This window comes from Phoxinus phoxinus (genome assembly GCF_949152265.1).
Source record: "Phoxinus phoxinus genome assembly, chromosome: 7".
Taxonomy (NCBI): Eukaryota; Metazoa; Chordata; class Actinopteri; order Cypriniformes; family Leuciscidae; genus Phoxinus; species Phoxinus phoxinus.
The window spans coordinates 35,281,425-35,527,332 of record NC_136882.1 but is presented as its reverse complement, the minus strand read 5'-3'; the positions used below and the strand labels follow the sequence as shown (position 1 = coordinate 35,527,332).

The 245,908-nt window shown below is 38.0% G+C and overlaps 1 protein-coding gene across 16 annotated transcripts; it reads left to right on the top strand.

Annotated features, from left to right (window-relative positions):
* Window positions 1–2,546: 2,546 nt before the first annotated feature.
* tns1b (tensin 1b) lies at window positions 2,547–131,891 on the top strand. 16 transcript variants are annotated; one of them, XM_079618615.1, is made up of 32 exons: window positions 2,547–2,585; window positions 39,726–39,764; window positions 50,914–50,955; window positions 58,697–58,746; window positions 63,637–63,808; window positions 64,247–64,297; window positions 64,389–64,511; window positions 66,143–66,207; window positions 66,593–66,676; window positions 69,333–69,445; window positions 72,731–72,791; window positions 73,147–73,222; window positions 75,497–75,626; window positions 75,828–75,893; window positions 76,003–76,119; window positions 95,858–97,300; window positions 98,888–98,971; window positions 103,734–103,918; window positions 104,027–104,165; window positions 109,646–109,741; window positions 112,240–112,414; window positions 114,938–115,989; window positions 117,268–117,354; window positions 118,212–118,340; window positions 120,312–120,407; window positions 124,091–124,168; window positions 125,991–126,062; window positions 127,212–127,238; window positions 128,942–129,107; window positions 129,355–129,423; window positions 130,200–130,229; window positions 131,471–131,891. In XM_079618615.1, the coding sequence occupies exons 4-32, from the start codon at window positions 58,721–58,723 to the stop codon at window positions 131,610–131,612; spliced, it is 5,154 nt and encodes a 1,717-aa protein (XP_079474741.1). In that variant the 5' UTR covers window positions 2,547–2,585; window positions 39,726–39,764; window positions 50,914–50,955; window positions 58,697–58,720; the 3' UTR covers window positions 131,613–131,891. The 16 variants fall into 16 exon arrangements, with proteins under 16 accessions (XP_079474741.1, XP_079474747.1, XP_079474746.1 ...); XM_079618616.1 differs by lacking the exon at window positions 2,547–2,585 and adding an exon at window positions 9,997–10,080; XM_079618625.1 differs by lacking the exon at window positions 2,547–2,585 and adding an exon at window positions 20,119–20,505 and having other exon boundaries at window positions 104,027–104,102.
* Window positions 131,892–245,908: the final 114,017 nt, after the last annotated feature.

Here is a 245,908-nt window from a genome sequence, read left to right as displayed (position 1 = left end):
GGCGCTAGCAATGCCAAGGTCGTGGGTTTGATTCCCTGGAAAACACAACCTGACATATTGATGAATGCTCAACTTGTGAGTCACTTTGAATAAAACCCTTTTGGAACCTTTTGCATAACCAGCTCATATCTTCAACCATTAAGCCACACCAGAATGAAACACTCATCAGTTCTTCAAACTGTCTCACATCCGACACACTCCCAAACAGGAGGATCACGTGCGAATGAAAATATCCTCAAATGAAAAAGTCAAAGCAACTATGCGGACATGAAGCCAAAATACTATTTTTTTTTTACCACTCCAGAAAGGCTCCCATGCATAATTTTCCCCATTGAGACATTCACTACTTTTCTCAAAGACTAAACCAATGAGTTAAGAAAATAAACCCTGCAAATATAACGTATGCACAGAAATATGTGAAACGAGACTGAAAGAAGGCCATATTACATAAGGTACAGTCCACTCCAGAATAAACACATATTTTTAAACTCTGCTTTGAAATTCTGGATTTTCCCAATGCCCTTTAGTTCACACTCTTAAAGGAATCATCTGAAACCGAGTGGATCTGTGAGCAGTATGAGCCTCCAGTCCAGTGTTTTTATACTGTGACCTGGATTTCAGGCCGAGGAGGAAGACTGATACAGGCTACCTTCCATAGTTAGCTGCCTACATAGGGAGTATTTTAAGGTATCATATGCACATTCCCACCACCAAGGCTGTTTCAAAAGGTAGGCAGCATGATTGTTCTGCTCAATATCTCATACAGGTTTGCTTATGAAATATTAATAAAAAATACTGATTAAGATTTTTTTTTTTTTTTTGCTGTGCTTATAGAATGACTTAAATCTGTTGCTTAAGAACTGCAAGAAAATCTTTGTCTTGTTTTGCAGGTTAAAATTAGTTTGAGAAGCAAAATTGTACATATATGGATATGCATCAATAATGTTTGCAGGATTTTATCCTCACTAAATTTTGTTCGATTTTTGTTGTGCCTTGTGAGGAAAAATCAGATAACTGAAATATAGGGCAGTATATAACAGGGCAGGTCACTAGGTTTTGAAATAGTTTTAGCCATAAAGATATAACAAGTTTTAGTTGTCTCTTTTTGGGAGTTTGGGAGATATTAGGTGTGGCTTTGGAAACATTTCATCACCTTAGTCACCAAAAAACCCTCCTTGTGTGAAGGCCCTCTGTTGCTGAGGCTCCGCCCCTGTCCGAGGAATGGCAGGTCAGACGTGAGGAACAGAGTGGGCTCTGTGTAAGAAGAGCAGGGACGCTCGGGCCCCTGTTTGCTGAAGTGTGCTGTACCTGTATGAGCAGGGAGAGGGATTGGAATGGGCTCGAATAGGAGGTTCTTTATGTTCTCCGGGCCCCACAGACACCCATAATGTATAACACTATTTCGACTAGATCAGTTTTCTAAATGATATTGGAGTATATTCTGAAAACACCTGTGATTTCCTTGAATAATATGATCAATTTGGAAACTCTGTATTTATTGCTATAGTGTTTTGATGTGGGTGTTGTGGAAGATATTTATTTGTTAATATAATATTTTATTTTAATATTTTTTAATTTTTTAATTTAATTTTGTATGTTTTTTATTTTATTTGCAGGTAGTTCTTGACATTTTTTTCTGTGATTTCGTCAATTTTTGGCAATAAAAACTAAATTCTTCTAAGCTCCTGAGGAATAGTAATGAAAAAAAAAAAACATTTAAAAAGAGCTTGTCAGTATTTTATCTGATACATTTTCAAAGTGCAAATTTAGCAAGCTAAAGTCTAAATAACAGTAAATTATCATAAAATCTTACTATGCAATGCATTAACAGTTGTGAATGTACTACAATGTTTATAACAAAGATTTGCAGAAGAATAGCAATTCTCATCCAGTTTTCTGCACTGGTGGTCTATGACTCTGTCCAGAAATGATCATAAACACTGAGGAAAAACTGGTCTTGGCAAACAGCTTTTGTTGTGTCGAGCAGCTTTACTTCAGTCACAGTCGTCTGAGGAATTTTCCTCCATTTTACATGAATTACAGACGATGTTAATTGAAAACCCATAATGATCTCTAATCTGAATGATCTCTGTATGATCTTGCGGGGAACATGTCCTCCTCAATGTCTACGGTGGTTACGGCCCTGTCTTTATTCAGTTATTTATTCTGATATATGAAGGGTGCTGTGCAACGTCAAGTTTCTAACAGTAAATGTTCTTTGACGGAGAACAGAGTAAACAAGTTTTTGCTGTGCAAAAAGATGATTAAAACGTTTAAAAGTAAATGTAAAAAAAAGACAGAAAACCATTCTGGAAAAGTATTTTTATTTTTATTTTGTATTTGTTTATGACAAAAAATGCCCCCACTGTGCATACATCCTAGTTTAGGCCGATGAGTTATAGTTATACAAATGTATTTATTTTATTTTATTTTATTTGGCCTGAAAAAAGCCCTCAATGTGCTTACATTTAGAGTATTATAGTAAACAAAAAGTTTCTGAAATGTACAGTTGAATTTCTAAAAAAAAAAAAATCTTTGTCTCTGCAGTTTGCCGGATAGCCTGCCACAGGAAGTGTGAGGTCAAGGTAAGAAACAAATTCTTGATTTGTCATATTAGACACCATACCAGTGTAAAATGTGTTTCGTTTTAACAGGTTATGCATAGGAAATTAATGTCTGTAACATTGGAATTGTGTTGTGAGAGACTTTTGCGATTCTGTCAGCCTTCAGAATTTCCCTAAATGGCCGTGTCTGCTTGTACAGGTTTGGCTCCTTTTGTCAAATCCACCATCCACCACATTTCTGTCTGGACGCCAAACAAATCTTATCACAGAGGACATTTTTTTTCCTTGATAGTGGACAAGCCCCTCTGGTTGAGGAAGGGTATTGACATACTTGGGAATCTAAAAAAAAACATCTGCATGCTGTCCCAGGACATGTTTGGCTTGGCCAACTCGTTCCTTGTTCAAGAATACCCTCCCCAAAATTTATCCCCTGACTTTTCCTGTATGATAATGTCGTTTTGAAGGGTGTTTTGAGAGTGAGAGTGTTTGAGATAGGTAAGGATATTTTGTTCGGCTCTATTCCAAAACTTTTATTTTAATACTACGAGGAAGATGCCATCTAAGGTAGCATCCCAAACGTAAATGAAACTGATTTTGAACGCTCTACATTGGCAGAAACTCAGGTGACATGACTTAACTCATTCCCCGCCAGTGTTTTTGGAAAAAAGTTGCCAGTCAGCGTCAGCATTTTTGATAATTTTCTCAAGTTTCATGGCCCCCAGATTATTTTGTTTAATGAATATATGAATATGCAATATATCAAAAGAAAGAACAGACCCTCAGCTTTTAAATAAAACCTAGCTACATGGATTCCTTTTTTATCAACACTTGAATGTAGGCAAGTTTAAGAAACATTTTAAGCAAAAAGCTTAGAAAATTATGTTTTTTTTTCAAAGACTACTCCTGGATCGGATTCAAAATGATGATCAAAATATAGATGGAGTATATCAAGTCCATCAACAGTAGCTTGCACAGTCCTATAGCTTGTCCTGGTTGACATTTCATTCAGTAAAGTTTGGCAGTTTTGATTTATACGCTGTTTAATATCGATGATCGTGTTATTTTACAAATGCATGCTTACATGCTGTCTCTTGTTTCTGCTTCTTCTTTGTCTGTGTTTTGATTCAGAGATTCAGTATTCTTTCAGAAGATGCCTAATAGCGCCCCCTACCCTATAACAGTGAAAACACGGAAAGCTGAATATCTCCGTCAATGGCGGGGAAAGAGTTAAAATTGATTTCAATAGAGTTTGGTGTTGTCATGTTAAACTAACAATGTGATAATTTAATTATCAAGAAATACTAAAATATTGGGTACAATTGGCACATTTTTATTAGTTTTATGAAATAATGTTTTTTCTGTTGTAAGAAAAAAGTTCTGTTCCTAGCTTTTGGAACAGCCTTGGTGCCTTTAAATGCTGCCTACGTTGGCAGTTTACTAGATTTTGGAACAGATCCGCCGATTAGCCCTCTCCATCATCTCTGAGCTCCATATGGCAGCTATTATTGTGCATATTGGTGTGTGTGTGTGTCGGGCAACTAGCCCTACTAATGCTGTGCCACTTCTTGCACCCACAGGAAATTCCAGAGGTGTGAAGGGGTGCATGTTTTTAGAGGCCTGTTGCGTTTACTTAGCAGATCAGTGCACACTGGCATTCAGAAACACTTGAGATTTTTGCTGTGTGGTTTGTAGTAACTACAGGATGTCTGGGGATGTTGTTCTCTTGGAGACCATCAGGGAAAGAAAAAAACAACAACCCAACAGGACGAGTCATTTTGTTTGATAGATTGCGTCTGATTGGGAGGACAGCTATGTCACCCAGAAGCTCCCTTGATTAAACTGCGATTGCGACTCCAGATCTGTTTAGAGACCCGTAACAACTTCCCTCGCCAGAATCACTGAGGAATTTCCGACCCCATGATCCAAGAATGGATACAATTCGTTTCCTGCCATTAGATAAAAGATGAAAATAACGATGAATGATTCAGAGCTAGCCTTTGGATTCCTCCCGTTTTTTTAAGTATTTATTACGGAAATTACTTTGAAGTCAGTGTGAAAGGCCGTTTGCATTGCAAAAAGAGATTTTTTTTTTACATTAAACTGACTTAAAAAAAATTTTGATTCTTGTACACCTTTTAAAAAAGTTGAAAACTACTTAACGTATTTTGATGAGTTAAAGAAATCTAAAAGCATATGTTGTCATTACTTATTGATCATATGCTTTTTTACAGTGTACATTTACTTACATTGCGTACATTATGCATAATTGCAACTACCGTAAATATATAGTAACTACATGCAGTTAATTAATACTACTCATTACTTATTTGAGTAAGGACAATGTAACTACATCACCTTAAAATAAAGTTTAACCGCAAGGTAAGCTGAAAAAGAATGTTGTAGAAGCAAAGCATGTTATGTTTTGATTAAACATTTTACAGATTTTTATTTTAAAGTAAGTAACTGACAAAGCAAATTGTGCATCATACAATTAATAGGCTCAATTTACAGTAGATTTTCATGTCGACTTTCTAATTCAAATTCAACTGAAATCCAAGCAATTTATATAATTCAAGATATGTCAGATGGACAGTTTCCACACCAACATGTTATTCCATAAATCTCCACATCCATATTTAGATAAGACGTGGCCGCTGCGTAACCTCTGCCACTAAAAACAAATGCTCAGACCATTTGCACTGGCCAGACTCGGCTGCTAACTGACTCTGGGCTGATGGAATAATGGAAGAAACGAGACAAATTACACATGAACACAAATATGGCATTGCTAACGGACACAGGATATAGTATCCTCCGACTGAAATACAAACAGTTGGTCCAGAAAAGTTAACGTTTAGTTGCACTGATAAAAAGTTACATCATTACGAGTTTTGAATTCATCTTTTTTGAAACATATCTAATAACCCATCAAACAAGATACATTTACTTGAGAAACGCCATTCCATTGAGATATCAAGACTTATTATTTTATTATAGATTGCATACTGTATGTATTTTGCCTTTTTCCACTCATAAACTTTAAAAAAAATATCAGACAGTTGCGATAAGACAAAATACATTCATATTAAATTTATATTCTCTGAAAACAAGTCTTAATATCTTAATATATTAGTTTCTCAGGTTATTTTTAGATACTTTTATTGGTAAGTTAGATTTTTTTTGAAAGCTAAGAGAGCTGGAACTCATGCTGTCTCACAAAATTCAATTAAATCCAATGCAAATTCAATTGAAATCCAAGCAATTTATATAATTCAAGCCTTTGTCAGATGGACAGTCTCCACACCAACATGTTGTTCCATAAGTCTCCACATCCATATATAGATAAGACGTGGCCGCTGTGTAACCTCTGCCTCTTTCACGGTTTGTAGCGTGTGTGTGTGTGTGTGTGTGTGTTCACTACTCACTGCTGCTAATGTGTGTGCACTAACTTGGATGGGTTAAAAAATGCAGAGGACAAATTCCGAGCACGGGTTACCATACTTGGCCTTCACATCACTTCACTTCAATAAGAGAAAGGCCCACATCATAAATGTGTCTTAGATAACAGAAGGTTGTGCAGGTCAGACAGCTCCAATCACAACAAATTCACCTTCTCCAGTCTCTTCTTTTCTCATTACTATTGCTAATTTCTGTCAACAGCGCAGCCTGGTTTCAAGGGGTCGGAAATGACTGCAGCGGTTCACAGCGGGTTCATTGCGCACGGGCTTGGAACAGGTTTAAGCACGTCCGTGAGACTGGACTTGATTTGAATTCCAAAGGCTGGAAAATGAAGTGACAGTCTCTGGGTGATTGTAAATATAGACAAGTGAGGTTAAATGGGAGAGTAAATGAATCATTAGACTCGAAGGCCAGCCATGAGCTGTAGAGAGCTAATGCGAGACGCCGGCGGCGAGCACGTGTGCAGAGTGCCAGCAATGTTGAGGAGGCCAATTATTGGAGATGCCAGAGGAAATCAGTGTGAATTAAAAGGTGTGAGAAAACATCTAGTCAAAGACGTCAGATTCAGCTTCATTGCATAGTCTGACATATTTCATTAAGGTGAAATGTTTCATTCCTGTGTATAGTTTGTGTCACATAATGGGAATTGCACAATTCTATTGGTAAAGACTATTGGTGGTGGGTTTTGTGACTGTCACTAACTAAATTTTTTGAATCGGTTCATCAAAAAGATTTGTTCATTCATTCATTTAGTTTACCTTTTCTGTAGTTTTTTTTTTCTTCAGTGAATTTAGTTGAATCAGGTCACTAATACGGTTTGTTTAGTTACCTTTTATAAAAAAAATTAGCATGTTACATGTGACTCATTAAACCATTCACTCACCTAGATAGTGAGATGAATCTTTTGAATTGGTTCACTAATCCAATTTGTTTAATGATGTGCTTAGTTCTGCAGGTTTATGAATAAGTCATTAAATTAATCACTGGGATTTATTGAGCGACTCCAATCTTTTTATTCAGTTTTTCAAAAAGATTTATTAATTTACCTTTTCTGTAGGTTTTTGTGTGTTATGAGTCAAATAAATCATTCCCTCAACTTTATTCAGTGGATCAAATCTTTTGAAGGCGCATATTTTTTAATTCGCTCCAACTAATGAAATTCCTTTACAACCTGCTCGAATGCAGTTTGCTATTTCTATAGTCTTTATAGGGAAGAAAGCAGTTGAGCAATTCAAACTTCTGTGAACAAAAAATGTCATTGAATGGAAGTGAACAAGAATGATTTGTTCACTTAAAGGATTCAAATAGGAAAAAGTATAAAAAAAATCAGCTTTAACTTGGGCCCCATAATGCTTGTTTTAGTTGGCAATGAGAAATATGATCGCAATGTGTTAGAAAAACTTCCTACTCAACCTATGGAGCTACAGGCTGCAAATAGACTGCTGTGTACCGACTAAAAGATAAAGCCATTAGTCATTTTAGTCTTTTGAGCAATACATCCGTATTTGGTCATATATGAAGGCTATAGAATGTCTGTGCTCTGATGTCGTTGTTTGTGTTCCAGCTGGTCTTTCCAGATTCTATGCATACTATATATAGAATCTGAAATGTCTTTCCCTCCTACGTTGAATACATCCATGTCTTTGAACACACATGGCTAAATCATGGCTTCATGTTAGTAACATGTATATGGACACCAGAGCAGGCAGTAGAGTAAACCGTGGACTTCTACAATCAGTTGTATCTTTCAGAGCAGCTACTTTCATGGCAAAGCCGCATTTTGAAAATAAGCTTACTGAGCATGTGTAACGTACGTAGGCCACTAAGAGCTGTCTACCGACTACAACTAGCGGCTGTGGTCTTTAGCATCCTTGTAAGCGCTCCCGCCTCCCATGCTGGAAAATCCGGTTCGAATCCTGCTCGGAGTGGGTTGAGTAGGACCGATTACAAAATACTATTTCAATCTCTTTACTTAAAAATTTCATATATAATTCAATGCGTTACTGTTTCTTTGTAATTATTATAGTTGACATGTTTATACACTTCTACAGTTGCAAGAACATTTTTGTGAACCCTTTGTAATTACCTGGATTTTTGTATTGATTGCTCCTAAAATGTGGTTTGATCTTCATCGAACTCACCATCATTTACACACATCTAATGAGACTGAGATAGAGTACTGGAAAAAGTAATTGCACCCTTGAAATGAGCAACATCTGAGTCATTTTTCTTGCAACTGTAGCTACGTGAATCCTAGCACAACACAAGATGCATTGGATGATAACTATCCTCCCCATTGGGTACTGAAGTTACGGTCACATTAGCGCTATAATGAACATGTATGTATAAGGATGCGTTGGCCAAGCATTTGTTCCTGCATGTGCACAGATAATGTTTTTGACTTGGGTTGTGGGCTAAGAACTGTGCTGAAAGGGAACAGCATGAGTAATGTTTAGGCCAGCTCCTGGGGAGTCAGTGTGAGAAAATGAACTAACTCTGACCAGCATAAATCACCTCTTTCTTAAACGGCTAAGTGCTCTTTCTTTCCCGCTTTTTTAGAAACCATTTAAGATCATAGCACATTGTTAGTCCTGGCGGGACGCTCTGAAAACACAGCGTTGTCTTTTACGACGCTTCACCTCATTTCCTCAGCTCAATGTTTCTTGGTTTGAGCTGAAGGACTGACCGGCTGCTAGCAAGAGACTTATAACCTTACTGTGTTTATTTTTTCAGCCACTTGAGGAGTGCAATTTCGCTCCTGAATTGGTCAGACGGGCTGGAGCTGTGATATGAGCCAATGGCTTCCTGGATTTGGCTGCTCTGGAGCATGTTTTTCCACCTCAAACGACTTGTAGTTCTCACTGTGCTGACCCAACTGAGCGTATAAAGATGTAAAGTTCTCAAATGAGAACAAATAGAGGAACTAAGTGTGGACAGAACAATGATGGGTCCTCTTCCAAGATCTGCGTTCCCTGCTAGCCAAGAAGAACATTGGGTGACTCAGAGCTGGTCCGGGGTGTTTTCCCCTTTGAACAGGAAAAGCGGCGCTCCACCCCGTCCGTTGAACGCTAGTGTGAAGCCCATATGGTTCCTGATTGAGCTGCACATGTGCTGGGATGGGTTTGTCTTGTTCGGATAACAGGTGCATTGCCAGATTGGCGATTTGTGTCCTTGATATGTTTACACAAAGTGTTCTTCCCCTGATCACAGCTATCCATTGTTCTGTGGCCTTCAGCTGAGGCATCCATTATTACAAAGCCAGTGATTAGACTTTTCAGCATAATTAATTTCCTGAAAACAGAACAGTTAGGAGCTTACCAGTGTAGGTTAAAATAATTCACTTTCAAGTTACTGTGATATTATATTTTGGTGTCTAGATATGGCTTGCATCCATCCTTCGATGTAAGTCTTTATAATTTTGTGTTTTTTATAGCTAGGATTTGTGTGTGTGGGGGTGGTATTTTTAACCTCACAAATGTAAAATGCATTCTCAATTCAATTCGTAATGGTGCACAACCCTGGATGTACCTGGGACAGTACTGTGTGTGGTCTATTTGTCTGTTTCTTTCTTTACTTTGCATAGTACGTTGCATATGTGAAGAGGAGGGTCATATCTTGCATAACCAGACTGTTGGCATAAAGTTTGGTCCAGTTTGCCATTTATTCTGACCAAGCACTATTTACTTGAACAGAAGGCCCCAAAAGACAAAAATAATGATATTTATAAATGTACGTATACATTATATTTATAATATTTAGTTTTAATAAATAATAATGATTAGAGATAATCCATAATCAGTAGAGTTTATCGGCTTAAGTTAGTGTACAGTATGTGCTTATGCTTATAAAGTCTGTTTGAGGTGTGGTTGACAGGAAGCATGTGTGTTCTGGCTTCTGAGCAGCAGGATCTCCTGTACACACACTTTCCTCCCCATAAAAATTTACGGTACTGTTGAAGCGGTTGTTTAGTACCAAAATACGCTATCATGCATTTGGAAGCGAAGGAATAGGACTTACATCTTCAGTTAACATCGTTCAACATACTCTGTGGTACCAGGTAAGGCACAAGCCAATGTGCAACAGTGATTTACTCGCACTCTCTAAGGTTTGCAATTCTTATTTATCACTTTAAGTTTTGCAATGATTAGATGATGATGATTCCTATGAAGTCCAGTTTTGGTATTGTTTTCTCTATGGAAAATTCTATACCACCCACTCTCTTTAGTTGGTGGTGACCCATTTTTACAGTGGCTTTGTTAATTCTGAACACATGCTGAGTATTTTCAAGCTGTGTTTTTTATCTAGCTGCTATACAAGCCTGTGGCCATGCAGTAAGCTGTGGAGTGTCATGCCTCATTTGGATACAGTCCTGCAGCAAGCTTTACTTTAGAAGTGGTTTGCCATTCTTTACCCCTATTCAGCTTATGCAGCTTCAGCACAGGTCATTGCTTCATACAGTATGAGTTGCAAGCTGCTTTCTCCTAGCCTCACCCTGGCAGCGCCTTTCAGCATCATTTCATATCCAATGGTCTGTCTCCCATTCTGGGGACTTTCTTCAGAGAGACTAGTTTGTCATTAAGGAGGATTTATGTCTGGTATGTAATAGAGAAGTTTTGGGTGAACATGGGTGGGTGAAGTGGTTGTATAGCGCTGTGGGGTGCTGGCTAGACTGGGTTTGGCATGGAAATGAGCTTGGCAGGGTATAGCAACCATTATAACTATGAAGGACATGACCCCCACTTTTAGAAATGACTAAACTGAACCCCTCCACTTTTTGGAAGATAGTCATTATGTTTTAAAAGGTTTATTTTTCTTGAGTGCAGTCCAAAGGAAAACTACACTTACATTTTATGAAAAATGTGAGTGGTGTTTGCCGGTACAAAACTCGCTGCGGCAATACTAGCATGTATACTGAGTGGTTTCCAGGATGTACCTATGCCGTTTCTAAGGTGTTCTACATTGAAATGTTGTTGCTAGGGTATTGTGGATAGTAACTTCACTGCTCCCAGACGTAGAGGGCAGAGCGTAGGGTTTTGGCCATTAGCTTCTTCCCTAAGACTCCACTATTTCCCTCTGTCCACCCTGAGTCCCTCTTCTCTGGCTCAGCTCCCAGTCTTTGATTCTTGTCGGTATTTCTCAGGTTTTGCACGTCCTCAGTCTTCTCCTGCTGAAAACAATGCCTTCACATGGGCTTCTTGCTTGGGTGTGCCCATCGACTATAATTGAGCTGTTCACATCAGGGTCTCTTCTGAAGTTCAGATCCTGTACAACAACAAGCCTTTGTAACTCTAATTATGGAAGGTAAACAGTTTCGGAGCCTAACAGATTGTGAAGTCAGTGACAGATTGAAGCATTTGATGTTCAATACTGTCGAAGAGTGAGACGTCTCTTGAAGGAAGTGAACTCCCTCTGCTTTTCGGGACGGGGCTATGATTTCCTGAGATTTATAGAGTAAATGGATCGAGATGGAAGCCAAGAGGTGATGATAGTTGTCATTCAGCAGAGGAGAGAGAATAATGATTCGAAGCATATGAACCCAGACTCTCCATCTGCTCCGTTGACTGATGTGATTATATGTTCAATCAAATTATAAGTCACAAGTCAGTCACACACAGTATTTATCATTGATTTGAAAAAAAAAGAGCTTTGTTTTGAATAATCCAAGTCTGTTGCTCTGAATAGGACTCGCCAATACTTTAATATTTACAATATTTGTGATGGTTTTTCTTGCATTGTTACAGTACATTAAGAAACATATTGAATATCACAATGATTTGAATGCACTTTTTATTTGGCCATTAAGAACTTATCATTATACAAGGTTTACAATCAAAAATGACATTAGTTTAAGTTCAATTAATTTGATTATTTTTAATGAACCAATTAAAAACTGAATCAATCCTTCCTCAGAAAGGCTGTTTTTAAATTTGTAATGTGTTCAAGTGTTACTAAAAAGCAACATATTTTCAGAACACATGCATAATGAAATGAATATATCATGCTTTGCAAATGTAAAACGTTTTACCATACCTGATTTTGTGAATTATTGTGTATTTGTTAGTGTACAGTCAGCACAATACCGTAAGACATGATCGCTTGGTATTTCTCTACAGTCACAGAGCTGACATTTTGTTCCAGATGTTTTAAGCCGGTGCTTGACATTCGTCTCATTTCGGAGTTCATGAGGAGTTAGTCTCTCTCACACAGCGGGATCATTGACCCCAGGAGACACATTTTGTGATGTGAACACATGTACCTGACTTACTGACAAGAAACACCAGAGCTTGCATCATAGTATCAGATGTTAAGTTATGAGCATGTCCAGATGGGATATGCAGGAATTTCTGTTGAGTGGATTGTTAAACAGAGCAGAGTATTGAGTCTTATTGATAGAGGAAAGCATTAAAATTTAGGGGTGTAACCCCGGCGTCATGGCCAAATTTGCCCCTTGGCCTCTGATCATCATGGCCTCCTAATCATCCCCATATATTGATTGGCTTCATCACTCTGTCGCCTCTCCAGCTGGTAAATGCCACTCACAACTTAATATAATTTTGTAGTGTGTAAAACAAACATTACGGAGTGAAAAAAGTCAATATTTAATGTAGGGAAAAAAAAATAAGCTTGGTGGGTTTTGGGGGCTTGGTGATGTCTACGTAATAGGAATGTCTGAATTCTGTGTGTGCTTTTGCCTTCAAGAGAATGTGATATTACAGTGTTTCATCTTACTATCATCTATTATGTGTGCTATACAGTAACTTGAGACTTTATGTAGGGATTTTGATGGTACACAAGCTTTGACCCCAGCTTGTCACAGGACACGATGAATGAGATGTCTACATGGTGAAAGTGAATCTGTACGGATTACTTGGGGTTCTGTAGCTCTGTTATTTGAGTAAAATGAGATTCAGGTTCTGAATTGTTTACAGAAATCATTTGCATGGACATTTATGAACTCCGGGTCTTTGCATATCACTATTGCTTTGCTTCTCCATATTGTTTGATTTATAGTTTTTGCACATCCTGTTCTACATCAACGCTAGTTTTTGTGATTTTATTCCTTTATATACTTGTATTCCTAGAAATCCATGCAGAATTAATGCTAAAATCGATATATATGTGTGTCATATGATTTCATAATCTCAGTATGATTTAGTTTGAGGTTTCTTTTGTTGATTCCTTGAACGCACACTTGAAGCACACTTTATCTCTAAAGTCAAACGCTCGTCGTTTGAGAGAACATGCAAAAAGGAGTTAAGCACACTGAAGGAGTTCCACACTTCTGAACATCACTTGCCCCAGAGGGCCATTTGTTCTGGTGAAGTGTTTTCGCATGGATTGTGTCTACAATCAGAGGCCGAAGAACAACCCAGGCTCACTGGAAATACGTGACTCTACATTTTTAGACTCTACATACAATTCACTGGAGTTTCCATCTAAAGTGAACACTGGAGGCAATAAAACACCAACAAATTATTCATTTTCACACAAATTATGATTACACAGGCAGATTATCGATTAATAAAGATGTAGATTTTCACGTGATTCCTTGCGGATCATGCAACAAGAAGCTTGATATTATTTTTGCAAAAATGTCGCCACAGGCGCGTATTTGTCATGAGCTTTGGTTGCTGAAAAGCTTGTCTATTCGGGATTTCTCTGTCAGATGATTACTCATCATTCATGATTTATGTGTTCCTCTTCCTACTCAATTCTCAGCATAGATACAGTTTGGAAAACAAACAGCAACACCCAAACTGGTTGACATGGAGTAATCAAGACAAGGTGGAAAATATGTAAACAGCAGGCCAAGTGAGTAACAACATGAGCCATCAGTCCCTGGAGAAAGAAGAGAAGAGAAGAGAATACACATGCTGAAAACAGAGACAAATGATATTTGTTTTATTAGAAACAGACTGTATCATGACATGGGCCCTGCCATGAGGGGTATTAGAGTGTAATATGAGTTCCTCGGTTGGGTGGAGCTCAGTCAGACAACATATTGTTATTGAACAAACTGGAGTAAGATTGTTTTCAAAGTGACATCGCCAACTACTCACCTGGCATGCGCAATACACCGTGTTTGCGAATCCGTGTGAACAGGGATTGTTTTGACAACGTTACTGTCTATACGAAAAACTTTTTAGTACATTGTTGTTGTGTAATGTAGCCTGAAAGTCAGCAGTCATGCACCAGGATTTTTCTTTTGTAGGGCCACAGGAACAGCATTAAAGTTCCCGTGTGTTCTCCAACCCAGAGCATTCTCTCTTACTGTAATTGTTGATTATTTTCATTGCTTGACATTCGTTGGCTTGTCTGTGTCTCTAGGAACTCGATATGTGGACATAGTCATCACTCCGCCAGAGTGTGTGAGTCCGCATGTTTTTGATGAATGTATGTGTGTACATTCTGTTGATTCGAGCGGTGTTGGGTTCCTGCGGTGAGCCTGCCTATGAGTAGGCTTGATATTGCGTGACCTTTTTGAATTGGTCCTCACGGATAAAACCGTCTGTTGAGAGTCATAAAAACAATTCCATTCCATGTACGGAGTCATTGTACAGTCAGTTTCACAATGCACGTCCACTAACAATGCATTAAAGGGATAGTTCACCCAAAAAATTATTCACACTCACGTTGTTCCAAACCTGTATGACTTACTTTATTCTGTGCAACTTAAACTAAATGATGTCCATGTAACATTTTACACTAACAAATGTTTTGGCTAAAATAAATAACTAAAATAATAATGATGCAACAGTTGCACCAATTGTAATTGTTAGCTATTCCTTTAAATACAAGTGTGTTTGGTTAATCATAGCATCAGCAACTTATGCAGACACTGTACAAATAATTATATGATCAATAAGTTATGACATCATATATTTTTACATTGCTTTAACTCATCAAACTAAGTGAAGCAATTTTAAAAAGTCAGTTCAATGTACTCCAAGTTGATTTTACTCGTAAGTCAGCAACTTCTTTTTCTTTTTTTACAGTGCAGTTCTTAAAATGTGCCGACTCATCAGTTCTAATCTTCAGCATACAGTAGTGGCCAGAAGCCGCGTCCGGAGGGGATATTTGTTTTTTATGACCGTACAGGTTCAATTAAACCATCAAAATATAAGGAACATATTTTATATTTGTAAATATTTTAAATATGAGGGTAGAACAAAACATTAAACTTTAAGGCATTTATCTGACAAAATTATTTAGCAAAAAAAGGGAAAATAAAGCAACAGTTTAATTTTATTCGGCACAAAAAAATATACATTGAAAAAAAAGCTAAAAGAAAAGAGCACACATTGACTACGACATAATCTGTTATTCATTTTCAGTTGGTTCTCTCTTTTTTTGCACGTGTTCATAAATTCTTTGTTTGACAGACTGGTCTTAATGACACAATTTGGCATGTTTCAATTAACTCCAAGCATGACTATGCAAAATGCTTACAATTTTTTTAATATATAATATTTTAATAAAGGGTGAAGATGTAAATTTTCCTAAGCCTGTCATCACTTTCGGCCACTACTGTACGTGAGGATTGAGTGAGTGATGTTCCATCAATCATTACCACCCCGCTGCTTAGAGAGCCTCAGGAATTCACAGTTTGTTGAATGTGCGCTCCATATGTGAACGTGCGGTGGGCTGCCTGTTCACACACCTGCCTCTCTGCAGGGCTCTGATTGGCCCCTGCCTCTCCGCAGGACTCTGATTGGCCCCTGCATGTTCCAGCAGGACGTTCCTCCTCGGAATCACGGGAATGTTCCAGTGTGCTGACTGGAAGAATGGTTCTTGTTTTGGGACCACTTGGGCTCTTGAGCCATACTAGACCTGGCATTTATTTTTCATTACACTAGTTGCAGACATTAAACACCATCCTGAGTGTTACTTATAGCCATAACGATGCTGATTACAGGCAGCAACAAGAGGATCATTAAAGATAATAAAATCCAGGACACAGGAAATATGTCAGACTCATAACATGCCGACATCTAATAGGGGATTTTTGTCTGCGTTCTTTGTTTGTGTTTCTGTTGTTGTTCGTAATCAAAGATGCATGCATGCGCCTTCTGTTTTGCTGACGATCGTGTTTACTGTACATGCACATGGAAATTTAGATTTAAATTAGAATTTGGTCACATGCGATTATGTACGCATCATGTAAACGTGTTAACCTGATTGCTTGATTAAAACAATATTTCAGTTTCTAGAAATCCACATACTGTAAATCGCCTGGCATATGTCTATACAAATTTTGTCATGTAAACATCTTATTAGGAAAACACATTGTTTATTTATATTGATGTATATCCAGTGCTAGTTGTGAAGTATCGCAACATAATATCGTATATCTTGGTAGTAGTTCACCTTAAAGGTGTCTAGCAGCTGCAAGGGGGTGATAGTGTGCACTTCTTTTTGTAACACAACGCCCCACGGTCTCGCAAGCAAGCAAAGTCCACATCAAGTGCTGCATTTGGGACATGGCCAATGTCTTGCTAGATGGGATAGTTGTGCTTTCCCTCTGCTCTTCTCCTCCTCTTTCGTCAGGCTTGTCATTAATGCTGGATTCATGCGTCCCACATCTTACCAACATCTGGTACGGGATGCTCCGAACAGACATCTCACTTTGAAGCTGACATCTTCTGTATAATTATTTTGATATCAGCAAACAAAACAGCTCATGTTTTCCAATTGGATGGTGTGCCGAATAAAAAGCCCTTCAGTTGTTAGCTTTGTGGAAAGCACCATCAGAAATGCTGATTAGATGGCAGGAGTGCACATAGTGACGCCCCAACAAATGATTGTCTGTATTTTTAGGAGCACGAAAGCTGTATTTTTCAGAATCAACATGGAACATTATGCTTCAAGTTGTTTCCACATGAAACAACAATTATTAGGCTTAAGAATGACCGGTTACTTATACACATGAGTGTACATAACTGGTCAAAATAAACGATGTGTAGCAGAAAATGTGGAGGGAATCGCTACCAAGTACCAGGAACACGTTTACTTACTGGAGTAGGATTTTTATACATCTCTGGAGAGAGCAATCATGATGATAAGTGTGTTCATTCATTATTAGGGGATCGCAGTTGATCCGTGATCTGTACGGACCACGTACGTTAAACATGGAAGAAGAGGCGGAAATCGGGACTCACACGCAGCCTCAAACACCCGAACCAACCAAATTGCGTTTACTTGCACTTGAATGGACACATACACACAAAATGATGTCAAAATACTCGTCTCTGCAAGTATTGTCTCGGTTATGTCATAAGTGAACAGTTGAGAAAGAAAACGTGTGTCAGTGTATTTGGTCTTAAAGTGATAGCAGCCTAATATTGCTGCTGTTGTCTGTGTCATTAATGGCAATAAAATGAAAATAAATACAGCTTTAATAAGGATGAACCTATATTTAATGTATACATTGAACAAATGTGTGTTATAGTGAGGAGAGCAGTCAGTTTATTAAATTATTATATAATATTATATATATTATTTTTTATCAGTACACAACTGTTTTTTGAATGGTCGTCAATAGAGAAAGATGCTGTTTGTCCACACAATGATGTAGTTATGGAGTTATTGAACTACCAGCCAAACCCTGACCAGGGGGTAGCGGTAGTTATGCATGTGGTTTGGGCTGTGACATCACTGCTCCCTGTGGTTGTGTGAGGCTGTTAGTCAGTGTGGGGGAGAGGTGTGTAATCTCAACGGACTCCTCGGACTGGATTCAATAGAGAGCACGTTGTGCCATGCTTCTGGGAGTCTTCGTAGGAGCTTGTTCACTCCGGTCCGACTTCAAAGAGAGCAACGCTGAGAGAGACGGCTGTTACGCTAATAGTTTGTGTGCCGTTGGTGAACACAGATCATGTTATCTGCTCTCGTCATCACAGCTCAGATAGACCTTTGATAAACCAATTTGTTGGCTTTGATGGTCGGCTGTTCAAAATTGAAAAACATGAAACTTTTCCATGTACATTGGAAAATTACATTGCAAGGATGTTTTTACGTCACTTTACATTGATTATGTGGTGTAGGGCTGCACAATTCATTTAATTAAATTGTGGTTATTGCCCCCGTGTGATTGAATTTAGTAAATATAGTCATAACTTAAGATTTTTTATAATCTTTATTTATTTATTTAAACCCAATAATATATATTCTTTTGACTTTTACATTTTTTTTTAAAATTTCAAACCAGATACCTTTTTTTGTGGTTTGATTTTTTTATTTATTTAATTGGATTTATTTTATATTTTATTTCATTACTTATATTTTTTTTTTTATTAAAAAAAAATATATTGTCTGACCCAATTGCCTGATCAAACAACCCTAAGGTGGTGTTGTAGTTAAATTAAAGGAGAATCAGAATTCAAAATAAGTTTGTATCCTGAGGGCAGAAGGTTACAGCCCTAAACCTGTCAGTATCTTCTCAGTAATTGCTTTGGTTGTGTCTGGTCTCAAACAGCCCTGAAGCCAGCGCTAAATTCCATGCTGTTAGTGATGCCTGTATGATCACTTGCCTGTTTTCCTCAGAAGTTTGAGTGACCGTGGTTTATTTTATTTGTATGGCTATTTATCTCTTTATTTTATCTCTATTTATGTTTTATTAAATTAAGATTCAATTTAAAAAAATCTCTCTTATCTATTTTGCACTTTTGTCTAGCATTTATTTATTCTCCAAAGATGGATGGTTTTGATTTGCTGCTTTGCTAGAACTGGCATTTCCTTCAGGAACAGCTCTACAAATCTAGTGTTGTTGTGTTTTGTCTGAAATCCATCAGATTCGGAGCATCTTTCAGAAAAGCGCAGACTGCTGGATGTAGCTCAACACTCGGCTGTTTTAAAGTGGTTTGTTTTATACGTCAGAGTCAGTCTGGGGGCAGAAGAACTGAAGGATCTGTCTTGTTCTTCAGATCAGCTCTTCACAGTTACACGACTCACGCTGAGTGCCGTTTCTGAGGCGCTCCTATACGTACCTCAGTTTGCCTTTGAGCTTGTCAACTCATGTTAAACCTGTAAACTGAGAACTTGATAACAGCTAGAGAAGGAGAGGACTGATGAAGAGGCTTTTTGTCTGTCAAAACCAAGTCCAACCCACAAAACCTGCTGGGAATTTCAGCAGTTTTTTTCTCATTCTCATTTTCTCAAATGTGATTGTCATTACTGGAAACTTTAAAGTAATTCTGTACTGTGAACGCTTTTATTTATTTGCATTGCAGTAATTTCAGTCTGTAATTGCTATGAAACTAATGTCACAATGCCAAATATCTTAATGGTCTTTAAAAAACGGTCTTTAAATGGTCTTTATTTCAGGGTATTTATCAGCCGTGAAATATTTAGCATTTATCTTTATTTATTATCCTTATTCCATTTTGAGCATGAATAACTGACTAAATACACATATTATATATATATATATATATATATATATATATATATATATATATATATATATATATATATAATATATATATATATATATATATATACATATATACAGTACTGTGCAAAAGTCTTAGTCTAGTCTTCGAAGTTTACCATTTATTTTGGCAAAACTTACACATGATAAAACTTACCCAAGAATATCTGGTTGTCTGAAAATGGCAAAATATCGGCTGATTAATTGGACTGACCAATACACCGTTCTATCACAAATTAAGTATTGCATGTATTATTACATTTAAATAATATTATAATACAATTTAAAATTCCACGTACGCACACACATATGCACACTCTTTACAAAAAAAAAACACATCAATAAATCACCATATATAAACATTCCAACGTTGCCATTCCTGATGAAGTTATTGGCCAGCTGATGTGTAACTTTGTTTTATTTACTCACCAAAAGCCTTTTTTTTTTTTTTCATTCGGCGCTTGTCAAATGTTAATTTTGGACCTAATGTATATTTTTCTAAGAATTTCCCCCCTGTCTGTTCCATAAATGCTCACATAGAGCAAAAGGGAGGGAGAGTAGGAGAGAGAGAGAGAGAGAGAGGGAAAGAGAGAGAGAGAGAGAGAAAAGGAGCAAAAAAGGGAGGGCAAAAAAGTGCGAGGGAAAGGAGAATGTCAGTAGCCTGCAGCTAGACTTGGCAGATTCCCGTGCCGTGCGCTCGTTGGGTTTGAAGGTGCTGCGTCTGGATCTGACCTGCTCTGGTAGTCCATAGCCATATATAGTGTGAATATCTTTTATGATCCTTTTTTTTTTGGCTAGAGCGAACAGGGAATGTGAGTCAACATTTCAGCCTTTCTCAGGAAGCCAAGAAAGCAGACGTGTTTGCGCACACATCTATACACACACTTCTGCTGGCTGGATTACACTGTGTGTTTGAGAGAGGTGCGCAGCTCTGCCTGTGAGTCGGACCGGACGATCCCGTAAGACTCTCTGCTCAGAGGAGAATGCGGCGCTGGGGCTGACAGACACACGCACACACACACACACACGCTGAGGATGGCCACCGCTGTGTATCAGGTAAGGAGATGGTGACACGGCTCGCTGGCGCTGAGAACGTTGCCAGATATCTTGGGAATTTTAACCTCATTTGCTCTCGCAGCTGCGCGTGTATAGCAGTTTGTTTGCTTGTTCTTTGTGAAAACAGAGCGTGTTCTTCTCAGGCGAAGGAAAAGCTCAGACTGCAAAACTTGTGTGTTCTGTAGAAGTGAGATGAGAACAGTGAAGCGTGGGACTGCTGTGGTGATGTTGAGAAATCTAGCCACATTAAATACTTGCTTTGAATGTGACTCAACGCTTCACTGTGATTTTAAAAGGAATAGTTTCCCTGAAAATTCAAATTCTGTTATTTATTCCCCTTCATGTTGTTACAAACCTGTATAACATTCTTTCATAATGTTTTGAAGATCAGTTTATTCCGTCAAACGCCACAAAATTACAGAAAACACAGTTGAATTAGCAATAAAGTAGTGTATATGGCTATACGTCGAGCCATCAATAGCTCTGTTTGAGGAGCAGAATTAAATGCAAGTTATTTACTTTATACACAAGGTCTAGTGAGTAGCCTTCAAAAGTCTTATTAGCCTTCAAAATTTGAATGGAAATGAGTTAATAATGTCACTAACGTTGCAGCATTGAATCAACATTGACCTGACTTGAGTTGAATTATGACTCTGTTGTATGGAGATGCTTATAGCGGAATTGAACCTGTTTCATAGCTGATTATCTTTTCAATATTGGCTAAGTTATTGAACTGAATGGAAACACTAATTGAGCTGAATAATTGCGCCATTATCTTGTTGTATTCCTGAATTTGGTTTCCTATTATTTTCCTGTTTATTACTGTGAAGCGGCTTTGAAACGATCTGTATTGTAAAAAGCGCCATAAATAAATGTTACGAGTTAATTTAGCCTAATTGTAGGCTGTTTACGGTTGCCAAATGAAAGCAACTTGCTGCATTGATGTCGAATGTTTGCCTGCATCTGCATTTTGGAACTGCTTTGAACGTGGCTTGGATTTTCTGAACTTTCAGATTTCAGTATTAATAGCTCAGTTTGTTGTCAGTGTTGTTTGAGTGTTGGAGTCATTGTGGTCTCCCAGCGAGGACTCTCAGCTTTGATCCGGGTCTCTGAGTGGCATGTTTTCAGAGCTTCCCTTTTTGCTGTAACAAATGCGGCTGACATGATGACAAAGCTGCTGTTAAATGCTGAACAATAGCCGTCCCCCTGTGGCACAGACCAGCACGGCGTGTGGCTTTCTATTGTGTAGATGCGCATCTCACCAGACCTGTCGAGAACAGATTTCACCCCAAAATAATTCAAAGAAATAAGACATTTTCTGAAATAACATGCAGCCAATATTTTATTTTATTATTATTTCTGAAATTTTATTTATTTATGTATTTTAATAGTACTCACATTTTTATCGTGAGATTATTTTCTTTGGAAATTCCAAAACTCCAAAAAAATAAAAAATAAAACATCCGTACACATTGCAGTGATGGGAATGTGAGTTATACATATTTATAATCATCATTAAAATAAAACAGTACAGAAACTCTTAATGGTCTTAAAATGGTAATTTTCTTTATGCAAAATAATTGTTTTTTTCTTTGTTTGTGAAATGTGACCTGGACATGTTTTAGTGAGATTCATTCTTGTTCAAACACAGATTTTTCTCCATTGACGAGACATAACCCGATGACCCTTAGGTCAGGACAGGCAGTTGTGACCTTAAATGTCAAACACCAGACTCTTTAGCGTTGGTTATTTATGATACGCCAACTCAACTCATTTCTTTATGACATCAATGGTTCGATAAACTTTGGCTTTTCAATGTTTGAAATACAGGTACATGTTATTACGAATTCTCAGTTGGCAAAACTCTGATGATAATCTAGTGCTAAAAAGCGTTATTATGCCATCTGTGCACACCCATGCAACATTTAAAGTTCTGTTCCCCTTTCCTCCATTGTACCTCAATCGTGGGAAAGAATGCACATTTTGTGTTTTTTGGCACGTTTGCAGATGCAATTTAAACTAATTTGGCTCAAATTGAGGGGAAAAAGAAATAATGCTGTTGTGAACACATTTAGTGTATTTATCATTATCTAGAGATAGCGAGAGAGGGAAATAGATGGTTTCATTTTCTCATGACTGCATCCCTCATAACAAATGTGTTTTCTTCCTCAGACTCCATTTGAGCTTTTGCATATTCTTCTCGTTTATCGGTCCCCAGAATGTTCCTTTTTGATTGCCAGAATGCTCTAAAGTGCGTAACCCTTCAGTTAATAATTGGGAAGCTCTTGATGATCATCTTCTGAATGAGAAACCTACTTGATCTTCATGCAGCTCTCTGCAGGTTTCATTGCGTGTACTGTAGTAAAACTATCAGCTGACTGAGCTTAACAACTCCGATGTGAAAGAAGGAGATTTGCTGTCACTCAACAGGGCTAATTAATTTACCATTTTGTCAGTCCCCGAATAAGCTGTCTGATCAAACCCTGTTTGATGTTCACGGCTGTTTTTAAGAGAAAGTTACAATTTCTTCTTCCAGTGAGAAATAAGACTTATCGGCAGGCCCACACTGAATCTGCATCAGGAAAACTCCACAGAAAGGTCTTCAGAACTGAAGGTCTCCTTATTCATAAAGTTATACATATCTTATGCCCTCTACATTTATTGTTTTCTTATATGATTTTCAATTAAGTTGACTATGCTCACCAATAATGGTGTTTTACACTAGAGTTTTGTTGCAGAATTTAATTCAAATCTTAGACCCCATACTTTTGTATGTGGAAGTGATCCATCTTAACCCGTAGAAGTGAACCACTATTTCTAGTTACTAATTAATTAATTAATAAATAAACCACTTAGAGTTTCTGCATTAGCTGTGGCCAGACAAATTCCTCACTCAATGTAAACAAAAAATGTTGTGCCATGTTTAACATTTCACAGAACTCTGCTTAGAAAATGCAAGAAGAGCTGCCTAGGTATTGGTAAGTTTGGCTGTGTTCACTCTTGAAAGGTTTGGTTCGATTCAAAAGAACTCTGGCGCGATTGTTTTATAAGGCCGTGTGTCCACCAAAGTGTTTTTTTTCACGCGGCTGGCTGTTTTCAATGGGAGCGCCGGGTAACGCTCTTTTTCACGCTGAAGCGCTGAGCGTTCGGCGTTTTTTACAGGTTGCCGAGAGTTGAAGTATGTTCAACTTTGGGTAAAACGCAGCACTCATCACTGTCACTTTTTACCCAACCGTCCAATCACAGTGGAGGAGGGGCGGGACTAATACCACACCGACCAACTAATATTTTGTATCATAGCAATGAAACGTCTCAACTGAAAAACCTGCGCTGCCAAAATGCTCTCAAGCGCACATAGCTCTGCGTTTTCAGCAGAGCGCCTAGCGTTTTCAGCTGGCTAAAAACATTTTGGTGGACACACGACCTAAGTGCGGCTCATTTGAATAAGTGTGAACACTGCCATCCGAACCCTGGTGCACACCAAACAACAATCTTTTTTTCCTGGTACGGTTCAGATATGAACGCAACACGGAGCAAAGACATCTGAACAATCCAAAAACATGATGTGATGCCACAAGATGCGACCCTAAAAAGGACAGAATGCTCAAACATACCTGGTTCTTCTCAGGAGCTACATTGCTGACCAACGGATATTTTGTATCATAGCAACGAAGCGTCTCAACTGAAAAAAAAACCTGCGCTGCCAAAACGCTCTCAAGCGCACATAGCTCGGCGTTTTCAGCAGAGCGCCTAGCGTTTTCAGCTGTCTAAAAACGCTTTGGTGGACACACGACCTAAGTGCGGCTCATTTGAATAAGTGTGAACACTGCCATCTGAACCCTGTTGCGCACGAAACAAGCGGATCGAGACCAATCTTTTTTTTTGTGGTACGGTTCAAATATGAACGCAGCACGGATCAAAGACATCTAAACAATCCAAAAACATGATGTGATGCCACAAGATGCGACCCTAAAAAGGACAGAATGCTCAAACATACCTGGTTCTTCTCAGGAGCTACATTGCTCATCACAGTTCCGTAAAGGTGTCGGAAACACCATCTCCTTGCTGCAGATCTTCGTTTGTGTGTGTGTCATTTTAAAATGTCTCCACGAGTTCTCAGCTGGTAAAAATACGATCAAAAATACAGTTTAGGCCAGCACACAGCATTGTTCTGAATGTTCGGTAAGTTCTGTTGCAAGATATATGTCATAAAAGACTTTTTTTTATCTCTACGTTCTAAGCGAACTTGCACTAAATTTATTATTTTCTTTTTGGTCCAGATCATAAAAAAATCCAAGAGAAATGAACTTCAAGTGTGAACACACCCTTTGTGGCAAATTTTTATAGTAATAATGGTTTTCTATATTAACAAAACAAAAATCTTTCTCTCGCTTTGTCTACGCTTGATCTCCAGGTAATCATAGTCGAACGAGATGCAGCTTGGTTGAGCTCGGAGCAGTTTTCTCCAGCATTCCTCCTGTTGGCTTCGGCTGTGATTTAGAGGCTCCTCGAGCTCCTCTGTAACTGCAGTTCCAACATTTCCCGCTTACACATAGAGAGGCGGATGAGTTCAGATCCACAGCACTCTAACACTGTCCACTGTGGAATTCAATGTGATAAATGTGCATTTAAAAAACGCACTGTTATTGAAGTTCAAGGATCATTTGATCTCATGGATGGAAGATGTATTTAGTGTCGCCTTGGATTCCACCAGATAAATAAATCAGCATCTCTGCCGTTAGAGAGTTTGGCCAGCCGTCGAACAATGAGATCAACACACGATCCTCAGCATTCCTCCTAGAAAAGCTGTATCCCCTGTTCAAATATACCAGCGAATTATGCAAAATGCATACATGGAAATTATAGCGATGGAGGTAAATGACAGGAGAACTCGCTCGTAAATTTGAGAGTGTTTTTAAGGTGCTGTTAAGCTTGTTTACATTCTTGTGCCATGTTTTAGCATCATACCTGGAGATCTTTACCACAAATTCATACCGTGACAAAACAAAACTTTTTTTCAGGATTAATGGGAATTTTTTTCTTCGAATTTTCCGAAATCTTATCAAGGGAGAACTAACACTTATTTCCACATAACATACTATTTACAGTTTTTGTGACAGCCCATCGTGTGAGGTTCTGCAGATGTTTGAGTTATGACCAGACTCGTGTGGAATCTGCACTTGCAGAACTTTCTGCGCAATTTAGTGTATTTGCTCAATCACTACATCATTACATTTTATTTATGTTGACCATCCTGCACTTTAGATCAACCACAGATGTAGATATAGCAACAAATGTCTGGGATTAACACACACTATTGTTCAAAAGTTTGCTAACACATATCAAAATAAATTAAAAGAAAACTAGCATTGTGTATGTGTTGCTTTTTTCCTGTTATACTGAACTCATATCGAACCGCGACCCCAAAACCGGGGTGTGTAGCGAACCATGACTTCTGTGTAATGTTACACCCCTTGTGTATATGTATACATTTTTGTAATTTAAAAAAAAAAAATCTAAAAAAAATGTCTTCATCAATCACAGAGTACTGCATTTTCTCAGGACCTTGTTTGTGTGTCTGTTTATTATATATTTTGGCTAATTTGATTATATTTCAGCTCCATTTTAGAATCCATTGACCTCAATTTAGCAGAATTCTTCAGATTTTGCCTCAAAATATCTGGGCAACATCAATCTGTGCCTGATCATGCCTCTGTTATCCTACCATCACATACACCTAGTTACTTTACCATTCCGCTTTACGATCCTCAGACAGATAGACTTCCCCGTAATCCTTGTTGACTGCCATGTTAAAAGAGCCACTGTTTTCCAACGGCACCAGAGCAAATGCATTCAAGATGTCCACATTCTCCAGGGTTGTTCAATTACAGTGCCAGCGAACATGAAATCTGACAAGATAGCCAAAATGTAACCAACATGGGGCAGTTTAGATTGGGGCCCAGCTTTTCACGAGGTCACAGCAAATTAGCAGCGATCTTTAAGAGGTTTTCAGGCATTAGCAAGTTGAAGTCTGTCTCGGCCGAATGGTTGGAGGCTGCGAAGGAGATGCTGACGGAGGCAGAAATACGTGCCACGGCATTCCTGCGTAGAAGCCGGGGCTCTGGGACTGATTTAAGACCCCTGCAGCATCTTCACAGCCTGCAGATTTAAACGGATGAATGCGTCGGCTCTGCGGAAACAAAGCCCTGCCGCTTGCTTGGGTTGTTTATCACTGCAGGTTGGCGGGTGGCACGTTCTGCACGCTGGGGCTGATGGAGCACCCGTCATGAAGATTGGGATCACATGAGTCGGAAAGTACACGGCCGGTTGCAACAAACCACTTAAGATAAGAAATCCCATCATAAACGAATAATCACTAAGGGTTTTCTTAACCTGAGGAGTTTGTTGCAACCAGCTGCAGATGATGATGTGTCAGAAAGACTGGAATCTTCACTTTAAATACAAATAAGTCAATTAGTCTGTGACAATTCAGATGAATTGGGTTTTATTTGTGTTTGCAATGTTTTAAGTAGTAGTCGCCGTGTCAACAAAACATATTAGTCGTTATAATGCCAATGGTCAGATAGAATTTGTAATAGGACACTATATTGGTCAGGCCAATTACTCAATTGATATTTGAAAGTCAGTTTTAATCAGTAACTGACAACAATTTGACACACACAAAACACACACACACACACACACACACACACACACACACGCACACACACACACACACACACACACACACTTTGTGTACGGAGTTGTCAGGACAATCATCCACAGCCTCAAATATATCAGTCCGTCAAAAATGTGCAGCTTCATCACTTCAACAAAAGTAAACGCAATACATTAGTGAAATGTAGTAAACTGTAAGCAGTTTCTGATGCCAAATGATTTGGCACCTGCTGTTACATTACTGATGTTGGCCATAAAGTGTGTACAGTAATGGCATCTTTGGCTTGTGTTCTGCTGCTCTAATGAATTGGTCGTTTGGATTGAGTTGGTGTGGTTGAGCGATGCATTAAGAAGGCATTCAGAGAGAAAGGACAGTGGTTGAGGGGCTCTCAGATGGGTGGAGATCACTTTTCAAAGTTGGCACACCGTAGACCTGCTAAGAGGCCCACAGGAAGTCATTTGGGGCAGAATTAGTTAAAACATCCTGCCTTTGGGCCACTTTCACACACTGGGGCTTCTATTCCGACTAAAGGAGGTTGCCGTGATTAAAAACTCAAAAGAAGTTATGAGGAACTATAATGTTCAGTGGCTATAATTTATTTACTTACTAAAGTTCCAGGCCATGTGATATTAAACAGCATCGTTCAGACAAACCATAATTGCGTGCATTAACGGTACATTTTTGTCCTTGATAAAAACCAATAGGGTTTTTGGAAGGGACATTGGCAGCCACTAATGAGTCACATGGAATTTGCTCCACAGATTTATACATCTCTGACCCCATCCATGTTTGTTTATTAAATATTTTGGTTAATTATTTAATACTTTCAGCTGATGATAAGAGTGTAGTACTCTGGCTCTCTGATTTCCCTAGAAAATCAGTCCGAAAAACATGATAAAAGTCTGCAGGTTCAGTGTGAGCCAAATGTCGCCATGTTCATTCTGCAGTGAGCATTCAACTGATATTGCGGTGTTTGTCTGATTGGAAATTCACAGAAGTCGGCAGCAGTTGACCACTGGATTTAGTGATCGAGGCAAATCAATCTGACCAAAGCCTGTACGGATGAGGGTCTGTGGTGCGCGCAAGTACCAGTGTGGCAAGTTCAGCCAGAAATATGTCTGGATGGTGACTTAATGATTGCTGCATTTTAAAATTTCAGTGCAATCATGTGGCTCTTTCCCCTCACAAAAACGGGTTTTTAAAAAACCCACCATCGCTGCTGGAGACACGGGATGGCAGGAAACATGGCCGCTCACGCTCCCGTTTGAGGCTTTTTTCAGCTTTGAGGTTCAGCTTTGTGGCTTGCATGGAGTATTGTCCCCAATAATTACTATAACATGCCAGTCCTCCAGTCTGATGTGTTTCTCTTCCTCATATCCTGCCAAGATTGTGATGTCACCGTGGACCAATTGACCTTAAACACACACTCTCTCTGAGCACATAAGAATATCATATAATGACCAGAGTTGAATCAACTATGACAGATTGATATATTTTGCTAAAGTTTTTGACTAATGGTTTATTTTACTTGCTTGTTTTTGAGCATATGCGTCAGATGGATGTTTTGTCTGTAAAGCATTGAATGCAGCATGTTTTTGAGTTCTGTTCCATTCAGTTGAGCTCTGTTCTGTTTTTAACATGGGTTATACTTTATTTCGATGGTCCGCTTTAGACATTCCACTAACTATAAGTAACTTCGCAACTACATGTCAACTAACTAACCAATACTAACTAGAGTATTAGTAGACTGTTAGGTTAGGGTTACAGTTGTTAGGGTTCGGGTTTGTAGAGTTTGCATTTGAGTAAATTGGATCATTAAAATAAAGTTTTACCGTAACATGTCCTGAATGCAGTTATATTTCAAGCTGATTTTGAAAACAATATGATTTGAATAACATGTTAAAATGACAACCTTATTTTTGTATTTTTACTATTTGTGCAAATGACTTTTTATTGGTGTTTACACCAATATTTACTGAAGGGAACAGGGCAGCTGCTGACTGTATCATTTTAACAGCTGCAGTAAGCAAAACCTCTTCACAAGTCTAGTTTTATTTATTCAAAACGATCTGTCTACTTTTCACAGTGATTTGATTTACTACAGGTAAGTAGTGTTTTATGCACAATGTGAAGCCTTCACTACTTCACACTACCCTTCATATAGAAAGACTGTAGTAAGACTACACTATATATATATATATATATACACACACATATGAAAGACACATTACACAGACTCCGACCACCTTCAACTTTAAAATCGCAACAAACTATTAAAACAAACTATTAAAACAAACTATTTTTATTGAAGTTAGTTGTGTCAGTGTATCTGTAGCTGTATCAGTGAAGAGCATTTAACGGGTAAAGAAAAATCACCCACATAATATAGTGAAAAAAGTGTATTTATGAAATATTAAACACTGCCATTTTATTCCAAGAATGTTAACAATGTAATTTCCACCACCAAAGAAAGTTATTAAAGTCTATACATGTGGTGAACATTGAATTGTGGGCTGGAGCACATCCATTCTTATCAGTCGTTCCGGTCGGGTTTAGAGATTGTGTATGTTCATGAGGAAATTCCAGCGGTGGAGAACCAGTGAGTTTGTTCCTCTCAGAGCCGCCGAACACGATGTGAAATATTTTGATGGTCGTACGCGGTGCTGATGGGAAATGGAGGCGGGGTTCGTGATCTTCAGGAGAATGTGGAGGTCTTATCAGGGCTCCGTCTCCCTGTGGAATGTTTATAGAAAGCAGGCCCGTTTCAGGGGTTGCTGGCACAGAGCTGCTGTGGGCTTGTTTGCTTTTGCATTTGATTTATGGGTCGGGCAGTGAAATAAAGGCAGGAAACCCAGCACCCGGCCCCACCGTTCTGCTGATATGCAACATCACGCAGCACTGAACCCAGGGATAAAACCCAGGCAATTGCCAAAAAAACAACCATAATTAAATTTTTCATGACTTTTTTGTAGCTTCTCTGAACTTTAGGACTTTAAGACTCAAAGGGCTTGCTCTTATTTTATTAATCAAGTTAATTTTTCAAATAATGAGTCATATTCAATGAACAGTCAGTTTAGACTGGGGAGATAGTCTTGAAATTTTGAAAGTTACAGCATATTTTCAGTGTTTATTCATTACTTTTATCGCATAATATTAGGCCTTTTAAGGGTTAAATGTGCCTTGAAATTCCTCATTTATATACTTTTCTCTACATTTTAGTCTAAATCTGTTTGATTCATCAGTGCGCATTATTCCAAAGAAAAATATATTTGTCTTCATATTCTTTCATCAAAATGTCAACTTGCTCTGCCTCTAAAAATTCTTTCTTATACACTTGATGTTGGAAATTCCTTATTTTTCAATCTAAATGGCTCTGTTCTGAGACTTTTTCTTCATCCAGTCAGTCCCTGTTGATATAATCAAGTTGCATTCTACTTTTTTTTTATGTGTCCAATTATAGAAGCAAAGTGAGTTGTGAAAGCCATTTCGTGTTGTCTGTATTTGTTTCAGCCTAAAGTGGATTTAAGGAAATACACCTTGGCAAAATTGTGTAAAAACATTGCTTGCTTGATGAGTCCCTAAGTAACACCCTAATTGTAGTTTTTGGATCAGTTTATGTGGATCAGTATCTGTGCGTGTAAGAGAGAAATACATCAATCTCAGTGTTTTGGTCGAGGCACGAGAGGTGAGGATAACTCTTCTGGACAGCCGTTGTCTCCTAAGGTGGAATGACTCGGGACTCCTCTTCACCTGCTTGTAAAGGAGAGTTTCTCTGGCCAATAACTCATCATATCTTGTGTGTTAAATGCAGATGGCTCTTGCCTGTTTCAACCTGCCGTGTTTCACTGATAGCAAACAACCAGCTCATTCTCTGGAAGGTCAACAATCCCAATTCATGCTGTGTAGATCATATTGAGATCATGTTTTATGTGCGGTGTAGGTTTGGAATTATGTGGAGCAGTTTTCCTGCTTCTCACTGTTTTAGAGCAGGATTGAGTTTCAGAAATTGCCCTTAGTTATAAGTGTCTCGTGATTAGAGATTAACCTTTTGCTTTGGCTCAGTAGTCCTTTTTTTTTTTTTTTTTTTTTTTTGAGGAAATGACTCCGCAATGTTTCCACTCTTCCATGGCATGGCAAAGACGGTGAATTGTAAACAGACAATATGTTATGGCTTTATATTAGCTACTCTTGGTTGTGCTGTTGCTCTTCTGAAAATCATGCATAATTCCTCAGTGCATGCTTAAAAAAAAAAAAAAAAAAAAAAACTCTGATATGACTTTCAACATCCAATCCAGCCTATGCTTATATTTTCACCAATGTACTATGCTCAGGTTTAAAACATACTTTAGAAATTATCCTGAAATTATGTGGTGGTGATGATGATTATTTATTAAAAGTCATTATACAGTAATCATCACCAAAGAAATCCATTTGGTCTTGAAAATTTGGTGTTGAAATGCATTATACCACATCAAGCCTCCTTAGTCAAGCAAGTATCTCTTTCCTTCTGTGTTTGTTTGGTGCCAAATGCAAATATTCCATCATCTGGGATACACATGAAGGAGCTTGTGCTTTTGAGTTCAGCATGAGTGTGGTTTCCATCCACCACAACTACAATTTAATTTCCTAAAACTTATTTTGGAGGAATAATTCAGCCAAAAATTAAATCAGCATCATGAACAAATTGAATTTTGCTCTGTTCCTAATGGCATAGCACACTAGGAATATAGTGTCCTTGATAGAACTATAATTTTCATTTTAAACTATCCCTTTAACTCTTTCCCCGCCATTGATGGAATTTTCCATCATTTATGAGACAACGCTTCCCGGCTTTCCGTGTTTTTTTACTGTTATACGGTAGGGGGTGAAACAAGTGTAGAGCGGGGAAAGAGTTAAAGTTTAAGGTAAAATGTTTTTTTTCCAGCACACGTGATGCGGGCTGCTGTCTGAATGCAGCGGGTCTCGGTTTAATCTTGTTAACGCAAGCATGCGAGGAATGCAACAACACAATTACCGCTCATTATGTAATATTCATTTGTACACTCCAGTGTTATCAACACACATCCACTCCCCTTTCTGTCTCGTTCCCTCGCTCGCTTTGTTTCTCTTTCTTTTCCGCGCAGAAAATAAATCACAGACATGCCAGCCAAGAAGTTTGTGTGTGTGCGTGTGCGTGCGTGTGTGTGTGTGTGTGTGTGTGTGTGTGTGAAAATCCTGAGTTATAAAGTCTAAATTTCAAGTCATTTTGCTCTGTATATTATTATTATCTATGCTTGTAATTTGTTTATTATTTTCTATACAGATTCAGTCCGCTGCGAAACTAACCCAAATCATCCTTGAATGATTGATTCCTAACAAATAGAGCTATTCAAATCATCTGGTGAAATTGTTGTCATATCACAATATATCGCAGAAAAACTAAATATCGCAATGTCAGTTTTTTCCCAATATCTATTCACACTTACTTTTATTACTCACTTTTATCCAAAGCGGCTTACTAGTGAGAAACATACACCAATAGAGAGCCAACAGTATTTTTAATATACCATGTCAGGTTAATTAGAAAGTTGATGTTGATGATTTTCCCTCACTATCCATTACAACTCTTCAAAAACAAAATATCTTATAAATGATTTTATTTGGAGGCACTGTTGCAGTTTTTCTACAAACCATTCTTTGGAAGATGAGACTTTAAAGTGTTGCGTACCATAATATCAAGGATAAATTGATGGATGAATGATGTGCTTGAAGAGGACATGTTTTGCTCTGTAGCAGGAATAAGGTGAATCTCATGGAAAACATTAAAATGCAGCTTTTTAAACATTAAGTTTAGTTAACAGGTAATGAGCGTTTGCGGGAAAATGTTTCCCTAATTTCCTAACTAAAAATGCAAAACAATCTTATGCCATTCCATATGTTTTTACAGAATTCCTCAGGTTTTTCCTTTGCTTTTAGGGTAAATGTGATCAGGACACGTTGCTATTAGGTTTCAGGACATTCATCCAATTGCAGGTGGTATTTCTTTCCTTGCAGGTGAATATTGTACCAACCTGTCATGTCTATGTTTGTCTTTGGTTTTTGGATAACCACAGGATGATTGTCAGGATTATTTTTAGTGTTGCGGTTGCCCACCAGTAGACCTGCGGTTATCACCTGTTGTATGTTCACCTGCACCCTTGCTGCGGTTTAAGGCCTGACATGAACCATTTACCAGAGGTTACACTCGGGGTAGACCGCCTCAGGATGATTTACACGACTGAACCTTGATGTGAATACCAGCAACAACCCGCTTCTGTTGCCAACATGATGAATGCAGCTCTCAGGGTGCTTGTTTTTACAGATGAGGGTCCAAGGGGTTGCATGTTCATCAGTTTCATTATGTACGCGATGACGTCCCGTTAAAGAGTGTCATTGTTTGTTGTTTGTATCATACTAATTATTAGCAAACACTTTTAAGTTGTCTTTGACATTTGAGCCACCTGTTTTCTTGCTTTCTTGCAATGAGACGGGCTCGTTCAGGATTTCTAGCCACTCTTAATGTCCTCATCTGACCCGTGTCAAAGGTTCAGGGTCAGTGCTTCCGTGTAGGACTGAGCGATAAAGCTTAAAGATAATATCCGAACAGTTTTCAGTCTTTGGATATTCATTGGATTTTCAGTCTTATTATATAGTAGGGCTGTCAAAAGATTAATCGTGATTAATCGCATCCAATATATATATATATATATATACTGGAGTAACAATGCTAAACATTCAGCTTTGCATCACATAAATAAATTATATTTTAAAGTATATTAAAATAGAAAACCATTATTTTAAATTGTAGTAATATTTCACAATACGACTCTTTTTTCTGTATTTTTGATCAAATAAATGCAGGCTTGATGAACTGAAACGGACAGTTCAAATTGATTCATAGTCAAAGTTAAAAGTATAATTTAATAATTTTTTTATTGTTATTATATTGTTTCATACTTTAATATTTGTAATGTTTAATTTCATATCGCTAACAATATAATTGTAAATAAAGGTTGCCCTTCCAGAATGACCTTTGAAAGAGAAGTCACCAGGGCTCCGTTTCAAACATTCCAGGCATCTTCAGAGACACGAAGGCATGCTGGGTCGGGCCAGGTCTCAGCGCAGACATAAGATGTTTGTTAGTTATGGATAGCAGGTGTACGGGCTGTCATCAGCAGGTGCCTGCGGGCCGAGTTAGGCCAGGTGATGGAATCCGGTCTGGAGATTGACCAGGCCGCTGGAGAAAGGCTTAGAGCAGAGCTCTGAGACGGACTGAGATTAGGGAGAGATTTCCGTTTATCACTGAAGTATTATGGAGTGGTACAGTGGTCTTATTAGGACTGGCTGGAGATAAGGATGTGTATGGTTTCCATGCAAGATCATGTAAATGTCTGCCATGTCGGAACGGGCTGTCAGTAAATTGAGACCTGCTCTGAAAAAGAGTTAATGTTAGATAAATAAGATGGGACATATATCAGCCTGACTCAGAGCACAACAATTATAATAATACATGTATAATATTTATGTGTGAATGTATATATGTGGCTTGAAAAACATCCACACACCAAACAAATTCAATCTTCCATGGACTTATCCATTGAAAATTATTAAATTATTTTTAAATTATTATTAAAAAAGAAAGTGACAGCAAAATACCAAAGTGTACTAACAAAAATGTGAGTGTACACACAAAAAAAAGAAAAGGTTTCAGTCCATCTTCAACTTTCTTCAGTGCTAAAAGCTTGAACATTAGTCAACATTTATACATGTCAAGGCACCAGAATGATTAGCTAAATCAGCTGGCTAGTTTATTGATTATACAATGACTGATTCATTAACAATTACCACCCACATAGGTAGAGTAGTCTTACAAACATGATCCAGCACAAAAGTACAGTATATACAAATATGTTTCATATATTGGAGCAGAACTTTTTCATATTTTTTGCCAGTTGGCTATATCATTTCTTACAATTTATTTACAGTATCATATATTATATCATAAGTTTCCTTTGTTTTACAACGTTCAAAGTTTTAAAGTCTTAATTTATTTAAACTAATAAATAATATGGCTACATGATATGTTGAAATTATCGGAATATCGTGATATGCATAACGCAACGGCTTGGGATAGTGGCATGATTTTAATACTCCAAAAGATTACAAAAAGCCCAGTTTTTCCCCCCGACTAAACAGTTGAGAAAGAAAGAAGTATGTAACAGTATATTGGATCTGTGCAGCTCTTAAAGTGACAGCAGCCTAATAAACCTGCTTCCGTCTGTGTGATTAATGTCAATCAAACATTGAAAGACAAAGACAAATTCACACACTGCCCTTGACTGAATACCTTGTGTAGCTTTACAAAGAATGAATACAGTGTAGACTAAGCAGTGTTTTATTTTGACTTTTGATGATTCAATTTTAACTGTTGGCAAATAACCTTAATGTTGGTCTACCTGAAACCCTGAACCCCTCTAGTTTACTCAGATGTTAAAACGACACTTTAAAGTTAGTCATATTTTTTTCTCTCTAATACTGGTCTTACTGGTCTTTAAAGTCAGTTACATGAGAAGGTAGATCGTTCTAATTTAAATCAGAAAAACAAGTGAAATTAAAGCTGCAAGCAGCATTTATCAGTGTTCAAGCAGTTAAGGCCTTTAAGCACATTAACGTTAAAAGACATTAAGATTTATTTAGCAAGCATTTAACCACTGACATTATAGATGGAAAAACACCATTTACAGCCAATACAGGCAATTTACCATAGGAAATATATGGTTTAAAAGCTTTTTAACAGTTATAGCGCCACCTGTTGTCCGATCTCCATGAAATTTTGCATGCTTGTTAATGATGTTATTGGACATATGCTCACCAATTTTTGTGAAATTCCGAGTTTTTATTTAGGATTTATAGGCTTTTGAGTGTATTTTGACACACCCCTTTTCTAAAAGAGCCAATTATAGCCATGCGCAAAATGCAAAAGTTCAACTTTTTTTTGATAATTATTGATCTAGAGAGTCCAGAGAATTGTCCTAGACTGGTCTGGTTCCGATCGGGCGAAAAACCAGGGACTAGTTCGCAAAAGTAGGTTTTTAACGTAATTGCAAATATTTAATGAACGATTCAATTGACAGCATTAGTTCTAGAGGCAAAGTTGTTCAGAATGAGGAGATCTTCGTGATTACAGAGCCGTAAAACTCGTTAGCGCCAACTAGAGGCCGATTTATTTCAAATTTCTTACAGACCTCTTTGGCCACGAGTTGAACATGCCCGACGAGTTTCGTTCTGATTGGCCTCCGTTAACCTTGTCTAATAGGTGCTTAAACTTAATTGGCCAATGGCGGCCATTTTTTTTTTAGATACGCCAATATCCTTCTGGACATACATTGGGCCTTGGGCCAAGACACTGCATACCAAATTTCAAGTCAATCGGACAAACGGTCATGTGTGTATTTGTTTTTTCTTGATTATAGCGCCACCATGTGGCCAATCGACGCGGTTTTTGTATTGTGACCTCAGATTGACCTCCTACACATGTGTACCAAGTTTGGTGAATAAATCTCCGTTACTTCTTGAGTTATAGACATTTTAGAAAAATAGGCTCCTCCCACAACATTCATTTAGCGCCCCCTAGCGAACGTGGATCAATAATTCAATTTTTTTTCGATAATTATTGATCTTCAGACTCCAGAGAACATTTCTGCACTGGTTTGGTTCCGATCTGGCAAAAAACCAGGGACTAGTTTGCAAAAGTAGGTTTTTGACAAAATTCAAAATGGCGGAAAATCTATCATGGCGGAAATTAAATCGGAGATATACGTTTTTTTCTTCAGGTGACCAGCTTTCCAATGATATAAGACACTTGAGTCTGCGACATACGGTCTTGGAGTTATGACCAGTTTTGCGCTTTTGGTTGCTATAGCGCCACCTATGGGCCAATGGGGCTCATACTTTGATAACCTCTCCTCGATTTTTGTACTACCATCTGGCAAAGTTTCAAGTCTCTAGCACTTACGGTTTGGGCTGCACAACGCGTTTTACGGCAGAAGAAAAATAATAATAAAAATCAGTACAATTACAATAGGTTTTCAGCACTTCGTGCTTGAACACCTAATTATTTCTTGAGACAGTCTTAACATGGCGGCTAAGGTTATGCAACTGGCCACAGTTTTTGTCAATGTGATTTCAGACCGTTGTGTATTTTCTGCTGTTTTACTGTAAGCTGTATTAATGTTCTAAAAGCAGTGGATCCATGTTTGTCTAACTTTATCCAACATGTGGGATGTCAGCTTGCTTAAATGAGTTGTTTCACTCTTATCGGTCTTCCTGTTTACAGTGGTTGATCATTTGTGTTTAGAGTGCGTTTAGATATGCTGAGACCTGTAGTGAGAAAAAACAAGAGCTTTTCAGTGTTTGTGTGCTTTACAGCTCCACATCCACAGCTGGAATAACATCTTTTATCAAGAAGTCAAATCAAACAGAAGCACTAGTCATGCTTCAAGTCTCATGTCACTTATTAAGGAGAAAACTTCCTGTTCACATAATGAAAGTATGAGGCGGATCATTGTTACCAAGTAAACAGCCACACAGACCTTTTTTATGACTATCTAGACTTTTTATCCTAGAATTAATCTCGTTTTTTACATTCCCTGAAGAAAATGTGAATGGTATGTATGTACCAATGCATTCAGTCTTTCCCCACTCTCTTAGTGTGTTGCTAATGTGAGTTAATATGCCATTGCTAAATATGAGCAATATTAATAATAATGTTTTCCTTCACAAACACCACCGATACAAGACATGTGATCTTCAGGTGCGGGACACCTGTTAAACTATAAACTCAGTTAGTTAAGGCTCAGCACCTTTTTCATGAACACTTTATCAATGACAGGTCGAGGTCATTGATAAATGTGAAAGTGACATTGGGAAACCTGATGTGCTCCGTCAGCATTAAGACGAGCAATTAAATGGAGCGAGCAAATTTAACACAAATGCCAGATGGTTGAAAAGAACACACATATATATATTCAGCTGTCAAAACAAATGGTAAGAGCCGATGGCTTCCAGACTGTGTCAAATTCCTCACTTTCATCTGAATCAAATTTTGCAAGACACGCTTGAACTTTGAGAATTCATAAATAGTTGTACTTGGAATGACACAAGTGAAATCTGACCCACGTTGCCTTGACTTTATTTATTTACCACATTTGTCCTCAACCAGTGAGAAATAAAACAGCGTTATGTTTGTGGGTTCCAAGTCACAGGCTTGCCCGTGGTAAAATCACTGTAACGCACGCCCTCTTTTGGCTTATTAACACCGTATCCCACAATGCAATGTGCTTGACTTGACCTTCCAAGTGTAGTGTGATGAATGGTAATTTCAGCCATGATATCTTCTTGACTTATTATTTGAGTATTTTTTTTTTTTGGATTGAATACATTTTTACACACACACCAAAAAAAGCCAAATTACCTTTAATTTATTTAAATAAATAACATGACAGTATATGAAGCTAAAAATACACCAAGCCATGATTTGTGGAAAGACTAAAGAGTGAATTGATTCATAAATGTGTGTTTTCATTTCTACTGAGAAATGAGTCTGATTTATATTTGCTTGGTCTTTTGTATTGACTCATTAGTCATATTTGAATGGGAATGGTTTAGTCATTGACTGAGGCAGCTGCCTGTGCTTTTAGACAGCTGTGGAGAAGGCTTCTTGTTTGTGTGTTCCTCAGATTTTCTTAATGCTCTAGTCGAAGCAGAGCCAGAAATGATGGTCCGCCATCCTGTTTGTGAAGCACAGAGCTCATTTGTTCATGGGAGACGGGATATTAGTTGTGGCAGTGGTCTGAGCTGCAATCCTATTATAATGGACTTCAGCAGATTGCGAGTTCCGACAAAGCAAATCACCTTTAAACATCAGTGACTTTCCAATCCTGCTTATGAAATGGTGAAAATGAGGTTAGCGCTCTCGTTGCCCGTTTCTAAAACATGAACCAGTGATGATTACAATCTGTTTGTGACTGAAAATTAACATTTTTATTTCATCTTTAAATCTGTAATAGCAATACTCATTGATGTAGTACAGTTGTTGACTAATATAAATAAAGTCACTAATGTGCATCATGTGAGAAATAAATAATTCGGGATTAGGAATGTTAATTGGCTGTTTCGTATGTCTTTTTTGGTGAAAATAACCAGTGTTTTGTGGCCATATGTTTGAAATCAAAATTGACCTTCTTCATAATTCACAATAATGTTCCTTATTGAGCACAATTCCTCTGTGCATGTTTTTCCAAATGAAAGCAAAATGTTTGTCTTAGTAACCTTTTATCCAAATAGAATAAGTTGCACCGCCAGTCATGAATTCTTCTTTAGTCTGTTTCTCAATCCCAGCAATGATAAAATAAGGCCAGTTGTGTATTTTCTTCTTGGAAATATGTCATATAACAGTAGTAAAATGTGTCCACATTAAAGTCCCAGAATTTGCCCTGATGTTTGTGTTCTCTGTGTGTTGCAGGTATCCTCCTCCTGCGTTCCCGTTGCCAACTATGAACTGGTAAGCACTTCTGTGGTTGTTTTGATGACCCTTTTGTGATGGTTTCCTAGAACAGTCGTCTCTCGGAATCTGCTCTGTTAATCAGATTAATGATAAAGAGATGTTTTTGCCTATTTTGGAGGCCAGAACGGATCATCCCACAACCATTAATATTTATAAGAAGGAAATAAAAGCTTGGGGTCTTCGGTTCAGATCTCTCCCAAGACCTAAATAAGCCAGCGGGAATAACAAAGCGTGAGCGATAGCATAGTGAACATTCCTTTTTTGGTTTGAATTGTGTTTTTGGTCTCCAAAAGATCTCTCTCCTCCTCCTCCTCATGTATGCTCTCTGCGCAAGGCAAGCCAGAATCCATCATTACTCTGCCCGCGTTCATGAAACAAGTCTCTTGTTGTACACAGTGTGCTCGGTATGGAACTGATAGCTTTAGTTGATTTTGGGGGGGAAGTTTGGCTTCATGAGCTGGACAGGGTTTGGTTAATTCTCTTTCTCGTTCCCTCAATCACTTCTCAGATGAAGCATGGCATTGTAAAGTGCGCAGTGTGAATGCAGGTATGCAGGGTCGCTGTCGGCACACGCACCGTAAACACACACTTCAAATCAGTCAAATCAACTGAACTATAAAAGCTGATGTTCTGAAGTCAAGTGTGAAAACTGAGAGAGAAAAAATATGATTCCTGAGACATGGGACAAAACTTGCCACATGTCTGCAAGGAATGATGTTGAATATGTTAAACGTTCTTCACTTTCCATTTTCTCAAAAATTGTGTTTTATTTTCTTGCTATCACAGATATCAACATCATCAGATATTATCTGTACTGCCATATCAATAATGTTATATATAATGTAATAATATTTAATATTTTAATCGAATTTTTAGCTTCATTTATTGAATCATCATCACCGAAAAACTGATGGTGCTGACAAAAGATTTACATTGAACATCCTTTAAAGATGCATATATTTTCTACATTAAATTTAATATTATAATCTGTTAATATGTTATATATAATATTCAAATATAGAATTATATCTTTTAAACTATCTTTAATTGTGTTTTTAATATTTAAGTATTATTAATATAATTAACATACATGTAAAACAAATACAAATATTTATTGGTTTGTTATTATTTTAATTATTCATATTAATATTTGAATATATAAGCCATACAATTCAAAATATTGTGTGGTGGACAAGTTCAAGTCACTTTTTTTGCCGTGTTATTTATTGTTAATTTATTTTAACTTTTTTTTTAATGTAATATAATTTATGATACGTGTGTGTATATATATATATATAGAGAGAGAGAGAGAGAGAGAGAGAGAGAGAGAGAGAGAGAGAGAGAGAGAGAGAGAGAGAGAGAGAGTTGATTATATATATATATATATGTCTTATAAATATAATATGTTTTTATGTATATTAGAATTAGGACAGGTTGAGGGCAGGATGTTTTTTGTTAATAATGTGCTCATTTTGATAAAATAATAAACATAAGAATATTAGGTAACACACTTTAGTTTACGGTCCGATTCTCACTATTAACATGTTGCTTTATTGGCATGCATAATACTAATATTTTTCCTGTTTATTAGTACTTATAAAGCACATGTTAATGGCTAATTCTGCATGACCATATTCTACATCCTTAATCTAAACCAATACCTAAACTTAGCAGCTACCTTACAAACTATTAATAAGCAGTAATTAGGAGTTTGAGGCAAACATTGTAGTTAATAGTGAGAATTGGACCCTAATTTAAAGTGTGATTGAATGTCGATTGTGTTTAGATTAATATCAGAGTGTAAATGTTGACAGGTAAAGTTGAGAGGTGTTTTGTCTGAAGTGATGGGAGTGTTACAGTGGAGGCCTGTGGCAGCGGAACTTCACTGGGATAAATAAACTGGGATCTTAAGGACAACAGTGGCTGTATTGATGAAGGAAACTCATAGCAGCTGTCCAGATAGACAGTGAAAATGAAGAATCTGCTTATGTAAGGCTTAGACCTGCAGCATGAACATCTCAAACAAACAAACACACACACACTCACACACACACACACACACACACACACACACACACACACACACACACACACACACACACACACACACACACACACACACACACACACACACACACACACACACACACACACACACACACACACACACACACACTGCCTTCAGCAAGGACAAAGCTGCTGAACTCTCTGTGTTTACAGTGACGCAGCTCAGTGAAGCCAAAAACAACCCTGTTTAATGGCTTTTCAGTGAATTCAGGAATATTTCTGGTCGGGCTGAATCTCGTAGACCTGCTTTCTCCTCGCTCCATGTTTGGTCAATTCTCCTCCACTAAATGAGTTGGCTGGCTGGTGGCTAGACCTGTGATCTGAGGCCGAATAACAACGATCAAATGTCAATATGAATGTTCAATTTTGGATGAAAAGGTTCACTGTTGGTGTTATGATCTAAAAAAAACATAACTTCACATCATCAAGATAGCTAATGTGTCAATCTAATGATTTTATCAATGATCTGGTGATGATTTTGGCAAAAAGCAAGTATTTCACATTTTAAGTATATATTTTGTTGTTTTATGATCATTGTGACATGATATGTATTCATGTGCATAAGGGTAAATTAAACAAAACAAAAGGCACATCTGAGTTACATTTCAGCCCAAAAGAGAAAAAAAAATATTGTGTTTGCGCTTTTATTTATTTTTTTATTATAATTAAAATTATATAAAATAATGACATTAACATATATTTTTATATTATATTAATTATATTATAACAATTATTTTTACATGATCATAATAATATTTGTTGTACTACATTTCATTTAATTATATACAATAATTACATTAAAAGATTTAGAGGAATTTGCAGGATACTGCGTATGTGCAGAATGTGCTGAATTGTTATTAATGCAAAATATATATGTATTTATTGTTATTACTATAGATTTTGGGTGAAATATGACCTGCCAGTTGCATAAACGGCTAAGACTAGTCTTACATGTTAGTCATCCATGTTTTTTCTTTAAGACTGTTCATAACTTTTTAAAGTTCTGAAGACACGGTCTTCACATAATGTCTTTGTTTATGCAACTGGCTGGTCATGTTTTTGTGAGATTCACTCATAAACGGACCTTATCAGTACAAAAGTACAGAGATGCGTTACGTTCCCTATCTAGGGTGATCTGCTGTGTTGTACTTTTTGATATGACTCGAGTAGACGTCCAGACACATACATTACGTGGGCGTTATCTCAATAACATGCCCTCTACATGAAGACATGCTTCAGGCTTTCTCTCTCTCAGAGCTGTGTACAGTACCTTTCTCTAGAGCCATCTGGTCTGCGTCTGCTTCACCACAATGTGATATTGGCCATAATTGGCCATGAGAGGGTGAAACACATGCCGGGCCTCGGATGACATTAAGCAGACCCAGTCTTTCTGTGTACATTCTCAGTGCCCAGGCCCTTTAAGGCTCTCTCCTTCGCATCCTCTCTCGCTTTCTCTGCGCATACGATACTTGACATGTACGAGTCTGTTTTGTGGGGTCCTTCCCCTGTTGTGAGCGTTAACCCAGGGTCAGAGGTTTGCTTTGGGACGTTTCTTTCCGCAGGTTCTCACAGTTCAGAGTTGTTTAGCTGAATACCATCTTCAGAATTCTTTCCGTAGAACTCTCCCGGGATGGAAGGCAGGCACGGACCCTCCATTAGCATGATGTAAACACAGAGTGCCACTGAAAGCACAACGTCTTGTCTGTTTACATTTTTTCCATCTCTGCTGCATTGTGCCGGAAAGGTTGCAGGTGGCCAGTAAAACCTCGAGAGAGAAGCAGCTGTCACTGATGTCACGTTCCTCACCTGCACCATAATATCCATCATAACCCCCGGGTCAGATACACTGGAGACCTGGTCGACTTTCCCCTCCTTGTTGTCGATTTTTTTTTTTCAATGGTTGTTTGAACCATGCCTGGACATTAAGCAAACACGTTTAAATCATACTGTAATTGACTCTTGAGGTGCTGACCACAGGAATGAAACAACATGTCCTTTTTAGGTGTTCTGTGTGCCGCACTTCGACGGATATCTCCAGATCTTTGAGCCGAACAGCTGCTTGCCTCCTCAAACAACTAATTTCCACAGTTTATGAACCAAAACAGAGTTATCAGATAATCCGATATGATGAGGGGTTGCAAGGGAATCAACATTCTTTTGATGACCCTAAAAAATGAGCAGTCAACCATTTCAGGACTTCTCCATTTAAAAGGGGTCATATTTATTCTTTTTTTTTTTTTGATTCATTATTATTTTAAAACAATTAATATACATAATCTACATATATTATTACATTTTATGATTTAATTATTATTTTATTTTATTATTATTTGTTTTCTTTTTTATGCAATATAATTTATAATTGAATACAATGATGATTATAAAATCATTGTAAATTATCATACAATTTTAGAATAATAATAATAATTTAGTCATTGTTTTTGCAACAATTTTTTATAATATTAGTCAAAGGTTTTGTGCACTGTAAACAGTCTTAATTTTCATTGATCATTTTCTATCAAATCTCTGATTAAACTGCCAATATGCAGTTGGTGCCTTTAAGGTTTCTTTTGTCTTTTTTTGGTCTTCGGTAATATCCTCGTGGTTGAGTTACATCAAATTATGACAGATTTATAGAACAATTGGCACTGCTTTTTTAAAATGTGGAAACTGCAGAGCGGTAGGTGCTACACAGCCAGAAAATGCACAGGTTTGACAGACTTTACCTCGTACACTTATAGTTAGTTGTTGTTCTAGTTCCTCTGCTCTTCATCTTAAAGGGATAGTTCACCTGAAAATAAAATGTTTGTCATCATTTACTCACCCTCATGCCATTCTGCAACTCTTCATCTGTGTTCCCGTAAAAGAAAGTCGTTGAGTAAATGATGACAGAATTGTCATTTTTGGATGACTATCCCTTTAAGTTTCTGAACACTTTATAGTGATAATGGTCGTGTTCAAATATATTTGTCTGGCTGGCTAAAGGAACTTCTATATTTAATGAGCCTTTTTTGAAGCTTGAAGTTACAGTACTTAAATAGTACATTATATATGGTAAATACTATATTAAAGTTTTATCTATAAATTGAAACTATTTAGATACCTCATGATATAACCACTATAAATCAACAGAGTATGCACTGTGCTGTTGGAAAGGAACATGCACTTCCCGTAGCCACCAATAGGTGGCAGCAGACAATATGGAGTGTGCACGTTCACTTCTGGCTCCAAATGCCTCCTCCTCTTTGTGGTTTCCTTTTGTTTCCGTAGCCTTGCGCTGTGTTTGAGGACAGATCTGATCTACATCGTCGTCGCAGTTCTTTAAGCAGTTCAACTACGTCAGTGACTAAATGTCTAAGCACTCTGAACATAGAACAGGCAGTTTTTCCCATCATTAGTTGGACAAGCACATGGTACATTTGACAAAATGCCTCTTTTAACTGTGCGGTTTAAGGAATTTTCATTGGGATATAAATCTGTGGCCCACAGAAATGCACATGAAAGCTTTTAAAAATGCCTTTTATACCTGTTGCATACAAATTATGGTCCGAGGGGTGATTTAGGACAAATAGCTGCTGATCATCGGTATTCCAGGGGGGAAATAAAGGCACAAACTAAACTGCTCGCAGTGAAACATAAAACTACAACTTAACCCGCATGAAGCCGAAATGAAACAGAAGCACACAGGGAGCCTTGTTCTAAATGCAGAGAGACTAGCAAAACAAAGGCAGAGTATTTCGGGATCCCAGAAGAAAGGCTGGGATACCACATTAGGAGGGAAGGAACCAGTCTCACCGAATTGACGTGGACACACCCTCATCTCCGAAACTGAAGCGCTTCCCCATCTCTGTCTCTCCTATGACTGTGGACACTACTTAACAAGCACTTATGCTGCTTTCCATCCAGAGTCAGAAGTGGGATATTCCTGGCTTCTGACCGTAAAGGAGTCATACTGTACACCATGCTAGAAAATCCAGTTTTAGTGTTTTGAAACATGGTCAATGGTTTTTAGCTGGACAAAGCTAATCAATAGCTGGTAAAGGGGCGAGTAAGACATGTTCCTGGATCAACGTATTTTGTTAATCCTGGAAAAACAGTCCTAACCCTATCCCAACCCCTAAACCTAACCCTACTCATAAGTTATTCCTATACACTCTATCCCACACACAGATGCAGAAGCACCTAACCCTGAGCCTAAACTTGACATATACTGTAAACTTGTCCTTCAAATCTGATTGGAAGATTGGAAAGTTGTTCCAGGATCAGCACAGATGTTGATCCAGGAACATGTCGTACTCTGTTAAATTATGTTCACCAGCTGGGAAACCATCTTGGACCAGCAACAAACCAGCTACTAACTGGTCATACCAGCATATGATGATCAAAATGTTTTGTTGAAACATAGTAGTTTGTCAACTATCTAATGACCATCTTAGTTATTGGTATTTTAGGGCTACAAAAGTGAATGCATTAATAAATGGTATATTTAAAACTATTACATGTTTGATACATGTGAGTTGCAAAGTTTTATTATAACCTACCATATGTCTAAAACTAAAATGAATTTGTGGCCATTTAAAAATATGTTTCTGTTTACTGTGTTTATTTAATTTGTTTGCATTTCAGTTTTTGTTAATGACAGCACTGCTAAATAAGAATATATGTTTGAAAAGCCAGCAGACCTTCTTAGCTAACATCAGAAACCAGCTAAAATCTTTTAAAAACACAACTACCAGCCTAAGCTGGATTTTCCAAGAGGTTTGCAGGTTTTTGGCTTGTCATAAAACAAGTCTCCTATGTAAACTATGCTATGCAGTGCTAGCATTTGTTCTGCAGATGTCTATTTTTCAACAGAGAAGATGTTGAAAACATCACAACATTACACAGCAAATATCTGCAAGTTCAAACTGCTTTTATGATGATGCAAAAACTAAGACTAATGGATTTACTTTATTTTCTTCAAATGTAAAGGTGTAATACTGTGTATATCTCTCTTTACTGCCATCTTTTTGTACCGTCATACATCTGCATCATCTCTGCAGAATCTAAATTGGGGGTTTCTGCACTCTTTCCAGTAGTGGTAAATTCAGCCTTTCCCAGTTGAAGGCAGCATAGCATTATACCATTTTAAAAAGTGTAAACAAAATCTATTGTGATGATATAGAATCAGTGTAGCAGATGACACTCGTTTTGGAAATGTTGACCTGCCTGTGTGGATTTCGGATAGAAATATTAATTATAATGATAATAGTGCATTCATGGTTTCACATAAGTACTGTCTGAGTTTATTTTAGCTACACGTCATTTTAAAGGAGGCTCTGTTCACTCAATTTGTGCCTTCCTGCTAGGAAACTCCCTGTGCTTTTTTTTCTTTCTGCAGTATTTACTTAAGTGGGCTATAATTTGCGTTCTGTGGATCGGTTCAAGCGAATGGTATGATCATATGATGAGCTGTGTCAGTCTGGACCAAATTAAGTCAGTCACACATGCATTTCTCCTTCTTTTTGATCAACTTGAGCGGCCGACGGGGCACAGATCTGCCCCTGTAATCCTGTCAGGCGGCCCTTGTTAGTCGTGATCACTAAGACATGCTTCACTATTCTGTGGCTCATATACTTAGGGATAGGAATTTTTCAAAACACAATACCTTATTCAAACTTTGACACATAGTTTTGCTTAAGAATTGCTTCCTTTCAGTTCATGAGTTGGAATTGGCCACACTCACAGGAAGGGGAACTGGAATTAGAATAAGTTGAATTTAGTGAATTACAGTTATTTTAAGAAAATTTTAGTGTTCTTGCAATCTGGTCCATTAATTAGTAAATAAGTATAGTATATACAATTTATTAAAATAATAATACAGGTGACATTTTAAACAGATATACATTTTTTGTTTATCTATGAGGTGAATAAAACCTTCAAAACATGCCTCCATCTGTCCGTCCGCCCGCCCAACCCGCCCGCCCGCCCGCCCGCCCGCCCGTCCGTCCGTCCGTCCATCCATCCATCCATCCATCCATCCATCCATCCATCCATCCATCAACCCACCCATCCATCCATCCATCCATCCGTCTGTCCGTCCGTCCGTCCGCCCGCCCACCCGTCCGTCCACCCGTCCGTCCACCCGTCCGTCCACCCGTCCGTCCACCCGTCCGTCCACCCATCTATCAACCCATCCATCCATCCATCCATCCATCCATCCATCCATCCATCCATCCATCCATCCATCCATCCATCCATCCATCCATCCATCCATCCATCCATCCATCCATCCATCCATCCATCCATCCATCCATCCATCCATCCATCCATCCATCCATCCATCCATCCATCCATCCATCCATCCATCCATCCATCCATCCATCCATCCATCCATCCATCCATCCATCCATCCACCCACCCACCAACTCGAAAAAAAACTGCATGTTTTTTCTCCTGCTTAGTTTCAGGAAGATTTCGAAAGTTGATTGCAAGATCAACTCAGGCAATTATTGTGAAACAACAGGATGAAACTGACCTCACCCGACGCACTCTGTACAGGATCGTTGTCCACTAAGCTCCAGTATGACTGATGGAGCTGAAAAAGATCAGTTCTTGTTAACATTTTAAGAAGCAGTCTAAACCACATAAGCCTGAAGGAAGTCTTGCTGAGCATGTAAGACCAGAGCACTGACTTTACTTTGGCAATAGTAGCCTTATGATTAAGAATCTTTGCCACTGATGTACAAAAATTGCAGCTTTTATCCAAGATTGTGGTGACTCAGGATTTGGAGGGTTGCTCAATGCAAAATATTGCTCACCATCGTTACTATGGTGCAAAACTCTTAACCCAATATCCTGGGAAAATGTCTCTGCAGTCAATACATAAACATACTGTAAGCCACGGTTATTGTCTTTTTGAAATTTTGAAATTTTGAATTCTACTTTTACATGATCGTTGTCTCAGATATGCTCCTTTTTACATTCACTTCAGGTCGATTCTGAAAATAAAAGATTAAAGGATCAAAGAAAGATGAAAGTAAACACCAAAAGACATAGAAAGCAGAAGAGGAGAAGAGTTTACAAAACACTGAGAGCAAGTTGAAGCAAGATGAGAGAGCGTGTTACTTCTTTTTTTTTTTTGTGTAAGTTTTAACATTTGGAGCAGTGGAGAAGAAAAAGACTCCCAGCGGCACCATTATCATGCGTCTGATCTGCACACGGTTCTCAGCCAACCCGATCTTTTCATTGATATTCCAGCCTACTCCCTGAGACTGAAACTAGATTTTGTTGTTGCTGAGGGGAGTTTATCCGTGAAATTATCATACCTGTGAATTTGCATGCTGGCTTTAATTGTGTGTTGTTAACCTCTCTGAAAATCTCTGCTTTCCATCAGATGTGGTTGTAAAAACTTCTGCAAGGAACTTCTTGGCAAAGGAGAGACAGATAACAGAGATAGGCGATCTAGAACAGCTCAACAGGTTCTGTGTTGTTCCACCAGCAGTACTGCATCTAGTGGACCGAAGTCTTTGTGTGACCAGTGAGGGCTATAATGGGTTTGGTGGTGGTCATGCTAGATGGACATAATGAGGCGCTCAAAAGCTCACAGAAATGTGATGTTGCCAAGCGCTCTCGCTCGGTGTCGAGGGAGCGGATGCGCTCTAGTTAGCGGTTGAGCCTCAGCTCTGGGAGGCCGTTTTGGGGGCTGCAGTAGTGCAAACTCTACAGCTGGGGTATAATTTCCCTCCATCTTTATTACTCTTGGAAGACTGACTTAGAGAGTGTTTTTTCTCAGGAATTGAGACTGACATGTAGGGTCTCTTGCGGAACACAGAGATTTGATGATTCACATTACATCACTGACCGCTAAGACCTCAGTAGCCTGAGGTTTTGTCTTTCGGCAGAGGCTGTTTTGAATCTCTTTTAGGTTTTGGACCATTCCCTGGATGCATTTCACATCTTCCACATTTCACATTTATGTACTGTACATATATATATATATATATATATATATATATATATATATATATATATATATATATATATAAACAAAATAATATATTATTTGTTTCAAAGTGCATCAAGAAAGGCTTTATCGACAAACGTTTCCTTTTAAGTCACCTTTTTAAGGTTTTCTTTAGGTTTTGAATGATTTGGATGCTGGTCACATCTTTTATATCCATTACATCTCCTGACTTATTCAACCGTGCCCTCGAGTTCAGCGGTAGTTTAAAGAACCGCAGAGTTGCCCGTTACTTGGAAAGTAAAGCAGCACATAGCGATCTCAGCACTATCTTGCCCATGTCTTGCCATCTCTACATGGTGATTTCTTGTGTTCTTGTGCCATCTCAGACTTACATGGGTATTCTGAGGCTAGCCAGACTCGAGCTGGCCCATGAATGACATCATGGATTCCTGGGGGCCAGAGTCCTCATAAATAATTACCTTTCTCTGGCTCAGGGTTGACGGGGGAATAAACTGTGCTGCAAATCCTGCGCTAAACTTCTGTATATGGTCCTCCTCGGCCACTGGGCAGATTCCCCCCTCGTTCACGGTGACGCTGGAGCTATGCGCTCTTGTCTAAATATTTACCCAAGCTGTTTAGTGATGCACCTACACACTGGACTCAGCCCATGTCTTCTCTTTTACTCGTTCGCGATGTTTGATCTGTGTATGATAGAATTACCTTACCAAATAGTGTACACATTGCATTTACATTTATGCATTTGGCCAAGAATTTGCATTTGGCCATTGATTTGATCAATATCAGTTCATGCATTCCCTGGGAATTGAACCAATGACCATGCTGTTGGTTGCACATATGCTCTAATTTTTATGTTTGATTGTACATTGAGTTATGATTAGTTGAATTGCATTGAAATAAAATTTTAATGCGTTAAAATGTTTCTGTAAAATATATGTAGGGTACTAGGTAGATCAAAATTAGTATGCATCATTGGTGCATATAGAAACAAACTCTTGAAGAGAGTTCACTCTTCATTCTGAATCTGGAGAACTTGTGTATTGCCCAAAGTGTTTCCAGTTGTTTCTACGTGTCAGTGTCTTACCTGCTTTCTTTCTTCTGTTTTCTTTACCTCAGGCACCCAGCAATGACCTCCCTCTGAAGCTTATAGAGACAACAGTGAGTATTTCAAACCATGTTTGAATGTTGACATGTGTATGTATGTTTTCTTAACATCAGTATGGCCAATGGCATGTTTTGTAGTTCACACTGCCTTCATCCACAAACTTTTCCTTTTTTCACTCACCTTCTTTAAAGTGAACATTGACAAGCTTGTTGGGTTAGTGTGAACATGACGGCTATGTTTCCAACATTCTAAGTACAACAGCCAAATGTAGAATGTTTGAAGTGTTGCCGTTTGTTGGGTCAGTTTGAACACGGTGTAAAGTCATTACTGACAGCTTCAGAAATAACGGCTTTAAGATATAAATATTTAGGTCTTTAGCTAACACTGTTTCTATGCAGCTTCTGTAGTCTAAACTTCACCAGTCTAAACCTCACGGAGTGCTGAAGCTCAAATTATTGGTTGGATTAGCTAAACACAGCCTCGCTGGGGCTATCATGACTGCCCAATGAATATGCTTTAAAGGGACAGTACACTCAAACCCCCCCCCCCCCCCCCCATCAAAAAATAACCTGTATGATTTTTACAGTATGTAAATTATGTACAGTATGTACTTATTCCAAAAGAAGTTTCTTTCAGCTCTCTTCCCATAGAACAGCAGTTCAAAGTGACCACATCTGTTATGTCATGTTGCTTTTAACATCATACATGCTTGGAACAAATAATGTAATGACAGGATGTTCATTTTTGGGTGACTGTCCCTTTACTGATTAGCAGAGGAAGAGATCCGAGTTGTATCTTAAGCATGTGTGTTCACTTGTGCCGCAGCCCCCCTCTCAGAAGCCCCTCCGTCCACCCCGCTCCTCATCCCCCTCATGCCTGGGTGAAGAACACTCACTCCAGACGCAGCTGTGGATGACTAACTGCCTTGATCCAAATAAAACTCAGACTTTCGTTTGGAGCCGTCCATATGAGCATGAGTATGCTCAGAGATTTAGGGACAGAGCAACAGACTCTTATAATCCCCCTGAAACATCATTAGATCGTTTTATTGATACAATATTGAGCTGGAGGGTAGCCAAAGGAAATGGCGAATAAAGCAAAGCCCTACATGTAACCAGGGGGTGTAAGAACAATCTGAAAGTGGGTGGGGCGTTTCAAACCTTATCAACTAGTAGTCCAAAAGTCTGTGTTACCCTTGGAATTACTGCCATGTTTTCGTTCATTCCACAGCCAGTTGGTAGAGGCTTATGACTTATTTTTTTAAATCGTTATTTCATGTGAATGGCAAAAATGGCTTTTTTTAATACCTCGACCAAGCAACTTTAATAGTTATGAAACAAATATTGTTAAATTATTATTCATTATTAAATTATAAACATGTAATACCACAATTAATTAATTCTTCATATGATTTAAAGTTAAGAATTATTATGGTATGGAATTGTTATATGATTCATTTTCGAATTCCACTGGTTCTTGCTGAAGCTCAGACGTGATGCATAACACGAGAATGAACCTCATTGGTTCTCGCACGTCAAGTGAACATGCTTGAACTTCCTTTAACTGATGTGTGAGTTGATGAATGTTAATGTTAATAAAAGCCTAAATTAAATCGATTGAGCGTCTTCAGAAAATGTTGACTAAATAGCTCAATTAATATGGATTAGTCAAAGTCAAGGTAGTAGTTGTGATGCTGTCAATGGAGGGACAGAAAGCGCTCAGATTTCATCAAAAAGTCTTCATTTGTGTTCTGAAGATCTTGCGGATTTGGGAAGACATGAGGGTGATCAATTAATGACAGAATTTTTTTTATTTTTTTTTGCTGAACTAACCCTTTAAACATGATATGCTGGGGTTCTAATGACACACCAAGCCGACATAAAAGAACTAGCGGCGATGAAAGCTGTCTGTGTTGTCGTCTCTCGTCGGTTGCTTCTCGGCCAAAAATTTGCACTTAAACACTAAAAGGACTAAAGGTGACCGTCAGCTAGCATGCGCCTATGTGTAAGGAAATATCTGTCTATATCATCAGGCATCAATAGGCTATATTCATCATTCAAAAAGGGAAAGCAAAAGTAGGACTGCATATATACAAACCAGAAACAAAGCAGCGCGTGCTCACCATTCTGATCACTTTCCTCATTCCAGGCAGCTAATGTTGTTATGAAAGTATTTGTGCATTAGAATGCATTAAAATAGCCTTCTGTCTGTGCAGTCTTAATATCTTTGCTCGCTTTCATCACTTTTGCTTTTATTACCGTGCAATGACTCATTCACTCAGCTGAACAGCCACTCAGATTTCGCTCTGCCGATTCCTCATCCTCAGTCGTCCAAAATACGGCCGATATTGTCCAACTAGTGCCAACAGTGCGGAACACACCACAAAAACTGGGCCGGTCGATGCCGAACGACGGGCCTTAACTTTAATTCAAACGGATTCCTCCAGGCTTTAGTGCCCTGATGCCAAAAAGCTGTATATTGCTGTGAATTAAAATACGTTGAGCTTGTCATTTATCATGCTGCATTATTCTTGGCATTGTGCGTTTCTGTGAATAATCCAGAATATAGCTCTCTAGATGTTTGGAGCAGTGTATGTTTGCAGCTGTGTCAGGCAGTAATACTCATTCTTGAGGCATCATGGGAAATGTGCACCACCCTCACCTCAAGGGTCTCTCATGGTCAGTTAGTTGTGGTTATGCTGATGTCTTTGATTCTCAATAACATTGCTTTTGAATCTAAAAGTCATTTTGTCATATGACTTCCTGTGTCATGTTTTTAGTTCAAGAGCTTGTTTTTCAAGGAGAGCTTGATATCATGCTTGTCTGTTTTTCTCTCATTTCTCATTCAGACCATAATTCTCCTGCTGAGGCTGTGATTGAGATAGATATATTTTGAAATTGGCTTTGGTTTGACTATAGTCATTGGATTTGCATATTATTCTTTCTGGCTCTGATTTGGATGAGTCGTATTATGAGGAATCACATTTTTCCTAAACCTTTTGTATAAAGGCTTCATTGTACTATGAAAACATACTGTAACTTTCAGAAACTCAAAACGTCCTCCATACAGTAAAAAGAGCATTTATTGAAGACTAAACCGCAAAGATGCTTTCTGATCTTCTGACGTCAAACCGATGAAGACAGTAGTGTACAGCCGCCCACATTTACACGTCAACAACACCTATTTAGTATTCAGAAATTTGGTCCATAAAGCCACAGCGAGGTAACATGGAGGAAGTGTAGATGTTTTTTTTTTATAAACACTAGAACTTGCAAAAGTAAAATGTTTAAAGTTCATCAAATAATTTGTATATTTTCATAGTTTCTTTACTGTGTTAATGTATTTCCTATTGAAACAGGAAGTGACAGCAGGACATATGAAAGGGCTTGACACAGTATTACTGGAAGCTTTAATTTGCTCTCTGCTGCTTTTACCCGCCGTCAGGTGATATTGGAGAAGGACATTCTCATTCTTTGGAGCATTTGATTGATGCCCATTGGTGCAAGATGAGTCATCAATATTGTAGGCCTTAAAACGGTACATTTTAAACGTGTAAATGTGCATTTAGTCACCTTTTAAGAGTGTACTTGCCATATAAATTAAATCTAAAAATGGTGGAGTGTGTAGCTTTTCAATCATGTAGGAAGACACATCATTGCTATATTCCAGGATGACAATGTCAAGATTCAGGCTCAAATTGTGAAAGAATGGTTGGGAAGGAGCATGAAGAATAATTTTCACACATGATTCGGCTCCTCTGAGTCGAGAGCTTAAATACATTGAAAGTCTTTGGGATGTGCTGGAGACTTTGCAGAGAGCTGGACTCTTGCATTATCAATACAAGATATTGACCAAAAATGAATGATGGACATACAAATTGTGATGTGATGTTATTTCCATCAAGAGATCCATCAATAAAAAAATGTAAATACAAAATACTTGGTTAGATTTGCAATGTTAATAACAGTGGAAATGCATCATCACACTCTGTGAAAAAGGTCCATTTCACATACAAAGTGAAATTTGACATAGAAGTCTTAAAGACATTGCTGCAAAATAACACAGCGTGCTTCAGGGTCAGCGAGAGGATGGAAAATGATCATGACTAAAAATTACAGCTATTTTTAGCATCGTAAGTGGACCTCAGGGATGAAAACTATGTATAAACAAAAAAAAAGTGCGATCTGACCTCTTTATATTCTTTATATACTACATTTATATTCCAGGGAAAGCAAGGTGATGGGCCATGGTTTCCTGGAGGTGACACAACTGTGAATTGTTGAAGTTGTGAGGTCAGAATGATCATCTCCTGCAGTCAGCTGCTGAGTGTGTGACCCAGAGAGAGAGCAAAGGCTAGACGGAAGATCCAAACAAACGCGGGTGGCAGCAGCGCACACACGCACGGCATGGGAAAGAGGGAGGGGAGAGGTGCCGAGGAACAAGGAGGGGCCGGAGAGGGAGGCGGGAGGGAACAAAACAAGGGAAAGAGTAACTCTGCAAGTGGGAGAAGGAAGAAAGCTGCGGTCCGCTTGAGTTTGACGCCAGGCATGTGGCATCTTCGGCACAGCGCAGAACCAAAATAGAGCCAGGAACGTGGGGCGCGCTTCGGGAAAAGGGGAATGCAAGGAGAAGGGAACCGTTACTTCCCGACCATGAATCCCAGCGGCTCCCTACGGAGGCGCTTGTCCTCCTTGCGTGATGCGTGGAGGTGGAGTACGGGTTACCTGTTTAAGGTAGGCCTTCAGGTTTCCGCCTGACTTTGATTGTACGCTTTACAAATGAAATGTTCTAAAAAGGAGCTCCCGCAGCGATGCAATAGAAGAACCTTTTTGGGTGTTCAGTGAACAGTTCTTAAAATAACTTTTCCTCTTTAAAGAACCTTTTGTGCAATGGAAAGCTTCCATGGATGTTTAAGGTTCTTCATGCCAACCAAAAGCCTTTATTTTTAAGAGTGTTGGTCTTTGTGCAGTGGTAACTTGTTCCTCAAAGCTATCCCTCGCTTTCTTCCCTGCGCTCTCTGATTGTTCATTTTTCGGGCCCGCTCGAAAGCAGCGTTTCCAGCTGGTTTTGATCAAGCCTGGCTGAGACCCCGTCCAACCCCCCACCCACCCTTTCTTGGCCGTCCTTCTGGGGGTCGCAATTATCGGCTGATTAAGGGAATGTTTTTGGAGCCGGGCACGGTGTGGCGAGAGATGGAAGGTGGACCCTGTGGATGGAGAGAGGGGGTTTGCAATGCCAAGGGTGTTTTACTCGAGTGTGTCGCAATATCTTGCTCAGGCTATAAGTGAGCGACTTTGGCAATCTCTTTTAGTATGGCTTATTTGTGTTTCTTTGCGCTTTATGAGTGTTCGTAATGGCCTGGCCCAGTAATCTATACACACAAAAGTGTGTTACACTACAAAATGTGTTAATGGTCTTTTACAGTCTGATCATTTGAAGCTTGATTGGTCTCTAAGTACTATATGTGAAAACAATATTTTGGGATTCTTGGAAAAGAGGATTATTTAGGAAACTAATGCTGTGTGGGAACATTACTTAATAAATCCTCCTACACTGAAATGAAAAAGGTGTAGGATTTGCTTTTAAAAAAACTGTCACTGAGTTGTCACTGAGAATTGATTTAATTAAATACACATTAAATTAAACGTGAAATTTTGAAGTAGAAAGACTATGAAAAATAACAACGGTACATATAGATATATACACAGCGTAAATAGGCTTAGAGTGATAGTTCACCCAAACATAAAAAGTCTGTCATCGTTTACTCACTATCATGTCATCATGACTTTCTTTCTTCTGTGGAAAGAAGATATTTTGAAGAATGTTTCGACCGTTTTTGCTCAATGAAAGACAATGGGAGGTTACTGTTGTTTTAGACCCCATTGTCTTTCATTGTATGAACAAAAACATTGACACTTTCTTAAAAATTATCTTCTTTTTTTGTGTCCCACAGAAGAAACAAAAAGTCAAATAGGTTTTAAAGGCATGAGGGTGAGTAAATAATGACAGAATTTTCATTTTTAGGGGGACAGTTCTTTTAAGTCTTTATTTAAGATAATTAGTTAACTAAAATGTCCAGGGTTCCCACGGTCAATGTTGTGATTTCCAGACCTGAAATGCACGGAAATCAGGTGATGTGTGTGCATTTTTTTTTTATGCGTTTCATTGGAATTTTTTTATTTTTTTATTTTTGGGATGGAGGGAGGGTTGTCCTGTCACATCGACATTGACTCAACCAATTGCATGAGTTTGGGGTAGGACTTTTTGAAAACAGCCATTTTGCAATGCCATTCCATATTTTGTTTACCAAATTGAATAGAAAATGGGTTTTGTTAGACAATATAATCCTGGCAATTTCTATAGTAAATATTATAGTAAAAAACAACAATTTTAGTTATGCACTACTGTATGGCATCGCTCATCAAGCAATGTCCCAGTTGAACCAGATTCAAACCTCAGTAAATTGTGATCTTTTTGAAGACATTTGAACTTGAAATTTTCCCATCATTTCACTTCCTCAAGTTATTCTGTACTATTCTAAGACTGCTACATATGGGAAACCACATACAAAGTCTATACAGTTTCTAGAAAAGGCCCCAGCACTGTGTACTGTATAATTATACGTTGGATTCTGGGTTTTCTTAGTAAGCATTGTTCCTTGTCAGTCATACACGAGTATGTCATTTCGACGGTGAGCATAAACCACGCATTTTCGAGGCTTTTCTTACTTTTGTAAGACTCAGAATGAGACCATTAACACTTTAACTTTTCTTTGTATCTAGATGTGATATTAAAGGTGAAGCGTGTATTTTTGTCCCTCTACAAGTACCAAACCAAATTGCAAAAAATAGTGCAGAAATTACACACTTCACCTTTCAATGTCTCCGGTGTGAAATCCATATAATTTCGTTCCCTCACCTCACCTCACAGGCTGTCATTGCCTTTACAGTATATACAGCTGAGATGACATGTTCAATGTTAGATACAGACCACACACTCACATCAGCTCTCTTCAACCTGTATTAACACAGTTTTGCAAATGGAGAGACACAAATAAAACTGTCCAAACAAATGGCCTTTTCATTGGTGTAATCAGCTGAACAGCCTTAGGTCTGGAGATGAAGAGTAACTGGTTTACGGTCATTTTTAAACAGGAAATGGGCTAAAAACATCTGGAAACTGTCGTATTTGTGAGATCATTATTAGTCCGCTGTATCGGCCAGGCTGAATAATTGGACATTATTTGGTCATTTCGAGATTATCTGCATAAGCTGAACAGAATGTTCTCTGTTTGTTGTGTTGATTCCAAACTCTACCAATAGCTTTGTTAATGTATAGTATTTCTTTTACTAGATTTTTTAGCAAAAATGGCATAGACTTCATTTTGTACACCTTTACAGTCATTAAAATGTTTTGTGAATACATTGACATTATATCAGCCATCTTAACATTTTTGGATTTGTAAACTTTATACTTTTACGAAATGTAAGATTAAAGTTTAAAAACATTCTATTGACTTAGGCCTACATTGAAAAAATGTTCGGAAATCAAAACTGACAGCAAATATGTTCATGCATTATCTCGTCTTGCATCTATGTAAGCATATTTGCGCCGCATAAATATAGTGTGTATGTCGTGTGTTCATACATAACCAACAGAAAACAGCAAATGGTTTAAAAAAAATGTGTCTGATGTTTCCTACAGGAATCGTGAATCTAGTTCAGACACTTGCTTTCCTCAAGCAGATTTTTTTTTTCATTTCTAACTACCTAATTTTCTTTTCTTTTCTTTTAGGGCTCAACCAAATCCTCCAAGAGCATGGAGTCTCGACACAGGCCATCCAGGTGAGATGTCATTGTCTGTCTTCATCAGAAATTAGTTTAATCAATATCTCATGTGAATCTTCATAGCATTCCTAAATCCAGCTCTGTTTGACATCTGACTCTGCTTGGATCAGTCTCACATTCTTTATAGCAGTTTCTGAGTGCAAAGATTAAACAAGTTTTAAAACATCTACACAGTCTCCGGGGATAAGTTATGATGTCCTAATAGGGCTTCTCTCCCACATATATTAGATTAATAATGCCACCTTTATCTTGAGTGATCGCTTGCTATAGATAGGCTACTGGTAGCAAATGAGACACTGCCCACCCATGGAAAAAACAAATCTCTGGTATCATAGTTATACACATTCATTTATATCAGAACAATTTAAAATATATTCAACAGAATCTTATAAACAAAAACACTCTAGGATGCAAACCTTTAAGATAATTCAAAACAAATAAACGATTAGTTATATAACACTAGAGTTGATCTCAGATCCATTCCAATGGTCTTATGTCTCTCAGCTGTTGGGTGTGTTCATGCCAGGCTGTGAGAAGATGCTTTGTGAAATACATCACTACAAATAGCTCCAATTTCAGCTACCAGGGGGAATTTTTACTCTTTATTTACATGGGCAGCTATTTTATTTGTCTCTTGTTTTGGGAAACTGTCCATTTGGGCACAACCTTAAAACGAGACCCAAAAAGAGCATTCCTGTTTTGTTTTATTTTTATGGCAAGGTATTTTTCAATGGTAGATGGAGTTTGTGTGGTACTGTAGTTTAACTTATTTTGGAGAATGAATTGCACCCGCTGATAGCACTGTTTTATTTGCATGCACTATCGGTGTTGTTTTAGCTGCCATTTAACTCAAGAATTAAACTAAAAAAAAAAATCCCGTAAAAAAACGGTAAATCTCTGGCAGCAAAGTTTCCAGACTGATTCCGTTAAATTACAGCAAATAACCATTTCACAAAATTACAGGCAAAAACCGTAAAAATACAGAATTGACTTTCAAATTAATTAAATGACAGTATATTACTGTTGATAATGGTTTAATTAACCGTGGAAAAACATATATATTATGTCAAATAACATTAAAAAAACATTTAACTTTCAGGTTAATCTGTAAATTTAGGGTTTTATAAAGTTATTTTATGATAATGCTGTCTTAATCTACAGTAAATTTCTTTTTATATATAGTTTTTCTGTGTAAAATAACTATGAAGTTATGTATAAAAATGCAATAAGTACATAAATTAAAATACAAAGTTTGTATATTTAGTTTTTATTTTTATTTTTTTTCAATCCAATTTACAATCCAAAACTTTTTTGAATAACTAAATGTATAAGTACAGAATACCTGCACATTTACAGTATAAGTCATTAAACAAACACTGAACATCAAGATACTGTATGTGAATGATAGGAAATACAAGCTTAGTATATAATTTAGAACATGTAAAAATATCCACATTAAAATGCCATTGCTGAATACCTTTATACTCTAATAGAACTAATTTTATACGTTTACAATTACATTTTATCCAAAGTGACTTACCAATTAAGAGAACAATAGGAGCAACAGGTGCAGTGACAAGTCCCAGTTTAGTCTAGCCCAGTACACATAGCAAGTTTTTTTTTTTTTTTTTTTTTTTTAAACAAAGGTAGTATTATTGTGTCAAGTGTTTACGAAAAAGATGGATCTTTAGCAGTTTCTTGAAGATGTATTGAGTTGTGCTGGTCATTCCACCAGCAGGAAACAGTCCAGGTAAAAATTCTGTAAAAAAACGGTAAAAAATACAGACAATTACCTGTAAAATTAAGATTTTTTTTACAGTGTATGCAAAACAGTTAACAGTACAAACATGCCCATAGAATATATGAAAAGCATTTGAGATCCAGGCACATGAAACGGTTCTTTTTCCATCATTTGATCATCACTTGATGAAGAACTTATTCCATTCTCAGTTGAAAATGTACGTACATTTTTTTTGTTTGTCAATTCCACAAAACAAATAGTGCAAACAAAAGTCAATAGTGACTGTTTCACTGCATTTAGAACCTGGTTAAGATGGATTATGGTTAGTGGATATGTTTGTTTAAAAGTGAATGAATGCATAAATCTTATGGGTTTTCAAAAGGATTGTGTGAACAGGGGAGGATCCTGAACATTAAAGGATTGTTCAGACATTGTTGCGCCTTGTATTTTCCACACACTGCGATCATCCAGAGAGATCTCTTGAGAGCTGTGCAATGTTGTGTGTGTTTTGCCAGACAGTGTGGTGCAAGTTCAATGTTTATATGTCTTTTACCATTCACAATCATGTGTTATTTACATTGGTTTCTGTGAAATGCACTGAATGCGAATCGCTTTTCGATTAAAATCAGCCGTAGAGAGATTTACATGATTTACTGTAGCTGCAATGCCCAGAAACCATGACGAAATCCAGATTTTCCTATGCGTGGCTTCGTTGCTAAACAAGGGCAAAAATGGGCCTCACCAACAGGTATCTTTCCAGAAGCTACACAGCCTGAGTTCAAACACTCACCTTAATTTACTAAAGGTTTGCATGCTCAATAGTGAGCTGCCTTACTGTCTGCTTCCTACATCACTAAAGCACACACTCATGATTGATTTCAATAGAGCTTTGTTAGTATGTTGTAATATGAATTGTGAAAAACTAAGTTTAAAAATGAAAATGAACATGCATAAAACACATTTTTTGCGATGTCTTGCAAAAGTTTTCAAACCCCTTCAGTTTTTTTTTTCTTCCTTATGTTAAACTGCTTTAAATTACTTTTTTTCTCTTTGAAATTAATCTACAATCTAAACTAATATACACATACGTGACGTCAAAGGGAAAACATTATTTGTGATAACAATGCAAATTTATAAAGAAGAAGAATTAATTTCATTGCATAAGTATTCATACCCTATTCTGGGACATTTTAATTTTTGCTTGGTTGGGAGCATTCCAATTTCACTTTGATTGGAGTTAACCTGTGGCAAATTCAATTGAATTGGTATGATTTGGACAGATACACACCTCTCGATAAAAGTTCTAACAGCTATAAATATATATCAGAGCAAAAACCAAGCCATGAGGTCAAAGGAACTGCCTGTAGAGCTCAGAGACAGGATTGTGTCGAGACACAGATCTGGGGAAGACTACAAACATTCTGCTGTATTGAAGGTTCACAGAAGCATGTAGCCTCCATAATCATTAATAAAAGAAGTTTGGAACAACCAGGACTCTTCCTATAGCTGAACTGAGCAATTGACTGAGAAGGGCCTTGGTTAGAGTGGTGATCAAGAAGCTGATGGTCACTCTGGTGGAGCTCCATGGTCATAAATGGTGATGAGATAAACTAAGATAAGGACAAACATCATTGCAGCACTCGAGCGATCTGGGCTTTATGGCAGAATGGCCAGACTCAAACCTCTCCTCAGTGGACAACATGAAAACCCACTTGGAATTTGTAAAAACGTACCTAAAGGACTCTTTCAGACTGTGAAAAACAAGATTATCTGGTCTGATGAACCACATTTACAAGCATCATGTCTGGAGACATCATGCCAGGCACTGTTCATCACCTGCACAACACCATCCCAACAGTAAAGTGTGGTGGTGGCGTGTTTTCTTTTTTCTTTTTTTTTTCAGTAGCAGGTACTGGGGAACTTATAGAGATAATTAAAAGACTTAAAATATTGAAATGTCTTTAATGAAAACCTGGTCCAGAGCATTCAGAACCCCGGACTGGGCAAAAGGACAACAATGACCCTAAGCACATAGCTAAGACAGTGCAAGACTGGCTTATTTACAACTCTGTGAATGTCCTTGAGTGGCCCAGCCAGAGCCTGGACTTGAACTCAATCATACATCTCTGGAGAAACTTGAAAATAACTGTCCACCGACGGTCACCATCCATCCTGACAGAGCTTGAGAGGATCTGAGGAGAAGAACGGCAGAAAATCCCCCAATGCAGATGTGCAAAGATTGTCATGTCATACCCAAAAAGACTTGAGGCTGTAAAGGCACTTTAAATAAGTATTGAGTTAAGGGTTTGAATACTTATGCAATACTTATTTCAGTATTTGCAAAGTTGTCACAGATTTGTTTTTTGATTTGTCATTATGGTGTATGGAGTGCAGATTGATGTGAAAAAACAACAACAATTAATTTAAATTAGTTTAACATAAGGCAGCCACATAATACGATTTGAAAAGATTAAGGGGTTTGAATTGATTCATTGTCTATGATATAGAACCCAATATTTTTGTAACATTTTTTTAAGATAGTCACAATGCATTCTGGGATTCTCCAAGAAGAGAATTCAGGCTACCTTTTAAAACAGTTTTCAGTTTGGGTGCACACCAAAATGCTGCCTACTTAGGAAGCTTACCAGGTTTTGGAACGGAGCTCTGGATTTAAAGATGGCCGTCTTCCTGCCGTACTTCTCTCTGATTGCCTTGAAATCCAGACCTGAGGAGAGAGTGAGGTCAGAGATGAGGGCCTGATTGTGGTTACATCCTTGGCAGACCTACGCCTCACCAGTGACCAAATTGTTTTCTTTTGTCTGCCCTGCTGCACACACGGAATGCAGGATATTTTCATATCTCGTTTGTTTATCTCTGCGATCAATCTTTCCCCACTATATTTTATTCAAACCATACTGAACATCAGATATGTGTTTAATAGACTGTTCAGCGCTGACATGTTTGAGGTGAGGCATTCCTCTGAAAAAACATGGTGATTTCATGATGTCATGTACTGTGAGACACAAGACTTTGCTTGAGTGTTGTGAATTGCCTTTGGTGAACACCGAAAAAAGCAAATTATTTGCTGTAGACATGTATTATTGCTAATGTTCTCTAACCATTATCTGGTCTTCTAATTTTTGCAGGAGTTTGAGTTTGATTCAGGCCATGGAGGAAAACTATGAGGTGGACTTGGTCTACATCACAGAACGCATCATTTCTGTGACGTTCCCCAGTAATGTAGAAGAACCGAGCTACAGCGCTAACATAAAGGAGGTGGCCACCATGCTACGCTCTAAACATGGTGACAACTACTTGGTAAGACCTCAAAACTCAATAGCCTTGAGGCTTACACTTTATTTTGATTAGTCCACTTTGCAACATAGTAATAGTAGACTGTTAATAAGTTTACATGTACCGGTAGTTGCACATTTATTTATAATCAAGAATGTCTTTTGGGGACCATCAATATAAATTCTCAGCAGTTATTTAAGCAGTCTAGTAATACTCCAATGAGAGTTAGTTAACATGTAGTTGCCAAGTTGTGTAAAGTGGACTATCGAAATAGTGTTACTGCTTTGAGTGCTAATATGAGTTTATTAGTACCAGTATTTGCATTACAATTACAGATGTAGAATTTAAAAAATAAATATATTTTTTTTACAAATTGTATTTATGTTCATATCATTTATTTAGAAATATATTTAAAAAATTTATTAAAAAAAAATATTGTATTTGTATTATTATTTATTACAGCTCTTCAACCTCAGTGAAAAGCGATATGATATCTCCAAGCTGAATCCCAAAGTAAGTAGAGTTTACTGTTTTATGTTATCTAAAGTAAAGATGTTGGTTCCTTTTGGTCTTACTTATGCTCTTGTGTGTTTGTTTCCATAAGGTTCTGGATTTTGGCTGGCCGGACCATCACGCTCCAGCTCTGGATAAGATCTGCAGCATCTGCAAAGCCATGGACACTTGGATGAACGCTGACAGTCACAATGTGGTGGTCTTACACAATAAGGTACTGCTTTAGTTGTGCTTGTTCTGCTCTGGGAATGAGAGGCATGCTTTTTTGGTAACAGTAGCAACAAACATCATAATGTCTCTCAGCATGTAATAAAAAAACACAGTGAGCTGGATGTGAAGGCTTTATAACTGCACTAATGATTTGAAGGCTCTTCCAAATATCTACGCAACAGGCAATGCCCATAATACACTGCAAATAAATCTATTCAAGGTGTTTTCCAAACCAAAATAATTGTAGTTATAGATGTAATTGTAAATCTAGTAATTTAATGATTATGTATTTTGACCCAGTCAAAAAAAAAAAGTCACTTGCATTGATGTTTGCATAATATTTTTCTCTCTGCACAGTATGCCTATATTTACTGTAAACAGTACCCATAGGGCTTTGTCAGTAGATGGCGTTCTCATGCTACTCCTAATAAACCTGGGGTGGTGTGGGCCCTAAGGTTATGGTGGTCTGAACAGTGAGATTTATGAAACAATTGCCGAGTCTTTACATGAGAAACCATGACTGAATTTACTTGTAAAGTTAGTACTTCGCCATTGTTTTGAAAGCCTTTGCCTGACCCAGTCTTGAGGTTCAAGCTAATCTGTTTTCTTAAACAATTCATTTGAATTTACTCTTTCATCGCCCTCTGATCTGGTTAAGTCACATTGCTGGTTAGCACTTATAAACATTAGAATGATGACAATGCGTTTTGAAGTTAGATTGTAAAATGTTGTTTTTGAGGATAGCGGTATTGTTAAATGCCTCTCTAATGAAAGGGATTCTGACCGTGAGTATAAACGTCAGAAACCAGCCTCTTGAGGAGTTTGTGGGTTATCTTCTAGACCACTGGTCCTCAGTGAGTCGCAGGTCTATCCTGAAATGCTCTAGTGCTTTCAGAAAGCCATTTCACTGTATTTCCACTCGATTTCAAATACAGCCGACTCTTTCCACACCCTCAAAGTGCATCTTACCCATTACTATCCGTAAAGCTCTTCATGAGTCTTTCAAGAAGTGTAGCACTGCGAAGAGAGGTTGTGATCTGGATTTATAAAGGGCCAGAAATGTCATAAACACAAATATGCTGCCTTTCTAACAGGAAACCACATTGTATTGTTATGGCAACCTGTGTTGTTCTTTGTAACAGTGGAAAGACGAGGCGATGGCTTGATGGAGGAAATGTTCACTCATTCAGAAAGAGCACAACTGTGTTCAAAATGACTCAAACCATATATTAATATTTCTGTCATGTACTTTGCTGTCATGTTTTTTTGGGTCATTCATGCCTCTCTGATGTAGCCTACCTCTTTACTGTTATTTTAGTCATTACCATTAATATAGTATTTTTGTATTTATTAGTGTTTTGAATACATTTTTATGTTTTATATTTTTCATTTTAGTGTGTGTGTGTTTGTGTGTATGTTTTCTTGACAGTATTTCCATGTTATAATGTCATTTAATTGTAAATTGTGACATATATAATCATCTTAGTTTGTTCCTTAAATAAAAACAAACTAACATGACTTCCATCTAAAAAAAACCAAACGTGTTAAATATTCTAAATATTGAAACGTATATGATGGAGACATGAAATAAAGTACTGCATTATTTGCTAACCCTATCTGCTTCTCTTCATGCAGGGAAACCGAGGTCGAACAGGGGTGGTTGTGGCTGCGTACATGCATTACAGCAACATATCGGCGAGGTAAGACATGTAGACTGCGTACTGTCTGTGTTTATTGAGTTAAAGATGCTCCTGAACACTTATTATGGAAAGACCTTAATCCCACATCACAAGACTGGCCACACGTTAGGTAACACATGAGCGGGGAGGGCGGCGGGAAAAACAACTGCCAAAACGCATCACTTTACAAAGGAGGATTTGTCTCAAGACTCAAATTAAGTGCTGATCAAATTCATCTCTAATGCAAAACGTGCTATTTTTATGAACAGAAAGCTTCCAGTAAATTCAAGAAGCAGATTTAGATGCGTTTACTGAAAACTAGACAAAGATGCTTGTTAAGAATATGTCGTCTTTTTTGCAATGTGTTGGAGCAATTTCCCCAAACGTGTTTCCTGTGCCTCTGCAGTGCGGACCAGGCTCTGGACAGGTTTGCCATGAAGAGGTTTTATGAAGATAAAGTGCTTCCTGTGGGTCAGCCTTCCCAGAGAAGGTCAGTTGTGCATTGTTTTCCCCACCTGACCTCTTATCTTTGTGCTTTATGAGTTTGACCCTCATTGTGAACATTCAGTTACAGCCATTGTTCACATTTATGAGCTTCAGCTCCAGATAACGGTGTCCTAATCATGCAAACGATGCTTGTGTAGTTTTGTTAGGTTAAGTTGGGTTATGTGTTGTTTACCTAACCATACCCTATGGGAGTGTGGTATGTCCTTAAAATGAGAAGAAAAAGAGAAAGTTACGTAATCTCTTTCTGAGGACCTCATGTCTGATCTTGCCTCATTACCGCCACTATCATTCTGTATATGCAAATGACATATCTCATACCAGGTCTCAGATCAGATGTGCTCAAACTATTGCAGTTGCAATCAAATTCACTGTGATTGCTAATACTGAAAAAATATGCAAGCATTCAAAAGTTTGGGGTCAGCAAGATTTCGTTTTTAAAGATTTTAATACTTTTACAAGGGCACAGTTTGATCGAAAGTGACAGTAAAGACATTCATAATGTTACAAAAGTTATTATAAGGCTTTACTTAAGAATCCTAAAAATATATCACAATTTCCACAAAAATAAGCTGCATAAATTATTTTCAATTGATAATAACAATGAGAGTATAATAATTTCCTGAGCAGCAAATCAGCATATTAGAATGATTTCTGAAGCACCATGTGACACTGAAGACTGGAGTAGTGATGCTGAAAATTCAGCTTTGCACCACAGATATAAATTACATATTAAAATAGGAAAACCATTGTTTTAAATTGTAATAATGTTTCACAATATTGCTGTTTTACTGTATTTTATTAATGTATTAAATACATTAGTAGTGTTTTGAAAATCATGGTTACGGTAAGGGGCGTGACATTTACGAAACAAGCTTGAAGCGGTTGACCAATTACACAGTGGGCCAATCAGAGCATATTGTGCTTTTTGAAAGGAGGGGATAAACAGAGGAAACTAAACAGTGTTACTAGAGTGTTAGTAGAGTGTTACTGAAAGACTAAGAAGAGAGGTGCTGCAACAATGTAAAATATGTGAAAAATTATGAATGATGAAAACCTGTTCTAGTAGACCCCAAAACCAAAATCAAGACTTTGAAAAAGGGCATAATATGTCCCATTTAAATAAGTAAAATGAGTGGTATTGAGATCATGTCACATGTTTGAACAGATGTTCTTGCTGTTCCCTGGAACATCTCGAAATTATGCTGGAGAACATGAACATTAGGTTTTGGTCATGCCAGCTCCAGTGCTTTCCAGTTCAGCCTTTCACTCAGATTACAATGGGGATTTTATATTTTGCAACAAAAAAATGTATATTAAAGAAAATAATGTTTTTCCACTTGTAGTTTCAATAGTTTTTGGACCCCAATGTACAGTTGCGCTGATAAACGTGTACATGCACTCTGTGCTGGAGCACATCATGCCTCGACACACACCCATTTACGCCTCATAAGGGAACACTTGGCCACGGATGTGCTGCTTTTACAGAATCAAGCATTCCATCTGTATATGGAAGCACTGGCACTTCAGGCTTCATTAAAACTAGATTTCATTGGGGCACATACTTGTGCTCCCTTCATGGAAAATGGAAAAGCAGAGTCATGGTAAGAGCTTGCTCCAGGACGAAAGAAGAAGCTTGTGATTTCTGGAATAGAGGGGCCCTGGAACAACTGAATGTTCATGGGAAACCAGGCCTCGGGCGATCTGCCAGGAGGGTCCAGAAAACACTGGTCACTGTCCCTCTCCAGAGACACAACCTCAACGTTCAAGAAGAAAAATGCTTTTTCCTGTTTATAAAACATAACATCTGTGCCAAGGGTTCGGAAACACAGCAAAACGCTCCTCGACTGCAGATGAATCCGTCCTATGACCCTAAATGGTGTTGACAACAGTGTTTAGATAGTATGTTATGTAATACACATGCACAAGAATATGTCTTTTGCTTGAAACCCGAGACTTTCACACACTCAGCAAGATTATACAACAGGTGCATCTGTGTTTCTTGTCACGATAAACTCAGGAGCAGATAGTAATGCCATTGAAATTTTATGATTCTCGATAAAACTTTAATACCACAGCAAAAATTTGATGTCCAAGGTCCTTTATTTACAAAATAATCAGTAAATATTAATTATTCTATTTTTCTAGACATATTTCTTTATTGTGTTAACATATACTGTATGTAGTAACAGAAATATAGTTTAATTTGTTAACATTTAACTTTAAAAAAAATGCATCAGTATATGTAGAAATGAACGTTAACCTAGATTAATACATGTTGTAAAAGTATTGTTAGGTCATGCATTAATGCTAATGCCTTAATCAACTAACTTAAGTATTTTTATATATTTTTATGTAAGTTTTATATCTAAAACATGTTTATATTTTGTGTACTGTATATTACAAAACATACAAAAGTGGTGAACTTATACATGGATACGTGCACGTTTAGGCTGCCATCATTCTGCTCGCTTTGATTCTTCATCTTTCTGATTACTGTAATTGTAAAGGATGTATTTTTTTATGGCTTTTTTTTATAGAAGTTCCAGTAGTTTTGATATCTCTAGTACACACTTGTTCATATCTTAGGTCTGTTGTCCAGTAGTTTTGTGTATTGCTGATAATCTTGTGTTTTGCTCTAGGTATGTGCAGTACTTCAGCGGTCTGCTCTCCGGCCACATCAAGATCAACAACAAGCCCCTGTTTCTGCACCATGTGATCATGCACGGGATCCCGAACTTCGAGTCCAAAGGAGGTGAGCTGAAACGCTCTGGCTGTGGGCCATCAGTCAGTGACTCCCGGAGGTGTTGAAGGCAGGGTTCTGGGGGCCGTCTCCAGTCCTGCTGCTTTTGACACCTTCCTGTCAGACTGACAACATGCTGCTCTATTACACACATCTCGGGTGATCCGATCACAAGTGGTCAGCGCTAAATACAGCTGTAGACGGGGTCCAGAATCTGATCGTAGAAACCACAGTCGGGCTTAGCCAGAGAAACATGTGACCACATCACATTTGTTGTATAATCAAATCCATCCTCTGAAACAAGATATGTGTGGCATTCTCAATGTGCTGGACCATAAAGTCTTCTAAGTTGTCCAGTGATTAAAAAATATATGTATTATTGACAAAAAAGCACCAACATTAAATTATTTGAATTGACTGATTAATGAACTACATCAAATCAAATTATGATTATTTTAAAAGAGTTAGTTCACCCATTTGGCCATCATTTACTATATATATATATATATATATATATATATATATATATATATATATATATATATATATATATATATATATATATATATGTATGTATAATATATGTGTGTATAATATATATATATATATATATATATATATATATATATATATATATATATATATATGTATGCGTGTATATATGTGTGTGTGTGTGTGTATACTGTATATGTATATATATATACCGTATACACACATATACAGTATACACACACACACACACACACACACACACACACACACACACACACACACACACACACATATATATATATACACACACATATACAGTATACACACACACACACACACACACACATATATATATATTATACACACATATAATGTATACACACATATACTGTGTGTGTGTGTATATATATATATCACTGATTCTTGAGAGTCGGGACAAAACATGTCCCACATAGAAAAGTCTAATTTATAGCAAAAATTAAGAAATTCATCATGATTGACATACTTACAAAGTTAAATCTAAAGGAATTGTATATACCTATCTGATTTTTGGAATAAACTTTTTTATCTTTTTGGGGAAAATTTGTTTAAATGTATGGTCTGTGGTTAGAAGGTCCATGTTATTGCACTTGTCCTCAGCAAGAGGTCACAATATTAACCTTCCCAAAAAACTTTAAAAAAGCTCTACAATTGTGAAAACATATACATCAAATAAAAAATAAGGGGTATAAATATAAAAAACAATGCATGAAGTGAACATCAAACAATATTTTCCATAGAAATCTGCCTATTAAAGTTGTGTCCTCGGTTTCTGTCAACTCCGTCAGATATTTTTATAAAGCTCTTTAAATCAGGAAATAGCATGGTCAGCTATATCCCGAGGACCCCTTTTTATCCCCCTGCCTGTGGTGAATGCAGTACTACCACACATGCTCTGGTACCTTGTAAATTTTTTTATATTTTAGACAAACAATGTCAATATTCCTATGGTCACAGCTGCACCATGTCAATACCATCTTTCTTTTAAGATACATTTTTTTAAACCATAGTGGATTGAATTTAAGAATTTTAGTGAGGTTATTGGGACAGCTAGCAACTGAGGAAAAAATACCTAGCTCCAGTGTACAATACATTTTTTCGCGGAAAATACATGCCCTTACGTCAACTCCGTCAGACGTCAACTCCGTCAGGTTCTATGTCTGACGGAGTTGACCTGTAAGATGACGGAGTTGACAAATCCACCAATAACCTCTTAATGTGCGAATATAATATTATTTGTGAATATAGTGAAGGGTTAAACTGTTATTTCAGGGTTTTATTTACACATAAATGCACATACACAGCATGCATTACATTATTTAACCGTATGCATCTGACTTGTAGAGAATGGGCAGGCAGTGGTCTGCTTATTATTGTGTAACGTGTAACTTTGCCAGCACTTTAATATATATATTTATATATGTAGAGACAGAGATAGAGAAATGAGAAGCCAGTGAAGGGCTGGGCGATATGGCCAAAAAAACAATTATCACGGCCCCTGGTTTCCCTTATTTTTGGGGGGGGAAAAACGGTGTAATTTAAAACAGTTTGAAACGGTGTATGTGCAATATGTTTATTATAGTTTGCTTTACAGTAAGTTCAGTACTCTAATAACAAGGAGTAGTTTTAGTAGTAGTGTTTAAAGAGCACATCAGTTCACTAATCAGCAATGCACATATTTTTCGTCAACACCGTCAGTTTTTCGTCAACACCGTCAGATCTTCGACGTTTGGATGTATGTTTTTGTTAATTTTTTGGGGAAAAAAATATTCTTCCTTCAGTTTATGTGGTTTTTGTAATAAAGGACCATCTGATCTACATCCTCTTATGTTTTATTTATTTAAGGAATTTGTTTTTACAATATTGAAATTAAAATCAAAGTTTGAAAATGCAAATATTTAGAAATCTGAGGTTTCAGAATAGTGTGAAATCACAGATTAAGTTTATGTATTGTGTTTTTTTTACATATCAGAGTAACTAAACACTATTACAATGTACTTCCGAACTTTAGATTCTTGTTGGATTGGAAGAATTAAAATTGTTTACTTTTTAGTGTGTCTGACGGAGTTGACACAAATCCAGTTCTGAAGGGAAACATGTAAATTTGTTTAAAATGTGTTTTTATTTAGAACCTGTTCCTTTACATGGTTAAATAGCTAAGACCTTTCACTGCAGAAACGTATAACTATAATTGATATAGTGTGTATTTAAAAAAAAAGTTTTTTAAAACGTGTTTTGTCCCGACTCTCAAGAATCAGTGATATATATATATATATATATATATTTGTGTGTAATTTATTTTAAAATAGAAAATAAAAAATATATTGTAAAAAAAGTCTACTGTTTATTTATCTATTTTTTAAAGTACTTCATCACTGGTGAAATTTATATTATAAATTATTTTTAAAGTAAAAAAATATTATTCTGAGTTTTAGTTATTTATTTTAAAGTGGTTCATCGCCTGTCAAAGTTTGAGAACGATTGCTTGAAAAAATAGTCCAATAAAAATATTTAGAAAAATATCACAAGTAGTTTGATCTTTCTCAAGATCACAAGTAGTTTCAGGAGACACATTGGAGACCGTGTAAATACCCCAAAACATTCTATAAACATCATAGAAAATCTGATCTGGGATGCATGTTAATATAATTAGTATAAACAGGGCCTGAGAGAGTTAGAGAGACGAACCACGACGAAGACCTTTAGATATTCCACTTTTAGAGCTCTGCTAACATTTTGTTTTTGTTCTCTCTCATGGTTTCTCAGGTTGCCGCCCTTTCCTCAAGATCTACCAGGCTATGCAGCCCGTCTACACATCTGGGATCTAGTAAGAAACACCCCATGTTTTCCTACACGGTATTGCTCATGCTTCCCTGGCATGTAGCCCAGCCTTCAGGACGTCCAATCACGGGCGGCCCTCTGTGTCTGGGGGTTGGGGGCTTCTGAATCACACACACACTCTGAGGAGCCCGCATGTGCTTTTCCCATACATCACTGAACCCGGCCCCTGTAGCTTCCTCCATGCTCTCAGACTACAGCTTAGTTGTTACCAGAAGAGATGACCCTTTCAGTTCAACACAAATAGAAATATATCAAGCATTAATCACGCGTATGTTTAGGCTCATGTTTGTGTTGTGAGGTTGTTTGTGGTTAACGGGTGTGTGTCTGACTGATGTTTGCAGTAACGTCCAAGGAGACAGTCAGACCAGCATCTGCATCACCATCGAACCCGGCCTGCTCCTGAAAGGAGACATTCTGGTAAGAATGAATCACAAAACCTGTCAGAAACATGACTTGGTCATATGTCAAGCCTAATTCAAAAGAATCCTATTTTTATATCAAGGAAATTAAGCTTATTTTCGAACCATAAAGATCTGAAATAATTTCCATTATATCCATTATAATATAATATAATATATTATATATTTTTATTATATTATATTAAGTCTATTCTGGGACTGTAATCAATCATAAACATCTGACATTATTTTCATAATTTTCATGACTTTTAAGCAGTTTTCCCTTCAAATGCTCATCAATATAATATGCATTATAATGCATTTTATAATTATATTATATTATATTGCATAATGATATTTTTTTGCTGTCCTTCTTTTATCATTTAAAAAATAATAGGCCTAATAATAATCATCGTGTTGCACACAAACCAAAAACAAAGCAAGATCAAACCAAAAAAAACAAATTATAATAGTAAGAATAAAAATGATATTTAATATAATACAATCTTACATTTTCACTAATAGAGTTCATGTTAATTTCTAATTCCCAATTACTATGTAAAAGTAATGGGAGTCGTCATCACTGAAAATAATGGGAATCACAAAACAACTCAAAAGTAAAACAATTAGGAAAATATTCATAATTGCTGCGTGATTAATGTCACAATGCAAACAAATCTTATGGACCTATAATTGTCTATATGTAAAATGTAATTTCATGTATAATTTCATATACAATTTCATTTTTTCTTTTTTTTTCTTTTGACTTGCGGGGTTAAATCTGGCACAGGTTTTTGCTCCATTTATGGGCATTTCTCAGAGCCACACACGCCAATAATACAGCAGGATGTCTAGAGGCCCATCCATCAGACATTTATTCCTGATGAGAGACACTTTTCTCTGCATAGATTTTCTTTTTGCATTTAACCTCAGAAAGCTTTTTGGAAGAGAAAGCCAAAAAGAGCTGAGTGCTTTATCATATTGCTGAGCTGATCTATCGAGGACTCTCGCCCGAACACCAACCACGACTGGAGCATTGAGCTTTGGCCAAAGCATATTATAGATCAATGTAGGTGTTGGCATGAAAAAATACTTCCCTTGAGTATCAAATGCAACTGAGATCATAAGTGAGAATACTTTGATTTTGCATTTATTTTGATTGAAAATTATATTATCAGCATAATTTGAGTGAAATTTAAGGAAGAAATTAAAATGTCAAAATGTTGCATTGCGACATCATTTTTGTATTCTCAGATAAATGCTTTGTTTTTAAAAGCTTCATTTTGCTGATTGTGAATGAGTGAGATGCCGAAGCGGACCCCCCATGTGTGCGACTGAGTTTGGGGAAACCGCAGAATGCTTTGCCAGCCCCCATCTTCCTCAATTTGGTCGTGTTTGTTTTGTTTCACTCTCCGAACTGAAAAGCTGTACATTTTATGTCCATCTGCCCTAAGTTAAGTAGGTCAATTATAGTTATTTTGGGCAACAGAAAGAGGGATACAGTTTCCTCAGTGGCCAGTGAGGACATTTTTATGTCCTAGTCTGGGTTTTGGAGAGGCTCTGTTGTTTTACATACTTTCACTATACTGACATCTCTGGCTCAGCTGCACCATGGGAAGGCGAGGCGACCAGCATCCAAAACCTCTCAAACTATCTGTTCCAAGCCCATGAATAGCACTTTCTGTGCAGAGTGTGCGTGTGTTGACGCAAGATCGCATTTGAATGATTTGCCATCCTCTTAAAGGAATGTTCTGGGTTCAATACAAGTTCAATACAACTTGTGCCATGTCGATTACCGCAGAAAATAATTTCTGAACAAAAAGCATAAATTGTGGTTGCAAGTTTAAGTGAAGCAAACTCTACTCACAGAAATTACACTGGCAATGCAGAAAGTCGTCCACCTAGAAAAGTGGTAAAAAAAAAGTTGTTTATGCTTCAGACAACATCACATTTCAGCCTGTAAATCACAAAAAGCGTTGATACGTTTCTATGAAAGTCACTGCAAACACAATACACTGTAATACAATTAAACAATATGTATTTATTTATTCATTCAATTTTAACTATAATTTATAATTGTATTATTTATTAGATTTTAACAGTTATTTATGAATTGAATTTTAGTAAAAACTTATTTAGCCTGATAACTGACTTATTTTTTTGCTTACTTTACATAAGTCAACATAATTTTTAGTGATAATTAAGATTCCTCCCCTAACGCTGATGTCTTCTACTGTTTTCAGTCTCTGTGTGTTTGACCTGTTATGTGTGTGTTTTCTCATGTCCTCCACAGCTCAAGTGCTATCACAAACGCTTCCGCAGCTCGTCCCGTGATGTCATATTCCGAGTGCAGTTTCACACCTGTGCTGTTCATGACCTGGGCATCGTCTTTGGCAAAGATGAGCTTGATGAAACATTTAAAGGTATGCTGGATTTGCTTTGGTTTGGTCTCGAATAGTCAGACTTTTGACTATACTGTGCACATCTGAGACTAGATGTGGTTGGTTTCATGTTTTTTATTTTATTTTATTTTATTACTTAATTATTTATTTATTTATTTATTATTATTATTAAATCGGCTGTATTGATGACACTGCTTTGGTCATTCCATTTCTTTTTTTCAGATGACAGATTTCCAGAATATGGAAAAGTGGAATTTGTATTTTCTTTCGGTCCAGAAAAAATCCAAGGTAAAAATTATATTTATTGTTGTTCATCTTCAGCTAATAGAGAATTCCAGAACTACTGTAAACAGGGCATATACTGAGTCCAAGCTTCTGACTGTAGATTCTGTCATAGGAATGGACCACCTTGAGAACGGGCCTAGTGTTTCTGTGGACTACAATACCCAAGATCCTCTGATTCGCTGGGATTCTTACGAGAACTTCAACCAGCGCTGTGAAGATTCCTTGGAAGGTGAGTGAACTGTAGTCTCATTTTCAACGAATGAATGGAAATGACTCGATTTTCCCCACAGTGAAGCCAGAATGGTAGTAAAACAGTTCTATTTTTGCTTCAGACAAATTCAAATATACCCGTTTCACATTTCACATCTATCTAATATTTTCCATCCATCCATCTATCCATTCATCCATCATTTATGATGAATAACTTAATAATTATTTATATATTTATTTAATTATTTTTTTTATTTAATTATTTATTGCTACAATTTTAGTGTTAATTGCTGACAATTGACATTAACTTCACAAAGAGCCACTCCTCTATGTTTTTTTGTATAGATTGCAACAGTGCCCACCCCCTTTTTCAGTGGAATGGCTTCTAGGAATGGCTTCAATTTCCATAGGGATTCAAATAAAGTCTTTGTTAAAGCCTCATACTACCAGCTACAAACTTTGTCACTGGCAGCGCTTCATGGAGCTAAACGGCTCTTTTGGCATGTGTTAGCTTGTCTTGAGTCTCTGATTGGTGGAATTGTCTGTGCAGCATTATGGGTAATGTAGTTTTTCCACTGTTAAACAATTATTTTAAAAATAAGCTGAAATAATGCTGGCTTCAACACAAAGCAAATACCATCGATTAACAACCTCGTAGCTCATAGTTGGTCTGTTTTTAAAGGTTTGCAAGTTATCCTTAAAAATCAATTTCCCTATGGAGATAGTGAATGGCGTTTTTACTTCCGAAACCTGATTGTTGCACTCGATAGTATTGCTAGCTTAGCAATATTCTTACGCCAAACTCTATTGAAATTAGTTGTGAGTCGAGTGTCCTGTGCGCTGTGCACAGATGTTGCCAGATCCGTCTAGAGTACAAGGTTGCATGACACTTAGGATGCTTAGGTCTGGTCACTCAGAGTTCACATAGAGCCTGTGTCCGGGTCATCCGTCTGTCCGACATCAGTTCATCAGCATTCTGGCTGTGTTAAAGTTTTGTGACAGAGCTGTTTGTGTACACGACTATGATAATCCGTGCGTGTGACAGAGACTGATTTAATCAGAGGAGTTTGTAGTGCTCCTCTTTAACAGATCACGAGGTCGAGTAGAGTTCACACACACACACACACACCGCTGTGTCACTGGAATTGTCCTCACACCCTTGTGGCCTGAGCTACGAGCCTCCTTATTTTGACTTGTGGTGTGCTTCTGCTCCTCAAACATGTGATTTGTCGTCCGATTTTGAGACATCCTCATTTGGAGGGTCAGCTCTCCAGAGAGGGAATGCCAAAGCGAGGAATTTAAGGATATGTATGGAATTCTGTCGAGGTTTGGAAGTATGTTTTAGTTTAACATCCTGTTACACTTTTTTTCTCATCATAGATTTATGTATTTTTTACTTTATTCGTTATAAAATGTTGTAGTGACAAATAATAAAGTCTTCTCCAACCATGCTTGGGTGAAACTGCAATTAGTCACACATAGCTAGACTTAAAGTGTTAGTTCACCCAAAAAATGATTATTCTGTCATTAATTTCTCACCCCCGTGCCGTTCCAAACCTTGTAAGTCTTTCGTTCATCTTCAGAACACAAATGAAGATCTTTTTTGATCAAATCTGAGAGCTTTCTGACCCTCCATTGACAGCTATGCAACTACCACTTTGACGCTTTACAAAGGCCAATAAAGTGATTGCACAACTAATCCATATTGAGTGGTTTAGTCCAAATTTTTCTGAAGAGACTCGATCACTTGCATGGTTTATAGAGTAACCATCAGTGTATAAACCATATAAAGCAATCCAGTCTCTTCAGAAAAGTTTGGATCCCCTAATGCTGTCAATATACCGTTGTTGAACCTGGAACAGTTACGGTGGTTAAAAAATGTAATGCTTTGAGCTATTTCTATATTTATTTCTATATTTATTTATTTTGCCATAAATTACACTGCATTGCAATGATTGCATGAATGTTTAGAAAGTAGGAGAATAAGTTCATCAGCACCAGTCAATCAGACTAATGGTGATTTTTCAACCAGATCTTGATCGTGTGTGTGTGTGCGTGTGTGTGTGTGTGTGTGTGTGTGTGTGTGTGTGTGTGTGTGTGTGTGTGTGTGCGTGTGCGTGCGTGTGTTATGCATCAGAAAGTACTGAGGGTGGTCTGGAGGCTGGTACAATCCCAGTATTGAATAGAGAACACACAGAGCCCAGTTTGCCTGTGGGAATTTAAGTCACACCGCACTACCCTGCGTCCCTCCATTTCCCTCGCCGACATCCAGTGGCCTTTTGTGAAATATTCCAGGCGTTGGCTGAGAATTGTGCAATTCATGCAGCGAGGAGACAGTTAGACCATTCCTGTCCAATCACAATGTCCAAAACAGCTACGACTATAAATGATTTCTATCTTCAAAAACACCCATGCTGCATGTTTATCTTTTCGACAAGAGTGTGTTTAGATTATTGCAATCCAAAAAATACTTTTAAAACTGTCGAGACTGTATCGTTGTGTTATTTTTAATATCCCTGGGGTCGTATTTTAGGAGCTCCAGTCAGTTTAGCACACATTTAAATTCTACTCTGTTCTACGCTGAAGCCATTTGAGATGACAGGCTATAAAGGCTATAAAGTCTGCCAGCCTCTTGACCAGTCCTGTCTTTAAATAGGGCAGGCAGAAATAGGCTGCCACCTTTAAGAGGGGTGTAAACTAATCCAAATCTCTGGTCAAGAGGCAAGACCCCAAAGCCCCTCTAACTGCCCCCTGGCATCACAGTGGTTTATGCCCCTTTATGAGATGCCACATGCTACATATACTATAAATACCATTCATAAGTTTGGGGTTGGTTAGATTTTTTATGTTTTTAAAAGAAGACTCTTGGAAGAAGGCTGCATTTATTTCCTTCAAAACACAGTAAAACGGTAATATCTCAAAACATTTCTTTCAAAACAAAACAATTCAAAATAACTGTTTTCTATTTGAATATATTTTAAAATTGAATTTATTCCTTTGTGGCAAAGCTGAATTTTCATCATTGTTCCTCCAGTCTTCAGTCTTCTGATCATTCAGAAATCATTATAATATGCTGATTTGCTGCTCAAGAAACATTTATTATTATTAAAAAAAAAACAAAAAAAGAAATTTATAAAGAAAGTTATAATACCCTGATATAAAGTTTTGATAATACCGCCCACTTCTGCATGCTTGACGGAGACTGTCTTCAGTCAGTAGGACTGCTGAATGGAAAGGGCACATTTGCAAATGAATTAAGATGCCTATCACACGGTCAAACATCTCCATTGAGCGACTGCGGCCAGAGGACCGACTCTAGAGACACGATAAGCAGCCAGACATTATGCCTCTGTGCTGGAGCTCATGCCAACACTGAAGGACTGGCTGACATTGTCAGAGGAGAGAATGACTGGTACTAATAGACCAAGAACAGAGAACTTGCGTCACGGTTAACACTGTCATTCCTTTGCTGACTTTTTGCTGAGTATTTTTAAAAACTAGATATTGAAGAAGATGAATACATTTTGGATGTGCATTCCAGTATTTCCCCAAAATTTCCTGAAATTTCCACATTTTTTACTTTTTTTTTTTTTTTTTTTTAACCATAGTACCATTTTTTTAAATAAACCCTTCAACTCCATGTATTGATTTTGCATTTACTCAAGTAATCTATAGCTATGCAAATGTAAAGTGTCATATAAAAAGCCTGGTACAGTAAAAGCCGTTTAAAATTTCGATTTTGTTAGAACATTACTAGTACGAAGCCCACATTTTAGCTTTAAAGCTGGGAAACAGCGGTTTGAATTTAATTCAACGGTAATAATACATGCAATGGGTAAAAAAAAACCAACAACAAAAAAAACATTAGTGTTGTAAACATGTGGATTTTGTTTGGTTTAAACCATTGCCATTAGTTTAAAGCCTGCATGCTAACTTTAACACACACTCTGGTGGCTCAGAAACGGCACCATATAATTGCACAAAAGATGGCTCTAAATGTATTAGCCCATATGGTAAATTCTAGGGCTCATAAAGAAATATACATATTGGAACAGTAAAAACTGTTCAATATTAGGGTTTCGTTAGTTCATTGCCTCTAGTAAAGCTTGCATGTTTAGCTTTAACACACCTCTATTGAGACGGCACAAAATGAGCTGAACGAGAATGCATTTCCCCATTGGAACTTCAAGGGTTCATAAAAATATATTGGTACAGTAAAAACTGTAAAAAAAAAAAAATCTAATTTAGTTAAATCACTAGACCCTGCATTAAATACCTCAACTTAATCAAGTCTAGAGCTTAATAAAAAAAGAAAAAAAAAGATGAAGTTGGGTGTTATTAAAGAGGAACTTCACGTGTACATAGCAGATAAATATAACAATTAATGCAGCCTTATCACAAGTACATATATATATATATATAGGTGTGTGTGTGTATGTGTATATATATATATATATATATATATATAGGCTACTGTATATGTGTACATGTTTGTGTGGATTATTTTTGTTGTGTTGTGGCTTGTTTCTGTTGTGTTGTTAGCTTATGTTTGCTGTTTTCGTTGTGTTGTGCACTACTGGGCCACCGTTTCATTTTCTGGATATCTCTTTTTATCACTCCATAAATCAGAAGATGCTGTCAACAATCAGAAAAAAACAAAACAAAACATGTTCACCATGGTTTTAGGAATGCCCTGCATGCCATCTCTCTCGTCGTCCTGCTTCAATGCATGCAAGTGCAAATGAGACATTTCACCCCGTTTCTCACACAAACCTATTACTTGAGTTGTAATGTTGTATATGGATTACTTGATCCTTTTATGCTTTTTGGAGGTGGATATTCATGTATTTTTGTGTTTTCCATACGACACAAGTAATGGTTTCAGACTATTCATTTTTTGGTGAACAACATTAATGCATCTTAGGCTACTAAGAATCACAGCCATGCAGTGTTTGTTCCCTCCAGTACCAGAGAAGTCAAGCGCTATCTATTGGACCGAGCGCCATAATTAGAGTAGACCTGCCCACAAATGAGAGGGCAACATTTTAAGATAATAATGCTTTATCTATTCTTGGATGTTAATGGCTCAGTAATTGATGTCTTATCGGCTTCATGCCTTGACCACAGATAGCACTTCTCTGTTTAACAGGAGCTGCTGGCAAGCTTAGAGCAAAACAAGGCCAATCTTTGTTGGTCCACTGCTATGTGTACACCTCAGAAACCACAGACACTACTGGCCGCAATCCTGGAATCCATCGGAATAGCTTTCTGTGTCTTACTTTCAACGCCAAGTTTACAAATCAGGCTGTCATGAACAATTAGAATAATTTGCATTCTTTGATTTAATATGTTCTGTCCATACAAATGATATTTAATTATGATAATGGGATTTTTGAATGAAATGGAAAGTTCTGATTTATTTTTCCCCCATCTGTAATTAATGGGATTTTGAAAAGTGAGCAATGATGTTTAAAAAAGAAAAGAAAAAAAATCCCCCCTTGCTCACATGGAATTATTATTGAGTTTTTGACAATGAAAATTTGCACTTAAAATATGAATTTATCAACTGCTGAATACAAAACTGTGATTGAAATGGTTAAAACGTATTAGTCTTGTATAATATTATATTAATATGCAAACAATTATTTTAACCGAAAATCTCGAGCCCATCATTTTCAAGATTTTAGTTTAAAATGTAAATAAATGTATTATACAAATTATAAAATATACACTACCATTCAAGAGTTTGGGATCGGTAAGATTTTGTAAGAAGCTTGAAAGAAGTTCACCAATGCTGCGTTTATTACTCAAATAATACAGTATAAAAACACTATTATTGTGAAATATTATTGCAATTTAAAATAACCATTTACTATTTGAATATATATTAAACCCCAATTTATTCCTGTGATGAAAATCTGCATTTTCAGCATCATTACTCCAGCCTTCAGTGTCACATGATCCTTCAGAAATCATTCTAATATGCTGATTTGATGCTCAAAAAGCATTTCTTATTATTATCAATATTGAAAACTGTTGTGTTGCTTATTATTTTTTGGAAACTGGGTTTCTTTAATGAATAGACAGTTCAAAAGAACATAATATTTGAAATTGAAATATTTAGTTTAATGTCACTTTTGATCAATTGAATGCATCCTTACTGAATAAAAGTATTAAGTTCTATATATATATATATTTAAAAAAAAACTTACTGACAGCAAACTTTTGAATGATGTGTATATTAGAACGTGTATAGCACATGTATGTTTTAACCTAACATCTTAATGTTGTTAAAAAGCCCATTAAGTCCATAAAGACATTAGAATTGGCGTAGAATGGCAGTGTACTGTAACTGTGGTCTTGTGACTGTACAACAGTCGCTCTGTCCACACGTGTGTTTGAGGGTGTCTCTGACTCTGGGGTTCGGGAGTCAGGAGGCAGCGCTGAGCCCTTGTTTACCGTGGCCTCCCCATTTGGCTAAGGCCCTGCCCACAGCATTTTTGGGATGGTTGGGTAAGAAAAGTGTGATGACGGGGAGATGGGATTGGAGAGGCGTTGACACAAATGGTGTGTGAAAAAGAGCCAACTCCTCCAGCTTGGATACCAAAAAGCCTTTTTGTTATCAGTCACTAGAGGGAGAGTGACAGAGCGAAGAGTCTGTTCACTGCACACACATCAGACTGGACTGTTAGTAACAGTCTTTTTTGGACCATAAAAGCCCAGAAGAGGTAGAAGAAGTGTTTGGAGAGGAATGTTGAAGCTTGACAGTAGCTTTGATCTGCTCTGAGGTAAAGTTGTGTGAATGATTTGTCCTCTCACAACTTATTTTCTTGTGTCGACCACAAATGGCAGTACGCTGTAGTTTGCGATGTTTCTGGGTCTTTGAGTTGGGGAACTTCTCTGTGATGTTTTTAAAGAAACTGTAATTTGGTTTTGTTGTGTTTAGGTGAAATTTGTCAAATATTTGTCAGATACATTGATTTTGTCCCCCAACCAGTGTGACTGTTTGAAAATCTGAAATATCATTAACTTTTATACATGATGGAAAATTATTAGGTCTCACCAAAACATCATATTTCTTTATTTTTATTTGTATATATATATTTATTTTTATTTACTTATGATATAGTATATATTTTTTTATATATATTTTGCATTCCTTTTTTTATTGTTTTCATAAAAAGTAATAATTAAAAATGAATGGTTTTTTAAGTAAAAAAAAAAATTTTTTTACATTTTATGATGATGTTTTATAATATAAAAAAATATATATTTTAAATTGAGTTAATTGACTGCTAGCTAATGTCAAAACACACACACACACACACACACACACACACACACACACACATCCGCTTCACACTAAAACTCACGGTTGAACAAGTCTGTAGTCAGATCTATATTTTAGTAAATGTGATACATGTTTTAGATAAATATTTTTGTTGAAGCATGATATGAAGTTTTGCTGCAGAACTTCCAACAATTTAAATGTGTTTTCAAGGCTCAGATTGCTAATATAAAGTACTTAGTTTGAATCAATAGGAACCCAACAGGTTTTGAGCATGCATTTAGAAGAAAAAAATACCGTTTTAAATGAATCTCACTGGCTGTGTTTAATTTCACCAACTCAGACTGTATTTTTTCTTTTCCCAAAGTTTTGCAGGCACAGCTGATTTCCTTATTATGAGACTAAGTGCGGTTAGCACATATTTAAGCTAAGCTCTTAAACAGAGCGTCTGCTACGTTTCATCACAGTTGTTGCAGGATTGGTGTTTGAATTGCGTTTTGGAGTTCAGCTGTGCAAAGCTGAGCTTTATTATGGTCTGTTTGTGTGGCTGGCAGTCTAACTGTTACGTAATAAACGTGTCTACACATCAAGCTGGCTTCAATTAAAAACCTTCTTGCGATGGATGGCTGGGCCTCTCTATATTATGTGGCTAGAAACCAGTAGCTTTGCCAACAAAATGAGACGGTTAACCCTTTCAGCGCGCCGTAGTTCAGTTCTCATCAGTGCGTTCACAGAGACACTGCACTGTCATCACAATGCTAGGCTTTTACGGTCACCATCTGTTAACACATGACACCAGAGGTGCACTTTTCGTGTTTCCCCTCTGAAGGATTTAACTACCTGAGGACTGTTTGTTCACGTGTGTGGTCATCCGGATGTTTTTGTCGTCACTCACTTGTACGCTCACTCACAGATGAGTTAGAATTGAGAATGATATGGAAATGTCCGTTGAAGATGATTCCTGATCAACACATACTGACTCTGGACAGGATCTGCTGTGGAATAAAGCTTTTCTTGGCCTTTTATACTCATATTGATGGGGTTAGTAGAGTGAGGACAGGAAATGATGCTGAGAAAAGAGGGATTGGGATCAGGAAATGCCAAACTTGAACTCCTGTCTCCTGCAGGAATGTACTATTCAGTGAGGTCTGGAGTAATGCCTTTAGACACTGAATGGGGCACGCAAAAAAATACTTAAAAATTCTCAGTAACGATTAACTTTAAATTGTATTGCTGTAATATGATTTTGAATCAGAATAAATTACAAAAATGATGTACTAACGCTTTACAATATAATTTTGTATATCTATAATAATAATAGTATATCTAATTTAAAAGTATATTTTCCATTAACAAAATAAAATCATACTTTTTTTTTTACAAGCACCGGTATTTGTATTTTACAATTACACTGCCATTATTTTCATGATTATTAATTTCCTTCTCATATTTTTTCTACATTTTAATTTAAACTTTTCATCAAATTTAATAATATTATCGTTGTGATTTGTAAAGGTGCGTGCACACTACAAGCGACAAAGCGACACGTTACCATTCATTTCAATGGGGAGTGGCCGTTTTCCGGCGACACGCGCGATTGCGGCCGTTGACGACCTGATGGGGCGTGTCTGGCGACGCGACAAAGTTGAGATGTGTTTAACTTTATGCAAATGAAGAGCGACTTTCGGGAGCGACAACCAATAGGAGTGAAGTCAGTGGAGCGCACGTGATCTTCCGTCACTCTCTGACAGAGGCAAGTCGAACGAGAAGCTAATTTTAACAGTCAGAAATTGTCCTATAAGTTGTGATATATCTCCATGTACATACAGTGGTATTCACAGTACTGACTCAGAGCCTGATTGGTTTCGTGAACCCATATAGACCGGTATTTGCCCGTTTGTTGCAATTAAATAGCCGTGATGGTAAAAAGCACTCACAGTTTCTCGTTCATCTTTAATATTATGCATGTTATGTACTGATTCCATTTATATTTCGAATTTTCCTTCCAAAATGTCTGTTTGTAGTGGCATGAAAACGGATTTGTTGTCTACAACATCAGTGAATGTCACTCACAAACATTACTAGGCAACCAGTAGTGGGAACGCCCACCACTAGCGACCTAACCGCCAGCCGCAAGTCGCTTGTAGTGTGAACGCACCTTAAAGCATGCATTAAGCAGTGAATACTGCCATGCAAATTACTTTACTATTTAAATTTTTTTTTTTTTCACCGTACAGTTATACGACAGATTGTTTGTTTTTTTAGTTAATGCAATTTTCCAAAAGAGCCACAGCAATATATATATATATATATGTTATATTTTTTTATTTTATTTTTTTATAACAGTTCAATGATAGTACATGTATTAGACAACTAAAAGCAAACAAATATGCAACAAACAGTAAATAAGTTGCAATATGTAATTATTTGTGCAGGGCTTTCACTGTGAGGTTGAGTTACCAACTGAGCAACATAAATCCCCTAAATTATTTTCCTGACCGCTGCATTACAGTAATCAAAGTGGCTGTTTGGTTGTTGTGATAATAATATCACAAAACAGCAAAATTAGATTTAATATTATTCAGGCAAAATATAATAGTGAACGATTAACTCTGAAAATGTTCTTGACAAGCTTTGTGAGATTTACCCAGACACAAAGGAAACATTCTCTGCTACGCTAGTTTACAAACAGCGTGCGGGGGGTTGGGGAGGGGTTCGGAGCGCCCAATTTGGCAGCACTTTATTTCAACGGTTCACTTTAGACATTCTGTAAATACTTTTGCAAGTAAATGTAAACTTATTCTACTAACCCTAACGCTAACAGTCTACTAATACTCTGAAAGTTAGTTGATATGTAGTTGCAAAGTTACTTATAGTTAGTAGAATACTAACTATATTCGCATCTGATACCTTAGATCTGCTGTCATGAGATGTGTGCATGTTTCATCCCACATCACAGGGCAGATCAGTCTGCTGTATACACACAGAATGTGTCCATATTATGCAAACAGACTTTAGATTTGTCCCTTCAGATCCCTGGAATTAAACTGCGTTGACTCCAAACTCATTGCACAATAGCAAATGTCAGATCTTATGAAAGGCCTGTGTGCACATCATGCCCAGAATGTTCCTGAATTGCTGGTCCAGTTTTACACAGAGACTCAGTTGTTCGGCGTGTGTCTTCTGTAGGCTGTTTTGTCAGGCTGTGTTCAGGGCCTTCAGGAGGATTCACATTTAGCCAATCATAACATTTCACCTTCGACCTTTGCCTTCACACCCACGACATGCCTGCAGCTGCTGTCCAGATCCCTCTCGTCGTCTGTGTTTGTCTTTAGATTTAACTACCGTGGAGAGGAGCACGAGCACTCGTTTACCGGCCGATCAACACTCCTCCTCCTCCTCTCCCCTACACTTTACAAGACAAGATTGTCCCGTTTCTCCTGCATTCCTGAGGCCTACGCGCACAGCTCAGCACGGGTTAGATATTCCCCCCTAAATAGCTCTCAGTGACCTGTGACAGATGGCGGTGGTGTTGATATTTACGAGACGTGGAGTCCAGTTATGTGCACCCGTCTTCTATTAACACTGATTGAGAAACCTTTTGGGATTTCCTCACGTAGTTACAGGTTTGATGGATACCTGGTCAGGGATCCATATGTAAACTTTTAATAGAGCCATGTTTCCACCAGGACATAACTGACGACATTACGGCATAACCTGCATATGCTATTCTTATGGATTAACAGGGTAAAATGGCAGATATTCTGCTCCATTGGCCTTGAATCGGTTACAAGATAAATCTTGAAGAGTTGGTCCTGCTGAATGTATTCAGATCATTTTAAATGGGTCATGTTTTGCTTTTTTTAACATTTTCAACTTTCTTTAGTGTGTAATGTTGCTATTTGAGCATGAAAAAGCTCTGCAAAGTTACAAAGTCCACTCCAAAGGGAGTTATTCTCTATATCAGTCTCATTGTTTCTGAACTCCCCGAAACGTCTTGATTGTAGCCTTGAGTTTTCTTCTGGGAACACAATCCCTCATTTAAATAATACCCGTCCGAAGCATACGCAAGAAAAGGGCAAAACCTGGTTGAGTTGCGTTTGTAGTGTTTTGAAACTCATGGTTACGGTAACATTGGGCGTGACATTTCCCAAACAGGCTCGAAGTAGTTGGCCAATCACAACACATTGGTCCAGCCGACCAATCAGAGCACACTGTGCTTTTCAGAAGGAGGGACTTCATAGAAACAGAAACTAAACATAGTGTTACTGACAGACTGGGAATAAAGGTGCTGCAACAATGTGAAAAAGCATATAAGAGGTCCTCTTGAAAAGATCTGGAATCTGATTGCAAATGTTAGGACTGCTAATAATAGCTGCTGTTTGAGTCGAATGTTTCTAAATGCATTAGTTTTCTGTGGGAGCTTTACAAATCATCCCCTAAACTCTGAAAGAATTGTGTCATAATTTTCTGTAAAGGATCTGTACTCTATTCACATGCTTTGAGTTAACTAAAGATATAGCCAATGATACTTGAGATAATCTCATAGAAACAGGACTACATGTGAGCGGAACCACAACATGCAGTATCCTTCTGATTTTCAAAGCGCCTCATTTAGTTTTGATTCAGTAATTCATTGTTTTGGTTCTCCAGAGCTCTCTGAGGACTAATGATGAAGTGTGTGATGAGGAGCTGGTGTGTGCGGTCTGTGTGCGTAAGTGTGTGGAGCGAATAGCCCGGGCCAGTTCCCAACCACAGTCAGCCGCTACATGCCTATCAAAGAGCTGCCCTCGTTTCGCCCAGTCTGTTCCCAGCGCTTTGAGCGGGGCTTGATTGCTTTTCCTTAAAGGCAACGTAAGCGGTAACGAAATGTTACCCATCAATGGCCTCATGCTGGAGTCACGAGGAGAGCTGCGTGCACACATGCACGTCTTTCTCAGACTGGGATCGAGCAGGTGCACACATTCAAAACAGGGAAAATATCATCTCGGTTAAGTATTCTCCAAACAGTGCTTTAAGATTGTTCAGACTGCATCCGATTCTATGGAAGGATTGTGACTTTTTATCTCGCAATTCAGACTTTATAACTCACAATTGTGAGTTTAGATCCCAAAAAGTACGAATTGCAAGTTTATATCTCTAGTTTAAATACTTTTTTTCTTGCATTTGACTTTTTTTCTCAGAATTGTGAGATGTAAACTTGAAATTGCGAGGAAAAAAGTCAGAAATCTGAGATAATCTTTTTTTTTTCTGTGGCAGAAACAAGGTTCCATTCAACTTTGATTTGTTTTTAAAATCCAGTTTTAAGACTAACTCTCTTTGTGAGTCAGTAATGAAATTACTTGCAAAATGACAGCACAAATTGCTTATGTTTTTCTATTTGTACATCGCTTGAGATAAAAGCGTCTCATTCATAAATGTAAATGCATAATTAAAACTGAATCTGTTTTCACCTTTCAAGCCAGAGTTGGATGTGGTTTGGAACAGGATTGTAAAAATGCAGCTTTCTGCTTCTCATATTGCAAACAACTAAAATGATTTGAGGCAGATAGTCCAAAAATCTGATTATTAATATTTCATTTTTTTAGCTGACTGTCTGATTAAAGAGTGACAGCTGCTTATGAGAATTTAGTTGGAATAGTTGTGGTGAGGTTTCTTTCTTTCTTTTCACTGTGCTTTAATCACACAAGGCTTTCTCATCTCTGCCTTTATATAAGAGGACCATCAAAACCATTTTAATGCATATTTAATGTCCTGCACTTACCTTACACCGGCTCCATTAGCAGAGAGCTCTTGTGATGAGCGCCTGTGAAGTCAAACACAGCACTTTGTCTTCTTCTCAAGTGCTTACACTGTGTTTTCTGAGTAACCCTCGACCAAAGTTACAGTGACAGCACAATTCATCAAACCTGAAGCGCATGCATGCAGATTTATTGGCATGGTACAAACATATCAGTATTATTAAAATGAATGTATGCATTTTATTATTATAAAAACAGTAATATTTTTCAAATAATATTACAATTTGATTTGAATATGTTTTAAAATACAATCTATTTCTGTGATGACAAAGCTGAATTTTCAGCATCATTACTCCAGTCTTCAGTGTTGTAATTATATTACAAATCATTATAATATGCTGATTTGATGCTCAAGAAACATTTATTATTATTATTATTATTATCAATGTTAAAAACAGTTGTGCTGCTTCATTTTATTTGTGTGGAAACTTTCTATTATTTATTTATTTCATTATATGTTTCTTATTTATTTTTTAGTAATGCATTAGTATTTTAATAATAGTTATGAACACGTATGCACCAATGAATTGTTTGGACAAGCAAATAGTCAAGTTTATGGATTATTTTAGCGAAGAAGCACCTCTAGATCTTTGAATCAAGAGAAAGCAAGCATTCAATTTAATGGAACTGAACATTATAATTTGGTTCTAGTGATTTAGGCCTGTTGCTCAGTATTGAAGTGTTTTTTTCAGGTTTGATGTCCTTCATGTGCTAAAGCATTCATTGGGGAGCTCTAAGGGTTTACAGCACTTAAATTGTTCAAACATAAGCCATTGTTTAGGAAAAACAGCATATAATGTAAATGCAGATGAGCTCAGATGAATTAGACCGCTGTGGTGATCTAAACCACATTCGTTCACAAGAGCATGATTCAGTTGTGGGAGTGTTTTGGCAGCAGGTGTTCAAGCGATGACCACATCGTGTGTTTAGATTCACAGCAGTGGGTGTTTGTCATTACTGGATATCAGTCGTGTCACATTGTCAGGATTTCTGTTTGCTGACTGGCAAGTCTGTTTCTGACCGACTTAGACAAACATATTCATTCATATCCTGCAGACGCACCATGTGAAGTTTGTACAGTCCTTCCGTTAACCTTTTTTTTCCTCTTTCCTCTTGGTTTTATCTCATTCCATGTCCTTGAAAGCTCAGACTATCACTCACAAAGCAGCAATGTATGAAGTCGCAGAACTATTGATCTTTTTGGTAACATTCAGCACATTTAGATAAACGATATAGATGAAATCATTAATGTAAACGATTAATGAACAGCTTGAACAAGGAAAAGATCTTAAACCCCTTCCCCATTCTGGTGATTTAACATGTTCGCACACATTTATTAAGGGACCTTGGTATTTCTGAAACTTTACCCTACCTTCCTCTTTAATTACTCCAAGTAAACAGTCCATGCTTTGCTACTTGAATCATCCATCACAAAAAGAGTGTCCGCTTTTTCCGCCCACCATGAGTCATTGGCCAATATGTCATGCTTGTCTATTTTATTTTATTTATTTTTTTGTGTTTTTTTTTAATGAAAGAAAAAGGCTTCTTAAGACTGACTGGCATACATACATACTTACATACTGAGACTGCATTGACAATTTTCCGAAAAAAACATCTCCCAGTACAGCGTCTTTTCCATCTCCAAGTGGCAAGAGGTCATTCTGGAAAAATGTGTGTGGGTGTGTATGGTAATATGTGATTTTTACAAACAAACATTGTTGTGTTTTTTTTTTTTTTTTTTTGCGTGGTCTACCACCATTATCAGTACCATCAGTTAAGAAATTGTTTTATGCATATATTGCTTAAAGCAATCACTTGCAGCACCTTGAATGCATCAACCATTGACTAACCAAAGTAATGTGTAATGCAATATCAGTTAGGCCTTTTGCCTTCTGACCATTGGGAAACACTATAACCCCTCCTTATTGAATTTGGGACAGTGAGAGCCCTCGACTGTCTGTTTGAGAGGGCTGTGTTCCATCTAGTAAGCTGCCTTGCTGCGTAGTGTCAACATAGACAGCTGTCGTCTTAGTGAAGTGAACACCTGGTTATTGCAGACTACTTTTTGACTACTATAAATTGAAATTGACTACTATAGACTGCAAATACTGATTTAAATTAGTCAGAAAGTCTGTTTGCTGTGACGTATGACACATATTAACGTGCTTTAAATTGGCAGTAAGCTTTGTGACCGACTCTGTGACTGGCACTCAATTTTTCAAGGTTTGAGTGATAGAAAAATGGGTCTAGACCCCTTCATAACTGCAGGAACCTCATAAGAGACTGATTCGGAAGGCTCTATGTAGACAGCAAATTTCTGCATTATACAGTTGCACAGTTGATGTTGTTTGAATTCAGCATCGTGCAAAGATTAACTTTTAACTATTTGTTTGGAATTTAAAAGTATATTTTCTTAAAGTACATTTAATTATATAGTTTTTTTAAAATTAATATTGAATTATAATCTAATGTCTTGCTCGTTTGTTTGGCGAGTTTTTTCATAATGAGATTACCATCACTGTAAAAGATGCGTGCTGCTGTAGAATTTGGCCAGCATAAGGTTCTTAGAAGTGTCTGTTGGAACACATCTTTGTGTCATTCAAATGATGCCTTTAAATGATTGCCTATGTAGGCATCTCACTGGGTGTTGGAGCAGAGCCAGGGAGTTAGTGAAGGATAACAAGCCTATCCGACAAAGAAAGCCCCAGTGATGTCACTCTAGTAGACACCAGACACACAGCTGGGCGAGGATAAATTCACACCCACCTTACTAGGGGTGTTGTACATCCAACAAGAAGGAACGAGTCATCTCATCTTTAGCAGAACAGTTTGGTTAGAACAGGAGGTGGAGAAAGAGGAGAGAGCTTTCTGATCCAAAACTACTCCCACAGCTCGCTAATGTTGAGCTGCTGGGGCTCGAGAGCAACAAAACAGAGACACTTTTCAAAACTTTCTTCTTGGACACTTACAGAGTGCATTAAGGCAGGTAGGGGCATTTCCTTGCAGTTCTTTTTGTGATTTTTGTGCTTTGAATAACTTCTAGAGCGCGTAAGCATGTGTTCACGTCCTGCTATTTTCATGGGTGTTGATTAGGGATAAACGCAAGCTGCTGATGTTGTGATATCACCCATGTCTGCAGACAGGTGATAAAAAGCATGCCGAAATAGAAAGCGATTTCTTCTTCATGAAAGAGGCGTGTCTGTTCCACATTGAGATGCAGGACTCTAACGACAGCTCCTCTGATGTCAGTATTAAGTCATGAGGTGTTTTTGAGGTGCAAATAAAACATGAGATATGTTCGGCTCATCTGAGATGACACGGTCGAAGTTGGTTTATACAAGGCTACTCTGTGGCTCAGGGTGGGGGTTATTTTGGAGTACTAGGGAGCTGGGAGATGTTTGAAACAGCTGGGGGATTGTTAGGGGAAACTCTGGGGGGAAAATTCATTTTTTCCATGCAATGCTGTTAAAGGAAAATTCTGGCGCTAAGCCTGGTCACACAGAGGAGAAATAAACATAGACATCTTAGTTTTGACTTTCAAATTCATTTCTACCATGTTTGGCTTTAATTATGTCGAAATGTACTGTTGTACTTTGGTACCAAAGCAATAGTGGGGAATGATACCTGTAATGTTACCAGTCTTTTTAAAATGTTCAAACCCGAAGAATAAGTAGCTGCTTTTGAACATCCTTGTGTTAATATGCATAAATAATTTAAATATGTCTCTAATGCGCACCAAGGCTGCATGTATTTTATCAAAAATACAGTAAAAAGACAAATCTAATATTATTGTGGTACCAGGTATTGCAGTATAAATGAAGACTAATAGAGCCATTTCTGTTTATTGTGCTGTTAATATAAATCAAATAATATTGACAAGAATTGCCACTAACTGTCGTACCATTTAGGCTACTTGAATAATTACTTGGAAAAGTATTCAATTAATTGAGGGATCATGTGTATTTTTTTAAATTAATTGTAATTTTATTTATTTTTTAAATAAAGTGTGTTTAATAGAATAATAGGGGTTGCTGATAAATGAAAACTAGTTTTGAAAATGGAAACTGCTGTTATCGTGACTATACAGATTTATACTAACCTGATATTTTCATCTGGTCAATAGACCAATTTACATTTGATGTGCAACAAACATCAAAGTTGGCAGCATTTGACAGACATCAGCTTGTGTACTCTCGTGTTTAACCTCCTCTCAAACCAGTAGGTCACATAGCTGCATGCGACATGGGGCCAAAGGTGATCATTGAATTTGTTGCAAGAAGACATCTACAACCTAAAGGTCAACAGGTCACTTGAGTTAACCCGGGATGTCTATTTTTAAGGAGCTTGAGGGAACTGTTAGTCTCAAACTGCATATTGCAGCCCTGGTTGTAAGCACCGGAAGTCATAGTTTAGCGGGTTAGTGGCATCAGATCTTTGAAATAATATTTTGAGGCACTTAGTAGCAAGCAAACTAGATATTCACTGTGTATTTAACTTTGTTTTATATCTGCGAAATAATAATCGATTTTTTTCATAGAAAATAACTGGAAAATGTGTCAATTTGGACAATGGAAAATGTGTTATTTGTTGAAATATCAGCATTAAATGATCTTGTGTTCAAGGCTTGTTATGTGAAAGTAAATGTTAACCCTGTCACCTTTCTGAAGATGTTTTCAATATCTCATTCTATATTGAAAATTAATAACAATGCAATTTATTAATAATTAAGCACATTATTTGTTTGGTAGAATGTTTAAAAATGTACAAACATTTGACTTTTAAAAATACATCAAATTGGGAAAAATATTTCATAGAGTGTATGTACTACTTTTAGAGGATAGCAATTCTGATTTCAAAATGTATGCAGATTTGCAGATTACAGATTTATTTTGTTGTTGTTAGTGTTTTCTATATAGTTGGTCATGGGCCAATACTTCTGCATGATTAATATTTGAGTTTTCCCCCCGCTGCATTTATTGTGATATCATAATTTCAGATAAAAATAAGGCAAGCTGCGGTTGGTCACTTGACATCGGTTGCTTCTCATTTAAGTAAGCATTTGTGGATCAAAATTTATGCCAAAACTCACAAGTCCGACTGTTCATGACTAGGGAGCCACAGTCTCTCGTCTTCAGATATTAGTGATCTACAGTGTCAAAAAACTGCACAGTAGAACCGTATTGTGCCCACTTTTCCCAGCTGTATTATCAGATTTGCGGCTCGACAGATCCTGCATTAAGACACCATGGGAAACTCAGCTTGAGTGTTTCAGGCTGGCTTTATCTGAATGAATGACATTTTGTCACAGTCTGTGGTTTTGAGGCTGTCTCATTCTCCCAAGCACACTGAACAGAACACAGCTCTTCTTTTTTTCTTTTTCTGGGATTGCAATGCATTGATGATATCAAAAGTCCATTGCAGAGTGAACTGTCAAACAGTGGCTTAGTGGTTTTGGAAAGTCAGAAAACAGTTACAGTCTGTTATTAAAATCCATGACCACAGGGAAACAAGACACTGATTATTAAGAGCCAAAGATACATTGACACACAGCCACCCCAAAATAGGTGTGTTATGTGTTTGTGTTAAGTGTCCGAGCATGTGTGTGTAAATGTGTGAGTATAGGAAATGATGCTACAATTCCAAGGAGACGGGAAATGGCTCCAATCTTGTATGTGGTGATTTTTCCACTGGTGAGTCACTGCCTTGGACTGGGAGCGTGGTTCCTCTCATGAGAGGCACAAACTGACTCCTTGCACGAGGTGGAGCTGCCATTCAGAGCATGTGTAGATACACGAGCATGTTTTAGGAGAGAATCATTTATATGACTTTCAAAAAGTTGCTTGTTTTGACATATTCTGAGTGCTCACTTCATAAGTGTTTACATGGTTTAAAAACAATCAAGCATCTCAGTAGTCCACTACAAATAAGGCTTTGGCAGAATTTTTCTCCAATAAAGACTACTTTTGGTGCCATTTAAGGGATAGATCACCCAAAAATTTAAATTCTGTCATCATTTACTCGCCTTCACGTGTTTCCAAACCCTGTATACATGTCTTTCTTCTGTGCAAGACATGCATATATTTAGAAAAAATATCTGAATGTTTACTGTCCACAAAAAAAGTAAATATGGTCCAATACAAAAAATGTTTGGGGGGGGGGTTAACTTTAACTGAAACTGGCCAAGAGAATAGTAGTTCCCAGCATGCTTTGCATGAGACTTGATTGGGGAGAGGAAATGTTGAAATTTAGTGCTACTTGTAAGTGTTTTTGCATAAGATAAGAACAATGCTTTCTAAACTGCAATAGTGTTAATGTCCAGATATGTTGGGATTTAGAATGCACTCTGTCGTGTTGTTTTACCATTGTAGTGAAGAGTATAGCTTTTGCTATGTCCGCATACATAAAGAATGGGCTGAATGTCACTTTTTTTCCCCCTCAATGAGTATTTGTTATTTACCATGTTAATGCATGCTTTTTCTAGCTAGAACTTCATTGGCTGGTAGGACCTAATAGTATATTTAAGTAATATGACACATAAATGTACAAATTAACCTGATATAACGTGGTGTTCTTAGGCACAATGTGAAGCGGCTTATTGCTTTTATATCTATATATGAAATAGCTGAACTCATTAAAGCATTCCGTTTTTCTTTTTTTGTCTTCTACAGACGTTATTCACACAGAAGGTCCATTGGATGGTAGCCTCTACGCTAAGGTTCGGAAGAAAGAGTCTTTGGAGGGAGGTGTCACAACTAATGGTCTCCCAGCTGCTGTCGATCATGCTTTACCTGTTGTAGACCAGACTCTACCACCAGTCGACCATGCCTTGTCTGTAAGCAGTGACTCTGGCAACTCCACTGCTTCCATCAAAACTGACCGCACAGATGAAGCCAGTCATCAGCCGGCCTTGGTGAGTCAGCCGTCCTCCCAGCCCCTAAGCCCAGAGGAAAAACAGGAGCTAGACCAGTTGCTCAGTGGTTTGGAAGCACCAATGCATCGGATAGGTTACCAAAGCAGCTCTGGCAGCGGAGGCGGAGGAGTCCTACACCTCGTCCCTGCCCAGGTTCACGTCAACGGACACAACAACATAGATAGAGAGACAGATATACTTGATGATGACCTGCCCAACAGCCAGGAAGGAAACAGTGTGGACAGTCTTGGAACCCTCTCGTCATTTGAGGGCAGAGCAACTCCAGCGGATCTATACTACCAGTCGGAGACGGTTATTAATGGACAAGATGTGCCCTACTTGGACAAGGGTGTCCACGAGAAAATGTCAGAGCCCAGAGTTCACAGCTCCTCTTCTGTCCAGGAGCACTTGGGGGTCTCTAGTGGCTACACCAGCCAGAATGGCAACATCTACCGATCTCAATCATTAGGGACAACTCCGACCATGGAGCAGAAATGCATGCCCAAAGCTCCCACACGCAACTCGAGCAGTAGGGATGCAGTGCAGAGGGGATTGAATGTGTGGCAACAATATGGTGTTCCTGAGGTCCCAGTCACAGATGGGGTGACCTTTAACCCTATACTAGAATCCCATAGCCTTCCAGAGTTCCCTCCCATGGCATCTCAACAAGAAATTGAACAGTCCATTGAGGCCCTCAACATGCTTATGCTGGACCTTGACCCAGCACTTACTCAAGTCCCCAAGTCCCATAGCGCCCCATCTGGAGAAGGTGGTGTAGTCACCACCCAGCCGTCTTTCTATCAAACCCAGGCACGGCCATCCTACCAGGCTGACGCAGCCATTCATGACCGCGGAGGGAACACTTTGGCGGGATACCCATTGGCATTTCAACAGGTAGCCACAGAACCTCCACAACCCAACATGAACCATCAGAGACCCACAGCCATATCCCAGCATGCCGCATTCCCTTCTGAGGCAGAAGGTCAGGCTCCCATGTCCAAGTCCACAGTGCCTTCCTCCACCTTTGGAGTTCTTCAGTTAAAACCCCTCAACATTTACCCCTCAAGTACCACATCCCAGTCCCCTGAGCCCCAGGAGACCCAGTGTAGCTACTCTACATCCTCATCCCCTCTGCCCAAAGAGTCTGAACCAGAAGATACCAACTACAAATTGGATGGTCTTGTAGCTCATCGTATAGCTGGTAAGAGCAACCTTTAAAATATCAATTTTAACACTTTCAGAGTCTGTTTACTTGCTCAAAGGTACAATAGTGGTGTAACATTGATCAACCCATGGGCAGTAGCCAGACATTATTTTGAACCATTAGGCTACATTTCTCCTGCATATTTTTATGTATACAAAATGCAAATTGAGACAACTTATCAAGGGAAATATATTAAAGGAAACCATTTCCATGCCTGTCTTGAGTGCATGAGTTGAGCTTGTCTTTTACACTCAAGGCGGTGCCTTTTTTGGTGGAGTTTCTTTGTTGGCGTTGACATAAGCACCGTGAGATCACAAAGAAAGCTTTGTCCAAAGTGCTTCTGGCTTAAGACTCAATATCAGACCGCATTTCTGTTTTGTGCCAAGCCAAAACCGAACATTTGTACATTACATCTGGAGAAGTGCCCAAACAACTGAGGGCTGTTATACGGCAGTGCACTTTTTTATGTTAACATTATCTGTTCAGCTTGGAAGTTTAAAATGGTTTTCCTGGAAGCCTAGGTTGTTCCCTTGTGCTGTTTTTAGAATAATGCCAGCACATTTGAGTTGTTTGTTGAACCAATCTTGTTTTGTTGCATGCTAAATTCACCATGACTTGTTTAAGTTTTTGCAATGTTGAGTTTAAATTACAGATGTACTAAGTCTATCACATACTGCTGATGGATCCTACAACCAAAAGCATCATAAACACCATATACACTTTTTATTATCTAAATTTATGTCAAAAACATGAATGTAAAACATATTGTTATTCGAATGAGGAACGATGCATTGACTCTGGGCTCACTGTTGCCGCCTAGTGGTTGTACAGTACTGGTGTTACAGTGAATGTGCCACCTTTATCTTTAATATCTTACAAAATGGATGTTTAAGAAGCATTAGACTGGTGTTGAAGAGGAAACATCTTGGATAAGGCTCTCATGGACAAAACTAGTCAGCTCTGTTTCGGTTTTGTTGCTGATCACTGCTTAGTAGTATTGTTGACTCAGCATAGATAAGTGTTTCAGTAATGGGAAGGACAGCAAGAGGAGGACGCTGCTCTCTTACTTTGTAACCTTCCCTTGAGTCCTAGCTCTCGACACAAGCTCTTGCCACACTATTTGAAGAGCTCTCGGTATCTAGTATTGGGATTTGGTTATCAGACATGTCACTATCTGGAATTAGGGAACACTTTGTCTACATTTACCATTAGCAGTGTGACCCCCCACAGATAGAGTGTGTTTATCTTACTTACTGCAGATAAGGCAAACACATACTACACGTTAGGACTGTGTAATAAATTGTTTTTTTTTTAAAGTGTTTTTAATTTTTTTTTTGCTATGTTGCCTAGCTCCCTACCAATCGCCCATATTTGATTCAAGACATTTGCCATTAGCAATATGCTAGCTTGACATGTGCTAATATTTTCTCCCCCCCCTCTTTCTCCTCTCATCCTCTTATGTTTATCCTGTTTGTGGAACACCCGTCCCATCATCACCTCCGCCTTCCCTTCCTCCTCTTCACCTTCTTCCTTTACTTCCTGACATGGTCCATCATTCCTCCTGCTCTTCCCGGTGGTGTGCAGAGTACACTGCTCGTATCCGAGGCATCAGTGACAGACAGAGCATTCCTGAGCTCGGCCACCGCCGCCGCTCTCTCTCCTTCAGCGGTTGGTCCTCTGATGCACTGTGCCTCCAACTAACATTAACTCATAACACCTTTACATGTTGTGTGGTTGTGTGCATCTCGGTTCTCTCTCGCTTTCCCCCCTATCTTTCCTTGTTCTTGTTTACTTCAGTGAGAGTACTTGCTTTTATAAAACTGCAGTTAATTAAAAAACGTATTATTAATTATTTTATTTTATTATTGAATTATATTTTCAAATATCTTAATCATTTTTATTGTATTAGTATTGCACTTGTTTGGGTTATCTGCAGTAGTATTATTATAAAACATGGTGAAATAAACATGATAAATAAAATTAAATAGAATAAACCTGCAATAAAAGAATAAAATAAAAAGTGTAAACTAAAGTAAATATGAAGTTATAGTTAAAAACAAAAATTATGAAAATAAATGACTTCCTTTTGCGGAACATGCTAGACATTTTTTTGGTTTCAGTGTTTTTTTTTTCCTTCTATGTAATGAAAGACCATTTACTTTAATTTTTCATGGTTTTATCGACAAAAACAGTTAAAAAAATCGTAGAAATATATTTTGTCTTCCACATAGAAAAAAAAAAAAAGCCATACAGGTTTGGACCAGAATATGAGTAAATAATGACACAATATACATTTTTGGTTAAACTATCTACCAAAGGAATAGACTGTAGGAGGTAATAGTTATTAGAAAAAATTAAGTCCCTTTTCCTATTTGTCATTTTTTTCTTTTATTGTTTTTCCTCTTTTTAGTTCTCTCCTTACTGTGTTAACCCTCTTCCTTAACCACTAACCTGTGCTGGATTTGTTTTCACCTTGTTTGGGTGGAATAACGGTTAACAGTAGTAAAAGCTTTAGTTTGCTCCTTTGTGCAGGTGACCTCTACAAACAAATTGCATTTGTATTATGTGTCGAGTTAAAGTTACACTGTAGCAGGACAAAGGCCAGTCTGTCTGGATCAACTGAGCCCATGTCACAAGATCCAGCCTGCCAGACCTGTGGAACAATACCAAGGCGAGCAGACACTGGCTTCATTCAAGGACTCTTCTTTACCTCTGTTTTAGCATTTAGATTAAGGACAAAGGGTAATAAATCCTCCCTGAGTCTGGAGACCATTATACCATCCTTATCTGCCACTGGGGAGTAAACGTCTCGCACATTGACTGACTGCCTTCGGTCCCGTCCGAGGGCCCATGCGGGTTGTGTTCGGTAGCCAGTTACCAGGATGAATGTTTGTCTTGGACTTCTCCTGAGTCTGATCCAACCCATTACAGATATAACAATGGCATTAACAACACTATGGAGAGAAAGAGAGCAGTATGTCCTGCTTCTCTGTGTAGATATCTCATTCCACTCATGCTGAATCCATGAGGTTTAGAAAGGAGTAAGCTATGCCAGAACAATTATTTCAAAAAAAATAATAATCATGGGTCTTTTATTTTTATTTTATCTTTGTATATATTTATATTAATTTTTTTTATATTATATTACTAACAAAATATTTTTATTTTATAAAAGTTGTATTTTATGTTTGGGTGACAGTTACAACAATGCAGTGCATCCATTAATAAGATTATATATTTGTTGTAATCACTCATAATGTACTTTGTGATTTATTAAATATATTAGGTAGGTTCAGTAAATATTGCTGTTTATATTGTTAAATTGGTGCATATTAATGCAACTTAAAGGATAATTCCGGTATTTAACACCTTGAGCCTATATTGTAGTTTGTTTTGGATGAACAAGAGTGGTGGACAACATTTTTTTGACAATGGTTCCTCTCTCGAGTTTTTGACTATAATAGAATTGGCCATGGACCCATTTAACATTGGAGTCAATGGGCATGTCCGAAAATGTCATTAAAACAGCCAATAATGTTCGTTTACAAAACTGTGCAACTCACCGAGTGGTTAGTGGTGTTCGTTGATGATTATAAACAATATATCGTCGCAATATATGATTCCAATCCGTTTATTTTGCTATAGTGGAACTATTTTTTCAGACACTTCATAACTGTGTAACTTCCGCTCAATATTTGAATCTGAAGGGTTAGCACACTCCCGACCACTTGATGGCGATAACCGATGTTTATGTCTCGCGGGACACACACGGTCACAGTCGAGTTCAACTTCATATTGCACTGGTCAGTGGTCACGTCTTTCAATATTTTCAAGGTTTTGTTTGTTTATTTCGCTTACTCTCCCGGAGCACAGTTGCTCTGCTCGCTAGCCTTATGAGAAACGGAAGCGAGCAAAAAGACTACATCGACCAAATGTAAACAGCCCCCTTTCCGTTTCCGGTAGCGCATTTATATTAACGAGCACTCAGTCCTTCAACAGAATTCAATGGGATTTTACAAAATGACGAATAAAACACGACAGAAACTGTATTTCGCAACACTTTTTGTTTCTGGAACATCAACTAACATCACTAATCACTCGGTGAGTTGCACAGTTTTGAAAACTAATGTTAAAGGTTGTTTTAAAGACATTTTCGGACATGCCCATTGACTCCAATGTTAAATGGGTCCATGGCCAATTCTCTTATAGTCAAAAACTCGAGAGAGTAACCATTGTCAAAAAAATGTTGTCCACCACTCTTGTTCATCCTACAATAATACAATAATGTAAACTACAATATAGACTCAAGGTGTTAAATACCGGAATTATCCTTTAACTAGCCTTTTAGTGTATTTTACTTCTTCCATTAAACATTTTGAATCTAAAAGTGTTTGTTTGGTTTAAATGATGGCTTCTCTGATTGAAAAAAACCTCAGTTTCTCAGTTACAGCAGCTTGAATCTATTAAGACAGTGTGATCACTAAGGTAACAGCACAGTTTGTCATGCACAGCTGTAGATCTGGCGTAGTACATCTGTTTTGCATGTTTCCTCTCCCGACCTTGTCTGAAGTGACACTCGGGGATATACACCATATGATATCCCAGCACATCCAAGCGCTGGATTCATCGCTTCCCAGACCAGTCAGTTTTGGAATCCGCATGTTTGACTTTGCTGTAGAAACCGCATGAATCTCATCCAGGCATGCAAATAGATTGCAGATGGAGTGAGAGCGTCCTCTTGAAGACCCTCCCTTTGTGACATCACGACTCTATTGTTCTGAAAGGCTTGTTTTGTGGGCAGAACTCCAGAAGCGGTTTAAACGCAGCCTGGGTGTCAGAGCGTCTGGCCAACGTCATGTTTAAGAACAAGGGTGGCCACTTGTCCAGAAGTGGAAGTGGTCAATCTCTCTCAAGTTGTTTCCCAGCGCACGTGAGGTTCTGATGGTCTGAGCTGTGGTCTGACCAAACGTATCAATCGTAGGCCGCGCTCAGGGAGCTAGTAAATATTTTGCTCAGCCGGTTGCCCGGTTTCCATGATATTCCACTCACTCCCACCAGAATGTGTTAATGCTTTGCTTTGTCTCAAACAGAGACAGAGAGTCCAGTTAAATGGGCTTAAAACTGTGTGCGACTGTACATACTGTTTCCTTATCTGTAAGTGGACAGTAAATTGTGAAATAGCTCTGCTTAAGCCCAGTGCACACCCCAGTACTGAAGAGAAATTTAAAGACTCACAATTTTTTTTCTGTGTTGCTATATGGTTGCTTTTCTGATTTGCTGTTTTCACATTCCTCTGTGGTTGCTAGCGTTTCGAGTGGTTTCTAGGGAGTTGTTAGAGTGTTTGGGATGGTTGCAAATATCTAAATAGTCAAAACATTCTCCATTATGTTCAAATCTCTTGATATGACTCTATGATATGATCTTGATATGATATGATAATTCTCTTGAAAAGTAGCACTAGCATGTTTTTTAGGTATCATTCATGTTCATATTTTCATTTCATTTCTATTCCCTATTTATCTCTCCCTACAAGAGAAACACTAGCAACCCAACACTAACTGCCTAGCAACCCACGCAAAGCATACTGGAGATTTTACTCACACTTTCAATAGAGTTTGGTATTAGCATGTCACTAAGCTAATGACTTATATCAGAATTAAAATATTTTAATTCGTTTCATTTAGATTGCATATTAGTGTTCCTTTTGTTCACTTAATGGATAACAGTGTGAAAACCATGCTTATTTTAACTACTGTTTTAGAGTAGGCTATTTTACAAACGTTGGGTAAAACCAATTCATTTTTTGACAAATTGGGCAATTTTTTTAATGATACTAATAAATGTTTTGTTATTGAATGATTTTTAAAAAATGTATTCTTAAGACAATAATAATAGTGATGTTTGTCATAGAAAACAAGTTAAATGAATGAATTGAGATGCATTTCATCTGCTTTTAGTTACCAAACGTCTCCAGTTATCCATTTCTGTTCTCTGTTTTTCCTTTCCTACTAGAGAAGACTTACACAAATCCAGTTTTATTTACACCGTCATCTCTTTGTATCAAACAGAACGCGATGGAAATAGGCTTGAGAGTTGCTTTGAGGCAGTTCCAGAGCTTTATCCAGGAGTACACACTACCCTTTAATTCCACTGAGTTTCTCTAATATTCCAGCTTTTTGTAATCTAGGCTGTTTGAATGAGAACATTGTTTGTAGCTCCACCAGGCTTTAATGTGGTGCGAATTGGACGTCAGTGCAGGTTTTGACAGAGAGTTAATTCTTCAGAGCTCATTGGCAGTTTTCCATGGATTTGTTCAAGGAGTATTTTGACATTTATATATATTTTTTAATTTGAAGTGTAATGAATGTTCTTCTTCAGGCCCTAATAGTTATCTGTTAGAGATGATGTCATGTATTTATTTTCTTGGCAGGAGTTCAGTTTGGTGAAATGTCACCAGACGAGGCTTCAGTTCCTGGACGGTACCGGACTACCAGTGAGGGCCTTTCCCAAGATGAGAGCCCAACCCGAGGAAGCTCGGTCCGCTCCCCCATTCGCTGCATCTCACCTGAGTTGGCCAATACGATTGGTCTGAACCCTGGGGGACGGCCCAAGGAGGTAGACCAACCGAATGGACATATTTGCATTTTTCCCAGTATGAATCTCAGAAATAAATGTGGATGTATTCGTATATGGATATGTGTCCACCTGTCCTTCTTTCTCCAGAGACACATGCATAGCTACAGAGAAGCATTTGAGGAAATGGATGGGGGTCCAGTGAGCCCCCCTCCGTTCGTTGGTGGTGAGGCCCTACCCCAAACCCCTGCCTTCCCTGTCTCGCCACAAACCCCTTACTTCAACCTGAGTAAGTTTCCCTGTTGGAGGAGGAGGGCGCCATAGAGCTGTAAAATCACTTCCTCTGTCAACGCTTTAAAAGGGTCACAGCCATCGCTGAATGTTGGTTCTGTTCATTTTTATGTTATCTGGAAAACATTTGAAATTCAAAGTCAAACTGTCATCCATTTGGATGTTATTTGCATTGTAAAATTTTTAGAGTAACACTTGCGGTTTATATAGTGGCAGTGTTTCTAAACCTAGTGAACAGCCTACATAGGCAGCATCATAGGTGTGCTTTTAACACGAATGCTGTTCCAGAACATAGGCAGCATGATTATTACAGATTCTAAAAGTGTGGTCATATATAACATTGCTGGGCGAAATACAGGCATTCCAATCAGAATCCTTGCAATTGGGAATTTTGTGTAAGGGTATGAAAGTGTACCAGGTAGATTTCGCTCATGCTTAAGTTGATCATGCAAATTATGCTTGGTTTGAAAATTACTTCAGTGTGAGCAGTGCTTCATACATCTCTATGCTAATGGTAATGGACAATGGACATTTTTGCACAATGGGCTTAATGCAACACCTTAAGGCAGCATCACTTAAATCCTTCACAGAAAAGATGCATTGCAATTAACTGTGTCAATAATCCACCCAAGATGGTGGAGAATGCGGGATACATGTTAATTATAAGTATTAGTGACTAAAAAGTATCGATAATAAAAAAAAAACTAAAACTAAATTTAAATTACAATAGGTTTTCAGCACTTCGTGCTTGAACACCTAATAAACTGTGAGTCACGTTTAATGTGCATAGCACTATTTGTATGATTTGCTGCCCATGTAGAGTGTTCCAATGGCTCACTTATTAGGGTTGGGATGCAGCTGCTTATTTAGGTGGTAGACAGCAAGAAAGCTCACTAGGTTTTGGAACAGAGCCACTGTGTTTCATAATTAGCACATCAGAATAGTGGTGGGTGTTTTTGCTTCTTTCCGTAAAAGAATCTTTTGGGCTAACATTACATTAACACGCTGTCTATAAGCCAACGTGAGGTCTGGCAGCAGTTAAATCCAACCCTACCTCGGGGTGTTTGCGTGAGCCAGTAGATATCATTAACAGATGCTATAGTCGCACGGAGTGTGGCCTCCGTTTGAGTGATAACACACACTTTGTGTTGGCTCATAGACATGCATAAGTGCTCAGATCAGAAAGACCCCGCTCTCACTTGCTCCCCAGCAATTCCCGACGTCTGTGGGTCTGAAAAGTGTTTTTTTGTCAGCAGTTTCTCTAGCCTCCACAGTCATTGCATCTCAATGCAAGAACAAGCACATTTGCGCCTCAGGTTTCATGTTCAGATGGATTTCTCCAGTATAGTGATAGCTTTGGTTTTTACAACCTATTGCTTCATCTTCCCCTCCAGCATACTGTCCCTACAGGTTTAATATAAAGCCTCTTGTAAAAATCTGTAGCCTCTTTACAAGGTTAGATGCACACAATGTTAAGCAGCTCTGCTTTTCTTGGACTTTCACAGCATTTTTTCTCACCAGACACCTCATTTGAAATAGATTCAAGTCATTTTCTTTAGCTGACATCTTACACCAAGGCCACTTCACATTCGAAGCTCTTCAGACTAGTTCTGCTACCATGAGCACCTAGATGTGGCTTCAGAGAACAAAACAGAGCCTACAATAACTCAAAACATAATCAATCAAATCTTGTCCTTGTGTGTTACATTATCCCAGGGTATTTAATGGACATTAGGACTGAACAATATTTTCAATACTCATGATATATTTGTGAGGTTTATTTGGCCATTTTATTAGATTTCATTAGAGTAGTATGTTGTTAAATTGTTACATTTGAGTCAGTTTAAACAACCTGTTTAAAATAATAAATTCGAACTCTCCCCATTGCATGTTTGCGTGTTCAAATGTTTTAGTTCAAATATATGTATAGGTAAGTACTGCTGTTTACAAGATATTTTTTTTGCTCATTTTAACTTTAGTTGAAGAAAAAAATATGAAATTAATAAGTTTGATTCATTTAAATCAATAATTTCACATTTCAAATTCAAAACTATTTGAATTTGATTCAATTAATAGATTCAGAAATCAGATTCAACAATCAAGTCTGCATAGCATTTTTCATATATTAAAATGTTTTAGTAAAAATACATGCCTTTTTATTTTATAATTATATTTTTACTGTATTTTACTTTTTGACTTAAATATTTTAATGTATTTTCCAGTATTGACTGTTAAAATGGTTGAAATTATCCAAAACGATTGAGAGAAAAAAGTATCATTTGAAATAATTTTAGAGCAAATACATAAATAACAAGATATATTGAACATGATCAAATGTCTGGAAAAAAATCCCCCTAGTGAAGATCCTCAGCATACTGTCATGAGGTTCATCCAAAAGATCTGCTCACGTTATGTGTAGACGTGGTTCTGTTGGATTCCTGGGGAGCAGGTGACCCATATTTCTGTTGGGAGATTGACAGACACTCACATGCTCCAATAGCCACTTTCTGGTAGCACGTTTCTGCGGCTCCCTCCTCCTGCAGAGAATGAGAGGCTGGAAAAGCTTCTCTACACAACCCCCTTCCCCTTCTCCTTGTGTCCAATGCTGAGGCACTTATTCTGCCAAACAAAGAATTGATTTGGATTCTTTGGTAAGTGGAGGATGCATGCGTGTCAGCGATGATGTCAACTTGGCCCTGCCAAAGCGCAAGCATATGCTCTGCCTTACCCAGAATGCATGTGGAGAGCAGCCTTGAAGAACACACACTTACCCAAACGCATCATGATCTTATCTGAAGTAGTAATTTCTCAATACAGGTGTAAACAGGGTCCAAAACATTGGGATTCGATCACTCAGACCACAATCCGGCTACGTTCACACTGCTTAGCGCTCAATTCCGATGTATTGCTCAGATCCGTTTGTTCATATTGTTGTTTTAAATGTGGCCAATATCAGATTCCAGTGTGAACAGATCATCGTCCTGGATTGACCCGCATGCGTAAAAGAACTATAACAAGATGACACGCATCATAATGTCATATGGAAGTAAACACAGATGACATTATAGTAAGAGATTACGCATTTATTTATAACTTGATCTGCCGTGGAAGCCAGCGAATTTATGTGCAAGCAATATTAAAAATTAAGACAATGACAACAAATAGAGTTTTTAAACACTTATGATATAAGCCCTCATGTTTTACCAATATATAGAGCTACATGTCACTGTAATACTTAAAGGCATAGTTCACTTTAAAATGAAAATTCTGTCATCATATACTCACCCTCAAGTTGTTTCAAACCTGTATGAATGTATTTCTTCTGCTGAACATAAAGGAAGATATTTTGAAGAATGTCAGTAACCAAACAGTCAACTGGACCCATTGACTTCCATAGTATTTTTTTTTATTCCTACTGGAAGCCAATGGGTCCAGTTAACTGTTTGGTGACTGACATTCTTCAAAATATCTTCCTTTGTGTTCAGCAGAAGAAACAAATCCATACAGGTTTGAAACAACTTGAGGGTGAGTATATGATGACATAATTTTCCTTTTGAAGTGAACTATCCCTTTAAAGATCTTAAAGTACTTAATTCATGAATTAAGATATGACTGTTCAGACTCATTGCAAAACATCTGAGTTTTATATCGGATTTAGTACCACGTAAGTGGCCAAAATCGGAATTGAAAAGATCAGATTCCCTGTGGTTTGTGTCGTTCACACTGTCATGACAAACATTTACCTGCAGTCTGAACGTAGCCTCAGAGGATTGCCTGTTCACCTGTCAATCGACTACAGCAGCAAAACAAGGCTTTTAGACTATGCAAGTGAATATGCATGATATAATTATTTAAAAAAATATTTTTTGGTAAGTTTCCACTCAAAGCATCATATTTGGGGTGCAATGTGTATTGCATTATGCATTCTGCTCTGACACATTTCGGAATGCAACAATACACAAAATTGAGTGAGTATTATTTTACATTTTTGTTCTTTTTTAGAGAATTTTTTCCAAAATCCTCCCTTTCTTCAAGCGTGCTGCTTTCCACAGCTCTGTGGTCACATCACCATTTATTTTCCCCATTTGTGTGTTCGCACCATTCTTTTTTTTTTTTTTGCTGGGCACCTTTGTTTATTCGTTGTTTTTGAGTCACTCGTCCTGTTGTTCGTAGCATTTGTTGTGTAGTGAGGTCTTGAATGTTTTCAATGTGACGTCTTGGAGATCTGTTCAGCTGAGGTGTATTCTGTCTGCATGATCTGTCTTGTTTTCCTTCTTTTGACTGGGCATCGTTACAGCGAGTGTTAATCACATCGTTAACTCTTTTAAAGAGGCGCTTGCACGGCCTTGCCACAGAGCATGAGACATTAGCTCATTCCCCAGCCATGTCACATACTGAAATAGCCACCTCAGTCTGCTGTCTTTAAAAGCTCAGTGTGTACCACGGCAGTCTCTCAAAGGCTCTTGATCTGGAAGTTGGTCTCTTTGATAAGATTGTCGAAAGCTAATGCATTGAAGATGAAAGTGGTACACACAGATCTGTATTGTAAGGTCTAAGGAACAGAAACATACTTTGTGCAAGTACGCAAATGCAGACATGAATGGTTGGCAAAAGCATCGCTGGCGTGACAAACCTCAGTACTCAAGCGGGTGATAGAGAAACCTTCAAATGTCTGTGCCATTAACCAAATGTGTGTTGGGTTTTTCAAGTAGCTAGTTAAAAACATAGCGAGACCAATATAGCACACCTTTGCAGCATTACATAATACAATATGAATCGCTGACATATTTCAGAAGTAGGGCTATTTAATTTAGTACAATTAATTATGTGCATTTTAATATGCACATTTAAATCATCCCCTAGTCAAAAAAAAAAAAAACCCTTTCATATGCTATTCCCATGTGTGACCTGTCCAAATTAATTTTTAACTAAATTGGAAAATGGATAAAGAAAACCGATTATATATATATATATATATATATATATATATATATATATATATATTATATAACGAATATATAACGATTATATATTATATAACTATTAATTATATAACGAATATATATTATATTATATATCACAACTAACATAAAACTGTGTTTATACAATATTTGTGTGTGTGTGTTTATATATATATATATATGTGTGTGTGCGTGCATGTGTGTGTGTGCGTCACACAAACACATACATATATATGCACATGCATAAATAAACACACTTTTATGTTAGATGCGATTAATCACAATGAATCGTTTTGACAGCACTAATATATATTGTATAATATACATGTATGTGATGTGCAGGATGCGTTCTTGCATTAAAAAACGCGGAGTGCAGAAATACGTGAAATCAAGATTGTCAAGCTATAATCATTTGCATTGACGTACTTGCTTATGTAGTATGTTTTGTGCTGAAGGCTTTAGTTGATAGTTGACACGCTGAATAATACAATTCTTTCTGTTCTCTGTGTCGCTTTAGGTCGATCTCCTCCAGGATTGGCTAAAACACCGTTGTCCTTCCTGGGCCTGAAGCCGCACAATCCTGCTGAGATCCTGCTCCACCAGACCGGCTCAGGTGAGACTTTACACACATATACAGAAATGCACATGCAGACACTCGTCCAAGACTTGCTCCTTAAAGGGAGATCAAATGCATCTTGTGGGCCATATATCAAAATATCCTTTCATTTCTTCCTCTCAAAGTGTTTCCCCTTCTCCTTTTCTCATCTCTTGAGCCGTGAGCTCATACATCTTTAAATGGATTGCTGTTTTCTGTTCATATGCGGTTATATTGGGATAATTTTACTGTGCTCTGTTAACTTTTGTGTGTGTGAGCTGCCTTTTGCATTTATTTGAAAATTCAGTAAAGAGCAATACTGTGAAATAGTATTAGAATTTAAAATAATAAATAATAGTTTTCCACTCTACAATTTTTCTTTTTTTAAATTTATTCCTGTCATGCAAGGCTGAATTTCCAGCATCATTACTTCAGTCTTCGGTGTCACATGATCTTTCAGAAATCATTCAAATATGCTGATGTGCTGCTCAAGAACCATATTATTATCAATGTTGAAAACAGTTGCTGTTTAATATTTTTGTGGAAACTGTGATACATTTTCTTCAGAATTATTTGATTAATATAAAGTACAAAAGAACAGCATTTATTTGAAATAGTAACCTATAGATTATATATATAATAATATATTATACTATAACCTATAATTATAAATGTCTTTACCGGCACTTTTGATCCATTTAATGCATTCTTGTTGAATAAAAGTGTTAATTTCTTTTAAAAATCTTTCAGACCCTCCATATTTTTGAATGGGAGTGTTTCTGTGAGGAACAGAAAAGACAAGTGGAAACTGTCCATCCAAGATGGCACAGTCTAGTTTAATTGAATTAAAAATGCACTTGTATGTAATTGTATGCTTATTAGAGTCATCATCGTTAAATCATGTTTTTAGTATAGCATCATGTTAACACCAAACTCAATACAAATAATAAATAAAATAATGCTGTGCATTTCAGAGTTGCTATCAAAGTTGAAAGCTACAAACTGGTCAGTTATGACTTCAGTTAGGATGTCCCCTTAGCAGGTAGCTCCCTAGACAGGAGACAACGAGCCCTTTTTAAGCCGACTACCCGTTCTCTTTGTCCTAAGGATATATTTAATGTTTAAAGAAATGATTACTTTAAATCTTGGTATTAGCAAGCTCAGCTAAAACATGATTTGATAAATTGTTTCTTTCAATTCAAAGCAGTAATTTGTCATGTCTTCCGGGGTGAACCTGATGAAAACATGTCCACATTTCTTTTTTCTTTATCATTTCTTTTTTCTCTCCTTTGATTTTCGGGCTGATGTATGACCCGGTCTTGTCTCGGCAGGTTTACTGAGATTCATCCTCAGAGGCCAGCGGGCGTAAACTATGTCGTTTTTGTAGACTCTGAGGTAACAGGATCCTATGGGGAGTAGCGGAGACTCTTTAGTTTAGAACAAGTTCTCATGCAGGGCTGGTTTTAGCATCGTTCCTGAGGGAGTTAATTTGAGGCCTGCTAAAACAAGAGCAATACATACGGTAAACACGCTAACATTATTACGAGATGATGTGTCACAGGGGCCTCTTTGTCCTACTATAGCTGGGTTAAATGATGTCATGTGCTTATTGATGATACGGTCTGTTACTTCGGGTGTTTTAATGTCTACTGGGGCCTGCTGGTATTCGGAGAAGCAAAAAATGTGAATGAAGATTACATTGTTTTCTTTGGTTGTATTTCACTCTTTGTTTTCTTAAAAGTAATAATTCACCCAATGTGAAAATGTCCTCTTTGTTTTTTACCCTCATATCATTACAACTGATTTCATTCTGTAAATTACAAAAAGAGACAAAATGCTCAAGTCATGTGCCCCTTTAAAAACAAACAAAAAACAATTACCTTCCACTTTCCTGATATGGAAACCAAACAGATTGTGCTTTTGTGTTTACGGAAGATATTAATTTGGAATGGCAAGACGGTCAGTAAATAATGACAAAGTGTTCAACTATTAACTACCCCTTTAAAATAACAATGATCTACACTATTATACACTCTAGCAATTATTATTATATTCTCCACGTCTCTTTGTACTTCTAAAATGTATGTCTTATGATTTTATTCTTCTGCCGTCGGGAAAACAGAGAGTGAGGATGAGGAAGGTAAGAATATACCAGATTTAGAATTACAGTTATTAAATATACAAACGACTTCACCTTCTGTTTTTTTTGTTGTTTCTTTTTGTTTTTTGTCATCTTATACACAACGGTCGTCTCCATTCTCTCATCTCTCTCAAATAAATGTATTATGTTGGTCAAGCAACATAAACCATGGTTCACCTTAATGAAGTTTCTTCATGAATCAGGATCATATGTAAAAAAAAAATGTATATATATACATTTATAAAAATAGTATTGAGTATCTAAACCTAATTATTTCCATCAATGGTCATTTAAAGCAACTCAAGTCATGTTTTGGACATGGATCTCTTGTAATATTTTGTGCTCACAGGTATTTTTCCCTTTGTCTGTTTGCCAGAGCCTCGTAGCTATGTGGAGTCTGTGGCCAAAGCGGCAGCAGTGTCAGGTGGGCCGCCAGCATCGCCCGTGTCTCCAACATATGACAGTGACAGCTTAGCTCGTCCTGTCGGGCCTTCCCATGCCTACAACACTCCTCTCTCCTCCAGCAGCCCCATTCAGAGTCCAGACGCAGTGTAAGTGACCACCAGCCCAGTGTTTCATACTGTAGTAGTATTATTTATATACTTTTATAACATGTATTGATATTTTGAATTAGCTTTTGTTATATATTTTTCATTTTAATTTGAGTAATTTTGTTATGACCTTTTGAAAAAATGAAATATATATATTTATATTTAGCTTTCAATTTTATTTCATTTTCAGTTTGAGTCATTTTAGTACTTAAACTTATTTCAGCTAAAGTTAAGTTTAAAATAAGTATTCATATTTTATGTTATTTCAATGACAAAAAACAAACAAATAATAATTTTAATTGTTTTAGTTAATAACAACTCTGGTTTCATACTGGGATATACAGATTTTTGACTAGTGGTGTAAATTTGGTCCACTTTGCAGCTTATTTTGGTATCCAGATACTGCCTGAATTTTATAATTTTCATCGTACTCGCATATCATTAGTAGATGTTTTTGATATGCATTTTATATAAGTAGCCTGTTATACTGTTATAAAAATCTAATTAACTTATAAGCTATCAGAATTGCATCTTACTATTGACCATATAAAAATCAGCAACAACACCAAATTGCATATTTTTGCTCAGTTTTGGCCTCTCAATAAAATTAAGGTGTTTTTTTTTTCCTTCTCGGGTGCAAGTTCAATATATCATATGAGCCATAAAAGCCTTATGTATCAAACATGATGCTCAACAAGTGTTTTTATTTTTCAGTTCAGTTCAGTTCAATTTTATTTATATAGCACATTTAAGAACAATCGTAATTGACCAAAGTGCTTAACAAGATCCATCAAAGACTTTAAAACAAATTATCATACAGACAATAACACACAAAGTACAAATAAAATAACCCACAGTTTAAGATGTCAAAGCTCAACTAGAATTGAAAGCCAAAACATAATAATGTGTCTTAAGCAAAGACTTGAATGTTTCGATAGTCTGAGCTTTCCTTACGTAAATGGGTAGACTATTCCAGATGTTCGGAGCAGCCACTGAAAACGCTAGGTCACCTTTATTTTTTAACCTAGATCTGGGCACGTCGAGGAACATCTGATCGGTTGACCTGAGTACTTTGACAGGTGTGTGGACATGTATAAGCTCCGTTAAATATGGAGGTGATAACCCATTTAAGATTTTAAAAACAATTAATGCTATTTTAAATTTAATTCTAAAACAAACAGGAAGCCAGTGAAGTGAGGCCAGTACCGGTGTAATGTGGTCACGTTTTTTAGTCTTGGTTAAAAGTCGAGCTGCTGCGTTCTGCACTAGCTGTAGCCGACGAAGTGATGACTGCTCCAATCCGACATACAACGAGTTACAATAATCTAATCGCGACGTGATAAAAGCATGTATGACTCTTTCAAAGTCTTTGCGTAGCATATATTGCTTAACTTTAGCCAGAAGTCTCAAGTGGAAGAAGCTAGTTTTAACAACTGAAGTAATTTGTTTGTCGAATTTAAAAGAACTGTCAAAAATTACACCCAAATTCTTGGTAAAAGGACGAATATGGGAACCTAGAGTTCCAAGAGCATCTGCACATTCACTAAAATGTCCCACCCGGCCAAACACAACAATTTCAGTCTTATTATCATTAAGACATAGAAAATTCTGATCCAACCAAATTTTGAGATCACTCAAGCAGTCTAACAGAGGTTGGATATTGTTCTTGTCATTGGTTTTTACAGGCAAATAGATTTGTACATCATCTGCAAAACAGTGGAAAGAAATATTATGTTTTTTAAAAATAGACCCTAAGGGCAGCATGTACAGGGAAAAGAGCATGGGTCCCAGAATGGAACCCTGGGGAACCCCGCAAGAAAGAGGGGCAGCAGATGAAAAGCAATTCCCAAGGTGGACAGAAAAACTCCTACCTGTCAAATATGATTTAAACCATTTCAGGGCCGTACCCATAATGCCAACACTTTGTTCGAGTCTGGATAAAAGGATAGAATGATTTACAGTATCGAAGGCAGAAGTCAAATCTAAAAGGACTAAAACAGCTGATTTTCCTGAATCAACTGCTAAGAGGAGGTCGTTATATACTCTTAGAAGAGCGGTTTCGGTGCTGTGGCGGGGTTTAAAACCAGACTGGAACTTTTCGTAAATACAAAATTCATCCAGAAATGATTGCAGTTGATTAAAAACTACCTTCTCCAGGACTTTAGATAAAAAAGGAAGTTTAGAAATAGGTCTAAAATTAGAAAGAACTGAATGATCCAGATTTTTCTTTTTTAAGAGAGGTTGCACGATTGCATGTTTAAAGGCTGCTGGAACACACCCTGAGTGGAGAGATCCATTAACCAAACATAAAATACAGGAACCAACCGTATTAAAAACATCTTTGAGTAACTGAGCAGGGATACTAGAATTATTTTTGTCAAACGATTGAATAAACTTCAATTTAAAAAAAATTGACTATTATTTCATATGTCAGGCTTTAGAGGGTTAATATCAGGTGTAAAGGGGGCCATACTAGTGCATATTTTATAATAATTCTAGTTCTCTTATTTTGTGGTCTTTCAGTGAAAGCACATTGGCCGATAGCGGGGTGGGAATGAATTCTCTGTCCCAGGCTGCTGTCGACTCCGTCCTTCACTCCCAGCCTTCCGACAGAACATACCAAACACCCACACCCTCATACCCCTCCTCCAGCAGCATGTTGGGTAGCTACTTCACCCCCGACATCAGCCCGTCTCTGCCGGGGCCTGTGCAAAACAACATCACAACCATCCAGCCGCTCACCGGTAGCCCTGGCACAAGACACCACACTGTCCTGCCCGACATAACGTCCGCTTACAACCTTCAGCACAGACTAGCCAATCAGGACGGCCCCGTTATGGGCCAACAGCCGACCCCGGCCAACGGGCATCTGCCTGGAATGTCTGTTAGTCCCATGCAAGGAAGACACACCATGGTGACCCAGGGAACGCAGAGCAGCCCGATGCTGTCCAGACAGTATCCCGTCCCCCACGGGACTCAGAGTAGTCCGATTCTCAACAGGCAACCGATGGGACAAGCTGTCCAGAGCAGCCCGGTCCTCAACCGACAGGCGTCCCTCAACCAATCGATCATTCTGCCTAACCAAAGCAGCCCGGTGTTGAGTAGACAGCCGTCCGTTACCCTGCCCAACCAGGTCAGCCCCGTGCTGAGCAGGCAATCCTCACTCTCACATCCCAGTCAGGGCAGTCCCATTCTGGGACACCACACGTCCATAACGCAGGGTAGCCCCAGTCTGGACAGGCACCCGATGTACAGTGGCTACACCACCCCGGACGAGCGTCACGGAGCCCTGTCCCGCCAGAGCAGCTCCTCTGGATACCAGCCTCCGTCCACACCTTCTTTCCCAGTCTCTCCGGCCGGATACATGGAGGGAGTGGGATTCAGACAGGGCAGCCCTGCCCTCCAGCCTCAGCTCCCCGAGAAGAGGCGCATGTCCAGCAGCGATCGCTCCAATGGCGGACTGTCCTACGGAACGCACAACGGGAAGATGTCCTCGCCGGTGTCCAGTGGCGGCAGCACTCCAAGCGTTCATTTCTTCAACACGCTCCCTGATTTCTCCAAACTTAACATGTGCGGTAAGACTTTATGAAGATCTATTCCACTAGGTATCAGTTGAAATGGAATGCCTTTAAATTCCATTTCAGTTAACAATACAAGCAGGTTGCATTGCCATTTGAATGTAAATAAGATAATATAAAACAATTATATTAAAAAGTAATATTAAAAATTATTTTAATTCTACACAACTGCTGGTAGGGTAGTTTTTAATACATTTAATTGTCATTATGAATTAATCATAAACATTAAAACCATCTATATAATTTTATATTGTATTACTTTGAATTGTGGATATTATTTATAATAAATATACAATACCGTTGAAAAGTTTAGGGGAAGTAGGATATTTTTCTTGAAGGAAATTAATACCTTTATTTAGCACGGATGTGTTCAATTGATCAAAAGTGTCAGTAAAGACACTTATAATGTTACAAAATATTTCCAGTAAATGGTGTTCTTTTGAACATTCTATGCATCCAAGAACCCTAAGAAAGGGTTATCTCAGATTCCACGAAAAAAAAGCAAAAAAAAAAAAAAAAAAGCGCCACAACTGTTTTCAAATTTATGATAATCATAAATGTTTCTTGAGCATCAAACCAGCATATTAGAATGATTTCTGAAGGATCATGTGACACTGAAGACTGGAGTAATGATGCTGAAAATTCAGCTTTGATCACAGAAATATATAACATTTTTAAATATATTACCCCAAACTATTAAATGTGTTATAATAAATAAACTTTATGAACCATAGTGGAGATATTAAAAGCGGACTCAACATTATTCAGAGCATTTCTCAATATATCAGAAGATGTGTAATAGCGCCCCCTACTCTATAACATTGAAAAACATGAAAATGGGAAAGAATGAATTGGACAACAATGAATATTCCTGAAAATATGTGCCCATAAATACTACAGATAAGTGCCCATAAAATAACATTATGTAATTGTCTACATGTCATGGACTATTTCTTCTTGCATCATTTTTTATTATGTACCAACCATTTTCCCAGAGAAGAGATTTGAAGCTGTGCTGTATTCACATATACTTTCAGCCCCCTGTACTTTATTGTAATACTAAATGGTGTTATGGGCTCTAAGAAACTTGTGCTTATTATAGGTGTTGCTGCCAATAATTTAATAAGACACTGATGATCCTGGGAGTAATTTTAAACAGGCGTGTGTATTAGTGTAGTTTTGAAAGAGCAGTGCATTCATTAGCTTAGGCATACTAAACTAATATCTATTTACAGCTGATGGACTGCTAAATAAAGTGCATATTTCATTCTCCAGATGGAAGTCCAGAGACTAGGCTGAACGTGAAGTTTGTCCAGGACACGTCCAAATTCTGGTATAAAGCAGATATCTCCAGAGACCAAGGTAAGGACGCAGTATATGTATGTTCCAGGGTTAATATATCTATATTTAGACCCCCAAATGGAGGCTCATAACTCCCATAAACAGTCAAATATGTCTCAAGCCACCCTATATGAGGTCAATCGCTGTTGGTCTCCACATCTGGTTCTCCTCCGTGCTCTTATTGGATTAGATCATCTGCGTTGGAGACCTCTCTAAACGCAAGCACATGCAGTGACATCACACGGCACTGGACATGTGTGCTTCGTTAAATCCAGCGAACATCTGCATCTGTTGCTTCATTAACTTGTCTTAACGATAACGAATAAACCTCCTTAGCAAGGTTTTTTCCTTCACTCACTCCCTATATCTGTGTATTAAACTGCGGGGGACATTGCAGCAATTTGTTAACATATTATAGCCTTCACCTTCACATTTCCAACTTGTGAATTGTAATGGGGGGGGGGGGGTGGGGTGGGGGGTGGGGGTGCTTCTGGTGAATGCATATTTAAAAATCAATCATGTCATAAATCAATAGTACATCAACTCATGCTTGCATGTAGGGCATTTTAACAAAGCTGTTATGCTGGTATGTCACTGTTTATGGACTGATTTTATTAATACTGTATTATTATATTGTATTATTAATGTAGCTGTTATTATTAATAGAGGTTTTTATTTAAAATTCATATAAAGTTTATATTATCTGAAAAATAAGGCTTTTTTATTGTTACATGTCTAGTGCTACGGACAAAATCTTCATAATTTCTAGTTATTATTGGGATTTTCACACACTAAACTGCACTTATATAGCCTTTTTTACATATATATATGTACTACGATATTCTATGGAGATCTAACCATCTCCTCCCTTGCTTTAGCGATCAACATGCTGAAGGATCAAGAGCCTGGAGCCTTTGTCATCCGGGACAGTCATTCATTCAGAGGGGCCTACGGCTTGGCCATGAAAGTTTCCTCGCCACCTCCAACAGCGCAGCCTACAAAGAAAGGTATTTCATGTGCCTCCTCCAGGCATGTGGCTAATGCAGATAATAATTTGCCAAATGCATTCCAGACAGGAGATCTGACCCCTCCTGGATCATAATCCTGTTGTGTCCTCAGCAGACACACACACACACACACACACACACACACACACACACACACACACACACACACTGAAACGCATGCAGTTTCATGATGAAAACAAAAGTCAGTGGTTAACCTAGTTGTAAACATCTACTCATTCCTTTACTCAATTTTATTCATTACAGCTTTCTGAAATACTTGATTGTGATTTGTCAGTCATCAAGCGTAGCGTCAGTTCTGGCAGGTCACGTTAGTCAAGCTCGCATCAGCTGACTCTCAGCTGATCCACGTCAACCTATAGGAATATGACGCCTATCACTGTATACATATATAACTCCTTCAGTAATATCAGCAGCTGTCGCGTTTCTCAGGAGTGAATTACCCTCCTCCATCCCCAGCTCCACCTCTCGTCAGTCAGGATTTGACATTCTGATTCCCCTTGAATCAGAATAAATTCTCTAATTATGTTGTACTTTAAAATCTTGAATGAATGATATCTGCAATACATTCATGTTGGTTCCGCCAGTCCTAACTGTATGCTAATTATCAATCGTATTTGACGATAGTGGTCCTGACAGAAGTGACATTCTGTGGTCAAATATTTTTGAATGTGACAAAGTACATAATTGACCACTGTACCAGAAATCTGATTTCTTAAATTTCTCTTTAACGTGCTCCTTCTTCTCATATAATTCCACATTTATTTATTTACATTAAAGCTAGAGTAGGTAATGTTGGAGAGCTAGCCAGATTTGAAAGTGGCACCTCTTCTAAGCTCCGCCCCCTCCTGTCAGTGCTCCGTCCAAAGCTACGCCCCCCCTCAAACATGAACGCGCATCCACATTTGGAGTCAGCTGCATGTACCTACCAGTGATGCGCGGGTTGATCCAAAATACGAGTCATCCAAAAATATTTTTAAGGATATTCGGGTCGCGGTCGGTCGGGTCGTTTACCTTTGTAATTTATATAGTACTAGACAATGTTCTATGAAATACATAGGTCTACACTTTATTGTCTGAATGCGCGAGGATGACGCACGAGCTCAGTCTGCAGATGAAAGTGGGAAATCCTTATTTACCTTTTGAATGTTGAGCGCGTTATTAACTTTTGAATAAAAGCTGACGCGGGACAAAATGCCCGATTTCCCAACGCGTTGAACTGAGCAATGCCATTGTGCCATTTTAATAGGCTACTTTTAAACGCATATAGCTCAGTAATGTCAGTTTTATGTAGCCTATTTGCTGAGAGGGGGCGGGATTTTTGTTGGGAAAGTCCGGGGAGAGACGCACAAGTCGATTAGACTGGATAAACATGCAGCATCTTAACTGTTAAGAAAATGAAACGAAATAAATGAATAAATCAAGCCTTTATTACAAAACACTAGGCTATATCATACAGCATTCTGAAAAATGCGCACCCGTAGTTCCTCCGTCTAAGCGGGCGGTTAGTTGAAAACGTCGGTCGGGTGCGGGTTGTTTATACATTGACCCGCGCATCACTGCTGTGCACGCAGTGGTGCTCGGGCACGAGACATGAAGGCATCTGATTGGTTCTTTACATTCGCACCGAATGGCAGTGATTGGTCAGAGTTTTTACTGTCCTACAGCTGCTACAGAGGTCAGATATTTTTCATTCCTTTTTCTGAACACATAATGTATTGACTACTATCAGAATGGAAGGACCATTTCACCCAGTATAAAAAAAAATGTTTCTGAACAGGATTACCAACCCTACCTTTAAGTAAATAAAATTAAATAAATGCATTTGTTCATGTTTATTTATTATATTAAATAAATGGACATGAAGCCATTTTTTTAATTATCATGACAAACATATATTTAGTAAATTATTGTATTGCAAATTATGTTATTTCTTATTTTTCATCATTGCAGCTGGAGACGTCACTAACGAGTTGGTGAGACATTTCCTAATTGAGACGAGTCCGAAGGGCGTGAGACTGAAGGGCTGCCCCAACGAGCCATACTTTGGTAAATCAAACCATTTTCCTTTTTGATGAAACAAAAGCTCTGTACTAAAACTTTTGAGCCATTTTAGGTGTTAGCATGTTGCTAACACATTAAAAACAAATAAAATGGTACTTTTTAATTAGATTAAAAGCGATTTTAAAGGGATAGTTCACCCCAAAATGTGTTAAATATTTTGTAACCCAATAGTTGTGGGGCACCATTGACTCCTGGTATGGAAAAAATACCATGAAAGTCAGTGGTGCCAAACAACTATTTGGTTTCAAGCATTCTTCAAAATATCATCATTTGTGTTCAGCTGAACAAAGAAATTCATACAGGGTTGGAACAACCTGATAGTGAGTAAATTATGAAAAAATATTAATTTTTGGGTACACTATCCCTTTAATTGATTTGTCTTTTTTTTTTTTTTCAATTTAAAAAAATAATAATTCAAAGGATTTTAGCTTACTTTGCTTTATTGCTCCACATGGCTTGAGAACATTGACACTAGAATGATTTGTTGAATGTTCACTAATGTGAAAGCCCAATCTGTCAAGCTTGTAGAACAAATACGTGTGTGGTTTTTGCTCTTCAGTGCAAGTTAACATGTGAATCCTTCGCTTTAAATCAAGCTGTCCGTGTAGCTTCCAGAAAGCTGTAGAACACATGTAGTCCAAACGACAGTATGGAAGCAGCTGACATTATTAAGTACATCTCAAAGACGGCCCCTCTCTAATTTACAGTCTGCTGACCACATTACACGGAGGCCTAGTCTGTTCAATGGACAGGGCTGTCTTCTCCAATATACCCTGTTCCACATCAAATAAGGAGACATAAAAAATCAGGGCTGGGCCGTTTGCATAAGAGCTCAAACCTCCTGTTATGGTAACCGTTGCGTAAGCGTGTGTTTATTATGAAAAGCAGAATAGACAAAGAAAAACTGTGTTGTGTAAGAACGAAAGCAGGTGTGGGTGAAATTTGGCAGGATTTCGGTGTTTACGGGAAAAACGCTCATGTTAATAAATGTACAATAGTATCTGAGCTCCACTCCTCCAGACGCTGGACGTCTGCCAGGACGCCCACTGCTCACAGAAACTGCTCACCCCAAAAATGGCGTCATCATTTGTTCATCCTCATGTAATTTCAAATTTGTATGCTGTTATTTGTTCCTGTGGATACTAGGGGTGTAACGGTCCTCTGTAAAAAAAAATCGAACCATACCGTTCTCCACCCATGGTTCTGCACGCACTTGCACCGCTGTTCATCTTAAATCATCTTAATATGAGCAGTCATTTACGCCGTCAGTGAAGTGCAGGACAGACCTGAACATAACATGAGCATTTTCTCATTAAATATGCGCAATTTTGCATATATTTTCGGTAGATAGATCTGAACATATGATAAAGCCAGGTTCAAAATTCTTTTTTCATTTTGATTACACACAAGATGAAAGAAGATTTTCAGAGAGATTTCAGGATATATCCAAGTATACTGTCCATAGCCATAAAAAATCGATTTTCGCCATATTTTTTTTATTGAAATGTCACATAAATCAGGCCAGGAATGATTTATCAACAAATCCCTCTGAACATATCTTCAGAATACTGCTAAGTGTATAACTGGAAAGTTTGGTGTACACAGGTGCTACATAGGCTGAGATGTTTCTACTGGAGAATGACAAATTTTGAGAATTTTTTCTCATTTTGAGAAAAAGGCATTTAAAGATTTGTAATGTAAAACATCATACTTTTTTAGTGGAAACAACTATTTACTGACACAATATCTTATCAAATCATTAGCAACAACAATACAAACCACCTAAATCACATCAAAACTTATAAACACAGCATTTATGGCCTTTAACTGAGCAGAAAAACAGTCAAAAACACACATCTAAATGTCAGAGCGTGTCACGTGATGCATCTGAACCAATCACGTTGTCAGAAATTGACATCAGTCAATGAGATTTCGCTTTTAGGGTTAAATGCCTATTATACTTTCACGATTGGTTGCTGATTAAAAGGAAATGACCATATTTGGATCCGACAGCATTGTAAAGGAGAGAGAGCTTTCTAACCGTGTGTGAGATTAAAGGAAGCAGAGAGAGATCGCGGAGCAGCGCGTTGATTCAGAACGCCACCTTTTGTTGAATTTCGGAGAAATCTACAGACACAAATAGACAAAGTGTAGTAAAATAAAGACCTAAATGTGTATTTTGGACTTTTCACCACAAGTCTGAAAGAAGACATGTTATTGAAGACAAATATCCCAAAATCTCAAAATTGACCATAGAAAAAAAAAAAAAACGATGTTTTTTCCTGCCGTGTCTCGCCTTAAATGGACAAAATCACACAAAAATTGTCAACATGCCCGTCTTGGCAAGTATCCCTAGCCAATGTAGCCTGTTATGTCTTAAGTGAACGCAAACAGTTGAGAAAGACAACGCATGTGTATCAGTATTAGTGTACTGGATCCGTCCATTAGTCTTAAAGCAACCGCATATTCACAGCAACCGAATATTAATCTTTATTTAATTTATACAGCGAGGATTATATGCAATGTTGTTTTACATTTGATTACTTTATTCAATTTCTAAACCTGAAAGATACTGTACCTCAATAACCTGAAAAGCACTGTTTATTTTATTTATCTTTGCTCTGTTGTATTTATTTGTGATGTTGCTTGTACCTGTAGTTTGATAATGTTTTCTTACTTAAAAAAAAAATCCTGAACTTAACAAATACCGAACCAAAACCATGACAAAAACCCAATCGTGAGTAATTTGAACCGGAACTCCCCTAGTAGATACAGAGATTGAATTTCTGTTGAATATTTCATTCTTTTTCTCCTAAAAGGACAAAGATCACCATACACATATCATAAAAGTAGTCCAAGCATCTTAAGCACTGTATTCAAAGTCTTCTGAAGTCATATGATAGCTTTTGACAAAAAGATTTTGTGACTAAACATCATTGATGACAAACATGGCACAATGCTTTTACAGTACAGTGCCATATTTGATTTTCAGTATGTTTTTTTTTACACAAAAATATCATACAGTATGGCTTCAGAAGACTTGAATTATCGTTCACAAGTCATATAGGCTAATTTTGTAGTACTTTTATGGTGCTTTTATGGTGCTTTGCGTTTCTGTCCTCGTTCACTCCATGGAAAGTAGAAAGTTGGGTTTGGAAAATATTTAAGGCAAATAGCTGTTTATTAAGTGAACAAATTCTTGTAAGGGTCCTTAAAGTGAAATGAGTAAACAATCTTAACTTCCTGTTAGTGTTGATCAAGTCTGATTACTGAAGGAGGAGAGTTTAAAAGCTGATAACAACATTTAAAATTGGCAACAAGGACTCCTTTCCTCCATCAACCTGGACGTTTTTGCTTCCGCTGTGCAACAAAATTTATCTTGGAAATATCTTGCCCAAATAAAGTCCACCCAGAGTTCGTTTTTCCTAATATAGTAAACTATTTGAAGCAGGGGTTTAATAAAGAAAGACCACATGCTAGTATTCCTGTCCTTCCTATCCTCCTAACTTTCACTGCCACAACTAACTCTTCAGCAACATGGATTTACGGTTTGCCAGGCCTGGCATCAAAGTTTGACCTCTTCAGGACAGTTGTAATGTAAAGTATGCCCTCCTCTGATTTCTGCTCGTAAATCTGACCCCAATTTTGTTTTCATCTTCTGTGTCCAGGCTGCCTGTCTGCACTGGTCTACCAGCACTCCATCACTCCACTGGCTCTACCCTGCAAACTAGTCATACCAACCAGAGGTGGGAAATCATATCTGTTTCTCTACACACACAGTGGGGTCCACAGGTCTGAGACCAGTCTGAAAACATGGCATTTCAAATGTAGGGATGCGCCAAAATTTCATCTGCTGAAATTAATAGTTTTTTGGCCGAAAGAGAAAAACAGGCGAAAATATGAGGCGGAAATATATGCCACCCCGCCATGCGCTCAGGTTTCACTCTCGACTTTGGATGTGGCTCAGTTGCTAACGGCCCATGCGAACGCTCCACTCATGTACCGCTCATGCTTATCGGAACAGCAAAGTCTCACTCAAATAACGCGCCAGCATGAAAATACATTATTTAGGTAGTTCTGATTCTGTTACATAGAACTGAATAAAAAATAATATATTTATTTTTAATATGAATGTATTTTCTGTTCAATTTTAGTGTTATATTCAAAACTATTTTGGTTATTTTATATTTTTATATTTTTTAATTCTGTATCACAATTATTGAATTCTGTATTACAATGATTGAATTTCATTACAAGGTCTAATATTAATACAATTATAAAAATAGCTCATTTTAAATAATACATGTATTATTTTAAAAAAGCATTTTCGGTTTCGGTTTTCGGCCAAGTGCATTCAGAATTTTTGGTTTCAGCCCAGAATATAATTTTTTGGTGCATCCCTATTTAAATGTGAAATAAATTTTTGAATTTTGAAAAATGGAAAACAATAACATGTCAATACTTTTTTTTAATTCTTATTTTACTTTATTTTATTTAGGTCGCTAATCAAATTTGTGACATTAGCTATGTTTGATGCAAGATGCACATTTCATTTACTATTTGTGAACTATAAGAATATAGACCAAATCTGCAAATAAAGCAGCATTTCCATTCCATGAGTTCAAGAGAACTGAATTATCTCTTCTAGGAAGATCAAAATCAAAATCAAATTTTTTTTCCCCGACTGTGCAAGCTACTGATGCTTTTTATATATATCTGACACGAGAAGTTCTTTTTGGAGCTGTCTGTTGGGAGCACGTCCTCGGACTGGGAATTGTTGTTTTATGGGAACACTATCAGTGCCTAAATGAATCAGGTGGTATAGAGCTTTTTACAAGCTGTACTTACGAGCTCTAAGAGGACATGAACGCTTTTTACAAGTTGAAATCTCGTAATTGCGGTAATTACAACATGGCGTGAACGCACCTAAAGTCACAATATTTTTGTACATGCACGTCTGGAAAAGGGATTTGGTAAATGTGTTTTTATCATAATACATACTTCCCATGCATACTTCTCATGGGAGCGAATACAATTTATATGCACATTTCAGATTTTTGAATGTGCATCTTGGTGTTTTTATCCAGCATTTGAATGTAATATTGCAGAATTTGCATAAATATAAGAGCCCGAAGCATCTGCACTCCTTTGTTCAAACATGTCCGCTGTCATTAAAGTACTATTTCCACTAGTATCTCAGACTTTTGGAGCCCACTGTATGAGTTTGTGTACATGTACTGTACATTCCCACTCATCATGACCTCACTTAGCTGCGCCCTCTGTCATGATGATGTATGTCCTGTTTGCCCAGGGTGAATAATCGTGAGTGTTTTCTGAGTTTTGCACTGTGGCGTGTTCAGCTGACTCCGTCCTCGGCCAACTGCTATGTGCCATCCAGGTGTCAGGGGGCATGAAGCCACAGGCCTGTCCAAACTCAGAGTGAACGCATGTTTGTCAGGCGCTTTGATTCCTAGCCTAGCGAGAATCCCCACTGCAGAATGATGGATCGTAGCATTCAACCTGGCCGAATATGCACAGTCTAAACTCTGACCTGCTGTTTTTGTGTAGATCCTCTGGAGGAATCACCTGAGATTGCAACACCTACTAACCCGGCGACAGAGATGCTCAAACAGGGTGCAGGTGAGGAGGTTTACATCATTGTCTAATAGGGGTTGCATAGACTGTGCTCTAGTAATGCCATCCATGATGCTTTAAGCTTAATGTCGACTAGTCGTTGATCATGGCCTATAGAGGGCGCAACAGGATAAGAAATCTTTGATGTCCACTTTTACGCTTCATTTCCAACAGTTAAAATTACAAATAAATGTGTACTCCGAGAGCTCTCCAAAAGGTTGATTATACCATTTAGATGCTCAAAACTGCAATGTTCCAGATTCAGGTTCTATAACGCAAAAACAGAAGCTTGACCATGTAGAAAAGCTTGAATTATAAACACCTTTTTAAGTGCTTTAACAAATATATAAGCTACACATTTCTGCTTTTAAAACAATACAGGGATGTTGGAATCTCCCATTACAAGTAACAACAATATTTCAGGGAAAACAATTAAACTGAGGGATCAGTCAAATTTTATATTTTGGGGTAATCAACGTTATGCCTTAAATGCTAGTGATAGCATTACTGAGAGATATTATACATTGAATTTGCATGAATTATACATAAATGGAAACCTAGAGAATGTGAAATAATTTGTAAAAAAAAAAAAAAATCATATTTTCTTGAGAAACTATATATTATTTATAGAGGTAATAATATAGGTTAGTTTACACCTTATTTTAAGCTATCATTGTTAGAGTGTAATTATATAATTAAGTTTTGAGTAATAATAATTAACAACATGTACTTACTATAGGATTAGGGTTTGGTTGAGGGTTAACTGCATGCACAATTTACTGTTATGTAACAAGGTCACTGTAAAATAAAGTGTTACCGTAATATAAAATCTATAATGTCAATGAAAGGGATGCACTGAATCTGGAACATTTGTTCAAAAACAGAATTAAATGCATTAATGTTCATTGTGTTTAGCACAACTTCAGTCAGCAAAATCCCCTAAATAAAGTACAATCTCCTCAGGTTTTTAAGTGAGCCTTTGAAAATGATCATTTATTGGTAGATTTGAATATTTTTATCTTAGCTTTTTTATTAATGCTCTCTTTATACATTAATTTTGATTCTATTAGTCCAAGCATTTTTACTTGTTTATTATCTGATATCAACTGCCATGTTCTTCTCCACCCTGGTGTCACTCCTGTGGAAATGATTTAGGGCAGAAGAGTTCATCTGACTCCCATGGTAAACCCAGTGATGCTCTGCGTGTTTAATTCATGGATGTATCTGTGTTGTTGTGTTTAACCCGACTCTGACTGCCGTGTCTAGAGAGAGCCGCACTCCTCTTTTACTGTCTGTGCATGTGATGATGGTTCAGACCTCCAGAAGCACCTTTACCTGTCTGCTAAAAACTGTTTGGCTGCTGCTGTTTGTCAAGGCCTCGACTGTATTTCAAGAACACCTTTCTGATTGAATATGGCATGTTCTTTCATGACTGATGTTAGATTACTGTGCATGGATCTACTGATAGATGATGCCAGTGGTTCTCAGTTTCTTTTCAGCTCCGCCTTTAACACAAGGCCCAATACGCTAATCAATCATGCATGCTAATAAGTTGTTGCAATATTTTGGAAAAGTACAATCATTCTATTGCAATGTAGATCCAGTTATTTTAATAAAGATATAACTGGTATACAAACCATCCTCTTCACTTGAAGACGGTGAAAACTTTAATGATGAAAACTGCAAATTTAAGAAAAAAAAAGAAGAAAATACAAAGAATATTTTAAATGGATATGTTACAAATAAATAAAGCACTAATACTTATTTGCATCCTTCATCCAAGAATGAAACACCTGATGCAATGTAAGAAAACACACAAATACACAAATATGGGTTTAAAAAAAACAATTTTAAAGGTACACTGTGTAGTTTAAGTATTTTATTAACTAAAAAGCAATGTCTTTATTCATAAATATGTCCTCATTGGTGTAAAATTACCTCTGCCAATGATCTGACTTATCCTCGTAAGTGAAGAATTTCTTATCTTTCTTTATATTGGACGGGTAAGTCCAATGAGGCTTCCATGTCTTTCCGCCATCTTGAAAAAGTATAATAGCTTTAAAAGCCAGTTGTGCTCGCACCATGGCGGATTGCTATTTACATGACGGAATTTGCAAGTGGAAAAACGCTTCTCCAGAGCGCAATAGGATCTGCTTGTGTGCGTGGTTAATGCGCGCAACCTGACCTTCTACGCGACAAAGTGTATCCCGTAGGCGTTGTGCACCCGCCTATAGGCGCATATTATTAACGCGCTTTTTAAATAACAAAATAAATACTGTGCCATTGACTTTAGACCAGGTTCAGTTGGTCAATGGTGCAGTCTATTTCAGGTCCTCAAAATAGCAACGCGTCAACAATGCTCCTGAACACACCTCGTTTTCAGACCAGCAGCCCATGGGCGCACGAATGGGCGCAAATGCATTTGCTATTTAAACAACGTGGTGCAGGACGTGAAAATGATCACTGCATCGGGCTGAAACTAGCAAAACACACTTGCGTCACACCGCTGCATTGCACCAGGTGTATGATAGGGCCCTAAAACTTTTAAGTGCTAAAACTGAAATAAAAATATAAAAATAATAATAATGGCAAAAGCACACAAAATTACTAAAATTAAAAATAAATTGGAAAACATTAAATAAAGACTAATTCAAAATATTATTAAATAATATATTAATAATACCCACAAACCACAATTTGAGAACCACTGGATTATGCAAATGCAGAATACACTAATGACATGTGTGTGTGTGTGTGTGTTTGATGAGATCACAGTATGTGTGAAGAGTTCGTTTATTTAAAGGTGCATCTTGCTTGTAATTGAATTGTTTGCAGATGCCACATCATCATGGTTATTAATCAGCGCATGTTTCCGTCTTTCCCAGCATGTAATGTCCTGTACATAAACTCAGTGGACATGGAGTCTCTGACTGGACCTCAGGCCATCTCTAAAGCCATCTCAGAAACCCTGACAACCAGTGCGGTCTCCTCAGCCATCGTCCACTTCAAAGTGTCAGCGCAGGGCATCACGCTCACTGACAACCACAGAAAGTGAGGGAACACTTCTTTCTTTCTCTTTCTTTCTTTCTTTCTTTCTTTCTTTCTTTCTTTCTTTCTTTCTTTCTTTCTTTCTTTCTTTCTTTCTTTCTTTCTTTCTTTCTTTCTTTCTTTCTTTCTTTCTTTCTTTCTTTCTTTCTTTCTTTCTTTCTTTCTTTCTTTCTTTCTTTCTTTCTTTCTTTCTCATTGAAAAGCTACATGTGAACATGTTTTAAAAGCACACCTATGCTTTCTTCCACAGGCTTTTCTTCAGACGTCATTATCCCATCAGCACGGTCACGTTCTGCGACATTGACCCACAGGAGAGGAAGTAAGAAAACCCTGAAACATTAGCATTACTTTAGACACAAGAGTCAAAGTCACAGCATTTATATGTTGATCTGTGGATCTGATAGGATCAGAACTATGTTTAAGTGTATTAGCTTTATTAGTGGTGCTTTTGCAGTATTTCTGTTGATGTTGCTGATTATTACAATTGAGGATTTTTCTAAAAGCTAATTTAACCTTATAAGCCCTAAGTATTCAGACTCAATGTTCTTTATGCTTTACGTGTGTGTGTGTGTGTGTGTGTGTGTGTGTGTGTGTGTGTGTGTGTGTGTGTGTGTGTGTGTGTGTGTGTGTGTGTGTGTGTGTGTGTGTGTGTGTGTGTGTGTGTGTGTGTGTGTGTGTGTGTGTGTGTGTGTGTGTGAAAAACTACACAATGAATACAGATGTATATATATATATATATATATATATATATATATATATATATATATATATATATATATATATATATATATATATATATATATATATATGAGCTCCTACCAGTCACATGTTCTTCAGGAAATGACAAAATCTAGTTTTTTTTTAATTATTTTTGATTTGTCTATTTTCAAATTGTTACTCAAAACTCAAAAGAAATTGCTTTTAATGTGTGATAAATTTTATTGTATTGCCTTTCATCATTTTTATCTTTTGTAAAGCATCTTTGAGAATATCAAAAATGCTCTATAAATAGAATGTGTTACTGTTATTTAGTGAATGCATTAGTTGTCAAATCCCGAAGTTAAACATCTATAATCTGTTTCAATGTCATTCCAGGTGGAGCAAACCCGAGGGTGGCACTGCAAAGTACGTACCAGCTTTTGATAGCAAATAACTTGATCTTTTGCAGCTTAGCAGACGTTGTTATCTGAAAGCAGTTTATGCTTATGCTCAGGGGTGTCATGATGAATGAGCGGGATTGTGCCGCTAACACAACCCGATGCTAGCCTGCTAACCCTCACACATGTGGCTAACACAACCCGATGCTAGCCTGCTAACCCTCACACATGTGTCATGATGATTTACTCTCTGAGGCCAGAACATACACGATTTTTCGTTCGAAAAACTTTTATAAGTGACTATTATATATAACTATTATATGTGATCCTCAGGGGGGGGTGGGGGGGGGGGGGTATAATATGATCCTCTCACACACAATCTGAGCTGATCTCAAAACACTGAACACTTTACACTCCCGGAGCAATGAGGCATGTGACAGCCCTCACGGCTCGATCTGGGCAGAGTTTGAAAGAGATTGTTCTGGAACGGCTGTGTTATAAAGCGCTGTGCTGTTGATGCAGTAGCAGATACTGTATGTTGAGAGGAAGAATAGATCATTGGACTGGACTGAGGATGAAAGCACATGATCACGGCGAACATCATTTCACTGTTGTGGTTCGGGAGATGAGAAGAGAAGCCTGAATATAATACCAAAAACAAAAGGAGCATTAATTCCAGAAATATATTAGATAATTATAATTTCTGGAATTAATGTGGACTGTTTCGCACGTATAACGTAAAAATGTATGCAATTAAGTCAGCATCCGCTCTCCAAATCAGAATAATCTGTACATCTCAAGTTAAAAAATGTAATTTACAAATATTATTATACATATGCTTCCTTTAATTCTACATTATTTCAGGGATTCAGTGTGTAATACTGGTATATATTTATGATTACAATTTATAATTAATTTTAGGTGTGATTTATCACAAAAATCTGTTCATTTATTACGTTTAATTTATTATAAAGCTTGTTTCCGCCATGCATAAAACTATTAAAAAGATAATTGTGACTTTTATCTAACAATTCTGACATTTTTCCTCCGAATTGCAAGATATAAACTTGCAAGTGTGAGTTATAAGTCCAATTCTGAAGGAAAAAAAGACAGAATTGTGAGATAAAAAGTCTATACACAAAAATTACCTTTTATATTTTTTCATTCTGTGGCGGAAACAAGCTTCCATAGGATAGTGACCTGGAAAAGTTATTTTTAGATTGACTCAAATACGGCATATTAAGATTATTATTATTTTTTTCTTCACAGGTTCTTTGGCTTTGTGGCCAGAAAGCAAGGCAGCACAACAGACAACGTCAGTCACCTGTTCGCTGAGATGGATCCCGATCAACCGGCCACAGCCATCGTCAACTTCGTCTCGAAAGTGATGATCAACTCTCAGAAGCGGTGAACTCTTCACACAGCGCTGCTTTCTGGAGGACTTCCATTCTGCTCTGTTTGATTTTTTTTTCTTTTTTTCTGATTTTCGTTCTGTGTGTTTGGGGTGAGAGGCTGTGTGTACGTGTGGTTGTGAATGTGTGAGGAAGGGTTATCCGGACGGTAGTGAGGAAGAGGGACAGAGGAAGTGCACTGTGGGCGTAGAGGAGTGAAGGACAGAGAGGAGGTGATCTTCATCTCACTCGCAGGGGACGTGGAAATGATCTTAGTGATTTTGTTGCTCGTTTTTTAGAAAAAAAAGGACAAGAAAAAGTAAAAAAAAAAAAAAAGGTTGATGAGGAGGCTGAAATCTGGGGCTGATGTACCAAAGATAAGAGAGCAGTCAGGACAAATCATTACGCAAGCGTTCTTGTATATCTTGGTAAACTACAGCTGCTTCGTCAAAACTGTACATATGAACTCTTTTCCTTCTCAAAGCGGCTCCTGTTTTTCACGCTACAAGTGCAAGACCACTTTATATGCCAACTAAAAGCAATTTCCAGTCCACTCTGGATAAAGTCAAAACCGTGTGGGGATTTTGAAGGTCCCTCGCATATAACAGACCTAGGAGAAGCTAAAAGTGAGGACGGGTGAGACATCTTCACCCTCAAAGATGCTCCTCTGAGAGAACGTGGGATGCTGGAGTCGTTGATTCAGTAATTCAGCGTCTTCCTTCACAGCGAACTGATGTTTCTCTACTCGAAAGAGTGCAATACAATGGCACCCGATGTCAGATTTCCAGGGTCATTATTGAAGTCGGATGTGAGAGGTTTCAACTGATATTTTCTGTCGCCTGAAACTCACTTTTGCAGGTGTTTGACTGCGAACAAAAAGTATAGCACCCAAATTGCATTCCCTGTGCAATGCTTGCTTTAGTTTAGCATGTATAGTTGCCGAAAAAACATTTGTATTTGCTTAAAAGTGAATGTTTATCATTGTCTGTGCACATCTATTTCAGTGCCGTCAGCATGACGTCATGCATACCGTCAAGCCACATTTATTTATATAGTGCTTTATACAATACAGATAGTTTCAAAGAAGCTTCACAGTAATAAAATAATAGTTCAGCTGTAAAGCAGCTTTACAGAAACAAATATTGTCAGTGCACTTCAGTGCAGTGTTGATTCAATTCAGTTCAATAACAATGTCTGTTGTAAAGTGAATTCAAAGGCAGCTGTACAGAAGACAATTCAGATCAAGATGTTCTTCTCTGGTTGAGTCAGTGCAGTCAAATATATCAGTGTTTCTGTATATTAATTGTCTTTCAAGCCCCAACTGAGCAAGCCAAAGGTGACAGTGGCACGATAAAAACTTTGGGAGAAACCAGGCTCACGAACAATGTGAGATTAGGATTCCTGGCTGAGTCGGAAAATCAGACTTTGTGGACTGATCTTATTCCAAATTTTCCAATCTTGCGCTTGGAGAAACATCTCTGAAATCACTGGAATAGATGGACGTCCGACTTCAAGTGCCATTCCGTTGCACTTTCCGAGTAGATCGCTGTAAACTGAGTTGAGGGAAGCAATATAAGACAAATCAAGTGTCCAGCGTCAGCATTTCGTTCCTGTTCTCCACTTGCTGAGCTCTCTTCTCTTCAGGTCTGAGTGTGTGTCGTTGTGTATCTGGCAGTAAGGTGTGAATCTGTCACTGTATCTCTATGCCTCGCTTAAAACACACTCATACTATCATTCTACCCCAAAGTAAGCTAAGTATATATATATAAAATACTTCAAAAAGTGATTTTACTGAATATTTATTGTATAATACGTTTTTTTGCGCTATGTTAACTCATTTACCCATAGATATATTGTGTATAGTCTACATAAAGATTAGCCTGCAAAAGAAATACTCTTTATTTTGGCTAATATTTCAAAATCATGATGTTTTGAGGAGCATTCTACTATATATGGTGTAAAGTGTATGTATTTGGAAAGCTTGTCATTATTGGATATTTTCTCACATCATTTTTTCTTTAGCTTTAGATCGACATAGGCTTCAAAGTAGAACTCACTGTTGCTTTTGCATATATAAGGATTACATCCTAAAGTTCCTTCAGATAAAGTGAGTTGGCTGATGTGTTTACTGCAAGAGGCTTTGTGTAAAGAAAAGTAAGGAAGTGTCTTTATTTTTGTATTATTATTATTATTAATATTATTATTATTATTTTGGCGTCCTTTCCCTCCCAGTATTCAGCCCTCGGCGAAACCCACTCGCATTGATTCTCTCAGGCAGATTTCAGTATTTTGTTTCGTGCTGCCATCGTGAGGCGCTGTCAGGTATTGCCAGCCATATCTCCATCTATGCATCCTCTACAATTACCTTCGATTTACACACCAGTTCTGAATCCTTGCTAAATTTAGATTAAAAGTAATACTGCAGTGTTTTAACTGTGATCTGAGGTGAAAATACCCATTGCCTTTTTAGTTTAAGCAGGATGTTCGACCCACGCCGCCCTGATAACTGTCCCATGTCTTCAAAACTAATTTTTTTTTTTTTTGTATGTAAATACTTCATTTTTGCCAAAGATTTTATTTCACGTTGATATGTTTGAGAACTGATCACTGTCTGGTGGTATGCGTACGGCGGCTTATTGTTTTTGGCATGGCAGTCTGTTTTGACTCGATGCACATGACGTATATTCAACTGTGTTTGGTTGCCATGATTCCCTTTTGTTTAGCCTTAAAAAACTACTCCAAAAGAATGCAAAGCACTTAACGACCAGGAGCTGAAAAAATAGCAAAACATCAGATAAAAATGACTGCTTCAGTTATAACTGCAACACCGTGTTTACACTGGAATACACTTCAGTCAGAATACGAGCTTTCGTAAAGTCCACTTTGCATGGCTTGTTTTAAAATACCAACATACTTTTACATAGAGCTGGCCTGAAAGTTGTGCAGAATTAAGTCCACTTTTACTAAATGCATTTACAGTTTACACAGTTAATGTGTCATGTTTCATGAACGAGACACAATTTAGCATTGAAACAAATGTGCACATATTTAAATAAGTAGGCCATAGACATCACAAACTGACTTTGATGTATAAGGAAGATATTTAACATAATTAATTAAATTCTGAGCAATCAATTCATATGATAGTTGCAAGTAAAAAAAAAACCCACTGGAATATATAGAAAGTTTCGACAGTTGAGTCGGAAGCCATACTGGACCATACATTAGTCATACTGGACGTGTCTGGTGTACACATGGTGTAAGAGTGATCCCGCACACTAGAATATGTATTTACTCGCTTTGCTTGCCTTTCTGGACATTTCATTCGGTGCATAGGCTCAGATAAACAACACGTTTGTTTTCCAATCATTTCCAAACCACACAGAACTTGTTTTTGCATTTACCTGAAAATATCTAGGCAGTCACAAAAAAAGATCCTCCAACAAAACCAGATCCCTACTCCTCCATGTATTAGTCAGCAGTGTTGTATTATTATATATATATATATTTTTATGTCCACTTGTTAACAGACTTAGAATGTGTGAATGAGCTACTATTGCTGTACAGAACCACATTGTTTCATTTGCTTCATGTTTTACAGCCTCATTGTATTGTTTTTGGCAAAAAATATACATTAAAGAGCGATCCAAATCAGTTACATTAAAGTACACTGTTGCTAGAAAAAGAGTCCTGGCTTGTGCATTTCTTGGATGCTTGTGCATGAACGGCTCTGAGTGAAAGGTATTTGCTGTTACTGATGTGACTGTCAGAGCAACAAGCCTCTTTTCCCATGTGCTCAGGCAGATACAGAGAATACACTTGCACACAAAGAAACCTTGGTGGCTGCTCAGTGATCAATGCATTACTTCTAAGTCTCTCTTTCATAGCCAAATGAGCCTTCATTTGTGGATTAGGGTAAGGAATGCATGAAATACAGGTACAAAATGAATCTGATGCCAGTACCCTGGCTATATGAAGAAACATGGGGATCTGGATGATAATCTAGACGTATACAGAAGGGTCACCAAATGGAAGACTAGATTGAACATTTATTACATCTAAATTCATAATGTTTTTGAAAGAAGTCTCTTATGAGACTACATTTATTTATTCAGTAATATTCTAAAATATTATTACAATTTAAAATGATTGTTTTCTAATTCTATATATTTAAAAATATATTTTATAGCTGTGATGTTAAAGCTGCATTTTCTATAATTACATTCTTCAGTGTCACATGATCCTTCAGAAATCATTCCAATATTATGATTTGCTGTTTAAGAAGCAATTCATATTATTATTATTATTATCATTATCAATGTTTTTGCTGTTTAACAATTTAACACAAATGTTAACATTAAAACATTTGTGGTAAGATAAAAAAGAGAGAGAGAAATTAATATTTTTATCAAAACTGTAGGTTAATACATTTATAAGATTTATATTTAATAAATGCTTTAATAAATACAAATAAATGATGTTCATTGAACTTTTTATTCATCAAAGAATCCTGAAAAAAGTATTAACATTCCACAACAATGTTAAGCAGCACGACTGTTTTCAACATTGATAATAATAAGAAATTTGACCTAAGCAGCAAATCAGCATTTCTGAAGGATCATGTGACACTGAAGACTGGAGTAATGATGCTGGAAATTCAGCTTCGCATCACACGAATATAATTCATTTTTACATGTATTAAAATAGAAAACAGTTCTTATAATTTGTATTAATATTTCATATATGTTTGCTGTTTTACTGTATTTTGAAGAAATAAATGCAGCCTTGGTTTTACTGAAAATTTCTTTAAAAAACATAATATTTTTTTTATTTTTCCAAACTTTTGAGAGGTATCGAATCATAATGAGTGTGGCTATTACTCTTTGTACAGCTGGACAAGCTGGACATCTTTTGTACAGATGTCATTTTCGTGGAAAGTTTTATGATTATGCTGATCTTTTTTAATGAAAACACCTTCTTTTTTTTTTTTACACAGATTTAATAAATTCTAATTGATTTGAAAAATGCTGACTTTTGGACCTGACTGTAAACGCTCCGAACATCGGCAGCATGATGCAGGTTTAGATCATCCAGAGAACAGATGTTTTTTTCAGCAGACTGCAGAGCCAACAGAGGAGACACGCATGTGTTGATTTTCGTTTCTGAGGTGCATTTCTCTCGCTCTCACTAATTACATCTCTCCGCAAGAGAGGAGAAGATGGTGATGTCATTTGGGAGTTATGGAGTTATGTATCGGATCAGTAAGCAGAAAGCCCTTTTCTCATTAGCTCTGTTCCAAGTTGGGTCACTCCTACTTTTTCACATTGCTAAAAGGTTACAAAAAACTTTGGCCCATTGTTTTGGGAGTGTCACTTGAAGCCCCAGTGGATTACTGAGCAAAACAATAGCTCTTGCAGCATTACTCAGAGTTTCCACTGATCGGTTAGACAAAGCCCTTCGAGGTGACCTAACACTGTGTGTCTGTTATTGGTTAGTATCATCTTGTCCTGCCTATACCAGTCTCAGGGAATCAGTTTAATTAGTTATTACATTGATTATAAAGGTAAGAACATCATGTCTACATAGGCATAGTTTGCACTGGGACATGTTCCCTCGACTTTTTGCCAAAGTCGATTTTGTTCACACAATTTTTTTAAACCCACTGAAAGAATAGCATGCGGAGTGCTTAACATGGCATCTGCAAACCTTTTTTATTTTATTCATAACGTTTACACAAAATATTGCACCAATTAGCACCAACTAGATAAACCTTGTCACACAAATATCAGGGTTTAAAAACGATAAGAGAGATTAAGAGATGAAGTAAAAAAGAATACTTTAAATTGCTCTTAAAAGTAAAGGTTATTTATTGGCATCTAAGGTTCCATTAAGAACCTTAACTTCCACGGAACCTTTCCACTGCACAAAAGAGACTTTACAGTGGGAAAATGTTCTCTATTGATAAAATATTTTCACATTAAGAAAAGTTTTTTTTATTTTACACTCTAAAAAAAAATGCTGGGTTGTTTAACCCAATTTTGGGTCAAATATGGACAAACCCAAACGTTGGATCAAAAAGCAATTTAAAAATGTAACCCAATGGCTGGGTTTGTCCATATTTGACCCAAAATTGGGTTAAAACAACCCAGCATTTTTTAGAGTGAAGATCTGTTCACTGAAAGGTTCTTTGGGGAACATAAAAATGATTTGTGGCATTACTATGGAAACCCCATTTTCTCTTATTTCTAAGAGTGTTTACACAATTAGGTTATTTATGCCACTCTCATGAATTAGGCACACACATGACATTAAATCATTATCCACACTCTAAAAAATGCTAGGTTGTTTTAACCCAAATTTGGGTCAAATATGGACAAACCCAGCAGTTGGGTTAAATTTTTTTAATTAAAAATGTTTACCCAATGGTTGGGTTTGTCCATATTTGATCCAGATTTGGGTTAAAACAACCCAGCATTTTCTAGAGTGCAGAAGTTCTGGTGATGTTGGTGGTGCACGGCTACAGTACACTGCGCATCCCGTTAAATGCGCTAGTATTCAAAGACCTAGCTGTCTCTACAAAAAACACATGCTGAGAACTGACGTTAAGTCTGATGATGTCCAAATATCAGTACATATTAAGCTTATACTAATCGTTCTTGCTTCTCACTGCCTTTTTTAGCGCAGCCCTTACGGGAAAGAAGTGTAAGCCTAAAATGTATCATGATTTCACCGAGTAAAACATGTTCCTGGATCAACATATTTGTAGATCAAATATCGTATCCCTCTGATTTTAGAGATACATTATGGTCAGGTTTAGGCTTAGGGCCAGGGATAGGGTTAGGACTATGTTTTCAGACAGGGTTGTTGTTCCAGGATCAACTAAATATGTTGATCCAGGAACATGTCTCACTTGGCAAAATCCTGGTGACCGATCTGCACACACTTCACGTTTCATCATGAATAGTTAAAGCATGGTCCCCACCCCTTTTCATGACAAAATGATGCCAATGAATGTCCAGAATGTTTCATCTCTGCTAAAATGAGAGCAGACCACAAGGAGGCCGAATCATGTTAGGACGCTGCAATAACAGCGGCTCTCCATTTGATGTCAGTGTTGACCCTTCCTAAACCGAGATGCACGAGCGTCTCTGGGTGTAAAGAGGAGATGCCGGCTTATCTGTCCTTTACAGAGTAACACTGTATTATTGATGCTGGTAGCGAGGCAGATAAGGCCCCAGAAGAATTTCAGACACTCTCTGTTAGTGCAAGTCTCGCTTTGGCGATCTCACTGATGTGTGACTCGAAGAGCTGTCCGCCCCCGACACCCAAACAATGGAGCCAGTTTAGTCCCACAGTTTATACACACCGTATCGCTCCAGGAAAACATCTCTGTTTGACGTTACGGCCAATGGAAAAGTACAACACAACGTTTGAAGCGTGTGTGGGCCGATTTTTTTTTTTTTTGTCCTGCAAATGTCATTGTGATTTTGGAAAGAGCTCTCGGCAGGGGGTCCAAATGACAAGATGGGAGGAATTAGACAGTCCATTTGAGGCCGAGGAGGGGATAACCCTCTAATCCGAGCGGGCTTTGTGCGCCAGGGAAGAAAATCTGAAAATCAATATTTCGTCTGGTTGCCGAGCAAAGTAATCTTTCTCAAGAACAGGTGTCCTATCGCCTGACAAAGCTTCTTGTCCTTGCATCACACATCGCATGGTGGCAGCTTTGGGAGGGAGACGCCCTTTCATACCGAGGATTGGATGGCGCTCTCAAAGGAGCTAACCTGAAATCATACTCGAGTCTGAAGAAAAGAGCCGCTGAGTGATTTGTAAAAGGCCTAGGTGAGTTTTCATGCGCTTGTGGATGGGTAAGCTGGCTCTAGGGAGGGTGAGTTTATGGTGAACTCGTTTGTTTGTCCATGTAATTAAAAAAAAAGTTTCTTGCTGAGGCGGTAAATGTAATCTGACTCAAACTATCTCCTGGTTTCTAGGGCTGGATTATGGACCTAACCTGTGCCTCCAACACTGCCAAAGGGAGTTGAAGACCAGTGCTGTGTCCCAATTCACCTACTTACTGTATACTGTGTCCTAAAAGAATGTACTCTTTTTGTAAAGAAAAAGTATATACTTGTTTCCACATACTATCCTTTTGGTTACATTAATTCTAATCTCACATTCTGTTTAGTATTGGGACGCAGGAACTTCGGTGTACACAGCCTATGGTGCATACACAGCTGCACAAAAGGAGTCTTTTTTTACTTGTTTTCCAGTAAAAATCCTTAAAGGGATAGTTCAGCCAAAATTGGAAATTCTGTCATCATTAACGGTAGCCATTGGCTTCCATAGTATTTATTTTCCTACTATGGAAGTCAATGGCTACTGTAAACTGGTTACCATCATTCTTTAAAATACCTTTTTTTGTGTGTTCAACAGAAGAAAGGAACTCATACAGGTTTGTGGGTGAATAAATTAGATAATTTTTGTTTTTGGGTGAACTATCCCTTTACCTTAGATCCCTTTAACAAGAACCACTTTACCACACAATATTGTATCCTGATAAACACGCATATTCCATTAAAACAAGATTTATATCTAATGTACATTAGAACAAAAATTATTGAGTATGATTTACAAGAAAACACTTCTTCAGTTTTTCTACTTAAAAATGTCACAATTAATTCAATGTGTTATTTGGCGTTTCTTTGTAATTGATTGTGAAATGTACTAGGAATTTCTGAGTTCTACACCACAGTTTTTTTAGCGTTGTGTTTTAAGGATTTGTAGGTATTTTAACTGGAAAAGGCTGCATTTTTACTGTGCTGTTCTGATAGTGTTTGCTTACACTATCAGAACAGCTTGTCACTTGGGCAGTACTCTTAAAAGGACAACTTTGTACACTTTTACCCCTAAAGGTGGATCTAAGTAAGTTAGAGTAGTAGTTTGTACCCTTAAAGGATTAGTTCACTTTTAAAATGAAAATTCTGTCATCATATACTCACCCTTTATTTTGTTTCAAACCTGTATGAATTTCTTTCCTCTGCTGAACACAAAGGAAGATATTTAGAAGAATGTCAGTAATCAGACAGTTTTTGGTTTCCATTGACTTCCATAGTAGGAAAAAAATATACTATGGAAGTCAATGGGAACCAAAAACTGTCTGGTTACCGACATTCTTCTAAATATCTTCCTTTGTGTTCAGCAGAGGAAAGAAATTCATACAGGTTTGAAACAACTTAAGGGTGAGTATATGATGACAGAATTTTCATTTTAAAAGTGAACTAATCCTTTAAGGTACTATTATGAATCTTTTAGTGGTTGATAAAGTACAAAGATGCCCCAGTGACAAGCTGCTGCATCTCTAAAAGTCCATTTTTTACATATTTCTTTCTGTGTGCACATAAAAAAATAAGATTTTTTTTTAAGTAGAAAAATGGTCTGCCACTAGGGGTGCTGTGGGGCCATGGCCTTGAAAGACTTGTGCCCATAGAGCTCGTAGGGCCATGATCTGGCCCTGCCAGCACCCCATCGAGGCAGCAAGGGCCAGAGCTTGCCTACTAAAAATACACGCTCCAGGATGTTATTGCTAAGCTGCACATGCGTGTCTGGCCAGCATTTTTCTGCCTTCGGGATGTTTCCTCTCTCTCTTTTCCCTCCATAAATTAAAGAGGTAAAATTCCTCAGTAACACATCGTAATAATGTTTTGCCTCTGACAGCATGTCCAGCATGATGTGTGTTTCCTAGTAAGACACTGCACAGAATGTGTTTATTACAGTGTGTGTGTGTTAAAGGAGTCTTGGGACATTCTATTGGCTCATAAAGTATTATCAAAGAGTGCCTGCCTTGGAGAACACGGGCCACACCTTTCAGATCTCCAGCGGGATTTATTCTAGACAAGTGTTGGTGAAGCTACTTTGAAACTGCTAAAATCTACAAGGTCATTTAAAAAACTTACAGCAGTATACACAATAGTTCTTTCTTGGTCTCGAATCTGATTGGCTGAGAGCCTTTTCCAGCCATGTGATATATTCCCCAAGTATAAGCACTGGAACCTTTTCATAGTTTGTATCACTCTGCTTGTGCCGACTGTCAATGGCGTTTGAAAAAACTGGTGGTGTTCATCCATAGCCATCTTGCAATGTTCACTAATGACTTCGACGTCACAGCGCTGTCATCATCTGTGGTTCTGCCGTTGGTTAGTATTGGTTTAGCTCGCCTCTGGCCCGCCTATATCAGATACACTGATGTGATTGGTGCAGCTCGTCTACAAGCGCATAGTTAATGAGCATCATTACTCGATGCCAGAGTGACTCGCTGAGCAAATTCTAATTCTTCTCTCGCGAGAGGGTACCGGCGAGCTGTTGTATAAACGCAATATCACCAAGGGGGTAATCCATCAGCCGGAAACTGAAGCTTCCCTTCGGGGCCGCCATTGTAGCAGAACATCACCTGCTGTTAGCATTCCATTGACTCCCATTCATTTTGGCGTCACTTTGACAGCGAATAACTTTATTTCTAAAGAAACACTGCAATGTATAAAAGGCTTCATTACTTTGTATCTTACGTTATGGCCCAGTAGAAGCCGTTTTTTGTAAAAATAGGCTAACGATTGCGTCATAACCACGCGACTCTCTGTCGCACAGTCGAGAAATTACCGTATAGACAGGCGGAGAAGCTTGCAAGCAATCGGGGGGACGCGGAGGTCCGATAAAGTCAAGGGAGAAGCTCATAGAGAGAGATAAAGTTGCTCCCGCTGCTGCTCATGGACGGCTAATACTCACGCTCTCCGTCTCTGCGAGATTCGGAAGGGAATGATTCAGATTTCTCTCGGCACAGCTACTAGAAGACTTACAGCTGTCAGACAGGTTGCTCACGTCACATCTACGTCATCAAGCTCAGTTTGAGTCTGCGCAGTTCGCTCAGCCATCAGGAAGTGATGCTTCTAATTGGCTTCACTTTTCTCCATTGAAATCTATGGGGTCGCTGTGTCCATTTCTTTTACAGTCTATGAATATCACACTAGTAGCCGTGCAATATGTCTGTGTCAGGCAGCACGCTGTGATAAGTCTATTAAAGAATGTTGCCACCAAAACAGTTATTTTAAATTAACATCAATTTAAGCTTAATACAACTAGAATTAGAATAAACGCGAATGTATATTTAATGCGAATATATATTTAAAATTAACGCAAATGTATATTTAAATGAAACATTAAACATATTCACTTTCAAGTTAATACTTTGCTATATATAAAATAAAATAAAATTAGTAACATCACTACTTTTAGATACTTGCTCCCCAACACAGCACTTTCTAGATGTTCATCCCCAACTTTACCCGCATATCAGCATGCAGGCTAGTCCTGCCCTGTAACTATCCCTGGTGCCCTTATTAAGTTTGTACAGAGAGTTCTCTTCAGGCCTCTCATCTGGATAGAGCTTAACCTCCCCCGCCCTCCTTTTCTTTAGCTGTCAGGTCAAGTACGCACCCATATAAATAGCCTCCAAAGTAGGGGTCAGAGGTCAGGGCTGAGCCATGCCCAGAGGGGAGGGGGGCTGAATGTGGAACCCCAAGAGGGATCAGGTGTCTCCTCTTTACGGGCGAGGGGGGGGTGGGATATCACCTGAAAGATTGGTAAGGCGGGTGGGAACCATTAAGATGGAGAAAACACACCCGTCTCCCCCGACCCCTCCTTGGAGAATTCACTAAGACGGGCCACCATCCGGCTCCGTTTACCCAAACAGGTCAGGTGCTTATTCCGTTTCGTTTTACAGGCTGCTCAGCTGGGGCTCTTAGTGGAGATTGCAGTCAGCCCCCGATAGCCTCCGCACATTCACACGCCGAGCACTTACACTAATCTTTCAGGTGGTATCGCTCTCTCGGCATCTGTATTGTATGGGTGCGAGGCTCCCGTGCTTTGTCTTACCACAGGGGGCCCTTCTGCGCTAATGGTCCCTTGCTCATCAGCAGGGATCGGCGCCTGCTGCAACAGATGGCACTGGGGTCGTCACGGGTCAGTGCGGGTCACGGCTGTTTGTGGTTGTTGTGACAGGGCTGGTGCTTTGTAACGTGCAGGTGGAGGACTGGAGGTGGACCGCTGGTCAGACTCACATCAAATCATGCCTCCTTTTCCACAGGAACTGTCACTCACATACTGTATTCGAAACCTAGTGAGCTTTCTACCTAGATAGTATTTTAAGGCATCAGGTGTACTTCCTGTACGTGCAGGTAGGTCCTTTTGCTGCCTTCTAAAGTATTTTTTGTGACCAAATTCTGAGGCAACATGGCAGTTTTGCTGTGAAGGCAATACAAGAATGCACTGCACTGATTGAAAATGTACATCTAATATCCACAAGCACGGCCATATGTAAAAAGAATGAGTTTAGCTTTCGGTGTCATTCGCTTTCAGTTATTTTTTAGCTGAACAAAACAGCTTGTTATGCTGCTTGATATTGCAAACTGGTCGTAATTATAAACACTGGTCTATAGTGCACTGCAAATTGTTTTACTGTTTTCTGCACTTTGTTATTCTTCTAGTTATTTCCCTATAATAACTAATAAATCGGAAGTTTAGCACATTCACAGAAAATAGCTTTGCTTTTGCTTTGCAAAATAAGGTGGATAAGGCAAGACAAATTTCAACTTTTACATCTATAATGTAAACAATTATAACATTTTGCAATGAGGTTCAATTTGATAACATAACATTATTATAACATTACATTTTGATGCATTAGGGATAATTAAATGATTATAGTATATTAATATTATATATATATATTCTAATTGTTTGCTGTAGAAGTATTGTTCACTGTTATTCCATGACACCTAATGATTTAACTAATGTTAACATATAGTTTTATTGAACGTTATTGACAACTAACAAAAATATATTTATAACATACATCATTTACATAATTTAATTGACATCTTAGATTTCAATATTTCTGAAATGTATTTTAATTGATCTAATCTCTATAGCTCTTTTAATTATTAAAACTTTTTAATAAAACATAGTTCAATTCATCAATAAAACATGGTTCAAAACTTTGGGGTCAACTGGTACTTTTTTTTTTATAAAGAAATTAATACATTTATTCAGCAAGGATGCATTATATCAAAAGTGTTTCTTAAACAGTAAATCAGAATATTATGTGAAAATATAATGATTTCTGAAGAATCATGTGACATTGAAGACTGGAGTAATGATATTTAAAATTCTAAATATTTTTTTAAATTTCACAATAATACTGTTTTACTGTATTTTGATAAAATAATTACAGCCATGGTGATCATAAAATAATTATTTCAAAAACAAAGAAATATTGAACAGACCCCAAACTTTTATTAACGGTAGTGTAGTTATGTGTATTTTTACATTTAAAGGAGTATTGTATTGTTTGATTAACAAACATATAAATTATAAAGTTGTAATCGAAATAAAGTTGCAAATCAGTTTTATTGGCAAAATTTACAGACTTTCAGCTGTTTGCAATGAACAAATAAAACAAAATTAATTGATATAGCTCAACACAACAAACGTGGTTTCCCCAAATTCAAATGAAAATGCAACTTTTAATGACTTCTGCAGTATCAAAATGATTCAATCACTTTATGGCAAACATATTTAGTACTTAGTAGAACACCCTTTTTCTGTTATGATGTAATGTAGATGTAAAACCAGGCACCAGCTTCTGGCAGCAATTCTGAGGAATCTAAACCTCATGAGCAATGGCCTCCAGTTCAGTAATATTCTTGGGTTTGTGTGCTGCAACCAGCTTCTTCAAATCTCACCAGAGATGATCTATGGGGTTCAAGTCAGGTGACTGTGATGGTCACTGTAGAATCTTCCAGGACTTCTTCTGCAACCAAGCCTTGGTGGAATTTGAGGTATGCTTGGGATCATTGTCCCGTTGGAAGGTCCAATGTCTCCCAAGCTTCAGCTTCCTCACTAATGACATGATGTTTTCTCCTAGGATTTCCTTTTACTTCAATGAATCCATCTTGCCTTCCGCACACTGCAGGTTTCCAGTGCCAGAGGATACAAAGCAGCCCCAGAGCATCACCGAGCCCCTTGATTGGTTGCATCAGGTGTACTTGAGACAACATCTGTTTTGCAGATGTGTGCTGTTGTGAGGGATCCTATTCAGGGGACAGAATAATTTTGAGACTGCAGAAGTCATTAAGAGTTGCATTTTCAGTTGAATTTGGGGAAACCACTTGAAATATTTGTTTTGTCGAGCTATTTCAATTACTTTAGTTTGATTTGTTCATTGCAAACAGCTAAAAGTTTGTAAATGTTGCGAATAAACCTAATTTTAAAACCCACAACCCAATACGGGTTGAATAATTTCGATTACAACTGTAATTGTGGTTCATGGATTTGCTGCAAGTGTTTTAAATAAGTCACTGAGGTTTCATCTCAGTTAAAGGCAGTTGTCTATGTAGGCAGTTAGACAGCTCACTAGGTTTAGGAAGAGAGCTACTTCCCGAAACATGTGCCTGTGTGGAAATTCCATCTCACACTCAATCACACACAATGTTTTTTTTTTGTTTTTTTTTGTGATTGATAAAATACTTTCTCTATAATTATTATCTATCTATCTATCTATCTATCTATCTATCTATCTATCTATCTATCTATCTATCTATCTATCTATCTATCTATCTATCTATCTATCTATCTATCTATAGTATCTATCCTTTTTTTTTTTTGCTATATTCTTTCCCAGAGACAACATTTTGAGAAAGGGAAAAACTGTCATAAGAATCTTGGCCACTTTTTAATTTTGCATGTGGGCTTGGCTTTGTATTCTCCACCCTCTGGAGCAACACATTAAACATCCAGGACAAGTACAGTAAACAGACCCATGTGCTTATGAAACAGCATGAGTCTCGTGTCAGTCACTGCCCCGGGCCGATCCGCAGGTGTTGGGTGTCCATTGGCAGAAGGGGGAGGGTGGGCAGGGCCCCTCATCATTAATCATTTTATGATGGCTAGATGGGTCAGGTGTCCATCTCAGAGATATATGTGTAGAGCTGACCAGTAGAGACAGCTAAGACTGAGTAGACTGTCTTTGCATGCATTCCATTTCAAAGGCAGTGTGTCAGTATGTTTTGGCTCAAATGCATGTGGTGCATGTTTAGGACAGTTGCATTGTCTGTCTCAGCGAGCTGCATAAGTGTTGGGTTTATGCATTGCTCTGAAGTTATTTAGCAATCTATAGAGACCTAAGATTTCCACAATGTGGAAAATGTGGACTGAATCACTAATACATCAAAGTAGGGCTGTAAAATGATTCGTATTCAAACCATAAACAAGAATAACAGCAGTAATTATTAAACTGCAAATTAAGCACTGGTCTCTATTTATAAAAAAAAAAAATTAGATATAATTTAGATTATTTTAAGGAATATCAAAATCAAGTTAATTTGCACTTTAGGAAGATTTTTATTGCAAGAATTTCATGAATCTATCTATCTATCTATCTATCTATCTATCTATCTATCTATCTATCTATCTATCTGTCTATCTATTTTTTTTAATCTACATTCAAATTTGAAATTGCAATTATGCATTTTGTTTGTTACCTCAATTTTAATTCAGAAATGTAAACTGGCATTTAATTAAATTCCGTTCTGAATGGTGCACACACTCTGACCTGGGCATATAAAATCTTACTGTCCTATCAGCAATATAACCCATTCAAAAGAACCGTGTCAGTTGTATGTTATGGCTTAAATGTACATGGTTCACATATAGGACTGTTGTGTTATACAGCATGTCTGCAGCTGATTTATGCATTGCTCTAAAGTTTCATAGGTGGCTAATATCAGAACTGCATACCTTCAGCGATTCCTTCCATGCCCATGTGTTAATGCTCATTCCTAGATTGCAGATTGACTCCTGGGGAACCATTCCAAATGCTCACTGTAGGTGAAGAGGACGGGACAGCCCGTACTACCAGGGTACATTCAATGTCTGGAGAACCTTAAATTTGAACCCTCTCTGACCCTCATTGCCCCATTGCAGACTTCTCCAGCTTGTCCCAGAATCTCCACCCCAGTCCCTGAGAATACCATTCATCCTGCCTGAACCTATCACAACTTTCATCACGGCATTCTTTCCAGCGTCTGCAATGCCTGGAATGGGACGGGCCAGTGATTCTTTTACATGGGCGCAGGCTCTCGGCAGGGAACACCCTGACACCAGAACCAGCCTGGGCCTCCTGAGAGTGAATGTGGAGGTAGAGTAGTTCTCTCCCAGACTACAACCTGACTGACCCGACACATTTTGGCTATTGGGCCAAATATAACGAAAAATCTGACAAATAAATGAAAGACTTGTCTGTTCTTTACAGTGTACAAGAATACAAGAATGAGTTTCATATATCCTATAATATACTATATGTATATATATGTACACTATATACCATATATAGTATAGGGATGTAACGGTACTGTAATGTACTTTGATATAATCTATACCAGGGGTGCCCAATCCTGCTCCTGGGGATCGACTGTCCTGCACAGTTCATCTCCAACCCTAATCAAACACACCTGAAGCAACCAATTAAGGTCTTCAGAGCACGTCAGGATCACTTGAAAATTAAAGGCAGGTGTGTTTGATTAGGGTTGGAGATGAACTGTGCAGGACAGTCGATCGCCAGGAGCAGGATTGGGCACCCCTGATCTATACCATATATACCATATATAGTATAATATATATTAGGGATGTAACGGTAATGTACTTTGATATATTCGTCTTAAACCATCACAGTACAGGCGTCACGGTTCAGTGCATACTGTCAGACGACGAATACAGTCAGTCACAGGCGATCCACACTCCAATCTCGAAAAGGGGGTGGGGGGTGAGTGGTAATGCAACGCTGTTGCTATCTGCCACAACAGGAAAAAGAGCAGAAGAAGAAGAGACTGTGTATGTAAACCCAGCATGCGTTCAGAATGCACGCACAAGCTTGCTAGTAGCCTATACACTGAGTTTCGATTACTTTTTGTGACATGCTCCACAAGCTTCACGGAAAGAAAACCGGGACGACAGAAAGCGGCATCCTGTTTGGTTTCTTTATTTGACAAAAACACAATGATTTTTTAAAAAAATAGACCCTTTAGTTTACAGTTTCAAATGTTTTACTCTTATCTGTATGAGTATATATGATGTTGATAATGATTATGGGTAATGATAATTTAAGTTGTTTCCGCTGTTATAATGAGACAAAATCATTTGGAATTGCGCCGATTTGTGTTGTGACTCAAGTCAAGTCTCAATCCAGTCATGAAATGTGTGTGTGGGAAGCCTGAGGTGCCGCTTCACTCATGGAACGGTGAAGTAGGCAGATGTAGATGCCACTTTTTCTCCTTCTCCTTTTCTTAAAAAGTGTAATATTGAACTTCGGCATCTAGGAGAAAACCCCAAAGTATGGAGGAGGTCACATACAGTATGCCACATAAGCATTCTCTCTGGCCTGGTCTCCATCTGTGTATGTTACCTTGTGTGAGAGAGTGTGTGTGTGTTCACTGATATCTCTGGGAAAACACTCTTGCCCTGGCCGGATCTCTCCTCACAGATGCGGCTGCCTCGCAGGACTCTGGGATAGAGGGGCTTTGTGGGAATTGTGGTGATTCTTGTAAACAGGCATACGGGTATAGAGTTCTTCCTCTCCTACAGTTGACTTCCTTCCCTGCCAGGGCCCTTTGCACGACAGAGTCACAGTCGCCTGTCTGCTTTACTTTCTTCAGACTTTTCCCACTGCAGACATGGCGCCACTGTTTGATATCTTGCTGCAGTCTGACCAAGGACCAGACTGTTTGATCAAGGACTGTGCTGTCCTTTTTTTAGTTCAAAATAAATAACAGAAGTGGCGTAACAACAGGTTATTATGTCACAATTGCAAAGCGTTCATTTATCCAGAGTTGGAACTGCTTTATCTAGACTTGTGTACAATGCATTGTTTTAAGATTGTGCACCATGCTGAACTAAATTGAGAATGACTATTTAATTGCAATTTAATTCATGAATTTAAGGTTTGTGGATGATGGATGTGGTGCATGTTCTTGGTCTTACAGCACATAATTTATCATTGCATGTCTTTACAAAGAAAAATAGTTGGATCTTCTTCATAATCTTTTATCAAAACGTATTAAAATGTTCTGCGTGTGAAATAACTTCCTTTTTCGGCTGACATCATGAATTCCTTCGACTTTTTCAACCCATCCCCTCCAAATTTGGCACCATTTTGAATCATAACACCTGTTTTCAGCACATTTTTACAGTTCATGATCAATCTGATGTATTTCATTGTTGATTGAAATGAGCCTTTAGATGCTACGCATGCTTCTGTCAAACTTTTAATTAATTTTCATATAAGCGTGATGATGGAGCATGGCTTTGCATGAACTGGGCCTGACTGGCCGCGCTGGCATGCAGCGCTGTAAAAAAATGCGCTGATCATAGTGTTTCATTAATTTAACGAGCCCTCTTGCTACACTGAGGGAGCGCTTCCAAAACCCCAGCTCTCCTGCATGGAGTATCGCATGACAGAAGTCGGCTCTGGGACGCCTATCTAAGGCAGCCGTGAGCTGTCAAGGTTGGTTTCGTGGGAAATCGCTTTCCCATGCAGTGCCATGTGAGTGCAGCGGCTTTACCAAAACAAACAGTCCAGCCCAGAGATAAACCTAGCGGGTTTGATACTGGCTCAGAGGACAGTGGGTCAGGGAGGATCGTTTTTCCGTATAGGAAGCAAGTATATAATATTTGAGATAGCGAAGTGAGGAAACTCTGTCTTGGGTGACAGCATTAGAATGTGCAGCATGCGCTTCCGTGGCTGACAGGCAGTGGCAGGTGGGGCAATAGAACGGGGCAACACCTGCCCTCTTGCCTCATCAACACAAACTAATGTTAGTTCCCCTTCCCGGAATCCCCTGAAATCGCTTCTTCCCGGTTCGCAGATGCAGCCCTGATGGTTGTGCACATAAACCTATGCAGCGGGTCAGAATTTACTCTCTGCTGCCCAGTCACGAACTTTGGAGTCCCTAATGGGATATGGTCGAAAAAAATGGGTGAATTTTTTTTTTTTTTATATGCTTTTGCTCACAAAACTTTAGTTCTCTCACAAAACTATTGCATTGCACCTAAACTTTGCATTCCCTCAGAAAAGCACTGGAATATGTGATAGTTTTCGCAAAACATTTGCCTTCGCAGAGAAAATTTCACACTGCATTTCCTGTGCAAAACATTTGCCTTCCACAAATAATGGTCAAGAGCAAGCTGGTCAAATAAACTGGGTAGTGACCCTTTTAAGAGCAAGCGTTTTGCGAATCCCTGCGTTGAACCCTGAGATTTAAGAAGCAGTCGTCAGTAAAATTACGTGTTTGAGGGAGGGACAAGTTGTTCGTGCAGGGCAGACAACGTACAAAATAGGCGGGCATTATGCAAATGTATTAGTGACGTAGAAATGTAATGCAGTGGGATTCGAATTACAAACGACTTTAGGTGGTTCAGGGTTGATTTTCTTTTAGGAGACAGTAACTTTATTTATTGTGCACCTTCGTCTTTACAACTTTGTAGAACGTTTACATTCACAGACAGCTATGTTACACACTGCATGAAGGGGAATATTCGAAAAACCAGAATAGGGGCACTTTAAATTCTGTTAAATGTTTGATGATCACATAAGCTTAATTGTGTGTAAGAATTTTTCTATCAGCTCCTTCTGGTATACGTAGATTTTTTCTTCACTTGTTTTTGTATTCAGAGCTATACTCTTTCAGAAGATGTGTAATAGCGCCCCCTATCATATAACAGTGAAAACATGGAAAGGCGAAAAAACGTACGGGGACGCATTGTGTCACAAATGATGGAAAATTAATGGCGGGGAAAGAGTTAATACTGACACTACAAATCCAAACACTGGCATGGACAGGCCTGCTGGTGCCAAGGGCTTGTCAATAAGTCTCCGCTGACCTATTGATGCAGTGAGCCAGCATGTGGACTGCTGGGGTGGAAGTGGATGACTGTGGTATAGTCAGCGGTCTAGATGCTGGATGTCAATGCAGGACTGTGTTTCCTCTGGCTGGGCAGCAGGTTACTGTGGGCTGAGTAAGAGAGCGGTCAAGGACAGGGGAACTCAGCGGCCCAGAGAGACAGTCACGTAGTGGTTTAGAGAGGTGGGGGTTTGGGGTCAGCGAGGTGTGATTAATGGTAGTACTGTGTTCTGTTGTTCCTCTGCTTAAGCTCACCTGCCCCTTGACCTTGACCTTAGCCATCTCATCCCCAGCTGGCTGAGCAAAGGCACGTGACACTGACTCTCACAGAGTGCTGCCACTCACAGCTCTGGGCCTCTGGGGAGATGCACTTTGACCTTTGACCTTCACCACTCTGACATGACATCCATTTATTATATTATATTATTTTTTTATATTAATCTGTATTTTAATTTATATTAAATTTAACAGATTTTCTTTACATTCTATTAATTTACTTTAAGGTATACTATATTTAATTTTACATTTGTATATTTTATATTTAAAAAATACACTAATTTATTATACTATTTCATACAAATTATATTTTGTTACATTATTTGAAACATTATTTTACTATAATTTTTTAGATCTATTTTTGCTATAAATAAAATCATCCATCCATCCATTTTTATATTAGATTTTTTTTGTATTTTTTTTATATATTTTTATTTATCTATTATATATATATATATATATATATATATATATATATATATATATATATATATATATATATATATATATATATATATATATATCCATCCATCCATTCAAACTATTCTTTGCTATAAGAAATGTAAAAACACCAGTTGAAGTGCAGTTATATGACACAGGTGTTGTAAGAAACTTTCTAGGCATACATTTCAAGTGCTAGACAAGGTTCACTTGCTTTTAAATATGTCACATACACTTAATGCCTTTGGGGGGAAAAATCGTTATTGATTTTCTTCCTCCAGGAATTTAAATTGTGAACAGACTCTGCCTTTTGCGCAGCGAGAATGACCCAATATCTGGAATCAGCTCCAGGAAATAAACTACATACAATCAGAACACCCATAATTAAAAGTATTACTCACGTTGAAGCATGCAATGAAGTATCAACACACCAGCTCTCTACAGCAAACCATACTGGCTGCTGTGCTGGCCAAGTCGGAAGTCTTCCAGGGGTCTTGTTCGTGTGTGTGTGTGTTTGTGTGTTCCCACAGATGAGTGTGAATCCATTTCTTTGTGTATGTGGATTTGTGGGTTTGATTATCAATGCCGGAGAGTCTAAGAATGTGTATATATGTGAAATCAGGCAGGCATTTGTTTCAGCTGGCCTCGGGGTCGTACCATCTGCGAATGCCAACGGCTTTGCTGTGTTCCACCAACCTCGACTTGATTCTTGGCTGACCCCGGATAACTGGGGCTCACTTTTATGAATCTGACATGAGCAGCCATTCAAACGCAGGGTGCAGGAACGTGAGCATGCAAAATGTTCTGTGAGGTAACACTTCTGACCTTCTCATAAACATGTCCGGTCTTGCTTTCCTGGAGAGGGGTGACCTCAAATCTTGTCATGTACTTTGCCAAAAAAACGCAAGCTTCCTTTTTCATTTGCATATTTTGTATGGCCTAGAGGCCTTTTTTGAATAAAGTCCAATGTGTCTCTGTCTATCATTTGTTTTTTTCCAGACTTCCACATTTACTTAATAGCAAAATGTTCAGTCATCATAGGTTGTCTGGCAAAAGAACATGATGTGAAATATATACACTCTTAGAAGAAAAGGTTCTATATAGAACCTTAAAAGGTTCTATAGGCGCTTCGTATTTGGAACCCCTAAAAGGTTCTATACAGAACCTTTTCTTCTAAGAGTGTAGGGCATTTCTAAGTTGTGATGTAATTATTGGCATATGTAAGGATTGGCTTCATCCAATTATGCTTACTTTACATACACTACCAATCAAATGTTTGTGTATATGAATTTGATATTTCTATTAAGCAAGGCATTAAATTGATCAAAAGTGATCTATTTTAACAGATTCAATTTCAAACAATTGCTTTTCTTTTAAATGTTCTGTTCATCAAATAACCTTAAACAAATGGTACAGTGTCATGGTTTCCGCACAAATATTAAGCAGCACAGCTGTTTTCAACATAACAATAAGAAATGTTTCTAGAATGATTTCTGAAGGATCATGTGACACTAAAGACTGGAGTAATGATGCTGAACAATCAGCATTGCGTCACTGTATTCAAATAAAATGGAATTATTTTACATAGTAATCATATTTCACAATATGACTGGTTTTTACTGTAAGTTTTTTATTTGAATCAAATAAATGCAGCCTCAGTGAGCATGAGAGACTTTTTTTAAAAACATAAAAAATTGTACTCTCGTATCTCCAAAAACCAAACCGAAATTTGAAGTGATATATTACTGATTATGTTCCAAAGGCTCAGTTCTCCCAATTTTTCCCCATCAGGTGTGTATTAACAGTAATTAGGAACTATATTTATAGAAGAGCAAAGTTTCCACAGCTTTCCAATCTGTAGACATTTGCTTGCAATTATGATGAGAAAGACTGGCCTCATTATTTCTTCCAGAATACATAATTTCTCATTTGCAGGAGAGTTAATATTTTTTCTTATAATCCAGTACGCCAAACACATATGAGTGGGCCGTGGAAATTATGAATAATTTTCCATATCGATGTGACAGTCTATATATACTAGATCACACATGAACCCATGTAGCTAAACCAGCCTGCTTTCTCCAGGACCGGGGGAAAAAAATGGTCCATGGACACTCGATAGCTCATGGTAGCTGCACATGAGAATCCTACACCATATGTGTTGGGTGACGTGATGCGGCTTATGACACCGGGCCGTTTGGCTGTAATCAGTTAATACTCAATGACATTCCATTCTCCAGTGGTCACTGCAGAGAAGCCCACCAGCCCACTGTCAAGCAGATGTTCTTTTCTTATGGCCCGTCTGACCGCCGTGTGTGTTTCATGGCAGGGCTGGTGAGGTTTTCTCATGCGTGGGGCATGTGTGTGTTTGTAGACCAGTCTGAAATGGGGCAGAAATAGTGTTAAAGAGGTGCTAAATAGCGGAAGAGAACAGAAAGATGGATGTTCTGGAGAATCATGGCCATTAGGACATAGGTTTGGGTGTAAAAGTTATTGGTTTGGTCAAAACTGATAAAAGATTGACTGCATGCTGCATACTTGCGAACCGCAACTGTAGTCAGTTTAATTGTTGGGCAATAATAGGATAAAATGTCCCCTTGTGGTATACAATACATGTATACATTCACATGAGGCCTTTAGATTATGGATACAAATGAAATCCGTAATTAGGAAATATTAATCAAGCAAAAATATTCCCAAGAAGCAATCTGCTTCATCACACAAACTTCAAAGTGGGGAAAATGGACTGGGTTACCCTGGAACAGATGCCTCACCACAAATCCAGTTTCTGCTGAAAGTGTACACACATTTCTGTCCTGATGCTGGTAAAAATAGAATATAACGAATATTTTCTATTAATAATTTGGGTGCCACTTTATTTCGATAGTCCACTATAGATATTCTACTAACTCCAAGTAACATTGCAGCTACATGTCAACAATGTCATTAGAGTATTAGTACAGTAGAATGTCTGCTTAATATCTGCAAACACTTTATTTGAATGGTCCCTGAACAGACATTCTACTGACTATAGGTAACTTTACAACCATGTCAATTTATTCTACTTACCCGAGCCCTAACACCTAACCCTAACAGTCTACTAATACTCTGAGAGTTAGTTGACATGTATTTAGTTAGAGCATCAAAAGTAGACCATCAACATGAAAAGTAACCCTAATTTGTTTTCATCCGATACATAAAATATGCGTACAATTATTTTCTAACACAATTTACTCAACATGTATCTTTTTTTATTCCACAGTTCAGATTGGACTACATAAAAACTCATCTATCAAAAGAACTACTCATGCCTATTTGAGGTCAGTGCAGCCACATCATTTAATAGACATAAAACACTTCTGTGTCATAGTTACTGTCATACTTCCAGTTCATATCCCAGAATGTGTTTCTTCAAAAAGTTGCATTACTTACGATTTAGAAATGCAATTTGTAGGCAATGTCAATGCATGCTAAATCATTTCAGCACATGCAATGGGCGTATTGTGGTCTGGCTGTTGCACACTGGTGTATTTTTAGCTCAACTTCGTGTGGTTGGTGGACCAAGACGGGCCTAGCCATCATCCTGATAAAGAGACATGAAATATGAAGTATCTCTAATGCAAAACATGCAATTAGCAGCCCACGTGCTGTATTTCTGGTCGGGATTTTAAGAATTGCTGGTGTTGATGCCTTGAAGATGTACTCATGAGTGGACTGCATGAAATAATATGTAGGGTTCATTCAAAGGGCCTCAGAGTGTTTATTAATCCACATCTGGGCTTGTCATCAAGACAGCATCAGAATAATAAGGTTAGCCAAAGGGAACAATACATCTATGGTGCATTTGTGATTGTCCTTTTTTTTTCTGAGACTGACAAAAGGGATTGTTTGGGTCTAAAACATCTACTTTTACAGCTATGATTACTAGCAATTCTTAGATTAATTGCTCAATGGACCTTGTTCATGTTGACAATGTTTTAAATTTGATGTGGATGAACACAAAACTAGCTTTCTAAAAAACGTTACAGTGGAAAAGCACATTTTGAAAACATGGCCTGTGAATTTTTCCCCCCATTTGCATCACATTAATACGCCATCAACCCTGATAGGTCAATAGAGTTATGAAATCAGCTGCACCACAGGACAGCAGATTTCAGGTTATCTTCATAACCAGCATTGCTTGATTCATTACCGTGACTGATCTTCAAATGCCTTTAAAGGAAACGGTCTACCCAGGGCATGTGTTGTTAATCCAGCCTGGTCAGGCCTCGAGAGTTATTCATGTGAACCGCACCACTGAAGGGCTATTGATAGGAAAATCCCATAATTAAAGCTGCAGCATGGTGGTTGCTGTAAAGTGCTAAGTGTATAATTACTGCTGGTTGACAGTCTTTACTACATTTAGCAGTTCTAAAAAAAAAGACTTGATATACATTTTTTATAGAAGTCTCATGTTCACCAAGGTTGCATTTATTTGATTAAAAGGACAGTAAAAAAAATAATATTGTGAAATATTAATGCAATTTAAAATAACTGTTTTTTATTGAAATCTATTTTAAAATAGAAGACTCCAGTCTTCAGTCACATGATCCTTCAGAAATCATTCTAATATGCTGATTTGCTGCTCAAGAAACATTTATGTTTACAGTTTAGTTTTGCAAAAATACATCTCTTGTAACATTATTAATGTATTTACTGTCACTTTTGGTTTAAATTTCATTCATAATATACATTTATAAACTCAATGACCCCACACTTTTGAACGGTTGTGTTTGCCATGTTTTTTACAGGTGAAACCGAAAAAGTTGAATATTGAGCAAAAGTTAATTTATTTCAGCAATTCAACTTAAACTGTGAAACTAATATATTATATAGACTCATTACATGCAAAGTGAGATATTTCAAGCCTTTATTTGTTATAATTTTGATGATTATGGCTTACAAGGTTTTAGCTGTGAGCCATAATCATCAAAATGATAACAAATAAAGGCTTGAAATATCCCACTTTGCATGTAATGAGTCTATATATTGGCGCTTTTCCATTACCAGTACCAGCTCGACTCGACTCAGCTCGTCTCAGCTCGTCTCGGCTCGGCTCGCGTTTCGCTCCGTTTTCCATTGCATAGTACTTCCACAATAGTACCTGTCGTCATAGCGACGCGACACACACCCGCTACCCACACACAGGACAATGGAGGAAATCGAGTGTATGCTGTTTTACATAATATTAGTAATGGGTATATCACGCAATCTCTGGCAAAACTATTTAAAAATGCCGGGGTTATTCAGGAGGATACTCCGTCTGGCGCGTGCAATGATGGCGCAGTGAATAGTGACGATTCTCGCTGACCAATCAGCAGTCTCCCGTGTGTCACGTCACGTTTTAGTATCGCCTCAGCTCGCCTCGGCTCGCTTAGAACCTCGCCTGAGGTGATACGAAAAAAAGTACCTGGAAGCAGGTACTGGTACAACTTTTACACAGTGGAAAACCAAACAGAGGCGAGGCGAGTCGAGTCGAGGTGAGGCGAGCCAAGGCGAGCTGGTACTGTGCAGTGGAAAAGCGCCATAAGAGTGTCACCTTTTAAGTTGAATTACTGAAATAAGTGAACTTTTGCACAATATTATTTTTTTTGTGTGTTTCAACTGTATATACAGTAGCTTAAAGGTGCAGTATGTAAGAATGACAACTAGTGGTCCAAATAGGTACTGCAGTCGAAAAATATCTGAGATCGTCGTTTATCCCGCCTCCTGTTCCTCAAAATGGAGGGCGCTCACACGGGTTGCCAGTTTGAGCACACACAACATAAACGAGTTCAATGGATAATGAAAATTGGCAACGTGCAATATCACAGACCAAAACAATAACAAACATTCCAGCCTGGAAACTCACATTTTAAAGTAAAATAACTGGCTGAAGAAGTGTTTTTCAGAGAAACGAGTATGTGAACTTAGCATGTTTCCTCAATATTTGCAAACATATTATGGTATTATTATGCCTTTAGCAGAGTGAAAAAGTTAATAATAATATATAAAAAAGTTACCTTTAAGTGTTCGGGTTAAATCAAGTCACCTATTTATATAGCGCTTTATACAATACAGATTGTTTCAAAGCAGCTTTACAGTGATAACAGGACAATTATGCCAGAAGTCAGTTCAGTGTTGTTCCCTTGTTCAATTCAGTTCCCTTGTAAAGGTCATCAATTATAAAATTAGTTAATTTCATCTATAAAGCAGTTCTGCAAAAAAATCATTGTCCAACTCATTTCAGTCAGATCAATAGTATTGTTTGAATATCAAGTGTTCCCACCTAACCAAGCCAGAGGCAAGAAACCCAAACTCCATCAGGTGAAAGAATAGAGAAGAAAAAAACTTGGGAGAAACTAGACTCAGTCGTGGGGCCGTTCTCCTCTGGCCAAGGAACGAACATGGTGTGATTATGATTCATGCTGCATCACAAGTCAGAATTGAGATTGGGATCGGTAGCATTCAAAGATTTCCTTTTGCTTGAAGCTCAGATTCATCGCGCCGGTACGAGTATTTTGACCTTTGGGTATTCTGGCATTTGGACATTCAGTGTAAGTCTATTTATCATCTGTAAAAATCCAATTGCTTGGACAAGAAACAGCATACAGCTCCACAACAGGCCTCATGGTTTGAGGTTTCATTCATGTCCGTAGCACAAGCAGTGTGGGACGAGATAGCGGTCAAAGTTCAGTCCTTATAGAATTAATAGTCTTAACCAAAGGGGTCTAAGTTGGAACACCATCCAAAAATTATTGTGGGGAAATATTACGTTTCCATCATGTAGCCACTTAGTTAGAAAATAAAGCGTAATATAATAACATGCTGGAAAGCGTCCCTTTGATCAAGTACATATGAATTGGGACTGTCATCCCCTATTGTATCAATAAAACACATAACTTGTGACTTAAGCATGCCATTGAAGTTGCATAACCATAAATATGTCTATGCTGATCAAATTTATGCATGACTCACCATTCTGGATTCTCAGAACAGAGGTCTTGTTAAGGTCCTTAGGAATTCATCAGGGACCAAATCTCCGTTTTCTAGTAGGAGCAGTCGATGACGTTTGGACGGGTAAAGGTCTTATTACCTCAGAGACCCGGAGCAGGATGGATTTGAGCTTTGACAGATAACTCTTCCCACAGCATAGGTGTGGGCCTCAGACTGTTAACAAGAGCTCAGGACCCTGGACACTCAAACCTGTCACGTTTGGATCCAGCAGCAGCGAACCACGGCCAATTTTCATCCGGCTTCTCAGGCAGTAGAGAAGAGGGAGACTGACCCGGGTCTGCTCCGTCCATCTCACATCATGACCTCAACACCGCCCCATAGAGAGACTGATCCTGGACGTCTGCGTTTAGAAAGGTTGTTTGGTGATGCACAGCTGATCTTATATGATATCGGTTCCCAGAAATCCTTTGTTTTTCCCCTGCAACTCTTCTGCACTGAGCACATGTTAGCATCTGCATGTTTGAGGTGATGACCAAATGACCTTCCATTCAACTCGCTGTTTGATGCATTTTGAACACAAAACTGAGAAGAAGAAAAAACAATAGAAATTTCCAGTGTTGATTATGAGGGGAGTTTTGGCGAGAGTCCTGAACAGAACTCACTGATAAACTCGCCCTGTTTAAATGACAGCGTTCTTTTAACGCTTTCTATATATACTTTAATCACAGTTTAAATAACAGATTATTTTCACCGTACTTAGAGAAACAATGTGAAGTTGACCATTTAGTCACTGGTTTGATTTGCTGACACATCTGACTGTACATGAATCATTACATTTCAAAATCACTGTTCAGAGATCAGGCATTAGAATTACATTGCATAAATGCTCAGTGCATTTCAAACTATATGTAATAACAACCAAAGCAATAGTGACGACGTGATAAAAACAGTTACTCACACTTGTGTGGTGCAACATTACTGTCAGATCCAATATAGTCAACACATCATCGTCTTTTAGTTAATTTCTCAGTTCATGACCCTTTTTAGACTAACCATGTAAAAATTCATAAGTCAACACCATTGCTGAGAACTGCAGTGAACCAAAGACAGTCTCAATTACGTGGTTTGAAATCGCTGGTGTTTCTGACATCACAAACTTGTAACCAATCACATCAACGTGTGATAGTCAACGAGTGGATTTCGGGGGTCATTTGCATATTCATAGAACTTTGTATACTTAACGAGGCAAGGGTGTAGAGTTACATTCAATCTATTTTAAGTCATGAATATTTTTTTTCAATGAGAAATTTAAATATGTAATTTTGATGATCAAAGATGAGTTTTAAGGGATGCAATTATTGACTATAGGGGGACTTGAACTATAATGAAGAACATACTTTTACAATATTTATTAACCTTTGCTAATGTTCGTTAAAAATGTTCATGTTAGTTAACAGTAATATTAACAGACAACTTTTAAGCTTAAAAATGTATTAGTAATTGTTGAGGTTAAGATTAATAAATGCTGTTCAAGTATTGTTCATTGCTAGACACTTCCTCTAGCTCTTCCGGGGGGACACCAAGGCGTTCCCAGGCCAGCCGGGAGATATAGTCCCTCCAGCGTGTCCTAGGTCTTCCCCGGGACCTTCCCGGGAAGGCGTCCAGGAGGCATCCGGAACAGATGCCCGAGCCACCTCAGATTTAGACATTAGACATTAGACATTTTACTAATAATTTAAAAACAAAAAAAATCTCCAAAACAAATAATATGTCAATATAACAATCTGACCTTTTAGCATAGTCAGTGTCACAAGTTAAATTACCCATTAAATTAGTGAATTAAAGTACTCTGAAATCTGAAATAATTTGCATTCATTTTATGCCATTGCATTTCTTTGTTTACATTTTTTTTAAATATTATATTTAAATTATATTTCTAGTTTGGTATTTATGTCTGTAAAATAATAAGTACCAACATACATGACAACTACAATAATTCATATAAGATGGCAAAATCATAATCATAATACATTGTTCAAGTTGGCTTGTACAAAAACATATTAAATATATTATTGCCATTTTATACAGGCTATTCTGTTAAATTATGAATTCAATTCTGACCTCATGCCTTAAGTCAAGCGCATGACTATCAAGACTGACGCTGAAATGTTATTGTGAAGTGTCATAGGCAGTTTGTACTGTACATGGGCTTTTTCTCCATCACTATGCTGATTGTGGGTTGTTAGACCACTGGCTTCCTGTGATCATAAAGCTCACAGCCATTATGGAAATTCCACTGAGCTCTTTTATGCGTGCTATCTGAGGGCTCACAGTGGGACCTGATGTAACATTATCTAGTGCGGGAAATGTGTTTCTATCTCACAATCACAATGCCTGAGTTTATTTCAACATGGAGGTCCACAATCTACAGTGTGATCAAATTTCCTTGCAAGTAAACTGGTGTCTCTGTGGTCACTGTCCATTGTTTCGCTTGGAATGGAAAACATCGTCATCAAAGCTGGCAGCGGCTGGTCGTACGTAATCGCTCAGATATATGAGGTGTAGAGTGTGTAGTCTTTCAGTTGCTTTTAAATCGGTAATTGGATTAATTTGAACATCAAGGCAACCAGTGTCACAGATTGAAGGCGCCAGCATTGACTGTGGGAATTTAGCTGTGCCTGTGGGTATTCTTTTTTAGTCTGGTTTTCCAGGAACATACATATTTTAGAAGCAAGATTGTATGACATTTTAGAAAATTGGCTAATTGTTATTTTCTTGTATAAAACCTCACTAAATTGTGTTAGCATAAACTTAATTTAAGATTCTCTAAAAGCAAGTCTTAATTTCTTTTTCCAAGACAATATAAATGTACAAAATACGTACAAATGTTTATGAATGTGTTGAGGTTTTATTTATAATAAACAAGACTAATTAAATGTTTAACACCATCACATTTGTTTAATGAAGTTAACAAATTTTCTTAATTTGACATTACAAATCACAACAGAACAGAATGAAACAATTATAAAGACAGATCAGTAACTATTGCAACAAGAAAATCAGTAAGTGATTTAAAAGTAATGTTATACCATAACATTGATAGTGTTTTGCTTATATTTCATACTTGTTTAGCTTTGATAATTAAACTCAGCCATACAAAGAGTGCTAATGACTTCTATTAGTTCCATCTGGAGTTCATTCATCAATAAATGTGTCATTAAAAAGGTTCTCAGACTAGTTTCGGCATAATATACTGATTAATGAGATTCTCGCTATGGGATTGTATGATTATTGAACCTGCACCTGTGACAATTAAAAGGGTTTGTATTTTACATGTTGTGGGGATTCAAAAATACAAAGTATGCACACAATTTATGCATAATTAGAAATGCATTTTTTTAAAGAGGTCCTATGCATTTGTAACTTTATTTTGTGTGTAATGTTGCTGTTTGAGCATGAAAAAGGTCAGAAAAAAAAGTTACAAAGCACAAAGTCACTGCAAATGAGGTTATATATCAGTAAGCATATTTTCTAAACTTCCTGAAATGCTTCGATTGTAATTTTGAGTTTTCCTTCGAAGTGGAACTTTGATGCTGTGTCATGCCGTTAGAACAACGGGTACGCTCCTGCTTAAGCCAGTGTCTGGAGCACGTGCCTAAACACGCCAATCTGATTGGCCGAACATATAGACGTGGTGACGTAGTGTAGCTTGTCATCCGGACCTAATCTTAGTGACTGTTCAGGCCAACCCGAGTCTGGTTCTGGTGTCCCTCCTTGAAGGAGCTTCTGTGGAGCTTCCCTTTCGGACGGACTTTCTATCTCAAGTGCAGAGGTCAATCTTTTACCCCCGACCAGAAACCTGGGAATATTTGGGTCTGGCCCCTGAGAGTTACCAGCTCATAGATTCTGGTCTCTCAAATGAGGTTGTTGAGACAGTTTTGAGTTTTGAGCTCTGTCAACAAGACTATTGTATGCCCTAGAAGGGTAGCTCTTTGTGTCATGGTGTGTGAACACCACCGCTTGCACTCAGGGTTAGGGTTTGTACAGTGGAGTTCCTCCAAGTGTACCTCTTAGTCCTTCGAGTCAGCCAGAAACGGATATTTCGAGATCGGTTTTCGGTTCATATCTGAAAATAAATCAGATATAAATCAGATATGTGCCAATGTGACTGTCATGTAAACAGGAAGATTGGATTTGCTGAGGCATTAGGCTACATCTCCGTGGTTTAATGACGAGAGCAACCCCGGCGCGCATCTGCAAAGGGACGGATGGCCCGAGTCGAAACGTTGTGTCGTTGTAGGAGTGGAATGTGGACAAACGTTGACACAACATATCAAAGTTTGGCTTGCTCATCCTAAAATTTCGAACCCACTGCTCCTGGTTAAAGCCCGCCACAGTACGCCCCCATCAGTCCTGAGATCTCTCTCGCACACAATAACTGAAGCATGTACGCAGGCTGCAATGATGGCCCTTTTCGTCCTCCTCCGCCTCAAAATCATGGTGATGTTTGGATAACTTCGCATACATCGCAAAGCTAGCATCAATCATATTTTGCGTTCGTCCATCTGTGCAAGAACCCCCTTTTAGCATGCGCGATATTTCAGATAGTATGTCAAGTGTAAAGACATGAATCGGATATGGGTCACAATTGAAAGAACGTGTAAACGTCTGATTTACAATCTGATTATGTGCATTTCAGGCATCTTGGTGACACGCTACGCTACATTGCTACGCCCATACGTTCGGCCAATCAGATTGCCGTGTTTAGACACATGCTTCAGACACTGCCTCACACAGGAGCGTTCCCATATCATCAACACCACGATGCAGCGCAACTTGAGATGTTTTCTTCTATTCAAGCATAAAAAAAACTATTCTAGTAGAACCCAAAAACAAAATCAAGACTTTAAAAAAGGCATAATAGGTCCACTTAAATGTTTGGCCAAATCCTTTATAAAAAAGACCTCGTCAAATGTCCGTTATTTCAACTGGAATTATGTATAATGAATATTGGTTGTGTGGGATTACTTAGCTAAATTGTCCCCTGAAGTTAGCTAAATCTGAAAACAGCTGCCTTTAGGGACATCTGGGAAAGTCTTCAATATAGAAAATAAAAAAATAAAAATAAAATATATACACTCTAAAAAATGCTGGGTTGTTTCAACCCAATTTTGGGTCAAATATGGACAAACCCAAACATTGGGTTAAAATGTAATTTAAAAATGTAACCCAACGGCTGGGTTTGTCTATATTTGACCCAAAATTCTGTTGAAACAACCCAGCATTTTTTAGAGTGTGTATATATATAAAATTTTATTTTAAGATTACAATTAGTCTGCAGTATTTATATATTTCATAAAATAATGCAGTCAAGGGAACGTGCTCATTGACAGATAATCATGTTAGAAGACTTTACTGAAGACTAACGTTCACTCATCTGGTTTGTTCATTTACCTCTCAGTAGGTCACTAAAAGGAAGGAGTGTCTAAGACAAGAAGTGAGAGCATAAATCCCAGCCTCCATAGCATTTATCAAGTGATCCATCGTGTTTTCCTGGATTAGATGTTAGGGCAGCATGTTTGTTTACTTTGGCCTGGTCGCCATGTTTGCTAGAGCAATCTGACCACAGCGCAATTGAACACCATCCAACCAGAACCACCGCGAGTAAAAACATAATTACAGTTGCTTTCATTTCAACCGAATCTGATCTCATGACCTTTCTCCAATTTCGGGTGGAATCTCAGTGTGTGATGCAACGGGTGGCCGTAATTCGGAGACTTATCAAGCCATGCAGTGATGTCAAAAGACACATAATGGATCTCGGAAAAAGAGGTAATTTAATGTGATACTTATTACCGCCGCATGTGTCCTGCATCCTTTACTCAAAGGCCCTGCTGAGGTCAATGGGCGCAAGTAAGCTCAAGACAAGCAAAGTCTAACCTAACTGTGACATTCAGTATATTCATTAATTTCCCTCTGAACTGTATTGACCATAGTGAATTACACCACACTGTAAGACATATTAACTGTTACAGAAGTTAATGTGTGTAATAAATGGGTTTAATTTAGATATTATACAACTCACCAATAGTCAAGCTGCAAATAAGGTGAGGTAAACATTTATCACATGTTCCATTCACTCAAAATGCCCTTATAAAAGAGGAGTGACTCAGGAGTGAATAGGGCACAATTTTTCTTTTTAAATTATATTATAAATAGTATGCAAATATTCATTAAGATTTTTTAAAATCTTCGTTTTATAATATATAAATAAATATATTATAAAATACGTTATAAAATATATAAATATAATTTTAAAAATGTTAAAATGACACATTGTACATCTGAGATGAAGACTCCAGTCACATCATAGCAGTGTGACATATAAATGGGAAAAAAGTACAGTAATAATATTTTAGTCAAACATATAAACATATCCAGTGAATATCACTGATTAATCTCATACATGACGTCTCAGTCAGTGTCGTTATTGTTTACTAAAACTATTAAAACAAATATTTTCTGTTCATTCAAATAAAGCTGAAATAGAAAAAATATAAATATTAGTTAAAAAAATCACTTTTTTAAATAAAATTAAAATGTAGCAAATAAAGCTATTTAGAAATATACCAATTTAAATTTAATTTAATTTTTTTTACAAAAGCACATACAATTACTTAGACTTGTAACTTGAGAACTAAAACTACTAATGAAAACTGAAAATATAACAATAAAATGCATAGTATAGTAAATATAATAGTTAAAAAAAAAAACACTGTGACCAAATATTAAACTGTTTGGTTTAGTTGCCATCAGTTTGTTTTGTGACTTCATTCAGGGAACAAGACCTTCAGTTAATTTTCTCTCCTTGAACTTCTCACTGGACTCTTGCTACCTACAAGACATATGAGAGCCAGCCTTGTGCTGTAAGAGATAGGCTCGTGCCACTCACCGAACAACAAAGCCATTGTGTAGTGTGCCAACCGGAGAGCACCTTTTCAAAGCACCGGCGCTGAAAAAAACACGGCATGTGTGACGACAGCCGGCCGTTATGAGCCGTGACATTACAGCCAGTGAAGGGTATGTTTGTGTCTGATAGGGAGCAGACGCGCTGTGGGAAGGGGTGACGCTCTTTGAGCATCGCAGAACATAATACAGTCAAAAGTCAAACTCATGGGTTCTTAGGTTACAGAAACTACCTGGCTGGAACGATATCTGGTACCTTACATGGCAATAAAGCCTCTGCTTGTTTTGATACATTCCTACTACATAATTTTCACAGTGCCGCCTCCGCTTTGGAGGTGTCCATGTTGGCCTGGCAATTCCCTATTCTGGGAACCACCTGATTAGCGTGACATTATATATAGACAAAGAAAGCGTGTTTCTGAATTTCTTCATAACATTTTGAATACAATGTGACAATTCAGTATAGGGTGAAGTAAGCAATTGTTTCTAGAATACCGCACATATAATGTCTCTATTGGCTGGAAAAATAAAATAAATTATCATTTTAAAAAAGAACATTACAAAATAAATTAAATATTTTTTGTTAGACATTTTGACAACATTTATCTAAGATTTTACTGGGGATTTTAAAATGTTAAATTAGTATCATACAGCAGCTGCTGTTGTTTATTACTGCAGCAGCACAGCAATTATGGGATTGCTAATAGATACACAGACATTATGTAAAATATTCTGCTGCTGCCGCATAAATAGATATACATAAATCATGTAGCAGATCTAGGCAGGTGGAGCTGGGGAGGTGGACGGTTTCAGAGGAACTCTGATAGTGTGCTGCTGGACTAGCTTCTAGCAAACAACGAACCAGACTATTTAAATTTTGAGCAAGTAATTTTATTGGCTGGAGGATCAGCAAACGCCAATCAGCTTGTGTCATGTAGAAATTATGTGATTGCTTGTAAATTGCATGCAACGGACCTATCAGCCTGCACCCTATCGGTTTCATGACTGAACTAGATATTTATTTGATCAAAAATATAGTAAAACAGTATTTTTTGCAAAATTATTAAAACTTAAAATAACTTATTTCTACTTACAAATATGTATTTTAATATAAATACTCTTTCTAATATGCAGATTTGGTTCTAAAGAAACATTTCCTATTATCAACGAGGGCAAACACTTAAAATAGGTGGAGACAAACATCCGGTGTTGTCCACATCAAGTGCATCATTTGGGACAGTGCCTGAGTTTGGGCCTTGGTCTGTTCCAGTCTACCGAGAACGTTGATTCTGTGGTAGCATTAAATGAAAAACTAGAGCTTTTGTGTTCCAGTGATTACATGCAGAACTTGCCTCACATTCAAGAGCCCCTGAAGACCTTTTCAAACACTGGGGCATTTCTCACACCGTCACTGCTGCTGACCTCTGTCAATATATTCTCATTGTGAGTTTACTACTGAGCAGACACTTGTCTGAAACACCCACTTTATCTATAAAACAGAGTTATCCACAACATCTGCTTACTGTCAAAGCAAGAATTTGATTCATACGTTAACGGCCAATAATTCTTACACGCATCATGATTATTGTGTCTGTAACAGAAATGACGTTTTTCTCCATCAGGAGAGGCCACAGGGGTTCAGACTGTGTTTACTTGGCACATACATGACCCCAGTCCGGCACAGCGCCATCTAATTTATCAATCGCCCGCTACAGAGTTGCTTAAACTTGGTTTTCAATGTTAACTTTCCCATTCCCTCAGCAATATTTTAAATACTGATATAACATGGGTTTGCCTGATTTTCTAGGCCGCTTGCTTATTTGATATATCCAAGGCACTGCGTTTGGTCAATTCAAATGATAGGTTTCATTTTAACATCATGTGGGTTTATGTACAGCTTTTGACTTGTATGATAAATTAAGTTAGACAAGGATCGTAAATTTAAGCGTCTTATGGTCAGCTTGTGAGTCGTTCGTGAAAATGCGATGAGATCTTTGCCCAGTGCATTCTCAAAAAAATGTTCTCTCTGGATAATGCATTTCATAACTCCCTAGTTCTCCTGGTTAAAGATCAGCACAGCATGACACAACTTCAGCTGTCTGAACTCTGGCTACTGATCGCTATATTAACACTCCTGCCTGTAACTTTCAAGTGGAGGAAGATCTTTGCTCTGATAGTGCAGTTCTCATTATATAAGGGCAGATTTTGAAATATGAAATAGATGCTGTGACTTATTTATTTGTATTTATTATTACATTAAACATGATACATGTCGGTAAGTTCTACTATGTCTTTCATACAGTCAGATGAAAAAGAAAGTACACCCTTTTGAATTCTACAACTAAATGATCTGATCTTTAGCAGGTCTTAAACTTACGTAAAGACAACCTCAAATGAGCAACAAAACATTACATTTGACACCTTGTCATTATTGAACAAAAATAAAGCCAAAATGGAGAAGCCATGTGTGACAAACCCTATGATTTAATTGCTAGTTGAACCACCTTTAGCAGCAATAACTTGAAGTAATCATTTTATATGACTTTATCAGTCTCTCACATTGTTGTGGAGGAATTTTGGCCCACCCTTCTTTACAAAGTTGCTTTAGTTCATTGAGGTGTGTGTACTGTACATCTGTTTATGCACAGCTCTCTTTTAAGGTCCCGCCACAGCATTTCAGTCGGGTTGAGGTCTGGACTTTGACTGGGTCAGTGCAACTTTTTCAGCCATTCTGTTGTAGATTTGCTGGTGTGCTTCGGTTCATTGTTCTGTTGCATGACCAAATTTTGGCCAAGCTGTCCTACAAGCTGTAGAACAGATAGTCTCCAATTTGACTCTAGAATACTTGGTCGAGTTCATGGTCGACTCAATGACTGCACAGTGCCCAGGTTCTGTGGCTGCAAAACAGGCCCAAATCATCAGCCCTCCACCACCGCGATAGACAGTTAGTACAAGGTGTTTGTGCTGAAGTAAAGACATCATGTGTTTGGTTTTCGCCAAACGTGGCGCTGTGCATTATAACCAAACAGCTTCACTTTGGTCTTGGCTGTCCAAAGGACATTGTTCCAGAAGTCTTGTTGTTTGTTCATATGCAACTTTGCAACCGTAAGCTGTGCTGCCATGTTATTTTTAGAGAAAGAAGGCTTCCAAACAATCCATAGATGTTCAATTGTTAACTTTTTCTAATTGTACTGCCATGAACTTGAACAATTAACATGCTAACTGAGGCCTGTATAGTCTGAGATGTTTCTCTGAGCATTGCACGGTCTGAAGTTGGGGGGAATTTGCTGTGATGTCCACTCCTAGGAAGATTGGACACTGCCTTGAATGTTTTCCACTTGTGAATAATATTCCTTACTGTAGAAGGATTGACTTCGAACTGGAAATGGCCTAAACCGAACATTGCTGTTTCTCCATTTTGGTCTAGTTTTTGTTAAATAAACCATGACGTGGTGTAATATATCATGTGTTGTTCATCTGAGGTTGTATGTAGCTAATTTTAAGACCTGCCAAGGATTAGATGATTTTTTTTATTATGTCCTGATACTTAAAACCATAGAAATCAAAAGGGTGTACTTTCTTTTTCACACGACTGTACCAGTTGATATTCATGCATGTTTTTGTCATGCTATAACTTGGATTAAAGACAAAGAGATGACTTGTGCTCCACGCTGACGCTTGAATTAAGGCGCTACAGCGATCTGTCACGTCACATTTAAGAGTTTATAACACCATTTATTGTTTGAATTTTTATGAAAAAATTGAGAAAATTTGTTATCGGAAGTAACAAAGCAAAAAGCTCTTTGCGATAATTGGATGCGAGGAAAGCTACAAATAACTTTTGGTGCAGGGAAAAAACGCAAACCTGGAAATCCTGGTTTAAACTAGTGATGTATAGGGTCAAATAGAGCCTTAATGCGTTATTGTCGCTTTCAGGGCTGTCTATGGCATAGAGAGCCCTGAATTTAACACAAGATTTTCTTCACATACAGTATGAGTCTGACATGTTTTTCCACCTCCTTTTGATTTACAGATATAATCAGCTCTGATAATGACCTCTTTTTAAACAATGCCCTTTATCGGCGATATAAATTATTGGCTGATACATCTGTGCATCCCTAAAAAAAAATGCATTTTAAGGTTTCAAGTTTCAAGTTTCACAGTTTTGAAATATACACACAACAATTTTAAAAAAGTGTTAGAATACGAAAGGAGTGTGCAAAATTCTAGAAAAAAATAGTTTTTACATAAACGGTTTGTGACCTTTACCCAATAAAAGAACACTGTTTAAGGCATTTAAGTGATCTTCAATGATGTTGGGTTATTTGGAATATTCGCATAGGATCATGCGTGTAAAAGCACTCTATGTTAGTGTTTCCCAATCGTGTTCCTGGATGCTCCCCAACAGCACATATTGTGGATATCTTTATAATCAAACACACCTGATTCAACTCATTAGACTGCTAGTAAAGTACACCAAGATCTGACAAGGGTGTTTCTGATAAGGAAGACATCCAAAATGTGTAGTGTTGGGGGGCCTCCAGGAACAGGGTTGGGAAACTCCGGATTAAATGACGTACTGATCCAGAAATCCAGCCTGCGACTGTTCATAATTTATTGAAAACATTATGATTACAAATAAACTGTATAAAATAATTTAAGCATTTATCAATAGCACATTGAGTGACAATATTTCAACATTCTCATTACACCATGATTTAAGGAAGCAATCACTCTTGTTGACTAACTGAAGTGCTCAAAGGAACTTTTGATTTGAACAAATGGCATTTCATTTGATAACATCATACTAATAAACTAAAACGTTAGCCAGATTGTTATGGAGTTTCCTTTGTGTCAATCAAACATACTGCATTTGAGAGTAAAACTACTTATTTTGTAATTAAAACAATTAAAAGATTGCAAGATTCTTAAGGCTCATAAATAAAGAAGTTGATAACAAAATTATTTGCAGTACATGTAAATCTTTGAAAAGCTTTATTTTTTTTATTTATTTTTTTTGCATTTCAAACACTTTTCATCACAAACGCACAATAGAAAAATTAGCCCTGATACATTGAAGGGCACAGGTAAATGTGGCATTTATTACAATGAGTTTGTGAAGATTGTTTTAAGTTCACTTAAATTAAAAGTTTTTAAAGCCTGATAAATGTTAACATTATGCTGTAATGCTGAATGGCTATAATGGCTAAAATTGAGGGGGAAAAAAAAAATCATAGAGACATCTGTTGCAGTATTGGTATCAGTGACACCTATACTTTCATTAAAAGATGCCATTAAACAAATATTTAAAATATAGGCTATTGTCTTCATGTTCTTTCCAAATTAATTTGGGATCAATTTTAGATAAAATGTGAAATTATATATATAAAAACTGTGTGATTGTGTGATTAATTAGTTTTTTTTTTTTCAATCGATTGACAGCACTATTTTGTATATGTTTTGATTTTAGGTTTAGGTCAAATTGTATTCAATTTGTTGTGTTTTTGTCTTTTTTTCTTTTTTACCAAAAAGAAAAATGTCTATATAGTTTTTAAGTTTTGGTTTTAGTTTTAATTGGGTTGTTTCAGTTTGGGTCAAATAAGGACAACACCAGCCATTGTTTAAAAAAAAAAATTGTATTACATTTTTAGCCCAACGTTTGAGTTTGTCCCAATATTTGACCCCAAAATGGGTTGAAACAACACAGAATTTTAGAGTGTGGTACTTCAACTTTAATTGATCAAAATTGAGAAATGTTGCTGCACTCTAAAAAAATGCTGGGTTGTTTCAACCTAATTTTGGGTCAAATCTGGACAAACCCAGCCACTGGATTACAACCCAGCCTTTTTGATCCAATGTTTGGGTTTGTCCATATTTGACCCAAAATTGGGTTAAAACAACCCAGCATGTTTTAGAGTGTAACGATAATAACCTGGCTGAATCGCAATGACTCACCACTCAAGATTACATGTTTGCAAACAAAAAAAAGAGTCAATATTTTTACACTTTTCTTTGGAATGAGCCTCTTGATTACCTGCTACACAAAACCAGATTGTCTGGATTGAAAACCCCTCATATACTATGTTGTTTGAGGTGTGTGAGAACCGTTGCATGTCTTATGGTTTCATTTCTCTGCTCTTAAATGAAAATGAGAAGTCACACTGGTGCTGCTGCACAACTATTCTCCCTCTCCCAGAGCAGTAGCAGACCGTTTGCCTGGATGTGTCTAAAGTGTACCCTTGGCCTGGCGATGTTCCTAAGTTCCTATGTGTCTGTCGGCCTGGCCGGGGTACCACCGCTGCAGTTGAACCATTGCCGATTGTCATCAGAGACCTAGGAGCCTCAGTCATGGCACTGCCCAGAGTCCTTCTTCCTGTGTCTGGCTCTCTGTCTGCGGTACACGGGTGCACCGGTAGTCGCTCGGAACGCCCAGTCGCAAGATTTACAGCCCTTGTTCAGGTGGCTCAACGGAGGCCTCGCTCCATCTGAACTTATTACCATTTGGTTTTGGTTTCCGCTCTCTGCCACTGTGCCACACCTACTTCATGTCTGAGTCAATGAGCGCAGTGTGGCTGAATGGTCAAAAGCCCTTGAGTTTTCTCTCGCTTTTGGCCCTGATATTTAATTTCATTACTGCTCCTCATCCTTTTCTTGCTTTTTCCATGCATGCCATTGAGTGAAATGTTCATTTTTACATACTTGACTTTTGCCCAGAGATCAGGTTATGCCAACCCTGGACTCTCAGCTCAGTGGATGAACTACATCGGTGTTTTCAGTGCCGAGATTTCACATTGGACACAGATGGCAACCAGTATACAATACAATACAGTATATACAAAAGTTATCAAACTAGTTTGTTTGAATGTATTACTTTCTTTTTTTTTTTGCCATGAGGGTAAATTTTCTCAAGAAAAATGAAATTTCCTTCAACATTAAAACAATATACAAAATAATTTATTTATTTAGAATTTTTTGATATTGATTTTTAAGCTTGCAGCAGTCAATCATTTACCATATGAAATGCTATGTATTCAGCACAATTAATTTTACAAACTAACATAGTTTGGCTTGGATTTCTTTCACGTATAGTTTTGTTCTTAGATTTAAAGGATGAGAGCATGTCACACAACCTGTCCAAATGGGATGAGCAGCCTTTAACGTCACCAACACAAGAGGAAGCATTTCTTCTTCCATTTTAAAAGAGTAGAATCCTATTTATTTTCCTCTCAATTATATGGTTAGTTGCGCAAATAGTTTTACGTACTGTATGTCTCCCTCTTTTAATTTTCAGATAAGAGCTGTTGTGTTGTGTTGTGTTGTGTTGTGTTGTGTTGTGTTGTGTTGTGTTGTGTTGTGTTGTGTTGTGTTGCTGTCAAACAAAGCCTGCAGGCTCAAAACTAAAGCTGCTTTGTTCTTTCCCCCCTCACTGTCTCCATTTATTTCCACCATGTCCAATGACAATAAGTGGGACAAGGGACTATATGGAGACACTGATTAGGATGAAACATGTGGTAAAGCTCACCAGTCACTATCTGTTTAGGGAAGAACACCCTCAAACCCACAATTATCCAGCCGGAGCTGCGACAGGCCCTATTATGTCTTACCTGGGGCTGGATGCATGTGAAGAATTAATCAGACAAAGAAGAAGCTATCTGTATTTTTGGAAAGCCTTCATGTCTCTGGCTTTCCTCAGGCGTTGGTAATTAGGCAGGAGATGTGCGTTTCCCCTGTATTTAAAACACAAATATGTTGCTATTTAGTACTTCAACATCGTGGAATGTACACTGCATTACGCGATATGAGAACACAGGTAACATTTTACAATAAAACTCAATTCATTAACATTAGTCAATGCATTAAGTATAATGGAACAATGAATAGCAATTTCTAACTTAATTTACTAATCTAGGCAGGGCTATTATTATGAACAAAAAAACAATTAAAATTAATTTAATAGTATCTGAAATAAAATAGCTAGTTGTCAAAGCAACATTTCTCATCCTTGTTTAGTTAAACTCGAAGTTTAGTAGTAAAATAACTCAAACTAAATCAACTAAAATAAAGTTCCAAAAATATTTAACTATTACTTATTATATTAGTATAATATTTAAATATATTAAATATCTAATGTATTTAACTATTTAAATATTGAACTATTATTTAACTAAAGATTTGTTAAAAATTATTAACAAAGTAATTATGTCTATTGTCATTTCACGTTAGCTATTGCATTAACTAATGTTAAGTATAGGATCATTTCGAAAAGTGTTATCATAAAACATAATTATTTTTTAAAAATAAACAAGCTGTTTGCATCCCTTTTAATTTTGATATTCCAACATATTTAGCATCAGCTCAGTTTTCATTTATTGCTGACCTTAACCCTTAATCACGGTTTGGGGTCAGGCTGACCCCACTGGACTTTTCCTTCATTTTTTAAAAGTTTTACCTTCATCTCAGGGGCATTAGACTCTGTGACTTTTCCTAAATAATCTATCTAAACATGCACAAAAAAACTGGGCTTGATTTGGTTGTTCTAAAGGTGTGTGAATTTATTTTTTTACCTTTTAAGGTGTTTGGGGTCAAAATGACCCCACATTGAAAATGAATGGGAAAATGAAAAAAATAAAATACTTTTTTTTATTTTGTTTGTCAAAAAAAAAAAAAAAAAGTAAATCCATTACAAATCTGAAAATTTCTACAAACAAACCAAGGTCTGGTCCTAGAGCATAAATAAAAAGTAGAACAAACTTTCTATCTTATACACAACACACACACACAAACCCACAAATTTGGTGACTGCAACAGAGCATTTTTACAGAAATTGGCCAATAAAATAAATAAAACTGGCATAAATCAAAAAAAAAATTATTTCAATCAAGGTCTGGTCCTAGAGCATAAACCCAAAGTGGAACGAACTTTCTATCTCATACACACACACACAGCATAATAATAATAACACACACTGATAATTCTGCAAAAGCAGATCATTCAAAATATATATCAGAAAACAACAACAAATTCTAACTCTGACAAAACTACAGATTTTTTATGTATTTCAAAATGTTTGAATAAATATTCACAAAATATATATCATAAAGTTGTGAGGAGAAGTTGAAGCATCAAGAAAAATAAAGTGAAAATGAATGAGTCTCTATGGCCCTCTCTGGATACATGTGGTCATTGCACTTTAATTCTGTAAATAGGTAAAAAACTTAAAAATTTCCACAAAGACACAGCATAAATGTATAGTTGAGAAGTAAAAAAAAAAAAAAGATACTGTATATAGTTTTCCATATAAAAACTGTATATTTCCTTATGCAATCGCTCTTTAAAAGTTTGGGGTCAGTCTGACCCCAAACATCTTAAGTGTTATCCTTTTTTAACAGTGATTAAGGGTTAAGATCAACAGTCCAAATCTGCTAAATGAGTGTTTATTATTATTTGTGTTGTATGTATTACTTCCATTCTCCCTGGCATAAGCCATGTCATGTTTTAGGTGTGAAATTCAATGATAAAACAAACTGAAAATGCTTATTGTGGTGAGGATTAGGAGAGAAAATGTAATGGCCCCCTAAACCTCACTCCCATCTGGGTCACGGCACCATTATAACCCCTTCAGTTCTACTTGCACCACTCCGAGCAGGATTCGAACCAGCATTTCCACCATGGGAGGCGGGAGCCACAACAAGGACGCTGAAGACCGCAGCCTCTAGAGTCTAGGGGAGTGAGGTTTACTCACACAGCTCTTACTAGCTGGCCTCCGTTACACTCACCCCCCTAAACCTTACTCTCATCCGTGTCACGGCACCAATGTAACCCCATCGGTTCTACTTGCTTGAGTGGGATTCGAACAGTTGTTTCCAGCATGGAAGATAGTCGCTAGTAAGCCTCTGGAGGCCAGGGGAGTGAGGTTTACTCGCACAGCTCTTACTAGCTGGCCTCCGTTACATCTGCAATCAACGAGAACGTCGGTCTCCTCGGCTGTGAACCGCTTCTGGCGTGCGCCTGGCAAATCCGCCGTTATAATAGCAATCCGCCGTGGAACAAGCGCGCCTGCTCCTAAAGGGAATGTGAGATGACTCTCTGATTGGTTTATTTCACGTTACGCCCAAATCACACCTATGAATAATGAAGCTACTTCAGACCAACCCATTTTAGATTTGCGTCGGGCGCAAGAGTCATTTATCCCGCCGGTATAATAGCAATAGCGCCCGGGATCCGCCCACAAAGTTACTTGCGTTTCGCGTTTGATACTTGCGTTTTAGACCGTTAAAATAGGGCCCTATGTGTACAGTATGTCTATATTCAACAAGTGTCTCATTTATGTCAATTTTTTAAGGAACTTGAAAGTATGACTTCTATCCGAGAAACCAAAGTCCCCTGTGGTCAACATGCAATATGAAAGGAGGGTAAATGGCTTATGTGGCTAAACAGAGAAAAGCAAAGGAGGAAAACTCTGTACTGGTCTTTGACTGATTCAGATTGTGCTTTAACTGTATGTTGCCAACTTCGTCTTCTGAATTTTTCGCTTGAGTTGTCATAGGATTGAGGAGCTCAGGAGGTGCTTATTTGTGCTAATTAGTCTTCAGTGGTAGCAGCCTCTCATCTGCCTGCCAGCAAAGCCCCGGCCCAGCCTGTCCAGGCGGATTTGCCTGACAGATGGTAAAATCGTCCCCATCTTCCAAGACAATAACTCATTTTGGTTGAGTATCTTGACAAAGGTGGAGCACCTAAGTGCCGTTCTTTGGCCCTCCTCTGAAGCACTGAATGGTGACTGGGTTAATCCCAACACTTCATCTCACGGCCTGCAACAAGTTGTCAGATCCCAGTCCCGGAGCGACAATGTCCTGTTAATGTATTTGCGGATTGGTGTTCTCTTTCCACTGAACAGCGGTGCTGGATTCCTACAGTAGGAAGAACACATCGTAGAAGCACCTCGTTTTAAAAGCTGGCTCGGTGCATTTGCTAGTGGTTTCTGTTGAATCACAGTAGCGGTTTAATTGCATAGCAGATCTGGACTGTGGAATATCACACCTAAATGAATGGAACATCTTTCATCAGATGCATGCAAAGTCATGCTGAACGAAAGGAGTTTATGTTTACAATATTCATAACATGCTGACCTTTACCAGACTCAGTGTGCGGATGGTACTGTCTGGGTGGATGGGTGGGTGTGGGAGCCAGTTTTCTTTTTTTTCTTTCTTCCAACCACAGGAAAGTTTTAATCCAGGAGGAACTTTCTGAAAAGAGACAGGAAGGAATGCGTTAGAAATCCCATTGGACACTTTGTGCATGTAATATTTGCATGTACTGTATGCATGCAATTGCCGTGACCATTTCTGCAAGTAAATTACACAATTATGCAGTCCAAAAGCATCTTTTTCTATACCTCCAATTCTGGTATATTAAAGAAAAAACGTGGGTGGGTGACATCATAAAAATGCACAAAAACGTCATTAATGACAATTCTGAGCTGTATTTTGAGAATTTGTCCATTTCATGCTTTTACGACGGGTCAAAAATAAATAAATAAAGCAAGCAAGCCACTGGCTAAACATCTGTACGGAGGCCCGCACATGATGTAAATGATGTAAATAGTGGCCTTGAATAAATAATTTGTTCCCTCTTTTTAAGTAAATCGTGCACACAATATAATAATTTGTTTCCTCGTTTTACCAAATCATGGCCATGTTGTAATAATTCATACCCTTGTTTTAGTTATCGAAAGGGAACAAATGAATGGTAACTAATTCTAAATTCGTGGTGACGATTTCCACTATTAACATAACGAAATATTTATTGCTTGAAAAATTCTGCTGGGGTCAGGCTTGGGGATTAACGGGATACACAATGATTTGAGAAGCATAATCTAGTAACTAGTTAATGGAACATTCAGTATTTTTAATAAAGATAGTTTGAAATTAAGAGCTTGGTGGCTACTGTATCTGTATACCATACTATATATATATATATATATGGGTTACACTGTATTTTGATGGTCCACTTTGGAACTACATGTCAACTAACTCAGAGTATCAGTAGACTGTAGTAAACTGTTAGGTTAGGGTTTGGTGTAAGGTTCAGGTTAGTAAAATAAGTTGATGTAGGCATACTTGCAAAGTATAATGTATGTTGGGGGAGCATCAAAATAAAGTGTTAGAAGATAATAAGCAGACAGTCTACTAATACTCTAATGGGAGTTAATTGACATGTAGTTGCAGGTACTTATAGTTAGTAAAATGTCTAAAGTGGACCATCAAAATAAAGTGTAACCTATCTATGTGCTATTGTGTAATCTAAAAGTTGACAAAAATCACTTTACAGGTAAACATTTAAAATTCACAGGCTTTTCCCCTAAGAAATCCAGATTTAAAAAAAAAGAAAGAAAAGTGTCTCATCATGCACTAGATATATTTTTGAGTCAAATACTCTCTGGAATAAAAAAAATTATATTTGGGGAAAAAGGCACGCTCTTCATTAGGTCCCACCCAGACTTCCAGTTCCAATAGAAAATATGTTAATACAGGAGAGAAAACATGGTCTTTAAAAAAGATAGCTCTCTGTTCTCAACCCACGTTTCAAAAACAAAATCACCCATTTTCTTGCCGTTCTTGTCTGAATCTAACTTTGATTTGGTTAGACAGATTCCATCATCATCACAAACATAACCATGAAATATAGTTGCAAGCAACAATTATCGTGGCCAAGCACAAAGAATGCACAATGAGTCATGTCAACATGTCTAGGAGCATCAGACTAACTGCAACAATCGGAATGATATGCCAATGCGTTCGTAAAATATAGCATTAAACGACAAAATTCATAATGGCCAATGCCACAGAGACCAGTTTTGTAAATTTTTTGGCCAAACTGTTCAGAAGTTATAAGCAAAAAAGTGTCTTATCTCCTGACAACTAGGTGGCACTGTGCTGGGCAGGTACTGTAGCCTTAGGTCATGGTTGTCATAACACACACCAAGTTTGGTCAGAAAAAGCTAAAGCATTGCAGAGATATAATCTCACGTTAATTTTGGAGTTCTCGCGTTATTCGAGAACAGTTTGTTGAATCAACTTGAATTCCATAACGTTTTGGTCTGAAAATGATCTGGAAAAATTTAAAAAGGCGGAAACATTTTCATGACGTTATAGGGTGCAATCGAATCGTCCTGAGTCAAGGAATGAGAGGAACACATATTTTATTTCTAGCCCTTACGGTTCAAATGTTATTAGTATAAACGTGAGTGCAAATTTGGACAGTTGGTGGTACGGGATTTCGTTTGCTATGGTGACACTTCAGACGGTCCTCTATCTGTGTGGCAAATTTCATAACTTTCCTGCAGGCTATTTTATGGGCTGCCATAGACTCAAGAGCGGAAGAAGAATAAAGCCAACGGAAATAATAGGTGCTTGGTCCCTTAATACAGTGTTCACACTGAAACAATTTCAACACAGTGTCAGGATTCCAATATCAAGAAAAAAAAGCTTTGGAAAAACAACATGGGTTGTGAAGTGTGCAAGCATGTGTTAATGGAACAAAAAAGTGACTTTCTAAAAATAATCACACCCCAAAACACTTAAGTTCCCAACACGACCGGCCTGCTCAAAGTTTTACCGCAATTACACAAAATGACTCTATGTTCTCTCCATCTTCATAATTTCCAGTGAAGTTGTAATTCATCAGTTTGTGTCAGCATCAAACAGACCGGCAGGAAAGAGGGTAACGCCTCGTTCTATTTTAAGAACAAATTATTCCAGGTACACTTCCAAACTTTGTGCCAAACGTTTACCAAAAGTCCCGGCAGTGGACACCTGACATCAAGTCACAGCAACTTCTGGGCTGAAGTCAAACAGACGCTTCAGAGTAGATGCAAAAACATGGCAGGCGCGCAAATTCAGTTTAAACGAAGGTGAATAGAGATTGGAATGTGAAGGGCTATAAATAAAGTTTTATGTCCTTCCAACATTAATAATGTCATTGGATAGTAATTACTAAAATAAAAAATAAATGACCTGTTAGACGTGCAATAAGGTCACTAAACTGCCGAGCAAATATGACTCACCCAGCTGCGTGTGGGGTCTCCGTTTCTGGGATGCCATATGAACACTCGTTTACTTGTTCAAAGGATCCATTTTTACATCGTCCTAATGGCTTCTGAGAGCTACGACTTGGAACCCATGCATTTGGGGTTTTCTTTTTTTAACGTTTTTTTTCTTCTTCTTGGTTTTGCCCTCTCCTTTGACACAGTTACAACATTACTTTAGTTAAATAACTGCTTGGAAAAAATATATGATGCATAATTTCTCTATTAAAACTATAAAAAAAAAAACACATATATATATATATATATATATATATATATATATATATATATATATATATATATATATATATATATATATATATATATATATCAAAAAGAGGAGCAACAAGTGATATGGTACACATGTGTATTTAATGCCACAAAGAAAAGCATCATTCCACTTTTGGCCATGGTTTTTCTAAAATAATGATATAAATCTCAGAGTACAGCTGCAGAGGAAGAAGCCAGGCAGTGATGGATGATGCTGAGGCAGTTTTACAGTTGAGGCCGATTTCACACAAAAACAGCAACGTTTTTCTCTATGGCAAACATCACTATTAATATTGCTCATGATCTGAAAAAAAAAAAAAAAAAAAAAAACTCTGTGTGCAATTTGTCTTGCACTGTTTGTGTTACAGACATGAATGATTCCTCAAACCAAGCGGCCTGCTGAGGAGAGTGTGCTGTTATTTTTCTAAGAGATCAGACTTATGATTTTCATCTGACAGACAATAAATTAGGTGAAAAACATCCCTTAGACTTAAAGTAAATTAAAGGTGGTACCTAAGACACTGTAAAATACATTAAAATAGAAAACAGTTCTTTTAAATTGTAATAATATTTCACAATATTAATGTTTTACTGTGTTTTGATCAAATTAATGCAGCCTTGGTGAGCATAAGATATTTCTTTCAAATACATCAACTGTATATTTGCACACAGTTTTTTTTTTGATAGCAACATAGAGTGTCAAATCACTACACTTAAATGTTTGCAATAAACATTGAGGTGTTTTTTTTTTTTTTTTTGTCTTGTCATGCTCAAATGAATTGACCCGTAATGCTTTCCCACTGCTGCTCAAGGAACTGGAATTTAATTTAAAGCTGGCATTTGTTGGTCTTGCTGCACGTGTTGCCAGCTCTGCTGCCACTTCTCTCAGCCAGCTTTGGGAAATTTTGTCTTAGTCCAGCACAGGTGGTTCACATTTAGAGGTGAGGCTAAATATAGCATGCGAAAACACAATCCAGGTGGTTTTTCCAGTGAACAAAGCAGCTAATGCAGAGCCATGCGGCTGCCCCCTCCCAGGGTTTGTTTAATGAACAGGATCTCTGGAGTATAGAGGAAAGATACAGAGCTGCCAGCTGGGCACAGACCGCTGATAATTCAAGTCTATTGGTCAGAAGCACAGAGGGCAGTAAATGACACCAATCAAGGCTTTTGGTTTCACTGTTGAGGAAGCTATTTTGAAACCGTACCTTCCCAAGCTAGAAACCACTCATAATTTAAACTATTTGAACTACATTCATGTTGCCCTTTTAAAACAGTAGCTACAATGAAGCTATTTAATGAGAACATGTCTTTAAAAAAATAACTATTAGATGACAATTTATTTTGCAATAAAAGGAGCATTTATCTAGCACAAAAATAATGAGGCTCTCAAAAGGAGTGCCATTATTAAACAGCATTTATATAGCAATAAATACCAAGTTCTGTCATGAAACTCTATATGGCGCAGGCTGATGAGTCGTTAATGGAACGGATGATATTTACATTGTTAACTACATGGCACAAGCTGATTGGAGCAGCCAAGGAGCTTTCTGCTCAACATTTACATAGCTGCTTATTATTCACTAAAGCAGTTAGCAACACCCTGTCAGAGTTCCACTGAAACCCTCCACCATCCCCAGCTCCACCTGTATCTGCTGCGGGTCATTTTATATATGCTATTTGTGCTGAAGAATGTCTATCATGCTCACAGCATAGGTGTATATATTGGCAGGGTAACACTTTATTTTGATGGTCCCTTTTGAACATTCTGTTAACTATCAGTAACTGTGCAAATACATGTCAACTAACCCTCATTAGAGTATTAGTAGACTGTCTGCTTAATATCTGCAAACTCTTTATTGTGATGCTCCTCCAACAGACACTCTACTTACTATTGGTAACTTTGCAACTACATGCCAACTTATTCTAACCCTAACCCTACCAGTCTACTAATGCTCTACTAACACTCTAATGAGAGTTAGTAGACATGAAGGGGCAATGTTACTTATAGATAACAGAATGTGTTAAAGGAACCATCCAAATAAAGTGAAACCATTGTCAGTAGCAAGTCTCAGTACTTACCCTGCAGCAGAAGCAATACTCTACAGCAACACTTAATCAACAGCAGAAGCAGTGCAGATCTATTCAGCCAAGACCATTACCATAATAGCATTACCATGCTGACAAATCTTCAGAGAGTTGTCATGATATAAATATATTTACACAAAATAGACAAAAAGTACCCAGAAGACCTACTTCCAGTGAGATTCTGAAGTGGGCATATGATGGACACTTTACCATCCCATGAGGCCATGGGAGAGGATTTCTGAATAAAACTAAAGTGATGCACCTGAAGGCTGATTTATACTTCTGCGTCGGACCTACGCCGGAGCCTCTACGCTGTAGGCAACGCGTTGGTTTTCGTTTATACTTATGCGTCGTTGTCCGCGTTGACGCGAAATTACACCTGCAGAGGGAGCGTGTGAAACCCGAGGGAGGGGTTCTAGCAGACCAATCACAGCCCTTGCGTCCGCGTAGAATTGACGCGTTGTTACATTTTTGGAGAGGTGCACGTCAGGGTACGCCGGAGGGTACACGCGCTACACACAGCCTACGGCGTAGCTACGGCGTCAGTTTGACGCAGAAGTATAAATCAGCCTTGATGCATCTGAAGAGAGAAGTGAGGTCACATGACAATGTCAGCATGGCGGATGTAATACTACACACTACACACATTCATATTATATAGAACATATATATTTTTTAACTGTCATGAAGTAAGTTTCAAACCAAATGTAGTACTTCTTGCAGTATGCGATTTCGGACGCAGAGCAAGTGTATTTGTAAACGGTTGATTTACAAGAATGAACTGACTAAAATAAATCCTCAACTGCTCCTCAATGCTTAACATGCATGTTGGTTGTTAGTTGGCCGATGCCATACAATGTGACAAAAACAAGCAGTTTGGTGTTTTATCATGCTACAGTTAATTGTAAAAGGTAGCTTGTTACTGTGAAAACAGCTGAGAAGTTAGTAGCATCACTACTAGACATTAAAAGTAGTCATTTTTATATTTTTAGTTATTAGTCAGTATAATTCATTCTAAACTACCACATTAAAATATATTATCTTTAAGATATCATAGCATTGCATTTACCCTTTGTGTAGAATCCAATAATATCAATATATATCTACAATAGATACAATGCTACAATATATTGCTCAGTATAAAATACGTAAAAATACATGTCAAAATCGTGGCCACAACAAGATAAATGTTTATTCTAAATATTATTCTATTGCATTCCATATCAAAAGTAGCCTATCAATAAAATGCCACACTATACCAAAAGTATAAAAACATTTTTTTACTTGAACTGGGCAACATTCTTAACTGGTGTTTTTTTTTTTTTTTTTTTGCTGAAATGCGTCTCATAATGAATTACAACGTGAATTTTTAAAGTGTGGCTCTTTTATGACATGCTCACAAAACAAGCCCAGGAATGCATTCATTTCTCTAGATTTACAAGTCAGGTGCCTTCAAAGTTATTGGGACATGCACATCTCTACAGCATCCCTCAAATATTTGAATAGTTCTGTTATTCCTGGGAACTGCAGCACGAGACAAACGCTCCCAGTGAAACATGTTTTGGATAATTCAGACGGCTGCTGCCTTTGGTCTGAGGAGACATTTCGGCAATGCCACAGTGGCCACAGAGGCCGTTCTGTTGGCTGCTCGCGAAGGAAGAGTCTTTGTGCCAGGCCACTCTGCCCACTTCCACCCTCCACCTCGTTCTTAAAACTAATCCTGCAGGCGGATCTTTCTCCATCAGTCTGCAGCGATTCTTCCCCCACATTTCTAGGCTGGGTTAGTCTAACAGACACAGGGGTCTCTGAAAGGTAAAAAGGAACTTTTTAGGAATCTCCTTTTTGCCTTTTTTTTCGAGAATCTATGTCAGGATTTCATTTTATTGCAGGGTGCAGCCTTCTCCGTGTTGCCGTCTGGATTTCATGTCAACCACATGTTGGATCCACATCCAGACGGCTGAAAATACATCTCACATTTAAGGCACTGTTATTTTCCCCAAGCACTGTCCATGAAAGACAGATAGATTCTGATTGAATTGCAGTTTCACTAAATTATTGCCGTCCTTACTGTGTACCTTTCCACCCTCTTTTTTAAAATGCTAATATCATTCAGATGTCCTGAAGTCTCTAATATTAAAGGAATAGTTCAGCCAAAATGAAAATTCTGTCATTATTTACTCACCCTCATGTTGTTACAAATATGTATGCTGTTATCTTTCTCTGTAGATAACAATGTAGAATATTTGAATAATCTTCACATGGACAAATGGACTAAAAGGACTACAAAAGCACTGTAAAAAACACAACATAAAGTAGTCCAGACTTGTGTGCGCTATACTCCAAGCCTTCTGAATGGCAACCTAGCCTGCAATAAACAATTAAAACAGAATTGATAAGGGTACAACAAGTAATGATTTGTTCATGTTTAACTATAGCTCTTTTTTGCTTTCCTAAACAACCAATATGCAATTAGTATTGTGCTTTATAATGACACCTATAGGCATGGATGCAGCTACAGTATATACTGTATATATATATATATATATATATATATAGAGAGAGAGAGAGAGAGAGAGAGAGAGAGAGAGAGAGAGAGAGAGAGAGAGAGAGAGAGAGAGAGAGAGAGAGAGAGAGAGAGAGGATTAAAGACACTTTTATTTTAACAAACAATTATAAACAAACATATTTGTTCAACACAATATGATGATGATGATAACAACCATTCATCATCACAACAAATGTTTATTTAAACATTAAAATTTTAGCACCAATTCATCATCATAAACTGTACATAAAACATGGTTTATCCCCCAAATTTCCATAAAATGCTCTATGCGCCCAACTAATTTATAGTACGCATATTCCACTCTGAGACGAGAACCCACTAGGCCCAAAAACATGAAAACTGGATTTACTGCACCTTGTCCAACTATCTTATTTTTTCTAGTTTTCCAGATGGCTAATTTTGCATTCCCAAAAAGAAAATTAAGTAAAACCAAAACATTCTTTTGCTCAACGGTGTACTTTGGACCAAAGATAAACAACTGAAAAGAGAAAGTTTCTCCCAAAGATGTAACCCACTCTGTTAACAAAGAGAACAAATCCATCAACCTTGTACATTGCATGAACAAATGAAAAACAGATTCAGTATCTACACAAAAAGGACAAACCACACTGACACTAGGATCAATATGCACCACATGCCTGTTTGTAGCTATGCATCCATGTACAATCCTCCACTGGAGGTCACCAGTCCGCTGGTCAATCGGACGCTTGTACAAGATACGCCAACTACCATTAGGGGAAGAGTCAGTGCCAAAAACCTCTGTCCATTTCGTTGAAAGAACCCCAGTCAAAGAACGTAAATTAGACACTTTTACACAGGTGACATAAAGGGCTTTCTTTCCCACCGACTCAAATCCATCCATTTGTGGAGTTCTGAAAGACAGTAGACCCCTCCTCTCCTCCTGCCAGTCCTCCACAGCAGCTCTTACAGTCAGAGAGGGAAAGCAATACTCACATCCACCTCTCCATTCATCTATCATGGCTGGATTATCCAGGAAGGAACGATAGTTAAAATCCAGTTCTCCAATGACCTCTGTGATGAGCTTTTGTAGTACTCTTGTTGACTTTACTCCAGCTTTCCTGCCCAATGATTCCACACTGGTGTGTAGTAAATGCCCCAGCTTTGTGCACCCTGCAGACAGTAGACGTGCACGCAGAGAAGCTGAGGATAGAAGTCTCGAAGGCAGAAAAGAGTTAAGAAACAATGGTTCCTCCAACAGCCACATCCCGGCAGTTACTTCAGGTGATCTTGAAAATGCAAAAACTTTCCAGGCTTCCAGAACGGATTTGTAGAAGGGAGTAAGATCTGTAAGCTCAGTCTCTTCTAGCTTCATCAGAAACAAATGCTTATCAAGTCCCATTCCACCAGCTCGTCTCAAAAGTACCACTGCGGTGTCAAACCAAGAGCTATCATTGTTGTATAATAGTTTCTGGGCAGCTTGTAAACGAAATGTCATTAACCTGGACCTGATATCCACCAAACTGTGGCCTCCTTCTTGTGTCGGAAGAAACAGTACAGAGGAACGCACCCAATGTTGTCCGGACCAGAAAAAATTAACCAACTTCCTTTGTACTTCTTGCACTAGTCCAGCCGGTGGTTGTAACACATTAAATCTGTGCCACAATGTGGAAGCAACCAAGTTATTGGCAATCAAGACTCTCCCCCTGTAGGATAGTTTGGGTAGCAGCCAAGTCCAGCGAGACAATCGGGTGCATACTTTCTCCATAACACCCTCCCAATTTAACTTCTGAAACTCGTTTGAACCTAAATGAACTCCCAAAATTTTTAACCCTGCTTTGCCCCAATTAAGCTTTCCTGGCAGTGATGGCAAACAATGTAGAGGATCTTGACCTGCCCAAAAAGCCTCACTTTTGTCCCAATTTACCTTCGCTGATGAAGCCTTCTCATATAAATGAAGGACTTCAGACAGAACAGTAATATCTTGCCCACGGCTAACCAACACAGTCACATCATCAGCATAAGCAGTAATAGAGATATTTGTATCCTGAATCACATTTGGTATTGAAAACCCACATAAAGTCTTCCTTAAATTAAAAAGTAGAGGTTCAATAGCAATACTGTACAACAAACCAGACAATGGACAACCTTGCCGTATTCCTCTTTGGACAGAAATTGGTTTACTCAAACCGCCCCCAACTTTCACCATACACGAAGCCCCAGCATAAAGGAGTTGTATCCAATTTAAAAAACTTTCCCCAAACCCCAAAACTTTAAGTAAATTGAATAAATAACTGTGATCCACCCGATCAAAAGCTTTTTCCTGATCTAGGGCAACCAAACCAACTCCTAAATTAAAAGTTTTACAAATGTCTAAAATGTCTCGTACTAAAAACAAATTATCCATTATTGACCTATTTGGTATGCAGTATGTCTGATCTTTATGCACTATTGTGTGTACGTATTTCTTTAACCTATTAGCAAGACATTTTGACAAGATCTTATATTCCGTGGTCAATAAGGCAACAGGCCTCCAGTTCTTTAACAAAGACAGATCTCCCTTTTTAGGAAGCAAAGAAAGAACAGCACGGCGACATGTAACAGGCAAAAATCCATCTTTGAAACATTCACAAAAAACTTCATAGAGATCAACACCAAGAAGGTCCCAAAAGTGTTTATAGAACTCTGATGTCAACCCATCGACACCAGGGGAACGCCCCGAGCTGAGCTGTGTGGCGGCAGATGAAAGTTCCTCAAACGTTAAGAAAGAGTCCAAGGCAGTCTTAGAGTCAGAGTCCAATTTAGGAAGGCCTAGAAATAACTGTTCAGCACTGTCCAAGTCACAATGTTCTGCAGTGTATAAACAGGAGTAAAAGTCCACTGCATGATGACGCATTTCTGCAATGTTAGTAGTGACCCTTCCATCGGGCAGACGAAGGCAGGCCATTTGTTTGTGCTGCGCTACTGAACGTTCCAGGTTAAAAAAATATGCACTTGGGGCATCCATCTCATTTACTGCAATAAAACGAGACCTCACCAAGGCTCCTTTCACCCTTTCATTTAACAAGGACCCCAACTCACACTTTTTTTGTTGTAAACAGTAAGACAAACCAGGATCATGTCTATCCAACAAATCTTTCTCTATGGAGACTATAGATTGTTCGAGAGATTGAATAGCTTTCTTTATCATATTCGTGGAATTAACTGTATATTGCTGACAAAACATTCGTATTTGTGTTTTTCCAATTTCCCACCATTGTCTTAAATTTTCAAAAGTATGTTTTTTTTTTTTCCAACATTCCCAGAAAACTTCAAAATGTTTACAGAAGTTAACATCTTGTAATAATTTAGCATTAAAGTGCCAATATGAAGATTTCCTTGAAGACTTTGATAACACCAATGACATTAAAACCATATGATGGTCTGAAAACCCCACTGGAAAAATTGAGCACTCAACAACCCGATTACTAGAACATTTAGATATATAAATTCTGTCCAAACGGGCAGCACTCACTCTATCATCAGATACTTTTAGCCACGTATATTGTCTGGCAGTATTATGTTTAATCCTCCACATATCTAATAATTCAGCCTCTTTAATTATTTTAGACAAATAAATGGAAGATTGCATATGAGGTTCCTCAGAAGTTCGATCAATGGTAAAATTTTCTGTGCAATTCCAGTCTCCCCCGACTATCACATTATCATTATTGTGACACTGTTTCAATATACCACTTAAAATCTTAAAAAAAGTGAGTCTCTCATGCCCCACATTTGGTACATACACATTTATGAAACAGAAAAGAAAACCTTCAATTTCAGCCTTTACTAAGACAAGACGACCTTTTATAACTTCTTCAGAGCTTAAAATATCAACTCTAGTTTCTGGAGAGAAAAGAATCGCCACACCTGCACTAAAATTTGTCCCATGACTAAGTATCTGTTGGCCCTTCCAGCACATTTTCCAATCAGCCTCATTATCTACATCACTATGAGTTTCCTGAAGCAATACAACATTTAGTCTTTTCAGCTGTATGCTTTCTAATAACAAATCACGCTTATGTCTATCCCTCCCACCATTAACATTAATGGAGCCCACCCTCAAATTATCCATATATGTATTTAGGTGGAGGAAAAAACAGACATAACAGAAAAGAAGAAAAAAGAGGAAACCCATGTGATGCATTCCTGATCAGTTTAAGAAACTTTTTTTCCTCCTTTCCTACATTTTCTTATCACTGTAAGATGCTTCTTTAGTCGAAAACGCTTTTTTTCGCTCAAAATATCGAAACCAACTGCTTTTTGAAGAACTGTAACAGACCTAACAAACTTCTCAATATCTGGGAAAAAATCTTTGACATTCACCTGTTTGCCAAAAGTATCATCCAAGAAGTGATTTATTTCCTCAAGGGGATATAAGGAAATTTCCTTTTGTGAGCCCTCAATGTCAAATGAATCTGCATCATCAGACATGGCATCAATGCTATCATTGCCTGTACAAGTTAATAACCCACTCGGATTAACTTCATCAGATTCTTCACCATTATTGTTACTTTGCTCAACGTTACTGATACCTGGTACAATAACGCTAATTCCAGCTATGGGGTTCTCCGCATTCCCGCTGCGAGTGACGTCACTAGCGCTGCACTCATCTGACTGCATCGGCACCGCAGACACTAACTCAGAGATGACGCGCGCTACTGTATCAGTTTCTGACTGTAACCCAGAAGGACCTGCGATTTCATTGTCAACTGAGATGATCACAGCATCAACATCCCCCTCTGAAACTATTTGTTTCGCTCCTCCATTCTCTTTACGTGGACACGCAATCCGCTTATGCCCTATGTCACCACAATCAAAACATCGCAAATTGCCAGTAGTTGCATAAACCATATAAGATCTCCCTTCATGCTTTACACGGAAAGAAACATCCAAAGTATTTTCTGGAGAGTCCAAAAACATGTACACTTGTCTTCTAAAAGACTGAACATGTTTTAAAGACGGATGTTTACAACCCAAAGAGATCGTTCTGAACTCGCTAGCAAACTTACCGAATCTCAATAACTCACGTTCCAACGCCTCATTTGAAATGAAAGGCGGGATATTCGAAATAATGATTTTACTAGAAGGTGCATAAAGCGGAGTAACCTGCACAAGATTATCACGTATGACAATACCATTTTCAATCAGCCTACAAGCAGTGTTTTTCTCTTTTACAAATACAACAACCGCTTTGTTCATTCGGGAGGCATAAATAATACTTTCAAACCCTACCTCATCTCCCACTGCCACGAGAACGTCCTCTACCATAACACCGTCATCAGGTACACACCGCACACCATGCTGCAAAGACAGAGATGGCGTCTCTGGAGACGCCATCTCTGTCGCGCAACCTAGCTGCGTTTAAAAATTTAACCGCTTACTATAAAAAAAGACCTGTCAGAACATGCAAAGGAGAAAAAAGTGAAAAGAAAAAAAGAGAAAAGACAAGAAAAAGAAAAGAGAAAGAAAAAAGTAAGAAAACAAAAAAAAGTTTGCAGGTCAGTTCTCACTCAAACACCACTCTCACCCAAAAACTCCCAGCATGCAAGAGAGAGAGAGAGAGAGAGAGAGAGAGAGAGAGAGAGAGAGAGAGAGAGAGAGAGAGTGGGAGGGGGTATGCACGGGACCTCACCGTCAGCCAGAATGACTGCGGTTACGCCCACTGAGTGGCAAAAAGACTGAGCGGCAACATTTCTAACACATAACAAACACATCTAAACCGGGACAACTAGATTTGACAAGAAATCTGAGGGATATTTTTACAGACTGCCGAAAGCTACAGAACAGAGAGGCAATGGATCACTGCAATTAATAGAAACAACTGGACTCCAGGCAGCAAAAGGTGGATTTGCAGTTATCATTTTGTGTCAAAATGCTGAATTTAGGGGTAAAATCATACCCTATATATTGTATTGTTATACATAGTATTGACTACTCATCAATTTATTATTTTCTGCAGAATTCATGTATTTAAATTATTTAAATGTTTTTTAAATAAACACTGACAAAAAACTATACAAGTTTTAGAGCTGGACATATATAACATTGATAGAAGTGATCATTCAGATTTAGACCAACCTATATTGTATTTATATAAAGCATTCACAGGCAAATTAGCTTTATGTATTTCCCCAGCGTCGAAATCAGGCACATATAGATGTCAGGAAACACAATTCCTGGCTGCATGCCAATATCCATGGATCACTGGATCTTTGGTAAGTTGTAAGGAACACAATATTGAGTCAAATGATAATCGTTAGTTTTCTCACGTTTTCGCAGTTTCAAATGCAGTCATGCAGCAGCTCTTTTGCCACTCAGTCCGGCTGAGGGGAGAGTGTTCTGGCGGAAATCTGACGTCAATGCATACCCTCTAAATATACCTGTATGTATATAGTCTTTTTCTCTGTTCTGCAGGTGCCAGATGTTCAGGGTCGGAAGGCTAAGCTAGGCCTGGTTGGGATGAAAAGTAGCGATTGAAATACAGATGGACACCTTAAGCTCTGTTAGTCATGCACAGCGAGCCTGTTAAGCACTTCTTTTGAGGCATATTATTTCTAAAACGAAAGTCCTGCTGGCTAGGTGATAAACAATGTGGATCTGTCAAAGCTGTGCCCATTCAAACACTGAATAGCTTTTCAGCTGTCTGTCAACTTATATGATCCTCTTCTAAAACAAGGTGTGCATTTTAAAGGCATCATAGATTCTTATTCCTGTTTGTGGTTTAGGCAGACAAAGAGTCCTCAAATGGATGGGTATGTGGACTGGTGCATTTTTTTAAAAGCTTCTCACTAATTTGCCACAATTAAAGTACACTAAAGTGTCTGTCACCTTCTTTTCAGAGACAGCGAATATCCAGACAGCCAGAACAGCCAGACTCCTTTGTGATTTGCCCCACAGATTAAAATAACTGGGTGTTCACAACTTTACTGGAAACAAATAATTCAAGTATCCATGAACAATGCCAAAAGCTTTAATTGGAACACATTGTCCGCAGTTGAGAACTTTGGAACAAAGGAGCTGTCTACATTTCTGAGTCTGATGCTTTGCAGGATGAATCTCATGAATTTCAATCCGACAAAGGCACAAAAAGACAATATTATAAAACATCTGTCAGTTAGATGCTCCTATGCGTCTTTCCATTCCCAAGGTTCTACATGACCTAGATTTCTGGAAAACCGAAGCAAAGAGTAGGGAAATGTTGTCAGATCTTGTAGAAATCACAGCACTTTTTGCGGTTAACGATTAAAAGGAAACTACTTGGATCTGACAATTCAGTAAGGTAAGTTTTTGTTTTAATTTTAAGGCATGTCTGTTGTCAAATGTTTCCTGTCTTCAGCGGTTTTTAGCTTAGACTCAGTCCGTCATTAACTGACAGCTCAATTTATCTCTGGGAGATGATCCTTGTAAAGACAAGGATGAGAAATGAGAAGAAGCTCTACAGTACATGACAGGCCTCTTTTGCATTACATTATCCTTTGCACCAAAATGTCAAAGGAGTCAATGCTTAGCCAGAAGATCTGCAAACTTTAATATCAGCCTGTGTTTTTTTATCGACATCAAACTGACTATAGTTCCCATAACCCTTCAAATTGCGCAAATTGAAATTGCGAATTGAAAATACGTCCAATGGAAACGCATCAATGTCGTGAAAACTCCCATGTATTGCAAAAAAGTTTTCACACTTACATGAGGTGGTTTTTCAGGCAATTCAAAAAAGGAATATTTCACATTTATATGTCACTTTGCATACGTAAAAGTCGAACATTCTTTAAAGATGACGCAGTATGTTTGGACAGAAGACGAGACAGAATTCTTTATTAAACTCATAAAAGACAAATGAATTACAGGAATACTGGATTCTAAACAACAAATAAATGCCACAATTTATCAAGACCTTGAAGCAGATAAGGAGAGAGAAACTCCCAGAAACACCTGCCATGTGCTTCTCCCAGGTATAAGTGCTTCTTTCCTTGCCATTAATGCTTGGATAACAAGCCTACGTCTCCTTCGATTAAAAATAATGGCTAGTGCGGTGACTGGGATATATACGTAAACATACCAACATCTGTTGCCATGATTTTTAGAATGACTTATCGCAAGTGGAAAAAAAAAGAAGTTTAGTCGAATAATATCGGTTAATGGAAACGCGTCATTTTGGCAAAAAAAATTTATCGACTTTTCGAAAATATCGCAAATCTAAAATGGAAATGTGGCTTATGTCTAACACTCACAACATATTATAACGTGAATGCCTACAAAGAAAGAAAATCGTTCACCATGTGCCAATCAAAAATCACAGCCAATCAGAAGAGCGAATGGGTGGGATCTCTCTGCAAGCGTACTGCACTCACAATGAAATAGATAAGTACATTACTTACTTTACTTACGCCTTCCGCCCAACTTTGGGCATAGGCCACGAACAAGGGTTCTCCAGCCGACCCGGTCCTGAGCCAACTTCTCTAACTGTCCCCATGTGTGGCCAGACGCCAGCTGTTCCTTGGCCTGCCTCTCTTCCTTTTCCCTTGTGGGTTCCAAAAGAGGGCCTGTCTTGCTGTGCTTGATGCAGGCTTGCGAAGGGTATGGCCAACCCATCTCCAGCGTCTTTGGGGGATCTCTTCCTCAATAGGCTGCTGTCCTGTTCGCTGCCACAGCTCCAGGTTACTGATGGTGTTCGGCCAGTGTACCCTTAGGATTCGTCTGAGACAGGTGTTAATAAAGGACTGGATTTTCTTCATGGTAGTGACTGTTGTTCTCCAGGTCTCTGCACCGTACAGTAGAACAGGCTTTATCAAGGAGTTAAAGATCCTGATCTTGGTGTTCCTAGGCAGCTCAGAGGATCCCCAGACTTTCTTCAGCTGGTGGAAAGCTGCCCTTGCCTTTCCAATCCGCACCTTCACATCTGCCTCTGTCCCTCCCAACTTGTCGACTACGCTGCCAAGATAGGTGAAGCTTTCCACTTCCTCTAGTGCTTCTCCTTCTAGCCTGATGGGAGTCGTGTTGTTGTTGTTAACTTTGAGGATCTTGCTCTTCCCTTTGTGTATAATGAGTCCAAGGCTTGCTGAATAAGTTGCGATGATATTGGTCTTTTCTTGAATTTGTTGCTGGGTTCGAGAGCAGGGCGGCCGGTTAGGATTGGAGGGTGAGTTTTGGAGGCGGAGCATTGAAGAGAGTGGTGTGTTTGTTTGGGTTGATTTCACATATCAACAATGTTCAGCAATGAACAAGATGTTCAGTAGGAACTTCTACTGACATATCTTAAAATATGCCAGTGCCCAGAGGTGTAAAGTCCAGGGGTCAGAAAGTCCTGCCATATGTTTATTCCACCCATGAACTCAGCCAGCTTATTTAGTTCTATCTCCTGGCTGAAAAAAATTAGCTAATTAGCAAATCCAGGTGATTTGGAACAAAATACTGAGGATGATTTTTACTATCTGAACCTGGACTTTACACCTCTGCCAGTGCCATTGTTTTGTCTCAAGATGCACACCAGTAATGTTTTTTCTAGGGCATTTAAGTAGCTTTTATAAACTTGCCCTAGAAGAAAAACATTACTGGTGTGCATCTTGAGACAAAACACTGGTAATTGTACTAAGGCTTAATCCTGGCTTAGTCTAAGCTCTTTCTGTGAAACCGGGCCTAAATGTACTAACTTTAGACTAATGGGTATTGCTTTAAAGCACTTGACAGGACTCACAGCACAGCTTGCACGACTGAACAGCAATGTGTTTATTTCTTATACTGTACATTAAACCACGCACAATAACGTGTTGATTATTGATGAATACTGACAACAAATTAAAAATTACATTTCATCATTGGCCATTTCTCTCGAAACACCGTTGACTTTATTGAACCCGGAGATCTGGGCTGTGTTTTTTTTTTTTTTTTTAATGCTACAAAAGACTTGGCGCATTGATATTTTTCTGCTTCAGACAGATAGCTTTGTTTGGAAGATATATATATATATATATATATATATATATATATATATATATATATATATATATATATATATATATATATATATATATATCGATATCAAGATGCATGTCATTATATGCCGCACTAAATTATTTCCGAGTCCAAACCAGTTATTAAATAAATATAAACCATTAGGTATTAGAAAAATACATTTCCACATGACTCCATTTACCGATAAGTGAGTTTATATACTAGGTCACTAAGCAATAATTACTAAGTTTTTTATATTCATAAAATAAATGTTTACATTATGTAGTGTCATGCTACTTATATAATTAAAAAATTAAAAAACAAGGGGGCCCTTGATGGTTCAGGGGCCCTATGCAGTACGCACCCTGTGTAGTTTGCATATAGGAAGGACCGGCACTGCCACATGCTGTTTGTCTCTGGGATATGTTAACAAATCGAGGATGTCATAGGAACATGACCCTTTTGTTTGTCCTGTTTATTGGACATCTGTTCCCACAGTTAATTTGCGAGCAGGACAGAGATAAGCTAAGGAGGTCCATTCCACCTGGAGAAAGCTATCCGTCAGCATTCCCATTCATCACAATAGCAGTTGGCATCTGTGCTCAGGCTTTTTGAGCCAATCATCAGAGCGAGCTGTAGAATGTCAGGGCAATACTGACCCACAACTTTCAAATTATACTGAGCTGTGATGTGACAGGCAAAAACAAATATAAATCCATTTAATGACATTAAATGAAATCAAAAGGTAAAATGTTCTGACTTATAATTCTTGTCTGTTCGCTTATGAATTATTGTGTACTTCTGAACATTGACAAATATCAGTTTCAGCACATCTGAAATTTACACCAAACATATTTAGTGTCCAAAGAAAGGCCTACAGTACATATTGATGAATTGATTCTACAGTAACTTTTCTATATGTAATTATAATATATGATATACACTCTAAAAATGCTGGGTTGTTTCAAGCCTTACATTTTTAACCCATATTTGGTTTGTCCATATTTGTGAATACAACCCTGTGAAAACAACCCTGGATTTTTTAGTGTGTGTGTGTGTGTGTGTGTGTGTGTGTGTGTGTGTATATATATATATATATATATATATATATATATCCTCACATCATGATCTTACTATCAAAATTACTTTGAGTTTGTCTAAAGAATGGACAGTCTGTGACCTCTTGTGCTCAGACACAACTGACTCCGTAACAGTCAGCTTAAGAAAAGGTGAAGGTCTACTCCAGTGATCCAGACAGAGAAAAAGGCAAATCTGGTAAGCCATTGCAGAGCGGCTCATAAGAACCCCGGGCATTTATTGCATCTGACAGTAATGATGTTGACACTGTCAGTGTCTGGTGGCATGGCACCAACAAGAGCCAGCCCTTAGAGTGGTTTGGCTGATCACCTTGCAAGTAGTCCAAAACCTTCGACTGTGTTCACATCCATTTCACTGCGCAGCATGTGTGGCCTTTGCGAAGCTTTGAGCCCACCACTCCACAATGAGCCACAGTCCTGCTGGAAATTAACGCGTCAGTCTGAAAATACCCAGCCCCGGTCGCCAACCTTTAATAAGGCTCTAACAGGTCTCACTCAGTGTGTCCTGGCCCAGCAGTGCTCTCTGACTGTGGCCGCTGCCTACGCTCTGCGGTGGATGGGCTGTCTGTGTTTGGGACGAATCCTACTGCTCATTATCGGCTCTCACTTCATGCAGGTGAAGCTTTAGACAGAGTCCTAACCGACAACTTTACAGCAAAAAGGCATTTTCCTGCCCACACCAAAAGCAAAAATGAGAAACAATACAACACAATCACAGCCAACTAGAACATACATACACTACTGTTCAAAAGTTTAGTGTTGGTACGATTATTATAATTTTTTTTATGTTTATGAAAGTCTCTTGTGCTCAAATATTTAGTTATCAAAATACAGTAATATTGTGAAACTTTTTTCAAATTTAATATACCATGTATTAAAATGTAATTTACCCTTTGATAGCAACTCCAGAGTCTTCAGTGTTACATGGTCCTTCAGAAATCATTATAATATGCTAATTTGGTGGTCAAAAAACATTTCTTATTGTAATCAATGTTGAAAACAGCTTCTTAATATTTTTTTTTAGAAACAGTGATACATTTGTCCAATATTTTTTGATGACTAAAAAGCTGAAAAGCATTTATTTGAAATAGAAACGTTTATACGTATATATATATATATATATATATATATATATATATATATATATATATATATATATATATATATATATATATATAGTGCCATTATTTTCAATCAAACCCTTTTTAAAATAAGTTTGTTAGGTTTTAAAATATGAAGCAATACTGCAGATATGGTTTGGACACATTCTAGTTGTCAAACTTTCTGGAAAATGTTTATTGTTCATATGACGAACTACACCAGTGGTTATTCTTCTGGACACCTGTATGAACTTGATGGGAACTGCATGACTTAATAAGAATAATCTCAAGACCAATTTGTTAAAAGTAGTTAAAAAAGATTTTAGCATCTAATTTCAGTGAAATTGCATTTGCTTGTCCATTTCCACTCTATCCTTGTACTTTCCTGACAATTCCCCACTGTCAGATATACTTGATCATTTTAATATGGTCATCATTTTTTTCTTTTTTTTTCTTTTTTTGCTATATGAATGTGCAGGTCTGACTTCACCAGATTCCGTCTATGTCCTTGCGTCAACTCATTCCCACATAAAGTGCGTAGGCAGTAGACACCCTTAAAGAGAAAAGCGGGCCACCAGTTGAAGACACTGCTGTCGCTATAAAACAAGCCAAAGTCTTCTTGATCCAACTAACAAATCCTTCTGGACTTTTCATAGTCCTTTTAACTTTCAATTCTTTCTTTTGCTGGTCTGATACACACCATGGCACCACAATTAGACAATGCCACACACGTAGAGATACATTACTTGCTTCTTTCTATCTCATTCTGATCTGCACAAAACACTCCATCAAGTATTTAACCTTTCGGTTTATTACTGGAGCCTATTTCTGCTGACTTTCTGGGCTTTAACTACCAACGTCATTCGTTAACTGCCCCGGGCTGCAATACTCTATATTTAACAAGTGTCATACAGGCCAACACACAGAGAGAGTGAGATATAGGAACATGTAGCGTCATGCAGAGGCACATGGTGGCTAGATGCTTGTTGCACGTCTTTAGGACAGAGTTCTGTTGCCTTACAAACTTGCTGACTGAGCTCAAATCCCCAGAACACTCTGGAGGTTTTTCAGGGTCTCACTTACAGGCACGTTTGATGCTCTAACAAATGCTCATCTTAGGTGTTGCAATTAGTTTACCAGACATATATTTTAAATGAGCAGGCAGGAAACATTTGCATAATAAATGAGATTGATTACGTGGCCGTGACGCAGTCAGCTTGGTCCAGTTCCCGCTGTGAAATCGACCATGCCCGGATCATTGAGCGTCTAGCCACGTGACTGGAGGGAAACGAGTTTGAGGCCACCTCCATTTCTCATGCCGCGTGTTCAGATCCTCCTAAAGGTCTGTTTGCTGAGCTGTTCTGCTTCCAGTAACTCCGGAGCTCCCAGAAGCGATACCTCATCGCGAGCCAACATGATTAATCGCAGCCTAATGAAGAGGCAGAGACCTCAGACGTAAACTGTCGGACGCCCCACTGGCAGTGCTCATTAAACCAGAGATGCTGATCAATGTGCCGGGGTGGCTTTGTCTTGGCAGGGATGAATCTGAGTCACTGCTAAGTCACTCTTCTGCGCAGCATGGGCAGAAGTGGTAGCGACGCGGTGATGTTTCAGATGGAGCCTTCTCAATTTTCCCTCTGCGTTTCAAGTGCGCTTGACAGAACGTCTAGGCAACTGCTGTTTTCTTTAAGATAACAACTGTCAGAAGGGACTAATTAGGGAAGGGACAGACACGGCGAGGCCTTTCCCGGCGTATGCGTGCTGATTCGGAAAAAAAAGTTTGGCTCTTTTGCTCCCTGAACTCTGAGCTTGTTTCCTGCTGAGCATTTCTCCATCACCACACCCGACTTACTCCATCTCTGTTTCACTGAGCAGTTCACCCAAATGAAAATTCTTTCATCATTTACTCACCCTCATGTCATTACAGCCCTCTTTTCTTTTCTTTTTTTCCATGCAATGCACAGTGAAAAAGGCAGAGTTTGAGACAAACCCTGGGGCCAAATATTGTACTATTTAAAAGTTTTAGCCACAGTATTAGAATCATCAAGTGAGAGAAATTGCACCGGATTTTAAATGTTTGTCTAAATGCACAACAAAAGTATGTTTTTTTTTTTGTCAAATAACTTTTGATTAAAAAAACGTGATGCGGAGTGCTGTCAACTCCAGTCAGGCCAATGAGATTAAAATGAGATTTTTAAGATAATTATGGTACACTGCAAACAAAGATGACTTCTTAATAACTTTTTAGTTTTGAGAAAAAGACATCATCAAGTATTTTACTTGAAGCAACACAGCATTAAGATATTAAGACATGCTTTCTTTGTATTCTGAATAGATGTGTTTTGTCTAACAGCACCAACATATTTTTTCACTTGTTTTTAACCTCTTCATACTTTAAAAAAGTAAAAATTCTCTAAAAAACAATAATTAAAAAAGTTTGTTGTTTCTCAAGTACATTTATCATTATGCCACTGCTAAAGGCGTCCTTCTGAAAAATAAATATATCTTTGTCTATGTACATTTCATGATTATGTCTGCTTTTGTTTAAGAAAATAATAAGATGTGGAACATCATGGGGGTGAGTTAATGATGACAATGTACATTTTTGACTGAACTATAACTGTAATTCAGCTCAGGCACGTTCTCGGAGCATTTGTCTCTCTCAGTCAGCGTATCCAGAGGTCCTCAAAGTCAGTCCAGTACCCTTTCTTGCATTTGATGTGGTCTGCACTATTTGGGGAGAACTAGCAGGAAACTCATGTCTACGTTCACACACACATATGTGAATGTCCTGTGTTTAGTCTTTGAGCTGTGCGCCAGCAGGGCCTGGATGTATTAAAACCATGAGAGGGCAGTGGGCTGTGACATGAGGTCCAACTCCGTCCACACAACCCTGTGGTTCCCACTGATAACATGTATATAATGTTGATCCATCGTGCCATTATTCAGTCCATTATTGATTGTCCAATTTTGGTAGCACTTTACAATAAGGTTAAATGTGTTTACATTATCTAATGCACTAGAAAACATGAAATAGTGAACTTAATATTTACAGAATGTTTAATGTTTAATGTTAATTTGCAATACACTACCATTAAAAAGAGTCGGTAAGATTTTATATTCTGTTTGAAAGAAGTCTCTTATGCTCACCAAGAGTGCTTTTATTGAATTAAAAATAGTGTAAAAACCATAATGTGAAATATTATTACAATTTAAAATAACGGTATTACATTTTAATACATTTTAAAATGTAATTTATTCCTGTGATGGCAAAACTGCATTTTCAGTGTCAAATGATCCTTCAGAAATCAATGATTTGGTGCTCAAGAAACATTTATTATTATCATCATGCTCAAAAACAGTTGTGCTGCTTAATATCTTTATGAAAACAATTACAGTTTTTTTTCAGGACACTTTGATATAGAAACACTTTATTTTAAGTTGATACAGTTACATTGTGCTTACTCAGATAAGTACTGAGCAATATTAACTATATGTACTTACTATAGAGTTACCATTAGGGTTTGGTTTTGGGTTAGTTACTTAATTATGCATAATTTACTGTTATTACTATAGTAAGTACATGTAGTAATGTGTAACTACTGTACGTCACCTACAGTATGGATTCACTTTATTTTGATGGCCCCTTTAACACAGCAACAACAAATTTTTTTTTATAAATTAACATTACCTAAGATAAATTCTGTAAAAAGCATTGATTTTGTGTGTGTGATGTGATTTTTGTGTTGTCACATGACTCAGCTCTAGCTCCCATAGACCATGAGAAAGCGCCTCAAAACGATCTGCAGCTCAGCAGGGAGGAATCACTGTGAATCTCCCACGCAGTCTGAACATTTCTCTTGACTGACTTGTTTAAAAAGAAGACTGCATGCGGATAAGCGGATGGCAGATGTCCACTCTCTGCATGATGGGAATGTAAAAACCACACCACTCCTTCACTCCAGTTCATCTCATCAGTGAGACAAGAGAACAGTAGCTTTGGTCACAGGTTATCAAACAAGTCAAAACAGATAACCTCTAGCATTGAAGTTTATCTGCAATACACCTCTTAAAATGACAGAACATGACCTAATGTTGATCCAAACACACACGAAAAAGAATCAGTCCTGAGTCGACGACAGGGTCAACAAAACGACTCCTTCGCGCTGTTTATTTAGAGTTGCCACCCTGATAATGGGCTGTCAGAGTCGTTATATAAATTATGAGCGAGGAAAGTATTTTACGAATTAAACGCAAGCTGCAGAATGTAGACTGAGAAGTCCGAGGCATGACTGTCTGTGTTTAATGACTGGGTTTTAGCCTGGTATTTGTGGGAATTATTAATCACAGTAACGAGAGGAAGGAATGTTAAGTGAAGTGAGGGTGGAGACAGATTAATCTCTTGTGGTTAATTGTGTTGACTTTTCTAAACACTCGCTGAAGTTTGACATGCAACCTGCACTTCCAAAAATGTAGCGCTCGCTCCAGCAAACTGTTTCCGAGTGACAAATGAAGGGGTATTAGAACCCAATACATCACCGTGAAAGTTCACCGTGGAACTGTTGAGCGTGTCCGTGTCCACTCAATTTCACTGGGGGAAATAAGAACAAATATTTGTTGTTCTTATAAACATTGTGGAATTAGTTCCACGCAATATCATGCAACTTTGACTTTACCCAACTTCAAATTTACACAATTATTTAAACATTACAATGTCTATGGAACAAAGAGTTGTACATATTATATCAGTAGCCTACCGTATGCATGCTCAGAGCGGTTCTTATGGAAGCTTGTTTCTGCCATGTAATAAAACAATTTAAAAGACAATTGCAACTTTTTATCTTGCAATTCGCAATTGCAGAATTTTGAGATAAAAAGTTGCAATTACATTTTTATTATTTTTCTATGGCGCAACTTTGGACTCACACATACATGTTAAACTAACAATAACTGATTTCTGTCAAGACCACTATCGTCAAATACGATTGACAATTATCATACAGTTAGGACTGGCGGTATGGTTCTGTTCTGGGCGAGAACTCCCTGCGCATCCATGAGCAGCGAGAGCAGCAATAACCCCCCTTAAGGTGAACAGAACAGAACCAACATGAATGTATTGCAGATATCATTAATTCAAGATTTTAAAGTACATGATTCGAGAATTTATTCTGATTCAGGGGAATCGTGCCATCCTGACTGGCGAGAGGAGGAGCTGGGGATGGAGGAGGGTAATGAACTCCTGAGAAACGCAATAGCTGCTGATAATACTGAAGGAGTTATATTATGTATACAGTGATAGGCGTCGTATTCCTATAGGTAGACGTGGATCAGCTGAGAGTCAGCTGATGCGAGCTTGACTAACATGACCTTCCAGAACTGACACTACGCTTAACAATAAGCGTGTTATCATGACATTTTACTGAATATCACTGGTGACTTATTAGGGGTTTGTGAGTACCCAACATGCATTGCCATCACCATCACATAGAGTAATGAGGTGATGCAAAAACATTTTTTTTCATAATGATGCTTTTGTGTGTAAGAACCCTTATACATCTCATCTTACACATATTATATCAACTATATGCAACTATATGTTGTCTGAGTAAACTATTCTATAGGCTATTAATATATTGCAAAGCTAAACACATTTGTTGCATAAAAAAAAATCTCTTTGCCATGACATTTCGAGTTTTCTCAACTTTTCATCTTGAAGGATCTCTCTTTGTCAAATATCCCCGAATTTCCGCATGTTCAAGATAAACGATTTCACAACTCTATCAAATAATTAATGTAACCTGAATGCAATGCTTTAACAAAGAGCTCCATTGCACATTCAGGATGATTGATTCCTGGCCATTTCATCTCCATGGGTGTGTCTCGTACATTTCTGAGGATATTGCCTCCTAGTGCTAGTTTGTGTTTCCCTGGTTACCCAGTCTCCAAGGTAACAGGTGCTTGGAAAAAGGCAAAATAAGAACCTCTCCTCTGCTGGAATGCAGCCTTGAGCAAGAGAGCAATTGTTGGCAAAAAAGCATTGTGGGGTTTGCATCCCAGGTCTTTACAAGATGTGAAGAGAGGCTCTTCACAAACATTTCGAATGACTTGCACTGGGGAAAAATAATGACAGATGAATAATGAATGTTTTTCTATTTTACAGCTTCAAGGCAAAAGCAACTGGATGGAGCATTCACTGGTCACGTACACGTTGAAAAGTTTTAAGAGCAACCATAAATAAGGGTGTGAATCCTCTAAATTATCGTTTGGTATGTTCAGAATAGAGGAGTCACTCCCAAAATTGTATTGGTTGATATAGTGATAACCATAGCTACGCTATGTGGCAGTGGCAGTAAACAATTAGTCTTTTTTTTTACCAGACCAGATAAACATTTGTCATTGGAGACATATTATTATGGAGGAATAAATAAATATAATATTATTATTTAAAAAAAAATAAAACGTTCTTATTTATTTTTCCAAAATTATGATAATAATAATTAGTAGTATTATTTTGTTAATAGTAAAAAGTAGGCAATAGTAAATTAAAGGCAATATTTAATTTGCTATTTGTAATCCATTTGTCAAGTTACAATTGTATTATCTGCAGTGTGTACATGACCAATGCATTCACTGGTGGGATTTCATAACTATAAAGTATTTTGCTTCGTAATAAACAAAACCTGCCTTGCATGTGTTGCTTCTGGTTAAAACAAGATCTTGTTCTTACAAACTTTATGACAATGCACAGTGGGAGCTCTGACATTTCGTATATTGCAATGACAAAGTTCTTGTAAAAAAAAGGAACTAGGTGTTTTATGTAAAAAAAATGGTCTCTATGGGATCTTCATAAACATGGCAAAACTAGCATTCCAGTCATAACTGGACAGGGCTGAGGCTGCGTGGGAACACAACGCTGTTATAGCTAGGATCTATCATTTTTATAGCATCATTAATACAAGTTCTTAGGAGGGCTATGAGTAAGAGGAATCTCGGGGATCAGAGAGGGGCGGAGCCTTATCTAGAAGTGTTGTGATTGGTGTAGGGGAGAATGAGGCTCATTGAGGAGCTTAAAAAGTGTTGCTGGATACGGAATAGAACACCTGCATACTACTGACCATCTTACTATTTGGGCCATGTAATAATAAAGCTGAAATACTAAGAACAGGATGGTATAAGCTACAGTATTCTGAATTTAGTTTTTGGGTCATTGTGATTTTGACATGTTCCTGGATCAACATCTTTAGTTGAACCTGGTACAACATTCCAGTCCTGTCTTAACCCTACCCATAAACATAACCCTACCCATAAGTTACCCCTAAAATTAAATGGAAATAATAGGTGAATGAGAATGTAGAAGCCCATAAAACTTGTTGTAAGCCTACTTAACATTAACTATTAACTTTTCTCTCAAATCTGATTGGTTGATTGGATGTTGTTCCAGGATCAACATGGATGTTTATCCAGGAACGTGTTCTACTTGGTGAAATCACATTCACCCTGTTGTTGGACTTGAAATAGTCACATGCTGGAAAGCAAAGATGGGAAAAAAGTTTCTAAGCTGCACCACAATACTATTGCCAGGGCGTTGCTATGTGGTTGCTGGGGTGTTGCTAGGAAATTATGTTACGGGTGGTTGGAGGTATTTCATAGCCTTGTGGTGCAATTCTCTAACTGGCATGGAACGAGGAGTGACAAAGCTTCCAGAGGAGCTATGAGCGAGGATACACAGTTGCAGAAGTCTTTTTTGTCGCAAAAACCTGATGCACGTATAAATTCACATCTGTCACAATCATTTTATATTTGACCTTTTTAGTTTAAATAAACAATACATCTTACATATTTCAACAGGGCATCTTGCTTTATTATTATAGCTATATTATGGATTTCTTAAATAACCACTCTTCAACTATGTAAGGGCAGATCCCTTGAGCACAGCTCGACTGATCAAGAATATTCCAATATAAAAATAAGATTTCATTTGATTCCTCCATCCTCATTTTCTTTCCTTGAAGGAAGCGAGGATGCACAAGCATCCTCTGTCTGCTCCACATTGCAGCTTATTTCCACCTAGACAGGAAGAGGCAGTGTGATTGACATGTGAATCGATCAATCACAGTCCATTTTAGTTGTATGTGCTGTTTGTAAGAATATAAACAATTTATAAGAATTGTGAATTCTTCCTTTTGTTGTAAAGCACTTTGTGATTTTTTATCTGTGAAATGTGCTATACAAATACATTTTACTTACTTACTTACTTGAGGGTGGGGATTTCATCAATTTCAATTTCATCATGTCCCCCATAATATTTTGTTCTATGAATATCTGAACGTGCAAAATATATATATATATATAAAAGAGCCTCTGATTTAAAACAACACTTGAATGTGGGTAAGTTTCATAAAAAAACAACATTTTGAACAAAAAGCTGAGAAAAAGCGCTGTCTCAAAAATTATGGAAACTTCAGTCAATGGCGTGGAAAGAGTTAAAGGGAAATAATTCTCAACAAACAGTTTTAAAGAAATCCAAAACTGTATACAGATTCTGTAATCAGAAGTTCTGTCTGTCCAACAGTAATAAGTACAGAATATTTCAGACAAAAAAATAAAGTGTTCTGAGACATGTTCAAGCTCAAACGAGATACATGATACTGTTTAATACATATTAAACAGGGTTACGGATTTGTTCAGTATTTTCCCACATCAAGTGTTTCTTGAAACGACACGACTAAGAGAGATGCTAAGATCAGAGAAAAAAAATCTGGCAAGCCGCTATGGAAAAAAAGAGCATGCTGTTTCAAGTTCTTCACGGGATACAGAGGATATCAAGTGAGAAATGGAGGGAAAAGCACTGAGATTGTAAAAAGACCAAATGTTCTCTATATGACACATCTGGAGGGTCCACGGGCCAAGTTCAATCTGCTCTATGCTGAGTTTTTGGCCCTAGTCAGGGTGTCTTACAGGGTGGGGCCATAATTTGCTTTGCTGTCCCCTTTGTCAAAGGAGATGGACTAAATTATCATCAAATTTTATTGGAGAAACGATCCTTGCCTCACAACCAAACATAATAGCTGGTCGGAATCAAGTACAGCTGACCTCACTGTGGGGAACACGGTCCCTAGTGAAGTGTTTTTTGGAGACGGCTGGTTTGTGTTGGAAAAGAGGTGTCGTTGAACAACTGTAGGGGGTTCAGAACATTCTCCACCATGAAATGAATTACTGCAGATCACAGGCTTTGGATAGGCCTACGGTCAAAAGATTTCTTTTCCCCTTTATTAAAAACTTCCTGAACTTGCTGAATCTTGTCATAATATTGCATAACATCCATGTCTGCCATACTGTATTTATGGAGTTATATTTGGAGTCTTTGTTTGGATTGGTGCTGAATTTAAACTTAAAGGGATAGTTTGAATTAAAAGTCTACCATCATTTACTCACCCTCGTCATTGCATTCGCAAACCTATATGACCTCTGTTCTTCTCGGAACACAAAAGGATATATTTAGTAACTCTTTTCTATGCAATTGCAATAAATGTGGCCCGGAGCTTTCAAGCTTAAAAAAAGATATAAATGCACCATAAAAGCATAAATTCTTGATAATAATCATCTGCAGTGAGCTACTAACTGCATTGAACAGAGCTGTGTTTCCCAAAACAATTGTGAGCTAAGTTGATCATAGACACTATTGGAAGCAATGGTTCTACAATCTGCTTAGGCTTATGATGCTTTTGGGAAACGCAACCCTGATCATTGAGATTAACTCAAAAACTTGATCATTTAGGCCCTGTTTACAACTGGTGTAACTGTAAGATGTGTTTTGGTCGATCGGATCACAAGTAGACAAAAAAGACACATTCCCACATTCTGGTGTTTAATCCATCTCTTTTGTCCACCTTTGACCACCTCTGTCCTGATTTCTTCGAGAGGAGGGTCTATGTGTGTGTAAATGTATGGGCTTTTTTCAGATCTTTCAGTCTAATGGACGAAATAAGCTCATGCTATTTACATATGAACGTGAAAGGAGAAAACATTAGTTTCTGCTCTGACAGCCACAAGACCATAACGAACGCTGCGAGTGTGTGTTAGAAATCAGGAATGTGAGAGAACATTGTGCTTGGTACATTTTTCATCTTCAAACCAAACTTGGGTCTTCAGTCGACAAAGTTTAAATCTTGTCTGGCTAGTGCGGTTCCCATAATGTTACACATTAGGTTAGGCGGAGACGGAGAGTAGACGTTTTTTTGTGGCTGTTCGGACTCATTCGACCACATGTGCGTTTACACTACGAAAGCAATCAAGTCGAATGCGTTTTTGACTACCTCTGGAAGTGGTCGAAAGTGGACAAGTGCAAATCATTTTAGACTCTGATTACACCTGTATTTAGTGTCCACTTGTCGACCAAAACACATTTTAATACCAGGTGTAAACAGAGCATTAGATTCATGAACAAATCATTTCTGAATTGGCTAAAACGATTAGCTAACGATTAGTAATAAGATACATTTTTTGTATTGCACAAAAGTGTTTTTCTAATAAATGCATCAAAGTGATGTTGAAGACTTTTTACATTTCTTAAACTTAAATTTCAGATGGCTTTGAATACTGTAGTGGAAAAGTCATATGAACTAATTGTATGATGATTTTTTTCAGCTTTAAATACACCCAGTCCTCATTTTCATAAATATTCACCTAAAAATTCATATTTTTTTTCTATAGTCTAAGTCTTACAGGATTCGAACAACATAACTATTTCTTCAAGTCCTTAAAATTTCAATAGAAAGTTTTTATTTACTAGCTCTATATGTCTCTGTGGTTACAAGTGAGTTAGAAAAAGAGACTGACTTTGGTTACCTGTCCATACAGACATTATTCCATCCTACAGGACAGTTTGAAAGTCAAACCTGTTAGTAAATACGTTTGTCAGTCCCAAACACAGACTGTGTGAATGTAGCCAACGTGTGAACCACAGCAGGGGCCTGTTTCAATAAGGAGGTTCAACCAACTCTGAGTTAAAACTTGAACTCTGAGTTGACTTACCCTGAGATGGGAAACTCTGAGTTTTCGGTTTCAGATCAGCTGAAATTAGTTAGTTCAATCAACTCTAAGTTGACTGACTCTGAGTTAAGCGCGTGCACCACAACTATAAAAAGCCATTATCAATGGAGCGCAGATATTATGAGTCACCATGGCAACAGCGCCAGACACAAAGAGGAATTACTGTTATACAGTGTTGGGTGTAATTAATTACCATGTAATCTAAATATTTTAATTTAATTAAAGGGATTACTCTTAATTCTTCTGTAATTTAAAATAAAATATGATGTAATTACATTAAATAGGCTACTGCATAGACTATAGAACAATTCTGTATAAAACAACAGTGGATTTAACATACATTTTTAAAAGGTATATTTTGAATGTAACCTTCTCCCTCTACACACTTTGGTCAATTCAAGAATAATTCATGCAATTGTATATTGTTCATTTTGAAAGCATTAAAAGTGCAGTTTCTTGTCTCTCCTCATTGTATTGTTCAAGTGGTTGAGTTTGATATGGGACTTAGTAATTAATAATAAGTAGACCAATACTTTCTAAAGATAGTAATTATTACATTAATCTAATTACACTGTAGAATATGTCATTTGTAGGTAGTAATTAATAACTATTTTAGAGTAACTGTTATAATATCAGGTGAAACTGGAAGAAAATTTATTCAACCTAATTTTAATTTTCATGACTGCAGGCATTAAAAGAATGTGGCAGCAGCTGAAAATAAAAAATATATAAAAACATAATTCAATCAGGTAAGGCTTGAGCATATCATGGGTGTATGCTATCTGACTTTACAAACATTTGACATATTACATTATTAGGGTTTTATAGGGTATTTTTGATATTTCCATTTATTTTACTTTGGGTTGGGTTTTTCGTTGGTCCCACTCCCAATAGATTCTGATATCTATTGGGACTAATATCTATCTAGAGACTAATATCTGTCTTTTGGAGCCTCATGTCCCAACAGAACCCCAGACAGTTGTAAGTTGCCTACTCAATACACCAGAAATTATGACAAATAGTGTTATAAAGTGTACACATGCTCATCTTCACAGGATGATGGGTATGAAGAAACAGTTTCTGCGCCACAGAGAGGCCTACAGGGTAATGTTAATATTATGTGTCTACACATCAGACAATCTACACATTCACATTTGTATGTGGCTTAGCCTATAGAATCGAAGTTTATATCTAAGTATAAAAGGACATTCTTATCCCCCAAGTGATTTTCAGTAAATGCCACAGTTTAATTCTGTAGAATTTGTTTAGAACTACACGATGTAACTCTAATGTACTGTATTTTCAGTTGCCAGTTAAGGAGTTAACGTTAAATATACTTCATCTTATTAATTTCTTTTTTAAAACAGCGGAAAAAACAGCAATAAATAAATGTACAGAAATAATGAATGAAGTGTTTAAACACCGCTTCCTCTTTAAAAAAGGGGAGGAGACCGCAAGAAACTCTGGGTTTACCGAAGAAAACCTGCTCCCGACCAGGTTAGGTTCACAGAGTAAGTTGCCATGGTAACTGACTCTGAGTATAAGTTACCTCTCTTTCAGAAACGGGCTTGACTTACTCTGCTTTCTCGGGTTTGATATACCTCCCATTCTGAAACGGAAAACCCAGAGTTTCCCTCATTTCAGGGTTAACATACTCAGTTTTCACTTAACCTCCTTTCTGAAACAGGCCCCTGATCCTCTCCAAACGTGTGTCCACAGGCTCGTGTTCCCAGGTGACTCCGGGGAAACTGCACAAGGATGTTGGAATTCCATTAGAGCACAGCATTAGAGCTTTTTTCCTTTTATAAGTAAACAAGTGACCTTGTCCTTGGTTAGATGTTTGTGTATGTCGCTTAGAAACATGCTATTCAAAACAAAATGCTGTAATCTTTAGGGATGCAAAGCTTGTATGTCAAAAAAAAAAAAAGAGTCTGATAGCAGGAAATTAGAAATATAAATGTTTACATAATGATGAGAGAGTGTACTTACAATGATAATGATCAACAGACATTCATTCAAAGTTACAGAAATACAAAATCTAAAAGACTCTGAGCTGCTGTCAATGCCAACCAAGAATGTAAGTTATTAAAGTAATTGCATGCAGCCCTATGGACCTCGAGATAACACAAGCAAGCTCATTTTCTTATATTAAAAGTTAGATGCAGAACTATTTTTAAAGCAGTAATGTTTTTCACACATGCATGCAGTTAAGATAAATTATTGGGACCAAGCAATGTTATAAATAAGGGTCAGTCGGTTTCATAAACCCCTTAAATTAAGAAAACTCTTAGTGATAATCCCCTTACAATTAAGGAGTTTGTTGCAACCAGGCCCAGAATTTTATCATTGGATAGGCTATCTAAATGTCTCTAAGTATTTACAGCTCCAAGTGCTAAAAATGCTGTATGAAATCATGAAATATTAAAGCTGAAGTGTGCCATTTATGTGCCAAACTGAATTTTTTTAACAGTTTTTAAACAGGTTTCTCAAACACAGATAATCCCGCCTCATAGTCACACCATTGGTTTAGTCAATATTGCTATCTTAGGCTGGCCTGTATATTTTTTTCAATAACCTATTATATCACATGCCGATAAATAGTGTTTTGTTTGTAGATATTAGCTTAATACATATATGCCGTCATCTACATGCAGACCTTTTTGAATGGAACAAACTGAAAGGAGAAAATGACTAAATAAAGGCCAGTTCACACCAAGAACAATAGCTCTAAAGATAACTATATTACTGTAGCATTCTCACCAAAGCAAGATAACGGTCTCTTTATTATAAGCACATGCTGCAGTTACATCATATTCCACTTTAAATGCTTGAGCTCTAAATCCAGCTAAAATTGGGTGGATTATGATTGGCTATCAATGTTTTTTATCGTTTATCAGCTGGAAAAAAATGTTTTATTGTTCCCTTGTGTTGTTATCATAGTTTTGTCATGACAGCTCTCTGTGTGTTTGGCATGGTTTTGGATATAACATTGTTGATAATGTATGTTTGGTCTTGGCAGAATAGATCTGCTACGCTGCTGCTGCTGTAAGCATGGGCCCTTTCTACTGCCAATACATACACAACTCGCTGCTGTGAGCAAGTAAGACTTGCTGCTGCTGTACAAAATAGCATAAACGAATTACCCGTAGCAGATCTATACAGGTGGAGCTGGGGAAGGTGAAGGGTTTCTGAACGTGCGCTGGACTGCTACAGCAAATGATGACCAAGTATTTGAAGGTTGAGAAGCGAGCTCATTGGCTACTGACACAGCAGGAACCAATCAGCTGTGCGCAATAGAGAATGACATAATTGCAAACAGATTGAGTTAAGGACCTATCAGCCTGCGCCATCTAGAGTTTCATGACGGAACTTTGTATTTGCGGTGTGGCCTTTTCTATTTTCAGATAATTAGAATGATTATTAAAACTTAATAGTTATCGATATCATAGACGCCGATTTATATTTCTGCCGGTGGGTGCTCACACTGTCTTGGCCGGTTACACTCTTGTTATCGAGAGTCGCTCTCTCACTCATATACCTGATGAATTTTGAGTTCATGATGTAAAATGCAATTCACCATCATGTGAAAAATAGAAAGCACAAGCTTTTGTGCCAGGTTGTTATGTTGTAGTGCTACATAACGGTAGAATTGTACACAACCTGCCGGGACCCGATGTGAGATCCACCAATCAGAGAGCTTCCTGAATCTCAAACGATTTTTTGATTGGTTAAAATGAAGGTGCTCGGCCATTTCCGTCAGTGCTCAGTGTCTATGATCTTTATAGTTATTGTCCTTGGTGTGAACGGCCCTCTAATGGTGCGTTCACACCGGACGCGAATAGCGTGTAACGCGTCTTTGCATTGACTTAACATTGAAATCACTCGCGCCTGACGCGCTATTCGCGTCCGGTGTGTGGGTGCAGTTACATCTCTTGTGTGGAAACAAATAATAATCTTAACCATGCTTAAAATTACATATACAAGGGTTTTACAAATAGGCTGATCAATTTGATTTATATATCGAAAGACACTTATGTTCAATAAATAGATTACTGCATTTAACACAACAAATTAATAAATAATACAACTGCTTGCTCTCTGCTCACATTAATGGTGGGTTCAGACTGCACAATATAAGCATGAAGTTGGCACGATCTGTTTTGGCTTAAGGTGTTGTGGTGATTCGTAAAAGACACGCAAGAATCGATCGTTTTATCTGGTGTAGAGTGTAATAGTGGACGATAAGACCGAAGATAATTCCGATCCTCCACGACGGGTTCCGTCCCATCTGTGACGTTGACCAATAGGAGCACAGAAGCTCGTGCGGACACAGCTTTCAAACATGGTGAAACAAAAAAGAGACAATCGTATTGGTGCTGCTAGGTGGAATTATACAATGGAGGAACGTTTTGTGGAGCTATGGCAGCAATACTCCTGCCTTAATGATGATTCTTCGAGTGACTACCACGACAGAGTGAAAAAAAGATAAATGCTGGCGAACTATGAACACTGGAATTAGCATTAATCTAACACGGTGCTTCGGTAGCCATTGTTTTTTTTTATGCTCTTGTTTCTAGAAGTCAGTCACTAGCTTCGCCTTCTCTATGATATCACACACATCGCTAAAGACAGTAAGCGATGATTGGTTAGGGAGCAACATGTAGTCTGACAACTTTCTTGTACACAACACGATAATAATTTAGGAATCAAAATTGCATAATCCGACACAGTGACTATAATAACAGACAAAAATATTGTGTAGTCTGAACCCGACATAAAAGCTACAATTTTCTGTAAATCTGCTTTGGGGATTGTGAAAACCATAAAATAAAATAAAAACATTACTTACAGTTGTGATAGGAGGCAAAATAATAACAATAAAAAAATATACACAACTCAATTAGTTTTCTAATTCATTTATCTTATCGGGTCAGATCTGTCCTGACTTGTGCAATATAAAGTATAATTTTTCTTTTCTTTTTTTCTCTGTCCAAAGGAAAACTTGCCTTCCCAGAATTATACTGGTAGATCCAAAAATCCTCATATTTCATATTAATATTCCTTCATTATTTTCCCTTTCCCATCCAGTTTAAAGTTTGTCTCACCAGTTAAATCTGTCTTGTTCTTCCTCTGTTCATGACGGTACACTCACGTCCTTCCTGGCTCGAGCCGCGTTTAGGATTATGAGCAGTCAGTCATAAACCTCTGGGTTCATCTGACAGCGAGCCGCTATTTAGTTACATTTACTGACAGAGACTCTTATTGATCCGTTTAATATCTGGACGTCTGTCAAATTCTCAGCCCACGTCTCTCTGGTCATGTCACGCCCCTCTTTCATATGTATATTTAGGTAAGTAATTAAATATATTGCAGGGTTGAGATGAAAGGGCCCAGAGTCCGTCCAAGCCAGCACTTTTTGCATGAGAGCTCTGTGAATCTGGCACAGAGGACCGTGAAAGGAAGGGCTGTCCAATATTCGCTCTGCAGAAGGAATTTTTCCCTGTTGAAGGTGTAGCTGTCTTTTTTTTTTCTTTTTTTCTATGAACTTAGTATGTAATACATGAAAGGGCCATGATGAATTAGGGAAAGTCTACAACACCACTCCCAAAAAGAACAGACGCCAGGTTTTTGCTTTCTTCCTTTTCTTTTTTGACAATCACTATAAATCTGAATCTTCTTGTAAAGGAAAGTGCATCTTTTAGGCTCTGAACATATTACACTGAAAAATTATGAATCTCAGTGCTATTAAAAGAGCTGGGGGGTTAACAATTAATTCAGCACAGTAGTAATAACTCAAAACATAATGTTAAGTTATACTTTGATGAGGTGAGTGATCGGAGCTGGCCGAGTCACCAGTGAGTTACAAAGTGTGAGGTCTGGCAGCGATTCTGAGAGGAGGGGAAAATATGAGCTAGCATGTTTGCCATCCTGTATGGATTTTGAACAAATATGCTGTAATTGTTGATGTAAGCAGAGCATAAACAGAAAGAGGTATAGCCATAATAACCGGCCAAGAACGTTTGCTTATAAGCTTTGTCATAGTTTTCTCCAGAGCTTGACTGCTGGAAATATCAGAAGCAAACCATGCAAGCCAAAACTGCTCTTTCTAAACGTTAAATGCTGAAGAGGCACATTAGGGGAGAGCACACACACACACACACACACACATATATATATACAGTATATAAAAAAAATTATTCACAGAAGTCATTACGCAGCTCTTAAATTTTATTACAGTACATATGTTGAAATAATGCGGTGCTTGAATATAAAGGACATAACACTTTAAGACCAACTATTCCACGTCATTAATTTGGTGTGTTTTATGGTGACCTAGGGCATGAAAGCTTAAAATAAATTAATAAATTCAAAATAAATACATACATGCGTATACACAGGAGGTTGTGCATTTTTAAGTTAGGCATGAAGTGGAAATATGATAAGACATAAATAATAATAATAATAATAATACATTAAAGCTGCAGTCCGTCGTTTTTCCTCTTTGTCGCCATCTCTGTTAGAAATCTGCAATTGCAGTTATTCGCGGAATTATTAACTGTGCGTGGGTAGTAAATCGGCATGAAACAGCGCGGATGAACACAATGTATTGAGGCTGCCGCGTCGCTGTGGATACTGTAACGTTACTGTCATCGGCAATCTCAGAGTATACTTTTTGAAAGTGTCAACATTAGAATTTTCATCGGAAAATGTCATCTGAACAAGTAAGTAACATTCACTTTTGTTCTGACCAAATTCGGGGGTGGGGGGAAGCATTGCAGTAGCTATATCATGCTGATTAAATCTAACGATTGCTTATATCACGTCAAAACGTGAAAAATATATTTTTTCTGTAGCCAATGTGAAGTCCGAAGTCTTTGGGTTTTACAACTGGTGAATCTCCAGTTGTCACTGGTGATTGTCGCTTTAAACTTTCGGGATCCGCCATACCAAGTGCTAAGCTAAACCTCCACCTCCTCCATCATCCACACACGCTAGCCGGGGACTCCTTCTCTCTGTGTACAGAAGTGACGTAATGACGCAAAGACATGCTCGAAATTCCCGCGGAAATCCACCAGTACCACTGGAATTAAAATCATTATTACAAGCTTACCGTTTTGAATCGAGGTAAGGCAAGCAGATCGTTTTGAACACTGGCTGGTTACGTTTTTTTCCAAAAATGTCTTTTTTGATATTTTTAAACCCAAAAAAGTGCCGGACTGCAGCTTTAAATTAGTAAAATATTAGATAAATAAAAATAAATAATTCATTATTAAATGGCAATTAAATAATTATTTATAATAATGTGGGTAACTTTAAACTGTTTACAGTAGCAACATTATTTATACAATATTTCACACATAAACAAAACAAACATAGCTCATAACATCAGAATTTAGAGTTATGTCTATCTGTTTTGTAATACTGATTTACTACCATTGGCAAAACAGCTGATAATGTGAACCATCCACCCATTTAACATGCCTGAGTAAGATTATAATGATTGCATTTATTATTATTATTTTAAAATCTGTTAGACTTATGTTCCCAGGAGGATGTTGCTAACAACAGCACGGTTGTGGAAGTGATTCTTTATGAACACAAATAATGATAATGTGTATGTTAAATCATGTCGCTTTGGAGGGTCTGCCAAGTCATTAAAATCGTAGTAAATATACTTTATCAACTACATTCTCAGTTTGAAGTTGGTGCAAAGTACTTATTTATTCTTTTGAAGTGAGAACGGGAACCTGTGCAGTCTGAGGTGAAAATCTAAACCCAGAACAGTATGTGCAGTGAGATGAATGAGAGGGGTGTTTCTGTGAGTGCTTCCAAATCCCCTCTGGCTGAAGGCCACCTGTTCTGTTCTCCTCCACGTGTTGATGGAGGGATCCCTTGCACTGGGTCCGCATGATACCACACAACTCGCTCCGTCTGCATTGCATTTGATTCACAAGTTATTACAGTGCTCGCAAGGCAACGCTTTATTGATATTCCTCAGACATTAGGTCAGGGATTTTTTTTTAGGTCACTTCAGTTTTAAACTACTGTCTGAAGCACTCGATGTACAGACTAAAATCAAACGTTATTGTGAGCTACCTGTTTTTGGCTTTTTACCTATTTAAAAATATTAAAGCTTGAAAATAAACCATTAACTACCATAACCATGATTCAAGATGAGTAATGGGAAAGTTTAATACTGGCATTAGTCAAAGTTTAGTACCTTGGTTAAATGTTTAAAAACCTAAGACTAAGCATGAACAATAGTAGAGATATTTGCCTCAATATGCAATTAACAAACTGATTTAGAAAATGTTCTTACATACATCTAAAACCAGGGTTACTTTGCAAAGATGATGTTGCATTGTGTGTTAATGACTTGCTGAGTGTCATGACAATGGCAAACATTTCAGAAGTTCTCTAAATAATTTAGATTTTGAGAGTCAATGAAAATGTTGAGTGTCACCCAGTTCAACTAATTGTCCTATCTATATGGACGTTCTGCACACTGAATTGTCAAATTACACCTAGGGGGTAATGCAACATTTTATTTTAAAGTTTAAAATCAACTCTGTTCTTTTAATCCCTTGCAAGCACTGATATTTGCTTTAGGAAATGCAACATTAATTTATTTTAGTATATAGGCAAATACATTTTTTTTTTCAATTGTAATAGTTCAACTGCTTAGTCTTCTGTCAATTTTCCAACCAACTAAAATATGACTGATGCCATATAGTTTTAAATTAAACATTTAAATGCACAGCTAACTGTCACAATTATGTTCTGTCTTGTCTGCACCTGTTCTGGTTAGTCCCTGATTAGTTTATCTTCCTCCACCTGTGTAGTTAGTTTCATGTGTAGTTACTGTTCTATTCAGTCCCTTGCAGTGTTGCCAACTTAGCAATTTTGTAGTTTAGCAAACTTTTCAGACTACCCTACCAACTTTTTTTTTTCAGAAAGTACCTAGCCAAAAATTTAGCAATTTTAAAAAAGTATTTTGCAACTTTTAGCATCTTTTGGAAAGTGACTCGAATCCAAACAACACACGTACAAGGTTAAATGTATATATATATATATATATATATATATATATATATATATATATCTTTTACAAACAAATCTAAATTAGCATTTTAAATAATATCTACGTATTACATAATGGGGTAGTGGTACATAAAATAATGCGTAATGGTACAAAATGGTGTTGCGTTGCGATTACGTAATGACGTCATAGCGGATTGACGTCACAACGTCATTTAGCTACGTTTAGCAACAACTTGATCTGCCTTTAGCAACTTCCCCTGAAAATGAGTTGGCAATGATGTCGGTTCTCGTTAATGTTAGATGTGATTGTGTAGGCCTATGTCCTGCCTGAACTCATCAAGTTATGTTTGTGTTTAACCCGGATCTTCGTTTTGTGCCTTCAACTACCACCACAGCGTTACACTATATACTGTATTTGCGAATGCAATTAGTTCCTAAAAATGTCCTTTATCTGTCAGGTTTGGTGCAGGATGCCGAAGACGAGGACACGGGTACTTGAATGCAGTTAGTTTATTAATTACATAAACTTTCAGAAACAAAAGAAAACACTCCAGGAATTCAAAACACACTACCTTACAACGACGACGACCAACAAACACTGAGGGAAAACACAGGGCTTAAAAGAACTGGGGTAAATGGGAAAATTAACAAGACACAGGTGTCGGGAATTTCTAATTAGACGGAAAACAGGGGGAAACAAGATCACAACACAGAACAGAACACATTAACAATGTGACATTATCATAATAAATAAATGTAAAGCACAACCACTCATGGCTTATTGTTTTTACAAAATGATAGCAACTGTAATATGATAAAAAACACACCAATGTTCAATAAAAAATAATAAGTAACAATATATCATGTCACAATATATCGCAATAAATGCAACAATATGTATCGTGGATAGTGACTACGGTATATATATAGTTCACCCAAAATAAAAATGACTGTGAGAGTTTTCAGAGTTACTAGCCTATATTATATTATTATAATAAACTACTATGTATAATGTTGAATATAATGTATAAAAATGCAATGGGGGAATATTTGTGGGTCCTGATAACGCCAAATGTCTTATGTTTTTACCAGTAAAAAGAGGCCTATATTATTTTAAATATATCTAGTTAGTGACTTATTAGTCTAAAATAATTCTGTACTTTCAGTTTCAGAATCATGAATATTTTTATTGTGGTGTCATCATTGTCCTGTGCATTGGGTCACCAGCACCAAGTCCAACCCTATTTATTTACACACACAATGTAATGCCAAATTTAGCATTTTAATCAACACTATATTTATTGTTAACCTTTTACCATATGTCTTGGAGTATCGCAATAATATCATATCGTGATATGTATCGAATCGTGACATGAGGGTCTCATTACACCCCTGATATACAAGTATACATATATAATGTACAAGTATTAAAGAACGCAGCTTTGTGGTCCTGGTCTTTTACCCGTGTGTAATTGAGGCTCCAGAGCCCATGCCACAACTCATAAAGCGAATGCTAAATCACTGACTCACCTGCCATAGAAACTGGTACAAATCCAGCGCTTTCCTGTTTGGTCTCCAAACCTGTTTTCCTTGGAGTGCCATTAATAGACTCATGGCTTGGCAAAGAAGGATCCAGAAGACAGACTCTTTGTGCCAGACACGTTTAGATTTGATGAGGATCGAGCTAAGTGAAGTGTGTTAAAAGTTTCCCTCCAGGTGTTATTTAGCTTGATAAGAGCAGTCCAGCTTCACAACCTGCCAGGAAAAGTGTGGAGGGGGGGGGACTCTAACATACAATAAAAAGAAGAACAAATCAGTAATGTGGTAAATGTGCTTCTCATTACGCAACAAGCATGTTTCATAAAAAGAAGAAGGAAAACAGTTTTAACTGGAAAGGACACCTGTTTTAAATCTCTGATTAAGGAAGCAGAAAGATCTGGAAATGTAGGGTGAGATGGAACCGGCCTCAACCCCATCTTACCCTTGTTTACTTCTGACGAATGCGATTTATCACAGCCACATAGCCAAAAAGGAGCGATATGACTAATGTGACCAGAGTGATAAATTGAGCAAATGAAAGATCATAATCAACATCAAGTGCTCAAGAGAGCGCTTCTGTGCTCCCTACACTCCCCAAAAGAATCTGCTCCCTCGCTGGTAAACCACAGATGCATGCTTTCAACCGTACTCATCAAAACCAACAGTGATTTAGTTAAAGGAATAGTTTGCCCGAAATTCGGACATCATTTACTCACCCTCATGCTGTTGCGAACTCGTATGCTGTTCTTTTCCCATACAACAACATTTTACAGTGAAAAGTGTGCACCATTTAGAATTTAATAAAAAAATAATTTTAGTTTATAAATGAATTCCTGAATTTTAACTGATGAAGCAAACAGGATTGAGAATTGCAATTTGAATTTGAATGTTAGGAATTCCGAATTGAAATCAATTAAAGTCGACATGAAATCAAAATTGACCCTATTTACTTTGCTAGCCCAAACTACTAGTCTTGTGGTGAACAATTAATCGTTGCATGTTAATACACAGAAAAACATTTTTTGCCGTGGTAATTTTTAATAAAAAAACTGCGTATCATATGAGATCGTGTTCGATGGATGGATGGATGGATGGATGGATGGATGGATGGATGGATGGATGGATGGATGGATGGATGGATGGATGGATGGATGGATGGATGGATGGATGGATGGATGGATGGATGGATGGATGGATGGATGGATGGATGGATGGATGGATGGAAATATCAATAGAGAGACAGACAGACTGATGACAAACAGATGATAGATAGATAGATAGATAGATAGATAGATAGATAGATAGATAGATAGATAGATAGATAGATAGATAGATAGATAGATAGATAGATAGATACTATTCATTTACAAAACTACAGAGATTTTTGAAAAATAAGGTCAGAGGCAGAATATGGAAGCCAAACACATTTATGCATTTATTCTGCGAGGAGCAAAATGACCTACAGTCAATATCAGATTGCATTTCAATCATTGCATTGATTATACATAGGCAGTACGCCTCATTGTTTGTGTTTGCAGTACAGTGTGTCGAATATCAGATCAAACTTCGCTGAGGGGTCCAATAACTCTTATCTGCGTCTGTGCACAGCTTACATTATGGAAACAAAAACATTCCCCAACAGGATAAGCTGATTCTGACTCTCAGATGGCCCTCGTTCAAGAGAAAAGTGTTTCATGTGTTTCCTTTGAATGGCATCACATTAAACATTAAAAATGACATAAACTGAAGCACTTTAACTCTTGGCTGGCCCCAAAAGTGTCCCCACCTCTTGTTCTGATAATACAACACCACCCAGAGAAGTATTTTCACACTGCTTGACTTCAGTCAGGACGAGCAACTCCCTTCCTAATGGACTGGGAGTGACGGCACCCTGAGAAGATCAGCACGATGCCGGGCAGGATGTGGGCAGCTGTCGGACACAAGAGTGAAGCGCACGGTAACCACGAACCCACAGCGTTCTCACCGTTGGGACCGGTCGAGAGTAGGATATCCCATTGAGAGTTCTGCGTGTCACTGAGATCACCTTATCATGTCCCATGTAGGAAGGCATGTCTGACGCCCTTCTAATAAAACAACACTGGTACTTTTTTTGGAAGGTTTTTTTTTTTAACTTTGGAGCATTTTATACACCTCAAACAGCAAAGATGCCTGTGAAAGTCAAAATATTTTTGAGTTTGAACAACATCCATAATATTCCATGCTTTCCCCACAACTTGCATGTTTCTTTACATTTCATATACTATATATTTTGTAATTATATATTGTAAACCTGGTTGCCTTAAAATGTTAAGTTCATTGAAATAAAAATAAGGTAATACATTGAAGGAGATTGGTTTAATCAACAGAAACTCAAAATATTATGTTATCTGAACCACATAAATTATCTAAGTTGATTTGACAAAACAAAAGAAATGTTGACATCAAATCATGAACATATTTTTTTATAGTGTAGCCATTCTTTTTTGCTTTGGAAATGAGATGTAAAACAATGAAACACAAGTGAAAATGTCTATCAAGGGCACACACTTTCTTAAGAAGTGAAGTTCACATAAACTCTACCAAGGCTGTTACAATATAGTATCTGAAGAGTTATCAAATGACCCTCGCAGGAATGTAAAAGTGAGAAGGTTAATGGAACGGCGGTGTCTTTTTTAGAAAGCCAGCTTAAGGCTGAAAAGCCAGGATACGGGTAGGATGAAAGAACGAGGTGAAGACATGGTGTCATTAGCAAACAGCGCATCTTTTTCCCACTTTGTATTGATTTAATCTTTACATATACACAGCTGTTGTCGAGGAATTTGGGCGACACAAAACTTGAGAGCTGATGTATGACAAGCATGGGCCCACCCTGTAAAGGAGCACACGGTGAGATGGTGCGGGGTAAATGGATTATCGTTGCTGGCTCTCAGATTTCAGACATTGCCAGCAGACAGAGGCAGCACTGAAAAAATAGGCAATTTTCAGAGAGCTAGCAATAGCAAGTTAGTTTTGAAAGCATAAGATCCAACCCTCCCTTCAGGACGTCTCCAAAGCCAAGCCTCCAAAACACATGAACACGCACAGCAGAGCATCACATGAGACAGTGTTAAACTACCTCATGTCTCAAAGTACATGACATTACAATAATAATGAACATAAACAACTTAAAGAGCACTGCTGCAGATTAATTTCAGCGTTGGTAGTGGTGCCATTGAATGCATAAATTCGAGTCACGAACCGCTCAGAGTAGCCTATAACGTCACAGGTTTCCCTCTCTTCCAAATTACAGTAGTCATGGCGTGAACGCAGCATAAACTCGTTGTTTTGGTTCAGGAAGAACTGTAAAAGGTGGTGCTCGGTGACTGACGTCTGTCTAACTCTGCATAGCATGAAACGCATGATGACGTGTGATGTCTGCGGAGAGGAATGGAAATATATATACGCTGACAGGCAGGTAGGACATCATATTGTTGCATTCGGACCGAATCCAATGATTGGACAAACTTTTTTAGGTCCTACACCTTCCACAGACGATATAAATATATGTAGACCACTTAACTTAGTGATTGCAAAAGAGAGTAGGCTTTAAAGGAATAGTTTACCCATATATGGGTAAACTATATGTCATCATTTACTCACCCTCATGTGGTTCCAGTCCCTGGATTTTTCTTTCTTACATGAAATTCAAAAGGAGAACTTAAGAAGAATGTCCGAGTGACTCTTTTCCATATATTCAAAGTGGACTGTGATTTATACCATCAAGCTATGAGGAGAAAACGAAACGCACTATAAAAGTATCATTACATAGTATGTACAGTATATTCCAGTCATGATCACGTTGTGTGAGGAACAGACAGAAATTTAGGTCATTGCTGTCTGATAATCTTCCCTTAATCTTCTTGTCGAAGCTCTCAAATCTCATTTGTGTTTCATAGATGTTTTTTTTGTTTTGCTTTTTCACTATTTTTATGGATAGTAAAGAGACGGCAGGAAACAATGTGCAGAAAGGGGGGAAACAGAATCAGTAAACGTACATTGCCTGGATGAGAACATCTGCAACAATAATGTCCTATTTCTGATTTAGTGAAAGCGAACATGAAATCAAAATTGATCCCATTTACTTCCCTATGGACATTCCAGTTTTGTTTTAGTAATTGCAATAAAGCTATATAAATAATAAAATTAAATAAAGTTTTGGGTGACAAACTTAATAAACGTAATAAATTATATAATAGTTTAATAAAACAACAATGTATTGTGCAAAATTGATCAGTTCATGTTACCGGTAATCCAAAAAAAAAAAAAAAACAGCCTTTAAAACAGCTTTCTCTCCGACTGATGTCACATTGTGATAATAATAATAATCATTTATTTTATTTATGGGTGCCTTTCAAGACACTTAAGGACACCTTACAAACAGTAACATACATGAACAATAAATATAAACATAAACATTTAAATATTTTCTTTTATAAAAATAAAAAACAAAATAAAATACACAAAGGCTATGTCAATCAGAATATGCTAATAAAAAAAAAAGAGTTTTAAGACATGATTTAAGAATTGAAAGACTAGAACTATTTCGTATGTCTTGATTTAAGGTATTCCAAAGACTCGGAGCAGAACAACTAAAAGCTCTACATCCCATAGTGGTCAGACGTACAGATGGTATAACTAGAGTCGTAGTAGAAGCAGACCTAAGAGATTGAGTTGGTGAATACACATGAAGTAGTTCACATAAATAGGAAGGTGCTAGATTATGGAGAGCGAAAATTAAAATGATAAGTGAAAAGTACAATTTTAAATGAATGCGATATCTAACTGGAAGCCAAAACTGGAGTACTGTGCTCAATAAACGGTGTTTGTGTAATGATCCGGGCTGCTGAATTTTGGACCATTTGAAGTTTGTGAAGAAGTTTTTTTGTGAAACACCACTGAGAAGAGAATTGCAATAGTCAATGCGAGATGTAACTAATGTATGTACAAGGACAGCAGTACATACATTACAGCAGAAAGAGATAGTTGAAGACGATTAATTTTTCTCAGATGATAATAAGCTGACTGACCTTGTAATGTTATTTGCATGTGCCTCAAAAGATAAGGTCCTGTCAAGGATGACACCCTTTAATTAGATTAAACTGGGAAGGGTCATAGCACTTGCATATTGTTATGCATATTGTTGTCCTATTGTTAGTTTAACTGCTTCTATTGTTCTCCATTGTAAGTCGCTTTGGATAAAAGCGTCTGCTACATGAATACATGTAAATGTAATAAGTTTAAAAAATAGTTGCCAGGGAAAAGCGGTAGCTACAGTGCGCCAGCGTTCGCTCCACTGGGTAAGGAGTAGTTAATGGAAGTTATCACTTGCACTCTCTTACTTATTCAGCTCACATCCAACCACTTGACTACATTCTAATACATCTTTTCATCTAATCAATTCCTGATGGATAACTACATGTCCACCCTAAATTTTTTCACATTAAAATCCAGAAGTCACATAAAAAAGATGTCATGTTTACAGACAAACCATTTGGTGAATTTGGCAAATTGACTTGTTGCTTCAATTACCATATGATATGAGGCCTTTCCCAGTTCATTTGAAAGTCACAGTGGTTTGCCATGTTTTCCAGACTCATATCTAGGAGGAGGGCAAGGTATTTTCTTTAAGACTATCAGTCTTTTGAAGCTGTGGAGAAACAACGCATGAGTTTGCATAGTTAAAGAAAGCCAAACACCAAAACAAACCCCGTCTCAAGTATCCAGGCCGGACAAATTGTACACAAAGAGAGCGAGATGAGGCAGGCGCTGAATGTCACGTTCAGCACTTGAAACGCATACTGTTTATTTAACATTTGCACTAGAGTCTTTTGTATGCCGCTTCACGGTGTTTGTTAACCCAAGACCTTGGCCGTGGCTGTGTAACAGCTGAGAACAGCCAATATTTCCTGGAAAGGGGCTGAAGTGACATGATGTCGAACCTCTTGTAATCTCACATTTGTTATGATGGCTTCGGATGAAACCTTCTTGATCTGACAGGAAGTCTATACTTTCAGTCGGTAAATGGAGCTGTTAAAATCCCCCCTTCGTTCCATCCAAAAAACTTTCACCATCTCATGAGTAAATATAACAAAGAAAAAAAAAATGTTAAGTTCCATAATCACTGACAATATGGAAAATAAGTTTTTCAGTGGAATGCCAATTCTGTGTTATTTTGTCTTTTCTGTTAGGTCTATGCCTTCCTGCACTTTTATGTAAAAATAATAATAATAAAAAACAGGCTAAAGACAGTCATATATCTCAGAACACCATATCAATCACCACAGCACCCCATAAACTGCATAGCAACGCCCTAGCAACTACACAGAACACCTTAATAATCACATAGCAACACCCTAGAAACCTCCTAGCAACTTGAAGGCTTTTAAAACTCAGAACAAACTAATGTTCAGGATTTGACAAACTCTGTGTCTCTTGTTAGAATTTCTTAGTGTATTTTAATTATCCATCCTTACATTCAAATTCTAATTGTGATTCTACATATTTAAAAAGCTCTCAATTTAATTCTGATTTTCACACAATCCTGGTTTATGGTTTATGAATTCCCTGGGATTCCTCTGGAATCAAAACTTTCACCCTGGCATTGCTAGAAACAAAATTTGCAGTACAATAAAAATTTGTTAAATCTAAATATATTTAAAATTTGGTCTTAAGACGAGACACTACAGGTGAATAGGGTAAAATTTTTAAGTAATAGATATCACCATGAAACTTCCTCAGTTGATTACTTACACAAGTTCATAAAAAATATATATTACAAGTTTTAAAAATTTGTATGTTTAATTATGCAATTTAGGCATTGTCTCATTTAATATGCGCAATTTTGCATATATTTTCGGTAGATAGATCTGAACATATGATAAAGCCAGGTGCAAAATTCTTTTTTCATTTTGTTTACACACAAGATGAAAAAAAGATGTTCAGAGGGATTTCAGTAGCCTATATATGCTTTTATTATAGGAAATCAAAATATACTGTCCATAGCCTTAAAAAAAAAGATTTTCGCCATATTTTTATTTTATTAAAATGTCACATAAATCAGGCCAGGAATGATTTATTAACAAATCCCTCTGAACATATCTTCAGAATACTGCTAAGTGTATAACTGGAAAGTTTGGTGTACATAGGTGCTACATAGGCTGAGATGTGTCACTGGAGAATGACAAAAAACTCATTTTGAGAAAAAGATTTGTAATGTAAAAATTCATACTTTTTTAGCGGAAACAACTATTTACAAACACAATATCTCATAAAATCATTAGCAACAACAATAGAAACCACCTAAATCACATCAAAACTTATAAACACAGCATTTATGGCCTTCAACTGAGCAGAAAAACAGTCAAAAACACACATCTAAATGTCAGAGCGTGTCACGTGATGCATTTGAACGAATCACGTTGTCTGAAATTGACATCAGCCAATGAGATTTCGCTTTTAGAGTTAAATTGCCATTGTACTTTTACGATTGGTTGCTGATAAAAAGGAAATTACCATATTTGGATCCGACAGCATTGTACATGAGAGAGAGTGAGCTTCACAGCGGTGTGTGAGATTAAAAAAAGCAGACAGAGATCGCGGAGCAGCGCGTTGATTCAGAACACCAACTTTTGTTGAATTTCGGAGAAATCTACAGACGCAAATAGACAAAGTGTAGTAAAATAAAGACCTAAATGTGTATTTTGGACTTTTTTTCACCACAAGTCTGACAGAAGACATGTTATTGAAGACAAATAGCCCAAAATCTCAAAATTGACCAGTGAAAAAAAAAACGATGCGTCTCGCCTTAATAATGATCAAAATGGCGTGCAAAGGGCAACACTAATTTAAATAAAATGTCATGTTGCATACCACGTCAGTCTAAGAACCACTAATCTAAGACTCTTGAAGAACATGTACTGCATCCTCACCCAGCATTCTGTTCCAAGGCAGTGCAAGAAGCCATCCAAATGTCAGCCCCCGGCCTGGGATTCCACCCTGACCATGCCTTTCCATTCCAGGCAAGTTTAGCATTTGGAAAAGGAAGACTCTCTCTCTATTTTCTCTCCTCCCGCCAGATGTGCTGTCATTGCTGTCCAAATGTTGCTTGTCTCAAGGCCCTGCTTATTATAAAATGTCATGTAAATCAGAGTGGTACAGATGGAGAAGAATTGGGGGGGGGGGGGGGGGGGGGGGGGGACCTAATTCATGTCCAGTTGTGCTTCTGCTCAAATCTCGATAAGCTCCGCTGGTTTAAGGGGTCTTTCATTTTGGGCCTGTTCCGGGGAAGTAGGTTTGCTGCTCACAGCTGACATCTATATAGTGAAAAACAAGCATCTTCCTTCTGGCCGTCCCACACGTCTGGACGATATATATATGCATGACAGGGCTAGATATGATTGCTCCATTATTTCTGCACCCATCATTCACCAGTCTTCTTTTAATGCTCTACTGAGGCCCATTCTTTTGCTAAAGGGCCTCGCCAGCTAAAAGGAGAAGGGCAAGAAAACCAGTGCATCTGTTGGAGGTTTAGGACTCTGAGCAGGCGGTATTGTTTTGGATGAACAGTCTCTTGATTTATGCTTGTTCTTCTCTTGGGTGCATCCAGGCCGTCTGATCCCTAGAATACTTCGGTTTCTTCTCGGAGTCGCTGGACTCTCCATGGCTCTGACTAATCTAATTTCTGATGCCATGACTCTGACTCATCTTTGAAGGCCCAAGAACTGGATCGGACGCTTCTTTTCAACGGGCCAAACCTTGCCAGATGGGATCCTCTGGCTGGGGTTACAGTTCACAGGTCTGTAGGTAGAATTGGCCAAACAATATCAAGATCACAGGCAAAAATGCATTTCATAAACATATAATACCAAAACTAATTTTTCTTGTGGGAATTCAGCTAAGCAGGTGCATTTTCTCTCACACATGGGAGTAAGAAAGCATCACGTTAAATGCTTTTTTATTTACAACATCGTGAAATGTTGAGGAAATGGCAACACGCCATGTTTTTATCACATACACTTTGACAAGAGAAAGATTAATGCGCATTTGGAGAGAATGGCCAAGAAATTTACACTCATGCGTTTTCATTTGTAAAACTTGGACATGCCAAAACTCAGGCTGGAGCTGATACAAGCCCGTAATCTACCGTGATCAGGACGCATCACATCCAGAATGTAATAAAGGCCCCTGTTTTCATTTTCAGGCCATCGTTCCACAACCACATAGTGGTATAATCTCATGGTCGATAGCACTGAACGCTGTAAGACACAGTGGAAAGCCATCCAAACCAAACTTGAAAGAAAACACCATTCCCAAAGTGATCTGAGGATTAATATGTCCTCTTAAAATAAACGTTTGGGGAAATAACCTTTTCGTATCCCCCCTTTGTCCTGCCAAACATTATTGGCTCTGTTGCTTGTTTCTTTCTTATTCTCGCGTTCACTCACTCTCATCGGTTTGACCCTCACTAGTGGGCTCCCGCTGGGATACACCGTGCTGACGTCACTGTGTGAAGAGAACGCGCTGCATGCAATAGGAAGTCACTCCCAGGCTTCCAGGCCACAGTCGGGCCAGCACGTGATGTCAGCCTCTGACATATCGGAGAATTTCAAAGCACTGACTTGTCTTTGGGAAAAGAACAGAGGTGTGGGTAGGGCTTGCTTTGTTAACCTTCTCTTGAACTCAACTCCAGTTACTCAACGCTCAGTCTTATCAAAGCAGTGGGTAGCTGACCAATGCCATATCATAGTTTCAATTCTGAAAGGCCTTTTCGAAATGGCCTGGGATGGTTCAGCCCTGAAATATATATTAAAAACTCATATATGGTTTAGATGGTTTAACATATCTATAAAAATCAATTTCACAGTCTACATTTTGTATGAAAGGAATATTTCACCCAACAAATTGTTATCATTTACTCCCCTTCATACGGTTTAGAATTTTTTGTTAAACCTTACAGGACATGTTCAACAGAATCAAGCTGCTCTGACAAAAGTGGATTGTGATTTAAGGCCCGTTCTCACCAAGAAAAATAACTAATAATGATCAAGTTTTAATAATCATTCAAAGTCTGTAGAATATGGAGGTCCACACCAAAGCTATAGCGATAATGATATAGAAACATTGGAAACACTTGCAGAATGATTTTTCCAGCTGATGAATGATAAAACATTGACTGCCAATTAGAATCCACCTGACTTTAAAGCCTTTAAAGCGGCATACACACAAAACTGCAGCACACCCTTATAATAAACAGATTATTATAATCTGTTGGTTCGGACGCTGATATAGTTATCATTATAAGTGTTATATATGAGTGTTTCCATCCATTTCTCTTCGTAATAATAGAAAGCATACTTACATAGTTACTTCCAGGCTTTATATCCCAATTGATTGAATTAGTTGAATCTTATTACGTAAGAGCAACAAGGACCATCTAACAACCACTGAACCTTACCATAGGCCACTAATGTCTTGATGTTTTAAATTTAAAGCATGAGCTGTCTAACTGGAAATACACACACACACACACACACACACACTGAACCATTATGACTTCTCTTTTGACACCAATACAGGGTCAAAATGTACAACATTAAACTTCACATTTATCTTATGTGACCCTGGTGGTGAAAATACCAATATGAAAAAGTGCTGATGTTTCCATCAGGTTTCTTAAAGGGATAGCTCCCCCCAAAATTAAAATATGGTCATCATTTGATCACCTTTATGTCATTCCATCTTCTTTCTTTCTTTCTTTCTTTCTTTCTTTCTTTCTTTCTTTCTTTCTTTCTTTCTTTCTTTCTTTCTTTCTTTCTTTCTTTCTTTCTTTCATTCAACAAAATTGACAAAAAAGCACCATAAAAGTAGTCCTATGTTCTTCTGACACCCATGGTAGATGATATCCTTGATATCCAATGGTAGCTCTCAAATTAGACGAGTCGCATCAGGTTCAACATCAGCGTGATTTGTCCGCTGGGGGACATATTTGATTTGAGAGCCGCAGTGAAATGAGTTAATTAAAATCAACTCGATCAACTACTTCCTTTCACTACCAAAAATTAATTTTGCACCAGCACTAGTCAGCACAAACCAGTCTGGGCTAGCATGTAGATTTAAGATGATCTATGCTGGCCTTTTTCAGAAGGAACAGGTCTTCTTTTGTTTAAAACAAGTTTTCAACAAAATTATATACCAAGAGATTACCTTTGATTTATAGTCCTAGACCAATTTCAGTAGGTTTAGTCGTTTGTTCCAGAAAAATTCTAAGCTCACCATCTTGACTGATTTGAACATAATGGAAGGAAGGATTAAAAATCAAAATTGGAACAAATTCTTGGCTACACTTTGCTTTCACAATGCATCATAGTAATCAAGACTGACTCTTGACTTACATGGATTAAGTTTTGGGGATTATCAGTGCATTCTGAAACACCACCACCCGTCTGAAAATGGGTGTTAACTACACAAATACAACCTCAATAGTTCAAAGCCAGAACACATGGTTCCTTTATTTCTTCTCTTTTTTCCCCTTGACTTTCTCAGCTTCTCCATTTCTCTGTTCAGTTAAGTGGCTTCCTAACCAGATGTCCGTTCAGTGTCTCAGGCCAAATCGTATGTGTCAGGCGAACAACAGAAAGTGTGTGCTCAATGTCCTCGAAGGATAACCATTGTGCTGCTGGAATGCATAATCCAAACACACCCCTGTGACACTGAGTTCAGCTCCCTGTCTTCATATTAGACGGATCCTGTCTGTGACCCTGGCGAAATCCATTTGACATCAGTGGGAATGCCTCCATGACTTTTTCTGACTTCTGTCCCCACGCTATTCAGACGGAGAAGAGGCCTAACACACTCAAAACACTCTAAAATTAGAACATCTGAATTGTCATTATCTAAAAGGAAGAGTTAAGTCTTGTTTTCTGCACACTTATTCAGAGGAAAATTTTAGTCTTGGTTTTAGTGTGTAAGCCAGAATTGCAATTTGTTTTTCCACAGCGACTTTGTGAAAAGAAATGTTCACTCAAAAATGAAAACTGTCATTATTTACTCACATTTATGTTGTTCCAAACTTGTATGACTTTCTTTCTCCTGTACAACACAGATACAATTTGAATACACTGGTTGCTTTTAGGCTTAAAAAAGGATGCAAACCACCATAAAAGTATCATAAAAGTGGTCCATACAACTCATGCACTATATTCAATATTTTCTGAAGCCAAATGATAGCTTTAATTGGAAAATGTGACCTCTGTTATTCACTGATCATCACTGAACCAAATTAGTCTGATTCGTGAATCATTCAAGATTGATTCATTGATTGATTAAACCGATTCACTGAAATTGTACAAAAGAATGAATGATTCACCCTTCAAGGCAATACATATAAAGACATATAAAACAATGTCAGATTTTGTCAGAAAAAAAAAATGTATATTAAGACTTCAGATGCAAAAGCCTCTATGTGCCATCTGCAATTTTCTTCTAGAATGATCATTTTTATCAAGCTTGTATGTTTATGTTCAGTTATTTCAGTTTAATGGCAATGAAAATTACCTATTACTTGTCATTAAAGTGAAATTTTTTAAACTAAATATACGAGCTTGATAAAAATGCTAATTTTAGAAGAAAATTTCAGATTGTACTTAGAGGCTTTTGCATCTGAAGTCTACATATATATATATATATATATATATATATATATATATATATATATATATATATATATATATATATATGTGTGTGTGTGTGTGTGTGTGTGTATTACTTCAGTGTCATATGATCCTTCAGAAATCATTCTAATATGTTGATAATATGGTGCACAAGAAACATTAAATATATAATGTATGTTCTATTTTCAACCAGGGTGAGCTTTTATTTGTCGAGCTGAAGGACCATCCCCCTTTTACGGCCCTGAATGACTTCCATGTGCGCTGTGTACCATGACAACATATGCATTGCCTGCAAGAGCACTTTGAAGTAAAGTTTCAATCGATGGAACTTGAATCAGAAGACTTGTACCAAAAGAGCAGTTTGACATGACATTTTTTGGCTATTATTTTGACACATTTAGTCACAAACACACACACACACACACACACAACACAGATGTTAGTCTTCTTTTCTGGTTAAATAAAGGTTTAATATATAGTTCCCAAAGATGTACACTAATAATTATTAATTTGAACCAATATTAACCTTATAGCGTTTATATAACTTGTGTAGTTAGCATAATTTTCTTCTGTTCTGTTCTGTGGAAGTTTTTCCTTCTCCTCTTGGCATTTTGTTTTCTTCAAAGAGTCATTGATTATCCGTCAGTTTACATGACCAGCACCATTAAGAGGATGTACTGAGGCTTGATGCAGTGGAACAGGACTGACTGATCGGCTCATGACCGCGGATCAGTGTGTTCTCTCTCAATGTCTGTAGGGACAACGTTAGTCCCTGAGATCAGTCAGCTTCCACTGCCTGTAACTCCAGCACATCCTTTTTATGGATTAAAACCCAATAACAAATAGATATTCTCTTAATAACAAATTAATCATGGAACAAATAATCATAAAAGCAACAAATAGTGTTGTGTAAGGCAATTGTCATTGGAATTGCATTCCTGTTTCTTTGCTCTATTTTTCCATAATGCATCAGGGCTTTTCCCCTTAGAGAAAGTAAAACACAAAGAGACGAGGAAGTGAATCCCACACAAACTGACCTTTCCTTCCGCTTGAAGAGCTTCTGGTGATCCGGTCTCTGATGTGACTAAGAAGATTTAGGCGCTGCTGAAATTTGAGTGATGGAGGTCAACTGAAGAGGTTGCTGTTTTTTAAATATTGAAATCTATGTTAAAACTTTAGAGGGGACACATTTGAGATCACTTGGGTCTTTCTTAATGGCTCCTAAGCCCCAATGAGCTTGTAGAACTTCTCAGATGTTTCTCCTAACATTCCTTTGGAGAAATACAAATGGACACAAATAAGTCAATAGCTGACATATGAGCAAAGAGCAATACAATGAATGAACTTCTGAGTATCAAGATTTCTTCATTTTGACTGCAGACCCTGGTATCTTGACCAACCTGAGCAGGAGACATTGAGATCGGAGAACCATCTGAGAAGCAGGAGACTTAAAGACACCAGGGTAAACTTGAACCCCTTCAAACCAGCAGCGGATTCCTGTGGATGCTGTCGAGAAGACGGTGCTGTGCTCTACAATGTGAAGGTAAAGCCAGTGTTTAAAATTCATCTTTACCACGAAACCACAGAAGTATAATCCTAAACTTTAGCTGTGTTCCCTTTATTTTACTGGCGACTGCTTCTCAAATCTCGGAATTCAATGCAGGATTCGCAAAACGCTTGCTCTTGAAAGATGGTGTTCAAAATACTTAGTTTTTTAGTTGTACGTATATTGAGTAGGTCTCCTGCGAACTGGTTGACTCCCATTATTACTGTCTAACTGAAATACTTCTGCTAATCAGCTGTGGGCCACTATTACCTAAAACTGGGTCTATTAATGCAATCGGCCAATCAGCCAATCAGAGCAGAGTAGCTTGCGGAAAGGAGGGATTTAGAGAGATTGATTAATCTGACTAGTCGGTTGAGATTAATTGAAAATGTGGTGATGTGCAAATGTATATTATGAGAAAATGAAACAGTTTTTTGACCTTTGAGGAATGTAAACCTGTAGACTCCATAACAACATTAGGAAACTTTAAAAAAGCTTAATAGGGGCACTTTAAAACATTGCATTGCTTGTTCATGGATTATGAGACTTAATGGAGCTCTCAGATATATTTCATTAACTTTGTCTAAGGATATAAAAATACACAAACGAGTCAATAACTGCATATAGAGCTATAAAATAAATGAGAATTAGCATTCAGATTCTAAAGGCAATTTTGCTGTGGAGGACAAAAAAATATACAGTGTTACATCAAGTTCAACTTTTTAAAAATACACAAACACTGATCTGAGATCAAACAATAATTTGTGGACCCCTCAAATGTTTACTATAACCTCATTTTGGATTTGTCTGCTCTACAAATAAACAATCCATGCAGATATTGGATAGGTGTCACTACCTATTAAGAAGTAAATCAATTCCCTGACCAGAGGAAATGATCTCACACCCTAAAAAGGTTTTGATCACTTAAATGTAACCGGAAACGTGTGACACCACGTCCACTGACACCTCAAGTGCCAGATAATGTGTTTTATTAAGTTACTCCACAAATAGAAGGTCAGCTAAGAATAGAAACTCTCACGTCAGGTTAACCTTTCTACAATTTTAATGAACTTATCACTTTGCGTGACATTCTATATTCATGCTTCCTTTAACGAACAGTTGACACAGACACGACACACAAACACACAGTCAAGTCATGTGCCTTATATTAATTGCTTATATTTATCTAATGGCTTCTCACACTATGATTTGATATATTTCTTGTGACTTATCGTGATTTGACTTCTTATTTTAAACTTTCTCATATATAACAATTTATGCTTCACTCTGAGTTGAAAACCGGCTTTTACAGTTTAGCAATACTCTAATAAAATGATGTGTGTGTGTGTGTGTGTGTATCCACACACAGACAGACACTTTAATAAATACATAATTGTTATTGATATATAGGCTAGATAATATTAATAGATAGGCTACTTTGTTAGCAAGGATTATCATTTATAATGTTATAACATATTTATTTAAAATATATATCACGGTTTCCACAAACATATTAATCAGCACATCTGTTTTCAACATTGATAATTTATAGAAATATTTTTCAAGCACCAAATCAGCATATTAGAGTGATTTCTGATGGATCATGTTACACTGAAGACTGGAGTAAGGATGCTGAAATTCACAGGGACGCATAAATGATTGCATGTAGGAAAAACTGGCTGTAAGATGGGATGGAGATTGTAAATAAGTGAGAGTTTTAAATAGACATCAGCTGAGGATTGGTTTGGCACTAAATCCTGGGAATGGCTGTGTCCATGTTGCGCGGCCGCCCGCAGTGGGAAGAGATCCTGGCGTGTGTTTGGCTGAGTCAGGCTTCCAGCTCAAAGACGCAGGGTAACGAGCTCAGGTGTGGCCCATTACCCTCCATCTGGAGGCCATAACATTGTGCTCTTGTCCCAGCAGGGGCGGGGCACCGAGGCCCAAATCCTTAAAGCCTAAATTAGCATGAGGACCGTATACTGCAGGTCCTCTCACGATCCTGTCACCAATTAGGCAGCCAGAATTTTATACTGTCCTCGGTCTGTGTGTAACCATTTCTGCTTTTTAACAGCCCGTATGAAGCTAAATTTGCTTCTGGTATGATTACTCAGCCCTCGGCAGTCTAAATTATTGTTATTGTGTGATTTTGACTGTAAGAGTCTTTTCAAATCTTTTATTCACACTGCAAACTGAAAGCTGATCGACAGTGTAGGCAATATTCAGTGTATCTACATTGGTTGCATTACCACACAATGCTAAGAGTCATTCAACAATTGTTAGCTGTTTCCGTGGGAAGAGAGGATGGAAGACTAGCAATATTGCCTTTTTTTCTCACGTACATGATATCTCGCCGCAGTCAATTCGTGGGGTGCATGAAAGAACGTATAACATTTTACACATTCATGTATATACAGTGTTCAAAAGTGCTGACTTGTTGACTCATTCGGAGCATACTTTTCTTTACGGGTAATTTATAAACCAAACACAGACAGGAAATTTAACAAAAGTAAAGTCATTTTAAATTTTTGTATAGTGTAATTGAATTGTCATTGAAGCTCTTTAAGATCGCTAAATTCGAGGCTTTTGGTTATACCTAGGATATCTAAGTCCACCAAAGGAGGGAGAGCATTTTCACATTTAGCTCCAAAACTCTGGAATAGCCTTCCTGATACTGTTCGTTGCTCAGACTCGCTCTCCCAGTTCAAAACTAGTTCAAAACTAGATTAAAGACGCATCTCTTCGGCCAGGCATTCATATAAATGTTTTAATCTTACAGTTAAATCCGGCCTCTAGTTCATAACCACCAGAGGAGAACTGGCCCAAGGTTCTCCCAAGGTTTTTTTTTTCTCCATTAGGTCACCTGATGGAGTTTTAGGTCACCATTAGGTCACCTGACGGAGTTTTTCGTTTCCTTGCCACTGTTGCCTTTGGCTTGCTCAGTTGGGGATGTTCAATTTAATAAATCAATCAATAATACTATTGATTAGCATTACCAAACATGGACGTTTTATCATTATTTTAATTTAATACTGTGAAGCTGCTTTGATACAATCTGTATTGTGAAAAGCGCTATACAAATATTCTTGACTTGACTCAACAAGTAAACTAATCAGCCATAAGTAAAACACCATCATTTACAGAAATGCTATATATGTCACGGATTCACCCAACGACACACCCCAACCAGCTTCAACCCAACACACCTGGTCCCGATCGCAATCACCGGAGTTCTGAGTTACTACACCTGCACCTCATCACTTCATTCACCACACCAGCTCTGCATATAAACCCCAGTCAGCCTACAGCTCATTGTCAGGTCTCGTCGTTTGACGCCAGTGACTCCCCGGTTCCTAACACTTCTGTCAGGTTCCTGAACACCCTTCGCAAGTATTATACTTCTACACTAACCTCTCTGTGTGTGTATTCCAAGCAGCCTCTGTGTGCGGTGGTTCTCCGGGATTCTCCTAAACCGCATCTCCGTGTATTCCAGTATACCTCTCGGATCTCTAACCAGGACTCCAGTGGTCTGATATTCCATATATCTCAGAGACAGTATCCATTCCCAGCTTCTATTCCAAGTTACATTACTACATCAGTTCCAGTATTCATCCTGCGTTCCCGTGTTGATCTCGAAGCCCTTCCAGTATCCCGGAGTTGCATACAGTGTCTAAATAAAACCTGTTAACGTCATTCTCTGTGTCTTCATCCTTGCAGTAGTGTGACAGAAGACCTGACCACACACCATGCAAACTCCCTCGGCTTCTGAGATCTCCGCTGCATCCACCGAAGTCCCTCGGGGCGCCGCCGCACACGCTGCCGCCGCACCCCAGCCACTTATGGATGCCACAGCATACGCCGCTGCTAATGCAGCCGTCGCACCGCAACAATCACTTCAAGAAACCCTCACGGAATTCCGTCACGCCCTTCTGAACTACCGACCTGCCTCAGTAAGTCCCATGGCCAAACCAGCTTCATATTCGGGCGACGAGGAGTGCAATGGATTTCTTCTACAGTGCAAACTCTACTTGGAGGTAAACGCTGTTCAGTTCATTTCTGAAAAAGCCAAAATTGCTTTTATAATTTCTTTGCTCTCGGGTCGAGCGTTGAACTGGGCTCAAGCTCTCTGGGAATCCAATGCACCCGCTATACAGTCTGTGAATGGATTCTTTGAACATTTTCACACTGTTTTCGCTCAAACTGCTAGCGCCACCACAGTTCATGATCAGCTGTTTCGCCTACGACAAGGCACCTCCTCTGTTCCAGATTACGCTTTGAAGTTTCGGACGATCGCGGCAAGCAGCGGATGGAACGAAATCGCTTTGATGACCGCTTATCGTCAAGGACTCAATTCAGATGTCGGTTTGCAATTGGCCATCTATGATGACTCCATCGGGATTGAAAAACTCATCCAACGCTCAATTCTCATAGCCCAACATCGCACTGCATGTTTAGTTAATTCCCCTGCACGCCCTCCTCACGTCTCCTCAGTACCTGAGCCTATGGAAGTCGATACAGGACGTCTAACTACATCTGAACGTAACCGACGTCATACCAATAACCTATGTCTCTACTGTGGAGCTTCTGGACATTATCGTGTCGAATGTCCCGTCCGTCCCAGACGTTCGGCGGTGAGTGCAGTAAATCTACCATTTCCAGTACTTAACCTAAAGCAAACTCCGGTGATTCTAACATATCTAAAACACTCTATTCCAGCGAAAGCTCTGATTGACTCCGGCGCGGCAGGGAACTTCATCTCAGCTTCACTACTCAACCGTTTACAAACTCACCGACGACGATTAAATCAACCACTGAGTATACACTCCATCCTAGGAAAACCCCTCTGTAAGCGAAGTATTCAGCACTGCAGTCCCGAATTACAACTTTCCATCGGTTGTCTACATCAAGAGAAATGCTCTTTACTGGTACTGGAGGGCTCTACAGCAGATATCGTCCTCGGACGTCCGTGGCTTATTCAACACTCGCCTGACATCTGCTGGACATCTGGAGAAGTACGTCGTTGGAGTGATCACTGTAAAACGCATTGTCTACGTCCTGTCAAGAAACAATCCTCTGCTTCCATGTCAGCTATCCCTGCAGTCCTGGGTTCAACCTCCGTCGAGAGTCCAGTCACCGATTCTTCTCACCAGATCCCTCCTGAATACCGAGCGTTCCAGGACGTGTTCAGTAAGCAACTCGCCACCACTCTTCCACCTCACCGGCCATGGGACTGCGCAATTGACCTACTGCCTGGGGCCACTCTACCGCATGGGAAAATTTACCCGTTGTCCATCCCGGAGCAGAAGGCCATGGAGGAGTACGTGGATGAAGCCTTACGCCAAGGATACATTCGACCATCTACGTCCCCTGCCGCCTCAAGCTTCTTCTTCGTCGGGAAAAAGGACGGAGGACTTCGGCCATGTATTGATTACCGCATCCTTAATGCTTCTACCGTCAAGTTCAGATACCCATTGCCCTTGGTACCTTCGGCTCTGGAACAGCTACGTTCAGCTCGGATCTTCACCAAACTAGATTTGAGAAGTGCGTACAACCTGGTTCGTGTACGTGAGGGCGACGAGTGGAAGACTGCCTTTATCACCCCTGCTGGCCACTATGAATATCGGGTCATGCCTTTCGGGCTGTCAAATAGTCCAGCAGTCTTCCAAGGCTTTATGAACGAGATCTTCCGAGATATGCTCCATCGGTTTGTGGTCATCTACATCGATGACATCCTAATCTACTCCACCAATCTCGATGAACATGTTCTACAGGTGAAGCAAGTCCTTCAACGTCTCCGTGAGTACCAACTGTACCTGAAGTTAGAAAAATGCGAGTTCCATCAAGAATCCATGCACTTCCTGGGGTACGTGATTCGTCCAGACGGCATCTCTATGGATCACAATAAAGTGGAAGCGGTGATCAACTGGCCTAAACCCCAGACCCTGAAAGAGCTACAACGTTTTCTTGGCTTTGCCAACTTTTATCGCCGGTTCATCCGGGACTACAGTAAGATCTGTGCTCCAGTAACATCCATGGTGAAGAAGGGTACCAAACAGTTAACCTGGTCTGCTGAAGCTTCCGAGGCCTTTGAGGGTTTGAAGAAAGCCTTCTGTTCTGCTCCTACACTGAGTCACCCCAATCCTGATCTCCCGTTCTTAGTAGAAGTGGATGCATCCACCAACGGAGTTGGAGCTGTTCTATCGCAGCGGCAGGGGACCCCTCCACGACTCCATCCATGCGCCTTCTTCTCTCGTAAGATGTCCCCGGCGGAGCAGAATTATGATGTCGGTAATCGAGAACTCCTGGCCATTAAATTAGCTTTAGAGGAATGGAGACACTGGTTGGAGGGAGCCAACCATCCATTTCAAGTGATCACAGACCACCGCAACCTTGAGTATCTCCGGGAGGCCAAAAGATTAAATCCTCGTCAGGCTCGGTGGGCTCTCTTTTTCACACGCTTTAACTTCACTGTTACATACCGCCCGGGCTCCAAAAATCTCAAAGCAGACGCTCTATCACGCCTCTATCAATCTGAAACCTCCACTGAGATTAACGAAACTATACTCCCTCCAGCCATAATTGCCAGTCCCATCCAGTGGAACATCAACGAACTCATAGCCGATGCCACCATTTCCGAACCTGCTCCGCCGGGAGGTCCTGAAGGGAAGGTTTTCGTACCTACCAACCTCCGCCTTCCCCTCATGGACTCACTACACACCTCTCCGGGCTCTGGACACCCAGGTAGTCAACAAACCCTCTCACTTCTCCAACAGCGCTACTGGTGGCCCGGCATGGTACAGGATACCGCCCGATACGTACAAGGATGCACAGCTTGTGCTATGGCCAAGGTACCTCGACGTCTTCCAGAAGGAAAGCTTATGCCTCTACCAATTCCGAACAGACCCTGGTCCCATCTGGCCGTGGATTTCATTACCGATCTGCCTTCATCCAATTCCAAGACCTGCATTCTAGTAGTCGTTGACAGATTTTCCAAGTCCTGTAAATTGATATCCCTCTCCGGACTTCCCACAGCCTTCAAGACAGCAGAGATGTTATTTACCGAGATTTTCCGCCACTTCGGAATCCCAGAGGATATAGTATCAGATCGAGGACCGCAGTTTATATCAAGAGTCTGGAAGTCGTTCTTCAAGCTTCTGGGAGTATCGGTCAGCCTGACGTCGGGGTACCATCCTCAATCTAACGGCCAAGCGGAGCGTAAGATCCAGGAGATCGGGAGGTACCTAAGGACCTATTGCCATGAAGCACAGGACTGCTGGAATCAGTATCTCCCATGGGCAGAGTATGCCCAGAACTCTCTACGCCAAACATCCACAGGCTTGACACCGTTCCAGTGTGTTCTGGGATACCAGCCACCCCTGTTCCCTTGGACAGGCGAACCATCGGACGTCCCAGCGGTCCAGCACTGGTTCACCCAGAGTGAGAGGGTCTGGGATTCAGCCCATGTCCATCTTCAGGGAGCTGTACGGAGGTTTCAACAACAGGCTGACGTACATCGAAGAGCTACACCCCATTACACTCCAGGCCAGCTGGTGTGGCTCTCCACCAGGGATATCCGCCTCCGACTGCCCTCCCGTAAGCTCAGTCCCAGGTTCATAGGTCCATTTGCGGTGCTGAGGCAGGTCAATGAAGTCACGTATCGACTCGCCCTACCCCGTCACTACCGGATTGCACCCACCTTTCATGTTTCCCTGTTAAAACCTTACACTGCACCTCTCTCTGCACCTTCCACAGAAGCTGAAGCTGGTGAAGTTCCCCCTCCTCCTTCGGTGGACCCCGCAGACGAAGCAGTATACCAGGTCCGCACCATCTTGGATTCCCGACGACGGGGGGGTCAGCTGCAGTACCTCGTGGATTGGGAGGGGTTCGGACCTGAGGAACGCTGTTGGGTCCATCATGACGACATCTTGGACCCCACGCTCCTCCAGGACTTCCATCGTGACCACCCGGATCGCCCAGCCCTCCGTCCACGGGGTCGCCCTCGTCGTCGGGTCCTACGGCCCTCAGGAGCTGGCCGTGGAGGGGGGGGGTACTGTCACGGATTCACCCAACGACACACCCCAACCAGCTTCAACCCAACACACCTGGTCCCGATCGCAATCACCGGAGTTCTGAGTTACTACACCTGCACCTCATCACTTCATTCACCACACCAGCTCTGCATATAAACCCCAGTCAGCCTACAGCTCATTGTCAGGTCTCGTCGTTTGACGCCAGTGACTCCCCGGTTCCTAACACTTCTGTCAGGTTCCTGAACACCCTTCGCAAGTATTATACTTCTACACTAACCTCTCTGTGTGTGTATTCCAAGCAGCCTCTGTGTGCGGTGGTTCTCCGGGATTCTCCTAAACCGCATCTCCGTGTATTCCAGTATACCTCTCGGATCTCTAACCAGGACTCCAGTGGTCTGATATTCCATATATCTCAGAGACAGTATCCATTCCCAGCTTCTATTCCAAGTTACATTACTACATCAGTTCCAGTATTCATCCTGCGTTCCCGTGTTGATCTCGAAGCCCTTCCAGTATCCCGGAGTTGCATACAGTGTCTAAATAAAACCTGTTAACGTCATTCTCTGTGTCTTCATCCTTGCAGTAGTGTGACAATATATATATATATATATATATTATAATATAGTTATTTTTTGATGCCTATTATTTATGTTTTCTACCCTTAAAAAGAACTTAATGCATGTTAACTAAGAAACAAATGATCAATAATGACTATAAATTTTAGCCCTTGTAACTGATAAAGGAACATGTTCTGTTGCATTTATTTTTATACATTCAACAAGTTACCCAAGGCCGAACAATTCATCTAAATCACTGTAATACACAATCTCTCATGGTTTATTGCTTCGTTAAAAAAATTATACATTTGAAGAAATATGAGGATTTTTTGTGCAGACATTTATATTTTTTGTATTGTCATTTGGACTTTAAATCTCATGTTTCTTTAACTTTACAACTGATCTAGAGTGCAAATTCTATATTCATAATTTACCCATTTTTGAATCAACAAACCAGACAGTTGTTATTTTTTCTTCTTTATTAAATAACCATAATGGTTGAATAACTCATAATGATTGAAGGGAACTTTGTACTTGGATAAAGTATTTCTGAACAGTTATGTAAACTAACAGCCTCCAAGGCTGAAAATAAAACGAGGGCGAAATTCAGGGTTCTGGGAAACAGTTACACTGGTTGAAATCTAACCAGACATAAATATGCTTAAGCAACAATGGACAGGTTTGGAAACCTGATGCCCCTTAAGTGCACACGTTCACACCCACACGCAAGTGTCATTCTGTTCCGACATCTTTTTCAGGTGAGTGCACGAGAGCTATGGTGTTAGTCTAGACAAAATGTACCAGGTGGAAATACTTCAGTCGGCTTTAGCTCCGAGACACATCAAGCCTCCTCCCAGCCACAGCCTTTTTGTAATCAAACCTTAAATTCCTGCGAGTTGACTAAAAAAACTTGGCAAAACGCATTCCACTTAAACCAGTGTTCCACAAACAGTATTCCTGAGCCAATATTCCAGACATCATCACCTGCTAGTCGAACCCAGCTGTGCCAAACACACTGACATAGCATGCAACGATATCCTGCTGTTTAAAGAGGTCATAATCATACAATTTTTCATATAATGTGGTTTAATGATCATTTCCCACCATCTCTCTGACCCTTAGAACTAAACTAGCATCTTGATGTAAATGCCCTTTTTTTGCATTTGCAATGAGGTTCTGTGCTTCTCTGCACTTATTCCCAAGCTTAAGGTCAATGAAAATTTTATTTCTCATAACATGACCCCTTTAAATAAGGAAAACACATTTCAGAAAGATTGCGGAGAGAGAGCACAGTTTGCACCTGTTAGTGTCTGATTGATTTGGGAAAGGTGTTATCTATATAATCGCTTAGGATTGGAGGTATAAATGTTTTTCGAGGATGGTCAAAATATGAACAGTATGTTCCAATCACCTGGTAGTGCCCTGAGAAGTGTGAAAGGCACTGCAAACAACAGAGAACAAGAGCACATCAGTACCAAACACCACAGAAAAGTTACAAGGAGGAATACAAAGTTTAGCTAAAGTAATTGTACTTATATATAAAAATAAAAAAAAAAGTAAAAAAAGTATATATATATATAATATATTAAACATTTCTAAAGGGTTGCATAAACAATTACATAAATGTATAAAAAATATATATGTATTATTTGTTTATATTAAAATAGTTTTTTCCATGCTTGCAAAAGTCATGGAAATGTATAGATTAAATATACATGAATCTCGCCATTCAAATTAAGCAAAGTGTGTCAAACTTTTACAGCATAACATACAGAACTTATAAAGTATACAGTATGTGAACCAATTTACAGTAGCTATATTCCCTAACGAGTGTGTAGGGCGAAGTGAATTCTACAGAGACCTTGTAAAAACCCACAAAGACGGTGGCAGCAAAAGTTGACAGAGTTGTGGGTTATTTCAACTATAGGTTGTGCCACGAGAAAGCAGAACCTGATTTCATCTCTCTGATATATTCCAGACAGAACATTTTAGTGCTTGTGCTGTGCCTGTTCACCCAGGACAGTGTTTAAAATGAATTACATAACACCCTGACAGTGCTTTATAATAAAATGTCAACCCATATTCAATGAAAAGAGCTATTATTCAAGAAAAAAAAAGTGTTTTGAATTTTAGCACCCTGGATTCCTAACTGTCTGGTGCACTGTTGTTTTTCCCAATCCCCTTTTAAATGAGTGACAGAAAAAGGCTTTCATGTATGCCACACCTTGTTAAATTCTCCAGAACCCAAGTATTTTAAAAGCAGACTCCACGTCCATATACATGACTTAACATGTAATTTATAGGACCAGTGGCACTTGAATGCTACCCCACGTCAGCGTGGTGGCGTTGGTGGCTGACAGCACAAGGGTCTGTGCCAGACCTGAACGCAGCACGAGGAAAAGAGAGCTGCGGCGTGCACGCTCTCTTTCAGTCGCAGGGATTACACGCGAAGACGCCGCTGCTCTGGAATAATGACACAGCGGCAAAGGAGTCTGCCAGCTCTGTGGTCGTTGCAAAACGTAGTGATATAAATATCCAGGGTGATGATTACCCCAATGTGCTGGCCTATAGATAGGGTTTGATGATAAGGGAAAGGGCAGACCAGTGGGGATGCACTCTTACGAGGACCATATTATCAGTGTAGACACAAAGGCAGTCTAAAATAGCTAAAAACTGATCTGAAAAGCACCCTGAAATTAACATCTCAGACTCTGTTCTAAAATGTAGTGAGCTGCCTGTAGAGGCAGCATTTGAAGTGCTTTCCTGACATTATGGCTTTAAAAGTTGTGGTGTCTAATATTAGTACAATATACTAAACTAAATACAATCTCATAATGCACTGCAACACATCTATTCAAGATGGTGGACAAAATTGAACATGCACACATGTGTAGCAACATGATAATGGCATGCATAAAGAGTGCTATACACATTGTGAATCATATATTTGTCATGTATGAGGTTGGATTTATTCAACTTATTAGGATTTGGAACAGAGGTTCGGTGTCAGTTAACTTTAGTGCCTAAAAGGCTAAAAAGAGAGAAATATGACATGGCCCAAATGCATTGATTTTGTCAAACTAAAATCACTTGTCCAGTTGTCTAGCTGGAATGGTGCTTCTTGGAAAATTAGAATTTTCAACTTTTCTTACTTGAAAAAGTGTGTTATACAATGCCTGTTTACAATTATGCACCTGAAAATCAAACATTAGCCTTAGATTGTCTATCTGCCATAGTTTGGTTGGTAGGATTTTTTTGGTTTCACTTTATTGTGATGGTCCTTTTAACACTGTCTATAAGTAACGTTGCACCTACATGTCTACTAAATAGAGTAGACATAGAGTATACATATTGTTAGTAGACTGGTAGGGTTAGAATAAGTTGACATGTAGTTGCAAAGTTACCAATAGTCAGTTGAATGTCTGTTGAAGGACCATCACAATAAAGAGTTAGCAGATATTGAGCAGACAGTCTACTAATTCTCTAATGAGAGTAAGTTGACATGTAGATCAACAAAATAGAGACAAAAGAGACAATAAAGTGTTACCATTTTTTTTGCAATCAACAACAAAAACGGTAAGAAAAACATACACACATACAATAAGATTTTCCATTGTCTATTTTTCTTCCAGAAAATAAGCTCAGAGTCTGACAAAAGTTTACGATTCTTACAAATTTTCTTCATCTTGATAATCCTCACAAATGAACAGAACCTTTATGAGTTTTAAAGCCTAGATACAAACAAAGTAAGAAATGTGGAATCGTTTACAAGGCCTACAAAAATACTCCAATTTCTTTCTTTTTATATAGGCCTATTCTGAACATCCAGCAATGGGATGTCTCACCTGTGACCTTGAAATAATTGCAGCACAATTATGACTTCTGCACTCGTAAGTATAACTTCCCAGGAGGCAGCAATACAGCAAAGTTAATGGATAGAGAACATTGTGTAACGAGGCATCAGGTCAATCCCAACTGAGCCTGAACCTGGAAGTCAGTACTTTTCCAGAAAATACAATCCTGGCTCCTTTGCACA

Coding starts and splice junctions, on each gene's coding strand:
- tns1b (XM_079618614.1), top strand. CDS start 55,522: ATGCAAGGAGAAGGGAACCGTTACTTCCCGACCATGAATCCCAGCGGC. Junction 64,512..66,142: donor TGGTGGTCTTACACAATAAG/GTACTGCTTTAG, acceptor CTCTTCATGCAG/GGAAACCGAGGTCGAACAGG. Junction 120,408..124,090: donor CCCCAACGAGCCATACTTTG/GTAAATCAAACC, acceptor TTCTGTGTCCAG/GCTGCCTGTCTGCACTGGTC.